Genomic DNA, 288,358 nt, shown 5'->3' with positions numbered 1-288,358 from the left:
AGGATAAGAGTTTTATAGCCACAAGAAATTACTAGTTCGGATGTACCCCACCTTACCCTATTCCTCCCCCATGAACCATGGACCTTGCCGTTGATGGGGAGGCTTGCGAGCCTCAGCGATTCAGATAGGCGTACCGCAGGTGCAACCACAACGGAGGGGTATCTGTTAAGAGGCCAGACGTGTGGTTCCTGAAGAGGGGCAGCAGCCTTTTCAGTACTTGCGGGGGCAACAGTCTGGCCATCTAACACTAACCAAAACGGCCTTGCTGTGCTGGTACAGCGAACGGCCGAAAGCAAGGGGAAACTACAGCCGTAATTTTTCCCGAGGGCATGCAGCTTACTGTATGGTCAAATGATGATGGCGTCCTCTTGGGTAAAATATTCCGGAGGTAAAATAGTCCCCCATTCGGATCTCCGGGCGGGGACTACTCATGAGGATGTTATCAGGAGAAAGAAAATTGGCGTTCTACGGATCGGAGCGTGGAATACCAGATCCCTTAACCGGGCAAGTACGTTAGACAATTTAAAAAGAGAAATGGATAGGTAAAAGCTAGATATAGTGGGAATTCAAATTCAAATGGCTCTGATCACTATGGGACTTAACTTCTGAGGTCATCAGTCCCCTAGAACTTAGAACTACTTAAACCTAACCAACCTAACGACATCACACACATCCATGCCCGAGGCAGGATTCGAACCTGCGACCGTAGCGGACGCGCGGTTCCAGACTGTAGTGCCTAGAACCGCTTGGCCACTCCGGCCGGCTATAGTGGGTATTAGTGAAATTCGGTAGCAGGAGGAACAAGACTTCGGGTCAGGTGAACACAGGATTATAAATACAAAATCAAATAGGGGTAATACAGGAGTAGGTTTAATAATGAATATAAAGTAGGAGTGCAGGTAAGCTTCTACAAACAGCATAGTGAACGCGTTATTGTGGCCAAGATAGATACGAAGCCCATTCCTACCACTGTAGTACAAGTTTATATGCCGACTAGTTCCGCAGATGACGAAGAGATTAATGAAATGTATGATGCGATAAAAGAAATTATTCAGATAGTCAAGGGACAAAAAAATTTAATAGTCATGGGTGACTGGAACTCGATAGTAGAAAAAGGAAGAGAAGGAAACATAGTAGGTGAATGAGGAATGAAAGAGGAAGTCGCCTGGTAGAATTTTGCACAGAGCATAAATTAATCATAGCTAACACTTGGTTCAAGAATCATGAAAGAGGGTTGTATACATGAAAGAAGCCTGGAGATACTGGAAAGTCTCAGACAGATTATATAATGGTAAGACAGAGATTTAAGAACCAGGTTTTAAATTGTAAGACACTTCCAGGGGCAGATGTGGACTCTGACCACAATCTATTGGTTATGAACTGTAGATTAAAACTGAAGAAACTGCAAAAAGGTGGGAATTTAAGGAGATGGGACCTGGATAAACTGAAAGAACCAGAGGTTGTAGAGAGTTTCAGGGAGAGCATTAGGGAACGATTGACAAGAGTGGGGGAAAGAAATACAGTAGAAGAAGAATGGGTAGCTTTGAGAGATGAAATAGTGAAGGCAGCAGCGTATCAAGTAGGTAAAAAGACGAGAGCTGGTAGAAATCCTTGGGTAACAGAAGAGATATTGAATTTAATTGATGAAAGGAGAAAATACAAAAATGCAGTAAATGAAGCAGGCAAAAAGGAATAGAAACGTCTCAAAAATGAGATCGACAGGAAGTGCAAAATGGCTAAGCAGGCATGGCTAGAGGACAAATGTAAGGATGTGGAGGCTTATCTCACTAGGGGTAAGATAGATAATGCAGGAAAATTAAGAGACCTTTGGAGGAAAGAGAACCACTTGCATGAATATCAAGAGCTCAGATGGAAGCCCAGTTCTAAGCAAAGAAGGGAAAGCAGAAAGGTGGAAGGAGTATATAGAGGGTCTGTACAAGGGCGATGTTCCTGAGGACAATATTATGGAAATGGAAGAGAATGTAGATGAAGATGAAATAGGAGATATGATACTGCGTGAAGAGTTTGACAGAGCACTGAAAGACCTAAGTCGAAACAAGGCCCCGGGAGTAGACAACATTCCATCAGAACTACTGACTGCCTTGGGAGAGCCAGGCCTAACAAAACTCCACCATCTAGTGAGCAAGATGTATGAGACAGGCGAAATACCCTCAGACTCCAAGAAGAATATAATAATTCCAATTCCAAAGAAAGCAGGCGTGGACAGACGTGAAAATTACCGAACTATCAGTTTAATAAGCCATGGCTGCAAAATACTAACACGAATTCCTTACAGACGAATGGAAAAACTGGTAGAAGCCGACCTCGGGGAAAATACGTTTGGATTCCGTAGAAATGTTGGAACATGTGAGGCAATACTGACCCTACCACTTATCTTAGAAAATAGATTAAGGAAATGCAAACCTACGTTTCTAGCATTTGTAGACTTAGAGAAAGCTTTTGACAATGTTGACTGGAATACTCTCTTTCTGGAGGTGGCAGGGGTGAAATACAGGGAGCGAAAGGCTATTTACAATTTGTACAGAAACCAGATGGCAGTTATAAGAGTCGAGGAGCATGAAAGGGAAGCAGTGGTTGGGAAGGGAGTGAGACAGGGTTGTAGCCTATCCCTGATGTTATTCAATCTGTATATTGAGCAAGCAGTAAAGGAAGCAAAAGAAAAATTCGGAGTAGGTATTAAAATCCATGGAGAAGAAATAAAAATTTTGAGGTTCTCCGATGACATTTTGATTCTGTCAGAGACAGCAAAAGACCTGGAAGAGCAGCTGAACGGATTGGACAGTGTCTTGAAAGGAGGATATAAGATGAACATCAATAAAAGCAAAACGAAGATAACGGAATGTAGTCTAATTAAATCGGGTGATGCTGCGGGGATTAGATTAGGAAATGAGACAATTAAAGTAGTAAAGGAGTTTTGCTATTTGGGAAGCAAAATAACTGATGATGGTCGAAGTAGAGAGGATATAAAATGTAGACTGGCAATGGCAAGGAATGCATTTCTGAAGAAGAGAAATTTGTTAACATCGAGTATAGATTTAAGTGTCAGGATGTCGTTTCTGAAAGTATTTGTATGGAGTGTAGCCCTGTATGGAAGTGAAACATGGACGATAAATAGTTTAGACAAGAAGAGAACAGATGCTTTCGAAATGTGGTGCTACAGAAGCATGCTGAAGATTAGATGGGTAGATCACATAACTAATGAGGAGGTATTGAATAGAATGGGAGAGAAGAGAAATTTGTGACACAACTTGACTTGAAGAAGGGATCGGTTGGTAGGGCATATTCTGAGGCATCAATGGATCACGAATTTAGTATTGGAGGGCAGCGTGAAGGGTAAAAATCGTAGAGGTAGACCAAGAGATAAATACACTAAACAGATTCAGAAGGATGTAGGTTGCAGTAGGTACTGGGAACTGAAGAAGCTTGCACAGGATAGAGTAGCTTGGAGAGCTGGATCAAACCAGTCTCTGGATTAAAGACTACGACAAACAACCCTTATATTCCTTTTCTCTCAGATTTTGCTCAGAACCTCCCCATTCCCTACCTTATCAGTCCGCCTAATTTTCAACATTCGTCTGTAGCATCACATCTGGAATGCTTCGATAATTAGTATTGGAGGGCAGCGTAAAGGGTAAAAATCGTAGAGGTAGACCAAGAGATAAATACACTAAACAGATTCAGAAGGATGTAGGTTGCAGTAGGTACTGGGAACTGAAGAAGCTTGCACAGGATAGAGTAGCTTGGAGAGCTGGATCAAACCAGTCTCTGGATTAAAGACTACAACAAACAACCCTTATATTCCTTTTCTCTCAGATTTTGCTCAGAACCTCCCCATTCCCTACCTTATCAGTCCGCCTAATTTTCAACATTCGTCTGTAGCATCACATCTGGAATGCTTCGATAATTTAGTATTGGAGGGCAGCGTAAAGGGTAAAAATCGTAGAGGTAGACCAAGAGATAAATACACTAAACAGATTCAGAAGGATGTAGGTTGCAGTAGGTACTGGGAACTAAAGAAGCTTGCACAGGATAGAGTAGCTTGGAGAGCTGGATCAAACCAGTCTCTGGATTAAAGACCACAACAAACAACCCTTATATTCATTTTCTCTCAGATTTTGCTCAGAACCTCCCCCATTCCTTACCTTATCAGTCCGCCTAATTTTCAACATTCGTCTGTAGCACCACATCTGGAACGCTTCGATTCTCTTCTGTTCCGGTTTTCCCACAGTCCGTGTTTCACTACCTTACTATACTGTGCTCCAGACGTACATCCTCAGAAATTTCTTCCTCAGGTTAAGGCCTATGTTTTATAACTAGTAGTCTCCTCTTGGCCAAGAATGCTCTTTTTGCCATAGCGAGTCTGCTTTTGATGTCCTCCTTGCTCCGTTGTCATGGGTTATTTTGCTGCCTAGGTAGCAGAATTCCTACACTTCATCTACTTCGTGACCATCAATCCTGATGTTAAGTTTCTCGCTGTTCTCGCTTCTGCTACTTCTCATTACTTTTGCCTTTCTTCGATTTACTCTCAGTCCATATTCTGTACGCATTAGACTGTTCATTCCGCTCAGCAGATCATGTAATCCTTCTTCACTTTCAGTCAGGAGAGCAATGTCATCAGTGAATCGTATCACTGATTTTCTTTCACCTTCACTTTAATTCCATTCATGCACCTTTCTTTTCTTTCCATCATTGCTTCTTCGATGTACAGACTACATCACTGTCTTACACTCTTTTTAATCCGAGCACCTCGTTGCTAGTCGTCCACTCTTATTATGCACTCTTGCTTCTTGTACATATTGTATATTACTCGTCTCTTCCTATAGCTTACCACTATTTTTCTCAGAATTTCGAACAACTTGCACCATTTTACATTGTCGAACGCTTTTGCTGGTCGACAAATCCTATGAACGTGTCCTGACTGTTCTTTAGTCTTGCTTCCGTTATCAACTGCAACGTCAGAATTGCCTCTCTGGTGCCTTGACCTTTCCTAAAGCCCAACTGATCGTCATCTAATGCCTCCTCAATTTTATTTTTTCATTTTTCTGTATATTATTCTTGTCAGCAACTTGGATGCATGAGCTGTTAAGCTGATTGTGAGGTAATTCTAACAACTGTCATCTCTTGCAGTCTCCGGAATTGTGTCGACGATATTTTTCCGAAAGTCAGCTGGTATGTCGCCGATGACATTTTGATTCTGTCAGAGACAGCAAAAGACCTGGAAGAGCAGCTACACACCAACGTGAATAGCCGTTTTGTTTGACGCTTCCTCCAGTGCTTTTAGAAATTCTGATGGAATGCTATCTATCCGTTCTGCCTTATTTAATCTTTAACTTCTCCAAAGCTCTCTTAAATTCTGATTCTAATACTTGATCCCCTATCTCTTCTAAATCGATTCCTGTTTCTTCTTCCATCACATCAGACAAGCCTTCCACCTCACAGAGACCTTCATTGTACTCTTTCCACCTATCCGCTCTCTCCTTTGTATTTAACATTGGAATTCCGTTGCACTATTAATGTTACCATCCTTGCTTTTAATTTCACCGAAGGTTATTCTGAATTTCCTATATTATCCGTCAGTCCTTCCGACAACCATTTTTTTCGATTTCTTCACATTTTACATGCAGCAATTTCGTCTTAGCGTCCTTGTACTTCCTGATTATTGCATTGCTCAGTGACTTGTATTACTGTGTTCCTGAATTTTCCTAAACATTTTTGTACTCTCTTTTTTCATCGATGAACTGAAGTGTTTCTTCTGTTACCCATGGTTTCTTCGCAGTTACCTTCTTTGTATCTATGTTTTTCTTTCCAACTTCTGTGATTGCCCTTTTTAGAGATGTTCATTCCTCGTCAACTGTACTGCTTACTGAACTACTCCTTATTGCTGTATCTATAGCCTTAGAGAACTTCACGATTTCTCATCATTCCTTAGTACTTCCGTATCCCATTTCTTTGCGTATTGTTTCTTCCAGACGATTCTCTTGAATCTAAGCCCACTTTTCATCATGACCAAACTGTGACCTGTGTCTATATCTTCTCCTGGGTACACATCACAACCCAGCATCTGATCTCTGAATCTCTGTCTGACCATGATGTAATCTAATTGAAATCTTCCCGTATCACCCGGTCTTTTCCAAATATACCTCTTCCTCTTGCGATTCTTGAACAAAGTATTCACTATCATTAGCTGAAATTTTATTACAGAACTCAATTGACCCCGAATAAAGAAAAGTGTGAAGTTATTCACATGAGTACTAAAAGAAATCCGCTAAATTTGGATTACACCTTAAGTCACACAAATCTGAAGGCTGTAAATTCAAGTAAATACTTAGGGATTACAATGACAAATAACCTAAATTGGAACGATAAAATAGATAATGTTGTGGGTAGAGCAAACCAAACACTGGAATTCATTGTCAGAACACTTAGAAGGTGCAAGAGGTGTACTATAGAGACTGCGTACACCAAGCTTGTTCGCCATATTCTAGAGTATTGCTGTGATGTGTGGGATCTGCATCAGGTGGGACTGACGGATGATATCGAAAAAGTGCAAAGAAGGGCGGCTCGTTTTGTACTATAGCAAAATAGGAGAGAGTGCCACAGACATGATACGTGAATTGGAGTGGCAACCATTAAAACAAAGGCGTTTTTCGTCGAGACGGGATCTTCTCATTAAATTTCAATCACCAGTTTTCTCCTCCGCGCCGTTCAAAAATGGCTCTGAGCACTATGGGACTTAACTTCTGAGGTCATCAGTCCCCTAGAACTTAGAACTAATTAAACCTAACTAACCTAAGGACATCACACACATCCATGCCCGATGTAGGATTCGAACCTGCGACCGTAGCGGTCGCGCGGTTCCAGACTGTAGCGCCTAGAACCTCTCGGCCACCCCGGCCGGCCCTCCGCGCCGTTCGAGAGTGGAACGGAAGAGAGACAGCTTGAAGGAGGTTCACTGAACTCTCTGCCAAGCACTTTATTGTGAATAGCAGAGTAAACACGTAGATGCAGATGTAGAATTAATCTTTCTCCTTCTCTTATTCCTTGTCCAAAGTCCATATTCTCCTGCAACTTTTTCTTCTGCTCCTTCCCCTACAACTGCAGTCCTATGACAATCAGTTTCATTTCCTTTTACGTACTGTACGAGGGTAAGTCAATTATTATCCGCAAAGTAGTTATAAACTTTTATTGTAATCAAATAGGAAACTTACGATAACATCATTTTTCGACATAGTCTCCTTGCGTTTCAATGGACTTGGTCCATCGTTGTACAAGCTTTCCGATGCCCTCATAAAAGAAGGTTGTCGGTTGAGCTGCGGGCCAGGAATGCACCGCTTCTTTCACTGCTTCGTCCGACGAAAATCGACGGCTCCTTAATGCCTGTTTGAGTGGACCAAACAAGTGATTGTCAGAAGGGGCAAGATCGGGACTATATGGAGGATGATCCAGTACTTTGAGTTTCTGGAGCGTTTCAGCTGTGTGGGCAGCAGTATGCGGACGGGCATTGTCGTGCAACAACACAACGCTTTTTGATAGCAATTGCGACCGAACCGCTGAATCTTTCCATCAGTAAATGGGGTATGTTCTCCACTGACTCGGTTGTTTTAACCCCCTCCACTGACGGAATGACCCACTTCCCAATTCCGTATGTATAAAACCAATACGGACTTGTAGCTGTCACGCCTTTGCGCTTACTGCTACGTATTTTAACTGTAAATAGCTCAGTCCCAATGGTAAGAGGCAGTAGTGAATTCACGTAGTTAATATTTGAATCCAGCACAGCTGCCACAAGCTCAGCTCACTTTTACTCCACTCCTACCCTCGCCATTGCACCACATTAACTAGGTGCTACATGGACCTTGCTAAATTCACTTGCGTATACATTTTTGACCGTTACTCGCCAGTATTTACCTAATGATTAGTACACTCCTAACCGGACTATTTCCCTAAGAGCTGTGATGATTGAACGGGTTCGATCCACGGCCTACAGTGCCCTACAGTTCACACGGTAACACTGCCTACCTGGCCCACTTAACTTGGTAGTGAGCTTATGTATCCAGTCACCACTGCTAGCAGCAGTGGATAATCCTATCAGCACGACGAGAGCAGCAGACTTACCGTCGAATCCTCCTGAAAATACTTATAACTACGGTCGCCAGCTCTGAAGGAGCAAAAGAATAAATCAATTTTTGGGCTCGTTTCAAAGTGAAATGGCTTGAGTTGAATTTAAACTTAATTCTGAATATTACTATTTCTGATCATTCTAGATGATTCTACAAAGCAAATACTCTCTCAATTTCTGTGAGTTGGCTTGGTAATTACTACCAAGACAGGTTATGCAACTTCGGTTAACAAAATTCTATCCTTCAACTTATTTAATGATTTTGGATATTACTCTTTGGACCATTGATACAGAATTAGTTAAGTGACTTTACTTGAAAGGTTGCTCAGAAAAATTTAAGTAACTGTAAATAGGCGACTCATTCTGGTGTGACCATTGCTCTTTTCAACATTCTTATACGCTAAAGTATTCTACAACCAAAAGAATTGTAAATGAAAGAGGCGATGGTGGCCTCAGTCTGATTTCACTATACTATGTTTGAGGTTACTACACTTTACAAAGAACAACATGCGTCGTAATTTTACTCATTACTATATTCTGTCCTCTTCACTTGCATAAAAGAAAACTGGTATTCTCCTTTTACATGTATACAAAGTTCGACTTAACAATTGCAAGCAGTCTTGCCTTGGGTAGATGTGTCGGTGCTGGTGGTGAGATGCATGTGGCTAACGCAGCTCTACACGCCTCATGCCCTTAATGGCGGCTGGAACTATGAGCTGTAGCACTCGTATAAGCTACTGCACGTCCGCCATAAAATCTGGGCACAGGAACTCTTACAATCAGCCCCAGTGGCATAAAGGCCACTTTGAATACACTTCTTTTATTTCAGGCAAGTAAAACACACCTTATGCGCCTATTACTTTGTAGCCCGTCCTTTTCACTTTACCTCCTCACTTTTCTACCTCTTCCACAACACTTATTTACACATCTATTAAGGCTTTCTTAGAAGCCCAGTCTTTCCCAGTCCGTTTAGTCTCTACTTAAACTAGAAGTTTCATTAGAATACTGCAATATATTTTAGTGAGCATTTACCTTTCACATAGAACAAAAGAAACACAACTATTTACATATTGGTTTACTTTAATATTTATTTATATATTTATTTTCAATCTGGTAGAATTCGTGGTTCATACCTTTTGAGATCCACTATGTTTCTTACTCCCAGGCGTTTGCCTGTTAATGGGTACTCTAAATAATAAGCATTCACATTGGGTATGGACACTATTTTAAATGGTCCATTATATATATATTTAAATTTGCTGATCTCGTTATTAATTTCACTTGACTTTTCATGTGTTTTTACAAGAACGAAATCACCTATTTTGAATTTGGGATTCCTTACTTTTTCGTCGTGACGACGAATTCTCGCATCTGCTTGTTTTCTCATCTTGTCTTTTACTAAGTTCTTTTTACTATCATAATCTAATTCAACTCTATTTGGAAATTCTAGTAGGTCTTCTACTAGACTTTTACTTCTTGTCTTTTTCAGGATTTCTTCTGGAGTAAATCCAGTGCTCTCGTTTGTTAATGAATTCATGATTTCTTCAAATTCACTCACATACATGCCCCACTTCTTGTGGTTACTATGGCAGTACGTCCTAAATAACCGACCTATCTCACGCATATATCTTTCTGCTGGATTGCTTGATGGGTGATAAGCTGAGATATGTACCACTTCTACCTGTTTCTCAGTTATCCCATCCTTCCACATTTTTGAGCAAAACTGAACACCATTATCTGATAGTATTCTCTTTGGCTTCCCTACTTTCACAAAATAATCATACACCATTTTATCATACACAGCTCTGGCAGTAGCTTTTCTCAAGGGATAAAGCTTTATATACTTTGAGAAAAGTTCAACTGCTACAAATATGTACACAAAACCCCCCATGGTTTTCGGTAATGGTCCAAAGATATCTACTGCTACTATTTCTAATACTTCATCAGGTTTTATTGATTGCATGGGCCCTTGATTAGTTGCATTTGTTACTTTCGCCTTTTGGCATAGATCACAAGATCTTATCCTCTGTGCTACCCTTCGTGCCATGTTGTTAAAGGTAATGCATTCATCTAACTTATCGGTACACTTCCGTGCACCACAATGGCCATATGCCAAGTGAACATAATCTATCAGCACTTCAGTGTGTTGTTCCGGCCAACATACTCTCCACTTCCCTGGATTATTTAATCTTTGAAGATACAGTACACCTTTATGTATTTTATATGAAGCCCTTATGTCAGTTGCGTCCGGATTGTCAAACTTGACCTTTACCGACTTGAGTGCATCATCATCACTTTGATATCTTCGCATATTCCGACATATTTCCCTAATTTTTTCTCTTCCTTCCGCTTTTTTGAAGTAATTCACCTCAAAAACATCTTCCCTATTTTTTACACTTTCTAGTGTCTCACATCCTTCCGGTAATCTCGACAAAGCATCCGGTACTGCATGTTCTTTGCCCTTTAACATACTGTAAGATACTTACCTTGTACGGCTGGTATACATGACTGTTAATCATTCAAACAATTTTTATCTTTCTTGTGTAGCACTAGGCCTTTTATAGATTTAGCGTCAGCAAACCGAACTTAATTGGTTACGCCCGTTTTTCTTTGTGACAGATCTGAAGATGGCAGTGGCCGAACCCGGAAATAGTGAAGTGTAAAAGTTTGTGTGATCAAGACGGACCTGTAAAATAAAGTTCTCTCCATTTCACTTCACTGACCCCTACTATATCTAGACTGAGCTTTTGCATTACCTTTTTCAGGTTTTTTGTTTCCCTACTACGTTCAAATTTCTGACATTCCACGCCCCTACTAGTGGAACGTTTTCCCTTCGTTGGTTATTCAATCTTTTTCTCATGGTCGCCTCCCCTTTGGCTGTCCCCTACCGGAGATCCGAATGGGGGCCTACTCCTGAATCTTTTGCCAATGCATAGATCATCATGAAACTTTTTCTATTACAGGCCACATGTCCTGTAGATACACGTTAGTGTCTTTAATGCAGTGGTTTCCATCGCCTTCTGAGTCCTCAGGCCGATCACTGGTGATTCTTCTGCCTTTAGGGGCAATTTCCCACCCCAGGGACAAGAGAGTGCCCTGAACTTCTGTCTGCTCCTCCGCCCTCTTTGACAAGGTGCATGGCAGAATGAGGGTGACTTCATACGTCGGAGAAGGTACACAGCAGACTTCAAAGACAGGAAGGAAACTGGATGAACTGAATGCCAGAACGACGTCCAGGAGTGCAGAAAGGGGCACAGTCACTAGGAGTCGGGTCTGACTTGATGGATCATGCAGCCCTCTCCCTGGGAAGCTTTCCCTCCATCATTCATTCAACTACAGTCTTAACCCTTTAATGCATATTGTAGCTGATAAGCTACAGACCTCATTTCTTCAATTTATTCCATATGGAGAAACATTTTCGATCAAATTCGTTATGTAGCTAAGTGTATACATCCGCTGCAGTTTCTAGTAGTTCTTCATAGCGATCATAGATGGCAGGACGAGCTGAAGCAGTTCGACAGTGAGCTGTGTGGACATACTGCCAAGTGTGTGTTTTGGCGGAAAGTTGAGGTGTGTTTTTGGTGTTTGTGCACTGATTTCTGGGTTTGAAAATTACTTTTTTCATTTTGAAAACGTAAGTAGATATGGTGTAAACTGTTAATTCGAGTGTCTTTGCGATAGATTTGAAATGAGGCCTGTTTTTGTGTATGTAGCTTATCAGCTACATTTTTCATTTACTGCATTTCAGGCGCTGACATAAAAATGTCTCGAAAGAGTCAAGAAGAAATGCTTATGGAATGGTTAGAGATTCCACTAAACATTGATGACGATCTTGAGTGTTTCTCTGACGATTCCATTCAAGATGAGACATATGTTGCTCCAGAATCTGTTGATTGTGATAGTGACAGTAGTGACGAAGAAAGTCAAGTACCAGTAATTAGGACTGAAGATTTTTCTGGAACAAGACAATCTGATGTTATAATGAAGGAATCGACGTCACAGTTGTCTGATAATGCTCTGAAACTGCCATGCAGCAGCAAAAATGTTACCAAAAACAGCAGGAGTGTGGTTTGGAAAGATAAACAGTTGATTATTCCCGAACTGCAGTCAAAATTTCATGGCAATACTTCGTTACCAGAAGAATTAATAAACTTAAATACTCCATACCAATTCTTAAAACATATATTTCCATCTAAATTGTTTGATCTAATTGTCGAAGAGTCTCATAGATACAGTGTGCAGTGTAATCCTGATAGACCAATAGATTTATCCTGTGATGACATAAAAAAATTTATAGGCATCTGTCTCGTAATGTCAATAGTTCATGTACCTAATACGAGGGATTACTGGGGAGAAGTTACTGGTACTCATCTGATCAAGACAACAATGACAGTGAATCAGTATGAGCAAATACGTAAGTTTCTTCACTTCAATGACAACAGTGCAATGATACCCAGGGGTGAAAAAGGTCATGATAGACTCTTCAAGATAAGACCCATAATAGAATTGATGAGATCTCGGTTTCAAACAATACCTGTTGAGGAGTGTGTTTCTGTTGATGAACAGATATGTTCAACAAAGGCTAGAAGTTATTTGAAACAATACATGCCAAACAAGCCTCATAAATATGGATACAAATTATTTGTTATTAGTGGCATATCTGGTTATGCCTGCGATTTTGAGATTTTCACTGGAGATGAAAATGAACCAGAAAAAAGAGTGACTGGGGAGGAAGACTTGGGAGCAAGTGCAAATGTTGTAGTTCGACTCAGTAGGATACTACCAAGAAATATGAACCACAAACTGTACTGTGACAATTATTACACAAGTCTGCCACTGCTTGTATGGTTACATAAACAAGGAATTTACTCACTTGGGACAGTCAGAAGAAACAGAGTGCCAGACTGCAAGCTCCCTTCAGAAGCTGAGCTGAAGAAAATGGCACGAGGTGCATCAGTAGAGCGCGTCGCAACAGTGGATGGTGTCGACATATCAAATGTAGTGTGGAAAGATAACAAGAGTGTGATGTTGCTTTCTACACTTGCTGGACAGCAGCCTATTCATGAAGCAGGGAGGTATGACAAAAAAACAAAGTCAAGAATAACAATACCTTGTCCACAAATAATTAAGCTCTACAATAAACATATGGGAGGTGATGACCTTCTTGACAGCATAATTGGTCGACATAAAATTCTTGTGAAAAGTCGAAAATGGTATATAAGATTGTTTTACCATCTCCTGGACATGGGAGTAGTCAATTCCTGGCTGTTGTATAGGAGAGTAGCAGAAACCAAAGGGATTAGGAGAACTATGAAACTCTCCGAATTTCGAATGGAAATTGCTCACTGTGTCGCTCAGTTCAAACTTCAGCAAAACGTGGAAGGCCAAGTAATGAACTCGAAAACCAAATACAAGCTAAGAAGACAAAGGGGCCCACAGCACATGTACCTCCACAAGATGTAAGGCTGGATCAAGTAGGTCACCTGCCTTCGTACTTGCAAGTGAGACAGAGGTGCAAAATGCCAGGACGCAAGGGATTTTCCTGGGTTCAGTGTAATAAATGTGCAGTTGCATTGTGTTTGCACAAACAAAAGAACTGTTTTCAAACTTTTCATGTAAAGTGATTATCACATGCTTGGGTACAAACCTGTTGGAACTAGATACCTTATTGTTCATATATAAAAGTGTATAAAATATACAATAAATGCTCAATATTTACAACATTAATGTCCTATTTATTATTTTAGGATTTTTCCCTTCCTATACAAAGTATTTAATCATAATCAACAATTAAATTACGAGAGATTTGGTCAAAATTGAGGGAGCAAAATAAGCACATTTATTGTGGCTCGTAAGGTGTTAACTCAAAATGCAGCTGATCAGCTACAAAGCGATTTTCAACAATAGTGCTTTGTTAATTTAATTTAAAAATTTTTTCAATATTTTTTTCGAAATGTAGGCACTATAAACTAAACATGGTAATTTTTACAGCTTGAAATAAAAAATCATGCATTTAAGGGTTAAAATGTGTCCAGTTATCGCCTTTCTTCAGGTCATTATTTTCTTTATTGGCAATACGTAGTAAGGAAATGTGGTTCTACCTCGAGCAACACAATTTTTCTTGTCTTGCTTATCACACACGTTTCGGAGAAGTTCCTCCGTCTTCAGCGGGTTTCCTTTGTTATCTCTTGAACAATATACAAATAAAGTACGCATTTTGATATTTACCAGTTTTGCGATTATAGTATTGCATTTATTATAATAACTATTGACAGAAATGTTAACATGAAGTTTAAATATATACCTTCTTACTACACTCCTGGAAATTGAAATAAGAACACCGTGAATTCATTGTCCCAGGAAGGGGAAACTTTATTGACACATTCCTGGGGTCAGATACATCACATGATCACACTGACAGAACCACAGGCACATAGACACAGGCAACAGAGCATGTACAATGTCGGCACTAGTACAGTGTATATCCACCTTTCGCAGCAATGCAGGCTGCTATTCTCCCATGGAGACGATCGTAGAGATGCTGGATGTAGTCCTGTGGAACGGCTTGCTATGCCATTTCCACCTGGCGCCTCAGTTGGACCAGCGTTCGTGCTGGACGTGCAGACCGCGTGAGACGACGCTTCATCCAGTCCCAAACATGCTCAATGGGGGACAGATCCGGAGATCTTGCTGGCCAGGGTAGTTGACTTACACCTTCTAGAGCACGTTGGGTGGCACGGGATACATGCGGACGTGCATTGTCCTGTTGGAACAGCAAGTTCCCTTGCCGGTCTAGGAATGGTAGAACGATGGGTTCGATGACGGTTTGGATGTACCGTGCACTATTCAGTGTCCCCTCGACGATCACCAGTGGTGTACGGCCAGTGTAGGAGATCGCTCCCCACACCATGATGCCGGGTGTTGGCCCTGTGTGCCTCGGTCGTATGCAGTCCTGATTGTGGCGCTCACCTGCACGGCGCCAAACACGCATACGACCATCATTAGCACCAAGGCAGAAGCGACTCTCATCGCTGAAGACGACACGTCTCCATTCGTCCCTCCATTCACGCCTGTCGTGACACCACTGGAGGCGGGCTGCACGATGTTGGGGCGTGAGCGGAAGACGGCCTAACGGTGTACGGGACCGTAGCCCAGCTTCATGGAGACGGTTGCGAATGGTCCTCGCCGATACCCCAGGAGCAACAGTGTCCCTAATTTGCTGGGAAGTGGCGATGCGGTCCCCTACGGCACTGCGTAGGATCCTACGGTCTTGGCATGCATCCGTGCGTCGCTGCGGTCCGGTCCCAGGTCGACGGGCACGTGCACCTTCCGCCGACCACTGGCGACAACATCGATGTACTGTGGAGACCTCACGCCCCACGTGTTGAGCAATTCGGCGGTACGTCCACCCGGCCTCCCGCATGCCCACTATACGCCCTCGCTCAAAGTCCGTCAATTGCACATACGGTTCACGTCCACGCTGTCGCGGCATGCTACCAGTGTTAAAGACTGCGATGGAGCTCCGTATGCCACGGCAAACTGGCTGGCACTGACGGCGGCGGTGCACAAATGCTGCGCAGCTAGCGCCATTCGACGGCCAACACCGCGGTTCCTGGTGTGTCCGCTGTGCCGTGCATGTGATCATTGCTTGTACAGCCCTCTCGCAGTGTCCGGAGCAAGTATGGTGGGTCTGACACACCGGTGTCAATGTGTTCTTTTTTCCATTTCCAGGAGTGTATATACAGATGTTCACAAGATTGTTTCGTATTTGCAGCACAGCTATAATTATTGCTTTTCAGTATGCCATCTGTAATTAATAAGCATTTATTTATGTTTTGTTACGTTATTTCTCAAATTTCAAGCCTAATAGGATATCGATCTTTTTCTGTAGCACAACTGTCATTACATTACCTTATTTTGTAAGCAAAGATTCGCTATTTTACTCTTTGACTATAGCTTCTTTTTAGTTTGCAGTGCTATTTTCCGGAAAATGTGTTGAAACGTATGATGACTGTGATTAGGCTTTGTGAAATGTTGATGGAGTGGAGGGAGCAGACTACGTAAGTAGACGTGTGTACTTACTTTTTGAAGATATCGCACTTTCGTGATTCTACAAGGTAGCTGAGTTGAGAAACTTCTCCGAAATATGTATGGTGGTGTGTTTGCTCAAGGCAGAACCTCATTTCCTTATTATATGTTAGGAAGCAAACGTGGACATGGAAAGAGCTTCGACCACAAAAGGTTCATTAGGAAAGTTTATCTCCCTGAAACGTTGCAGGAGACCTTCAGTTTCTTATTGGATCGGTCCATATGATCCTCAATAGCTTCTTGCAGGATTCTGATCGCTTAAATTCTGCTGCCACGCCGGCCACCCCACCGTTCACCGTCCATATACAGACCTGTGCCCCAGATGCAGTTTTGTACCAATCTCTCTGTGGCCTTATAGTGTGTATGTTTGGTTATCAGTAACAGTTTCTTTTTCTGGTCAGACGTTATTCTTTCTACATCCTCTCTGCCATGTACTTCTTGTATCTACCTTCTTTATTTATTCTACTTCAGAGGTAGCAGTATTCATACACTTTTTACAGAGGTTGTTGATTGAGTTTAACGTTTATTCATCTCACATGTTCACTTGTTACGTTCACCATTGGCTTATTTTTAATTTTATTTCCTGTGTAATATACGGCCGACGGGGAACTAATCAATTGAGGTGCATTGCTATGTTCAGTCGCGCGTTTGTTTAAAGGACGAGTTAAGTAATGATACTCATTTCTCTTCCACTATCATGGGACTTTCGAGGTTTCCTTCCACTTTCTGCGACGTCCAAGTTGAAGAACGTTGTGACAAGGTACAAACCTCCTTCGCCGGCCGAAGTGGCCGTGCGGTTGAAGGCGCTGCAGTCTGGAACCGCAAGACCGCTACGGTCGCAGGTTCGAATCCTGCCTCGGGCATGGATGTTTGTGATGTCCTTAGGTTAGTTAGGTTTAACTAGTTCTAAGTTCTAGGGGACTAATGACCTCAGCAGTTGAGTCCCATAGTGCTCAGAGCCATTTTTGTACAAACCTGCTTCACGCTCTTTTTTAAAAAAAACAAGCTTCCGTTTCTTGCTCTTCCACTTTTATTACTCACACTTGATATTTTCAGCTGTTGCTGATTACCTGTCCGTTCCTTCACTTTATCCACTCTCGTCTTAATACTTCGTACCTCTTATCACTTCTTACATCATCACAGACACGACAGACTACTACGGACGTTGTAGTATAACAGCCCTGTGCAGTAGATTATTTTGTTGTCTTTAACGCTACCTGCTCACCAAATTTAATTCTTGTGATGGTAAAATGTACGCTTAGACATGACAAAATACATTACAAATTCTATTCACCTGTAATGCGAGAAAACGAAACTGCATCGCAGATCGCTATTGAGCACCATTGTATAGTGGCAAGGGGCATCATGAGTTAGCTGTGCGAGAGAGATGTCCCGACGAATTCTGAGCTGGCACGTTCCCTATAGCTGCGTCCAGAGTATTTACTTCTGCTCGTCGTTGGTATCGACAAAATTTCACCGAGAGGGGTAAGATTCTAAAATTTACAGTTTCCTTATAACTGATTCGCACAGTGTTAAAACGTGTCGCCGGCCGCGGTGGTCTCGCGGTTCTAGGCGCTCAGTCCGGAACCGCGCGACTGCTACGGTCGCAGGTTCGAATCCTGCCTCGAGCATGGATGTGTGTGATGTCCTTAGGTTAGTTAGGTTTAAGTAGTTCTAAGTTCTAGGGGACTGCTGACCACAGATGTTAAGTCCCATAGTGTTCAGAGCCATTTGAACCATAAAACGTGTCGTGCCCCAAGAACTAGATTTAGCAAGAAGTACACATTATTGTTACCTGAATATCTACTTAATATTATTAAGATAGATTGCTTTGACACCTAAACAGCAGATATATTCAGTTGTATATGCAATCATGTCTTTTTAGATGGTCCAATCACATCAGTGTGACCACCTGTCAAAATCCAGAATGACCACCTACTGCAGCCAGTGGCGGATTTACATATATGCCCACTAGGCACAAGTCTAGGGGCGGCACCGTAAGGGGACGGAATTCTTTGATCTGTACTCATTTTAACCTTCTACGTTTTAAAATAACTGCGCTTACAAACGACAAAAATTTTTAATATTGTTAAACAACTTGCTAGTTTAAATAAGCCTCAAGAACGAAATTCGACAACATAAGCTTGGAAATATACATAGTTTACTTGGTGACAAAATGGAAATTTTACATTGGATTTCTATCTGGCATCATCTTCATGATTGTTCAAAATATTGTGAAGTAAGCTGTCAGGATGGAAATCTACAATACAATGTTTGAAACATTATTATTTCGAGAATGTTGTCGGCTTCTACTTAGCCCTATCATATTTTCCCCCTGAAAATACCGGGACCCCTGAAAAGCTGTGATAAACTAATCAGCAGTTTCTTAAATACTGTAACTTGTGTGGGCCTCAGTACGTAAAATCCGATTGTACTTAATTTTCTTGTAGAAAATATGGGGAAGTATCAAGTCAACCCTCCATTACTGCAATGGATGTTAAAGCTCTGTGGTCTTCAGTACCTGAGCTTTGATTTAATGACACCCGTTTAACAAAACATATTGATGCTGGGACTGTTTTACATTTTTAAACACGTGTTTATACGAAAAGAACATGAGCAGAATATCTAATAATGTGTGAAATACACTTCACAATAGTTTTTGTCTCATTTATTGTGCTGCAGCCTGCACGATATCAAAGTTCCCACTCTGTGCAATCGAATAGTACTTGGCAATTAAGTCCCATAGCGCTCAGAGCCATTTAGTACTTGGCATTCTTAACTTCTTACTTCTTAACTAAGCTTTTTTTCTTCGAGGAAAGGTTATTTTTATTTTATGTTGGAGCAAAAGGTGCATCTGCATGTAGACATAACAGCAGTGTTCACATAAATGGCAACACACCACATTAACGGCGAACATGACTACTTAATCCTTGTAGTCTGTCTTCTCTGCCCACAGAAACCGCTAAAATGTTATACTGGAAGAATAAATAGGATGAGAGTCGATACAGAACACCTCACTGCAAGAAACTGCAAAAATTATTTGCTTTTTAAATCAGAAAGACAGTGTCAACAATATTTAGAACATATTTGCGTCCCAACTAAAATTTCGGCGACGTGGGAAACAAGCCAAAAAAAGGACTGTCCCATTTTCTTTACGAGACGGATTCTAGCCGGCAGGTGCGCTTCTACTGTTCACTGGCACCGGAGAAACAGGCGACAAAGGAATTAAATTATTCTGCATTGTCGTTCTTCCATAGTATAGGTACGTCGCGTAATCCGAGTTGGTCAGTTCATCGCTCTGTGTATGAAAGAAAGATCTTTGTGCTCCTGTGCCGTGTTTAAAGTAAAAAGCTTTGTGCTCATGTGCAGTGTAGTCTTTCTTTCTTTCCTTTTACAATTTTTTTCTTTTGTTTTGACTGTTAGCTGACAATTTTGTAAGGGCCTTAACATGAATAACAGTGAAAAAAAGCAAACGTGCAAAATTAAGTGGGGCGGAATTTCAGAAATTAGCGAAGGAAAAACGAGAACGAGAAGAAAATGTTCTAAAAACGCTTGGCAGAGTAGATACATTTTTCGCAAAAAATGTTGCTGGTGCGACTTCGAGTTCAGGTAGTACGGATGATATTTCTGGCACTGCAGCTGTTGTAAAAGAAGTAAATACAGACGAAACAAAAATTAAAAGTGAAGAAAATCAAATTGTTCCTGATTTCGAGTTACACGAAAAACTAAGTGTCGAGTCAGACATTACAAAAAGAAATAACCTCGTTAGTGATGATCCTGCAGAATGGTGAGTCAGTGAATCAACAATCAAAATTCTCTTACAACGTGGCATTAATAAAAAAAATTAGCGATGATTTTGCTAATTGAAGAAGATGAATAGGCGATAAAATCAGATATTTGAACAAAAATGTACGGATTTTACCGTAAACTTTTAAATGGTGAATGAACTTTGCGTGATTGTCAAGTATAGTCCTTTAGCACTGGTGCTGTTTTTTGTGCAGCATGTAAATTGTTCAGAGGTAAGGCCGCGATTGCTATTAATGCTATTGCAGATTGGAAAAATATTTCTAATATTTTATCTCATAATGAAAATTCACTTGAACACAAAAATTCTGAGTTATCACTCTTCACAAGAAAAAAGTCACTTGGAGCAACAGATAACCATTTCGAGTCATATGTTTAGACAGAAAAAATGTACTGATGCAGTGAGGTGAAAAGGGCGTTTTCAGTAGTGAAGAAGCGAACAAGTTGTGGACTTCCCCTACGTGGACAGTCGAAAGATTCCATTCATTACATAATGGTCAGTTTATGATTTCTCTTGAACTTATAGCCGAGTTTGATCCTTTCCTTGCAGAGCCCATTGAACGATATGGAAATACAGGGCAGGGACATACAAGTTACCTTTCTTCAACTATATGTGATGAAGTAATTGAGCTTCTTTCTGAATGAATAAAAAGAATTATCATAAGTGAAATAAAACAGGTCAAATATTTCTGTATTATAGTAGACTCTACTGTGGTCATTTCACATACTGATCAATTATCTTTCATATTAAGATGTGTGAACGAGAATTGTGAACCTGCTGAAGGTTTCCTTCTGTTTTTGCCAAACCCGGGACACAAGTCCCAAAACTTAGCTGAGGCCGTACTAAAAGTCCTGTCTACAAATTCCATTGATATTACTGACTGTAGAGGCCAGTCATATGACAATGCAAGCAACATGTCAGGAACCCACACTGGTTTGCAGACACGCATTAAAGGACGAAATCCGAAATCGCATATGTGCCTTGTGCAGCACATTCTTTGAATCTAGTTGGCACTAGTGCTGCAAGCTGTTGACGGGAAGCATGCTCATTTTTCAATGTAGTGCAAAACCTTTATAATTTTTTCTCTGCTTCTACACAGCGTTGGGATAAACTTTCTTTCATGAAACCAGTAAGTAAATCGGTAAAAAGTTTATCAAAAACATGTTGGTCGTCAAGAGATGGAGCGTTTGTAAGTTTGTGTGAAAACTGGGAGGGCATTATCAATGCCCTCACACGTATTGCCAATAATACGTTTGAAAAACCACTTGTGCGAAATGAGGTTTCAGCTATATTGAATCAACTCAGCAGACTAGAAACAGTATTCATGATTACAGTTTGGAAGGACATACTCCAGAGATTTAATAGCGTAAATCTGAAATTGCGAAGTGTAAATATTGATACTAAAATAGTGCATGAATTATATGAATCACTTGTAGGATTTATTGCATGTACTCGTGGCATGTTGGACTATTATTAAAATAAATCCATGGAGATTGTGACTGATATAGTCTATGAATGCACCTACAAAAGATCACGAAAACGCAAACTTCACGATGACGAAGAAGCCATCTCTAAAGACGTTTTTCTGACTGGAAGGGAAAAATTTAGAGTCGAAACATTTCTTCCAGTACTTGTACGTCGAATTAGTGAGGAGGAAGGAAAGCTATAGAACATCGTTGGACTCCTTCACAGTTTTCAGTAACCTTAAGAACAGTTCACCTCACGATATTGCCTGAACGTTCAGCGAAACTCCAAGCGTCATATGACACCGATTTAGAGCCTTCCTTCCCTTGTGAATGTGTACATTTTGCGGAACTTCTGAAATCTTCTGAGATTAGTGTTGTTGTTGTTGTTGTTGTTGTGGTCTTCAGTCCTGAGACTGGTTTGATGCAGCTTGTAATGGTACTTGAATTACGTAACCATTATGGTACCCCATCTGAGCCTCTCGATACCAGTAATATTCTACTGTGTTTCTGTTAACTACTCAACATATTTCTGAGACAACATTCAGATTTGATGTCATTTGTGATACATCGATATGTTTATATTGCAATGATATTATTCTTATGTGTATTCTTTCTTTTGTCACTATGATCTTTGACGTACTTGTAACTCTGATTTTTGGGCGCGTAAGCGATAGTTAGTTAATTGTTAACTTGTTAGAGAGTCCGATCTTGAGAAAGTCAAGTCTTGGACGTCATGTTGGAAAGATGCATATTGTAGTTGGCTTATAAAATATGAGGAAGATGTTTTCAAGTATGTTTTGTATTGTGAAGTGATGTTTTGTGTGTTACGCGATATTGCAATAAAAGCAATTAAAAGGAAGTGTAACTTAAATTCAGAGTGCTGATTATTTTTTTTTACATCACTATTGTGCTAACTTTGAAAGATTTAATCTCCAAGAATGATTTGTGAAGCGCATCTACAAAACTTTTGAATATAGCAGAATAAAACCTAGGCCTCTTTGCATCCGAGCTTGGAATCATAACCACCTAGATTTTCAACGATTGAGCCATGATTTTACGACGAGACCAGCGTGGGAAACGCGAAAAGATGAGTGCCTAGTTTTTTTATTATTACATGAAATGACTTTATTAACTGTGCTCTAATGACACCTGCCACATAATATGACTGTTGTTGCCCGAAAATGCAGTATTTAGCAGCGTGAGCAACAGCACAATCGTTATTAAATTTTGACCTTTGTTGTGGTAGGGTTGTTAGAAGTTCTCCGTGCTACTCTATCCTGTGCAAGCTTCTTCATCTCCCAGTACTTACTGCAACCTCCAATGCTAAATTTGTGACCCCCTGATGCCTCAGAACATGTCCTACCAACCGACCCCTTCTTCTAGTCAAGTTGTGCCACAAATTCCTCTTCCCCCAATTCTATTCAATACCTCCTCATTAGTTATGTGACCTATCCACCTAATCTTCAGCATGCTTCTGTAGCACCACATTTCGAAAGCTAGTTTAGTGATTAGTGATACAGCAGTCGAAATGAGTAAATTTTTACGAAAAGAGAGGTTACAGTCCCTGTTTCCGAATGTTGTCATTGCTCTTAGAATATTTCTATGTATGGCACTTACAAATTGTTCAGCAGAACGCTCGTTTTCGGCTCTTAAAAGCAAATTGTTCAGCAGAACGCTCGTTTTCGGCCCTTAAAAGACTGAAGTCGTATCTACGTTCTAAGTTGTCTGAGGAGAGATTGAACGCCTTGTCCATTCTTCACATCGAAGTCGACCTCCTAATTGATAACCATCTGAACTATGAACACTGACGAGTTTATTTATTCATATTAGTTTAAAAAAATTTAAGATGATAGTGTGATTTTTATTATACCTTAGAGCACATTCGTTGGATTTACAAACTACGTGTTACCTGTTTATTTTACAATTGCCGATGGCAGAACGCGGAACTAAACCTCGTTTGCGCGCAGACGTGACCGAAGGCGGCCGACACAAAACTAAACAATACTCGAATGATCCAAGCCGCTCGGCGCAGTACAGTCAAGTCATACTGATACTGTAGTACATTACGGCTGATGCATATTCTTGGCGTTTGCTGAAATGTATAGTTATCGCGGAAATATACGTCATCGGAGAGTACGCTCAGATGAAAAAGTGTTACAGATCCTAATGCTTCACTCGTTAAGTATTAGATTATAAAACATATTTGATTTTTCCACACTAGTCTGTAAAATTATGTAATAGCAAATCCAGTTCTGTGTCTGTTCGTCTGTATTTAGTTATTGGTTCGTGCAGCGAAATCTCTATTTCATTTTCATTTCTTAAGCTTTCATGGAGATTCAGGTATTAATACCTAATCTGATTTTTTTTCTGCTACACGTTAAAATTATTAGATCGCAAAACGACAGTTTAATTTTAATTTTGAACGCATCTCTGTAAAACTACGTATTAATTTCTAATGTACGACTAGTTCGTAACAAAATTTTTTTTAATTTTCGTTTTCAACGGTTTCGTGTAAAAGAACATATTAAAAATGAGTGTATAACAAAAATCCGTTGTCTGCTACACGCTCTGCTGAATTTTTAGGCCATAAAAGAAAAGTTATTTTCCTTGGGTTCGTTTCTGTTGTCTTTCGACAGAAGAATGTGTTAACACAATGCAGTTTTAAGTTTGTTTCATCTGCTACCGTACACCGAGTGAAGTTCAGGAACCATATTACATTTTGACTGAGTGCTGACGTGTCCTTCAGAACAACGAATAGCAGAGTACAGAAACAGCTCACAGCTGTCCCTCCCCCCCCCCCCCCCCCCCAAACGGCAACTGTGAAGTGATAGAGAAATAGTCATTATTTAAAACATGTTTTTTGGGGGACAGGGCGCGTATAATATGGTGTCCCCAGCGGCGCAAAATTTTTAAATCCGCCTCTGTTTGCTGCGTGAGACGTGCAGGAAGTAAATAAGTGTGGTTCTGGAAAGGACCGATGGGGCGCGCTAGGTTCCTCGGTTAAGAATCGGCTGTTGGTAGCCCCTAGGTTCATTAGCTCAACAATTTCACATCTCTTCATCTGTACACATCTCCGCAGCCCTCGTTCGCTCCTGTTATCCGCACCACCGTTGCTTTCGCGCCGGCTTTGAGTAGCTCCATTTATGCATACGCGGTATACTTTAATCTCGGCGGCACCTGAACAGTTTACAAACTCAACTGCTTCGGTAATGCTTCCACCCTTGGACTGAATACCAATGACAACGCCCTTGGACTCGCTCTCAAGTATACGCAGGAGCCGGCCGGTGTGGCCGAGCGGTTCTAGGCGCCTCAGTCTGGAACCGCGCGACCGCTACGGTCGCAGGTTCGAATCCTGCTTCGGGAATGGATGTGAGTGATGTCCTTAGGTTAGTTAGGTTTAAGTAGTTCTATGCGACTGATGACCTCAGATGTTAAGTCCCATAGTGCTCAGACCCATTTGAACAATTTTATACGCAGGAACTATAAAAATAAGCATTAACATGCGGCTTCAGGATCAGGAGAGCAACTCTCGCCATGAAAAACAGTTAAATGTGTAGTGGAAATCATGCACTGGGATCAGGACACTGTAAGCGAATGCGGGAGGTTGGGGTTATAGTTTCGTGTGTGTATGCTATTCCTGCCCACTCACCTCGTAAATCCAATCGTCATTCGCTTCTTCCCTTGCAGTCTAGGAGCAACAGCTTGAGTATTGCTGTAATAAATAACAACTAACAGGGGGAATAAAGGAGTGCCAATTAACGAAATTTAAGTTTAAGCCCAGTATAATCCATTGATGCATTTTTTTACACTTGCACTACACAGGGATGCACTGTTACACGCTTCACAACGCAACAAATATGTTGATACACTGATACATAAAGTAATACTACACCACAATACATCATCCCACACTGCAATCCAGATGCGGCGTTCGTGACAATATACAGGGTGTTTCAAAAATGACCGGTATATTTGAAACGGCAATAAAAACTAAAAGAGCAGCGATAGAAATACACCGTTTGTTGCAATATGCTTGGGACAACAGTACATTTTCAGGCAGACAAACTTTCGAAATTACAGTAGTTACAATTTTCAACAACAGATGGCGCTGCAAGTGCTGTGAAAGATATAGAAGACAACGCAGTCTGTGGGTGCGCCATTCTGTACGTCGTCTTTCTGCTGTAAGCGTGTGCTGTTCACAACGTGCAAGTGTGCTGTAGACAACATGGTTTATTCCTTAGAACAGAGGATTTTTCTGGTGTTGAAATTCCACCGCCTAGAACACAGAGTTGTTGCAACAAGACGAAGTTTTCAACGGAGGTTTAATGTAACCAAAGTACCGAAAAGCGATACAATAAAGATGGTTCAAATGGCTCTGAGCACTATGGGACTCAACATCTTAGGTCATAAGTCCCCTAGAACTTAGAACTACTTAAACCGAACTAACCTAAGGACATCACACACATCCACACCCGAAGCAGGACTCGAACCTGCGACCGTAGCAGCCTCGCGGTTCTGGACTGCAGCGCCAGAACCGCACGGCCACCGCGGCCGGCGATACAATAAAGGATCTGTTTGAAAAATTTCAACGAACTGGGAACGTGACGGATGAACGTGCTGGAAAGGTAGGGCGACCGCGTACCACAGAGGGCAACGCGCAGCTAGTGCAGCAGGTGATCCAACAGCGGCCTCGGGTTTCCGTTCGCCGTGTTGCAGCTGCGGTCCAAATGACGCCAACGTCCACGTATCGTCTCATGCGCCAGAGTTTACACCTCTATCCATACAAAATTCAAACGCGGCAACCCCTCAGCGCCGCTACCATTGCTGCACGAGAGACATTCGCTAACGATATAGTGCACAGGATTGATGACGGCGATATGCATGTGGGCAGCATTTGGTTTACTGACGAAGCTTATTTTTACCTGGACGGCTTCGTCAATAAACAGAACTGGCGCATATGGGGAACCGAAAAGCCCCATGTTGCAGTCCCATCGTCCCTGCATCCTCAAAAAGTACTGGTCTGGGCCGCCATTTCTTCCAAAGGAATCATTGGCCCATTTTTCAGATCCGAAACGATTACTGCATCACGCTATCTGGACATTCTTCGTGAATTTGTGGCGGTACAAACTGCCTTAGACGACACTGCGAACACCTCGTGGTTTATGCAAGATGGTGCCCGGCCACATCGCACGGCCGACGTCTTTAATTTCCTGAATGAATATTTCGATGATCGTGTGATTGCTTTGGGCTATCCGAAACATACAGGAGGCGGCGTGGATTGGCCTCCCTATTCGCCAGACATGAACCGCTGTGACTTCTTTCTGTTGGGACACTTGAAAGACCAGGTGTACCGCCAGAATCCAGAAACAATTGAACAGCTGAAGCAGTACATCTCATCTGCATGTGAAGCCATTCCGCCAGACACGTTGTCAAAGGTTTCGGGTAATTTCATTCAGAGACTACGCCATATTATTGCTACGCATGGTGGATATGTGGAAAATATCGTACTATAGAGTTTCTCAGACCGCAGCGCCATCTGTTGTTGAAAATTGTAACTACTGTAATTTCGAAAGTTTGTCTGCCTGAAAATGTACTGTTGTCCCAAGCATATTGCAACAAACGGTGTATTTCTATCGCTGCTCGTTTAGTTTTTATTGCCGTTTCAAATATACCGGTCATTTTTGAAACACCCTGTAGGTAACCCAAGTTTAATTTGCCGGCGCGGATGAGATGCTCGCTGGCATCTAATCATGTTCTCATGGTTTTTAGCTTCGCAAACAGCGGATTACGCATCGTGAGGTACACGAATGATTACACAGCATCAAACACCTTTACAGTCACAAAATTTACTTCTTCTCTTAGCCTGATTATTTAACATCTACCTCCACGTGACTCCTTCGCTCGTTCTGGCGCGGGAAAAAAAACGACCATAGCGCTGTCATCCTAATCGATATCAGCGCTACTCGATGCTTGCAACACCACCAAGCCGGCCGGAGTGGCCAAGCGGTTCTAGGCACTACAGTCTGGAACCGCGTGACCACTACGGTCGCAGGTTCCAATCCTGCCTCGGGCATGGATGTTTGTGCTGTCCTTAGGTTAGTTAGGTTTATATAGTTCTAAGTTCTAGGGGACTGATGACCTCAGCAGTTAAGTCCCATAGTGCTCAGAGCCATTTGAACACCACCAAATTTGATGCGCCGATACTATGGTTTCATCAAGATCCAGTCATCACTGTGCTATGTTGTAACGAGGGACCATAGAAAATCAAAAGCGCAAAAAGAATTTTAGCAGAAGAGAAGGATTAAAATCAGACAGTTTATGGTCCTTTAGTGCGTAAAAAAAACAAGCAGCGCCAACTCTTCACCACTACAAGCTCCGTACCAAACGTCAGCGCGACTACAAGCTCCATACAACATGTCGCAGTGACCCCCTGGTCTTAGGCAGCGGTCTCATTGACGTCACAAACCGACTGTTGCGTGAAAATGTAGGATCAGTTCGTCCTGCGAGCTTGTTAGAGTTTGGAACTGCTGTCTGAGCCTTTGTAGCCGCTGATTATGTCTCGAACATTAGGAGATGAAACCAACAGGCACCGAACTACGCCTCGGACCACAGTCTAATGCCAAAAAATAAACAAAAGATCACCCCTGAAGACACAAACGGAACTTCTACAACGCCGAAACCGCCGCAGCAGCGAGCAGTCAGCATAGTTTCCCGTGAACGGTGTGGTAACTAAACCAACTCAACAAATGTACTGTTTCCTATAGTCACAATGTTTCGTCACGCTCGGCAGTATCAAGTCTGCAGTTTGTAGACTCGCAGACCGTTATTGCCATTCTTCCCGACGTAACAGTTACAGGTCGTCCTAGCCGATGGGAAAACATACCGCGTCTTGCACGTCAAATATTATTTTTCAATGTGCTTGGATCATGAAATCTTGGAATCTATGCTCTTGCAGAGGATATGAACTTAAATACAAGTACCTATATAATTCCTAATCATACACTGAAAACTTTTTTTTTAATTAACGCTTAAGGGTCATAAAGCACAACGTGAAGCAGAAGACAAGTTTCGTATTACTCTAAGTTTCACTATACTTCAAATTGTTCGATACAGTATGAACGATTTTCTTCGTAAAGAATTTCAGAATGTATCTACGAGGGCGTGCTTTTCAAATGGCTCTGAGCACTATGGGACTTAACATCTATGGTCATCAGTCCCCTAGAACTTAGAACTACTTAAACCTAACTAACCTAAGGACATCACACAACACCCAGCCATCACGAGGCAGAGAAAATCCCTGACCACGCCGGGAATCGAACCCGGGAACCCGGGCGTGGGAAGCGAGAACGCTACCGCACGACCACGAGATGCGGGCAGGAGGGCGTGCTGAAAAGTAATGCCTACCGAACTTCATGTGTGAAAAATCCTAAAGCTTTTTAAGTAAGAGAAACGTTATTAACATTGTACATCTTTATATGTCATGTCTACGCTTTTGCAGCGCTCTGCGGGTAGAGTTTCCGAACTGTAGCGTGTAACGTGGCGGTATGTTGACGTAACTATGCCGGTGCGTGAGAAACAGTAACAGAGTTTCAAAAGTTCGTGCACACATGGAGCAGCATGACAATGCTGCGCCACATTCGAGCGCTGCGACATCTGCATTTCTTCCCCTTGGGCTCACTATCATCGATTATCCCTCGTACAGTCCCAACATGACCACATCAGATTCTCATCTGTTTCCAAAACTTACAGAGCACATCGGAGGACTTCACTTTGATAGTGATGAAGCGGTGAGATCACTGGGTAGGCGGTGGCTCCGTCAAAAAAGGCAAGACATTCTACAATGTGCCGGCCGCGGTGGTCTAGCGGTTCTAGGCGCTCAGTCCGGAACCGCGTGACTGCTGCGGTCGCAGGTTCGAATCCTGCCTCGGGCATGGATGTGTGTGATGTCCTTAGGTTAGTTCAGTTTAAGTAGTTCTAAGTTCTAGGGGACTGATGACCGCAGATGTTAAGTCCCATAGCGCTCAGAGCCATTCTACAATGATGGTATCAACAAACTGGTCACTAGTTGGGAGAAATGAGTTCATCGCCACGGTGACTGAATTGAGAAATAGGTATATAGACATGGAGAATAAAGATGTAGAATGTTAATAACGTTTGTTTTATTTAAAAAGCCTTAAGGGTCCTCATGTAGCAAATCTGGAGGCATTATTTCCTAGCACGCCGCCGTACATTTACAGTCACTAGCCACTACTGCGATAATCCGACAGGGCAGCTGCGTTATGACATAATCAGAGTATTTTGTAAAACTGACTAAAATGTTAAACGTGTAGTTCAGCCGATAATTAGAGCAAACTTAAGCGATCTTTTGTATGTCCAAATAATACAGGAGTAAACCAACAAATAAATAAAGGACGACATATACGAAAATAGAAAGTTAACAACAAAACTAATCTAATGGTTCAAATGGCTGAGCACTATGGGACTTAACATCTGAGGTCATCAGTCCCCTAGAACTTAGAACTACTTAAATCTAACTAACCTAAGGACATCACACACACATCCATGCCCGAGGCAGGATTCGAACCTGCAACCGTAGCAGTCACGCGGTTCCAGACTGAACCGCCTAGAACCGCTCGGCCACCCTGGCCGGCACTAATCTAATATTCTTTCGAATAAGTGCTTAGTCGTACTGTTATTTTTCAATTCAATGGGATAATGTACTGCCACAGTAGAGGCTGGTAGGAGAGAGATTATTTTTCTCTGAAAAGTCACATTGTGTAGGTCCCATGTGATTGTTAGCAAAATGGAAAAGCACCTGACAATCTGCGCGCGATTACTGCAGTGGCGAATATACGAGACAAATTATTTCACAAATAGGCAGATCGGCCTTAAAAAGAATTTAAAGAATTACTCGACATGTCAAAGCGAAGGACAACAAGGGATTTTTGGCGAATTACACTATTGTGAAACTATTCTGTAGAGACGTGGCAGTGTGCTGTCGCAACATTGCTCACATCAAGCTGATAATTAACAATTTCAACAATTAAGAATAATAATTCAGAAGCATAACTAGTTGGAAAACATATGAAAAGATGCAGAATATTATTACAATGAGAATGGCAAAACTAGCATAACGATAGAAGTATTAATAGTGGAGACGCTTAACTTTTAATTAAGAAAACCTATGAGAATTGATGAAATGGATCGACAAATAGTGAGTACGGTGCCACATCAGCTATAAAATTCACTGGGAACATATGAAAATCTGTGCCGGGCGAGGACCAGAAGCCGGCCGTGGTGGCCAAGCGGTTAAAGGCGCTACAGTCTGGAACCGCGCGGCCGCTACGGTCGCAGGTTCGAATCCTGCCTCGGGCATGGATGTATGTGATGTCCTTAGGTTAGTTAGGTTTAAGTAGTTCTAAGTTCTAGGGGACTGATGACCTTAGAAGTTAAGTCCCATAGTGCTCAGAGCCATTTGAACCATTTTTTTGAGGACCAGAACCTGGATTTCTAGCTTCTCACGATCAGTCGCCTTAACCACTTGGGATATCCGAGCGCACTTCCGTCGACCTCCCAAATTGCCTGCTTCCCACAGTGCTCGTGCAATTACGTGATTCTCGTACAGGGAGAGAGACTTACTTATTTTCTCGTCAGTTTGCCTTGGCCTAAAATAAATAGGTCCATCGTCTGTCTATGATAGTGTCTGTATAGTTCAATGCATGACAGATGGGTCAGTGTACCGAGAACCCCTGTGAACTGCCGCCTATTGTAGCAGCGAGTTATGTCCAAAAGTACGTTGCCAGGTAGCGTTTACCATTCCATATCCTCTCAGAGTCGGCCACGTAGCTTCATTTTGTTCAAATGGCTCTGAGCACTATGGGACTTAACATCTATGGTCATCAGTCCCCTAGGACTTAGAACTACTTAAACCTAACTAACCTAAGGACATCATACAACACCCAGTCATCACGAGGCAGAGAAAATCCCTGACCCCGCCGGGAATCGAACCCGGGCGTGGGAAGCGAGAACGCTACCGCACGACCACGAGCTGCGGACCTTCATTTTGTTCTCCACCTACACAACTCTTCCATTCACAGTGTAAATAAATGACAGTGACAGGATATCGGAAATTACTTACATTGTGATGCATAGTAATATCTGCGACTTTCAGGACAGTTGGACGCTTCAAATGCTATAAAACATTGATCCTTCAGCTCACCCATGGGAACAAAGTACAAGAAGGGTTCGAAATCAGTGTTTTCAGACAAATATGACGGTAATGAAACAGTGGCCTTTACTTTTGAAACTGGATTGTCGAAAGAAAATTATCAACGATAGGATTATGGGACTAAGAGGCATTTTGCATAGTATATTTAGTTTTATGTGCCATATTCGATCCGTTAAAAAATTTCAGAACTCTAGCTAAAATAGCTTTTTTTGCATAAAATAAACATGTCAGAAAAATTAATTCATGGGAAATTCAGTTTGAAGGTACATTTAATCTGTTACTCGCCTCTGTTGCTCTTAAGGCCCTGCTCTTGCATTATATTCTTGGTCTGTGTGTTCCACATCTTCTCTCTTCCTTTTCTTGCTTCTCTGTGCTATTCTGGCCTCTTTAGCTTATTTTGCGTTTCGTAATTTTTGCTTGAATTTCGTAAGTAGAATGAACTAAAGTCACAAGAGCATATTTTTGGCAAACTGGTCAAATTTCCTTTAGATTTTTTCGCTATTCTGATGTTTCCAATCTGGGTGTGAGGTTTGTTATCAGCGGAGAAATGAAACACTACGCCGATTTCTGTCCACATTCAGCTAGGTTCTGACTTTTAACCATGTGTTCGTAATTCTGACCGCACTGCGCGACGTGTGGAGCGATAATTGGAAGACACTCCTCACGGTCCGGTTCTTAACCCCCCGACCATATGTTTCTGTACGAGATGTAGCCCAGCTCTACGTCACACTCTATAAAAAAGTCCTCAGATCAGCAAAACTCCGAACCCACAAACTGTTATCCAACTTAAATTCGTATGCTAACCTTTTCTACACGGAACCTACTTTGAATTGAACTTTAACTGGTCTGAATACAACTTCTCTTTACATAAAATGCGTAACTGAAGTAAAACAATTATCTGGCTCTAATAAAAATTCCGTTCACCTCTCGTGTTGACAACATTGTTCCAGATTTCTCGAAAGCATAACAGGAAGCAGGCAGCGTACACACGAGATTTCTATTTTTTTCTTAATTCCAAACAATACACCATATGGTACGAAGTGGTAAAAGTGGGATGGCGAGAGTAGCTATTCCTACGAAATGATATTCCAAGACAACGATTACAGAATGAATTATGTATTCAAAAAGACAGAGTAAAACTTCGAGCGATCTTCACACCTAACACTGGTTTGAACAATACTACGCTTAACAGAGTAAATAATGATTTGAAAAGGGTACAATGTTAACAGAGAATTTCTATAATACCAAACAGCTTAATCAGCTGATATCTTAATGCGTGATTCAGGGAAGTGGGGTGGTCTCTATCGCTCAGCTCGGAGCAAGTTAACTAGCTGACAATAATTATTCTGCCAAACTAGCTGCAGTCTTACCTCAGACTTCTTCTCTTAAAAAATAATAACATTATTCAAAATTTTTATCCTCTTCGCTTTCCAGTATATACATCATATTCATTCTTGCTGTCCTTAACAATAAATCTTTCTTCTTCTAACAGATACAATCACAAGTCGTTACAGCACTACTGAATACGTCCATAACCTATCACACATCAAATAAAAACGTGTCAGGCTGCGCACAGGCAAAGACCGTCCCACAACAATACCAAAGATTGTTTAACAGTAACAGCTTGCTTGCTCTCTCTCTCTGACGTGCACATCGATAACTTACAAAATGAAAATGACATGCCCTCCTTACATCGTTCCTTCAAAATGTCGACGCGTGGCCTATACCCTGAGTCCTTAGTGACAGGTGCCGGTCCAGATTGTCTAGCGTGGCTATTCCGAGTTCGACATGCTACTTGCAGCAGCAGATGATCAGAAAGAACTTAATGCTTTTGCGGGCCATTGTTTGCATTAATTTTTTACAAGTTTTCAAATGAACAAAAAAAGATCTAATTTAAAAACAACGGTTTTCATTTTACAATGACGTGTGATGCACACTGTTGAGAGTAGCTGCGTGTCCGACACTCACAGTCTACGAACGTTCATCAAGGACATTTTAGAAGACAAGCCTTAATAAATGTTAAACTGGTTCCACATTATACGAGGGTCACTCCAAAAGAAATGCGCACTATTTTTTTTTTAATCCATCTTTTGTTCTACATGTTTGAAAGTTTTAAAGTGTGTAGATACATCCTTTAGGAACAATATTTTCATTTCTCCACATAATTTCCATCCGTCTCAACTGTCTTACGCCATGTTGGAACCAGCGCCTGTATACCCGCACGGTAAAATTCTGGACCAACCTGTTGGAGCCACTGTTTGGCATCGTGCACAAGGGAGTCACCATCTTCAAACCTTGTTCCAGGTAGAGAGTCTTTCAGTTTCCCAAAGAAATGACAGTCACATGGAGCCAGGTCGGGTGTTTCAGTGTTGTCCATCCGAGTCACAACAGCAAAACATACTGCTTTTGCCGATGTGGTTGAACACGACTCAGTCGAGCTTGAAGTTTCTTCTGTGTCGTCACATATGCATCAGAATTTATGGTGGTTCCACGTGGCATGATGCCCACAAGCAAGAGTCCTTCGGAATCGAAAAACACCGTAGCCATAACTTTTCCAGCAGAAGGTGTGGTTTTGAATTTTTTTTCTTGGGTGAATTTGCATGATGCCACTCCATTGATTGCCTCTTCATCTCTGGTGAAAAATGATGTAGCCATTTTTCATCACCTGTCACAATTCTTCCAAGAAATTCATCTCCACCATTCTCGTACTGTTCCAAAAGCTCACTGCATACCGTTTTTCTTGTTTCTTTGAGAGCCACTGTCAACATCTTGGGAACCCACCTGACAAAAACCTTTTTTAACACCAACACTTTCAGTATTCTGCAAACACTTCCTTCCCCTATCCCAACGTAGCGTGACAATTCGTTCACTGTGATGCGTCTGTCAGCAGCCACCAATTCGTTAACTCTCTGCACATTGTCTGGAGTGTGTGCAGTACGAGGCCTGCCGCTGCGAGGACAATCCTCAATATTGCTGTGCCCGCTTTCATCACGAACCTGCTTGCCCACCGACTAACTGTACTGCGATCGACAGCAACATCTCCATACACCTTTTTCAACCTCTTGTGTATGTTTCCCACTGTCTCGTTTTCACAGCACAGGAATTCTATGACATCACGTTGCTTCTGACGAACGTCAAGTGTAGCAGCCATCTTGGACACATGCTGTGACGGCGCCACTCTCGGGAACAGGTTGAACTAATTTTGAAAACAAGCGGGAAGGGTGTATCTACACACTGTAAAACTTTCACACATGCAGAATGAAAACTGTATTTTTACAAAAATCGTATGCATTTCTTTTGGAGTGACCCTGGTATGTCATGAACGTGTAAGTGTTCTGTCTATCACATGAGAGTGGCGATAATCAGTCATGTGTTGACTTCAATAATAATTTTTCACATTGACACAGAACAGCAGAAGCTAAGACACTCATGCTTCTACACAATTATCTAAATTGACCGAAATTCGGCAAAGTTCATTTTGAAAAGCCTTCAGCAAATTGCAGGTAAATAAGATTAAATTAATTAAATTGAGGTGAAATGCGACCGTAAAGGCAATTTGCTTACTTGCCACATGAACTGAAATCACAAGCGTTGTTTTTCAATTCTTTGTCACTGAACTTTGAAAAAAAAGCATTACATGCAATTTTTGAGACTTGAGAGAGGCTTTTCACCGGTATATGCCTAAAATATGGCGACAAACAGTCAGAAGAAATTGACCCTGTCAAATTGTTGGGATTAAAGTTTGATAATAAATTCCCCTCCGAGGAGCACACCACACAACTGCTGGCTCTCATAAGCAAATCTCTGTTTCCAATGCAAATGACGTCAGACATAGGTGATATAAACGTAAAAAACCTGGCATACTATGCTTACTTTCATTACTCAATGTCCTACGGGATTGTAGTATCATATCAGGCCCAGCAAAAGCTTTCTGGGATCAAAAAAGTGTAAGAGGAATTACTTGTGGCGTGACTTTAAGTAAGTCCTGCAGATGCCTGTTTAGGGAACTAGGGATACTATGTACTGCTTCGCAATTTATTTATTTCTCAACGAAATTTGTCATTAAAATATATATCTCTTTTTCAAAGTAACAGCTCAGTTCTAGGAATCAATACTAGAAATGAGAACAATCTTCACGAAGATTTAAAATCACTTACTTTTGTCCAGAAAAGTGTCTATTGCTCAGTAGCAGACATTTTTAAAAATTTGCCACCAGCTACAGTTTGAGAGGAGCCTAAACGATTTATTGGTGACCAAGTTCCTCTACTCCATTGAATTTCTTGGTAGATCCAACTGACATGTGTATGTTACTTGTAATATCAAGTAATGTGAGTCTTAGTGCAACCAGATTTCCGTACAAATTCAATGTAGTAACGCGATCGTTGTAAAGAAATGTTGTAAAATGATATTTCTATTTGATGGTGCTTCGCGACAGTGTCCCAAGAATTATATGCACCTCATTTGTTTATTATTTATTTATGGGCTTAATGACAAGTCATTTAGTAGCTTTTAAAACAAAATATGTTTAAGATTTTCTTACTTGTCCCACATCCAGGAGGACCAATTAACTTGGGACAGTAAAATATTAGGAAACGAAATTACAGCAGCAAACTGACCGTTACACAACGACATGCGCTTGAATACGTTACACGAACTCATTCATGTCCAGCTGTAGAGACCAGGAGATGCGCTCACAGTGTGGACACGTCTGCGTCCTGATAGATCATTCTGAAGGATACTATTGAGTTCGTAATAGTACATTCTATTTCGTACTAATTATTATGACACAATATAAACGTATACGCGCTGTCATTGTTGGGCCTGAAGATAAGTCAGCTACGTAATAGTATGCACTTATTTACTCGTTCGTCATATACAAAGGCAATCATTCTTACATTAATTACAATTTACTTATACAACTGCGGTAACTATATAGCAATTATTAGTCCACAATGTAAATATATTCAAGTGCCTGAAGTTGTGATATATTCAAGTGCCTGAAGTGGTGTGCAAAAACTGGTGTCATTTAGCAATTTAGTTTCGTAGAACTTTACCATTCCCCATTTTCTTTCTTTTTGAACTCATCAGCCGGCCGGAGTGGACCGCTACGGTCGCAGGTTCGAATCCCGCCTCGGGCATGGATGTGTGTGATGTCTTTAGGTTAGTTAGGTTTAAGTAGTTCTAAGTTCTAGGGGACTTATGGCCACAGCAGTTGAGTCCCATAGTGCTCAGAGCCATTTGAACCATTTTTTTGAACTCATCAGCTCACAATGGCCTGCTCAGATTTCTAAACCAATTATGATGTCATTGATGTATTAGATTAGATTAGATTACATTTACTTTCATTCCAATTGATTCGTAGTGATGAGGTCCTCCAGGACGCAGAACATGTCAGAAAAACAACAATACATGATGCAGAAAACTACCACTAGGAAGTTCCGTTTGGAAGACGGTCACAATGTTTCTTGCGTCATTAGTTACTCAGTCAGTTACATGTTCCATAGATTATTGTAAAGATTTTTTTAATAATAATGATGTGGAACGTGTCACTTTACATAATAGCTGTACATGATTAGTTTTAACATTAATGAACACATTACTTTTCAATCCTACTCACGCAGTTACATTCAAAGCTCATGATAGGAGGAAGGGCAGCAATTTTTAATCTGTTTATTCTAGTTTGATTCCAACTACTGTGTAGCTATCTTTAGTGTAACTGTATCCAAGTCATGACAGCTCGCCGTAAATCTGTTTGTTATCTGCAATGTCAGTGTGTTATCACGTCTAAGTTTATTTGCGTTGAGTCATCATGACTTCGATATAGTTGCGCTGAAGATAATAACACAATAGCTGAAATCTGTCTACAATAAACAGATCAGAAATTTACGACCGATGCTGTCTGTCCTCCTATCTTGGATCTCATTAATACGGTCGTGGAGCACGCTGTCCCTGATGGAAACAAACCTGAAGATATTTGAAAAACTTGTAATTTTTCTGCGTAAAAAGTTTTGCAGCTTCTGAAAGAAAATGTCATTTATGGATGGAGTTCTGCAGAAGAGATCATTTTAGGTTAGATGAAAAACTTACTTTGTTACCTGTCAGACATTTGTAGTAGCCAGATTCAATTGGTAAATGCAGACACCAGCCACGTATCGGTTCCGACTGGCCGACTGCGGCCTCTAAGGCAGTTAAGAGAAGCGTTCTGCCATCGTGGGACGTGTGAGCGGCGTGTCGTGATTACCTCCAACAAAAACAGGTGACAGAAGACAACCCACCGCCACTAAAAGTAGTCGGCGTTACGAGATGGCTGCCTTGCGTGTAGAAACTAGACAGCCTCGTCGGAGGGCCAATCAGGGCTAGGCCACAGCTGAACAGAAATATGTGGCAACCTTCGACCATAAATATAATAGACTGGCCCTGACGTCATTTTCGTGGCTCCAACATCTCTGGGCTGAAGTCACGTGAATGTTTGCAAAACATGGTTGTTTTGTGTTGCGCCTATGGCTGTACTCATCGTTTTGTCGGGGAAATGGCATTACATTTCACGTGTAAGTGTGTCTATGATAGTGCAGATGCGTTTATTGAAATCTGCTGAAGTGACTTTTATACCTTTTTTACACTTGAAATAGAGTATCACGTAAATGAAAGTGTTGAAAGTGATGCCTGTAAAGTCAGACTCATATTACATTTTGGAAAGTATCTGTGATAATTCGGTTACAGAAGTAAGTACAACTGTTTCTCGTTTCTACTCATAGGTTCCGTAAGGATGAAAACCGAAGGCAGCTTTGGATACAGGCCCTGAAACGGAAAAACTTCAAGCCGTTTGCACATACGCGCCTTTGCTCGAAGCACTTCGCGGAGAAGTGTTTTGATAGGTTAGTTATTATTTACAATGTATATCTATAATTTGTATTTACAGTGTCCGTCATTTTTAAACCTAGGCTCCAAAATTATTTTCTGAAACTGCAAAGTCTCACCTTTCATCTAAAATATCATTTTTTCTTAAACTGATAGTTTAAACTTTTGTAAAAATAGTGGGAACTGAAGATTTGAAGTACACCTAAAATTGATACTCTAAAATGGACCTGCTCCTAAAGTAAAAAATTTTGACACCTATAGTTGACATAATTCCCATAGCCCATTTTCTTTTATAAGTGACTAAAGCTCGAAACGTGGCGAATACAATGTTTAAAGTTTTGGCACGAGCCCACTCTTACTGTTTAAAAGAATTTTAACGACATTTTACTATAATTGATAGTTTATAGTAATTTCGTCCCGCTGCCCACCAGAGTGGCGTTCGATGTATTTGTTAGATTTTATAAATGGTACTTTGAACAAATCCAGGTCAAATTTAGTTCTGGCATAATTTTTCACAAATAAAAAAGTAGTTTTTGTTGGAAGCGTTTGGCAGTCAATTGAGAAATGTGGGGAAAATCCGATACAAACATAGGATGGCAGACCGCTGATTTGAAATCCCGCCACGTTTTGCCAACAGTCACGTGGTTTATGTTGGAGCCACACCAGCCCCATAGCTTCTGCACAGCAAGGCCAGTCTACTAGTATCTATGGTCGAAGGTGGCAACACAGATTAGCAACTATGAAGGTGGCGCGTAGCAGTTCTTCAGTGTTGAAGTGCACTGGTCTGCCTCAGACACTGAATACAGTGGCAGATAACTGCAGGTCACTACTTAGTACTTACACTTGTTCTTTCCGGTGGCGGTCCTGGTGGTGCCTCGAGGTACTTTTGCTGGCACTGTCACTGATACTGACTGATACCGCCTGTATCTGCGTTTGATGGACGGATGTTCAGTTGGGAACTATTTGGCTAACGCATGGCGGATGCATGAAGTAGTTCTTGGCATGTGGTGTCCTCTTAACTAGGACTGTAGATGTTTTTAAAAATATCGGGAATCCGATATGTCGATGTTACTGGCCCAGTGATATATCTAAAAAAGCTATCGATAATCTACGAAAATAATATGGACGTACCATGCTATAAAAAGACACATTGTAAATATGCTGCCGGTATTACAGCTGTATATTTAAGTATTGATTTATTCTTACATTACTGAGGATTAAAATTGCTACACCACGAAGATGACGTGCTACAGACGCAAAATTTAACCGACAGGAAGAAGATGCTGTGATACGTAAATGATTAGCTTTTCAGAGCAGTCACACAAGGTTGGCAACGGTGGCGACACCTACAGCGTGCTAACATAAGGAAAGTTTTCAACCGATTTCTCATACACTAACAGCAGTTGACCGGCGTGGCCTGGTGAAACGTTGTTGTGATGCCTCGTGTAAGGACGAGAAATGGGTAACATCACGTTTCCGTCTTTGATAGACGTCGGATTGTAGCCTATCGCGATTGCGGTTCATCGTATCGCGACATTACTGCTCGCGTTAGTCGAGATCCAATGACTTAGCAGAATACGGAATCGGTGGGTATAGGAGGGTAATACTGAACGCCGTGCTGGATCCCAACAGCCTCGTATCACTAGCAGTCGAGAGACAGGCATCATATCCGCATGACTGTAACGGATCGCCGACCGGGGTGGTCGACGGTTCTAGGCGCTACAGTCTGGAACCGCGCGACCGCAACGGTCGAATCCTGCCTCGGGCATGGATGTGTGTGATGTCCTTAGGTTAGTTAGGTTTAAGTAGTTCTAAGTTCTAGGGGACTGATGACCTCAGCAGTTAAGTCCCATAGTGCTCAGACCCATTTGAACCATTTGTAACGGATCGTGCAGCCACGTCTCGATCCCTGAGTTAAGAGATGGGGACGTTTGCAAGACAACAACCATCTGCACGAACAGTTCGACGACGATTGCCGCAGCATGGACTATCGGCTCGGAGACCATGGCTGCGGGTACCGCTGACGCTGCATCACAGACAGGAGCGCCTGCGATGGTGTACTCAACGACGAACCTGGGTGCACGATTGGCATAACGTCATTTTTTTCGAATGAATCCAGGTTCTGTTTACAGCATCGTGATGGTCGCATCCGTGTTTGGCGTCATCGCGGTGAACGCACATTGGAAGCGTGTATTCGTCATCGCCGTACTGGCGTATTACCCGGTGTGATGGTATGGGGTGTCATTGGTTACACGTCTCGGTCACCTCTTGTTCGCATTGGCGGCACTTTGAACAGTAAACGTTACATTTCAGATGTGTTACGACCCGTGGCTCTACCCTTCGTTCGATCCCTGCGAAACCCTACCATTCAGCAGGATAATGCACGACCGCATGTTACAGGTCCTGTACGGGCCTTTCTGAATACAGAAAATGTTAGACTGCTGCCCTGACCAGCACATTCTCCAGATCTCTCACCAATTGAAAACGTCCGGTCAATGATGGCCGAGCAACTGGCTCGTCACAATACGCCAGTCACTACTCTCGATGAACTGTGGTATCGTATTGAAGCTGCATGGGCAGCTGTACCTGTACACGCCATCCAAGCTCTGTTTGACTCGATGCTCAGGCGTATCAAGGCCGTTATTACGGCCAGAGATGGTTGTTCTGGGTACTGGTTTCTCAGGATCTTTGCATCCAAATTGCGTGAAAATGTAATCACATGCCAGTTCTAGTATAATATATTTGTCCAACGAATACCCGTTTATCATCTGCATTTCTTCTTGGTGTAGCAATTGTAATGGCCAGTAGTGTATATTTTCTGTACGTCAACAAGCTAGCAGCCTGCTTATACCCCTCAGAGCAACAATTGAAAGGAAAACGATGCATGTTCACGCTTGGCGATAACCACTTTGCTAACTATGGTAACTGCATGTAAGTGGCACAACAAAAGGTGTCCGATGGGTCTATCGTTCGGTTTCGTCACACATCGGATTTGTCCGGAACACTTCATGTCGACCTCCCTGTTTTCTCAGTTCTGCCAACGCCAGAGAACTAGCAGCTGCAGTCTCAAAACTGCGTGGTGAATTTAAACGTTGCAGTTTCTGCTGGCAGCGCCGATCGCCGATTACGTCAGCGTTTCCCCTCACACGTCTCCACCCAACGCTAAGACCAATCCTGACGTTTATGTCTTTGTTCGTCAGTTTCAGCAAGCTGTTCCTGAAGAATACCGACGTTAAGAAGTAGCGCACTGGTGAGCTATTTCTTCACGCCGGACACCTCGTCATTCTATTCGCAGAGCCACACCACAGTGCAATCAGATTTCTCCTTGGTGCCAGCTATACTTGCTTCACACAGTCAAGTCGAAAGACTGGACGTGATGAAAGCCTAAAATGTAGTGAGATTCCTTCACACGGTGAAAGTAAAATTATGTCCTACTACAATTTGAAGTATTTACGGCCAGCCAAAGTGGCCGAGCGGTTAAAGGCGCTAGAGTCTGGAACCGCACGACCACTACGGTCGCAGGTTCGAATCCTGCCTCGGGCATAGATGTGTGTGATGTCCTTAGGTTAGTTAGGTTTAAGTAGTTCTAAGTTCTAGGGGACTTATGACCACAGCAGTTGAGTCCCATAGTGCTCAGAGCCATTTGAAGTATTTACCGAAAATTGGAAAAACAATGTAATATGAAATAAAAATATCGCCATCCGATATTGCCATTTCCATATGGCTATATCGGGAAAGTAATTATCGCCTATATTTATCGACTTTTTGGAAAAGTACCCATATTTTACCAAAAGGCGTACAGTCTTATATTAAAAAACTAAAAACCCGCCTCGATTGCGAAAAAAGCACCTAGTGTTAAGTGTTAACCCAGGCTTCAGCGTAGATAACTACACCTGCTTCAGAACAACAATGAAACCCATAAGTGCCTAAGAAGACCTTTGTCAATGTTTAATAGAATACCATAGCTGTACATCTATAAACGAAAAAGAAAAGGAAAGCACAAACAGTACGTATGTACAAAGTCAAAACCACTACCTAACTTAATGGTGTACGCTCCACCTGACACCGGCCTATGTTGGATGGACCATGACCCGCCATAAACTGCAGCTACAAACGTTGGCTCACTTAGAAGCCTGACACGCTATCTATGCACATGCGCAAGACAAGGGAAGTTACTTGAATGCGCATGCGCATAAGAATACGAGAAAGTTTATACATGGGTCGGGGCTAAATAGCCCATATATTCCTAACTGTGGATCAACGTATATCAAAAACTGAAATGGATAGAACAAGAGACGAGCTAAATAGGAGATGAAACCTAAAAATAACCGCACACGGTTGCTTATGCTAGTAAAGAAACATATATGAAGCTACCTATGACAACAGGAGAAACTCTTAAAAACTATACCTAAAGCCAGTAGTTAGTTAGCCTGGGGGGGGGGGGGGGGTTGAGGGGACGTAATCTAAAGACATCGTGGTAATAAAGATATAGGGATAAAACGTGAGGTGTTCAACGGGCTAAAATCACCTTCATCGTAAAAGGAAAATGAGGATAAAAAGAAAGAAGATGAACAGCTTGACCAACCGCGGTCGCCAATCAGCGCGCGCATGTCATAATACCCAGACCATCAGATTTACAAGTATGAAGAACAAAGTAAAGGGGCGAAACTTTAAAATAAAATTTCTGTTTCTTAGTAGGAGTTGGTCACTGAGGATATTGTCTTCAACATGTTGCAGATGCCTAAATATCTGCATTTCTTCCAAAACATCCAGTTTTAAGCCCTTAACCTCGGCATGAAGTAACTCGATATTAACTGGAGGGCTCGGCGCATCAGCCGTTTGCATAAGGTGTTCCGTATAAGTAGAGCCCTTAGTACCGTCACCGCTTCTACTAGGAATATGCTCTTTATATCTGAGACCCAGAGCTCGTCCCGTTTGCCCGATGTAAAATTTTGGACAATCCCCGCATGAAATTTTACATACTCCTGAATGGGAAAGTGTATCGCTCGTACTCTGCAAGGAGTGCATTAAATTCCTATGTAAACTATTATTAGTAGAATGGGCGACTCTGAAATTATGGGCTCTGAGTAAACGCGATGTTGAAGGTTCTGTAATTCGTACAGTCTTAACACAGTGTGTCCGAGTTGCAGGGGCTCGGCAACCCTTTTACGTAAGGCCGTGTGTCGCATCTCTCAAGGACACAGCAAAGACATTTTATGTTACTCAGCCACTGATAGTTTTAAAAGTGTGTAGCATTTGACAGTAGGGTAACGGCCTTGCCGCAGTGGTTACACCGGTTCCCATGAGATCACCGAAGTTAAGCGCTGTCGGGCGTGGTCGGCACTTGGCTGGGTAACCATCCAGGCCGCCATGCGCTGCTGCCATTTCTCGGGGTGCACTCAGCCTCGTGATGCCAATTGAGGAGCTGCTCTACCGAACAGTAGCGGTTTCGGTCAAGAATACCATCGTAACAGCCGGGAGAGCGGTGTGCTGACCCCACGCACCTCCTATCCGCATCCTCCACTGAGGATGACACGGCGGTCGGATCTTCCCGGTAGGCCACTCGTGGCCTGAAGACGGAGTGAGTAGCATTTGACAGTAGCAGGTGATTTTTTATGGAAACTAGGAAACAGAGATAGCTAACAAGTGTGATTTTTGTAGTTTTCCAAATCGATATGTAAAGTGGGAATGTTGTTGGTTTTCTGTCAGGGATTAAGTGTGAGTCACAGCAGATTGAACGAAGAGAAAGGACTATTCTGTTACATCTGAAAGGGCGCATAAAGAACTGGACGCATTTCGTGCTGGGCTAGGAGAAGGTCATTGGATGATCGCTGGGTGCGAGGATACGGAGAGCGTGTACGGATGAGTTTAACGAGATGAGAGTCGCAGAACGGTGAAGCTGTAGGTGAGAGGGCGATGTGAGCATAGTCTCTGACATGTTTACAAGAAATGATTGGAAAAGAGCACAGGTAGTTCCAGTTTTCAAGAAGAGTCGTCGAGCAGATGCGCAAAACTATAGGCCTATATCTATGACATCGATCTGTTGTAGAATTTTAGAACATGTTTTTTGCTCGCATATCATGTCATTTCTCGAAATTCATAATCTACTCTGTAGGAATCAACATGGATTCCGGAAACAGCGATCGTGTGAGACCCAACTCGCTCTATTTGTTCATGAGACCCAGAATATATTAGATACAGGCTCCCAGGTAGATGCCATTTTCCTTGACTTTCGGAAGGCGTTCGATACAGTTCCGCACTGTCGCCTGATAAACAAAGTAAGAGCCTACGGATTATCATACCAGCTGTGTGGCTGGATTGAAGAGTTTTTAGCTAACAGAACACAGCATGTTGTTCTCAATGGAGAGACGTCTACAGACGTTGAAGTAACCTCTGGCGTGTCACAGAGGAGTGTTACGGGACCATTGCTGTTCACAATATATGTAAATGACCTAGTAGATAGTGTCGGAAGTTCCATGCGGCTTTTCGTCGATGATGCTGTAGTATACAGAGAAGTTGCAGCATTAGAAAATTGCAGCGAAATGCAGGAAGATCTGCAGCGGATAGGCACTTGGTGCAGGGAGTGGCAACTGACCCTTAACATAGACAAATGTAATGCACTGCGAATACATAGAAAGAAGGATCTTTTATTGTATGATTATGTGATAGCAGAACAAACACTGGTAGCAGTTACATCTGTAAAATATCTGGGAGTACGCGTACGGAACGATTTGAAGTTGAATGATCATATAAAATTAATTGTTGGTAAAGCGGGTGCCAGGTTGAGATTCATTGGGAGAGTCCATAGAAAATGTAGTCCATCAACAAAGGAGATGGCTTACAAAACACTCATTCGACCTATACTTGAGTATTGCTCATCAGTGTGGGATCCGTACCAGGTCGGGTTGACAGAGGAGACAGAGAAGATCCAAAGAAGAGCGGCGCGTTTCGTCACAGGGTTATTTGGTAAGCGTGATAGCGTTACGGAGATGTTTAGCAAACTCAAGCGGCAGACTCTGCAAGAGAGGCGCTCTGCATCGCGGTGCAGCTTGCTGTGCAGCTTTTGAGAGGGTGCGTTTCTGGATGAGGTATCGAATATATTGCTTCCCCCTACTTATACCTCCCGAGGAGATCACGTATGTAAAATTAGAGACATTCGAGCGCGCACGGAGGCTTTCTAGCAGACGTTCTTCCCGCGAACCATATGCGACTGGAACAGGAAAGGGAGATATTGACAGTGGCACGCAAAGTGCCCTCCGCCACACACCGTTGGGTGGCTTGCGGAGTATGAATGTAGATGTAGATGAAGTGTAGCATCGAAGTGGCCCTATAAGTTGCCATCGATTCGTATTAAATATCCATACACCAGTGAAGCTCCATGGTAAAGTACTCCCGCATCATTTGTTTCGCATCGTCATCGTATGTCATAGTGCATTTGAGTCTCTGACGTACGGAAGCGTAAGTAGATAAGCGGCGCCTTGTTGTTGTTGTTGTTGTGGTCTTCAGTCCTGAGACTGGTTTGATGCAGCTCTCCATGCTACTCTATCTTGTGCAAGCTTCTTCATCTCCCAGTACCTACTGCATACTACATCCTTCTGAATCTGCTTAGTGGATTCATCTCTTGGTCTCCCTCTACGATTTTTACCCTCCACGCTACCCTCCAATGCTAAATTTGTGATCCCTTGATGCCTCAGAACATGTCCTACCAACCGATCCCTTCTTCTGGTCAAGTTGTGCCACAAACTTCTCTTCTCCCCAATCCTATTCAATACTTCCTCATTAGTTACGTGATCTACCCATCTAATCTTCAGCATTCTTCTGTAGCACCACATTTCGAAAGCTTCTATTCTCTTCTTGTCCAAACTATTTATCGTCCATGTTTCACTTCCATATATGGCTACACTCCATACAAATACTTTCAGAAATGACTTACTGACACTTAAATCTATACTCGATGTTAACAAATTTCTCTTCTTCAGAAACGCTTTCCTTGCCATTGCCAGTCTACATTTTATATCCTCTCTACTTCGACCATCATCAGTTATTTTGCTCCCCAAATAGCAAAACTCCTTTACTACTTTAAGTGTCTCATTTCCTAATCTAATACCTTCAACATCACCCGACTTAATTCGACTACATTCCATTATCCTCGTTTTGCTTTTGTTGATGTTCATCTTATATCCTCCTTTCAAGACACTGTCCATTCCGTTCAACTGCTCTTCCAAGTCCTTTGCTGTCTCTGACAGAATTACAATGCCATCGGCGAACCTCAAAGATTTTATTTCTTCTCCATGGATTTTAATACCTACTCCGAATTTTTCTTTTGCTTCCTTTACTGCTTGCTCAATATACAGATTGAATAACATCGGGGAGAGGCTACAACCCTGTCTTACTCCCTTCCCAACCACTACTTCCCTATCATGTCCCTCGACTCTTATAACTGCCGTCTGGTTTCTGTACAAATTGTAAATAACCTTTCGCTCCCTGTATTTTACCCCTGCCACCTTTAGAATTTGAAAGAGAGTATTCCAGTCAACATTGTCAAAAGCTTTCTCTAAGTCTACAAATGCTAGAAACGTAGGTTTGCCTTTCCTTAATCTTTCTTCTAAGATAAGTCGTAAGGTCAGTATTGCCTCACGTGTTCCAGTATTTCTACGGAATCCAAACTGATCTTCCCCGAGGTCGGCTTCTACCAGTTTTTCCATTCGTCTGTAAAGAATTCGTGTTAGTATTTTGCAGCTGTGGCTTATTAAACTGATTGTTCGGTAATTTTCACATCTGTCAACACCTGCTTTCTTTGGGATTGGAATTATTATATTCTTCTTGAAGTCTGAGGGTATTTCGCCTGTTTCATACATCTTGCTCACCAGATGGTAGAGTTTTGTCAGGACTGGCTCTCCCAAGGCCGTCAGTAGTTCCAATGGAATGTTGTCTACTCCAGGGGCCTTGTTTCTACTCAGGTCTTTCAGTGCTCTGTCAAACTCTTCACGCAGTATCGTATCTCCCATTTCATCTTCATCTACATCCTCTTCCATTTCCATAATATTGTCCTCAAGTACATCGCCCTTGTATAGACCCTCTATATACTCCTTCCACCTTTCTGCCTTCCCTTCTTTGCTTAGAACTGGGTTTCCATCTGAGCTCTTGATGTTCATACAAGTGGTTCTCTTATCTCCAAAGGTCTCTTTAATTTTCCTGTAGGCAGTATCTATCTTACCCCTATTGAGATAAGCCTCTACATCCTTGCGTTTGTCCTCTAGCCAGCCCTGCTTAGCCATTTTGCACTTCCTGTCGATCTCATTTTTGAGACGTTTGTATTCCTTTTTACCTGCTTCATTTACTGCATTTTTATATTTTCTCCTTTCATCAATTAAGTTCAATATTTCTTCTGTTACCCAAGGATTTCTACTAGCCCTCGTCTTTTTACCTACTTGATCCTCTGCTGCCTTCACTACTTCATCCCTCAAAGCTACCCATTCTTCTTCTACTGTATTTCTTTCCCCCATGCCTGTCAATTGTTCCCTTATGCTCTCCCTGAAACTCTGTACAACCTCTGGTTCTTTTAGGTTATCCAGGTCCCATCTCCTTAAATTCCCACTTTTTTGCAGTTTCTTCAGTTTTAATCTACAGGTAATAACCAATAGATTGTGGTCAGAGTCCACATCTGCCCCTGGAAATGTCTTACAATTTAAAACCTGGTTCCTAAATCTCTGTCTTACCATTATATAATCTATCTGATAGCTTTTAGTATCTCCAGGGTTCTTCCAATTATACAACCTTCTATCGTGATTCTTAAACCAAGTGTTAGCTATGATTAATTTGTGCTCTGTGCAAAATTCTACCAGGCGGCTTCCTCTTTCATTTCTTAGCCCCAATCCATATTCACCTACTACGTTTCCTTCTCTCCCTTTTCCTACACTCGAATTCCAGTCACCCATGACTATTAAATTTTCGTCTCCCTTCACTATCTGAATAATTTCTTTTATTTCATCATACATTTCTTCAATTTCTTATCGCACAGATAGCGCGGACAGATGGCCACGTCCTCCAGCTGAAGGCGATGTGCGCAGAGATTTGTCGGTGACTGCGGGGCCATTCGTTGCCCCAGGGCCACGGCCGTCTCGCCCCCCACCACTACCTCCACGGCTAAAGGCGGAGGACTTATGCACGGCGCCCCTTAGTCGGTAGGACGCAAAGCAGCGCGCGCCCACTGTAGCAGCGGCAAAGGTTGGTGCCCTCTTGCGTCTGCACACCCCCGTGTTTTTCGTGTCGCCTTCCCGGTGAATGAACCTCGTTAGTCCAGTCAACCGAGACCAAATAAGGCCGAGTAGGAGGGACAAATCGCGTAGGGGCAAATATTTGCTCAGTGCTTGGAGGGAATGTCCTGAGCCGGCCGATGTGGCTGTGCGGTTAAAGGCGCTTCAGTCTGGAACCGCGTGACCGCTACGGTCGCAGGTTAGAATCCTGCCTCAGGCATGGCTGTGTGTGATGTCCTTAGGTTAGTTAGGTTTAATTAGTTCTAAGTTCTAGGCGACTCGTGACGTCTGAAGTTAAGTCGCATAGTGCTCAGAGCCATTTGAACCATTTTTTTTTTTGAATGTCCTGAAAAATATACTAAAGATCCTAACCGGTGAGGTGTGAGAGTCCGGGTGGGGATGGGTTTACGGGGACCAGTTCGTGAACACTAAGGGAAAATCTTGAAAATTTTTTTCACTTTCCTAAATAATGTAGCTCATACAATAAGTGTTTTAAGCCCACGTAAGGGCAATTTGATGTATGAACCAAAGCTTTTGATGACACACTTTTTTCTGACTTGTATTCTGCGTTGCAAGTGAAATTCAGCGATGTTAACAACTACGAAACAAAGTAGAAACGCATTTTTTGTCGGAGTTCTTTATACTGTTGTGTTTAACGTAGACTTTTAATAATATCGGTCTGTCATAACTTATGGTTAAAAATTTTAATAATGATCATAAAAAAATTAGTAATTAAGTCATAGTTTTGCTTTAAAAGAATCCTTAATTTTCAATTTTAAGTCCTAATAACAGTATGTGGTTTGGTTACAGATGTTTTAGGACACTGTGCAAAATTTCAGCTCTCTGTCTTTAATAGTTCTTAAATGAAGTGCACCAGAATATCAGAAAAGTGAACTTCAGGGAAATCAAGTTACAGCTTGTTTTTCCATCTAAGACTAACACACCCGAGGTCCATATTCATCTTGTTCCTGGTGTTTTTCTCCCTAGGTTTTTTATTGCAGACTACTTCTTCTTATTCTTATTTCTTTGATGGCTTGCAACACTGACTTCCCTGCTTCGAAGGGTGTCCTGCGGTCAGTGGTAGTTAAAGTTCTTTGCACATTTAGTCCAACAGGCACTCCCATCAGTTCCATAACGTACGTTCACTGATAATCGCTGAAACACAGAAGAGTATCCAGCATACGTAGTTTCAAAGGATATATTCCTACCAGAACAGGTTTTGGTACCCTTTTCCATATAGAGTTGTTATAACTTCCATTTGGGTTTTGAGTCCTACTTTGTAATTATTTCTCTCATAATCTTGTTTTACTAAGACAGACTGAAGAGTCATAAAAGAAACAAGTAACAACAAAATTATGTTTTTTAACAGAACTGTCATTGTCACATGGAGGCGTCATCATGTGTGCAGGCACTTTTACTTCCCTCAAATTTTTCGGTACAATATCCTCTAAGCAAAATTTTTCTTGTTCAGAAAACTACAGATAATTTTTAAGACTAAAATTAAAAAGAACTGTAGAGGCAATGCTGGCGAGGTATGCCCTGTAAACTGACGATCGAGCAGCAGAGGATGACCAAGAATCAACTCACCTCCACCAGTGTAGAACAGAGTGCAGAGAGTTACGTAGATTCTGTCCATATGCGTTACTTACTTTAACATTATTAGTAACACATATCTGCTTTTTATGCAGTGTTGAAGCACAGTGTGGGAAATCAACATACCCCTGGCATGTCTGCACCTTACATCGCCACGTTTGGTAGGGCGTGATGTGGAAGCTCCGTATAACTTTGTGAAACACTGTATAGCTCCAGAATGAGATTTTCACTCTGCAGCGGAGTGTGCGCTGATATGAAACTTCCTGGCTGATTAAAACTGTGTGCCCGACCGAGACTCGAACTCGGGACCTTTGCCTTTCGCGGGCAAGTGCTCTACCATCTGAGCTACCGAAGCACGACTCACGCCCGGTACTCACAGCTTTACTTCTGCCAGTACCTCGTCTCCTACCTTCCAAACTTTACAGAAGCTCTCCTGCGAACCTTGCAGAACTAGCACTCCTGAAAGAAAGGATATTGCGGAGACATGGCTTAGCCGCAGCCTCGGGGATGTTTCCAGAATGAGATTTTCACTCTGCAGAGGAGTGTGCGCTGATATGAAACTAGTCGTGCTTCGCTAGCTCACATGGTAGAGCACTTGCCCGCGAAAGGCAAAGGTCCCGAGTTCGAGTCTCGGTCGGGCACACAGCTCCTGTGAGTGATGCTGTCGATCTTGTCCCAGTCGTCTCGATGCATTCAGCTACGTAGTTGATAGAAAATGTCCAGAAGTTCCTGATCCGTTCTTGCCAAGTCTCTCCGTGTTGTATGTATTCGCTCACGAAGAAAAGCTCGTTCCATTCTATCGTAGATACGATGTGCTTGGGCGGTGGTGAATAGACGCTTACATCTCAAGAACTTCGGTGTAGCACATTCATCTCGGCACCGTGACAGAAAGGCGAGAGAGGACACCAGTCGCGCTTTCTTCTTCCGTCGTTGGTCAAGGCGTCGGTACAATCTGCAAATTTCCTCCCCGTAGAGGCGTAATACAAAATTGTTAAGGCTTTCGTGGCCACTTGTTGACAAACTGCCTATTGGCTTTTGTCTCGGGTTCTTCGGCCGACGTTCATCTAATGATTTTTCTGACGTTTCGCCAGCACGAGTGGCTGGCATTGTCAAAGCTTCACCCTCCATTGCCGGTGGTGAACTGGAGCCGAGCTCGCGGTCGCAGACTATGTGTACCTGGCGCGCCAGCGTCCGAGGGCTTCTCCGCGGTCATTTCCGGTGCGGTTCTCCTCTTGCTACCTGCGACGGTCGTTCGCTGCAGTACGGGAAGCCAGGATCCGTTTACCTTAAGGCTTTCCTCTTTCTTGTTGAAACTGTTCGCGTGTTCTTGCATTTCTACAGCTTCTCTGAACAAGCGCGTGTGACAGTGCTTCTCTACAGCCAGAACTTCGGTGTCGGCGAATTTTATTACGTGGTCGGTCTCATTCAGTGCGTGCTCTGCCACGGCCGATTTCTCCACCTGCCCCAACCTGCAATGTCGCTTATGCTCTTTGATCCTGGTGTTAATGGATCGTCCAGTCATTCCGACATAGACTTTTCCGCATGTGCACGGTATACGGTATATTCCCGACATTGCAAGTGTGTCTCTTTTCTCCTTCGCCGATCTAAGACAATCTTTGATCTTCCTTGTCGGTTTGAAAATCGTCTTTACGCCACGTTTGCGCAATATACGGCCGATTCTGTCCATCACTCTGGGAATGTATGGCAAGAACGTTCCACTGAGATCGATTGTTAGCGCTCCTGGCTCACCGACATATAAACTGGCGAAACACTTGGCCTCTCTGCTCCAGCCACACGTGGGGAAGACCGACACATACATTAAGGACTCAGGACATTTCAGTGAGAAGCTGAAGAAAGTGAAACTTGCACCAAACGACATCCTGGTCAGTGTGTGTACATTAAAGCTCAGTTTAAAGGCCTCCTGGCTTGTCCCATGAATTATTTCTGGCAACGTTACTTGACATTCTTTACACATAAAAATAAATAAAGTTTTCTTAACCACCCGTAATATCACAACGCAGTATGTGTTCGTTATTTTTCTCTGTTCTGAGAAACAATCCTAACTTTTTTTTTTTTTTGCAAACATCATCGCATCTTGCACCTTATTGGGTACCCCCTCCCCCCCTCCCCTCTCCACGACATGATATTGTCACGTATTTAAACCGGATATTTTGCGCTGAGGTTCAACTTATCACACCCAGATGGCGTAGGACCCTCCATATCCTCTTTACGGTTCAATTTGATTCAGTATTGGAAGTTTCTTTTCGTACTCTTCTTGTAGCAATGTTACACGTAAACCTAAACGTAACATTGAATTAAAGTAGGTATTTATTATATAGAAGCGAGTGGTACGTTTTTACGTAAATAATGAGAGCAAAAAATGCGAGATTTCCATTAACACTTTATATCTGTAGATAACCCTCGTTATGGTATTATTTGTATCAATAGTGTAGGTGTCGATTAAAAAGTAAATTCAAGAAATTATTTCTGAGTACTACCTGAAGGACCTGTACAAAGTAATAAATTCGTCATTTCAGTTCCTTTGAGAAGTTTAACGAAACCTCTAGGTTAAGCGGTGACATGCATCATGCCTAAGGATAGTGTAAATCTTCCATTTTGAAGCCTGCCTTAGCAGTCTGTTTCGGCTACGCACTCATCATATTTTGGGACGTCCTCTAGTCTGATGTTACCGTGGTTTGTGTTTCAGAAAACGTTCGGTCAGTCAGGAAGGGGACCACTCCTAAGGAGTGTTACGCCAATTGACGATCGTAATCTCCAGTTCCGTCCTTCAAGTGTTATCTAATCTCCGTATTACTGATATGGGCTACTAAAAGATGCCTTACAGCTCGTCTTAAGAATCTCAAGCCGATAGTTTCAATTTTTTGTCGCAAAATCTATCATTATTCTGCGATGGCTTTAATCTCGTGCCGCTTCTGATTTTGAGAAGGGTAATACATCCAATAGGCGACGTGGGTATTAAGTGGATAGGTTCTGCCTTGTGTCGATATGTTTTCCGGTGTTTTGTGCGTTATTGCGTAGCAAAGACAGGAATGCGGAGAGAAACATTTGGCTAAATTCTACGCAAAGCCAACTAAACGCCTGACTGTCAATTGTAACAGACCATCACGCTTTGTGTTGTACTATATTAGCAGCTCCTTTGCGTCTCTGTCTCCTAGGTTCCGTTGCTTTCTTCTCAGTGTTGTCGTTATGTGCCACCGTCCAGCACATCCTCCGGGTTCTGAAATATCCTCCCCCCTCGCCTCAACTTTCCTTCTATACACTTCTCTAACACTGCTTGTTATAAGCCCCTCCTCCTTTCTTACTGTTTCGCCTATGCAGTTCTTACACTACTGGCCATTAAAATTGCTACACCAAGAAGAAATGCAGATGATAAACGGATATTCATTGGACAAATATATTATACTAGAACTGACATGTGATTACATTTTCACGCAATTTGGGTGAATAGATCCTGAGAAATCAGTACCCAGAACAACCTCTCTGGCCGTAATAACGGCCTTGACACACTTGGACTTGGATGGCGTGTACAGGTACAGCTACCCATGCAGCTTCAACACAGTTCATCAAGAGTAGTGACTGGCTTATTGTGACGAGCCAGTTGCTCGGCCACCATTGACTAGACGTTTTCAGTTGGTGAGAGATCTGGAGAATGTGCTGGCCAGGGCAGCAGTCGATATTTTCTGTATCCAGAAAGGTCCGTGCAGGACCTGCAATATGCGGAGGTGCATTATCCTGCTAAAATGTAGGGTTTCGCAGGGGTCGAATGAAGGGTAGAGCCACGAGTCGTAACACATCTGAAATGTAACGTCCACAGTTCAAAGTGCCGTCAAAGCGAACAAGAGATGACAGAGACGTGTAACCAGTGGCACCCCATACCATCACGTCGGGTGATACGCCAGTACGGCGATGACGAATACACGCTTCCAATGTGCGTTCACCGCGATGACGCCAAACACGGATGCGACCATCATGATGCTGTAAACAGAACCTGTAATCATCCGAAAAAATGACGTTATGCCAAACGTGCACCCAGGTTCGTCGTCGAGTACACCATCGCAGGCGCTCCTGTCTGTGATGCAGCGTCATGGGTAACTGCAGCCATGGTCTCCGAGCTGATAGCCCATGCTGCTGCAAACGTCGTGGAACTGTTCCTGCAGATGATTGTTGTCTTGCAAACGTCCCCATCTGTTGACTCAGCGATCGAGACGTGGCTGCACGATCCGTTACAGCCGTGCGGATAAAATGCCTGTCATCTCGACTGCTAGCGATACGAGGCCGTTAGGATCCAGCAAGGCGTTCCGTATTACCCTCCTGAACCCACCGATTCCATAATCTGCTAACAGTCATTGGATCTCGACCAACGCGAGCAGCAATGTCGCGAGCGATAAACCGCAATCGCGAAAGGCTACAATCCGACCTTTATCAAAGTCGGAAACGTGATGGTACGCATTTCTCCTGCTTACACGAGGCATCACAACAACGTTTCACCAGGCAACGCCGGTCAACTGCTTTTTGTGTATGAGAAATCGGCTGTAAACTTTCCTCATGTCAGCACGCTGTAGGTGTCGCCACCGGCGCGTACCTTGTGTGAATGCTCTGAAAAGCTAATCATTTGCAGATCACAGGATCTTCTTACTGTCGGTTAAATTTCGCGTCTGTGGCACGTCATCTTCCTGGCGTAGCAATTTTAATGGCCAGTAGTGTACTACACTCAGGAATCGCCTCTGCTCTTTCATTCCTCTCAGTACCTCCTCATTTCTTACCCCATCCATCCTACTTATTCTTTCCATCCGCCGCCGCGTCTGTTATCTCAAAAGGCTCAACCCTTTCTCTAGCTTTATTCCTCAATTTACACGTTTCAGCCGTGCGGTCTGGGGCGTCTTGTCACGATTCGTGTGGCTGCCCCCGTCAAGATTCGAGTCTTCCCTCGGGCATGGATGCGTGCGTTGTCCTTAGCGTATGTTAGATCAAGTAGTGTGTAAGCTCAGGGACCGATGACCGCGGCAGTTAAGTCCCATAAGACCTTACCACAAATTTCCAAATTTACGCGGTTCAGTACCATACAGAACACCCTACAAAAAGAATTATATTATTGTTTCCTCAAATTTCTACCCAAATTGCTACAGAAATCTTCCTTCTCTTACAAAATGACTCTTCCGCCACTTCTATCCTGATTTTAATTTCTGTGCTTCTCTTCCAGTCGCTTTTCATTCAGATTCCTGAATATTTTAAGCTTTGCCCATGTCCTAATATTTCTCGATTCGGCATTATGTTTACCTTTTCGTTTCCTCCTAGATCCATCATTTATGTTTCCTTTGTAATGATTTTCATTCCACAGCTCTTTTCTCTAACTTCAGTAGTATCCACTGTACTCTGAAATAGGCTATTTTCCTATGTTAAATATATCGTTCGGATTGTTGTTATTCTGATTGATTATAACATTCACGGGCAATATTCTCACAAAATTCTGTTATTTTTATGTAATTAAAGCTTAAAACTAATTATATATATATCAAGATCTCGTCACGTGATCGAAACGTTCTGCTATTAGCTGATGGTCTGGTGACGTCACAGGCTGGGAGTAAGACGAAGCTCTTTTGTCTGTTACTGGAAGGACCATGTCGCGCAGAAAGCTGAAACACCATATTCTTCTTACTCCATCTGGTATGCAGTGGTCGATCGCATTTTCTGAGCACGGTCTGAAAAGCGTAGGGGACAGAGGGCGGCCTCCTGTAACTCATTTTCCTGGGTTTTGTCCGGGTGGTACTTCATCCACTCACTTCCACTGACGCTTTGTGGTTCCACTATAATGAGTGTATGGGTCATATATATCTACATTATAATCCGCAAGCCACCTAATGGTGAGTGGTGGAGGGTACTTTCGGTACCACTATCTAATCCCTCCAACCCTGATCCATTCGCGAATAGTGCGTGGGAAGAATGATTGTCGGTAAGCCTCTGTATTGGCTCTAATTTCTCAAAGTTTCTCCTCATAGTCAATACCCGAAATGTATGTGGGGGACGTAATAATGTTGTCCGACTCCTCCTTAAAAGTGCTGTCCCGAAATTTTAGTAGTAACTCTCACCGTGATGCGCAACGCCCCTCTTGTAAGGTCTGCCAGTGGAGTTCCTCAGTGGTTTTTCAGTCCACACTCTTTTGTCATTGGACGCCTATTAGTGGACATTAGTATGGAGTTTGTTCCTGCTTGGTATTTATGATGGCCTGAGCTCTGCTGGGAACATTTTGTACGCAATGAGGTGTCTGGATATCCGTGGAGCAATGGCTGACCATTCTTCCTCAGGAGCCAGAACCAGAGGAGGTGGTGATGTTGGACGCTGGAGTGAAGTCGATGTTCTAACTCGCCCCTGTGGTGTTCCATTGGCTTCAAGTTGGGACTCTGGGAAGCCCAGCCCACTATAGGAATCTTATTGGCCACAACCGGTAGCCTCACGCGTGGTGCTTCATGACGTGGTGCATTGTCATGCTGATAAGAAAAGAAAAATTGGAAATTTGTGGTAAGATCTTGTGGAACCATACTGGTGAGGTCATCGGTCCCTAAGCTTACGCACTACTTAATCTAACTTAAACTAACTTACGCTAAGGACAACACACACACCCATGCCCGAGGGAGGAATCGAACCTCCGACGGGGTTAGCCGCGCGAACCGTAACAGGACGCCCTGGACCTCGCGGCTACACCGCGCGGCTGATAAGAACAGTTACCGTCTCCGAATTCTTCCTCTATTGCACACAGTACCCAATGCTATCAAGTGTGTTCACATCGTTCCGCATTTAGCGTTTTCTTAAGTGCAATAAGAGGATCACACCCTAACACCCTCCTTACCGCAGCACTAGCTCCTGCGTACTTCACTGTTGGCGCCACACGTGACGGCACGTGGTGTTCTCCAGGTATCCACCAAAGTCAGCCTCTTCCACCGATTTACCGCAACGTACAGCATGAGTCACCGCTTCAAAGCGCTGGTTTCCCGTCATCCACAGCGCTGTGTACACCACGCCTCGGCCATCGGACCCCGTCTTTTCTAACTCCTCATCTACAGCCACAATCATTGTCCCAATTGGGCTTCTGGTAGCACTTTGGAACTCACGACTGGCTCCTGCCGCGTATTCCATGCGATTTTTACAGCCAGTCTCCACAATGTTCGAATGTCCCTGTCCTTCAGCACATCTGCGCATTACAATCACGTCACCAACGGCCGACTTGGGCAGCTTTAGAAGGGTTGAAATATCATTGGTGGATTCGTTACTCAGGCGGCATTCAGTCACTGAGTTCACCTGCCTGACCCATTCTGCTGTTGCTGTTTCTCGACTGAAGACCCAATTCTCTCCATATCGTTGTATAAGGGGTGGCGATTACTGAACTGCATGAAATAAAATCGCCATAACTTCTGAACGGTTTGCGTTAGGACGTTCAAATTGGACGGTTGGCAACAGGCCATGATGGGAATTAGTATGCGCATGATGGTTTGGTATAGCAACGAAGCCCACTTTCATTTCGATGGGTCCATCAATAAACAAAATTGGCGCATTTGGGTGAATGAGAATCCGCACTTCGTGATCGACAAGTCTCTTCTCCCTCAACGGCTGACTGTGTGGTGTGCAGTGTCCAGTTATGGAATAATTGGTGTGATATTCCTTAATGGCACAGTGACTACTGAACAGCACGTGAAGGTTTTGAAAGATGATTTCATCCCTATTATCCAAGGTGACTCCGATTTCGCCAAGATGTGGTTCGTGCAAGACGGAGTTCGTTCCCATCAAAGCACGAGAGTCACGTCATGGAGGAGCACTTTGACGGACCGCGTTCTGCCTCTGGGGAACCCAGAGGCCACTGGCGTGGGCCACGATTGGCCGCAGTATTCTCCGCATCTGAACCCATGCGACTCCATTTTGTGGGGCTGTATTAAAGACAAGGTGTACAGCAAAACCCCCAAAACTGTTGCTGAGCTGAAAACAGACGTTCAGGAGGTCATTGACATCATCGATGTTCCGACACTTGAGCGCGTCATGCAGAATTTCGCTATTCGTCTGCGCCACATCATCGCCAATGATGGCAGGAATATCGAACATGTCATAACGTAAATCTGAATATCTGTGGTGACGTTTGTGCGTTGCATAAAGTATGCGAATGCCGTGATTTGTAACTGAATTACGTTTTTTTCCATATACCAACTGATCAAAAAGTCAGTATAAATTTGATAACTGAATAAATCACGGAATAATGTAGATAGAGAGGTACAAATTGACAAACATGCTTGGAAGGACATAGGGTTTTATTAGAACCAAAAAAATACAAACGTTCAAAAAATGTCCGACAGATGGCGCTTCATCTGATCAGAATAGCAATAATTAGCATAACAAAGTAAGACAAAGCAAAGATGATGTTCTTTACTGGAAACGCTCAATATGTCCACCATCAATCCTCAACAATAGCTGTAGTCGAGGAATAATGTTGTGAACAGCACTGTAAAGCATGTCCAGAGTTATGGTGAGGCATTGGCGTCGGATGTTGTCTTTCAGTATCCCTAGAGATGTCGGTCGATCACGATTCACTTGCGACTTCAGGTAACTTGGGAGGCCGAGCATGACGAAAGTGGCGGCTGAGCACACGATCATCACCAAACGACGCGCGCAAGAGATCTTTCACGTGTCTAGCAATATGTGGTGTCTTTTTTTTCTTGTAATAAAAACCCATGTCATTACAAGCATGTGTGTCAATTTTTACCTCTCTATCTACATTATTCCGTGGTTTATTAAGTTTTCAAATTTATTCTGACTTTTTGATCACGCAGTAGTTCGATAATTGTCACCCTGCACTTAAGGGTCCACGTCTCGTGACATCTAGTGGTTAATTATGCATTACACAGGGGTATCCGGAAACTTTTGACCACACAGTGTATAGGTGTCTTCCCTTGTCAATAAACCTCTCTCCCTATCGCATCTCTTGTGCCTGCATCTCGTACAAAACATCAGCCAAATTCTCCTCAGTTAGCTTTTCCGGTCTATCATTAATAATTCTTTTAACGGTACTTTACCTGGATATGAAATGATGCTGGTTCTGCTGCGCATACTTCATGGCCTGGTTCCTTGTCTCTTCGGCAGCGGAATCACTGCCGTTATCATAAAGTCCTCTGCGAATTGACCGCTGTCGTATATTTAGTTACATAAGCACAATATTTGTCTTACCTCCTTCTTGGTTCAAACATTTTAGTGTTTCTCCTGGTATCGTATCTACAACTACGGCTTTGCTGTTTATCATCGCCGCTATTGCAGTCTTGACTTCTATTATGACTCGTGATCCTTTCTCATCACACGTGGTACGAGAAAGGCAGGCGTTAAAAACTACCGGGTTCGATTTAGGTCTGCCTCACTTAGCCGCCTCGCAACTTACGACAAATTAGACGGTCGCTATAACAGCAGAGAGCCGCTCCTTCTAATGATCTTTTAAACTGAATGTCACTGTATAACGTCGCGGGACTAAAACGTCACATACTGCAGTTATGCCGGGATGGTTCAAAATGTTCAAATGTGTGCGAAATCTTATGGGACTTACATGCTAAGGTCATCAGTCCCTAAGCTTACACACTACTTAACCTAAATTATCCTAAGGACAAACATACACACCCATGCCCAAGGGAGGACTCGAACCTCCGCCGGGACCAGCCGCACAGTCCATGACTGCAGCGCCTGAGACCGCTCGGCTAATCCCGCGCGGCGGGGATGGTTCCCTTGAAAGGGCACGGCCGACTTCCTTCCCCGTCGTTCCCAAATTCGATGAGACCGATGACCTACCTCACTGTTGGGTCTCTTCCCCCAAATAACCCAACCCTACTGTAGTTAGGTAATCTTGATAGACGTTATCACAGATGTGTGGTGATAATATTTCTTAGAAGTGTAATATTTCGCAACTGTGAACGTTTTCTCACTGTCGGGCAGATGTTCCACTGATGCTGTTATTTCTGTGTGTCTCTCTGTAGAACAACGGCAGGGGGTGGAGAGGTTTGTGTTGTGAGGATAGCCGGCCGGTGTGGCCAAGCGGTTAAAGGCGCTGCAGTCTGGAACCGCGTGACCGCTACGGTCGCAGGTTCGAATCCTGCCTCGGGCATGGATGTGTGTGATGCCCTAAGGTTAGTTAGGTTTAAGTAGTTCTAAGTTCTAGGGGACTGATGACCTTAGAAGTTAAGTCCCATAGTGCTCAGAGCCATTTGAACCATTTTTTTGTAGTGAGGATATAAAAAGCCGAAGTTCCAAAACTGCAGAAGCTTTGGAATTATTAGTGATGCACAAGGTGTCCCATTCATCTTGACTACCTCAAATAAATATTGCCCAGAACCAAAATTAAAAAAAAATTGTCATACATGTGACTTCCTTTCTCATAATTATGCTCCTTATGAAGACATGAACAGCAGTATGTCTTTTTCTAAATTGCGCCCAATATTTTTTACTCGATAATACACTAACTCTTTTCAAAATCCGTTCAAAAACGTATCACAGCGTACCATTCACGTAAACATGACGTTATTAAAAACGTGACACAAAACTGGCTTTCGACTCTGCTCTACTTGCACACAGTGCGGCAAACCAGGCTAACCTAACACCTTCACTTGCTGGAGCACTTACGTTATTTTTTTTGTTTGTTTTGTGGTTGCTCGAAATAAATGCAGTTTCTAATCAAGTACTGATTTTAATGTGCGCAACACGTCGTTCATATGTATGGTGTACATTGTGCTCACACACAATTTCAACTCAAGACTGTTGATTGAAAGACTGGTACACGTTTGCCCATTGTCTCAATTTGCTTGCTGTCAACGATAGGAGGTGGATGAGTTAAGTTACCCGGGGTAGCTGCAGAGTGCTTCTTAAAAAAGACGTAATACTGGTCATATTTTCGTACCGAACAAAGTGACAAGACAGGTATTCATGACCCTGGTAACTAAACAATATTTGCTCCAGTCGTTTTAATTTATATATTCCTAAGCCAGTCTTTATTTTGCTTCTGGACAAAGAGTCCTTTGCGATGGTCAAGATAAATATAATAGCCTCTATAATATTACATTGTGTCTGACGTAGCGGGAGTGTTTCAGATGGCTACAAGCCACCAGATGCCTTCGCCACACAGATTCACGCTTGGCTCATCACCCCACAGTGTACCGCACTCACGAACCCTTCTGCTCCCATTACTTTGTGAAGTCACCTTTCTGGCGCCTGCAGCAATCGCAGGCTCTAGTTGGAATGGGGTCGCAGACGCAATCATTCAAGTTCGTAACGGTTGATACTGGCCAGCAGCACAACCCGTACTCCCTGGCCACACCTCACTCAACTTCCTCGACGTCGAGCTTGCGATTGCTGCCAAAGTCTACCGCGAATTACATGAGGCTTACTCGCAAATATTTCACTATCAAGAATATACATGGGCCTTTATATACCGACAAAACCACAAGTTCCCTGGCTACACTCATCTTTTTAGACGCTCCTCGTTTTTCTACACTGAAGAGCCAAAGAGTGGCCCGCCTAACATCGTGCAGGGCACCCGCGAGCACGCAGAAGTGACGCAACACGACGTGACGTGAACTCGATTAATGTATGAAGTAGGCTGGAGGGAACAGACACCATGAATCCTGCAGGGCTGTCCATAAATCCGTAAGAGTACGAGGGGGTGGAGATCTCTTCTGAACAGCACGTTACAAGGCATCCCATATATGCTCAATAGTGATCAAGTCTGGGGAGTTCGGTGGCCAGCGGAAGTGTTTAAACTCAGAAGAGTGTTCCTCAAGCCACACTGTAGCAATTCTGGACGTGTGGAATGTCGCATTGTCCTGCTGGAATTGCACAAGTCCATCGGAATGGTCAATGGACATGAGTAGATGCAGGTGGTCAGACAGGATGCTTACGTACGTGTCACCTGTCAGAGTCGTCTCTACACATATCAGGCGTCCCATAACACTCCAACTGCACACCGGGACGTTGGAACCTCCACCAGCTTGAATAGTCCCCTGCTGACGTGCATGGTCCATGGATTCGTGAGGTTGTCTCCATGCCCGTACACGTCCATCCGCTCGATACAGTTCGAAACGACACTCGTCCGACCAGGCAGCACGTTTCCGTGCATAAAAAGTTCTCGGTTTACTTGCCACGTCAAATTTGGATAAACTCCCGAGCTTTCGATGACTACCTCCGTCATCTTCGTCAGGGGTAAAGGCTTCCGCTTTTATAAGCAGTGGACGGCTTCTTATTGGCTGGATGGCGTCACGGTAAAAACGGCGCGTACGGAGATGGCGGCCTCTATGTCCACAGATTTTGTTTGCGCGATTTATCCAGCGTTGCTTGCAGCACCATCCATCGCAACAGGCTGAGAACTGCGAGGAATGTAAGAAGTCTCGCTCTGCGCTCTTTCTTTATCAACTGCATGCTTCCATGCATTGCTGAGTGCATATCCGGAGTCTCTGTTGAAATTATTTTCACATAGTCTAATTTCAACTGCTTCCCTGATGAAAGAGTCCCAATAGTTTGAAGCGTGAGCAAGTATTCTTGTTTCATCGAATTGAACCTTATGCTTATTCAATGAACTGTGCTCAGCCACCGCTGATTATTCTAGATACCTGTATTTCAGGTGACGCTGATGTTCCACACAGCGATCGGCAACAGTTCTTATAGACCGGCCCACATAATCTTTGCCACAGTCGCAAGGAATGCTGTAAATTCCCGGTACTCTCAAGCCGAGATTATCTTTCACGGGTCGCAACTTTACCTTAGGTGGCCGGAAGACTGGTCTGATTCCCTGCCGGCTCAGGACTCTGCCGATCTTGCTGGTCTTTGCACCGCAGAATGGTAGCCGCGCGATGTGTTGGTCCTCTTGATCTGTTCGAACAGCGTCCTTCCTAGGTTTCTTTGCCAGATTAGATCGGATATCTCGGTCAGAATATCCATTTTTCCTGAATACCGTCGTCAGATGGTTAATCACGGAGCCGAGATGATCCTTGTCTGAAATAGTCCTTGCTCAGTGTACTAAGGTATACAGCATAGCTCTCTTCTGAGCTGGGTGGTGAAAATTACGTGCGTTTAGATATAAATCCGTATGCGTCGGTTTTCTGTACACAGAATGTCCGAGACGTCCATCTGATTTTCGCTCCACCAGCACAGCTAAGAAGGGTAACTTCCCATCCTTCTCCACCTCCAGTGTAAATCTTATGTTCTGGTGTATACCATTCAAATGATTAACAAACTGATGCAGTGCCTCATTGCCATGTGGCCAGATTAAAAATGTATCGTCAACATACCAGAAGAAGCAGGATGGACGTAAGGGAGCACTGTTCAACTCTCGTTCTTCGAAATCCTCCATGAAAAAGTTAGCTAGGGCTGGGGACAGTGGCGAAACCATGGCTGTTCCGTAAGTCATTTCATAATATTTTCCACCATACAAAAAATAGGTGGTCGTCAAAGTGTGTCGAAATAACTTTAGTATTCCAGGAGAGAAATGAGCAGCCAACAGTTTTAACGTATCTTCCACCGGTACCTTTGTAAACAAAGAGACCACATCTAGGCTGATCATGATGTCATTCGGACCTATCCTCATCTGCTTTATGATGTCAACAAACATTTTTGAGTTATTAATATGATGGCTACAGTGGCCGACTATATGTGCTAATAATTTGGTTAAGTATTTTGCCAACCGATATGAAGGAGACCCAAAATCACTAACAATAGGTCTCAACGGGACCCCATCCTTATGAACCTTGGGTAGACCGTATAACCTGGGTGGCCTTGGTACTCTTGGTCGCAGATTCCTGACTTCTTCTTCTGGGAGGCCAGAGTTCTTTAGTAGCTCCCCTGTCTTCCTGCTAAGTGCCGCTGTGGGATCCCGTTTATGAATCAGGTACGTGGTATCTTCCAATAAAAGGGCCACTTTATTATGATAATTGGTAGCGTTGAGGATAACTGTGGCATTCCCTTTGTCGGCTGGTAGCACAACTAACTCTTCATCCTTCCCAACGATTTCAATGCCAGTTTCTCCACTCTGCTCACATTGGACTTAGGAGGCTTGGCTGTTGCTAAAATCCGACTAGAGGCAAGCCTTACCTCATCTGCTGCCTCTTCAGGAAGGTGCCGAACCGCTTGTTCTACTCCACTGATATTCTCGACTACCGGTAGAATGGCTCTGAGCACTATGGGACTTAACGTCTAAGGTCATCAGTCCCCTAGAACTTAGAACTACTTAAACCTAACTAACCTAAGGACATCACACACATCCATGCCCGAGGCAGGATTCGAACCTGCGACCGTAGCGGTCACGCGGTTCCAGACTGAAGCGCCTAGAACCGCACGGCCACATCGGCCGGCGACTACCGGTAGTTTTTGTGGAGCTGGAGAAAAGTTCAATCCCTTACTGAGAACCGAGATGACGGCGTCATCAATTTCCTTGTCGGAGAAGTTGATAACAGTGCGATGTACGTCACTGGACCCAGAAATTCCTTTTCCACGGTTAAGGCGCACGAATTTATCAGCCTGTTTTGCTGTAGTCTTGCTTAAATTAGCTCGCTGATGTGCAGCCAAGGTCGTGTCTACCCATTCCCAGTCCCAAGGTGACAAGACTGCAGACAAAAACTGATGGCAACTATAGAAGCAGCGAGCGTTGGCATCCAGTTCATACCTCGTATGAGTCTTTCGCGGCAAGTAAACCGAGAACTTTTTATGCAAGGACTCCGTCGCGAAAGACTTCATAGTCAACACGTTTCCAGTCATCAACAGTCTAATGTCGGTCTTGACGGGCGCAGACGAATCGTGAAGCTTTGTGTCGTGCAGTCATCGAGCGTACACGAGTGGGCCTTCAGCTCCGAAAGCCCATATTGATGATACTTCGCTGAAATCCGCAGCAATATGCGGAAGGGTTGCACCTCTGTTTTGTTGAACGACTCTCTTCAATCGTCGTTGGCCCCGTTCTTGCAGGATCATTTTCCGGCCGCAGCGATATCGGAGATTTGATGTTTTACCAGATTCCCTATATTCGTGGTACACTAGTGAAACGGTCGTACGGGAAACTCCCGACTTCATCGCTACCTCGAAGATGCTGTGTCCCATCGCTCGTACGCCGTCTAGAACACCACGTTCAAACTCACATAAATCTTGATAACCTGCCATTGTAGCAGCAGTAACCGATCTAGCAACTGCGCCAGACACTTGTTGTCTTGTATAGGCATTGCCGACCACAGCACCGTATTCTGCGTGTTTACATACCTCTGTATTTGAATACGCATGCGTGTACCAGTTTCTTTGGCGCTTCAGTGTAGAATCTAGAGTTAACAGCTTCACGTCTTCTCTGGATGTTTTGGACATTTCTCGTCTTCATGTTGCTGAACGAGTAAATTTATCGAGAATCTTTGTGCAGTATTTAGTTACTTCTTACTTGTAAGGCAAAACCGTACGACAACATCGATATACAGTGTGACAAAAAAGTCCGTCAAGATTTGAAAATTCTGTACTTCACGAAATAATGTAGGTTGTTGTTGTTGTGGTCTTCAGTCCTGAGACTGGTTTGATGCAGCTCTACATGCTAATCTATCCTGTGCAAGCTACTTCATCTCCCAGTACCTACTGCAACCTACATCCTTCTGAATTTGCTTAGTGTATTCGTCTCTCGGTCTCCCTCTACGATTTCACCCTCCACACTGCCATCCAATGCTAAATTTGTGATCCCTTGATGCCTCAGGAGATGTCCTACCAACCGGTCCCTTCTTCTAGTCAAGTTGTGCCACAAACTTCTCTTCTCCCCAATCCTATTCAATACCTCCTCATTAGTTACGTGATCTACCCACCTAATCTTCAGCATTCTTCTGTAGCACCACATTTCGAAAGCTCCTATTCTCTTCTTGTCCAAACTATTTATTGTCCATATTTCACTTCCATACATGGCTACACTCCATACAAATACTTTCAGAAACGACTTACTGACACCAAAATTGTACTCGATGTTAACAAATTTCTCTTCCTCAGAAACGCTCTCCTTGCCATTGCCAGTCTACATTTTATATCCTCTCTACTTTGACCATCATCAGTTATTTTCCCCAAGTAGCAAAAATCATTTACTACTTTAAGCGCCCCATTTCCTAATCTAATTCCCGCAGCATCAGCCGATTTAATTTGACTGCATTCCATTATCCTCGTTTTGATTTTGTTGATGTTCATCTTATATCCTCCTTTCAAGACACTGTCCATTCCGTTCAACTGCTCTTCCAGGTCCTTTTCTGTCTCTGACAGAATTACAATGTCATCGGCGAACCTCAAAGTCTTTGTTTCTTCTCCATGGATTTTAATACCTACTCCGAATTTTTCTTTTGTTTCCTTTAGGGCTTGCTCAATATACAGATTGAATAGCATCGGGGATAGGCTACAACCCTGTGTCACTCCCTTCCCAACCACTGCCTCCCTTTCATGTGCCTCGGCTCTTATAACTGCCATCTGGTTTCTGTACAAATTGTAAATAGCCTTTCGCTCCCTGTATTTTACCCCTGCCACCTTTATAATTTGAAAGATAGTATTCCAGTCAACATTGTCAAAAGCTTTCTCTAAGTCTACAAATGCTAGAAACGTAGGTTTGCCTTTCCTTACTCTTTCTTCTAAGGTAAGTCGTAGGGTCAGTATTGCCTCACGTGTTCCAACATTTCTATGGAATCCAAACTGATCTTCCCCGAGGTCGGCTTCTACCAGTTTTTCCATTCGTCTGTAAATAATGCGTGTTAGTATTTTTCAGCTCTGACTTATTAAACTGGTAGTTCGGTAATTTTATCATCTGTCAACACCTGCTTTCTTTGGGATTGTAATTACGTATTATATTCTTCTTGAAGTCTGAGGGTATTTCGCCTGTCTCGTACATCTTGCTCACCAGATGGTAGAGTTTTGTCAGGACTGGCTCTCCCAAGGCCGTCAGTAGTTCTAATGGAATGTTGTCTACTCCCGGGGCCTTGTTTCGACTCAGGTCTTTCAGTGCTCTGTCAAACTCTTCACGCAGTATCGTATCTCCCACTTCATCGTCATCTACATCCTCTTCCATTTCCATAATATTGTCCTCCAGTACATCACCCTTGTATAGACCCTCTATCTACTCCTTCCACCTTTCTGCTTTCCCTTCTTTGCTTAGAACTGGGTTTCCATCTGAGCTCTTGATGTTCATACAAGTGGTTCGCTTATCTACAAAGGTCTCTTTAATTTTCCTGTAGACAGTATCTGTCTTACCCCTAGTGAGATAAGCCTCTACATCCTTACGTTTGTCCTCTAGCCATCCCTGCTTAGCCATTCTGCACTTCCTCTCGATCTCATTTTTGAGACGTTTGTATTCCTTTTTGCCTGCTTCATTTACTGCATTTTTATATTTTCTCCTTTCATCAATTAAATTCAATATTTCTTCTGTTACCCAAGGATTTCTACCAGCCCTCGTCCTTTTACCTACTGGATCCTCTGCTGCCTTCACTACTTCATCCCTCAGAGCTACCCATTCTTCTTCTACTGTATTTCTTTCCCCCATTCCTGTCAATTGTTCCCTTATGCTCTCCCTGAAACTCTGTACAACCTCTGGTTTAGTCAGTTTATCCAGGTCCCATCTCCTTAAATTTCCACCTTTTTGCAATTACTTCAGTTTTAATCTACAGTTCATAACCAATAGATTGTGGTCAGAGTCCACATCTGCCCCTGGAAATGTCCTACAATTTAAAACCTGGTTCCTAAATCTCTGTCTTACCATTATATAATCTATCTGATACCGTTTAGTATCTCCAGGATTCTTCCATGTATACAACCTTCTTTTATGATTCTTGAACCAAGTGTTAGCTATGATTAAGTTATGCTCTGTGCAGAATTCTACCAGACGGCTTCCTCTTTCATATCTTAGCCCCAATCCATATTGACCTACTATGTTTCCTTCTCTCCCTTTTCCTACTCTCGAATTCCAGTCACCCATGATTATTAAATTTTCGTCTCCCTTCAATACCTGAATAATTTCGTTTATCTCATCATACATTTCTTCAATTTCTTCATCTGCAGAGCTAGTTGGCATATAAACTTGTACTACTGTAGTAGGCATGGGCTTCGTATCTATCTTGGCCACTATAATACGTTCACTATGCTGTTTGTAGTAGCTTACCCGCACTCCTATTTTTTTTATTCATTATGAAACCTACTCCTGCATTACCCCTATTTGATTTTGTATTTATAACCCTGTATTCACCTGACCAGAGGTCTTGTTCCTCCTGCCACCGAACTTCACTAATTCCCCCTACATCTAACTTTAACCTATCCATTTCCCTTTTTAAATTTTCTAACCTACCTGCCCGATTAAGGGATCTGACATTCCACGCTCCGATCCGTAGAATGCCAGTTTTCTTTCTCCTGATAACGATAATGTAGGTAGAGAAATAAAAATTGACACACCTGCTTGAAATTTCATGTGGTTTTATTGAAATCAAAAAATGTCCACAAAATGACCAACAGATGACGCTTGACATGATTCAAAGACAGTAGTTATCATAACAATTCATTTTTAGTAAAGACGATGCTGCTTATAACAAATATTCATCATATCGGGTGTCATCCATCAACGATGTCGGTAGTCTAGGGGCAATGGTGTAAACAGCACTGTACAGCATATCAGTAGGTATGGTGAGAAAGTGCCGCCGGATGTTGTTTGTCTTTTGGTATGCCTAATGAGGTCCGACGACCGTGGTACACGTGCGACTTAAGGTAGCCCCACAGCCAATAATCAGACGGACTGAGGAGGTCTGGGAACCTGGGAGGCCAAGCTTGATGGAAATGGCGGCTCAGCACGCGAACCCCGCCAAACGATGTGCGCAAGAAATATTTCACGCGTGTAACAATGTGGGATGGAGCGCCATGCTGCATAAAAGTCATACCTCCCAGCACGTGTTTATCTGCCAGGCTAGGGATGATGCGATTCTGTAACACATCGACGTACCTCGCACCAATCACCCTGAAAGTTTGAAAAGCAGTACCCCCCCATTTCCTCGAATAAAAAGGGTCAAATCCCGATTGATGTGGTAAATACACGTCGTACTGTGGCTTTCTCGTCATGCATCAAGGTTTCCACGACAGTTCTAGGATTTTCATTAGCCCAAATTCTGCAGCTGTGGGTGTTGACAGACCGTCGGAATGTGAAATGGGCTTCGATGGTCCACGACACGTTAGACAGCCATTTCTCGGGTGCCCGCACTGCAAATGCTCTCCGTGTCACAAAATCGATGGCTAACAGTTCTTGATGACGCTGGATTGTGCACGGATAGCATTAGAGAGTACGGCTTAGTGCTCTGTAAACAGTAGAGCGTGGAATGCAGGTGTGACGTGCGACTTGACCACGCGGAGATGAACCTGCGAAATTCTTCCTGAACTGTCCGAGCAGCAGCAACACTTGCATCTGGTCCCCCACTACACGGCCGGTCGTCCAAACTCCCTGTGGTTTCGAGCTTCGTGACCATTTTCTTCACAGCAACACTTGTCACAAGACCTTTACCCGTCAGAATACTGTTATGGCGATATAATCGGAAAGGTGCAGTAGCGGATTCTCCATCCTGAAGTGAATTTTCACTAACAGTGCCTTTTCTGGTAAAGTCAACACGCCGCTATTGCTGAGGCATATGACTCCCTCTTTCACTGCAAAGAAAAAAAAAAAAATAGTTCAAATGTGTGTGAAATCTTATCGGACTTAACTGCTAAGGTCATCAGTCCCTAAGCTTACACACTACCTAACCTAAACTATCCTAAGGACAAGCACACACACCCAGGCCCGAGGGAGGACTCGAACGTCCGCCGGGATCAACCGCACGGTCCATGACTGCAGCGCCTAAGACCGCTCAGCTAATCCCGCGCGGCCTTTCATTGAAGCTCACGTCATACACGATTTTCATGCGGTGTTGTCGTCAGCGCCATATGTCGTCCCTGTTTTTGTTGCACTCGTTTTTGCTTTCAATATAATCCCATGACATTTCAGGCATGTGTGTCAACTTTGTCCTCTTTACCTGCATTATTCCGTGAATTAGTGCTTTCTCAAATGTCAACGGTCTTTTCGGTGACCCTGTAGCACAAGAATGTAATCTATTCGTACACGCATCGACAAAACTCTGGCATCACCCCGATATATCCTGCCGATGTGTTACTATTATGACTGAATAACATTACTGGAAGTGAGTTTTTGAGCAACACGGATTAAGTAAATATACTGGACGATCAAAAGTTATTGTGGCCCTGAAAAGGGCCGTTTATTGAGAACACTACTTTCAATGATTATATAACGTACAATCAATCACCCACAATGCGACAATCTTCCAAAGAAGAAGGACCACTCGCCTTCACCCATAAGTGAACGCTACAGTCAGAATTTATCTTACAACGTCTACGACAAGACAAAGACAAACTCCCGTGCGGAAAAAGGTAGGAACCCTCACTAGCAATGATAATCTCAGAAACAGGTATAGTACGGTAAGCTTAGATCTCCCTAGTTTCAAAAGATTCCAAACCTGGTCTACCTGCATTGTTACAAGCAACGAAAGCTACAGTTAGCCACCCGTTACCCAAACTAGAGGAAGAAGATACTTTCATTAAAGAAAAATTTAACCTCGCACCACAAAATAAAGTAGGTCCATTAATAAGAACAAATTGAGTAGTTTTACCAACTCCTCTCGTTTCGTTCTTTTTACCCTTCGCAGAAGATGTCGAAGCACCTAGAGTGCCGTCCACATTAATAAGTGTTGAATGCTTATTTACGAATCACTTATCAATGTGGACGGCACTCTAGGTGCTTCGACATCTTCTGCGAAGGGTAAAAAGAACGAAACGAGAGAAGTTGGTAAAACTACTCAATTTGTTCTTATTAATGGACCTACTTTATTTTGTGGTGTGAGGTTAAATTTTTCTTTAATGAAAGTATCTTCTTCCTCTAGTTTGGGTAACGGGTGGCTAACTGTAGCTTTCGTTGCTTGTAACAATGCAGGTAGACCAGGTTTGGAATCTTTTGAAACTAGGGAGATCTTAGCTTACCGTACTATACCTGTTTCTGAGATTATCATTGCTAGTGAGGGTTCCTACCTTTTTCCGCGCGGGAGTTTGTCTTTGTCTTGTCGTAGACGTTGTAAGATAAATTCTGACTGTAGCGTTCACTTATGGGTGAAGGCGAGTGGTCCTTCTTCTTTGGAAGATTGTCGCATTGTGGGTGATTGATTGTACGTTATATAATCATTGAAAGTAGTGTTCTCAATAAACGGCCCTTTTCAGGGCCACAATAACTTTTGATCATCCAGTATATTTGCTTAATCCGTGTTGCTCAAAAACTCACTTCCGGTAATGTTATTCTTATGGGATTTTTTGTCCTTTGTTGCAAAAACTCATGAAAACTGCCCGTGTTGCCCGGCAGTTTCACGGTCGGAAATATCATGTCCATTGTAATTATCCGGGCTGTTATGCCGTGGTCGGTTGATGACGGTTCATCAACCGAGCACGGCATAACAGCCCGGATGATGGTTCATCAACCGACCACGGCATAACAGCCCGGATAATTATAATGGACATGATATTTCCGGCCGTGAAAGTCTACATTGTGCTATCCCGACTGTTCCTGTACCGATCGGAAGGTCACCGTTGATACTGTTTGTGAACAAACACACAACTACCACGAGCACTACCTACGGCTAGAACGCCGCACTCGAATGGACTGCAGCAGTCCAGTTGGAAGTAAATCGCCAGTGGAACAATAGAGCGAGCGTACATCGTGCCGGGAAGGGACGAATGATCGACTTCGCATCATCACGTTACACACAGTTTGCATTAAATAAATGAAATGATTAAAATAAAAACAGTACTATATTGGTCGCTCAGAGTTGGTGCGGAGACAGAAGTTCTAAAAGTATTTTTTTAAAAAATTGCGATAACACTACCAAAATGAAAACTCAGTGCAATGTTACGCTCGTGCATTTCAGTCGACAGCCTTCAGTTTAGAGAGTTTGTGTGGTTAACCGCATTTGCGAAGCGTACCATCGATGACTAGGCGGGGGCGAAGAATGGGAGATGAATCGAAGGAAGCCTCCGAGAAAGCGAACAATAAACCTAAATCTGGGAGACCTTACCGGGATTTGAACCGAGGTACTCTCAGATGAGAGTCCAGCGTCGTACTACTGCTCTACCTCTCTCACTACTGTGTTGTTGTCTCCATATACAGTTTTAATTAATCAATTTTAACTTAAATATTGTCTTGTGTGAGAAACTAACCGAAGAAAAGTATTGTGACCTCTCGCTTCGATTAATACAGCTCAAAAAGTCTCACAAAACTGTCCATGAGAAGTGTATAAAATCGAACGCTGCAGCGAGTCTTGGCGGCATTAGTTGACGGGAGCCGTGCGCCGGAAAAGCTGTTGTCTCAGGTGAGAATAACAGATGGCTTCGACTGCTAATAAACGCTAGCAGTGTTAGGTATGGTGTATGGTCTCTGACATTGAAACCAAAAGCGAAAACATGAATCACGAGATGATAAATGATACAGGGTGATTCAAAAAGAATACCACAACTTTAAAAATGTGTATTTAATGAAAGAAACATAATATAACCTTCTGTTATACATCATTACAAAGAGTATTTAAAAAGGTTTTTTTTTTCACTCAAAAACAAGTTCAGAGATGTTCAATATGGCCCCCTCCAGACACTCGAGCAATATCAACCCGATACTCCAATTCGTTCCACACTCTCTGTAGCATATCAGGTGTAACAGTTTGGATAGCTGCTGTTTTTTCTCGTTTCAAATCATCAATGGTGGCTGGGAGAGGTGGCCGAAACACCATATCCTTAACATACCCCCATAAGAAAAAATCGCAGGGGGTAAGATCAGGCCTTCTTGGAGGCCAGTGATGAAGTGCTCTGTCACGGGCTGCCTGGCGGCCGATCCATCGCCTCGGGTAGTTGACGTTCAGGTAGTTACGGACAGATAAGTGCCAATGTGGTGGCGCTCCATCCTGCTGAAATATGAATTGTTGTGCTTCTTGTTCGAGCTGAGGGAACAGCCAATTCTCTAACATCTCCAGATACTGTAGTCCAGTTACAGTAGCACCTTCGAAGAAAAAGGGACCAAAAACTTTATTGGCTGAAATGGCACAGAAAACGTTCACCTTAGGCGAGTCACGTTCATACTGAGTTGTTTCCCGCGGATTCTCAGTGCCCCATATACAGACACTGTGACGGTTGACTTTCCCGTTAGTGTGGAAAGTTGCTTCATCACTAAACACAATCTTTGAAACGAAAGATTCATCTGTTTCCATTTGAGCAAGGATAAAATCACAGACATCGATTCTTTTAATCTTATCAGCTGCAGACAGTGCTTGAACCAATTTCAGACGATAAGGTTTCATAACTAACCTTTTTCGTAGGACTCTCCATACAGTTGATTGTGGAATTTGCAGCTCTCTGCTAGCTCTGCGAGTCGATTTTCCTGGGTTGCGAACAAATGCTTGCTGGATGCGTGCTACATTTTCATCACTCGTTCTCGGCTGTCCAGAACTTTTCCCTTTGCACAAACACCCATTCTCTGTAAACTGTTTATACCAACGTTTAATACACCACCTATCAGGAGGTTTAACACCATACTTCGTTCGAAATGCACGCTGAACAACTGTCGTCGATTCACTTCTGCCATACTCAATAACACAAAAAGCTTTCTGTTGAGCGCTCGCCATCTTAGCATCAACTGACGCTGACGCCTAGTCAAGAGCGCCTCAAGCGAACAAATGTACAACTAAATGAAACTTTATAGCTCCCTTAATTCGCCGACAGATAGTGCTTAGCTCTGCCTTTTGTCGTTGCAGAGTTTTAAATTCCTAAAGTTGTGGTATTCTTTTTGAATCACCCTGTATAATGGAGAGAGGTAAATTCATGGCTAGGAAGAGAAAAAGAAAAATTCAATTACTTTTATTTATTAGTCGAAAGTATATTAAACTGTACGTCAGAAGCGACCTTTAATATGTTAAAACTTAACTGTAAAGAAAAAACAACCTTGTAGCCAGGAAACGATCGATCAGATATCAATCGAATGACGCTATAGATTTTTTAACGTCAAGAACCATGAAGTCAGGGGACTTGCTGTGTTCGACATAAGGTCCCATAAACCTCAAATTTTCCTATCTGCAGTCCACACTGCCTTTTGTCTGGTGAATGGTGCCTCAACACTATGAGGTCAGATTGTTTACCCCAGCACTCACTCACACGTACACCAACTACTCCCTGTCCTCAAACACACACTTGTGTGGTGAGTACGGACTATGCAAAGAGCAGTGGCGGCTCGTGAGTATACATTCTGTGTGTTCACAAATTTTTAGACTCAGATAAATCTGAGAACATGAGATTAATAGCATCTGCTGTATAAAATTTATGATTATCAACAAGTTTATACTACTACAGGCACTGCCAGTAATAATAAGAACAGTAATAATAACAATAATAATAATAATAAGACGCGTATCTTATCTGACTAAAGAAAGAACTGTTCTTGCCGATTTTTATTGTCTTGTACACAATGTGCACAGTTTATGGCGATAACGAAATTATGTGTAAGAATTCGAAAGACTCTCTTTCGCATGTTTGTATAAATGAGAGCTTTCGTGCTTTCCCACACACACACACACACACACACACACAGGCGCGCGCGTACAAGATCCCTAACAGAAGTATTAGTTTACGAATGTACCTCCGGGCTGAAAATAAGATATTCTTGCGCTGCACTCACAGAACAGCCTGTGCTAAATGTACACTTCCTTGATAAATGTTCGCCTGTAGTCACGCTTATTTCATTTCGTCACTCTCAATGAAAGGATCTGTTCTCGGAGGCCCCAGTTCCTTTACGGCTAACTTTTCGTGGCAATTTATTTCTCTGTTTCCAGAATGAGATTTTCACTCTGCAGCGGATTGTGCGCTGATATGAAACTACCTGGCAGATTAAAGCTGTATGCCGAAGCGAGACTCGAACTCAGAATCTTTGCCTTTCACAGGCAACTGCGTGAACTACCCAAGAACGACGCGTCCTCACAGCTTTACTTTCTGTTAGCATTTAAAATAGATTTAACATAGTTTGTAACCCCTCCCCCCCACCCCCCCCCCCCCCCCCCCCCCCCCCCCCCCCCCCCCCCCCCCCCCCCCCCCACTTATCGACCTCAAATGACAGTGAAAAATTAAACCGCGTGTACCTAATGGAAATCTGGGAAAAGCAATCGTCACCGAAGTTAATCTGTCGGTAAAGAGGGAGGAAAGGGTTACATCTAAATGAAAAGAAAAATGCAAATGAAACTGGTGGAAATTAATTTTGAAAAGGGGTAAAGTTAATAAAGAAAGTAAATGTGCGGTCGTTACGTTAACAATTAACTGGCGTTAATTAGATATTTGAGATTTGAGGAAAATTACGGTCGCCAGTCCTATGGACATCTACTATAATAACTGAAAAAGAAAGGTTATTGCACATATAATTAGCACTAAAAGCGTGGCAACTGAAAGTTGACACGTGCAGTGTGAAAACTGAATGTTTGTCAGAAGTAATAAATTTCGCTACACTCTGACTTAATTTAGCAAAAGAATTAATAAAACCGGAAAATTGAAAGTTAATTTAGTCACTGAAATTGATAGTGAGCTTTGTTTCTGAAGCACTACGAAATTCAATCAAATAAGGTTAGTCTTGGGCTACCTCAACAATCATCTCAAAAGCAACTTGAATCTACGCAATTTGGAACTAAGAGATTTAACTTTGAACTTGAATTAAATGATTTTGAACAATTAACAATAGTAAAATTTAGTATGTACCAAGCTGGGCTGCAGTCACAGGTAAGCTAAAATACAGTAACAAAACTCGCACTATTAATTTGTGCTTGTGTAATCTAAATATAATTCTATTTGGTTATGATACCTTAACTGAACTTTGAAATTAAAGCAGTGAAATCGAATGATATTACTTTAATGCTGGCGTTTGAATTTCAACTACACTCAGGTTCATTCCGGAAAAGGAAGGGACCCTGCTTGGTAATGCAATTGGGACAATGAGCAACAAAGGTTCATCCTAAGTTGCTGTAATTTTGTGAGGCAAATGGAACAAATTTAGAAGTTGAGGTCTGCCATACAGTTCTAAAACGTTACGTGCTTCCAGTCTGCCTTGTTGGTTGATTGAAGGTTTGAAGCCATCGATCGAGTAGGGGCGACAGTCACTCATTGTCGGCCGTCGCTGTTGCAGAAGCTGAATGTTGGCGCGTCTTCTTCTCGACACGGTCACCAGGCGAAACGGGCTCTCGGTGTGCGCCAGCTAATGCTTCCCGTCCGTGACACCGTGCCAGAAACTATCACAGCAAGTGGAGCGCAATTACATGCTGCCAAACCCCGAAATCGCGGCAACTCGCGGGAGCGTCACACAACACACCTGATCCACCGCCCTACTCCAGCCAGACTCTGCTCTGCCCGCACTCCACGCGCCAACGTTAACACTACCACAGATCCTAAACACTTTGGTTCTCCACACGACCTATCGATGTAATCGTTCGATAGCATAGTTTTCCCTAGGCAAGACCCAGCGTAAAAATACAACTAATATTTACAAAACAAACCAATTATACATCGACGTAGATGCATAAATATGTATATACAAATTCCAAAACAATTACAATATATAAAGACGCAGAAATGTCATATCTTTAGGTAACAAAATAAGGAAAAACTTTATAGTACAATAGATGGAAATAGGGGGATATGCATTTCCGGCGTTACAAGTTCATGTTTATAGGCACGCGAAAGCCGATTCCTGCACAATAGACAACTAACTACAAACATAAACAGCCATTTGTGGAAATGATTAAACTAAAAGTAGTAATGTGTACCAACATGGTCACTTGACTAGAATACAAATGAGGCGCTGAAATCCATTATGGCTTAAAGCACACCGCCGTCGATCCCACATTTAAGTGAACATCAGAGAAACCAGTGATACAGCTTTTCATGAATTTTCACATATACAAAATGTGGGCCTACAGCACAGACAAACCTGACTCCCCATAAGATCAACAGATTTCAGAAGCACGAGTAAATGCTACAGTCTCACAATCGAGAGTGATGTGCTTTGGGCCCTTATAATTCCCACTGCCTCCAATGGATTACTGTACGACGAAATTCATAACTTAAGTACTATAACTCATTCAGAAACCCACAAATTTGGTTTATAGTCAGTACAACGTTAACGCATACTAACGTCCCATGTAATGTTACTACAGTATATAGTGAGAGAAATAGCATATCTGAGGAGTGTCCTATCATCCAGCAGGATTTATGCCGAGCGAATGGGGATGAAAAAAATCTGCCGCAGTGTGCTGACACCTGGTGGCACTGCCGCAAACTTGTAGTTGAGCGGCGAGGTCTAGATGTTCACAGCGTGATCCTTGCAGGTTGTTTATCAAGTCCGAATGTATTTGGCCCGTAAGGCAATTACGTCACACGAGCCGCGCATGCGCAAAAGCTCCTTAAACCGCGCACAAGTGAAAGTGTGCTCACGACCCTGTTGCCAAGTTTCACTGAGTCTATAGGAGCAGTAGCGCGAGGTAGATTTTTAAGTGCCGCATCTATCAGACTGCAGCATCTATGTTACATTTAACAGCATTCAAAGAAAAATAACGAATAAATCCGAAAGGTGTCGAAAGCTAGGTTGTTCATGTGCTCTTGTGTTCATACACAGCAACAGCCACTGGGCGCCGGCCGAGGTGGCCGAGCGGTTCTAGTCGCTACAGTCTGGAACCGTTCGACTGCTACGGTCGCAGAATCGAATCCTGCCTCGGGCATGGATGTATGTGATGTCCTTAGGTTAGTTAGGTTTAAGTAGTTCTAAGTTCTAGGCGGAAGCAGTATATACAGGGTCTATACAAGGGCGATGTACTTGAGGACAATATTATGGAAATGGAAGAGGATGTAGATGAAGATGAAATGGGAGATATGATACTGCGTGAAGAGTTTGACAGAGCACTGGAAGACCTGAGTCGAAACAAGGCCCCCGGAGTAGACAACATTCCATTAGAACTACTGACGGCCTTGGGAGAGCCAGTCCTGACAAAACTCTACCATCTGGTGAGCACGATGTATGAGACAGGCGAAATACCCTCAGACTTCAAGAAGAATATGATAATTCCAATTCCAAAGAAAGCAGGCGTTGACAGATGTGAAAATTACCGAACTATCAGTTTAATAAGCCACAGCTTCATAATACTAACGCGAATTCTTTACAGACGAATGGAAAAACTGGTAGAAGCCGATCTCGGGGAGGATCAGTTTGGATTCCGTAGAAATGTTGGAACACGTGAGGCAATACTGATCCTACGACTTACCTTAGAGCCGGCCGCGGTGGTCTAGCGGTTCTGGCGCTGCAGTCCGGAACCGCGGGACTGCTACGGTCGCAGGTTCGAATCCTGCCTCGGGCATGGGTGTGTGTCATGTCCTTAGGTTAGTTAGCTTTAAGTAGTTCTAAGCTCTAGGGGACTTATGACCTAAGATGTTGAGTCCCATAGTGCTCAGAGCCATTTGAACCATTTGAACTTACCTTAGAAAACAGATTAAGGAAAGGCAAACCTACGTTTCTAGCATTTGTAGACTTAGAGAAAGCTTTTGACAATGTTGACTGGAATAGCCTCTTTCAAATAAAGGGAGCGAAAGGCTATTTACAATTTGTACAGAAAGCAGATGGCAGTTATGAGTCGGGGGGGGGGGGGGTATGATAGGGAAGCAGTGGTTGGGAAGGGAGTGAGACAGGGTTGTAGCCTCTCCCCGATGTTATTCAATCTGTATATTGAGCAAGCAGTAAAGGAAACAAAAGATAAGTTTGGAGTAGGTATTAAAATCCATGGAGAAGAAATAAAAACTTTGAGGTTCGCCGATGACATTGTAATTCTGTCAGAGACAGCAAAGGACTTGGAAGAGCAGTTGAACAGAATGGATAGCGTCTTGAAAGGAGGATATAAGATGATCATCAAGAAAAGCAAAACGAGGATAATGGAATGTAGTCAAATTGAGTCGGGTGATGCTGAGGGAATTAGATTAGGCAATGAGACACTTAAAGTAGTAAAGGTGTTTTGCTATTTGGGGAGCAAAATAACTGATGATGGTCGAAGTAGAGAGGATATAAAATTTAGACTGGCAATGGCAAGGAAAGCGTTTCTGAAGAAGAAAAATTTGTTAACATCGAGTATAGATTTAAATGTCAGGAAGTCGTTTCTGTAAGTATTTGTATGGAGTGTAGCCATGTATGGAAGTGAAACGTGGACGATAAATAGTTTAGAGAAAAAGAGAATAGAAGCTTTCGAAATGTGGTGCTACAGAAGAATGCTGAACATTAGATGGGTAGATCACATAACTAATGAGGAGGTATTGGATAGAAGTGGGGAGCAGAGGAGCTTGTGGCACAATTTGACTAGAAGAAGGGATCGGTTGGTAGGACATGTTCTGAGACATCGAGGGTTCACCCGTTTAGTATTGGAGGGCAGCATGGAGGGCAAAAATCGTAGAGGGAGACCAAGAGATGAATACACTAAGCAGATTCAGAAGGATGTAGGCTGCAGTAGGTACTGGGAGATGAAGAAGCTTGCACAGGATAGAGTAGCATGGAGAGCTGCATCAAACGAGTCTCAGGACTGAAGACCACAACAATAACAACAAGTTCTAGGCGATTGATGACCTCAGATGTTTAGTCGCATAGTGCTTAGAACCATTTGAACCAGTAGTAAGGGGACTGCAGTGTCTCTGGATTGCATAAGGTACATTTATGCAGCATCTCAGCAGTAACACCTGTCTCAGTGCACCAATCCATTCTCGTGCTGTCCCAGATTACTGCTAGTGTCCATGACTTTTCACCAGTTTGAGGACTCACACAGTTGGAAGTAATGAGCGCCGCACTCGCCTCGCTTTTCCAGATGCGAGCCGTCCAGGTGACGCTGCTGGCCTGCGCGCTCTCCGGCCTGGACGCTGCCAACTTGCTGGCCTTCTTCCCGATGCACAGCCGCAGCCACTGGGGCCTCGGACAGACCTACCTGAAGGCGCTGCACGCCAGCGGCCACAGCATCACCGTCGTCACCTCCTACCAGAGCGAGGGCCACACCGACAACTGGCGCGAAGTGGTAGTTCCCGATACGACGGGCACTTTCCGCTCAGGTTAGTACAGTAGTCTGTTACAAGAATTATACATTCTATTAGTTTACCATCCACAGCTTCACTCGCGTTGACTGTGGGTCTGTACAGATATTTTTTGTTTTCCTTTAATCAAATTTCTACGTTGTCCACAAATTGCAACACCTTCGTAACATTGCACGCTAAATAATGCCATAGAACCATCGTCTTTTCTGAAAGTACTTCTGACCAAAATGCAATTCCAGTAATTAGAATGGAAGGCCTTTGTTAATCCTCCCTTTTGAGTTTTTATGGTGATATGTCCATAGAAACTTTCATTACCTAAAACTTATTTCTTTAGAAGCCAAATACAAATTTTCATAAATTTAGCTTTAAAAATGTTGTAATATAACGTAATATTTTCACAAAAATTTTCATCAGCATTTCACCCCCTTAGGGGTTGAATGCCCAAAAACATTGAAACACGATAATTTTAATTTCTAAAGAGAAGTCAAATAGCAATTTTGACAGACATAGCTTCAATAATGTTTTAGTAGCTCTTTAATAATTACTTGTTTTCAAAGAAACTTTCACCAACTATTTAACCCCGATAGGGCTTAAATTTCCAAAACTGCTGAAACACTTATTTCTGTTTTTCTGACTGAGGAACTAAATACCAATTTTCGTAGTTCTAGCCTCAAAACTGCGTTAATAGCGACGTGTGAGGACGGTTCAATAAGTAATGCCCCACGTTGTTTTCTCAGAACATATTTATTGTTAAGAGTCAGAATTTGCTGACAATATACATCAAAATGTCTTGCCCGTGTCCCATTTTTCTACACAGTCTCCATCACGTTCTATGGCCGTACGCCGACGTCGTGGAAGACCATGTATTCCCTGCTTGTAAAACTCTTGTGCTGTAGGCTGAGCCACGTTTTTACTGCGTGACTGACACTCCCGTCATCTTCAAACTGTGTTCCCCATAGAGAATCTTTAAGCAGCCCAAAGAGATGGTCGGCACGAAAAATAGCATCCGCACGATTCACCATTGTCTGGAGCAGTGGCTGTGGCAGGACGTCCCGAGCGTGGCTGATCAGGGAGCTCTGTTTCTGCATTTCCTGAGGCCGTAACCCTCTTTACTCATCGCCCAACTGTAGTCCTATCAATTGCAGCATCGTCATACACTGCAGACAAACGTTTATGGATGTTCACCACGGTTTCTTTTTCTGCACCCAAGAACTCAATAACAGCACGCTGCTTGTAACGTGAGTCGTATGTAGACGCCATTTTGACACCGTACTACAGCTCTGCCATCTTCCAGAACGGTTCAAAACTTCACCGGCGCACAGAACAAACATCAAATGTGAAGGACCGACAACGACGTTTGTCTATGTATATTAATGTCTTTTAAAAGAAATGTAGGGCATTACTTATTGAACGACCTTCGTATTTTCATAAAACATCTCACACCTTATTTTACCCCCTTTGAGGCGGAATTTAGGAAAGTTCCTTCTCAAACGACGCCTTCAGTGTAACATCGTCGCCCTCTCCAACTTCCAAGTTTCTGTCCTCAGAGTCCTGGCTGGGCTGGGCGACGATGAGTGAGCCAACACACTGCGTTTCATACACAGAGGTGAATCCCGTCAACAGCAATTTCCTGGGTGCCCAAACGAATCAAAGACGTGCATTTTCTCTAAATCAACTCAATAGAATGATGTTAAACTGTAGAATCTTACACTCGTATGCTGCTAATATGGATTATAACTACAATGAAGTAGGTTAGACTCAAAACTCCCTGTGGAGATACTTTTTGGTGGAGTAGAAGGAGTCGCTCAAGGGAAAACTCTCTTAAAATCCACTGTAAGAGTTTCGATTTAAGAATACTAGAAACAATACTAATGCCTTTACAAAGGCAATTTCCTGCCATCCTGTTTCTTCCCCTAACACCAACAAACCCACTGTCACTACTAACCATACTCCAATCAACAATCCCTTTATCAGCCAACACACTATGTGATCTAAAACATCCAGACATCCATTACTGAGCATTAATATAGGATGTGTCCACAGTTTGCCTTTATTCGCCTTTATGATGGCTTCAACTGTGCTGGGGACACTTGCAGTGAGATGTCTGAATCCCTGTGGAAGGATGGCAGCCCATTCTTCCTCAAGAACTAAAACCAGAGAAGATAGTGACGTTGGACACTGACGTTCTAACTCATCTGCAAGATGTTTCGCTGCTTTCAAATAGCGACTCTGGGCAGGCTCGTACATTTGAGGGTCGTTATTGTCCACAAACTACTTCCTCACATATGCAGTTTTATGACAGGGGGCATTCTAAGGCTGATACAATCATTGCCTCTGAACTACTCCTCTACAGTATGCATTACACAGTGCTGATAAATGTGTTTGTATCCTTCCGCATTTGTCCGCCCTCGTGGTCTCGCGGTAGTGTTCTCGCTTCCCGAGCACGGGGTCCCAGGTTCGATTCCCAGCGGGGTCAGGGATTTTTCCTGCCTCGAGATGACTGGGTGTTGTTGTGTCGTCTTCATCATCATCATTCATCCCCATTACGGTCAGAGGAAGGCAACGGCAAACCACCTCCATTAGGACCTTGCCTAGTAAGGCGGTGCGGGTCTCCCGCATCGTTCCCCTACGCTCTGTATAGAAGCATGGGATTTCATTTCATTTTTTTCCATCCTTCCGCATTTAGAGTTTTGTTAAGTACAGAAAGGGGATCGCACCCTAACCACGAGAAATACCCCCATACCATAACACCACGTCCTCCGTACTTCACTGTTGCAGCTACACGTGATGGCTGGTAACGTTCTCCTCACATTCGCTAAAACCACTCCTGCTAACCCATGGACTCTGTCACATCACCAACAGTTGACTTGGGGATCTTTAGAAGGGTTGAAATGTGCCTAATGGATTTGTTACAATCCAATCTACTGTTGCTGTTTCCCTACTGGCAACACAGTACACCCCACCTCATTTTGTATTGGTGAGTTTGCCTTTAGTGACATCTAGCGGTCAATTTTGCATTGCATAAAAGACTCCAAATACTTTTCATCAGGTAGTGTACTAATCTGAATGGTCACTGACAAACTGTGGACATCTGCAAGTTCAATCATTACTGGACATGTTGCACATAATGCCACCAATGTTATCAATGATGTTGTGATGTATATCGTCTTCACTTAATAGGTGGTCAAGTTCGTCATTAACTAGTTTGCTGGTCGCCGTTTGTGCAGCTGCACAGAAGGTTAATTGTCATACCGACCTGCTTCAGTATCGGTCTCATTCAGATTTTTCCTCCCATCGTCCACCACAACTACTCTACCAAACTGCACACGAGGGGAATGTTCCTCCAGTGCACCCTGCACTCTCACAAACTCCCTGCCCTAAACTTCCTCAAGTCTCCATACCCAGCTGCCCTTTTCGCAGTTAGTTATACAAATTGATCCCCATATAATAGGGGCTATTGTCTGCCACTTTCATATTGTACATTCTGAGGTTATTGTCAACCTCTCACTGAGCCATAAATAGCACAGCTTAGCCTAGGTGACTATACCACTTTATTTAGGTATGTACAGTGGTGTAAACAACTTCTCTCTTGTTAACCCCTCTTTACATGATTCATTATAGCTAAGGTACAATGTAATGTTTACAGCCTTTTTTTGAATGATGAATACTCCATTTATATTCTTGGCTGCAGCACATCACCATTCTTCAGACCTATATGTGAAGTGTGGGCACACTAATGCAAAATAAACCATTCACATTTGCTCATAATTGAGAATGTATGGCATATTTCTTCACTGACTAAACAGATTTCTGTTACGTATGACCAGTTTGACGTTCCAAAGAGAGGTGCCTATCTGACATTACACAAGGGGTGGCAGTTGTGTAATGTGGGAGAGTATTTTCCATGTACGTGGTAAAGCCTCATGTGCCTCATGGGTCATGCCAAATGGGTAGCACCTCAGGGAGCTCAGTCTTTGTTGGCTGATCTCAGGTTCAATGAACCAGGTTTTCCCAAACTGTAGACTAGATGGGGCTGCCAACCCTCTGTTCCTGTAGACTCTGGGCATGCTTCAGAGACACACCATTTTGCACGGTGTGTCACAGGTGACAGGACTAGTGTCTTGACACTGACGCTGGAATGACGAGCCTGTCCTTGGCTCGTGACGGTGCAGTTTAGACAAAAGTTTGTCATTCCTGCGGCTCCTGTAAGAAGAGAAAGATATATTACCACTCTTGTTGATTGGTCCTATCTGGTGTAACCTGAAAAAGAGAAAGACACACTCTGTTGAGAGATTAGTAAAACTTAATCCCTCAGCAGGTCAGGCCAATGGGTGGTTGGCCTGAGGACTCATGTCTTAACCACACACAGATAGTAAAAATGGTACCAACTACCACAAGAAAAGCTTCAGTGTGAAGTTGTGTTACATACAAATGGCACAAATGACTGTTGAGGGAAAACCATTTGACCTTTTAGTCTATGTTCTGTTTCAGACACCAGTTTTGTCATTTCTTTAAACATTTGTTCCACCATGCTATGCTTCCATGATAAAACACTGCCACACTTTAAAATAGACCATAATATTCCTCTCTACTCTCTCATGATCCACTTCCTGTCTCACACCTTAGTCTGCCATATTCATACCTTGGTCTGCCATATTAGAAAAGAAAAGAATCCTAATAGAAAATAAAAATAACATAAATAGTATTTAGTTATAAGCAGTGTTCCCCACAAACTGATAAGGCACAATATAACATCAAAAAATAAACAAATTGCATAACTGTACTTACTCTTGTCACATGCAAACAGTTGTCAACAATTTAGTCTTCAAAATAAGTCAGCTTCCTCTCAATATTTTTAACACCACTGAAAACATCCTTCATGGCTGTGGTCAACTCATATCTTCCTAAATTATTCTGCAAAAGACAGTAAAATCTGTTATTCTGTGAAAAAAAATGTATTCTGGTCTAGACAGCAGTTCTGACCAACCCTGAAAATCTCAGTGGTAGGATCTGCATGCGCCATCACACCTGACGTGTGCCCTGCCTACTGACTGCTTGTCTCTTAATGACCTTATAGAAGTTGAAATGGCATAGTTAGTATCTCCAGGTTTGCAGTCACAGATCTGCACAATTTGGAGTAATGGGTTTTGTGATATTAATTGCAAAAAATTAAGAAAAGGCAGTTGGTTTCAGTAATCTTCATGGTTTATTTGTCGCTTCTTGCTCCACTTGCTTGCACAACATTTTAACTTATGCAGAAATTATAAAACATGTCTCTCTCTTAACATAACCTGACAAGCAACCCCTTTCTCTTATTTTCTGTGCCAAACATGATGATCCTCAAAAGTCAACATAATTTTTACATATGGTCTTCTTTGTGCAGGTAACTGATAATTGTTCAAATGTAGGTTAAATATTGAACAGATATTACCTCCACTTCCATGTAACAATCACATTTTGTATAAATACAATTTAGCATTCCTGGTTTCAACAGTTAAAAAATAATTGTCGTGATGGTTGTTGTGGATACTTGTAAAGACAAAATTACAATTTAATATTCTCTTGTTTCTGAACATTGCTTTTCAAGTTTTAAATATTATTTCAGGGTCACAAAAATCCAAACAGTTTTTTTAACTACATACATGGGAATTAACTTTGCATCACTTGCATCACTCCTGTAATCCTACTAGCTTAGTCTCTGCTAATCCATTGTCCCCACACTCTTCACTGAACAGTTACCTCTCATTCTGTCCTTTCACCTGCTCTCAGTCCATCCCTCTATGCCATGTTTTATGTGTGCTGCATCTCATAGGCTCTGGTGCACATGCGTCGCAAGCCATCCCTCTCCCACATTCCCAGTCCAGAGATGTGCTGCCTCCCTTCAAGCTGCTCCCTCCTCAACTTCACCTATCACTTCCCATAAATTTGTCCCTCTGCCCAACCTGCCCAACACAACCCCCACCCCACTCCACATTCTTACATGCAACCCAGACATTGTGTGGTCTCTCAGCACAGTGTAGGTGGACAGGTGTGAAGGTGTGAATATGTGTGTGTGTGTGTGTGTGTGTGTGTGTGTGTGTGTGTGAAGGTGTGAATGTGTGTGTGTGTGTGGGTGTGTGTGGGTGTGTGTGTGTGTGTGAAGGTGTGAATGTGTGTGTGTGTGTGTGTGTGTGTGTGTGTGTGTGTGTGTGTGTGAAGGTGTGTGTGTGTGTGTGTGTGTGTGTGTGTGTGTGTGTGTGTGTGTGTGTGTGAGTACTCTAGCTCATCAAAGGATTTCTTCTGAAAGCTAGTAAAGTTTTCATTCCTCTCTCTCTCTCTCTCTCTCTCTCTCTCTCTCTCTCTCTCTTGCTCTATGTGTTGGCAGCTCAATGCTTCTGCTCTTCCGTGAGTGCTCTCCTTTGTTTCTAAGTTATTTAGTTATTTACATTCTGCCAGAAATTTTGTAGTATATTTACATGTTGTCTCAAATCTTGTTGGTCAAAATGAAACAGATGATAGTGGGTCCACAACCAATTAGACTAACATATGGAGCCAATGGTCAGAAATGCATATTTACACTGAAGAAACCAGTACACCTGCCTAATATCATGTAGGGCCCCCGCGAGCGCACAGAGGTACCCCAACACAATGTGGCATGGACTCAACTAATACCTGAAGTAGTGCTGAGGGAACTGACACCGTGAATCCTGCAGGACTGTCCACAAATCTGCAAGAGTACAAGGGAGTGGAGAGCTCTTCCGAACAGCATGTTGCGAGACATCCCAGATATGCTCAATAATGTTCATGGCCAGCAGAAGCTTTTAAACTCAGAAGAGTGTTCCTGGAGCCGCTGTGTAGCAGTTCTGGACATGTGGAATGTAGCATTATCTTGCTGGGATTACCCAAGTACGTCGGAATGCTCTATTGACATGAATGGATGCATATGATCAGACAGGATGCTTACATACATGTCACCTGTCAGACTCATACCTAGACATATCGGAGGTCTCATATCACTCCAATTGCACATGCCCACACCATTACAGAGCCTTCACCAGCTTAAGCAGCTTCCTTCTGACGTGCAGGGTCTGTGGATTATGAGGTTGTCTTCATACACGTACACACTCATGCACTCAATACAATTTGAAATGAGACTCGTCTGACCAGGTAACATGTTTCCTGTTATCAACAATCCAATGTCAGTGTTGACAGGCCCAGGTGAGGCATAAAGTTTTGTGTTGTGCAATCATCAAGGGTACATGCTTGGGCCTTCAGCTCCGAATGCCCATTTTCATGATGTTTCGTTGAATGGTTCACATGCTGACACTTGTTTATGGCTCAGCACTGAAATCTCCAGCAATGTGCAGAAGGGTTGCACTTCTGTCACGTTGAACGATCCTATTTGGTCATTGTTGGTCCCATTGCTGCAGGATATTTTTCCATCTGCAGTAATGTAGGAGATTTGATATTTTACTGGACTCCTGATATTCACAGGACACTCATGAAATAGTCGTGTGGGAAAATTCCCACTTCATCGCTACCTCAGAGACCTGTCGCTCGTGCACTGGCTATAACACCCTGTTCAAACTCACTTAAATCTTGATAATGTGCCACTGTAGCAATAGTAACTGATCTAACAACTGCACCAGACATTTGTTGTCTTTATAGTCATTGCTGACCACATCGCCATATTCTGCCTGTTTACATATCTCTGTATTTGTATATGCATGCCTATACCAGTTTTTTGGAACTTCACTTCAGTGTATTTTGTTTTGAATGTACACAGTGTTCACTGCATAACAACAATGCAGCTCACACTAATTGTTCAAGGTGATGACCAACAGTCTCAATGTATGCATGCCAAAAGTTCAGGATGTTCTGCTACACTCTCCCAAAGATTCCTGGTGTTTTTTGTACCAGGAGGCAGGCACCTTGGACCCTAGCAACAGCTCTTCATCGATTTCTATAGGGATTTTATACCACCATGTCCATCTTTGATCACGGACCATGCACTGTACACAGTAACACACCTTAGCTGTCTGATGGAACAGACAACTGACACTAACAACAGTGGTGTGCATGTGGCACACGTTAATGTGCTGGTGGAATGCATGTGGTCATCACATGACATGTGTCCCATGAGCTCAGTTGTGTACAGTACATGTGCTTCGTGGTCAGGGATGTATGCAGTTTGTCACCATCCGCCTGTTACAATGTACAACAGATATCTGGGATCCTTAAGAGAATGCAGCAGAATGGCATGCACCACTGCAAGACATGCATCAAGACTGACATTAATCACTTTGAATAATTACTATGAGCTATGTTCTGGTTATGCAATGTATGCTGTGTATGTCCCTAACACAATAAATAAGCATTTCCGAGCACTGATTCCCTTTCTCAACACGGTCAGTTGTGGATCCACTATAACCAATTCAGTTTGAGGCACTCTGTATATCTATTGTGTAGTCAGATATCACAGGCAAAACATTTCCATGGATCTTAATTTCATTACAAAATCAATATTAGGTGAAGTACAGGTTTTCTTCTGTGTTTGCTGACATCACTGTTCAATTTCTTTTTTCAGGTACCAGTGCTGCTAAAATGAATATGTTTGAGATGTCTATGGGGAACCCATTTTTGGTGCTGTACTTCCTCATAAACTTTGCCAAGGGTTCATGTGAAATTTTGCTCAAAGATGAAGGAATCCAGAAACTTTACAAATCAAATGAGAAATTTGATGCTGTTATCACCGAAGACTTTTACCAAGAATGTTTTCATGTATTTGCCCACAAGTTTAAGGCACCTCTGATCCAGGTTATTCCTTATGAAGGATCTCAGTGGGCTGGAGACAAGATGGGAAATCCATCAAATATTGCATACATCCCAGATCCTCTCTTAGCCTACTCTGACCATATGGATTTTTTACAGCGGCTATTGAATGCTGCATACGGAACATTGGGAAGGCTCCTTCAATATTGGTACATTCTACCGGCTCTTGATGCCATGGTTCAGAAGAACCTTAATGACTCAACAATTCCTAGCCTCGCTACCTTGGAAAGACAAACATCACTGATGCTCTTTAATACACATGTGAGCATTAGTTATCCAAGACCTCTACTGCCAAACATGATAATGGTTGGTGGTATGCATATAAAGGCACCGAAGCAACTTCCAGAGGTAAGCTTCTTATTCTGTCTCTATCAGTTACTCCTAGATTTCTATAATGCTATTAACAAGTTAAAGTAGACAAATCTATGACATACCACCACCTGACTAAGAGTGGTATACTTCTTACACCTGTGTAGCATAATACAGTCTGTCTTAACCCATTCCTGACAAGTTTTACAAAGTCAGTTATGATACTATGTGGTCCTACCAAAGCACTTCTCATTTATTCCAGACTCACCATTTCTCCACTAACTGGAAAAAAACACGGGTGACTTCTGTATATAATAAAGGTAAAAGAACAGACCTACCGAATTTCAGAACAACATCTTTAACATCAGTTTGTTACAGAATTATTGAACACATTATAAGTTCGAATATAATAATTTCCCTAAGAGAGAAAAGCTTCCATATAAAATCAGCATACTTTTAGAAAGCATTGCTCTAGCAAAACTCAGTTTGCTCTTTTCTCACATGACATTCAACCATGGATGGAGAGCAACAGGCAGATTCCACATCTCTAGATTTCTGAAAAGCATATGGCATGGGCCCCCACTGAAGACTGCTAGAGCACTTCCCAGGAAAGGCAAAGGTCCTGAGTTGGAGTCTCGGTCCGGCACACATTTTTAAACTGCCAGGAAGTTTCATATCAGTGCACACTCCACTGCAGAGTGAAAATCTCATTCTGGCAGTATGTAATTGAATGAGGACATGAGGTTTTAGTAGGGAAGGCGAATGCTTGACTTTGTTTTATTGAGAGGATTTTGGGAAAGCATTGCTCATATACAAAGTAGGCCAAAAATGGAATACTAGAGCAACCCATTCATCTACATCTATAATTATACTCCACAAGCCACCCAATAGTGTGTGGTGCAGGGCACTTTACGTGCCACTATCATTATCTCCCTTTCCTGTTCCAGTCGCGTATGGTTCGTGGGAAGAACGACTGCCACAAAGCCTTCGTGCGCGCTCGAATCTCTCTAATTTTACATTCGTGATCTCCTCGGGAGGTATAAGTAGGGGGAAGCAATATACTCGATACCTCATCCAGAAACGCACCCTCTCGAAACCTGGACAGCAAGCTACACCGCGATGCAGAGCACCTTTCTTGCAGAGTCTGCCACTTGAGTTTGCTAAACATCCCCGTAACGCTATCACGCTTACCAAATAACCCTGTGACGAAACGCGCCGCTCTTCTTTGTATATTCTCTATCTCCTCCGTCAACCTGACCTGGTACGGATCCCACACTGATGAGCAATACTCAAGTATAGGTCGAACAAGTGTTTTGTAAGCCACCTACTTTGTAGATGGACTACATTTTCTAAGGACTCTCCCAATGAATCTCAACCTGGTACCTGCCTTACCAACAATTAATTTTGTAGATCATTCCACTTCAAATCGTTCCGCACGCATACTCCCAGATATTTTACAGAAGTAACTGTTCCCAGTGTTTGTTCCGCTATCATATAATCATACAATAAAGGATCCTTCTTTCTATGTATTCGCAATACATTACATTTGTCTATGTTAAGGGTCAGTTGCCACTCCCTGCACCAAGTGCCTATCCACTGCAGATCTTCCTTCATTTTGCTGCAATTTTCTAATGCTGCAACTTCTCTGTATACTACAGCATCATCCGTGAAAAGCTGCATGGAACTTCCGACACTATCTACTAGGTCATTTATACACTCCTGGAAATGGAAAAAAGAACACATTGACACCGGTGTGTCAGACCCACCATACTTGCTCCGGACACTGTGAGAGGGCTTTACAAGCAATGATCACACGCACGGCACAGCGGACACACCAGGAACCGCGGTGTTGGCCGTCGAATGACGCTAGCTGCACAGCATTTGTGCACCGCCGCCGTCAGTGTCAGCTAGTTTGCCGTGGCATACGGAGCTCCATCGCGGTCTTTAACACTGGTAGCATGCCGCGACAGCGTGGACGTGAACCGTATGTGCAGTTGACGGACTTTGAGCGAGGGCGTATAGTGGGCATGCGGGAGGCCGGGTGGACGTACCGCCGAATTGCTCAACACGTGGGGCGTGAGGTCTCCACAGTACATCGATGTTGTCGCCAGTGGTCGGCGGAAGGTGCACGTGCCCGTCGACCTGGGACCGGACCGCAGCGATGCACGGATGCACGCCAAGACCGTAGGATCCTACGCAGTGCCATAGGGGACCGCACCGCCACTTCCCAGCAAATTAGGAACACTGTTGCTCCTGGGGTATCGGCGAGGACCATTCGCAACCGTCTCCATGAAGCTGGGCTACGGTCCCGCACACCGTTAGGCCGTCTTCCGCTCACGCCCCAACATCGTGCAGCCCGCCTCCAGTGGTGTCGCGACAGGTGTAAATGGAGGGACGAATGGAGACGTGTCGTCTTCAACGATGAGAGTCGCTTCTGCCTTGGTGCCAATGATGGTCGTATGCGTGTTTGGCGCCGTGCAGGTGAGCGCCACAATCAGGACTGCATGCGACCGAGGCACACAGGGCCAACACCCGGCATCATGGTGTGGGGAGCGATCTCCTACACTGGCCGTACACCACTGTTGATCGTCGAGGAGACACTGAATAGTGCACGGTACATCCAAACCGTCATCGAACCCATCGTTCTACCATTCCTAGACCGGCAAGGGAACTTGCTGTTCCAACAGGACAATGCACGTCCGCATGTATCCTGTGCCACCCAACGTGCTCTAGAAGGTGTAAGTCAACTACCCTGGCCAGCAAGATCTCCGGATCTGTCCCCCATTGAGCATGTTTGGGACTGGATGAAGCGTCGTCTCACGCGGTCTGCACGTCCAGCACGAACGCTGGTCCAACTGAGGCGCCAGGTGGAAATGGCATGGCAAGCCGTTCCACAGGACTACATCCAGCATCTCTACGATCGTCTCCATGGGAGAATAGCAGCCTGCATTGCTGCGAAAGGTGGATATACACTGTACTAGTTCCGACATTGTGCATGCTCTGTTGCCTGTGTCTATGTGCCTGTGGTTCTGTCAGTGTAATCATGTGATGTATCTGACCCCAGGAATGTGCCAATAAAGTTTCCCCTTCCTGGGACAATGAATTCACGGTGTTCTTATTTCAATTTCCAGGAGTGTATGTATTGTGAAAATCAATGGTCCCATAACACTCCCCTGTGGCACGCCAGAGGTTACCTTAACGTCTGTAGACGTCTTTCCATTGATAACAACATGCTGTGTTCTGTTTGCTAAAAGCTCTTCAATCCAGCCACACAGCTGGTCTGATATTCCGTAGGCTCTTACATTGTTTATCAGGCGACAGTGCGGAACTGTATTGAACGCCTTCCGGAAGTCAAGGAAAATAACATCTACCTGGGAGCCTGTATCTAATATGTTCTGGGTCTCATGAACAAATAAAGCGAGTTGGGTCTCACACGATCGCTGTTTCCGGAATCCATGTTGATTCCTACAGTGTAGATTCTGTGTTTCCAGAAAAGACATGATACACGAGCAAAAAACATGTTCTAAAATTCTACAACAGATCGACGTCAGAGATATAGGCCTATAATTTTGCACTTCTGCTCGACGACCCTTCTTGAAGACTGGGACTACTTGTGCTCTTTTCCAATCATTTGGAATCTTCCGTTCCCCTAGAGACTTGCGGTACACGGTTGTTAGAAGGGGGGCAAGCTCTTTCGCGTACTCTGTGTAGAATCGAATTGGTATCCCGTCAGGTCCAGTGGCCTTTCCTCTGTTGAGTGATTCCAGTTGCTTTTCTATCCCTTGGACACTTATTTCGATGTCAGCCATTTTATCGTTTGTGCGAGGATTTAGAGAAGGAACTGCAGTGCGGTACTCTTCTGTGAAACAGCTTTGGAAAAAGGTGTTTAGTATTTCAGCTTTTCGCGTGTCATCCTCTGTTTCAATGCTATCATCATCCCGGAGTGTCCGGACATGCTGTTTCGAGCCACTTACTGATTTAACGTAAGACCAGAACTTCCTAGGATTTTCTCTCAAGTCGGTACATAGAATTTTACTTTCGAATTCATTGAACGCTTCACGCATAGCCCTCCTTACGCTAACTTTGACATCGTTTAGCTTCTGTGTGTCTGAGAGGTTTTGGCTGCGTTTAAACTTGCAGTGAAGCTCTCTTTGCTTTCGCAGTAGTTTCCTAATTTTGTTGTTGAACCACGGTGGGTTTTTCCCATCCCTCACAGTTTTACTCGGCACGTATCTGTCTAAAACGCATTTTACGATTGCCTTGAACTTTTTCCGTAAACACTCAACATTGTCAGTGTCGGAACAGAAATTTTCGTTTTGATCTGTTAGGTAGTCTGAAATCTGCCTTCTATTACTCTTGCTAAACAGATAAATCTTCCTCCCTTTTTTTATATTCCTATTTACTTCCATATTCAGGGATGCCGCAACGGCCTTATGATCACTGATGCCCCGTTCTGCGCTTACAGAGTCGAAAAGTTCGGGTCTGTTTGTTACCAGTAGGTCCAAGATGTTATCTCCACGAGTCGGTTCTCTGTTTAATTGCTCGAGGTAATTTTCGGGTAGTTCACTCAGCATAATGTCACTCGATGCTCTGTCCCTACCGCCCGTCCTAAACATCTGAGAGTCCCAGTCTGTATCTGGTAAACTGAAATCTCCACCTAAGACTATAACATGCTGAGAAAATTTATGCGAAATGTATTCCAATTTTCTCTCAGTTGTTCTGCCACTAATGCTGCTGAGTCGGGAGGTCGGTAAAAGGAGCCAATTATTAACCTAGCTCGGTTGTTGAGTGTAACCTCCACCCATAATAATTCACAGGAACTATCCACTTCTATTTCACTACAGGATAAACTACTAATAACAGCGACAAACACGCCACCACCAGTTGCATGCAATCTATCCTTTCCGTCTGTGCCTTTGTAAAAATTTCGGCAGAATTTATCTCTGGCTTCAGCCAGCATTCCATACCTATAATGATTTCAGCTTTGGTGCTTTCTATCAGCGCTTGAAGTTCCGGTACTTTACCAATGCAGCTTCGACAGTTTACAATTACAATACCGATTGCTGTTTTGTCCCCGCATGTCCTGACTTTGCCCCACACCCTTTGAGGCTGTTGCCCTTTCTACACTTGCCCGAGGCCATCTAACCTAAAAAAACCGCCCAGGCCACGCCACACAACCCCTGCTACCCGTGTAGCCGCTTGTTACGTGTAGTAGACTCCTGACCTATCCAGCGGAACCCGAAACCCCACCACCCTATGGCGCAAGTCGAGGAATCTGCAGCCCACACAGTCGCAGAAACGTCTCAGCCTCTGATTCAGACCCTCCACTCGGCTCTGTACCAGAGGTCCGCAGTCAGTCTTGTTGACGATGCTGCAGATGGTGAGCTCTGCTTTCACCCCGCCAACGAGACTGGCAGTCTTCACCAAGTCAGATAGCTGCCGGAAGCCAGAAAGTATTTCCTCCGATCCATAGTGACACACATCATTGGTGCCGACATGAGTGACCACCTGCAGATGGGTGCACCCTGTACCCTTCATGGCATCCGGAAGGACCCTTTCCACATCAGGAATGACTCCCCCCGTTATGCACACGGAGTGCACATTGGTTTTCTTCCCCCTTGCTGCCATATCCCTAAGCGGCCCCATTACGCGCCTGACGTTGGAGCTCCCAACTACCAGTAAGCCCACCCTCTGCAACTGCCCGGATCTTGCAGACTGAGGGGCAACCTCTGGAACAGGACAAGCAGCCATGTCAGGCCAAAGATCAGTATCAGCCTGAGACAGGGCCTGAAACCGGTTCGTCAGACAAACTGGAGAGGCCTTCCGTTCAGCCATCCAGAATGTCTTCTTGGTTAATGCTTGAGTATTTGGGATCATCACCAAGTTGGATTAAAGGAACACATCAGAGCAAATCACAAGGAAGCTGTTAGATTTGTTACTGGTAGGTTTGATAAGCACGGAAGTATTACAGAGATGCTATATGAACTCTAATGAGAATCCCTGGAGGGAAGATGATGCTCTTTCCACAATGCACTATTGCAGAAATTTAGAGGTCTGACTTTTGAGGGCGACTGCAGATCAGTTCTATTGCAGCCAACGTACATTTTGCATAACAACCACAAAGATAAGAAGAGATAAATTAGCACAGCAGTTCCCAACCTTGGGGTAATTATCCTGAGGGGTAAACGTAATTTTCTGAGAGGATAAAAGTAAATGATTCAATTCTGTTTCAGTCAAGAAAATAAATTATTTTCAAAAGATCATTACTACTATCATGATTTTGTAAGACTCTATTATTTGTGGTGTCAGTAGTTCGTATCAACCACGAAACTTAATATCTGTGAACTCTAAGTGTTCTGTCGAGCCTCCGTCTTAACTTTACTTTAGTCAGTTCCTTGTTATACTTCATTCTGTATGGACACAGTGTCAAGTGTAAATATATACGAGCTACGACATATATGGGAATTAAGTTTTCTATATCCTGAATACTGATCCCGTTCCCATAGTGGTGACCTCGCAGTTCGCTCGTGTTTCGCTCTTCCACGTCAGTGTTTATGCAACAGGCTATATGCACTACACAGTGACCATGCCAAGCAATTCCTTGTTCGAAGATGTGGAAGCGCAACTCCGCTCACAGAGTCCCGTCGTTTCTTCGCCAACGGCGTACTCTTCATTTACGCACAGTGATTCACGTTCTCAACCAACACCGTGTGCTAACCTCATTAGTTTTCAGTGGTCGACTACACCATTAGAGTGAACAATGGACTAAGGCTTCATGTCACCAGATTATGCCCATCCGACAGTGAAATGTGAACTGGACAATATTTCGAATTGTGTCTCTTCAAATCGAGTGTTTCAAGAACAAAGTGGTCTCCATTCAAATACATGTTAAGCCACCAATCGGCATGCTACATCAGTTACTGTCGGGCTGTGTGCAACACCGCCATTACTACAAACCGGGCCAGATCTGTTCCATGCACGTAGTGTTCCAGTTGTATCCAATTTATGTACACAATTCAGTGTTTCGCATAACATGGACCCCTTACCTCGCCTCAGTGGCCCACCACATGCACTACAGGCATGTTATGCATCAGATACTTTCCACGCGGGTGGCATTCTCAACCCCCCCGCTTGCTGGGGTCCCCGTTTCCGGTCGCCCAACCACCTGCCGCTCCCATAGCACCGCCTGTGTTTGCTGTGCCGGTCTCTCGCCCTGTTCCGGAAGCAGGTCATTTCCATCCAACACTCGTTACTCACGGTCCAGTTTCCGGGCCCCCTTCAGGGTGCCATCCTTCCACCCGTTTCCACGGTACCGTCCGTGCCTGCCGTGCCGTGTTTTCGTGACACACAGTCAACTATGCCAACTGCCACTACTACAGATTCGCTCGTCTGGTTTAAATCTGGGCCTACTGCGCCGGCCTCTGACTTAACCTCAGTTCAGCAACTACCCCAGGAGACACTGAAGCTGGCCGTCGTCACCCCCTCCTGGTCGCCTGCCGAAGCTACCGCACTTAGATGAGGACAACCCAGCATCGTGGTTCGCGCTCGCTGAGCATCTGTTCGAGTTACATCATGTGTCTGACGACAACTCGAAGTTTTTCTGCCACATCACACACCTCCACGACCACTCGGATTTGATTTGTGACCTGCTCCTTTCGCCGCCGTCTGCACCAAAATACGAGTTTGCAAAGAAGACTATAATGGAACGACTTGCCTGCTCGCCACAAGAGTTAACAATCAAGATTCTCTATGAGGAGCACCCGGGGGAACACACCCGCTCACAACTCTGGCGCCGCCTTCGATTGCTCGTGGACGAGCACAGCATGTGTGACGCCACGCTATGGGTTGTGTGGTCTGCCAAACTACCTACCGATCTACAGATCCATCTGTTGCCACACTCGTTCGAGTCCATCGGCTCCCGCCTACATATCGCTGACCAGTTGTATTTGCTGCTGTGGCAACATCAGCCGGTTCATTCCACACCGTCCTTCGGTACAGCCGCCCCCGCATACCGACCTTCCGCCGGCAGAGGCAGGGCTGGCTCCGGCGTCACCTCATCTGCTTCTCCTGGCAGCGTCAGCTCACTCTCTCCTCTGTACGAGCACTCCAGGATCACCCACACACCTCGCGGTCCGGTCTATTTACAGGAACAAATCATTGAGGACAAGCTGCCCCCGCTGTCGCAGTCTCTACCTCCTCCTCAGCCTGCTCACCCTTTCTGCTGGTACCACAAAGTGTACAGCGACGACGCCAAAAAGTGCAGGTTGCCATGCCAACACCCAAACGCTGACCGGAGGAACTAAGCGATGCCTAGTGCTGCGGGGAACCTAACAGGCGTCCTCTTACATTACACTGTTCACTCGTCCACCCAGCTGAGTGATCGTCTCTATGTGACTGCCATTGCGTCAGGTCTAGCTTTTCTGGTCGACACTGGTGATGACGTGTCGATCGTACCCACTTCAATGGCTCCACCCACTTCTTCACAGACGAAGTCACTTCTACGAACTGTCAACGCGTCGACGTTACCTACCACGTTTTCCGTGGATGTTCTACATTGCCGACATCGATGAACCGATCCTCGGTATGGATTTTTTGTCTCATCTCCGAATGTCGTACAGGGTTCTGTGCTCCACCATCCTACAAACACTCACACACTGTGCACCCGCACCTATGTACAACACTCTGTTTCCACCGCAACATTCAATATCATATGCGAGTGCTCTGCACTCGCGGGCAACATTGTGACCTACTGTCAGAATAGAACTCGGCGATGCTACTTTGCCAGGACAATGAGAAGCTGAAACAATGCATTGCATCCACTTACAGTGAGCTTGTCACGGCTCGCACCTCACTTCTGCAACTGCAGTCCACAGCGCCGCCACCTAAACGAGATTGCTCGGCCGAGCCTAGCTCGAACTCTCACCAGGTTAGTCCACAAACCTTACTTGCGTCTGACGTTCCAACCCGCTGTCGCGCTCGCCTCATCCAGTGCCGTGTATTTCGAACAGTGCTGCTAATGACAGTTGCACGCGTGTGGCAGCCACACCCACCTCTCGGACAGCTACCACACGTGTTGATAAACATTCCCCCTCTCTCACTCACGAGCCACATGACCCAGCGGCCATTGTGGCCCCACGTGCGACACCAGCGCTGCTCTCGCCCGCGCGGGTTGTCCAGTGCAAGGTTAACAGCGGACAGTCGCCGCCCGTTCCCCTTCGCTCGGCGCTGCGCGCACACTCACCCCCTCCACACAAGAGCACGCCGCGCTCCCGTAAGAGACATGTGAGTTTCGTGCTACCTTTCCCCAATCGCACTAACGGCTATGCCTCATCCCACCCTACTCATCTGAAGACTCGGCGCTAGGACATTAACCAATCTTTTTTGCAGTTCTCAGTTTCTTCCGTCACTGGTGAAACGACACACAAGATAGTTACCACTGCCCGCCCTCCTATTAGGCATAAGGTCCAACACCTCAACCCTATCAAGTTGCATGCAGTCCGGCAGCAGATAAATGAACTTTTGGCGGCAGGTGTTCTGCAACCTTCAGACAGCAACTGGTCTTCACCAATCCACCTCATCCCCAAACACGACGGATCTTTTCGAATGTGCGGCAATTACAGATGCTTATACACTCGTACCGTCATGGTCAATTACCTAGGGCCGAACATCAATGACTTCACTCATATGTTATCTGGCGCCACAATTTTCAGTGTTACTGACTGCGCCTACCACCAGATTCCTCTGGTGCCGGAAGACATTCCTAAGATGGCTATTATCACGCCACTCCGTTTATTCCAATACCACTTCATGCCATGCCATGCTGTGCAAATGTGGCAACGTTTCATTGACTCTATCTTGCGACAGTTCGAGTTTTGCTTTGTTTATCTGGACGACATTCTCGCTTTCAGCAGCTCAGCGGAGGAACATGAAAATCATCTGTGAGACCTGAGTTTCTCCTGGCGTATACAACTTTCAAATAACTTCCGGGAATTCAGCCAGGTAACACTTTCAGCGACCGCCGATATTTCGGCGGGAGAATACCCCGCCATTTTCAAGGCAAACTGCAATGGACGGGCGGCGTACATGCAAATTTAAAACCTCGGTTCTCGGACTGAAGCAGGAAAGATAACACACACACACTAAAATTAGAGCACTTTTGAGTTCCGTTAAGGATGATCTTGGACTGCGTAAGGCGGGTGTATATCGTATTCCTTGTAGCTGTGGCGTGTAGAGATGGGGGATCCGCTCTTGAACTAATGCATAGAGTTGCATCTTTCAAAGGAGTGAACAATCAGTGATTCAGAAAAAAAGAACGGTAGCTCCAAACGTTTCCCACGGCAGAGAGAGAGAGAGAGAGAGAGAGATAGAGAGAGAGAGAGAGAGACGGAGCATATCAGCAGCGCCTCTGCTGGTCAGAGCACAGTGCACGCCACACAACACAGCCAGCGCCGGCCTCTGCCCTGCTTCTACCTTGGCTGCTTGCATTGTGCAGTGCCCCATTGGATTTTGTGTTTCACATATGCCGTGCCGTCTCTGTGCGTCGTCTGCCGCCTGCAGTGTCTGGCGCAGCGTAACTTCGCATCGCACTCTGTCGGCGATCGTTTCAGTCGCACGTCCTGCCCTCTGGGCAGTTGATGCGAGCAACAGGACAGAGAGCCACCTAGCGGATAACATAGGAACTACTTTGCAACAACCTGCTCGCAAGGGAACGGACGATTTGTCTCGGAGCGGGTGAGTTCACCGCTCCCCCCCTCCCTCGGAACTCGCCTGCTCAACGCTCGCCCCACCGTCTCGACTCTAGCCAGAGCGTTGAGAAAAGCGACTCAGGTGTCACTCTGGTCTCTGCGGTCTCAGCTCACGCAGTAATACAGCTTGCGGCTCGACCTGCTCGACTCAGCGCCTCTGCATCGGAGTTCGTCTCTACTGGATATTGTTCTTCGTAGTAATACCGCTATGTATATTACATTATTATGTTATGTATACATCAATTGTTTTTATTTTATTTTTCTTTGTTTAAACTGATTAGATTAGGTTCCTGACGACTCCTCTTACTATAGGATTTTTATTATGGACACTCGAATTTACGCTTTAATTACGAGCGAACCGATAAACGTATCGCAAAATGTGATACACCAATATTTTCCTTGTTTTATTCTGCGTAAGGGTATATGCAGCACTTTCGTTTTACAGTCAAATTTATATTTTTTTTTCTTATTCTGGTACGGATTTTGCAATTTTAGGCGTCTTCGGAAGGAAACGTTCACTTTAAAAATATATGGCTTGCGATGTATTTGTATGAGGTTAATGAAATTTTAATACATTATAGCCAAATATATTGTTAATGTAAATCTCAAGTTACAACATTTTCCGATCACCCAAAAAACCACGATAGTGCAAAATAAATCAATAATCCAAAACTTTGTCATATCGTGGAAATTTCAATAAACAATACAAAATTCTTACTCATTATCTGTGTTACTTCAAAATAGGATCAAATAAGATCAAAATACAGGTATAGTACTGGAATAAACCAAGTTTAAAGGGCAATGTGCCTTCCATTTATTTTCTATTGTAAATGAGTGGTGAGTCATGAAAAAGAGCTAATTCATTTCAGGGAGTGAACAGTTCTGATCCAATCTCTGAAAAGAACAGTTTTGCCCATCTCTAGTGGCGTGGCATATATTGGTCAAACTGTCAGGACCGTGGAGGACCGATGTACTGAGCATAAACGGCGCACACGATTACAGCAGCCAAGTAGATCTGTTATTACCGAACATTGCTTGGATGCTGGTCACCCCATGTTATATAATAACACCGAGATATTGGCATGCATGTCCAACTATTGGGACAGTGTTATTAGGGAGGCAGTTGAGATTAAATTAGCGAGCAACCTCGTTAAAAGGGATGGAGGTTTCTGTTTAAACTCTGTTTGGAATCCGGCTCTCTCCCTTGTCAAAAAACAGAGGGACAGAGTCAATGCTACCTCATCTGCGAGTTCGTAGTCTCACTATCGATAGCTCTGACTTTGGTCATCTTTGGTGGCACTAGTGTTCAGTGTGTGTGTTACCTTTCCTGCTTCAGTCCGAGAACCGAGGTTTTAAATTTGCATGTATGCCGCCTGACCGTTGCAGTTTGCCTTGAAAATGGCGGGCTGTTCTCCCGCCCAAATATCGGCGGTCGCTGAAAGTGTTACCTGGCTGAATTCCCGGAAGTTATTTGAAAATGAAAATCATCTGTCTACGGTCCTCCAGACCTTGAACTCCAACAGTATCGAGGTCAACAAAGACAAGTCTCAGTTGCACCAGGCACCAGTCTCCTTCCTAGGTTACACTGTCTCCGGTGACGGAATACAGCCTCCCAAATCTCGTGTGCAGGCCATCATGTCTCTGCTGCCCTCGGCTACTCACAAAGAGCTACGCCATTTCCTCGGCACCATCAATTACTATCCCCGCCATCTGCCTTCCACTGCCACTGTTCAGACACCCCTGACGGACGCGCTATCAGGCAAACAAACTTCCGGTATCAAACCCGTCTCTTGGACTGCTCCGACGCTAGAGGCCTTAAAGGTTCTGAAGACTTCTTTAGTTCACGTTGTGACACTCGCCCACCCCAACCCCTCGGTCGAGTTATTCGTCACTACAGACACCAGTAACAATTCAGTAGGGGCAGTGTTGCAACAACGCAAGGGCCACATGGTTTCTTCCCTTCATTTCTTCTCCGAGAGACTATCCATGGCTCAGAGAAAATATTCTGCATTCGGTAGAGAGCTCCTTGCTGTTTACGAGGCAATCAAACATTGAGGGACGTTCGTTTTTCGTCCTTACCGATCACAAACCACTGGCAGAAGCGTTCTGCAACCCACCTGAGGACCCACCCCCACCTGGTTTATCAATTCACAACGGACGTCCGTTACATCAAGAGTGCAGATAACGTCACTGCGGATTTCCTCTTGCTGATCAGTGCTGTTTCCTGCATCGTTGAGCTTTCTGATCTGGCCTCCCTCCAAGCTTCTGAAGAAGATTCTCAGGCTCTCCTGCGAGACCCAGAAACCACTTCTTTACACAAAGGCTAAATTGACCAGCACCCTACGCCCTTTGCTCCCACCCGGGCTGCGCTGACAGGTTTTCGACGCCCTGCATAACCCAGCCCACCCGGGTGTTTGAGCCACCACACGTCTCGTGTCAGAATATTTTGTTTGGAAGAATATCAAACGGGACTGTCAAACCTGGGCACGCAGCTGCGTCGCTTGCCGGTGCAACAAGATCAGCTGCCGCACGTCCCCGCCTCTGGGCAAGTTCGACATTCCCGCGGGACTATTCTGTCACGTACATATTGATCTGATCGGGTCTCTTCCTCCTTCGGAGGGCCATAGATATCTTATCCACTATCGACCATTTGTCTCGCTGGGTCAAGGCTATCCCTCTTCCTAAAATTACTGCCGAGACGGTGGGTCGCTCGTTTCGGGTGCCCCGACCACTATCAGCATCGATCGGGTTCGACAGTTTGAATCCCCCCTTTTCACCATCCTCTGCAATATCTGCAGTATTAAAAAAGCACACACTACCGCCCATCGCCCACAAAGCAATGGGTCGGTGGAGAGCTGGCACCGCACCCTCGAGATGGCCCTTCGATGCTGCGATTGTCTCTGTTCCGAAGCTCTCCTGTGGGTGCTACTTGGTCTACGCTCAACCTATAAACCTGTCCTACAGGGGACTGTATCCGAATTTGTTTTTGGCGAGAATCTGGTCCTACCGGGGGAACTTATTCTTCCCCAGGTTAGCGAGGATCTTCCCCCCTCACCAGATTTCATTAGCCGGATGCGCACGCATTTTCAACAAATGCGTTTGCACCCACCCATCACTCACTGACCACCTGAGACTTATGTCCCCACCGCACTCTCCGACTGCTCCCACATCGTGCCGTGTGATGATGCCGTTAGGAAGCCTCTTCAACCTCCTTATGTTGGCCCCTACAGGGTCCTGCGGTGGGGGAACACGACCTTTGATATAATGATTAAAAACCGCACACAGACAGTTTTTCTGCATTGCCTGAAACCGGCTTTCGTCGGCCCTGATGGTCTCACACCACCGCAGTCGGACTCTGCAGACGGTCCATCCTCGATCGAGAATGAAGACGTGCTCCCATCGACCTCACCACACACCTCTTTCGCCGAAGACTGTTCACCCTTTTTGCTTGTTTCCTGACCTCACCCCCTGTTTCACCCTATGCAGGTTTCGCGCCCTCACCTCCAACGTCGGAGACACACACACACACACACCTACTATCAGTTTGTCCTGCAGCGTGCTGCCGCACCAAGTGTACGACATTTCTATAGTGACGTTCGGTGAGCGAGTGCTCATTCTTTTCACAGATACCAAGGTCCTGCCATCAGACGGTCCCTTACACGTCAACAATGCACACAACCTCACACTCCCGCACAAGTGTGACTGAGCACCTCTACGTGCTTTCATTTCTATGGACGGCTCGATCCACTTAAGGGCCACACACACCTCCACCATGCCGTCGACCGCCCCGCCCCCTTACTCCCGGGCCGGCCGCCGTCTCATCCCGCCTGGTGGCTGACTGACTATGAACTGGACCTGCCTCTCGCAGCTCCTCCTGCACAACCCACCTCGTTCAAGATGCAAGATGGAAGTGCCTGTGATGCGCTTGCCTATGCGCACGATTTCCACCGACGTCAACACCCACGTGCCCTCACCCTTTGACATCTGTAGTACTCCGTACTGCTGAGGGGGGGGGAGGGGGGCCGTTGTGTGGCATCGATAGTTTATATCGACCACAAAACTTAATATCTGTGAACTCTAAGTGCTCTGTCGAGCCTCCATCTTAACTTTACTTTAGTCGGTTCTTTGTTATACTTCATTCTGTACGGACTCAGTGTCAAGTGTAAATATATATGAGCTACGACATATATGGGAATTAAGTTTTCTATATCCCGATTACCGATCCCGTTCCCATATATTGGTTGTATAAATTACCAATAATTACTTTTTCTCAATTAGTAGCACTAATGCAGTGGAGGTTACAGGTTCCTCACATTGTCCACCCACTACACACATATTGTGCTTTGTTCCTTACATTACTGATGATAAAAGTGAGACATATATATAACAAGTGCCAAATATCTTAAGAAAATTTCTTCTCCAAGTTGTAGATAGAACCTGCAGTAGACCAGAAATTGCTTAATTATCTGCTTCAAAACAGATAAATGAATTAATTGATAACACAACATAGCAAAAAGGGCTACTATAGTGCTGTACACAGTATTATTATTATTATTCATATTACTATTAGTATTAATGGCTGTGGTGAGATACAAAGCATTAGCAACCTGAAGTCTTCCAATTTCTGCCAGTTCAGATGTAAGGAGTGCAGTAATCAAGTGATTTTTGAATTGTAAGAAGAGTGCACACATTTTAACTTGGTTGATTTTAAATGGAGTTGCAGTGTGCAGTTTACTCTGTAAATGAATACTTAGAGCAGTAATCTTGCTGTTTGCGTTAAATTGAAAACATTGAGCAATATAATACATTAGGATACTATAGGCCTATGTTAACAATGTTAAATGATATTTTCCGACATCTGCAACACACTGTGCACCATCAGATCACACGGAATAAATAAATAAAAGTATGTGACGCAGTGGAGAGGAGTAATGCAGGGGAAGCATGTTTTGTAAGAAGTGTTTACCCTCACTGTGGATGATTAGCTTTCTTATTTGAGAAGGAGTTGTGGGTAGCATTTATGATGCACTACGAATTCATTCCTCATTCATTGTGACAACTCCCCACCCACACAAATACATGCAAAATAAATATAATTCATCTTTCATAATTTAAAAATTAAATTGTTCCAAGAGAAGTATTTAATTTTACAGCTTAGTCACACGCTAAAATTGTTGATAATTTGGAGAAATGGGTTGCAGCAGATGGCATGAGGGGCGGGGGGGGGGGGGGTGATGGGAGGAGGGCGGCAGAGGGCAGGGGTCCTAACAAATAGTTTAAGAAAGGTTGAGCACCATTGCATTAGCACCTATATGGAGGCCTATAGACAGTTGTTTTTCCCATTCTCTGTTTGCAAGTGGAACAAGAAAGAAAATTACTAATAGTGGTATGTGGTTTCCTTTGCCATGCACTGTACAGTGGCTTGCAGAGCATGTATGTAGAGATATATATGTATATGTACTCGTATACTTTTGAACTATTTATCAATCTATCAGCTGTCAGCAGAATGCTACACAGTTCCTGATCAGTTCCAAGTCCACACAGTTTATACCAATGCTGCACTACTTATAACAAACAAATTTCCAGTGCTGTAACGTGTTCAAAAACAACAAAATATTATTGGAATAACTGCAGAAGTTAACAATAAAAGTCTTAAAATTATGTACAATTGTAAATTATTTTGTCAACAGTTATGTTATATATAGTTAATTGTCTGTATAAGAGAAAATGCTACAAGTTAGGAATAATGTATTTGTACAAAATCTGTAAGCATGGCACCTGTTTTTAAATTCCACTTTGTGTGATAATAGAGATACTGGAACAACTGACAGTATGTACTGAAATACACACTTAAGTGATTCTGAATCATCACTGTAAGCTCATGGCCGGCTGCGGTGGTCTAGCGGTTCTAGGCGCTCAGTCCGGACCCGCGCGACTGCTACGGTTGCAGGTTCGAATCCTGCCTCGGGCATGGATGTGTGTGATGTCCTTCGGTTAGTTGGGTTTAAATAGTTCTGAGTTCTAGGGGACTGATGACCATAGATGTTTAGTCCCATAGTGCTCAGAGCCATTTTTGTAAGCTCATGAATGAGTGAGAGACAGTTGCAGATTGTGAACTTCTTATGTTAATTAGAACTGGATGTGTTGTTCTTTGCAAGATGTAGCTCAATACTGGTTGAGCCTAACTTAGTAGCAATGAACAGCAAGTTTCCTTGATAAAGCACCAGGTTCCTACTGCTCACATACACTTTGCATCAACACAGTGACTTTGCACATATTGGCCATAAACTGAATATAAGTTTTAAACTTGTAAATATTTGTATTGTGGAATAAATGAAGTTCTGTCTTGGTCTAAAATTTGTCGACTGGAGTAGGTATTGAAGATGAAATATGAACAACGTTAGAAAATAGAAGATAAATGCTACATAGTCAGGGTCATTATGCTCACCACATACAAGACATACAAAGAGTATGTGGGCCTGAACTGATAAAATCAATGCTATGAGGAGAAAATACCTCACTGGTATCAGCAGCAGTGCATTGTGTGGACTCTCTTTGGTGTGACAGTCTGTTTTCTGACTTGCAATGTACTGTCACACTTTGTGTAACTTCTAATGCTTGGTAATAATTTGTCAGCTATACTGGACATATACATATTAATTAATTTGTTTACCCTCCACTGTAGCAAAGAACTAAAAGTGTGTATGTTCTCTTGAGGAAATAAAATTGACTGCACTAAGCAGAACACCCGAAGTAAGGAGCACAAATGACTGCAGAGTGCAATAAGTTCTAAAGTGAAGAACATCCCTGTTGCTATGCTTTGCTAATATTTGGCGATATGTATGCATGAATGGTGTCAAAACAGCGGAAACTCTGAACTAGAGTGTTCAAATGACAAGGAATTTTGAGAAGAAACAGACAGGAGGGGTAGCATTAGAAGACAAAAACATAAGACAAATGATACACAGCTATGGGGCTTTATGGTTACCATACACATGATGTACAAAGAGTGCATATCACCATGAGGGAGCAAATGTATGGGCTAGAATTCATATCTGAAAAGAAAATTTGACTTACGATTACAATGATATACATTTTCATATTAGTTAGCCATGTGAGTCTCCTGTTTGGTAGATTTTAGCTCCTGTTATATTTCTTAAACTGAATAGATATCTTGCTTTTGAGTATATAAACACACAAACATTTGAATGTGGGGTCTTGACAACTTTGAAGGGCCCAATATAACTGTAAAAGAATTCTTTAATTTCATCACTGATAGATTTTGAAGAGTTGACCAAATTAAATAACCTACTTTGATCTGAGTCACCTTTAATTCCTTATTATCCCTCTGTCACCTGATTTTCCTTCGTTTCTCCAAGGGTTTACTAACAGTTTCTTCTTTCTTTTGTGAAATTAGGCTTTGCAAACAGACGGGTCTATTAGACCATATCTCAAGTTAGCTGGTGTCTTGTCATACAGAATTTCATGAGGAGAAAACACAGTGAAAATGTTTTTCAATCTGCTACTACAGATTATGCATCTTGAGCTGACTGCAGTGTAATTAAAAAGAGTTACACCAGATGCATTTTGTTTTTATTTAGAAAGCATCGTCTATGGTTATCCTGTAATTGGAAACATACATTTCTACATTTTTGATTGTTTTAGGTTAAAAACAGTGTTTTCTTTTTAAATTGGTATGCAAGTTACCTACAGTGTTTCTTTCCATATTCTGCTCCCTCCTTTCTTGCTAGCAGCAGTTGGCATTGAAAGGCTTCATTTCACGTTTGCACTTTACATTCTGCAGTATTTCTTGCACTGTATTATTTAAACTTTACTTTCTTAAACTGTTCCCAAACTGTTTCTCATTCTGCATTGCCACAGTGTTTATGTCTGTTCATTTGTTTTCATTCACATTGTGAGTGCTGCCAAATGTGATTTTTTATTTTTTTTGGGGGGGGAGGGGGGGGGGGAAGGTGGGATAGGCCTGGACAGTGATTATAGAACAGAGTCTGGGGAGGAGAGGGAGGAGATGGTAGTGCTAAATGGAGCATGTGGTTATATGTGTACATTTAATATTGTGGCGCCGATGAAATCGACATGCATTCATCTTTGGACTCTAAGCATTATCTTTGGCTGTTCCGCCATGCGAGTTCAGTTCTTTGTGATCCTTGTATGTGTTAAGGTTAATAAATGAACTATTGCTAAGTGGGTGTGATTAGCCGTGCAACCAACCCGGTAATCGTCCTCACTGGTGACCCTTGGTTGAAACGTCTCCCATTTTCGCTGTTTTACTGTGTCCGCGACCTCCGTGTCGGCTATTTTCGCGTGTATTACATCGACACAGCATTCAAACAATGACTTCGGCCCAGCGTCTAATGCCGGATTTTGTGATTGACATGCATTGTGTTGCGGGCGATGTACACCAGCCAGAACTGCAACACAATGCCTCTCACTCGATGATTCCGCCAATTTCGCCGGACGTTTTCGAGCCTGCAACAATAAGTGGGTTTAGGAGTGCACATGACTTCGGCTATGAAACGCCTTTGTTCTCGCCACATGTCCCCTCCCTCATCAACTGTGCAATTACCTCTCACGGATGTCCGTGCAGTGCGGGACCAATGCCGATTTCTGCAAATGCTTTGTCGGACAACCTACTACCACCAGGACAACGTTTTGCCACGCCGCAATCCGTGCAGTACCACGCGGATATCTGCCACGTGGCCAGAACTGCTTCGTCCACAGGTCTACCTGCTCAGCATCCGACCACGCCTGCGCCTGCCTCAGTTCAGCATCAGCACATGCCTTTCTACTTTGATACCTCAGCCTGCAGCAGGAACAATAACTGGTTATCTGAGCCTGACCTCCACGTCCGTCCCACTGCTACGTCTCAGTGTTCTGTGCCATGACATTCACCTTATCCGCACACTGTTTTGAGTGGAGTGACTACGAACAGTGAACATTCACACATTCCGTCCCATGTTCGACATCATTTCCCACACTGTGCTTCTGGACAGCCCACACCTCCGCAGCCTCCGCGCAAACACAAGTGGCCCCGGCTCTGATCATACGTCGAGCTTTCCGTGGACTAACACGCGTTCTCAAACTCTGAACTTTTTCTCACCTGTCGCCCCCGATCCGGCTCCAGTCGAGCTTCCACCACCATTCTCGGCACATCTCGGTGCCTCATCCGCATCGGTCTTCCGCGACACGTCAATACAAACACACCCACAACGTGTCGAGCTTCCACAACCGCAATCGACACATTACAGTGTTTCATCCGCGTCTGCCTTCCACGTCGCGACAGATCGCGCTCAACCACAACGCGTCACCTTCACACTGCCACCCGAACAGCTGTCATTGCCACATCCCCTGGAGGCACGTTCTCCTGGAATACTACAGCAACAACAGCTCGATTCAGGCAGTGCCCCGACGAACTCAACTCGACCTGTTTTTCCGAACTTTCTACAACGTTTACCGATGCTGCCGCTGTTTAATCCCGACAGAGCAACAACCTGGTTCAAAATTGTGGACGAAGTGTTCGACCATTACAAACTCGACGAGTCAACCAGGTTTCTGAGCCTCATCACCCACCTGCACGACCAGGAGAACTCGATTGCTGACCTGGTCGACGCCCCGGTCTCATCTACCCGGTACACTCTAGCCAAAAAGACAGTTCTAAGTCGGCTTGCACGCTCAACTGAGGCAGCAATATGGCAAGTGCTCCACGTCGAGCAACTAGGCAATGACAAACCTTCCCAGCTCTGGAGACAGCTACGAGCCCTGGTCGGTGCCAATCTATTCTCTGACACAGCTCTCCTCGCCATCTGATCAGATAAACTATCTCCTCACATCTGCTTTGCTCTGGCTCAGGGGTCTCCCGAACCTGTCAAGCAAAGAATGACTATTTCTGACAAGCTACACGATACATCACTGCTCCATTTCGCCAGCCACTGCCTACCTGACAAGTCTCAGGTTCAGGCTCATTGCCCTGGGGCCACACGGAGCCAGAGCCGTACTGTGCGGACCGTTCCACTCGCTCCGGGAAGCAGTAAACAAGCAACTGGGACGTCACTGGCTCCGCCCACGGTCACGCCCCCTCCAGCAACTGAACCTGCTGCGGCCACCGAACCTCGGCCACCGCCACTGGTAACGAACTTTCCACAGGAAATGCAACCGCACTACCCGTACTGTTACTTCCACACACGGTTTGGTGAGGCGGCACGGAACTGCAGACCACCCTACTGCTTCCCAAACGCCAATCGCAGGTAGGTCTGGGTGCCGTCTCCTGCGCACAACATGACAGGCACCCCCCAGTGCTCCATTCTGTCCAGGAACGACCGGATAATTGCGGACGACCTTACATTAAAGACATTTTCTTGGGATACCTTTTCCTAGTGGACACAGGCGCCGATGTTTCGCTGCTGCCTACGTCCTTAGCGTCGTCGAACATCTGCCCTCACCACACTTCACTGCAAACCGTGAATTCGTAACGTGTACTGACAGTTCTGAGGGGCCACACCCTCCTAACACGGCAGCATTTGACACCTGGCCGGACACAAGTGCGCATGCGTGACAAGCCTCATGTGTTCCCGAACTGACGGATCCTACCCCGCCCCTCACGGACTGCACCTCAAACTCTGCAAATCCGGCTCCTGCGCGCCGCTGTGTGACCGACACTGACAACACAAACAGTGCACTCGCGCCAAGGATTTCGCCCGCGACCGTGCTGCCATAGGCCGCGCCCTCGGACAATGGACTCACTAATGGCTCAAGAGCTCTACCCAGCTCACCCGACCACGGTGCCACTGCTTTCGGCCAGCGGCCATCTTGTCACGTTGACTCCTGGGACACTTTGCCACTTTGGCTCCCGTCGGATCCACCGAGTGGCTCCGAACACCACGACCACGCCTCGCCTGCCCCGCCCGCCACACATTGTAAACAAACCGCCTCCCATGCCCCCGGCAACATTTCTGTCGTCACCACCGGCACGGTTCACAAGCTTTGCCTCACACCAGGTCCCCCGATCTCCAGTAAACCAAGTCGACTTTGTCCTGAGTGCCTCTTTGACCTTAAAAATCAGGTTTCTGAACTACTAAGCTCCGGCATCATTGAACCCTCTGCCAGTAGCTGGTCTACACCCATACATATGACACCCAAGAAAGACAGGTCCTGGCGAATGAACAATTATGGACACCTACCCCATACCCAACATTGCCGACTTTACCAGTTCCCTCGCAGGTGCGACCACGTTCTCTGTCATTGATTGCAAACAAGCTACACCAGATCACCATGGCACCTGAAGACATGGAGAAGACAGCAATCACCACCCCAATCGGGTTATTTCAGTTTCGATTCATGCCCTTCGGTCTGAAAAACGCAACCCTGACCTGGCAACGTTTCATCAACAAAGTGCTATTCGACCTAAAATTTGCATATCTTGATGACATTCTTGTGTTCAGCTCCTCCGTTGAGGACAACATCCGACATGTGTAAACTGTTATGAACCAACCAGGAAAAATTGCAGCTACATTGACCCGATATCACTTTTCTTGGTTTTCGGGTCTCTGCTGACGGTATTTCAACACCCCCTGAGAAAGTACAAACAATACTAAACCTACCCAGACCTTCGTCATTCAAAGATCTCCAGCGCTTTCTGGGGACGGTTAATTATTATCGCCGTCCTCTACTTCGGGCTGTGGAGATGCAGGCTCCACTGACGGACGCCTTGGCAGGCACCAAGACTTCTGGATATCGGCCCGCTCCACGGACCAGTGCTATGACTGACTCTTTCACTGCCCTCAAAAATCTTCTTGCCGAGGCCTGCACCATCGCACATCCTCATCCCAATGTGCGGCTTTTCATCACCACAGACGTGAGCAATACTGCCATCGGCGCTGTCTTTATCCAGACAATCGACGGCCAAACTTCGCCTCTGCAGTTCTTCTCGTGCAAGCTCACCAATGCACAACGGAAGTATTCCGCACTTGACAGGGAGTTGCTCGCGGTCTACGTAGCGATCAAGCATTTTAAGACTGACGTTGAGGGACATCCTTTCTATGTTTTAACGGACCACAAACCCCTGACTGCGGCCATCACAAACCCGCCAGCTGACCCGCCTCCTCGCCGCTTCAGGTACATAGACTTCATATCTCAGTTCACCACCAATGTCAGACATATAAAGGGTGCTGACAATATAGTTGCTGATTTCCTTTCTCACCAGTCGACGCCGTCCATTCACTGTTAGACCTCTCTGAACTGTCTAACCTCCAACCCGCCGACGAGGAAACACAGAACCTGATTTCAGACTCTACTTCTTCACCACACTTCGTCCGCACCACCTTCCCTGGCATTTCTGCTGAGATCTGGAGTGGCGACAGTACAGGAACGTTACACCCCCTCATCCCAACCACACTCCATCGAGCTGTCTTCAACACATTGCATAAGTTAGCCCACCCCGGTGTTCATGCGTCTGTCCACCTCGTAGCAGAGCACTTTGTGTGAAGAAATGTCAACAAGGACTGCCAGCAATGGGCACGCTGCTGCGTCGCATGCCAATGCTGCAAAGTACACAAGCACACATCACCTCCCCTCCCACCCCCCCCCCCCCCACTCGGCGCCTTTTCGATCCCTCCTGGGCGTTTCCAGCATATTCATATTGAAATTGTCGGCCCTCTCTCCCCCTCTAACGGCTTTCGAACGTTCTCTCGTATATCGACCGAACAACTCGCTGGGTCGAGGTTGTCCCCCTCCCCAATATTACGCCAGAAACTGTTGCTCGAGCTTTTGTCGAGTCATGGGTATTGCGTTTCGGTTGTCCAGCTATCATCACGACTGACCAGGGCAGACAATTTGAATCGGCCCTGTTCAACGGGATTTGCGGCATCCGGCGCATCCATACCACAGCATATCACCTGCAAAGTAACGGGCTAGTCGAGCGCTGGCACCGCACTTTCAAGGCGGCACTCTGATGCCACGACTCTCTGTGGATGGAGGCCCTTCTCCTTGTGCTACTCGGCATTCGTGCAATCTATAAGGAAGCCCTCAAAGGCACAATAGTGAAGTTCGTATACGGCCAGAACATTGTTCTCCCTGGCAAACTTGTGGGCCCTTCCGCTTCTCTCCCTCAGTCTGACTTACCTTCCTTCGTGGACCACGTCAGATGCCACTTTATCAACCTCCATATCCATTTGCCCGCCAGCCATTCCCGCCCTAAGGTTCACGTCCCAAAATCTCTCAACAATTGTGAGTACGTCAAGCTCCGAGATGACACTGTCCGTGCTCCCCTCCAACCTCCATATACCGGCCCGTACCGAGTTCTCCAGCGCTCAGCCAACAACTATGACATCCAGATGAAAGATTCAGCTGTTACAGTCTCTCTCGACAGAGAGAGGCCACGACCATGCCACTCACTGTCGCGGCTCACGACGCTCCGACTAACCCCTCCACGTCAGACTTCCACACTCGATCGAGTGACTTCCAGCTCCAATCGTCGAGCTCTCCTCCAACCTCACCCTCTATGCCAGTTTCACACACTCTGTCGAGTGACCTCCAGCTCCAATTGTTGAGTTCTCCTCCGACCTCACCCTCCATGCCAGTTTCACACACTCTGTCGAATGACCACATGCTCCCCACCTCGAGCTTACCTACGATCACACCCTCGCCGCCAGGCCCTTCGCCAGTCCCTTCGACCTCTCCACTGTCACCTTCCTCACCCTGTCGAGGTTTTCACGCCCCTCCATCTTGAACGTGCCCTCCCTCAAGGTGTTTGTGCCTGTCCGCCCGGACATAATCCACGACATCTCAATAATACTGCGTGATTATACACTGTTTGTCGTGTGTTTCTCTTCATCCAGTGCTCATGACACAACCTCCGCAATTCCCGGCCACTTGGTGAAATGTGTTTCCTTCCCGCATTGTCGTCGCTCCGTTCCACGTGCAAACCACCGGCCTACCTGTCGCCTCATGAGCAGCACGCCTGGCTAGCTTCAACGACTTCCAGGTTCGGTGACCGAACCTTCCTTCACGACACTACCCACACAGCTCCCCGACAACGTTGTTGAGCTGACCGTGGTCCGGCTCCCACGGACTACCCCTGCTGACGCCATTGTCACCCCCCCTCCCCAGCCTGTCAAGAGTACTCCGTACTGCAGGGGGGGGGGGGGGGGGGGACGGGACACTACGTGGTGCAGATGAAATCGACACCAACATTGACATGAATTCATCTTTGGCTGTTTCGCCATGCGAGTTCTGTTCTTTGTAATCCTTGTATGTTGGGTGTGATTATTGGTGCAACCAACCCAGTAATCCTCCTCAATGTTATACTAAGTGGTCAATCAGTTTAAAGAGAATGTGGTTTGCCAAGTTGGTCTAGTCATTTATGAATTGTTTCTTTTCTGTTATGGTTTTATGGATGTGGTAGTTTTCTTGTAATGTGAGGAGGTGTTTTTATTGTTGTTTATTGTTATGATTTTCATGTCTGTGTCTCTGGTTGTAATTTTATGTTGGTGTTGGTGTAAGTGTTCTGCAAAGCTTGAATGATTTGTCCTATGCTTCCATGCTCTTACGTGTTCTTTGTATCTGGTGTCAAATGTTGTCCTGGTTTGATCTGTGTGTCTTTCATCACATGTATTGCATTCCAGTTATTCCTGATTTGTTGATACAGATCAGTTTTTCCTATTGTTTTTGGGAAGTATTTCTGAATTAAGTTCGTTTGGTGTGCTATTTTTTGCCTTGTTTTTTGAAAATATAGGATATTCTGTATGTGTATTTGTGGTTTTATGTCTTTTATGCACTGAATCAATTGTGTGGTGTTTCTTTTAGCCTTGTCCTCTAGTAATTTGTAGCTTTTTGTTAAGATTTTCAACATGTATCTTGCAAGTGGGTAAGTGGTATTGTTTCTGTAATTCACAATACCTCTGAGAGGGAGATCTTTCTTGTGTAGCTTTGGGTGGCATGAGAGGGAAGGTTCACTGGGATTTGTTTGTAGCAGTTTTCCTTTTTCATTGTTTTCTATTGTATGTTCATTGCCTTTCAGGGTGTTTGTGATGACACTCACCTGCTTTGTTTCTTCATTTGTTGTGCTCAGTGGCAACGTACTGGCTGAAAAAATGGGCTATGGAAAAACAGCTACTATCTACTGTAAATGATGTATCCGACACATACATCAGTCTTTTTCTTTTACTGTTCACAACCCCCAATATTACACAGTTATATGGCCAGTTCACTATTGTTTTAACTTTCCATAACCTTCATTAATAGGTTGCAGGTGAACATCCACATATTGCTACAATAGGTTACTGTTGAACTTCCATGAGCAGTAAAAAACATAACCGCATAGTCCACAGTTCTTTTGGAATAATCAGGTACTTATGGAGCAAACACTGTCATTGGTTTAACATGCGGGCTATTGGCGTAACACTTATTTCACTGTTAAGTTGATGCACTGCTGTCATTCTAACCAACACAGGTTCCTCGTCTGAAACTCGGCCGTGGACTGACTATCTCGGGACCAAAAATGTGGGCATTATATATTCTCACAATAATAGGTACTGAAACTACACATTGTTTGAATGTTTGAAATTACAAGTAAAACTTAAGTCATTAAATTAACTGTATACATCGAAAAATTGGTTCTTTTTAACAGTTCCTTCTACTGCAAGAGTTAGATCAAATTATTTGTTTAAATCATGTAATTACAAATATCGTTATGCAAACAATACTTTTGACAAATCTGTAATTACTGTACTTCAGAATTAATTACGGGCTGGCTTAGCTAACATGTTTTCGAATAGAGCCAAATAAATACTTAAAAAATGCTAGTGTTTTGTCTTCCAAACGATCATAATTGTTATAAAACTTATATTTGTTAATAAGTCAACAATAGAATTTAAGTTATGAAACAATTACTGAATTCACCCTACAACAAAATATACTAAGGAATAGTTAAAATAAATTAGAAAATCAATTACATACATAAAACTCAGCACAAAATTATATCTAATGTTATATTCTTTAAAACTGAGGGCCAGCCTTTCTCTTTTATGAAAATACAGTTTATACTCACATACGTTAATGGTAATTAGTCAAAACTGAAAAAAAGAATTTAAGGAGGCAGATGGCATGCTTCGTCACACGTTTCTCAACTTCATTTGGAATAGTCACAGAAGATGCTTTATAAATAAAAGTGAAATTCGTCTGGTGTAATTCTTCTGCAGCTGCTGCAGAAGATGGGTGTGAAAACACATTTTTCATTCTATTTATACATTCAATCCAGCTGAACGGTTTTTGCTGCCGTATGTTATACATAATCTCCTGATTTCCCTCATAAACCTGTCAGCAGGATTACTTAAAGAATTGTTATGCCAGAATTAATATGTGATTTACTTTATCCTCTGCTATACTGTTTTTCCAAGGTTTTTTGGGTGAAATCAGTCTTACTATCAGAAAGGATATCTCAACATTTGGGAAATCTCTTGCAATTTTTGACATGATGTTTTTGCTTGATGTTTTCTTGAGAGGACACAATTTTATAAATTTTGGAAACAGATCTGCCATTACAAAAATATAGCAGAAACTCCTTTTACTTTTTCGTACTAGTCCATAAATATCTACAGCCATAAGAGCCATTTGTTTCCTTGATATAATATTCTGCATATATACCCCTTACATGTTTGGTTGCTTACTCTTACTCTTTGGGATCTATTTCATGTTAACTAACTTTTTTCCTTGTCCACATGGCAATGTCATAGAAGTATAAACTGCCCAGATTTGAAATGAATTTTAGAGCCCGATAATGACTAAAACTTTCATGTACCACTCCAGATTTTATTAAGAGATCAATAAACTGCACTGGCCAACACAATATCCAGTTATCACTCTCAACACTAATTATTCTGAAAAGTATCCCCGTGTACATTTTGTGGTGTAGGTTAACCTCTTCTTCTCTTTTTTCCATAAACATCTCTTTACCAGTCTCCTACTATTGTCACAATTATGGTTTCTATAGATGTCTTTGCATACATTCCTTATTTATTTTTCCTCCCTAATGACCTACAACTACTTAATTTTAAATTTTTAAGTTCTTTCTCACATTCCGTTGCTATCTTCAAAATTCCCCCTTCCCCCTTCGCATATGCCTCAAGTGGTGTAATAATTGTTGTTTTAGGTGTGTCATCAGGGACCACAGGAATCTTTAAGAATGCCTTCTGAATTGAAGAACACAAAACCGATGTACCGAGTAATGCGAGGGTGAAATCCTGAATGAATGGTGGGTGTTGGGTATCTGTTTAGGAACATATGAGAAGCCCAGTAATCCCCACATGACCTATAGGAACCATCTGTTTTCAGCACCAGATGAATGAGGGAAACCTATTCAGTGGCTGTAGACCACACTATCCCTGGGTGCAACAAACTGCCAATGGCTGCCTTAGTGGTACTTGACTTGTTTTGAGGTAGTTGGTGAGCCCAGTGAGAAACAGGAGGTCTCCGTATAGTATTGATTTTATGACCTGTGTTGTATTGACAGTTATAGTTGCCTTTTCAGTGTGCCCGTCTGCAACTTGCTGTCTCCTCTATATAGTGGGTGGCAATCTATCCTTTTCATAATATTGTTGTTATTCTATACAGTACTTTTACTATTTGATTCTTTATTCATTATAAAATCTACAAAATTATTACAGTTAAACTTAGTGACAACCCACTTATCAGTAGGAGGTGGGCTTTTAGTGCGCTCTTGATCGATGTGAACCCCATTGCCTGAAACAATATAGCCTGGAAAGGAAATCTGTGGCCTCGCAAGGGTAACCTTCGAGAGTTTAACGGTTAAACCAGCCTGCTGAAGCTTATTAAATACTTAATGTAAATGACTCAAATGCTCTTCAAATGATTTACTATATATCACAAGGTCATCCAAATAGTTACAAACAAAACACAATTTAAATTCACCCAGTATACTATCTAATAAACGAATCAACACAGCAGCTCCAGTAGCCAGCCCAAATGAGACCCGGTCAAATTCGAATAGATTCCAATCGGTGCAAAACGTTGTAACATGTTTACACTCCTCGGTCAACGGAATCTGATAATAAGCTTGATTTAAGTCAAGAACGGTGAACCAAGCCGAGCCTGAAAACCAAGTAAAGGAATTGTGTAGATCAGGCAATGGAACTGACTCCAACACCCCCTTCTCATTCAAATGACAGTAATCGTCCACCGCCCTGAAATCGCTACCCTGATCCTTCGGCACCAAGAATATCGGAGAGGCATACATAGAAGTCGAGGGACGAGTAACCCCTTGATTTAACATCTTCTGTACCTTTTCCCGCAACACTCTCATCTTAGGTGGTGAGAGACGATATGGGGACTGCCCAACTGGAATATTGTCAGTCAAACGAATATGATATTCTAATTTATTCGTTACTCCAAGTTTATCGCAAAATAAGTCAGGGAAAGCCTCCAGTAACTGATGGGCCTGTTGAACCTGACTCGGGGGAAAGATGATCAAGACTGACATTATCGATAGTAGTGACCGACAAGGAAGAAGGCATGGATGACACTGCCGCTCGACATTCACAAAATCCGAACTTCTGACTTGGCGCAAACTTAAAAAAAAAAAACTTACCCCCTGAATAATCTAGAACAAGTTGAGTTTTAGAAATGAAATCACAACCCAGCACCATATTTAGCAGCAGGTTAGCAATGATAGCAAAGGTCATTGGCCAGGAGAACCGTCCTACCGATACACTACCCTTAACCCACCCCGCCAGAAGCAACACCTGACCATTGGCCATACGACATCTCCGAAGCGGGAGCTTTTCAGGTTTGACCTGGTAAGACTGCCAAATTCCAGAACCCAAGCCTCATTAAGCAAGGAATGAGTGCTACCCGTATCCAATAAGGCGCAGAGGGGTTCCTGATTCAAACTCAGACAGACATAAGGTCGACACAACCGGGAATCAGCAACTACAGCACGCCTCTCACTAAACAATAAGTTACTCCTGGAAACGTGCCGCCTGCCCTTATGTCCCTTAGTACCTCTTGCACCAACTAAAACCGGACAACTCCTAACCAAATGCATACTAGCCCCACATCAAAACATTTCCTGTGTATGCCTTGATAATTACTACTGGGCCGATCTCTCTCCACTCCAAAATTTTCCTTCACTTGTCTCAACACACTAACATTCCTAGGGTCCTAGCTTAACTTTGGCGCAGATGCAGAAGTAATAACAACAGAGAGTTCTTCCCAGGTCTTCGGGGGTGACTTGAAAATAAAATTTATTTTGTCAGCAGCCGCCATCCCTACCAAAACTACTGCAATTAATTGTTCTTCTGACAAATCACTTAGCAAGGCCTGTGAAGCCACTCTTACCCTTTCCACATACGTCGACAAATCTTCACTAGCGGCCTGCACCTTCCAAATATACTGACATTCTAGATGTTTCCTAAAACCCTCTGTGAGTCTCTCAGCGATTATTAGTTGTCTAAGTTGTCGTAACAAGAACCCCTCCGAAAGAGCTCTAGAAATTAATTCGTTACACTTCCCCTTTGCTAACGGGTACAGCAGAGCTAACAGGGTGGAATGTGATATTCGAAAAGCAAAGGAATGCTGCTCAAAAGAAACCAGTAACCACAGAATTTCCTGTATCTTTTCCAACGATTCCATACTTAATTCCCCTACATCCTTTAACAGAAGTGCAATCGGATTAGCTAGCTTTGCAAAAAACTCCAAGTTATGTTCAATTCCGCAATTTGGGTTACTTAGTTTGCTTCCTGTTCATGCCAGATCGACTTGGACCTGCCCACTAGATTCTTCGGAGCTAGACTCTAACCCAGTTAACCTAATCTGCTAAATAGCCACCTTTCACTGCAACTCAACCACTTCCTTACGATCAGCCTTATTTACAGCAAGTTGTTATAAATCATACAGCAAGTTGTTCTAAATAAGAGACCCGGTTAAACACGTGCACCAAATGCACGCGTAGTCTAGCTAATTGCTTGCGACTCGGTTGATCAACACAAAACCAGTCTAAATTTTGTTGGAACTCACTGACCTCTCCTGCCGCCACTGCCATGGCTGTCAGAAAGGAACCAATAACTTCTGGTGAAATTTGGACTAGACTGAGCAAGGCATCTTTTAAATCTGCAAGCAACTCAGGAACAGTGCCTTGTTTGTTTATATTATGAACGTGCAACTCATATAAGATTTGATTTTTGCACAACAGGCCGAATCCTGGACATTCTTTGGCTGCCATGACAACCTGAAACATGCAGCTAAACAGTCACTTGGCCAAGCGAAATATTACTAAATTATAAAATAATTAGAACTATAATTCCATCAGTTACTAAAAGAGTAGTAGCAAGAACGCTAACCACGCTCTGCTACCAGTAATGAACTGTAAATTTACTTTGAAAACTTTTTCTGAAGACTTTACTTTATTTACTAGAAATTCTTCAAGAACATTAACACATTTAATCAGACTATGTGAGTGTGGAAGTAGTTGCCAGGGACTAACTGATGAAACCAAAATGGAATTGCTTTCAACAGAGGGGAATTTTATTTCTAAAAGCTTTCTTTTTTTTTTTTTTTTTTTTTTTTTTTTTTAAAACAGATCTAAAATTATAAGCAGAAAGCTCCCTCTAAACATCAAGTTACAATTTATTCAGAGGCAAAAAGAAACAAATTTTTGAGTGTATGAGCTTTCGGGCTGAGAACCTTGCTGCTCCCTTTTGACACAGCCGTAGTCACAACCACTCACAACAACCTCTGAAAGACTACATAGGTGCAAATCTGCAACACACCAGATTACCTTAAAGTAGAAGTTTTTAACAATTCACACAAGCACACAAACTATGTACCCCATAGGAGGGATGGAAATGGTACAAAACACTAAAATTAAAAGATTCGAAGGTGCAACTTGATTTTAACTACTAAGAAAAGTCTTACGGTGGAAGGGTGGCAACTTTATATACTAAAATGACCATTTAAATAAAAGCCCATGAAATGCAATCTTACATAAAATTATACAAGGTTGGCCAAACATGCTCTACAGTACACATCTACCACCTCTCAAGATGATAGGCAAGATAAAAACAGATTTAAGGAATTACGCCGTTACATTTGAAGCAATAAATTCGTTAACACACCAAATCCGACAAACATGGCAGAGGCGACTATTAACATATGGCAGATTGATAGGAAGATTACCAAACAACCCGAACTGCAGGTTGCTCTAACCCGCCCCTACTCCACAAGGGAAAAATGGACCACCCAATTCATAAATAACCACCTTCCCGTGGGTCGGCAAATGGAGAAGAATGGTGGGAGGACTCCAAAACAAAGCGGCTGGTGACCTCACCAAGAAAACAAGTAGAATTTAATAAGTAAATGAAACAACATATCACCAGTCACTTAACTTCTAATAAACTGCGATTTCTGGTGAAGACCTGGCACAGCACCCCCAAAACGCTCTCCCGAACCGTCCACTGCCAGCCGCTTCAACAGACGCAGGAAGGCGTACCAATCTGTTGTCTCACGGCGTCACAGCTCGCACCGGCCAGACCGATGTCGTGGGTTGACTCCTGTTGCTCTCGTGACGGCCACGAAGCCACTACCCCTCGAAATACGGCGCGGCCCACAGAACTCACGTGGCAACCTCACATGAGCCGACACTCAAGGTGGACAAGTCATCTTGTGTCTCAATGCGTGACCGACCAACCAATTGATCCAACTGCAAATGACCGTTGCCTGAGCAACTCGTGCAGACTGGCAGCCTAATGCACAGACTCAGATGCAGGAACTCAGCCCCCAACCAGGTGACCTCTCATTGAGTTCTCTCACTGTGCCACAAATTCGGACGAGAGACAGACTAGCAAGCTGGGGACGAGAGACTGACCCCAGACTGACCAACTGGCGAGCTCATAGCGCCCCTTAAATGCAAGTGAAGAGGCAACCTTTCCCCTTTCCCACCAGAGGGAGACACCAAAGCTGCGATTGCCACAGCAGCGCCACTGCCAGAAATGGAGGGCGACTGCTTCACACAACGCGCTGTGGCGCGCTCTTCAAAACAGAAATTTTTTTACCATGCCTCTTGGTCTCCCTCTATGGTTTTTACCCTCCATGCTGCCCTCCAATACTAAATTGGTAAACCATGATGCCTCAGAATATGACCTACCAACAGATCCTTTCTTCTAGTCAAGTTGTGCCACAAATTTCTCTTCTCTCCATTTCTATTCAATACCTCCTCATTAGTTATGTGATTGACCCATCTAATCTTCAGCATTCTTCTGTAGCACCACATTTCAAAAGATTCTGTTCTCTTCTTGTCTAAACTATTTATCGTCCACGTTTCTCTTCCATACATGGCTACACTCCATACAGATACTTTCGGAAACGACTTCCTGACATTTAAATCTATACTTGGTGTTAACAAATTTCTCTTCTTCAGAAACGCTTTCCTTGCCATTGCCAGTCTACATTTTATATCCTCTCTATATCGACCATCATTAGTTATTTTGCTCCCCAAATAGCAAAATTCATTTACTACTTTTAGCATCTCATTTCCTAAACTAATTTCTGCAGCATCACCCAATTTAATTTGACTGCATTTCATTATCCTCGTTTTGCTTTTGTTGATGTTCATCTTATATCCTCCTTTCAAGACACTGTCCATTCTGTTCAGCTGCTCTTCGAGGTCCTTTGCTGTCTCTGACAGAATTACAATGTCATTGACAAACCTCAAAGTTTTTATTTCTTCTCCATGGATTTTAATTCCTACTCTGAATTTTTCTTTTGTTTCCTTCACTGCTTACTCAATATACAGATTGAATAACATCGGGGATAGGCTACAACCCTGTCTCACTCCCTTCCCAATCACTGCTTCCCTTTCATGCTCCTCGCTTCTTATAACAGCCATCTGGTTTCTGTGTTATACCCCTGCCAACTTCAGAATTTGAAAGAGAGTATTCTAGACAACATTGTCAAAAGCTTTCTCTAAGTCTACAAATGCTATAAATGTAGGTTTACCTTTCCTTAACCTATTTTCTAAGATAAGTCGTAGGGTCAGTATTGCCTCAAGTGTTCCAACATTTCTACGGAATCCAAACTGATCTTCCCCAAGGTTGGCTTCTACCACTTTTCCATTTGTCCGTAAAGAATTTGTGTTAGTATTTTGCAGCTGTGGCTTATAAACTGATAGTTCGGTAATTTTCACATATGTCAACACCTGCTTTCTTTGGGATTGGGATTGTTATATTCTTCTTGAAGTCTGAGGGTATTTCGCCTGTCTCGTGCATCTTGCTCACTAAATGGTAGAGTTTTGTTAGGCCTGGCTCTCCAAAGACTGTCGGTTGTTCTAATGGAATGTTGTCTACTCCTGGGGCCTTGTTTCAACTTAGGTCTTTCAGTGCTCTGTCAAACTCTTCATGCAGTATCACATCTCCTATTCCATCTGCATCTATATTCTCTTCCATTTCTATAATATAGTCCTCAAGAACATCGCCCTTGTATAGACCCTCTATATACTCCTTCCATCTTTCTGCTTTCCCTTCTTTGCTTAGAACTGGGATCCATCTGAGCTCTTGATATTCATGCAAGTGGTTCTCTTTTCTCCAAAGGCGCTTTATTTTTCCTGTAGGCAGTATCTATCTTACCCCTAGTGAGATAAGCCTCTACATCCTTACATTTGTCCTCTAGCCATCCCTGCTTAGCCATTTTGCACTTCCTGTCGATCTCATTTTTGAGATGTTTGTATTCCTTCTTGCCTGCTTCATGTACTGCATTTTTATATTTTCTCTCTTTTCATCAATTAAATTCAGTATTTCTTCTGTCACCCAAGGATTTCTACTAGTCCTCGTCTTTTTACCTACTTGATCCTCTGCTGCCTTCACCCTTCATTACTTCATCACTCAAAGCTACCCACTCTTCTTCTACTGTATTTCTTTCCCCCGTTCTTGTCAATTGTTCCCTTATGCTCTCCCTGAAACTGTGTACAACCTCTGGTTCAGCCAGTTTATCCAGGTCCCATCTTCTTAAATTCCCACCTTTTTGCAGTTTCTTCAGTTGTAATCTACAGTTCATAACCAATAGATTGAGGTCAGAGTCCACATCTGCCCCTGGAAATGTCTTACAATTTAAAACCTGGTTCCTGGATCTCTGTCTTACCATTACATAATCTATCTGAGACCTTCCAGTATCTCCAGGCTTCTTCCATGTATACAACATTCTTTTATGGTCTTGAACCAAGTGTTAGCTATGATTTAGTTATGCTCTGTGCAAAACTCTACCAGGTGGCTTCCTATTTCGTTCCTTACTCCCATTCCATATTCACCTACTACGTTTCCTTCTCTTCCTTTTCCTACTGTCGAGTTCCAGTCACCGATGAGTATTCAATTTTCATCCCCCTTCACTATCTGAATAATTCTTTTATCTCATCATACATTTCATCAATCTCTTCATCATATGCGGAGCTAGTTGGCATATAAACTTGTACTACTGTGGTAGGCGTGGGCTTTGTATCTATCTTGGTCACAATAATGTGTTCACTATGCTGTTTGTAGTAGCTTATCTGCTTTCCATTTTCCTGTTCATTATTAAACCTACTCCTGCATTACCCATATTTGATTTTGTATGTATAACCCTGTATTCACCTGACCAGAAGTCTTGTTCCTCCTGACACTGAACTTCACGAATTTCCACTTTATCTAACTTTAACCTATCCATTTCCCTTTTCAAATTTTCTAACCTACCTGCCCGATTAAGGGATCCAACATTCCATGCTCCAATCCGTAGAACGCCAGTTCTGATAACAACATCCTCCTGAGTAGTTGCCGCCCGGAGATCGAAAGGGGTCTATTTTACCTCCGGAATATTTTACCCAAGAGGATGCCATCATCATTTAACCATACAGTAAAGCTGCATGCGCTCAGGAAAAATTACGGCTGTAGTTTCCCCTTGCTTTCAGCCGTTCGCAGTACCAGCACAGCAAGGCCTTTTTAGTTATTGTTACAAGGCGAGATCAGTCAATCATCCAGACTGTTGCCCCTGCAACTACTGAAAAGGCTGCTGCCCCTCATCAGGAACCACATGTTTGTCTGGTCTCTCAAAAGATACCCCTCCATTGTGGTTGCGCCTACGGTACGGCTATCTGTATCGCTGAGGCACGCAAGCCTCCCCACCAACAGCAAGGTCCATGGTTCATGGAGGGGGGATACTTAAAATATGCTTTTGAATATGAATAAGTTCAGGCTGTTTTTTTTTTTTTTTTTTTTTTTTTTTTAAAGAGAGACATGCCGTTTTTACAAAAAAATTAATATATTTTTCAAATCTAATCAATTTTGTCCCTTATTACAATAATGGATTTGAATAATAAAAAACTGACAGTAAATACATGACATAATTATGTTTGTGACATAGGTATGTATCAAGTACTGGACTAAATGAGTCCTTGTCTGGTACACTATTCACTGTATTAATATTTCCTCTTTCTCCAAACATTCATGCATCTAGCAGAGAATCAATGAAACTGGTTGTTTTATCATGGAATGATGGCCAATGCACGTGTCTTATTGTCGCTATTACATATAGAAAATATCAAACATATTTTGTAGTTTATATAATTAAAAAGATTCATCTTCAATTTTTGTGGCATAGTAATTACTGAGGAAACAAAATGTAGTATTATGCAAGAACATGTTTCTAATTTTGATAAATGTAATTTAAGGATTTGCAGAAGTACCTTGATGGAGCAAAAGAAGGGGTGATATATTTCAGTATGGGGTCAAATCTAAAAAGTGCTGACATGCCAGAAGAGAGAAGAGCAGCTTTTCTAGCAGCATTCTCAAAACTGAGGCAGAAAGTTCTCTGGAAGTGGGAGGATGATAGTCTACCCAACAAGCCACCAAATGTGATGGTTAGTAAATGGTTGCCACAGGCAGATATTCTTGGTGAGTGAATCACAGTGGAAACTGTAGTGATCACAGTGTATATAATTTTTAATTTTTGTTTCTATAGGAAATATGATAACCAAAATAGCAATCAAATATAGGTATAGAAAAGTGTCACAGAAAAGCTAGCTTACAGAACCACAGAGGAAATAAGATGCCTAGGAGCTAAACTGTGAAGTTACCTACACTCTGGTTCAAGGGAGAGACAGCAGAACAGAGCAAATGGGAACATCTCTCTTCTGACTGTTGTCGTTTTGTGCTCACCAATAATTATTTCAGCATTAATAAGGAGACATGTAAAATTCACTATTGTTTTATCTTGGTATCTTCTCCGTCACATAGTATCCTAGTTCAATTCTGAAGTTAATCTTTGAGTAACCTTTGCTTTCCAAACACTTTTTTCTTTCATCATGGAAGAGAATACAAACCAGCATTTTCTTAACATTCACTATGATTTACTTTTCTTGTAGTTACAATTAGGTACATACATATAATGACATGTTTAGTGGATTATAAATAGCTATTCAAGCTAGAAACAAAACTTCCATGGTTTTCATCCAGTACAATGTAGACTGGAAGTTAAACGTCACTAGACTTAATGAATAATTTTCACATTTAATAGAAAAAGTGCCATTCATTGCAGTGAACAATTAGCCACAAAACCTGCAGTTTATTTTAGTTGTGAGATCTATGTGCCTATGTTTTTGCAGCAGATAGCATCTTCCTTTTAATATGATCTAATTGCAATTGTCATTACTTTAAATTTCACTTAAAAATGAGATGTTTCTCTTTTCTCTGCATTGCATCAGGATCACATTGACAAATTTAATAAACTTTTGTGATCTGGTGATTGATTTATTGGTGCATCACCTATTGTTTGACAAATTTTTATCACCTCAATGTTGCTACAAAAACATACATTATTTAAGTCTGAAATAAATATTAGTAGAATATGACACAAGGATGTTTATGAACATTATTAAGATAGTTATTGTATTGGGAAGGATATAACCATTGCTCCAATTCATCTGCATAATTGTCATCCATTATTGTATTTACTTCAAAACCAGTTTTGCACAATATCTGTGTGACACAGAAAATTCAAAATTAGCAACCAATATTAAATTCTCAACAAAAAGCTAGATAACCTTGTGTATTGGTTAAACCACAGTATATAATCAGCATAAAATAGTTTAGTAAAAAATCTATACAATGGTCTGGGTCTGAGTGAGATGTCACTCCTTTATAACTGATACAGATAGTGGAGGTTTGCCTAGAGAGATTAATAAAGCTGAGTACGAACTGATTTTATTAATTAAAATAATCGGCTTTTTTATAATGGCTAACTTTTCACATGTGACAGACACAATAAAGAGAATACTACTGTAGAGAAGACAAAGATAAACAGATGCACTCACATAGATAAACTCTATACACTAGTGGTTAGAAAGTGAGCATAAACAGAACAAGAACTGCAAATACATGCAAATGCAATTATGGAAAACCTTTCCAACACTCCCACTGTTTAAGTGATTGCATTTAGCAATTAACAACATTGAGCTTTTAGTGCAAATTATTCTTTGGTTAATGCTTTGGTCAACAAATCAGCAATTTATTCTTTGGTACACCCCTAAACAACTTCTGTCTCTTTACAGTGCACTTTTTATGTAACAAATGATAGCATATATCTATATGTTTGGTGCTTTTGTGATATTCAGGATTTTTTGACAACTTGATTCCACTGTGGTTGTCGACTTGTAATGCAATTGGTTCTTTACACTTGATTCCCAGACCACCTAGTAATTTTCTCAGTCATATTGCAAACTTATTAGAAGCAGCAGCAGCTAAATATTCGTATTCAGTTGTACTTAGAGCAACAACCTTTTGCCTCTGAGAAGTCCAGGTTACAGGGCCACCAGCCAAAAGAAAACAAATCCTGTTGTTGACTTTCACAATGTAAGATCACCTGCGTAGTCAGCATCAGATACACCAACCAGTTGCATTTTGCTCCTGCTGTTTGAGTATTCTATACCATAATCTCGTGTTTCAGTTAAGTACCTGTAATTTTTTTTCACTATTTGTCAATGTGCATTAGTAAGGCTGTGCAAAAATCTGCTCACACTGTTCACTGCAAATGAAATATCTGGTCAAGAGATAACTGATAAAAACATAAGAGATCCAACCGCTTCACAATATGGTATTTTTTCACCACTGAACTCATCATCATTAGGTAACAGACTTACATGTGGACCAGCAGAAACACTTTTGCTTCAGATATTCCAAATTTCTCAGTTATTCTTCTCATATACTGGTGTTGACATATTAACATTTTCTTTCCCACATGATCTCACTCAATTTCCACTCCAACAAACCAGTGACCTACACCAACAGTGATTTGAAAGACTTCTTTTAGTGATGTAACAACTTTATGAATTCCTTCAATTGACTTTGATGCAATAAGACCATCATCTACAAATAATGCTAACAAGATAACATCACCACTGAATAAACATGGATCAGCATCAGTTGCTTGAAAACTATAATGTGAAAGGAAGTCTATAAATTTCTTGTTCCAACATCGAGGAGCTTGCTTAAGTCCATACAGTGATTTTTCAAGTTTGCAAACTACAGGTTTCTCCATTTTAACCACCACTCCCTCAGGTATGTGCATGTAAGCTTCTTGAAGGCTTTCATACAGAAATGCTGTGCGAACATCAGACAATACCATCTCTAGATCATTATACGTGTCAATTACCAAGAAAACTCTGAGTGAATCATATATTATCACTGGTGAAAAAGTCTAACTGTAGTTAACACCATAGTCCTGTTTGAAACCTCTTGCACACAGCCGTGCTTTGTACCAAATAACCTTACCATCTGTATCAAATAAAACCTAGAACCACCATTCTGAGTCAATACCTCTCTGACTATTAGTTCTAGGAACTATCTTCCAGGTTTTATTGTCTTCATGAACTTCCACTTCTTCTTCAATTTTTTCCAGTGTTTTGAGTCAGGATCAGAAGTTGCTTCTATGAAGCAGTAAGGATTATTATACTGAGTAAAAATCAGCTTCATATCTTGCTGGCTTGTACATGATAGAACGATCTCACAGCTGCATCGACCGCACTTTGGTAGGTTGCTCTTCAGATTCCAGTTTAGCCTTTGCCTCTGTATATGTCTGCTTGTGTCTGTATGTGTGTGGATGGATATGTGTTTGTGTGCGAGTGTATACCCGTCCTTTTTTCCCCCTAAGGTAAGTCTTTCCGCTCCCGGGATTGGAATGACTCCTTACCCTCTCCCTTAAAACCCAAATCCTTTCGTCTTTCCCTCTCCTTCCCTCTTTCCTGACGAGGCAACTGTTGGTTGCGAAAGCTAGAATTTTGTGTGTATGTTTGTGTTTGTTTGTGTGTCTATCAACGTGCCAGCGTTTTCGTTTGGTAAGTCAAATCATCTTTGTTTATATACCTAAAAACAAAGATGATGTGACTTACCAAATGAAAGTGCTGGCAGGTCGACAGACACACAAACGAACACAAACATACACACAAAATTCAAGCTTTCACAACAAACTGTTGCCTCATCAGGAAAGAGGGAAGGAGAGGGAAAGACGAAAGGATGTGGGTTTTAAGGGAGAGGGTAAGGAGTCATTTCAGTCCCGGGAGCGGAAAGACTTACCTTAGGGGGAAAAAAGGACGGGTATACACTAGCACACACACACATATCCATCCACACATATACAGACACAAGCAGACATATTTAAAGACAAAGAGTTTGGGCAGAGATGTCAGTCGAGGCAGAAGTGCAGAGGCAAAGATGTTGATGAATGACAGGTGAGGTATGAGTGGCGGAAATTTGAAATTAGCGGAGATTGAGGCCTGGTGGATAACGGGAAGAGAGGATATATTGAAGAGCAAGTTCCCATCTCCGGAGTTCGGATAGGTTGGTGTTAGTGGGAAGTATCCAGATAACCCGGATGGTGTAACACTGCGCCAAGATGTGCTGGCCGTGCACCAAGGCATGTTTAGCCACAGGGTGATCCTCATTACCAACAAACACTGTCTGCCTGTGTCCATTCATGCGAATGGACAGTTTGTTGCTGGTATATAAATGAAAATGAAATGAGATCCATCCTTCATGAAATCCTCCCCACTCCACCAAGAGTGTCTTTCCGCCGTCCACCTAACCTTTGTAACCTCTTAGTTCATCCCTATGAAATCCCCAAACCACCTTCCCTACCCTCTGGCTCCTACCCTTGTAACCGCCCCCGGTGTAAAACCTGTCCCATGCACCCTCCCACCACCACCTACTCCAGTCCTGTAACCCGGAAGGTGTACACAATCAAAGGCAGAGCCACGTGTGAAAGCACCCACGTGATCTACCAACTGACCTGCCTACACTGTGATGCATTCTATGTGGGAATGTCTTTACTATAACCAGCAACAAACTGTCCATTCGCATGAATGGACACAGGCAGACAGTGTTTGTTGGTAATGAGGATCACCCTGTGGCTAAACATGCCTTGGTGCACGACCAGCACATCTTGGCGCAGTGTTACACCGTCCGGGTTATCTGGATACTTCCTACTAACACCAACCTATCCGAACTCCGGAGATGGGAACTTGCTCTTCAATATATCCTCTCTTCCCGTTATCCACCAGGCCTCAATCTCCGCTAATTTCAAATTTCCGCCACTCATACCTCACCTGTCATTCATCAACATCTTTGCCTCTGCACTTCTGCCTCGACCGACATCTCTGCCCAAACTCTTTGTCTTTAAATATGTCTGCTTGTGTCTGTATATGTGTGGATGGATATGTGTGTGTGTGCTAGTGTATACCCGTCCTTTTTTCCCCCTAAGGTAAGTCTTTCCGCTCCCGGGACTGAAATGACTCCTTACCCTCTCCCTTAAAATCCACATCCTTTCGTCTTTCCCTCTCCTTCCCTCTTTCCTGATGAGGCAACAGTTTGTTGCGAAAGCTTGAATTTTGTGTGTATGTTTGTGTTCGTTTGTGTGTCTGTCGACCTGCCAGCACTTTCATTTGGTAAGTCACATCATCTTTGTTTTTAGGTATATTTTTCCTTCGTGGAATGTTTCCTTCTATTATAACCAATTCATCTTTGTTTATATATATATATATATATATATATATATAGAGGGAAACATTCCACGTGGGAAAAATATATCTAAAAAGAAAGATGATGAGACTTACCAAACAAAAGCGCTGGCAGGCCGATAGACACACAAACATACGCACAAAACTCAAGCTTTCGCAACAAACGGTTGCTTCGTCAGGAAAGAGGGAAGGAGAGGGAAAGACGAAAGGATGTGGGTTTTAAGGGAGAGGGTAAGGAGTCATTCCAATCCCGGGAGCGGAAAGACTTACCTTAGGGGGAAAAAAGGACGGGTATACATTCGCACACACACACGTATCCATCCACAAACATACAGACATATACAGAGGCAAAGAGTTTGGGCAGATATATATATATATATATATATATATATATATATATATATATATATATATATATATATATATATATATATATATATATATATATATATATATATATATATATATATATAAAAACAAAGATGATGTGACTTACCAAATGAAAGTGCTGGCAGGTCGACAGACACACAAACAAACACAAACACACACAAAATTCTCGGAGGAACTGCGGCGGATCGCTGGCTGGCATCGTTTATGGTTAGAACTAGGGCGGTATCTGATCGCCTTCGAACCTCTAACTTTCGTTCTTGATTAATGAAAACATACTTGGCAAATGCTTTCGCTTCTGTTCGTCTTGCGACGATCCAAGAATTTCACCTCTAACGTCGCAATACGAATGCCCCCGCCTGTCCCTATTAATCATTACCTCGGGTTCCGAAAACCAACAAAATAGAACCGAGGTCCTATTCCATTATTCCATGCACACAGTATTCAGGCGGGCTTGCCTGCTTTAAGCACTCTAATTTGTTCAAAGTAAACGTGCCGGCCCACCCAGTCACTCAATAAAGAGCACCTTGGTAGGATTTCAACGGGGTCCGCCTCGGGACGCACGAACACGCACGAGGCGGTCGCACGCCTTCGGCTCGCCCCACCGGCAGGACGTCCCACGATACATGCCAGTTAAACACCGACGGGCGGTGAACCAACAGCGTGGGACACAAATCCAACTACGAGCTTTTTAACCGCAACAACTTTAATATACGCTATTGGAGCTGGAATTACCGTGGCTGCTGGCACCAGACTTGCCCTCCAATAGATACTCGTTAAAGGATTTAAAGTGTACTCATTCCGATTACGGGGCCTCGGATGAGTCCCGTATCGTTATTTTTCGTTTGTGTGTATGTTTGTGTTCGTTTGTGTGTCTGTCGACCTGCCAGCACTTTCATTTGGTAAGTCACATCATCTTTGTTTTTAGGTATATTTTTCCTTCATGGAATGTTTCCTTCTATTATAACCATATCATTAATTTGAACCCAACAATTGCGTTTGTTATTGTCGCCTTTACATTTCGAAATCTTTCCTGTCGTCTTATTTCTCTTTTTTCTCTTTATTTTCTCTTTCTGTTTTTACCAGTAGTTTCACTTTGGATTCACCTTCCCCTTTTACCGTAATCTACTATACAATTTTATCCCGCCTATATATGCTCAACAATATGTAACCCACTTCCCAACCATAACCAAAAAATTTTATTTTCCGCTTTCAACACTACCGCTGCTATAATATCCACCGTTTCTAGTTCAATAACAGCTGCTTTCACGTATTTAACAACCATTTCGGCTAGTTCTAATAACTTTAACTTTATTTCCACTTCCGTTTTTCGCACATCACTGATCATTTTAGCCGCTCCCCACAGGTTTTAACGTCATTATTTCTACAATTGTTAGCCCCATTTTCGTAATCTTTCACCACAACACCACTCCTTTAATACGTTTTTACGAAATTTTCTCGAAATTTTCCCGAATCTCCGTCTTTTAACGTGATTTAGCGGCAACACAACCACCTAACCTTTTTGCACATCGCTGTCTACCAACCCAAGTTCACCACAGGATCAACTTAACCAACACTTTTTCGCCTTTTTTCATACCAGTGACGAAAAATTACGATACGGGACTCATCCGAGGCCCCGTAATCGGAATGAGTACACTTTAAATCCTTTAACGAGTATCTATTGGAGGGCAAGTCTGGTGCCAGCAGCCGCGGTAATTCCAGCTCCAATAGCGTATATTAAAGTTGTTGCGGTTAAAAAGCTCGTAGTTGGATTTGTGTCCCACGCTGTTGGTTCACCGCCCGTCGGTGTTTAACTGGCATGTATCGTGGGACGTCCTGCCGGTGGGGCGAGCCGAAGGCGTGCGACCGCCTCGTGCGTGTTCGTGCGTCCCGAGGCGGACCCCGTTGAAATCCTACCAAGGTGCTCTTTATTGAGTGACTGGGTGGGCCGGCACGTTTACTTTGAACAAATTAGAGTGCTTAAAGCAGGCAAGCCCGCCTGAATACTGTGTGCATGGAATAATGGAATAGGACCTCGGTTCTATTTTGTTGGTTTTCGGAACCCGAGGTAATGATTAATAGGGACAGGCGGGGGCATTCGTATTGCAACGTTAGAGGTGAAATTCTTGGATCGTCGCAAGATGAACAGAAGCGAAAGCATTTGCCAAGTATGTTTTCATTAATCAAGAACGAAAGTTAGAGGTTCGAAGGCGATCAGATACCGCCCTAGTTCTAACCATAAACGATGCCAGCCAGCGATCCGCCGCAGTTCCTCCGAGAATTTTGTGTGTATGTTTGTGTGTATGTTTGTGTTCGTTTGTGTGTCTGTCGACCTGCCAGCACTTTCATTTGGTAAGTCACATCATCTTTGTTTTTAGGTATATTTTTCCTTCATGGAATGTTTCCTTCTATTATAACCATATATATATATATATATATATATATATATATTATTATTACAAGGTCTTAGGAATCACTGAAGCACTGAATTGTTTAATAACTATCCGGACGCATAAAAAAAGAACAAAAAACAAAAAAAAGGTGGTATCAGACATTTCATATGAGTCCTGCGGGAGGCCGTACCGTTATAACATGTGTACGCCAGTGTTAGTTGAACCAATTAGTGGTTCAAAGTTTTTTGTCCTTTTCAAAGATGATGCAACTTGCAACTGGATACAGAGTTGTTTATTTGTTTGTTTCATGAATTCGATAATCTTGTGTTGAAGTAGTTTGGCCAGAATGTCAAAACATTACGTGTGGACAGTGGCACTGAATGCATTAATTGTGGTATGAGACAGTTTGTGAGGAACTATGGAATTCAGTTAGAAACAACTGCTCCACATATGCCGGAACAGCAAGGTCGTTCTGAGTGGGACAATTGCACAATTGTTGAAAGTGCACACACGATGTTGGAAGCCAAAAACCTTCTCAAGTTTTTATGGGCAGAGACTGTTAAGACTGCTGTATACACATTAAATAGAGTTACAACAAAATGCATTTTGGGGCAAACTCTGTATGTGTTGTGGAGTGCATGAAAACCATATGTTGAACATCTTCGAGTGTTTGGGTCTGATGCCTTTGCTCACGTACCAAAAAAAAAAATTGCACCACATTTGATGCCAAATCCAGAAAAGTTGTGCTTGTCGGTTATCGAGGAGATTCAACAAATTACCAACTCTACGATCCTGTGAGTCACAGAGTGTTTGCATTGAGGGATGTCACATTCAATAAGGTTAGCAACAGCTCAGCGTCTGCACAACAAGAAGTTGATGACACATACTTAAACTTCAAGACTGATGAAGAACAAGATATTACGGACTGGCACAAGCAAGTTACTGGTGAACCAGCACAAAGCACAGGAAGAGATGGAAATAAGGCTAAACTGGAATCTGAAGAGCAACCTACCAAAGTGCGGTCGACGCAGCTGTGAGATCGTTCTATCATGTACAAGCCAGCAAGATATGAAGCTGATTTTTACTCAGTATAATAATCCTTACTGCTTCATAGAAGCAACTTCTGATCCTGACTCAAAACACTGGAAAAAATTGAAGAAGAAGTGGAAGTTCATGAAGACAATAAAACCTGGAAGATAGTGCCTAGAACTAATAGTCAGAGAGGTATTGACTCAGAATGGTTGTTCTAGATGATTAGCAAGTGATGTATTTTCATTTGTTATTTACTTTTATGTCTTCCTCTGTAATTAATATTCTTTGTAATTACATTTCTAATTAACTCCAATTTCCATAATTTGAAGCCTTATTTATGCAGTTTATACATGTAATCGGATAAAGAACAAGCTCTGTACTACCACTGAATATTAGTAACAAATCCAACTGTAATTAATTATTTAACTAAAATAATATGAGAGACATTATTGTAATTTTAGTTCAGAATGATAACTTTTAAGCTTTTGCGATCTTCTGTTAATGGATTTTTAGGTTACCATTTTGTTAATTAGAAGCATTGATTTTTCATGCTAACATCTCTGCAGTCTCTAGTTATTTATTGTTAAGAACTTATTACTTCAATTTTTTGATTAGTTACTTAATTTAGTATATGTACATAATTTTATCGATGACAACAATCCACCGATAATTAAGACAACGCACGTCCTTCCAGAACATTCCACATGCCTTCGCAATTTATATCAATTTTTTTTATCAAATAGGACTGAATGATACATATAAAGACACACATACAAGGCCTTAGGAAGCACTGAATTGTCTGATAACTATCCGAATGCATATTAAAAAAAGGCGGTATCAGACATTTCATATGAGTCTTATGGGAGGCTGTACCATTATAATCTGATCTTGATATTCGTTCCTGTGAACTTTTGGTTTTATAAGGATATCTTGCCTTTTCCTTTTGTCTGTTGATGGACACCTCTGCAAATGCACCAGTTTCTTCATCACTCATATTCAACTGGGACTCGTCTTTGGTGAGACATTCTGTCAAAGTTTCCACATTTTGTTGACTAGCTGGCACACTGTCCCAAGCTGTTTTAAATGCACTATATTTTGATGGTAATGACGAAATGACTTTTGTCATTACAGCTACACCTGAAACCTTTTCTCCAACATTTCTGAGTTGTAATGCTAGATTTTCAACTTTAACTACTGAACAACTACAGAATCATTTGCATTCATCTGATATTCATGAAAACGTTGAGTTATTGTTAGTTTGCTGGCTTCTGGCTGTTGCTCATGTAGTGATCTCAACTTGTTCCACATTTTGTAGGCTGTCTCACAAACCAACAGACTTTGCATTTGTGTACCGTCTACTGATGTGGAAATCAAAAGCATACCTTTTGCATTTTTTTTTTGTCCATGCTTTCAAAGTGGCATCATCATCTTCATTAGGTTGACATTGAGTCCCAATTACAACATCAAGAAATCGGTAAGCCTTTAAGATTGCAGTTATCTGTAATTTCCATGACATAATTTTCTGCATCCAGCTTTGAGATGTATTTTGAAGACACTTCTTCAGCCATTGCAGATTTCTTCTCTCTTCTTTTCACCTGAACATGTCACAGTTGGGATACTGAAAGTTTATATGAAATAACAACTTTCCTCACGAAAACTGAGCGATGCCTGGGCACGGGTAGAGGAGGTTGCCAAGAGAGATTAATAAAGCTAATTATGAACTTATTTTATTAATTAAAATAACTGGTTTTCTTGACAATGGCTGACTTTTCACATGCAACAAATACAATACAATGAATACTACTACTGCAAAGAAGACAAAGATAAAAAGCTGCACTCACATAAATAAATGCTACACACTAGTAGTAGGAAAGAGGGCATAAACTGAACATGAACTGCTAACACATGTAAATGTAATTATGCAAAACCTTTCCATCAATAATCTCCCACAGTCTATCCCTTTCTCTTTTCTCTTTCCCATGGAGACAGCCATTAGTTTCAAAAGCTAGAGTAGTGTGTATGCTTTTATATGAGTCTATTGCCAGTACTGTATAGTTGTCCAAAATGTAAGTAATGGACAGCAGTTCTGTCTCATAACTTTTTTAGTTTTGTCATGAGTACTTTTCTTTTGGTATAATTAAAAATATTTCATTTTATTGGGATGTTTCTTCACATTGAGATTACTTCTGTTACTTCTCATTCTGTTACAGCTCACAAGAATGTAAAACTGTTTATCACACATGGAGGACTGCATAGTACTTTGGAGGCATTACATCATGGAGTTCCTTTAATTGCTATTCCAATTTTTGGAGACCAGTCACTTAATGCAAATCGTGCAAGAAATGCAGGATATGCTGTAAAACTTGATTTTGCAAATGTTACCACAGACTCACTGCAATGGGCACTATCAGAAATTTTAGAAAACCCAAGGTATGATTACTGAATCAAACTGGAAAGCAGCATTTATTCTAATTACTTCTGCCATTAAGATATGCTTTAACGTTTAAACATACCAATTTTCAGCTTGATTTTTTAATTAATTTAGGAGTCCTAATGTGATTATTGTTTACTTTTATTATAACTAATTTTATTGCTGTATGTTAATCACCCACCATCAATAAAAGAACACTTTAAGTCAGTCCCAGAGCACGTAAAGTTAGGAATATATTTACAACAAAACAGTAATACATTTATTACTGATACATGTCACTTGAGAACAGAAGTCAGAAGCATTTAATGTCTTACTCAGTTAACAGTGGTAACTACTTGATCTTGTGACAGAATATACCTGTAATTCATAGCTTCTCCTTTGTACCAACTATTGTTGATCACCTCGAAGCTGAAAGTTCACATAGGTGTGGACTACTGTTTGTTCAATAATATATGTGACTTCACATTTTAGTCTATATTAAAACACATCTTTTATTCCACGCAAAGTATACTTGGTAACAAGTGTAGCTGATAACTACAGTGAGCAGTTATTACACTAGAAACAATCATTAGCATAATTTTACAGGCCCAAAGCCACAATGACAATGGATAAGTAGCACAATCTAAACAATTCAGGATGAGATTTCCTCTCTGCAGCAGAGTGTGCGCTGATATGAAACTTCCTGGCAGATTAGAACTGTGTGCCAGCCCGAGACTCGAACTCGGGACCTTTGCCTTTTGCGGGCATGTGCTCTACCAACTGAGCTACCCAAGCACGACTCACGCCCTGTCCTCACAGCAGGAGAGCTTCTGTAAAGTTTGGAAGGTAGGAGATGAGGTACTGGCAGTAGTAAAGCTGTGAGGACGGAGTGTGAGTCATGCTTGGGTAGCTCAGTTGGTAGAGCACTTACCTGCAAAAGGCAAAGGTCCCAAGTTCGAGTCTCGGTCTGGCACACAGTTTTAATCTGCCAGCAAGTTTCATAAACAATTCAGATTTGTACAAAGTCAATACAGTTCAAATTTAGCACAGTCCTCAATGGCAGATTGTTATGGAAGAAGATCACACTGTAGTAGTTAAGGGGACATTGAATGTGAAATTTGTTGAAACTTGACATTTTCTGTTTTCTACTCCATAATGTACTTTGGACTTTCCTGAACATTTTGGTATATAATACATTAAAATCAGACAATTTTGAGACCTTCAAATAATATTTTGAATGTTGATGTGTGACTGTCAAATTTCATGGCTACGCGTATACTGCCACAGTTGAGCAGTAATATCTTGGGAACTACACAGTCTAGAAAGCTGTGAATTGCTTTGTTTTGTGTAGGACGTGACAAGAAAAGGATGGGAACACGTCTGCATAACCTAAAAACCAAGCTGGGTAACACAAAACTGATGGCAAGACAACAAAATCTGCTGGGAGACTAACAGACAAAGTAATTGTTGGATTACAGAAATATTATGGGAAGGCCATTAGAGATAACTGTGACAATTTAGAGAAGATGAAAAGAGCTGTGTGGAGCACTTTCTTTCATCAAATATTAACCGATGAAAAGCCATGTCATGCTTTGTGTCCACTTCCACCAAACACTTGGTGTAAATATAGGCAAGCTGAATTTTCTGGCACCCTGCATGAGTTTACACATAAACATTCTCTTCCTTTGGCAGTAACGGGGACAATCAAACCTATTTACAGAGATTTGGCAAATCCTGAGCTACTAAAGAAGTGTTTGTGTGGGAAGACCCAGAATGTGAATGAGTCCTTCAGTAATGTTGTGTGGTGCCGTGTGCCTAAAAATGTATTTGTTGGCCTTATGACTGTAAAGAGCCACAGACTGGCTACTCTGGGTGATGTCCAACTACTTATAGATGGTATTAGGAACAAACTGTTATTTTGGAAAGTACTTAATTCTTTGGAAGCTAGGTTGGTATTTAAACAATGGAAATTCCAGGTAGAATATCAAAAATTATGAAAAGGATAGACTGCTATGACATGTGAGTTGCAGACAGGCACAACAAAAGACTGTTACACACTGAGCTTTTGACCAAAGCCTTCTTCAGAAAAGAAAGGAAAACACACACACACACATGCATTGACACAAACAGGCAGACCTCACACAAACATGACCACCAGCTCTGGCCGCTCTGGCCAGAATTTTACGTGGGTCAACATATTTGGTTCATTAGTGAGACGTCTGTCTTGATATCTCCCAGGATTAGATTAGATTTAGTTTTCGTTATATAGACCCAAAAAATGAGATGATCATTGTGGGTGTGGAACATGTCAGAATGTATAACATAAAACATAAAACACTTGAATATAATACATACTACCCTGATCGTTTGTCAGGAGACTGTCGAAACAGGTGAATACAATGCAGTACACTGGAACAGCTAGTAGTTATAGAACTAACATGCTGTCAGAATGAAACACTGTTATACACTATTAGTAAATTTATCAAACACAGAAATACCTAACCTTCACTGTTGTGACCAAGTGCTGTCAAATGTGAAATCTAACAGGCATTTTTACTTAAGCCGGCTTAACAGTCTCTGTTAAGATATTCATCTATGGAGTAGAAGGAGTTGCCTATCAAAACGTCCTTCAAACTCTGTTTAAACTGTGCTTTATCTGAAACCAAGTTTTTAATGATTGCTGGCAATTTATTGAAAATATGTGTTCCTGAATACTGGATCCCTTTATGGATCAAGGTAAGTGATTTTAGGTCTTTATGTATATTGTTCTTATTCCTAGTATTGATAGTATGTATTGAGCTATTGGTTGGAAACAGAGATGTATTACTTGCAACAAATTTCATTAACAAATATACATACTGAGTGGTTAGAATACAAAGTTCCTTGAACAAGTTTCTACATGATGTTCTTGAATTTACACCTCAAATGATTCTTATCACATGCTTTTGCACCCTAAAAACTTTTGCTCGGTTTGATGAGTTGCCCCAGAATATGATCCTATATGATTTAATAGAATTAAAGTAAGCAAAGTATGCAAGTTTTTTTAATATTTATATCTCCTACATCTGACATCATTCTCACGGCAAAAACAGACTTGTTTAGGTGCTTAAGCAATTCTGTGGTATGCCGGCGCTTAAGCAATTCTGTGGTATGCCCTTCCCAACTGAATTTATTATCGAGCTGTAATCCCAGAAATGTAACACTATCACCCTCTTTGATCTGCATGTCTTCATATGTTATACACATGCTGGAAGGAAATCTCTTACAGGTTCTCAGCTGCATATGGTGGGTCTTCTCAAAGTTTAATGACAGTGAATTAGCTTTAAATCACTTATTAATGTCAGTGAAAATTTGATTAGCAGCTATTTCTAAATCTGTACTTGACTTGCTACTTATTGTAATGTTCTGCAAACAAAACAATGACGTCATTCATGTACACAAGAAAAAGCAATGGACCCAAGATGGAACTCTGAGGAACACCATATTTAATTAATTCCCAGTCAGATGAAGATTGACTGCTTACTGCACAGATATTTCACAACACCCTTTGTTTCCTGTTAGACAGATAAGACTCAAAGCATTTCGCAGCATTGCCGGTGACACCATAATATTCTAAATTACTTAAGAGAATGCTGTGGTTCACTCAGTAAAATGGTTTTGATAGGTCATAGAAAATTCCAGTAGCCTCTAATTTATTATCTAATGAATTAAGTACATTCTCACTGTAGTGTAAATAGCTTTCTCTACATCAGAACCCTTAAGAAATCCAAACTGTGACTTGGACAATACATTACCTGCAGTCAAATGCTTATGGAGACACTTGAACACAAGCTTTTCAAATATTTTTGAGAAAGCCGGCAAAAGTGAAATTTAATCTATAGTGTGATGGTATTTCTTTATCCCTCTTCTTGTAAAGAGGCTTAACTTTGGCATATTTTAGCCAGTTTGGAAATGTTGCACTGATAAGAGATTGGTTACACAAATAAGTTAAGATACAACTCAACTTGCATGAGCACTCTTTGATTAACTTTGTTGATATGTTATCACATCCACTGAAATTCTTAGATTTTAAGGATTTTATGATGGATGCTACTTCTTTCAGAGATGTGAGTGTCTTTCCCATTTTACTGCAGTTATTTTTAAAGGCTGGACTTCTTGCCAGGGTCTCATTTATTTTTAGAGCTATCTGTTCCTCTTCCTTTTTGGCCCCACTTGTTTCTGTCTTTGCTATATCTCATACAGTTTTTATTTTGTTGCCCGATGTAATTATCTTTTTCTCTTAATAAGGCTGCTTCAATTTCTGGATTACTTGCTTCAATATTTTGCAGTATTCTTTGTAATGCAATACAATGCTAACATCAGAGCTGTTCCTAGATAGTAAATACAGTCTCCTTGTCCAACATGATATCTTTATTCCTTGTGTAATAGATGGTTTATTTTTTGACTTCTGTGGGATTTGAGCTACCTTTAGGGGAAAACAGTTTTCAAAAGTGGAGGTAACTTTATTAATGAATGCTTTGTATTTTCCATTTGAGTCAGAAGTACTGTAAGCATCTATCCAATTCATGTCTTTGAGCAATTTCCTGAAAGTCTCAATTTTTTACTTATTTATTACTTTCATGAAGTCAGATTTATACTGACAAGTTTTGACATTTAACACAAGATGTTGCATGTTGTGATCAGATAGCCCATTTACTATCGGTTTTGTGATGCGACTTTTTTCCCTAGATTTGTTTACAAAGATATTATCAATAGCAGTCTCAGAGCATTTACATATCCAAGTAGCAAAGTTCACAGTAGGAACTAAATTGAATGATAGTGTTACTGACTGCAATAATTGTTCACTGACAGAGCTTTTCAATAAATCCACATCAAAATCACCAGCAACAACCTTTCTTCTTCTTCTTCTTCTTCTTCTTCTTCTTCTCCCCCCCCCCCCCTCCCAATGAAATGGGACAGCAGAGCTTGCAGATTTTTTTATGAAGACGTTAAAATTTCCTCGAAGATGATCTGTATATACCTACTGTTAAAAGGGACTTATGAAATACCACTTCTGTTGCACAAGCTTCTAAGCTACTCTGAGCAAAATTTATTAATATCAATATTCTTAAAATCAAAATAGTTTCTGATAAGTATTGGAACTCCTCCTTTCTCCATATTTTCTCTACAGAAGTAAGAAGCTAACTTGAATCCTGTAATTTTTAACGTATCTATACTAGTGGTCATGTGATGTTCAGGGAGGCAAATTATATCAACTGGTTTCCTCAACTCTAGTTCTTCAACGCAAATAAAGGAACTCATTAAGCTTACCCCTTAGTCCTCGGATATTCTGATGCAATAACCACAACTGATTTTGTGCCTTAGCTGTATTACAATTGGATGAACCTAATTTTCCTGCCAATTTTTGAGTATATCTAGTTTCAATCAGAAGCTGTCCGCATGAATTGTGTACATGAAAATTTGCTTTTTTTCTGCCTTTTTATCAATTTGAATGTCATTTTCAGCCTTTGTATTTATCAATACTTTTTCCAGAATGTTCATTCAGTTGAGAGAACATGATACGTGCCAGTGGTCATTTATTTTATGAATTTTAATATGCACTTTTAAACTAATTTGTGATGTATTAAGTACTTCATTTTGACACTATACTTCTGCTTACAGGTACACGGAGAAGGCAAAATCTTTGTCAAAACTTTTCAGAGACAGGCCAAGGCCTCCAATGGAAGAGGCTATATACTGGACAGAGTATGTCATTAGGCACAAAGGTGCTCCCCACATGAGGTCTGCAGCTCTGGATCTGACATGGTACCAATATCTGCTACTAGATGTCATTGCTGTGGTGTTGTTGGCTGTGGTTGCAGTGATTTTTGTAGCTGTGTTCCTAATTAGGACAGTATTAAGACTTGTATGTGGCAAAAGTACAAAAGTGAAAAGTGGAGGGAAAAAGAAAGGTGTGAAAAGGGACTGAACTAACATTACATTTATTTCTGTGCAGCACAGAATAACATGTAAATAGAAAATATTAAAGACAGCCTACCTCTAATTTAATGTGATTGTTTATGCTTGAATCCTTAAAACTGCAAACCCATCTTTGACATCAATAGTTAAACTGTTAAATATCTACTGTGTTGAAAGGGAAGTGTGAGATTACTGAAACATACTTTCTGTTTCATTTTTTTAGTTTGATAGATAAAAAGTCTACTCACCAAGCAGCAGCAAAACACACACATAAAAGACTGTTGTGATTGGCAAGCTTGTGTGTTCTGCTGCTGCTAGGTGAGTAGATTTAAATAATTTTATCAATAATTGATTGTTTCTGTTTCATTTGCAAAATCCAACTATTATTCAAACAGACACACTAAAAGTCATATAAAAGTTAAAGAAAACCACAATAGGTACTGGTAAGAGTTGAAATATAGTTTATGTGGATATTAAATTATTGATTTGGAGTTTGTGTTGATATGTTGAGTTGCAGTCAGGCACAACAGAAAGACTGTTATACATTGGGCTTTTGGCCAAAGCCTTCTTCAGAAAGGAAACACACACACATTCACAAAAGAAGGCATGCCTCTTGTTCGCGGGACCATTATCCCTGGCCATGACTGCTGGAATGCATTCTAGCTCGTTAGCCAGGGCTAGCAGTCTTGTGGATGTGAGGTGGCTTTCCTTGTGTGGATGTGCACATGTTTTCTTTTCTGAAGAAGTCTTTGGACAAAAGCTCAATATGTATAACAGTCTTTCTGTTGTACCTATATACAACTCAGTATGTCATCTTTATGCTAAGTAGCAATCTATCCTTTTCATGATAATGTTGACATTCCAACCTAGACTTTCCATGGTTTGATTTCATGTTGAAAATAACATTAAATAAGTGAAAACATAAATGAGTACACTGTCTTGGATTCATGGCTCCCTTGTTAGATTCTTTTTGTCTTAGTTCCATTCTCAGCAGTATTCCACAATACAGTCCTAAAACAGACATTTATGGATAATGTGCTCAGATCACTTCTACTTAGAAGAAGGCTAGCATAATTATTGTTCTATAATACATATTCAAATATAGTGTGCATTGAAACAGCAAAAATCCCAGGTCATTGGAGAAAATCAATAGTAAGGGTAATGTACAAAGGGAAGGGCAACCCAAAGGACACAAACAAATATGGAGGGATAGCCTTGGAAAACAACCCTTTTAAGGTATTCACAAAACTAATCACAGGAAGAATAAGACACACTTTGGAAGACCACCTCCCAGAATCTCAATTCGGGTTCAGGGAAAAAAGATCCACTATCACAGCAGTGGAGGTGCTTTTAAAAACATATGGGAAACCATTGATAAGAAGCAAAAATATTATGCTGTATTCATAGACTTCACAAAGGCCTTCGACCTCCTCAATCGATCATTAGTAAAAAGAATGCTTGACGAAACCCTGGGAAGAGACAGCGTCTGGACGAGGATCACAAACTCCATAATTGAATGGAACAAGATAAGGATCTTGGACAACCTCGACCTGTCTGAACCAATAAGGCAAACAAACAGAATACTCCAAGGAGACCCACTAAGCCTGCTCCTATTCATTCTGGCAGCAAAGGACATTATGGAAATCGCTCAAGACGAAGATGTCGAAGCATATGCCTACGCGGACGACATTGTGATAGACTCAAAAAACTTAAAGAAACTACAGGAGACTATAGAAGACGTGGAAAAATGGTGCACAAAACACAAACTCGTAATCAATACCGACAAGACGGAAATGATGGTATTCAGACCGGGCGGGCAAATCCCAAAAACGAAAAGAATTGCACTACAAGAAAAGCAAATATCTATCACAAAAGATTACAAATATCTAGGGATAATACTCCAGCTGTCCGCAAAGTGCTTCACTAAGCACACAACAGAGAAAGCAACACAAGCCATCAGAGCAATAAACGAAATAAGTTCCATCAGAACAGTAAATCTAGATGCAGCTATGGCACTCTTCAAATCAAAAATAATTCCGATACTGGCTTATGAGATAGAAATCATATGGAAACACCTAAATGAAAAGAACTTAGAAACATTGGAAAGAGTAAAAGCGACCTATATCAAAAGAGCGTTAGGGGTAGCAAAAACCACAAGATCAAGATTAGTCTACCATCTTGCCCGAGAATCTTTCCTCACAGAGGATCTAAGGACAAGGTTCTTACTTCCCAACACATCAGCATCGGAGAACCTACTAAGATCACTACTCAAGAAAAGAGAGGAAGTACCAACGGAATTCTATGGATCCGGGGCCTTGATCAACCGCACTTGGACAGCAGCAAATTTTGAGATGAGACACGTGCTTGCAAGACTCGCAGTACACGGATTCCACCATGAAATTTCTGCAAATACAACATACCATGAACCGTCAAACCTTTGCAAGTGTAAAATATGTGGACAGTCTTGTGAGAGATACCATATAGAAATATGCAACAAGAGGACCAGATCAATTAGAGTCTATGCAATAAATGGTTCAAATGATAATCTGTTATAAAACCTGCAATGAATTTAATCTACTACTAAGATTTTGCAGATGCTCAATACATCCTTGTAATTCACTCTCAAATTATTGTAATCTAATGTATAACTATAATGGCTATTTTGCTGCAATAAATCATTTAATAAATATAGTGTGCTGCCAAGAGCAAAATAAACTGTCCTCAACAATCAAGATGCACTTAAAAAAAAAAGACCAAGACTTATTCTTTGCATATGATATGGAATCAAGAATATTTTATGTGTCATAAATTGTTGGACTCAGTTAGACTTTGTTGTAGGTAGATAAAAATTCACTACATATTAAATGCTGTACATAATAATCTAAAACATAACAATATCAAAATTTTGTTAGCAAGTGGCATCATTGTACATATTGGTGGTCTGTAAATAGACTGTATTAGCATTTCTTTGTCATTAACCAGCCATGACTAGACAGACAGCATCAATTTTGGAATATTATTACCATATTAAAATTAATAAAATAATTTAAGTTAAAACTATGATACTAAAATCAGTACATTAGACTTATATTTAATAACTAGATTACAATATACATTACAATAATAAGACAGTCATTTAATAAAGTAGCAGAGTTGCTGATGTTTTCATTGGCACTGAGCTGCAGCTCAGGTGGACAGTGTTATGTCACCAGAAAAGTATTCCTCTATACTGTACAAAGATTACTTTTTTACTATACACAAAATTTTAGTCCTAAATTGTTTGACTGGTAATGAGTGAATATCCTTGGGTAGAGCATAAAATAATTTTGGGGCCACCATTGGCATGTTGTTCTGCATCTTAGTTAATCAATGTCTTGGTTTGTCTGTACTGTTTTTGTAGCAAGTACTGTATTGATGAACTTCATTTCTCTTTCTGTACATCTTATGATTTGGCTTTGTGTGAAAAAGGTAGTTGAGAATATGATGGCTGTAAACAGTCAGAACTCCTAATCTGGAAAAAATTGGCTTACAACGGTCAGTGTTTTTGCCTGACGTAATGATCCTCATTGCTTCCTTTTATAAAAAATGCACATTCTTGCAGCCTGCAGAATGGCCCCACTGTAACAGCCCATAGTTGATGTGACTGTGGAACATTGCTAAGGATACTGTTAATAGGTACTCATGTGGTACAACACTGTTTAGTTTCCTCAAGAGGTATAGGATACTTGAGAATTTGGAACATACATGTTTAAACTTGCTGTCAGTGGAAAAGCCCAGAAGGTTGACAACTGCTGTGTCACCCAGTGCTCCAGTATCACTTAGGCTGCATATCTTCCTCTGTGTTTTGTCGTCATTAATTTTCATCTTGTTCAAGATGAACTGGGTATGGACCTCACTTAACAGGACTTCTGCTTGTTGAACAGCTTAAGGTACATTCTCCCCTTTTGAGAGCAATTTGTGTTATCCCACAAACTGCAAGGTATCATTCACGAAAATTAAGAATAACAGTGGCCATATTACAGATTCCTGAGACACACCATGCTTTAACTTCATTTCACCTGATTCTGCTCCTTGCATGGGTACAATCTGTCATTTGTTATTTAGGTACGATTCGAGAGTTTGTAGAGCAGTTCCTCCAACACCATATGATTTTAGCTTGCTGAGCAGTCTCTTATGTGGGATACAATGAAATGCCTTACTGAGGTCATAGAGTACCAGTGTTATAGACTCCTTGCCTTCGAAACCCTGACGTACATTTGTAACTAAGTACTGCTGTTGTAGTTGACCTGTGCTTCCAAAAACAATGCTGTGTATCATAAAAGAGATTATTTCCTACAAAATAACTTAATAGCTGATATTTCCGTATGGACTCTGTCACTTTAGCTAGCACTGGTATTATCAATATAGGCCTGTAGCTTGACACTTCATGCGGATTACCTTTTTTGTAAACTGGTACTGTGTGTGATACTTTCAAGAAGTCTGGAAATTCCCCACCATGGACGTATTTATTTATTACTACTGACAGAGGTTGAGCAATTTCACAGACTGCAGTTTTTAGTACAGGACATAGTGTGAATATAAGGCCTTCCAGAGCGTTTGCAGTCTTTTACTATTTTTATTGCATCTTTTTGATACACTCTCTTCCACATTAACATGCTGCATTTATTTCCAAATTTCACAGAAACTGCAGGATTTGTTTTGAAGTCATGAATTTCACCTGCTGTGTTTTCTACTATGTTTACAAAATGTTCATTAATTCATCTGGACTGCAAGAATTACAGCAAGAGGTGGGCTTTTGCCTACATCCATTAATCAGATCCCATGCTGCCTTGCAAGGATTGTGAGCTTCTTCAATAAATCTAGCATTATTTTCCTTCTTTGCTTTCACTACTTCTTTTCTGTAAATCCTTTTGGCATGTAGATAATTGCAGTATAGTCTATTCTTGATGCCAATAGCTTCAGAGGCTTTGGCTTTACCATTTAGTGGTTTTACAATGCATTTTAGTTTGGCTAAACTAGAGGTACATCAGGTCTTTACTTTGACAGTTTTCTGTGTGTATTTTGATTTGGCAGTTGAATATCTCTTGGGTTTTAGTGGAAAATTTTCATCAAATTTGGCTCTAAGAGTCTGGAACATGGAACTGAATGTATCACTTGGCTCCAATTCTTCACACATTTGATACCAGTCTGTAGAAGACACTGCAGTTTTGAAATCATCTAATTTTTTCTTTGTAATAACACTACTTCTGAAGACATACTTTGAATGGCAGCTGGGAATTTGTTGAGTACTTACTGAGTTTGTCTATAGCTTCATGATTAGTGCATTGTGATCTGCAAGCATAGGGTCAACAATATGTGCTTTGTAGTCACAGCAATTCATGTTGGTAACAACTGTGTCACGACAGGCATGGAAGGTAACTGTACAAATTTGTTGTAAGAGGTTTTAGTATCACGGACCAAACTGAGAATGATAGTCCATTATAAATTCTGAGGTGGTTCACTTTGCGATGATTCCCTATTTGCAATACCCTGAGGCTTAATACACCCAAATTAGCCTTAACTAGTGTTATGATGGTGAACTGGAGTGGGTGGGGAAGGGGAAGAGATGATAGGGTAAGGGATGGGGAAGAGAAGAGAGCTGTCTGGCAGGGTGTGCAGGGAGTAGACGGAGCCACAACAAGACTGCCACCAGGTGCGGTGTCGAGTGGCTGTGGGACAGGGAGGGGAGGTTGGGGGAGGGGAACAGGGTGCAGAAAGGGACAGGAGTAGGGAAGGATAAAGACAGGCAGGTGCATTGGTGCAGGCAGCAGACAACAAGGGTGAGTGGACATGAATATGGAGAAGGTGATAGTACAGAGGGGGTAAAAAGTGTTGGGTGGAGGGTGTGCAGATAGTTGGTTCAGGTTGGGATAATTTCAGGAGTGGAGAATGTGTTGTAAGGATAACTCCCATCTGCACAGGTCAGGAAAGCTGGTGGTGGAGAGGAGGATCTAGGTGACCTGTGTTGTGAAGCAGCCATTGAACTCGAGCATGTTGTGTTCGAATACCACCCAGCTGTCCACCAGGATGAAAAGCTACTGCCAAACTGTGGCCAAGAGAAAAGTAGACCAACCTGTAGCACAACCTGCAGCTGATCACAACATGCTTGATTTCAGTGGCTGCTTCACAACCCAGCTCATCTGGATCCTCCCCTTCAACACCAGCTGTTCTGAACTGCACAGATGGGAGTTGTCCTTATAACACATTCTCCACTCTTGAAATTATCCCAGTCTCAACGTACAGCAACCTACTGTCCCCCCCCCCCCCCCCACTCCACCCAACAGTTTCCACCCCCTCTGTCCTATCTCCTCCTCCCTATTAATGTTCCTTTACTTTCACCATGTGCCATCCTCTGCCAACACACCAGCCTGTCTTTCCACATCCCTGCTCCTCTCTCTTCTTTTCTGCTTCTGCTCCCCATGCCCCCCCCCCTTCCCTCTCCACAACCTCTCTGCCCCACAGCCTCTTAACCATGCACCTGATGGCAGTCATGCAAGTGTCCATCTAGTCTCTGCACACTCCACAAGACAGCACTCATCTCCTGCCCCCAGTCACACCCTGCTGTCCCTTTCCCTTCCTTGTCCACTCCAGATTGCTGTTCCATTCCATGTGACAGTTGCATTCTGGTCCAAGCTGCCAGAGAAGGTGGTCATGTGTGCATGAGGTATGCTTGCTTTACTTGTATGAAAGTGTGTGTGTGTGTGTTGCATTCTGGTCCAAGCTGCCAGAGAAGGTGGTCATGTGTGCATGAGGTATGCTTGCTTTACTTGTATGAAAGTGTGTGTGTGTGTGTGTGTGTGTGTGTGCATTTTTTTCCTTTTCTGAAGCAGGCTTTGGCTGACAGCTAAATGTGTACCAGTCTTTTCGTTGGGCCTAATTGCAAATCAGTGTGCCATCTCTATGATGAGTAACAATCTATCCTTTTGCTGATTTTGGTTATATTCCAGCCTGGAGCTTCCACTGTTAGAGACGTACTAAAGGAGATGGTAACTTAGTCTTAATGCTGCCATAATTAGTAACTATTTAGGGTCATAGTTGGCTTTACTAGAATGACAGAGGTACCGCACAATAAACTCAGTTCTGGTGTGGCTGACAGAGGGCTAGGACAAAATAAAAACAAACTTAGTGTAATTAACAGTAGTAAGTTTTTAAGTCTGTTTTATTATCCTATAATGAAATCGATATTGTGAGACCGGAAGTCCACATGATAACTGCATTCTGGTCCAAGCTGCCAGGGAGGGCGGTCATGTGTGTTTCCTCTTCTGAAGAAGCATCTGGCTGAAAGCTAAATGTGTAAGAGTCTCTTTGTTGTGCCTGCCTTCAATTCAGCACACCATCTTTATGGCGAATAACAATCTACCCTTTTCTTTATATTGTTTGTTAGACCTCTGTTAGCCACAATTTCTCCAGGAATGAATGACACAAATATATATATATAACTCTAATGCTTCACACTGGAGGATTAAATGTGGTGCAGTTTCATAAATTGTGTACTGCACTGTCTCCACTCAGGGGCTTCTGTCTCTATACAAATTACACTTGCCATGGCCAGTCATTAGCCCTAATGAGAGTTTAACCTGTCTCTTATTCAAGCCCAGAATTACAGAACTTCTCTAAAAATATTATTTCAGCATCATTAGTTCAACATGTTCTTGTTTCTGTTTTTTAGTCCAATGTTCTTTCTACATGCTACCTTCTGATCTAGCTACATAGTTTAGATTTTATCATCACCTTAGTGATAGCTAAGATAGATCCTGGTTCAACGAATGGGGCCATCACCTCTGCTCTGATCAGCCTATCAGCTTGTTCTCCTCTGAATTGGAAAAACATGTTGTTCACACTGACCTACACAGCGAGGAATGATCACCATGATAAAATAAGGGCAATCAGAGCTCGTACGGAAAGATATAGGTGTTCGTTCTTTCTGTGTGCTATACAAGATTGGAATAATAGAGAATTGTGATGGTGGTTCGATGAACCCTCTGCTAGGCACTTAAATGTGATTTGCAGAGTATCCGTGTAGATGTTGATACAGATGCCCGCCAGGAGAGGGCACCCTTACAAGTACGCACATCTTGCTTGAAATCAATGGATCAGGTAATAAAATAAATTCAATCAAAATTATTGTAAACAGAAAGACAGGGGAAGAAGCCATAGAAGGTGCATTACCTCTGTTAAAAAGAGTGGGAACATTGTAAAAAGTAGTTCATGTGTAGCAGATATTTTTAATTACTAACATTTGACTATAACTGAGAAAAGTGGTGCAAACAGTTCAGAAGAGGAAGCAAAATAGTACACTTAAAAAAACAGTATTGAGGACATTTTGTTAAATAAAAATTAATCTCAAATCCCCGTCTGTGTGCCTCTCCTTCCTGAAATAAAGAAGATTATCAAGACTCCAAAAAGTAAAAGTTCATAAGGAGTGGATAGTATCTCCAGCAACACAGTAAAAAGCTGTGGCCCTATAATATGTGAATTTCTTAGTCACTTATGTAAGACATCCTTCACTCATGGTGTTTTCCCAAGCACATTAAAACATGTCATTGTTAGGCCACTCTATAAGAATGGTGATGCCACAGATGTCAATAACTACTACCCAGTGTCACACCTTACATCATTTTCTAACATTTTTGAGAAGATAATGCACTCCAGGGTTGTCACCTACTTGTGAAATAATGAAGTACACAGCCAGTTGAGTTTTGGGTTCCAAACAGGTCACTTTACTGAGTCAGCCAGTAACAAATTTCCTGAGCTCATAATGTTGTTGTTGTTGTTGTTGTTGTTGTTGTTGTGGTCTTCAGTCCTGAGACTGGCTTGATGCAGCTCTCCATGCTACTCTATCCTGTGGAAGCTTCTTCATCTCCCCGTACCTACTGCAACCTACATCCTTCTGAATCTGCTTAGTGTATTCATCTCTTGGTCTCCCCCTACGATTTTTACCCTCCACGCTGCCCTCCAATACTAAATTGGTGATCCCTTGATGCCTCAGAACATGTCCTACCAACCGATCCCTTCTTCTGGTCAAGTTTTGCCACAAACTTCTCTTCTCCCCAATCCTATTCAATACTTCCTCATTAGTTATGTGATCTACCCATCTAATCTTCAGCATTCTTCTGTAGCACCACATTTCAAAAGCTTCTATTCTATTCTTGTCCAAACTATTTACCATACATGTTTCACTTCCATACATGGCTACACTCCATACAAATACTTTCAGAAATGACTTCCTGACACTTAGATCTATACTCGATGTAAACAAATTTCTCTTCTTCAGAAACGCTTTCCTTGCCATTGCCACCACTTTTGCCTACATCCTATACTCACACAGTTACTGTGAGTTCCATACAGGAAGAGGCCAGTCTACATTTTATATCCTCTCTACTTCAACCATCATCAGTTATTTCGCTCCCCAAATAGCAAAACTCCTTTACTACTTTAAGTGTCTCATTTCCTAATCTAATTCCCTCAGCATCACCCGACTTAATTCGACTACATTCCATTATCCTCGTTTTGCTTTTGTTGATGTTCATCTTATACCCTCCCTTCAAGACACCATCCATTCCGTTCAACTGCTCTTCCAAGTCCTTTGCTGTCTCTGACAGAATTACAATGTCATCGGCGAACCTCAAAGTTTTAATTTCTTCTCCGTGGATTTTAATACCTACTCCGAATTTTTCTTTTGTTTCCTTTATTGCTGGCTCAATATACAGATTGAGCTCATAATAAAGTTTTTAAATGATAAATATCTCTAGTTGGTACCTTCTGTGACGTAAAAAGGCTATTTTATTGTGTGAGCCACAATATTTTATTAGAGAAATTAATATTGTATAGAAAGATCTGGTGGAATGTATATAATTTTCAAGTAAAGGAGACACCTTACCATATAGTACAGGTACTAAGTCGCCAACACGTACATAAAAGGGACTGAAAAACTTTACTAGCTTTCTTTTTCAAGCTGGAGTATGCACATGCAGATGTCCTCTCTCTCTCTCTCTCTTTCTCTCTCTCTCTCTCTCACTCACACACACACACACACACACACACACACACACACACACACACATGCTTTTCAGCTACACAGTGTCAGTTGAATACACAATGTGGGCACTATAGTTTCACAGGTAGACTTGGATGTGGGATAGTGTCAGGTGGAGTAGGTGAGGGAGAAAAGAAGTGGGGAGAGGGAGGGAGGGAGGGTGGGGAAGGGTGGCTGACAGCTCAGGGGGAGGCAGCAGGCATAAGTGATAGTAATGTGGGGGGAGAGGCACCAGGTGCACTGGACAGGAACATGACACTTGGGCGCTGGAGCGGGCAAAAAATTTTTTTCAGTATACATAGTCCAGTACATGCTTGTTTATGTTCTTATTTAAGAAACAGAATGCAGAAAGTCACCCTAAGCTTTCGACTAATACACGGAGAGACATCCTCTGCATGGCGAGAAATTACTTTGGATTCCCAAAAGATTTGATCGTTATACAAGAGTCTTATTTGCATTTGCAAATATTGCCAAATGTTGGCTGCAGTATGCATCAGTAACAATGAAAATTTGAGCCGGGCCAGACTCGAACCAGGATCCTCTGCCTGAGGCAAGTGGTCACCTTGGCCACCTTGGCCACCCAAGGAAGTTGGTATTTCATGCCTAATAACTGGGCTTTAACTTTAATCATACGCCTCTTCCTGTATGGAACTCACAGTAACTGTGTGAGTATAGGATGTAGGCAAAAGTGGTGACATATGGAAGTTTGGTTCAGTCTGGGGAATGTTGTCAGATGGCAGAGGTAGTCAAGGCAACCACTCACCTCAAGCGGAAGATCTGGGTTCGAGTCCTGGGCTGGCATAAATTTTCATTGTCACCAGTGCATAGTGTAGCCAACATTTAGCCATATTCACAAATGGAAAAATGATTCTGGTATTTCATGTAGCATTTGCTCACTGTACTGCAAGTACATTAGAGTAACAGAGGCACTGCATTTTAGTACAGTGTTTGATCATCGGCCCACTACTGTTCTCGATTTATGTTAACGATCGATCATTTCATCTGAATGGGGAGGCAGAATTAGCCTGTTTGTAGATGACACAAGCATTGTTGTGAAGGTGAACAAACAAGCATTAACAGTTAATGATGTTTTTGTCAAAGATGCTGAATGCCTTTGCACAAAAAGGCAAAAATATCGCACACCCTGTATTAATTTAATATGTTAACATGAAATGATAAACAAGGTAGAAAATTATAAGTTCTTAGCTGTGCATGTTGGTGAAAAATAGTAGTGGAAATACCTTATAATAGACCTGCTAAAACATTTAGGTTTGGCTACTTTTTCCATAAAAATACTTGCCTACTTTGGGGATATAGAAGCACATTTTCATTCAGTATGCTGACAAATTTTTATTCTTTGATGCTGATACTCAGCTAAGCTGTACTTTCACCCATAGATTTCCTTGAATACCATGAAAACAATACAGACCGCCTTTCACATTCCACTGAGGCAGTTATGTGTAATCCACACTAATGAGTTTCTCACAATCTACATGCATGTTGCTTGAGATTGTAGTGGACTGTGTACTAGCAACAAGCAACTGCAAGTGACAAATCCCCTTCCATCCAAACTGGTGATTCACCATGTTTAAGGTGCATAATCTCGCGTTTTACTTACAGTGAAATGTAGATCCCCACCCGCTACGCAGCTCATTAAGGCTTCAGCCCCTGTTGGTGATACTTCAGGAAGGCAGCACGTTATATATTTAGCTTCCTGTGTGTGATTTTATAGTTAATTCTTAAGTTAGTGTGGTAGGAGGGTGTATAGGATGTGAGCATGCTCTGTGTGGAAGAGAAGGGGAGCTGGCTGCAGTTTGTGAACAGCTGAAGACGCTTTTGGCCACGGTCAGCCATCTTCAGGCTGCCGTTTTGGGGTGTATTGACGGCCGAGCATAATGTGCGTCACACGGGACACCTCGAATGTCGCTCGTTTTGCGCACAGGCTCCGCTGCAGGGACACCTCACAGACAGTGCAATGCTGTGGATCCACCCTCACAGCACGGTGTGTGGTGGATGGCGACAAATTTGCATCGCTCGAGGTGGATAGTCAGTGTGGAAGTTGGCTGTCTGGGCTCACTCATTCACCCTGTCAGTGGACACGGGGCCATTCCTTCAGCAGGGTCCGAGCAGGCACACGGCATCAGTGGTTTGCTAGTTATCGGGAGCTCCATTGCTGAGGGCATTACTTGTTGTTGTTGTTGTTGTTGTTGTTGTTGTGGTCTTCAGTCCTGAGACTGGTTTGATGCAGCTCTCCATGCTACTCTATCCTGTGCAAGCTTCTTCATCTCCCAGTACCTACTGCAACCTACATCCTTCTGAATCTGCTTAGTATATTCATCTCTTGGTCTCCCCCTACGATTTTTACCCTCCACACTGCCCTCCAATACTAAATTGGTGATCCCTTGATGCCTCAGAACATGTCCTACCAACCGATCCGTTCTTCTGGTCAAGTTTTGCCACAAACTTCTCTTCTCCCCAATCCTATTCAATACTTCCTCATTAGTTATGTGATCTACCCATCTAATCTTCAGCATTCTTCTGTAGCACCACATTTCAAAAGCTTCTATTCTCTTCTTGTCCAAACTATTTACCGTCCATGTTTCACTTCCATACGTGGCTACACTCCATACAAATACTTTCAGAAATGACTTCCTGACACTTAAATCTATACTCAATGTTAACAAATTTCTCTTCTTCAGAAACGCTTTCCTTGCCATTGCCACCACTTTTGCCTACATCCTATACTCACACAGTTACTGTGAGTTCCATACAGGAAGAGGCCAGTCTACATTTTATATCCTCTCTACTTCAACCATCATCAGTTATTTCGCTCCCCAAATAGCAAAACTCCTTTACTACTTCAAGTGTCTCATTTCCTAATCTAATTCCCTCAGCATCACCCGACTTAATTCGACTACATTCCATTATCCTTGTTTTGCTTTTGTTGATGTTCATCTTATATCCTCCCTTCAAGACACCATCCATTCCGTTCAACTGCTCTTCCAAGTCCTTTGCTGTCTCTGACAGAATTACAATGTCATCGGCGAACCTCAAAGTTTTTATTTCTTCTCCATGGATTTTAATACCTACTCCAAATTTTTCTGTTGTTTCCTTTACTGCTTGCTCAATATACAGATTGAATAACATCAGGGAGAGGCTACAACCCTGTCTTACTCCCTTCCCAACCACTGCTTCCCTTTCATGTCCCTCGACTCTTATAACTGCCATCTGGTTTCTGTACAAATTGTATATAGCCTTGCGCTCCCTGTATTTTACACCTACCACCTTTAGAATTTGAAAGAGAGTATTCCAGTCAACATTGTCAAAAGCTTTCTCTAAGTCTACAAATGCTAGAAACGTAGGTTTGCCTTTCCTTAATCTTTCTTCTAAGATAAGTCGTAAGGTCAGTATTGCCTCACGTGTTCCAGTATTTCTACGGAATCCAAATTGATCTTCCCCGAGGTCGGCTTCTACTAGTTTTTCCATTCGTCTGTAAAGAATTCGTGTTAGTACTTTGCAGCTGTGGCTTATTAAGCTGATTGTTCGGTAATTTTCACATCTGTCAACACCTGCTTTCTTTGGGATTGGAATTATTATATTCTTCTTGAAGTCTGAGGGTATTTCTCCTGTTTCATACATTTTGCTCACCAGATGGTAGAGTTTTGTCAGGACTGGCTCTCCCAAGGCCGTCAGTAGTTCCAATGGAATGTTGTCTACACCGGGGGCCTTATTTCAACTCAGGTCTTTCAGTGCTCTGTCAAACTCTTCACGCAGTATCGTATCTCCCATTTCATCTTCATCTACATCCTCTTCCATTTCCATAATATTGTCCTCAAGTGCATCGCCCTTGTATAGACCCTCTATATACTCCTTCCACCTTTCTGCTTTCCCTTCTTTGCTTAGAACTGGGTTTCCATCTGAGCTCTTGATGTTCATACAAGTGGATCTCTTATCTCCAAAGGTCTCTTTAATTTTCCTGTAGGCAGTATCTATCTTACCCTTAGTGAGATAAGCCTCTACATCATTACATTTGTCCTCTAGCCATCCCTGCTTAGCCATTTTGCACTTCCTGTCGATCTCATTTTTGAGTCGTTTGTATTCTTTTTTGCCTGCTTCATTTACTGCATTTTTATATTTTCTCCTTTCATCAATTAAATTCAATATTTCTTCTGTTACCCAAGGATTTCTACTAGCCCTCGTCTTTTTACCTACTTGATCCTCTGCTGCCTTCACTACTTCATCCCTCAAAGCTACCCATTCTTCTTCTACTGTATTTCTTTCCCCCATTCCTGTCAATTGTTCCCTAATGCTCTCCCTGAAACTCTGTACAACCTCTGGTTCTTTTAGTTTATCCAGGTCCCATCTCCTTAAATTCCCACCTTTTTGCAGTTTCTTCAGTTTTAATCTACAGGTCATAACCAATAGATTGTGGTCAGAGTCCACATCTGCCCCTGGAAATGTCTTACAATTTAAAACCTGGTTCCTAAATCTCTGTCTTACCATTATATAATCTATCTGATACCTTTTAGTATCTCCAGGGTTCTTCCATGTATACAACCTTCTATCATGATTCTTAAACCAAGTGTTAGCTGTGATTAAGTTGTGCTCTGTGCAAAATTCTATCAGGCAGCTTCCTCTTTCATTTCTTAGCCCCAATCCATATTCACCTACTACGTTTCCTTCTCTCCCTTTTCCTACACTCGAATTCCAGTCACCCATGACTATTAAATTTTCGTCGCCCTTCACTATCTGAATAATTTCTTTTATTTCATCATACATTTCTTCAATTTCTTCGTCATCTGCAGAGCTAGTTGGCATATAAACTTGTACTACTGTAGTAGGTGTGGGCTTCGTATCTATCTTGGCCACAATAATGCGTTCACTATGCTGTTTGTAGTAGCTTACCCGCATTCCTATTTTCCTATTCATTATTAAACCTACTCCTGCATTACCCCTATTTGATTTTGTATTTATAACCCTGTATTCACCTGACCAAAAGTCTTGTTCCTCCTGCCACCGAACTTCACTAATTCCCACTATATCTAACTTTAACCTATCCATTTCCCTTTTTAAATTTTCTAACCTACCTGCCCGATTAAGGGATCTGACATTCCACGCTCCGATCCGTAGAACGCCAGTTTTCTTTCTCCTGATAACGACATCCTCTTGAGTAGTCCCCGCCCGGAGATCCGAATGGGGGACTATTTTACCTCCGGAATATTTTACCCAAGAGGACGCCATCATCATTTAATCATACAGTAAAGCTGCATGCCCTCGGGAAAAATTACGGCCGTAGTTTCCCCTTGCTTTCAGCCATTCGCAGTACCAGCACAGCAAGGCCGTTTTGGTTATTGTTACAAGGACAGATCAGTCAATCACCCAGACTGTTGCCCTTGCAACTACTGAAAAGCCTGCTGCCCCTCTTCAGGAACCACACGTTTGTCTGGCCTCTCAACAGATACCCCTCCATTGTGGTTGCACCTACGGTACGGCTATCTGTATCGCTGAGGCACGCAAGCCTCCCCACCAACGGCAAGGTCCATGGTCCATGGTTCATGCATTACTTAGCATTAGAGAAATATCTTCCAGGGCCGGCAAGAAATCCAGTGTGCACTCAGTTTGTCTGCCAGAAAGCCTCATCTGAGGTGTGAAGGAGGTCCTGCCTGTTGTTATTGAAAACGCAGGGTGCAGTCCGTCTGCAAGTTGTGACTCACACGGACACCAGTTACGTCTGTTTCTCGGGTTGTGAGTTCATACAAGTGGCTGACAGAAGTGGTGATGACTGCTGGCCTCACGTGGGGAATGCAAACGGAGCTCACAATCTGCACGACTGTTGCAAGAACTGGTTTGGGTCCTCCGGTTTGGAACCGAGTGGAAGGTCTCGACCAAAGGCTCTGTGGATTCTGTCACTGTCTTGGCTGCAGATTTATGGACTTGTGTTAAAGGGTGGTGAATTACATGACTCCCCTTGATAGGTCAATGGGAAACTACACAAAGGAAGCAGCTACTCGGGTGGCAGAGTAATTGTGGAGTGTCTGCTCTGGTCGATATTAAAGATCGACGTTTCATATAGAAGCGCATCAGCCGGCCAGTATGGCCGAGCGATTCTAGGCTCTTCAGTCTGGAACCGTGCGATCGCTACGGTCGCAGGTTCGAGTCCTGCCTCGGGCATGGATGTGTGTGCTGTCCTTAGGTTAGTTAGGTTTAAGTATTCTAAGTTCTAGGGGACTGATGAGCACAGATGTTAAGTCCCATAGTGCTCAGAGACATTTTTTTGGACTACTCAGTTGAACGAGGATGTTCGGCATGCGGGAAACGCTGCCGGGGACGGGAAGAATGACAGTGCTGGTGGAGACACGAAAGCGGACGGTCGGTGTGTAGGCAGCTAGGAAGTGAGACGACTCAGAAAATTTCGCATTGCGTGGCATCGCGGCACTTAGTCTCTGAGCGGTGAGCAGCAGCGCACCTGGTGTGAACTCTAATTTTTCGTGTAGTTAACGAGGTGGAGTCCTGGGCTTGTAATTGGCGATGAGACTGTGAATGATCGAACTGTGTCAAATGGATATGCGCTCGGGTGTAGTAGTAACTCTAAATACGACCACTTGCGCTATTAGTCTGATTTCTGAATAAATATTATTCTAACCAAATCGCAAATGTGTGGCCTACATCATTTATGGGTCGTTAATTCACCTCGCGATATTATTATTACTGTTGTTATGTGTTATATTAACGTTGTATGTTTCATACAATGTCGGAAACTTGCCATCAGCCAGACAATTTAAGCAAAGGGCCACAAGTGTCTGATTTAGAGCGCGTAATGCGACACGTGCGGTTCAACCCCTAGACGAGTTTGAGCCAAGGCATTTCGACGAAGAGGAACCGCATGTGAGCCCGAACATCTTTGGGGATGTTACCTCGCAAACTATTTGACATCTGTATCATGTGTTTGTAAACATGACCTCAGAGCTGTGGTGTTCCTTCGACTCCTTTTTTTTTTTTTTTTTAATAAATTTGCTTCGACTAGAGTGGGGGTTGAGCAAGGGGCACAGTGCATGCTATTAATTGTGTGTTGACGCGCGGGTGGAATATGCTGCAGGCGACTACATGACCACAGTCACAGCTATAGCCACCCACCTCTACATCTGGAAACATCCAGGCAGCTTTTCAGCAAGTCGGAATAGAGAATGTGGTCACACTCTAAAATAGCACTTCATCTGTTTCGTATTTTTTTTATTAATTTTGTACTTGTTGGATCACTAATTCCATTAATTTCATAATTCAAAAAAAATAGTTCTTTTTGCCCATATAGTGTACTAAACATTAATTTACCTTCACAATTTCCCCCTTTAATGTTATATAGATCGCTTCACACGTTTCTGGAATTATTTTGGTTAATATGCAATGTGATATTCGAGTGCTATGTTGTAAACTAGAATAGCACTGTGATTCTTGAGTTTCTCCCGGCGTATTTGATAATCAAAGCGTCACCCTCCGATAAATCTGCGTCCTTGAGAAGCGCCCTCGAAATTGTTACCCCAAGGTCCAGTACCGCCTAGACTATGTGGACTCCCGAAGGTTCACAAAGAGGGGGTACCATTACGCCCCATTGTCAGCAACATCAGGGCACCTACATATTTGTTGGCCAAATACCTGACGGGAATATTAAGTCCTTATGTGGGTAAATGCCCTCATCACATCCGTAATTCCGTGGATTTTGTTAAACGCCTTGATAGCTTCAGGTTGGATGAGTCAGATATCATGGTGAGTTTTGACGTCGTTTCCTTGTTTACGAGGGTACCCCTTCGAGAGTCACTAGAATTGATTAGTCAGAAGTTTGACGAGAAGACCACTGAACTTTTTAGGCATGTCTTGACTTCCACGTATTTTTTTTTAATGGAGAATACTACGAACAAACGGAGGGACTCGCCATGGATAGCCCACTCTCACCAGTGGTAGCGAATTTGTACATGGAGAACTTCGAGGAGGAAGCCCTGTCGTCATCCGTATGGAAACCTACTTGCTTTTTCCGTTACGTGGACGACACGTTCGTCATCTGGCCACATGGTATGGATAAACTCCTTGACTTCCTTACATATCTAAACTCCATACACCCCAACATCAAATTCACTATGGAGACTGAAACGGAGGGTAAATTACCTTTCCTTGACGTCTTGGTCAAGAGAAGGGCTGACGGCACCCTAGGTCATGGGGTGTATCGGAAGACAACGCACACTGATCTGTATTTGCACGCAGACAGCTGTCACCACCCTTCACAGAGGAACGGGGTACTTAAAACTCTAGTACATAGGGCGCGCACTATCTCTGACGCAGAGAGTCTACCCCAGGAATTGAAACACCTGAGAACTGTATTTCGAAAAAATGGGTACTCAGAGTGGCAGATTCGACGTGCTCTCCGCCCAACCACTGCAGCACAACCTGTTGAGATGGATGAAGTCACGAGGGAGGAGGTAGGCACTGCATTTATTCCATACACAGGCGCACTCTCGGGGAAAATCGCCCGGATTCTGAAGAAACACCAGGTCGGAACTGTGTTTTGTCCTCCGAATAAAACTCGTGCACTGGTGGGGAGCGCCAAAGATGACCTCGGTTTGAGGAAGGCCGGCGTGTACCAGATTCCGTGTCAATGTGGCAAGTCGTATATTGGTCAGACGATGCGTACCGTCGAGGATCGATGCCGTGAACACCAGAAGCACACTCGACTGATGTATCCGAGCAAGTCGGCGGTCGCTGAACATTGTTTGTCGGAAAATCACGCCATGGAGTATGACCGTACGAGGATTCTGGTACAGACGTCGAGATACTGGGACAGCTTTGTTAGAGAGGCCATCGAAATTCGCACCAATGACGACTTCATAAACCGTGACTGTGGCTATAATCTTAGCAAGGCTTGGGAACCAGCGATTGGGTTAATCAAGAGTAAATCGAGCAAACGTATAGTTGTGACGACCACGCCGGACAGAGCCATCACACCGGCGTCATCTCAGACGCCGTCGCAATCTGTTCCACCGCGCGACCGTGGCGCGGGGCGCGGACGGCGGAGGGAGCGCGCCGCGGGCGGAGGGTATTTAAATCGGCCGCCGCCGCGACCGAACCCAGTTCCCTCTGAGCAGCCATAGCGTACGGATCTCCGTGCCGGCACGTTCACAGGAGCTCAGTCCGTCAGTTCACCTGATGATGGCGACATGTATGATCGCCGAAATATTGTGCCCGTTGGACACTATAGACCGGCAGCACTCCTGTATCAACAAATGGCAGTGTCACAGTTTGTCTGCCTTCTGCACAAATAGCATTTTTCAAGATAGTATTCCGTTTTGTAACATGAGAAGCCACTTTACTGAGCGAATACTGAAATACACCTTCATCCATTCGTAAGTAATTTACGTGTTAAGACCTGACTTCCTCCACTTGCAGCTCTCGTAACAAATTTTGCTGAATACTTTTATTGTCTCGACGTAATGCCTATGGCTTCATCAGTTCAATATGCAGAGAATAGGATCAGATTGCTTACAAAGTAAAGGCACTTCGACTGTCAAAACTGTAACAGTAAAGTGTTGAAGTGTTCGTAAAGAACTTCCTGAATTTACTGTCCTCCAGAGAAATTGTTGTGCTGAAATTATTCTTGGAACCGAGAGCTGTCTGAATCCCGAAGTAGAAAGCTCTGAAACACTTAGCGAGGTGTGGAACGTACATCGAAAAGACAGATGAGACACCAATGGAAGGAAATGTTCATTGGAGTCGACAAAAATAGTGCCTCTCGAGGTCGAAATTGACTCTGACAGTGAAGTTATCTGGATGCGTGTAACATGTGTAGGAGTAGTCAAGTTAATTGTCGAATATTTTTACCCGTCGCCCGATTCTGTTGTGGCAGTTTTGGAATCTTTGGAAGAAAGTCTACGCTCAGTAGCTCGGAAATACCCAGATCATGCAGACGACTTTAACTCACCGAGTGCAGACTGGGACGTAATTGGACAGAATTTGGCAGGATAACTCTCAGGAGAACATCCACCAATTCTGTCAATCAACGCCAAACCGAGTAACTGCTTGCGTAAGGGCCGGAGGTGGACAAACGCGTTATTGACTTGCTGAGTTTGTTGGGCTTATTCTCTGGAATGAATAATAATTTTTCTGAAATTTTAATCATATGGTTGTCTGTACATGTACATCGCATCTTCCAATTTCTGTACATAACTTGTCAATTTCTTTTTCAGTTTAGGGTGTAACTAAGCGAAAAGTGAATGTCGATATATTTAGTCGATTGCGATATACTCAGGGCCGTTTCTACCATTAGACAAGACTAGGTGGCCGCCTAGGACGGCCACATTTTAGGGGCAACAAAGGGCAGAAAATTAATTTAAAATCAAACAACGAAAAAATTGAGCAAATGAGGAGAAAAAAATGAAAAACAGGAAAACTTAAATCACCGAATACTTCAACGAAAGTAAACACGTTCCCTCTAACTTCCTAAAAACGAAAGCAGCCGCTATGGACAGGAAGTACAAAATGGAAACAACCGTGAACTTGATTCATCCCTGTCGAGTGTAGCAGCGGGCCGCGTGCGCTGTTTTGCCGAAGATTAGCAAAGAATGTGTGAACTGTAGCGTGAGTATCCAGTAAAAGTAGGATGAATACGAATCCTACTTGTCATGAAATAGGTCTAACATAAGAATAAAGTACTGCGATTCGGAGTATTACTTCTGATATATTTTAAATGTTACTCATTTATTTATTTATTTTGAGTTCTGTAGATCCATTTGAGAATATATCTCTGGATACAGAACGAGTCAATTTTTTACAAATATGAGGCAACACATAAAAACAGAGCTAAATTTTGATTTTGTACTGAAATTTCATTCTGATTCTGCAAAGAAAAAAATCTGAAGCCAAAAATGTATTGTACAGGAGAAGGAATATTCGAAGCTCAGTAACTTTGCATGAGGAAACAGTTTTTTTTATGATCGGTATGCCTCCCATCAATACAATATAACCACATCATTACTTGTCAATTTTATTGCAATTAAATAAAATAAGTAATCGATTGAAAATTTGGTTGCACTGGTGTATTCGGTTGAGTTCTATTTTGAAATATTCAGCAGATTCTCCTATTTCAATTACGTCGGAAAATTTCAAAGATTTGAGGACCAAAAATAAGTTTTGAAGGAATCGGGGACAAAGCATGAAAATTGAGAACTGTGCCAAGAAAATGAGGAAGTTTGGTCACCTTAGTTTAATTATTGAATCTGGAAGTGTAATAGGAGATTTTCGTTGTTGTGCAATTGGATGTTGGTCGTGGTGGCAAAGGGAAGGGGGGGGGGAGCGGTTATCAAGGAGACTGATGGCAGTAAAAAAAGAGGAATCATTTTCAGTTATCGTCTATGGCGGCAAAACACCTAGCAACGGCCCTGGATTTGTTTGAGGTCCTAGCTGCCTCGCCCAGTATTGTTCAGATATTTCCTGTCTCTCAACCAGCGTGAACAGACAGAGAAGCTCCTTCCACTGTGACTGTGGTCTTCTCTCTGACCCCACCCCACCTTCCCGTCCCCCTCTGGCACCAATGTCGCGCGTAGCGAGACGAGACTCGCTTTGAGATATTCGCAGCGTTTGCGAGGCCATCTGGCGCGAGAAACCCGCAGCTGCTTCCCCCCACCCAGTCCCAGCGGAAGACATTCGGGACAAGGCCACCATCTGACTCAGTTGTGGGCAGGAAGCTGCTGTTGATGCTTTGAGAGGAGCAGCGACGCACATTGAGTGTTTCTCCAGAAAAGGTTTGTGGCGTCAAGCACGAGAGCTGCCCTGTTTGTTTGTTGCGCGACCTCCGTGTTCTCAGACTATTGTGCTACGGTGGCATAGAATCTGACAGTTTGACCACAACAAGAGTTCGCATCACCATCCGGGAATCCAGATTAGCGTGTTTCTTGATCGTCTCCTCAAAAGACGTACGCCGGGATGATTTGTTTATATCTAAAGCGTGCGATTGGAAGCTTCGTCCCTCTCACGTTACGAGTTTTCGAACAGTCTCTAGTGACCCACTAGCCGAGGGAACATATTCTAAATCTTAGTAGTTCCGTCATATGAGACTTTACAGGATTCTAAACAGCGCCCGTTTCCGTCGAATACTTATTTTTAGGTACTTGACGACAGACAAAAATCTGCTAATGGTATCTGGAGGTGTCCAGTGTCATAACACTGGAAAATGATTTTGCCAATTCCAACAGCTTTGAAAATCTAACTTTGCAACACAGACTAGAAGAAGTTGAAGGACTATTACCACTCTCTAAAAGAAAGACAACTGTCACAAAATAATCAACGCTTATGAGCGCGAAGTGGTAACAGTTTAGAGATGCAAAAAACAAAATGTGCGCCTTAGAGCTGGTTATGTCAAACCTTTTGTAAACGGAGTGACGCAATGTGCAAAAAACACAGAATGCGTCCGATGTAAAACACCGAATTTGGTCTGGCGAGACCATTATTGTACTGTTCGTTATTGGCATTGGACGACGTTTATACTCGTGGAGAGAGAAACGCCGATAGAAGCGTAACAATCCACACTGTTTCTTGTTAATTACGGAGCATTTTTCTGCTTTTCATGTGGTGAATTTCAGTATGCCCTCTAAGGAAATTAAGATTCAAACTGTTGTGGATGTCTCAGATGACTGTACAACATATTAGGGATATTGACCGCCTGCTTTATCCTGTTCGGGAACACATCTGTGACACAGTTGTTGAGAATATACGAGATCAGTCCACGTTTGGAATCGCATTTTTGCCAAACATTACTTGTGGAATTACATTGTCAGAGACTTGTAGCTGCTCACTTTACTCCTCTTCTTGCCAAAATTAGAATCACCAGGCAATGCAGGTCCTTTCTCCTTCTACTACTGCATGACTAAAAATTGAACTTTTTGAGTAATTGCTAAAAAATAATAAATTAACTTTGTCATAGTTATTGTGATTATTGTTTGCAAATAGTTAAATAGGTGCCATCTCTGTGTTGGCCAGTCGTCGTCAGTTGTTTATAATATCATGTTGATAATTATTTCTTTAGGTTCGTCTCATCACAACCGAATAAAACGCATTTATCGTGCCGTATGCGCTTCGGCTTTAATATTTGCAAGGCATCTGTATATACTACTTTGATTTACATTTTCGACATTGTATACTGAGATTATGAACAGTTCTGGCACTTTCTATAATATTAAGCAAGTAACCTGGCGTGACACGTTATGTAACAGCTTCCAGGAGCAAGAACAATTTTATCCTCAATATTTCGTATAATTATTCACCGAATTTAAAAAAATAAAATTCGTTTCCTCATGGAGAGTTATAATCTTATGTGAAAGGTTCAACACAGTACGACAACTATTACCCTTAGATAGTATGTTTGTGTCTTGAAGCAGTTTAACTTACCCTAGATTACATACATCCAGTATTTCAAAATGAGAACACTTTTTAAACTCACAAAAAACTTTACGTACAATTTTAAACGTTTCATAAACTTTTTCTGCCTTGCACGCTTAACGTCAAATTTTTAACACATTAACTCTTTTGTAAAGTAATCAGACGTTCGAAACTGTATTACAGATGGTAAGTCGATTCTTTAAAAAATCAGGGATTTACTGATTTATTTATAATAAAGGACCTTATAAAATGAATCGAATTCTGTTCTTCATGGATAACCGTATCATCTGCACAAGCGTCGCGTCCTCTTTCCAAAAAATCTTCAGTCCAGTCACAAATTTCGCTTGATCGCCTGAATGATCGTATTTTTAATAGTAAGAGTAGGTATGGCGCTGAGACAAATGCTTTTTCTGAAATCGAGAAATACTTCATCTATCTGGCTGTATTTATCCATGGGTTTCAGGATGTTGTATAAGAAAAAAAAAAAAAAAAACGAATTGGGTTCCACATGATCGATGTTTTCGAACTGCATGCTGTCTGGTCATTCTGCTCTACATACCTCATTACGTTTGTGGTCTGGATATGTGCTAAGATTCTACAGCAAATGAGCATCAGGATAGTGTACGACAGTTTCGTGAATGACTCCTGCTACCCTTCTTGTTCTTGTAGACGGATATGACCTGTGTTTTCTTTCAACTAATGGGCATGATTTCCTTGTTCGAATGATCCATGGTAGATTATGGGTGCTAGAGGGCTAACTAGCCACAAACTCAGTATAGAACTGATAGAGCTTCCATAGGGCCCTGAAGCTATTTTAAGTTTTAGCGGTTTCAGCCGTTTCTCCACAACAGTGGCACTCATTTTTGAAGTGGTACGCAAATCAAACTGAAACAAAACCGTTGGATTTTCATTTTGTAAAGGACCATTTTAAAATGGTCTTAAGCGTCTCTGCTTTCGCTTTAATATCCTCAACTTCAGTCCCTGCTTCGTCCATGAGTATCTGGATAATGAAGAAACGTAAAGACTGTACTTGGCGTGTGACTTCCTGATTCCCTTGTCCCCCTTTCCATTTAAATCGGTTAACACATGTCCACACGCTCCCTCTTTCCTCGTATACAATCACAGACGCACGGAAATAAAAGGGCACGCCCAAAAATTTACGGGAAGAGCGTGATACACACAGCGATTATCTTGTCTATACGTTGCCTCATTGCGCAAGCAGTCCGTCTCTGCTAGGGAGCTTGTGCTGCGTTTATTGTGATAATAATGCGGCAGGAAAAACACAAGAGCGACTGTAGGTAAAGAAGTATCTTAATAACGGAGCCGGTCACAGCGAGATTTTAGATTTTCTGTTTGGGAAACTGCAGCGATAAGGTTGGCAATAACATTCCGTTGGCTGGCAATCGGCGACTCATATACCCCTCTGAACTATTTATTTTGCATTTCAGAACGAAGAATTTCGGTGAATATTCCTGTAAGTGGGAAATACTTAAGGAAGGTTCTTAGTCATTACGTGAAGATTAACTAACTTTGAATGTGTCATTTGTATTTTATTTTGTAAAAAATGTTGTTTACAGAACTTTTTGTCGTGAAATATTAAATGTAGATTAACATCCTCAGACTCTTCACTCAACAAGTTTGGTAATTTCGTAGACGCCAGAACACACAATAATGGAGGCTATGTTTCTCAATTTCGTATTTTTTGCATCACACTGTCCTTCATTTGTGTTTCTAGTAGTTTATGGAAGAGCTGCACATACCTCATTATTTCTTTTGTTCAAATGTTAGGCTCGTCAATTGTTGTGCTTTTAAGTCACCATAGTACGAATATTCATCCAAAGTTTTCGTATGTTCTTTTGATAAATTTCTTGCTTATTTTTTTCTCTGTTTTCCTATTCGCAACTTATTGTGTCTTACACTGAAGCGCCAAAGAAACTGGTGTAGGCATGCGCTTTCAAATACAGAGATATGTAAACAGGCAGAATACGGCGCGTAGGTCGACAACGCCTATATGAGAAAAGAAGTGTCTGGCGCAGTTGTTAGATTGGTTACTGCTGCTACAATGGCATGTTATGAAGATTTAATTGAGTTAGATCGTGGTGTTATAATCGGCACATGAGCGATGGGACACAGCATTCCCTAAGTAGCGATGAAGTGGGGATTTTCCTGTACGACCATATCATGAGCGTACCGTGAATATCAGGAATCTGGTAAAACATCAAATCTCCGATATCGCTGCGGCCGGAAAAAGATCCTTCAAGAACAGGCCCAATGACGACTGAAGAGAATCGTTCAACGTGACAGAAGTGCAACCCTTCCACAAATTGCTGCAGCTTTCAGTGGTGGGCCATCAACAAGAGTCAGCGTACGAACCATTCAATGAAACATCGTCAGTAAGGTCTTTGGGAGCCGAAGGCCCACTCGTGTACCCTTGGTGACTGCACGACACAAAGCTTTATGCCTCGCCTGGGCCCGTCAAGACCGACATTGGACTGTTGATGACTGGAAACGTGTTACCTGGTCGGACGAGTTTCAAATTGTATCGAGTCGATAGACGTGTAGATGTACGCAGACAACCTCATTAATCCATGGACCCTGCATTTTAGCAGGGGTCTGTTCACGCTGGTGGAGGCTCTGTAATGGTGGGGGAGAGTGCAGTTGGAGTGATATGGGCCCCCTGATACGTATAGAAACGACTGTGACAGGTGACACGGACGTAAGCATTCTGTCTAATTTGCGCATTCCGACGGACTTTGGCAATTCCAGCAGGACAAAGCGACACCCCAACACGTCCATAATTGCTGCAGGGACACTCTTCTGAGTTTAAACACTTCCACTGGCCACCAACGTCTCCAGACATGAACGTTATTGAGCATATCTGGAGTGCCTTGCAACGTGCTGTTCAGAAGAGATCTTCACTGCCTTGTACTCTCATGGATTTCCAAAAAATATGTTCAAATGTGTGTGAAATCTTATGGGACTTAACTGCTAAGGTCATCAGTCCCTAAGCTTACACACTACTTAAACTAAATCATCCTAAGGACTCACACACACACACCCATGCCCGAGGGAGGACTCGAACCTCCGCCGGGACCAGCCGCACAGTCCATGACTGTAGCGCCCCAGATGGATTTACAGACAGCCCTGCCTGATTCATGGTGTCAGTTCCCTCCAGCACTACTTGAGACATTAATCGAGTGTATGCCATGTGGTGTTGTGGAAAAAATGCATGCTCGCAGGGGCCCTGCACGGTATTAGGGAGGTGTACCAGTTTCTTTGGCTCTTCAGTGTATTCTTTAAAGTAACATGATAGTAGACTTTTTATCTGATACTTGAAGCTCAGGGCATCCCATCTCAAATTTTCATTCAAGTAGCCTTTAGAAACGGCGTCGCATACGACTTTTCTTTGTGTGTAATCATCTACTGTATAAATTTAAGCGTGCTTCCTTTGGAGTTAACATACATTACTGCACATAAATCTCTTCACAGCTTAACTTCAACAGCCTATACAACCAGACACACATGCGCCCCAGCTGCCAGTCGCTTGCTAAAAAGCGTCAAAATTCGCACCGAAAACGGGAAGCAATGCGCCTTACGCACGACCTCCGTTTACAGGAAATTAAGCGTGCAAAAATGTGCATCATGTGGACGCATCTGCAGTGTACCTAGTTGCTGATGATGGCGCTGCTGTTTCAGCTGGTGTCCATGAAGTTTTCACGTGGAGGAAATGTTGCCAGCCACATTACCCAAGCAGGTACATCAGTGCAGCAGCAACAAACACCACTATTATGACCAGGTGAAACTACGATCGTCTGCACATAACTGCGATTTCTTTGGTTGCTCTGGGAGAATGTTGATCGGAATTACAACATACGAAATATTAGTTCACTTTGTTATGTGAATGCATGAAATGATTTAGTTAATTTGATACAGGGCTTTGCCACAGGAGTGATTGATAATTTACTACTGTCATTGACTATTGAAGCATCACTTGATGCATAGAATTAAAAAAGTGTTCTCTTGAGGTACAAAATTTAAACTTTTACAAAAGTACGTTTCCACCTGATAATCGATAACTCTTTAGTCCTATTCGATGATGCTGCCTGCTTCATCTGAGGCCACGAACTGGCGCAGAACCCTTTTTTTTTTCTTTATTGTGATTTCATTCCCCTACCCCATATGACAACAACTGAAAATAAGAATAAAATGTTACATACAGAAGACGATAAAAAAGGGGAACTTAAAACAGAGTAATGGGAGAAAATGGAGGTAAAAATAGACTGAGACGTTCATGGAGGACAGTTAAAAGTCACCAGAAAGTTAAAAAACACAGGTGGCGAGCCTTCAAAACTCAGAGAAGACACTGAATGGACATGCACACGTTAAAAGTCGGCCACAGTAGTAAAAACACTCCGGAACAACACACTTAAAACCCACTTGGAGCACACACGACGAAGAATAAAATTGACAGGCGGGACCGGCCGAGGGAAAGGGCAGAGAGGATAGAAAAGGAGGGGAGAGCATGGGGCAGCAGGGGAAGTGGCGTGATGAAGAGAGGAGGGGTATCAGTGGGTTCACGAAGAGGCAGGAGACACGTGGGGCGGGAGAGGAAGAGGGAAGACGGGGCAGGATGGAGTGCAGACACTGAACGGGGGCACAAGAGACGGAGGGGGACTAGGAGGGGGAAACCGCTCAGGAGGAGGGAGCGGGGGGGGAGGGAGCCCTGAGGAGGAGGTAGGAAGATGGGGTAAGAGTTGGTAGGAAGGGTAGATGTCAGGGCGAAGCTCATCATCCAGGAGGGATAGACAGTGGAATTTGCATTGGGAAAGGAGATGGAGGGTGTGGAGATGGAGAGAGGGTGGGACACAACAGTAAAGGTGCAGCATCTGGTTGCGGTGGAGAGGAAGGGAGACACCAGGGGGTGAGGGGGATCAAGGTGGCAGACAATTTATAGTGTGCAGATGTGTTCGAGGAAAAGGAGAAGGTGGGGCAAGGGGACGAGGTCGTAGAGGATGCGTGTGGGGGACGGAAGGCGGATGCGGAAGGCGAGGCGGAGCGCATGGCATTCGAGGATTTTGAGGGCTTTATAGAACCGGGGAGGGGGCACAGAACACTTCCATGCTCGGCTCTACATTGACCACCTCGCGACGGCGCTGCTGTGCTGAGAGAGAGAGCGTTCTGGACGGCAGCGAAACATCGCTAATGTATTGTGGTATCGATGTTGGTTGCCGACTTGGGTGTGGGGCTGCAATCTTTGGAAGATGCCGCAACCACATTGCCCTGTGATTAGGCCGCTATTACACTATCGTATTTCTTTGACAAATAAATCATATCATATTTGTTTGACAAGAAAATATGATCAAATATTCATCAAATTTCTTTGACAAAGATCTTCGACGTGGCGCGAAAAAGGGGTATTACACTATCGTCATATTTTTCGTTAAATTTCAATATGGCGAACAACAACCAGTTAAGCACTGCAGTTGCTTATTCCACAATTGCATTGTGTGTACATTTGGAAGAAAAGCAGCGGAAGAAAAGGAAACTTGCTTGGGTGAAAACTATGGTTACTACATCGAGATGATAAAAGCATTCAGCAAAATTTGTTATGGGAGCTACAAATGGAGGTTGTCAAGTCTTACATAAATTACTTACGAATGGATGAGAGTGCGTTTCAGTAATTGCTCAGTAAAGTGGATTCTCATATTACAAAACTGAATACTCACTTGAGAAACGCTATATGTGCAGAAGACAGGCAAACTGACACTGGGATTTCCTGATACAGCAGAGAGCTACTCTAGTTTACAACGCAGCACTGGAATACCACGGTGCACGTTAACCAATGCAGTTCCTGAAATGTGTGAAGCGGCTTATAAAGCCCTGAAGGGGGAACAACTGAAGGTAAAGAAATATTTAGTACACTATATGAGCAATAAAAACTATTTTTATTTTTGAATAATTTAATTAATAGAATTAATGTTTATACAACCACAAAATTAATAAAAAGTAGGAAACAGATGAAGCGCTTTTTAACTTGTGGCATCCAGAGTTCAAAAATTGACAAATTTGAATGGAAAGCTAACAATTTTTTTTTATTTTAGAGAGTAACCACTTCCTCTATTGGGGCTTGCTGAAAAGCTGCCTGCTGCCTGCATGATCGTGTGATAACCCATAAGCTGGTATTACACTATCATATTCCTTTGTCAAAGTTGGTATGTCAAATAAATTTGATGGTGTAATAGGGCACTTTGTCACATCACGCCTGTCGTCAAATAAATATAGTGAACTGCAGGGCCTCGCAGTAGGTTTGATTATAAAAAGTCGTTCGTCTTCTGTTCACTGCAGTGTGAAATGTAATCGCTTGGAGCGCTGGCGTCGCTACAGCTTGTCAGTTAATGAGCATTTCACTCTCATTTAAGTATTACCCCAAAATATGATGCCATATGAAATCAACGAGTGAAAATAGGCGTAGTAAGCTAATTTAATAAGATGTTTATCACCAAAATTTGCAATGACCCTTATTGCATAAGTAGCTGAACTCAAACGTTTCAGCAGATCATCAATGTGTTTCTTCCAATTTAATCTCTCATCAGTGGACACACCTAAAAATTTGGAATATTCTACCTTAGCTATATGCTTCTGATTAAGGTCTATATTTATTAATGGCGTCATACCGTTCACTGTGATGTCCTTAGGTTAGTTAGGTTTAAGTATTCTAAGTTCTAGGGGACTGATGGGCACAGATGTTAAGTCCCATAGTACTCAGAGACATTTTTTTGGACTAGTCAGTTGAACGAGGATGTTCGGCGTGCGGGAAACGCTGCCGGGGACGGGCAGAAGGACAGTGCTGGTGGAGACACGAAAGCGGACGGTCGGTGTTTAGGCAGCTAGGAAGTGAGACGACTTAGAAAATTTCGCATTGCGTGGCATCGCGGCACTTGGTCTCTGAGCGGTGAGCAGCAGCGCACCTGGTGTGGACTCTAATTTTTCGTGTAGTTAACGAGGTGGAGTCCTGGGCTTGTAATTCGCGATGAGACTGTGAATGATCGAACTGTGTCAAATGGATATGCGCTCGAGTGCAGTAGTAATTCTAAATACGACCACTTGCGCTATTAGTCTGATTTCTGAATAAGTATTATTCTAACCAAATCGCAAATGTGTGGCCTACATCATTTATGGGTCGTTAATTTACCTCCCGATATTATTATTACTGTTGTTATGTGTTATATTAACGTTGTATGTTTCATACAATGTCGCAAACTTGCCATCGGCCAGACAATTTAAGCAAAGGGTCACAAGTGTCTGATTTAGGGCGTGTAATGCGACACGTGCGGTTCAACCCCTAGACGAGTTTGAGCCAAGACATTTCGACGAAGGGGAACCGCATGTGAGCCAGAACACCTTTGGGATGTTAGCTCACAAACTATTTGACGTCTGTATCATGTGTTTGCAAACATGACCTCAGAGTTGTGGTGTTCCTTCGACTCTTTTTTTTTTTTTTTTTTTTTTTTTAATAAATTTGCTTCGACTAGCGTGGGGGTTGAGCAAGGAGCACAGTGCACGCTATTAATTGTGTGTTGACGGGTGGGTGGAATATGATGCAGGCGACTACATGACCACAATCACAGCTATAGCCACCCACCTCTACATCTGGAAACATCCAGGCAGCGTTTCAGCAAGCCGGAATAGAGAATGTCGTCACACTCTGAAATAAAAAAATTCTTTCTTAGCTTTCCATTCTACTTTGTCTATTTTTTAACTGTGGCTGCCACAAGTTAAAAAGCCCTTCATCTGTTTCGTATTTTTTTTATTAATTTTGTACTTGTTGGAGCACTAATTCCATTAATTTCATAATTCCAAAAAAAAAAAAAAATTCTTATTCCCCATATAGTGTACTAAACATTAATTTACCTTCACAATTTCCCCCTTTAATGCTATATAGATCGCTTCACACGTTTCTGGAATTATTTTGGTTAATATGCAATGTGATATTCGAGTGCTATGTTGTAAACTAAGAGTAGCACTCTCCTGTATCAACAAATGGCAGTGTCACAGTTTGTCTGCCTTCTACACAAATAGCATTTTTCGAGATAGTATTCCGTTTTGTAACATGAGAAGCCACTTTACTGAGCGAATACTGAAATACACCTTCATCCATTCGAAAGTAAGTTACGTGTTAAGACCTGACTTCCTCCACTTGCAGCTCCCGTAACAAATTTTGCTGAATACTTTTATTGTCTCGACGTAATACCTATGGCTTCATCCAAGTATGTTTTTTTTTTCGCCGTTTTTCTTCCAAAATCACACACAGTGCAATTGTACTAGTAACTGCAGCGCGTAATGAAAGGGTGTTGTCCGCCATCTTGAAATTTGACGAAAAGTTTAAGGCTCGATTCTACGGTGGGCAACGTCAGTGGCGCCGCACACCGTCAAAAATCCACTTGCATTCACACTGGACGGAACGTCAAGCGACGGCAAAACTTCAACCACGTTTTGGCGCGTTATTGGAAACTCGCAGAAGCGTTCACGAGAGACGATGGCGGACATTATATTTAGTATTGATGAACTTGCTACGATTGCAATTGCTTTAGATGATGAGGAAAGAGAGCGGAAATTGGCAAGGCAATCAAAACGAACATGGGTGAAGAAAATGATTTTGAAGAGAATGTGTGAAGGCGAATATCACACATTGTATAGAGAGCTGGAAGAAGAGGAGACGTCATTTTATAAATATTTACGAATGTCGAGACAGCAATTTTTTTTAATTTGCTGACTTTGATAAGCAGCAGCATCAAGAAAGCAGACACAAACATGCGCCGAGCAATTTCTCCACGAGAAAAACTAATGGTTTGTTTGAGGTGAGTCTGATGCTTCAGCTTTACCAATTCCTTTGATGGTTCCTGTTCTGTACCTTTACGTATTTTATAGAACAGAATATTTATTGTAATACTGCACACTATCAACAAATTGATCTGTAGGCTAAACATTCACAATTTATCGCCCCTTATTATGTAGATCTAAATCTGCTACAGTTCGTCCTGCATAAACTTGGCACTGCAGATAAACAACTGAACACTGTATATGAATGTGGAACATCGAACTTTTTACTGCAGTTGTACTTAAATAAGCTGTATCCATACGAAATGTTGAGTGAGACTCAGAACCAGAAACTATGTAAATAAATACTATACATAAGTAAGCTACTAGCCAAAATGACTATGTGGCGTAGAATACTCATATTTGCTTCGGAATGATAAGTATTGCATATAAACATGGCTGAAATAAACTTTCACGACTCGCGAATAATTGTGAAATTGGAAAGCAGGAAGGCTCTAACCTCTGCTAAGCGTTTTCACCTCCTAATCGTGAGTACATACATACATAAACAGATGCAGGTGCGATGTTATACATCTAAATACATTACATACAAAATAAATATAATCTGCAGTAGGTCTACAATATTCATACAGTTATTTACCTGGGCGACCGATAACCAATCCAATTTTCCTCCATATGTCCTCTTTAAACAAAGTGTTCCTGTATTTTTTGCAGCTCATGTCATACAACTCTACATTTTGGCGAACAAGTTCGATTAACTTCTCGTTGTTCATGTTTATATAAAAACATTTTATAACTAAAACCTCAGTAGATGTTTTCGATGTGGAGAACGCTGCTAGCAGAATCAAACTCGTGCCACGCGAGCAGCCGCAGAGCAGACAGAAAAGTAACAGCCAATCGTAAACAGTTCGCCAACCATGCGACCCCCACTGTCAACGTCAAACTATTCTTTCGAAGTATACCGGCCGGCAGGCAAACTGACGCTGACGTGACGTTTCCCACCGTGTCAACCTCGCCATTTGAAAGCATTGGACGAATATTTTGACGTCACGTGACCCGCGTTGACGTTGCCCACCGTGTGACTCGAGCCTAATACCGCTTTTTAGCGCCATGTCGAAGATCTTTGTCAAAGAAATTTGACGAATATTTGATCATCTTTCTTTAGTGTAATACCGGCCTTAACAGTGAATATTTTTCTGATGCATCAACTACTACTTGAATCGACATCAAAACTCCACTTCAGAGGAGAAGGAAGCGAGAAATTATGGTTTAACGGTTGGCCGACGGCAGAGTCATTGGAGACGGAGCGCACGCTCGGAGTGGTAGGGAAGTATATCCAGAGGGCGAGTGGTGGCGGTTGGTGGAGTGGGCGGCTCTTGTCTTCGGCGCGTCTGGCTCCCCGCTAGACCCGCACTCCCTGTAAACCACGTGAAGCTCGCCGACCGCCCATTCCGGCAGAGACGCCATTCGCGGCACGTGGTCAGCACGCAGATGCGTCTGCTGGCCTTGCAGCCGCTGCTACTCCTTCAAATAGCTCCTCATTTGGCCCTACACTGCTGAGTGCTCCCCCTTCCACCAAGGAAAAATCCTTTGCACCAACGGGAATCGAACTCGGGCCCTCCGCGTGGCAGTTTGTAATGCTCACCACTCAGTTATTTTTATTTGTATTACATTTTCTTGAGGGCCTCCATGTCCCTCATGTAGCCCACCGTACTCTCTCACTAGAAGCGCATTCGTTGGCGTTGGCACAAGCCTAACAAATCGTCTTCTCAATAAGTTTCGTTAATACATTCTGCAAAACTGAAATTGTTCTTGAAAACAAAAAATTCCGAGTTCGCTTAAATACTGTTTACTGGATAACCGGTTTCAACACAGTAAAAGTGCCATCATCGGATCTGAATGTAGATTACCATTTATAAACGATTTGGATATAACGAAGCATGAGGTAGACCAGTTGATATAAAACCCAATTGTCACGAAAATAAAAAATGTCGAGCAGCGGACATGTACCAAATAGTTTTAATTTTTTGGATGTGAGGTCCGCCAGTTATGCAAACACGGCCAATACAAGGAGTTGCAAATCAAAAAGATGGACAAATAGTTTATCTTGTGACTTCGGTTTTACATATCTGATGGAAGAGATTGACCATGAGAGCAGTTGTTTTTTATTTTTGTGACAATGATCTTATATCAGCTGGTCTGCCTCATATATCGTTTATAAATGTTAGGCCACATTCAGATCCGATGAAGGCACCTTTAGTGTGCTGAAACCGGTTATCCAGTAAACAGTATTTAAGCGGTCTTGGCTTTTGAATTATTTCTGTAACAGGGTGATCGTCCCTCTACACAATATGTGTTCACTGCGTGAAGCCTCTATTTTTCTCCGAAACTGAAACTCTTCTAGACTAATAATATTCCAGATATAAAGTATCTCGAGCATGTAGAATGTTCTTGTCTTAACGAAAAATGTTCTTTTAAACTGAGAATCCATTGGGAGACTAAAGTCCTCATGCAAATTAAAATCTTTCTGCAATCTAAAATCTTCGGGAAAAATTGTACTCCTTTTGTGAATTAAAATCTTGTTCTAAGCGTGAAATATACTGTGACAAAGTCAAGAGATACCAATATACAGCCGACCGGTGTGGCCGAGCGGTTCTAGGCGCTTCCGTCTGTAACCGCGCGACCGCTACGGTTACAGGTTCGAATCCTGCCTCGGGCATGCATGTATGTGATGTCCTTAGGTTAGTTAGGTTTAAGTACTTCTAAGTTCTAGGGGACTGATGACCTCAGATGTTTTTTAAGTCCCATAGTGATCAGAGCCATTTGAACCATTTTTGAACCAATATACACATATAGAGATGGCGGTAGTATCGCATACACAAGGTATAAAAGGACAGTGCATTTGTGGAGCTCTCATTTGAACTCAAGCGATTTGTGCGAAAATGTTTTCGAGGTGATTAGAGCCGCACATCGGGAATTGACAGACTTTGACCGCGAAATGGTAGTTGGAGCTAGCCGCATGGGGCATTCCACTTCGGAAATCGTTAGGGAATTTACTATTGCGAGATCCACAGCGTCAAGAATGTGCCGAGAATACAAAATTTCACGCATTACCTCTTACCACAGTCAACGCAGTGTCCTTCGGCATTCACTTAACGGCCGATGGCAGCGCAGTTTGCGTTTAGTTGTCAGTGCTAATAGACAAGCAACACTGCGTGAAGTAACACTCCGTCTTCAGGCCACGATTGGCCTACCGGGACCATCCGACCGCCGTGTCATCCTCAGAGGAGGATGCGGATAGTAGGGGCACGGGGTCAGCACACTGCTCTCCCGGTCGTTACGATGGTATTCTTGACCGAAGCCACTACTATTCGGTCGAGTAGCTCCTCAATTGGCATCACGGGGCTGAGTGCACCCCGACAAATGGCAACAGCGCGCGGCGGCTGGATGGTCACCCATTCGAGTGCCGGCCACGCCCAACTTCGGTGATCTCACGGGAACCGGTGTATCCACTGCGGCAAGACCGTTGCTGCGTGAAACAACAGCAGAAATCAATGTGGGACGTACGGCGAACGTATCTACAGGTTCAGTGAGTTGAGATTTGGCGTTAACAGGATATGGCAGCAGACGACCGACGCGAGTGCCTTTGCTAAAAGCACGACGTCGCCTGCAGCGGCTCTCCTGGGCTCGTGACCATATCGGTGGGACTCTAAGACGACTGGAAGACAGTGGCCTGGTCAGGTGAGTCCTGATTTCAGTTGGTGAGAGCTGACGGTAGGGTTCGAGTGTGGCGCAGACCCCGCGAAGCGATGGACCCGAGTTGTCAACACGGCACTGTGCGAGCTGGAGGTGGCTCCATAATAGTGTGAGACGTGTTTACATGCAACGGACTGGGTCCTCTGGTCCAGCTGAACCGATCATTGACTGGATATGGTTGTGTTCGGCTACCTGGAGACCGTTTGCAGCCACTCGTGTTATTCATATTCCCAAACAACTATCGAATTTGTACGCACGACAATGCGCCACATGACCAGACCACTGGTGTTCGCGATTGGCTTGAAGAACATTCTGGATAATACGAGCGAATGATTTGGCCACCCATATCGCCCAAGGTGAATCACATTCAATATTTGTGGAACATAATCGAGAGGTCAGTTTGCACACAAAATCCAGAACCGAAAACAGTTTCGCACATACGGACGGCTACAGAAGCACCGTGGCTCAATATTTCTGCAGGGCACTTCCAACGACTTGCTTGGTCCGTGTCACTACGACGGGCAAAAGGAGCTCAGACTCGATATTACGAGTTGTGTTATGGAACACTAAAACAACTATACGGCGTAAGTTTCGTCGGTCTATGCAGCAGTCCTCTTCAGAGGGGCTAAACTGCTGGTCTTCCCGACATATACTGTTGTCACGTGACAACTGACGTCAGTTTCCTGAACGTTTTTGGTCTGTTGGAAGTCAAAATGCTCGGGAGGGATGACTGTCGCGTCTTACTACCGTAACAGGTGACCCAAGTGCGCGTCATTTATGTTGGCGGCCGAGTTTAGGTTCGTTCTGCGCATCTGACGTCACAAAACACAGTCAGCCAATGAACAGAGAACGACGTTGCCTGAGCTCGACTGCAGTGCAGAGCACGGACGAGGGTCTTCAGTTTTAGAAACGTTCAGTCATAAATAAAGTAATTGAACAAAAGCAGTGTCTCGATAGCAGACTTACTTTTATAGAGAGTTTGGAAAAAGCATTCTTTAAACCAACTGCTTCATATTCTATTAATTAATTAAACCAGAGAAGCAACAAGCCTCCTAACTCAGGCGATAGCAAGGAAAAGTGTTTGTATCATTCTCACTAACCGGTTTTTCGTAATAAAGAACAACGGTATTTGTTTATTTCCTATTTTACTTTGACGAAACGTAATTCATAGTCATACCAACAGTGTTTGTCGGTATTTTGCGTCATATTTTAAAGTCCTCCGGGAGCTATATTGAATGATAAGTAGTGGTAGTGTCGTGGTTAAAGTGTATGGCTTCTAAGCGAAGGATTCTGAGTTCAAACTTTGCTCGGTGCTAAACATTTTCTTTGTTTAAAAACAATATCGAAGTGTCTTACTTCATGAATTTTATTCGTTTGAATGTAATTTTTTGAAGTTTCTAGTGGCAATTTAAATCGACCATACAGAAAGTATACGCTATGGACTTTTACCTCTGCAAACTCTTCAGAATTTCGTGCAATGGTTTACTACACCTAATGCTGCACAATGACTGCGTTGAACTTCGAAACAAAATTAAGTCATTTATGTCGGGGAAGGTATCAGTCAAGAAGATGTGTAAAAATCAAATTTTTGGGCCAATTAGTTTTTGTGATATCGAATGATAAAGTGTGTCAAAGCAGTCGAAACACCATGTGTCTGCACAGGCGAACAGTGCAGTGATGACAAAATCGCGCACATCGCGGTATGCGGGGAGCACGTGTCTGCAGCAGCGAAAGAGTTAATGCGGCCGTGGTGGCTTCACTTCATAAACTGCGCGCTCCCCCCTAAACGTAAGTTTGCGAACTATACTATGGCACTGCTTCTCTTGACGCGTACAACTGGCAACGCAGCAATCTCCCGCGTCTGGGCGGGCATGCGCGAACCGCCAACATAAAAGAATTGAACTATAGGAGGCATCAGCGAATCGGGAACTTCTTGCCTACTGGACAGCCACCCTTCCGCAGGCCAATGAGATACAAGAATGTGACGACGGCTGTCACCTGATAGCAGAAATAAGACGCTACATACAAGGAACACTATCGCCCGAGTCCATCAGGTTAGATTCCCTTGAAGAGGAGTGCAGCAAGGCGTCCGAAACATTGCCTGTAGCACTTTTCTCTTCACGGACAAGCAAAGTGTTCAGTTCCGTCTGAAGTACTCGTATATTTCTTCCTGCGGGTTTAGTTCCACATTACCAGCGATTACAGTGCTACGGACAGGTTTACTGATGAGAGATGGCCGACGCGCACCTCGTGTATGCGTTCGCTCAGTGCCGTCAGCGAGACAGTGGCGCTTGCTTGGCTGTTTCCTCAGCGATGAGATAAAAGTGTACGCTTCACATCTGACTGTTGTTCGTGTTATTGTGTGGTTTGCGTCACACCTTTTGGTAATCGCGTATTACAGCCTTTTTTATTGTGAAAATGTTTCGTGGAAATGAAGGTAGTTGGAGTCACAAACAGAATAAATGATGAAACTTCCTGGCAGATTAAAACTGTGCGCCGGGCCGAGACTCGAACTCGGGACCTCTGCCTTTCGCGGGCAAGTGCTCTGCCACTGAGCTACCCAAGCCCGACTCGTTGTCACACGCTTGATACAGACGAACATCGACTGATGTGTGGATCTTCTGAAGAGCTGTGGCAGCTGATTCAGAAGATGCTTGCATTTCTTCTACGTACGGCTCTCCATGCCATTACACCGCCATCTCTTCTGTTCCCAGATGAGACATACCTCCCACATACGAAGAACAAAGCTGTGATCTGGATAAAAGGCCTCTCGATCTGTTATTTGTTCCACGAAGGTGATAAGAGTGTTCTTGATTTTTGGACGTTCCTGCAAGATCGCTTTACTTTTATCGTGCACCATCTGCGATTCCGTCAGTACTATGCCAACTTTTTCGGTAGCGCCTTCTTCGATCCCCCCCTGCAGCTGGGGTGTCCAAGGTATGAGAAGGTGATTTCAGTGAGATTGTGTAATACCAGGACTCGACCCAATATATCGGCAAATGCAATATTCCTCGTGAAGACGTGCCTGGAACGTGCCTGACTGCCTCGGGATGCAGAGTGCGTCTACCCACAAGTTGGCGGGACACAGATGCCATTTTATCTGTTCTGCCAGGAGGACGTTTTCTTTAAATTCTATAATTCCCTTTTTATTTTGGTTGTTATTGATGATAATTACACATAATTCTTTTTCGCCTGAAGAGCGTCCTATGTGATGTCAACAACCATATAAAAATAAATAAATAAGTATGATACATGATCTGAACACAAAAACCTGATATCGAAAAAGTATCCTAATTTACATTTTCAAGAAATATTTTTTTTATTTTATGCAGAAGCCGTCACTATAAAAAACAAAAAATAAAAAACCAAAAAAATAGAAAAAAATGTGGCAAGCAAGCGTGACTCGCGTCCAGGCGACCCTGGTTCGAGACCCGTCTATGCTACTTTCGTTTCCTTTTTGTTTTTTTCAAATGCTTGTTTTAATTTATAATTACTAAAAAAAAGGTGGTAAAACACTTGCCCGCCAAAGGCAAAGGTCCCGAGTTCGAGTCTCGGTCCGGCACACAGTTTTAATCTGCCAGGAAGTTTCATATTAGTGCACACTCCGCCGCAGAGTGAAAATCTCATTCGAGAATAAATGATAATTACGTTGTTACTATGTAACGAATCTCTGGATACCAGGGGTCCCTTATGCCAAAAAATACTCGGATGAAACATTCCTGAGGAACCTCCGAAATTTTGTGGAACGCGTCAGGGTTCACCGAGTACTGTGACGCTGGCGCTGAGGTGCCCACCGAGTGGGGCTGCGCGGCGGTCATAGTACACTGGGCTCGCATCCGGGAGGACGACCGTTCAAACCCGACGCCGGCCACCTTGCTTCGGGTTTCCCGTGATTTCCTTAAATCGCTTCAGGCAAATGACGGGACGGTTCTTTGTAAAGGGCACGGTGGACTCCCTTCCATAATCCGATGGGACCGACAACCTCGCTGTTTGGTCCCCTCCCCCAAACGAACCATCCAACCAGCTAAGGTGCCTCCACGGCAGCGCAAACGAGCTGGGACGTGAAGGAGGATCTTGTAGCAGAGGTGTTGCTTTCGTCGATCTCGAATGCGGTACGTGCGACTTGGATGCGTTGTGCCATAAGAACCGGAAAAAAAGTTAGAATAGAATCCGCAGATCGAGGAGGCATGCAGTAAATATTCCTGATCGGACCGATCATGCCCTCTCTGAAATTCTGAAAAGCTAATGGCGCTGGAAGCATCAGCTTGCCACGCCAGGTAAACTAAATATCTGTAGCGGACCAAGACATCCTTCAGCGATCGAGCTCCAGCCGCGCTGAATTGCCCCGGACCAACAACTTTCGATACGGAGGGCTTCATCCTGTTGAGAGCGTCACTGACTTCAAATCATTGTTGAGGTCACTGATTGGACGAAACGTCTTTAAAGGTCGAAACTTCTGCCGTTTTGTGAATAAAACTGCAGTTCCTCGGGGGAAAACTGCCAGGCGAATGCTGTGCTGTGGGAACTTCTTTAACATCTCCGTCACGATATTTAGCAAAGAGGTTCCTGAGGTGCTCATTCGTTGATGTGCTTGTTGTGGTTTTCAATCCTGAGACTGGTTTGATGCAGCTCTCCATGCTACTCTATCCTGTGCAAGCTTCTTCGTCTCCCAGTACCTACTGCAAACTAAATCCTTCTGAATCTGCTTAGTGGATTCATCTCTTGGTCTCCCTCCACGATTTTTACCCTCCACGCTGACCTTCAATACTAAATTGGTGAGCCCTTGATGCCTCAGAACATGTCCTACCAACCGATCCCTTCTTCTAGTCAAGTTGTGCCACAAACTTCTCTTCTCCCCAATCCTATTCAATATCTCCTCATTAGTTCTGCGATCTACCCATCTAATCTTCAGCATTCTTCTGTAGCACCACATTTCGAAAGCTTCTATTCACTTCTTGTCCAAACTATTTATCGTCCATGTTTCAATTCCATACATTGCTACACTCCATACAAATACTTTTAGAAACGACTTCCAAATACTTAAATCTATACTCGATGTTAACAAATTTCTCTTCTTCAGAAACGTTTTCCTTGCCATTGCCAGTCTACATTTCATATCCTCTCTACTTCGACCATCATCAGTTATTTTGCTCCCCAAATAGCAAAACTCCTTTACTACTTTAAGTGTCTCATTTCCTAATTTAATTCCCTCAGCATCAACCGTCTTAATTCGACTACATTCCATTATCCTCGTTTTGCTTTTGTTGATGTTCATCTTATATCCTCCTTATGTCCTCCTACTGTTCCAAGTCCTTTGCTGTCTCTGACAGAATTACAATGTCATCGGCGAACCTCAAAGTTTTTATTTCTTCTCCATGGATTTTAATAGCTACTCCGAATTTTTCTTTTGTTTCCTTTACTGCTTGGTCAATATACAGATTGAATAACATCGGGGAGACGCTACAACCCTTTCTCACTCCCTTGCCAACGACTGCTTCCCTTTCATGCCCCTCGACTCTTATAACTGCCATCTGGTTTCTGTACAAATTGTAAATAGCTTTTCGCTCCCTGTATTTTGCCGCTGCCACTTTCAGAATTTGAAAGAGAGTATTCCAGTTAACATTGTCAAAAGCTTCCTCTAAGTCTACAAATGCTAGAAACTTAGGTTTGCCTTTCCTTAATCTTTCTTCTAAAATAAGTCGTAAGGTCAGTATTGCCTCACGTGTTCCAACAGCCGGCCGCGGTGGTCTTGCGGTTCTGGCGCTGCAGTCCGGAACCGCGGGTCTGCTACGATCGCAGATTCGAATCCTGCCTCGGGCATGGGTGTGTGTGATGTCCGTAGGTTAGTTAGGTTTAAGTAGTTCTAAGTTCTAGGGGACTTATGAGCTAAGATGTTTAGTCCCATAGTGCTCAGAGCCATTTGAACCATTTTTTTGTTCCAACATTTCTACGGAATCCAAACTGATCTTCCCCGAGGTCGGCTTCTGCCAGTTTTTCCATTCGTCTGTAAAGAATTCGCGTTAGTATTTTGCAGCTGTGACTTATTAAACTGATAGTTCGGTAATTTTCACATCTGTCAACACCTGCTTTCTTTGGGATTGGAGTTATTATATTCTTGTTGAACTCTGAGGATATGTCGCCTGTCTCATACATCTTGCTCACCAGATGGTAGGGTTTTGTCACGACTGGCTCTCCCAAGGGCGTCAGTAGTTCTAATGGAATGTTGTCTACTCCGGGGGCCTTGTTTCGACTCAGGTCTTTCAGTGCTCTGTCAAACTCTTCACGCAGTACCTTATCTCCCATTTCATCTTCATCTTCATCCTCTTCCATTTCCATAATATTGTCCTCAAGTACATCGCCCTTGTATAGACCCTCTGTATACTCCTTCCACCTTTCTGCTTTCCCTTCTTTGCTTAGAACTGGGTTTCCATCAAAGCTCTTAATATTCATACAAGTGGTTCTCTTTTTTCCAAAGGTCTCTTCAATTTTCCTGTAGGCAGTATCTATGTTACTCCTAGTGAGCTAAGCCTCTACATCCTTATATTTGTCCTCTAGCCATGCCTGCTTAGCCATTTTGCACTTCCTGTCGATATCATTTTTTAGACGTTTGTATTCCTTTTTGCCGGCTTCATTTACTGCATTTTTATATATTCTCCTTTCATCAATTAAATTCAATATTTCTTCTGTTACCCAAGGATTTCTACTAGCCCTCGTCTTTTTACCTACTTGATCGTGTGCAGCCTTCACTACGTCATGCCTCAGAGCTACCCATTCGTCTTCTGCTGTATTTCTTTCCCCCATTCCTGTCAATTGTTCCCTTATGCTCTCCGTGAAACTCTGTACAACCTCTGGTTTAGTCAGTTTATCCAGGTCCCATCACCTTAAATGCCCACCTTTTTGCAGTTTCTTCAGTTTTAATGTACAGTTCATAACCAATAGATTGTGGTCAGAGTCCACATATGCCCCTGGAAATGTCTTACAATTTAAAACCTGCTTCCTAAATCACTGTCTTACCATTATATAGTCTATCTGATACCTTCTGGTATCTCCAGGATTCTTCCACGTATACAACCTTCTTTTATGATTCTTGAACCATATGAAATACATCGGCAATTCCCCCTCACCGGGTGCTCTCGTCGTGAACCTGGTTTAAGAGTAGAGTACGATTCACCTGGTGTGAACAGCCGGATTATGGTTTTACTTTTGAGCTTAGTATATACAGTACGGTGATGACTGAACGTTTGTGCAAAATCGAGACTCGAAACCTAATTTGCTGCTTATCCCGAGCAACCAACGAGTATTGACTCAAGCTCTCACTGTCGCTGATGTTTCCAGCTGATTTCAGAACACTGCTATCAGAGGTTCTCCCGCTGAGTATGTCGGGACAGAATAGAACGGAGTAGAACAGCATCGCTGACTGGGTGAGAGGAACAAACGAGGGGAGAAGCCCTGTCTTGGCTCACCCTGCCACAAGATGTACAGGGCGAGTCACCTAGCGTTACCGGTGGACATATTTCGTAGACCACATCAAATACTGACGAACCGATTCCCCAGACCGAACGCGAGGAGAGGGGCTAGTGTAATTGTTTAATACAAACCATACAAAAATGCACGGAAGTATGCTTTTTAACACAAACCTCCTTCTTTTAAAATGGAACCACGTTAGTTTTGTTAGCACATTTGAACATATAAACAAATACGTAATCAGTGCCGTTTGTTGCTTTGTAAAATGTTAATTACATCCGGAGATATTGTAACCTAAAGTTGACGCTTGAAACCTCCCATCTTCAGTTGCGTGTTGTAACAAACACGGACCACAGTCGGCGAGCAGCATCTGCAGGGACATGTTTACGATGACGACCGTGTTTACGAGTGTGGCTGTAGTGCACTGTTGTGGTTTGGTCTAGCTGTCGCAGTGTCCGCATGTAGCGCTTGCTGCTATTGTTATTCTGCATTCGTCTCCGCACGCAGACCAACTGTAGTACACCGTGTTACCAGACGTCTGTGATAGTGTAGTGTCGTAGGAACTGTGACCATGGTGTATTCGAACTCTGAAAAGGCGGAGATGATACTCATCTATGGCGAGTGTCGACGAAATGCAGCTGAAGCCTGCAGGGTGTATGCAGAACGGTACCTGGCCAGAGAGCATCCAACGTGCCGCACATTGCAAAACATCACCGCCAACTGTATGCAACAGGTATGGTTGTAGCACGCAAACGGGTCCGTAACAGGCCCGTCACAGGAGAAGCGGGTGCAGTTGGTGTGTTAGCTGCTGTTGCCATGAACCCACACATGAGTACACGGGACATTGCGAAAGCCGGTGGACTGAGTCAAAGTAGTGTCATGCGCATACTGCATCGTCACCGCTTTCACCCGTTTCATGTGTCGCTACATCAGCAATTACCTGGTGATGACTTTAATCATCGAGTGCAATTCTGTCAATGGGCATTAACAGAGAATGCGTTGCAGTTCTACCTGTTTACCGATGAAGCGGGTTTCACAAACCACGGGGCAGTGAATCTACGGAACATGCATTACTGGTCCGTGGACAATCCTCGCTGGCTCAGACAGGTAGAGCGACAGCGACCGTGGACTGTAAATGTATGGTGCGGAATCATTGGCGACCACCTCATTGGTCTTCACTTCATTGCAGGGGCCCCAACAGCTGCAACATACATCGCGTTTCTACAGAATGATCTGGCAACGTTGCTCGAAAATGTCCCACTGGAAACGTGTCGACGTATGTGGTATCAGCATGATGGTGCACCTGCACATTCCGCAATTAACACTATGCTGACCCTTGACAGGATGTTCGACGGGCGTTTCATAGAACGTGGAGGACGCATAAATTGGCCAGCCCGTTCTCCTGATCTTACACCTCTGGACTTCTTTCTGTGGGGTACGTTAAAGGAGAATGTGTACCGTGATGTGCCTACAACCCCAGAGGATATGAAACAACGTACTGTGGCAGCCTGCGGCGACATTACACCAGATGTACTGCGGCGTGTACGACATTCATTAAGCCAGAGATTGCAGTTGTGTGCAGCAAATGATGGCCACCACATTGAACATCTATTGGCCTGACATGTCGGGACAGACTCAATTCCACTCCGTAATTGAAAACGGAAACCACGTGTGTACGTGTACCTCACCCCTCATTGTAATGTACATGTGCGTCAGTGAAAAGACCAATAAAAAGGTGTTAGAATGTGGACGTGATGTGCTGTTCCATTCTCTTCTGTATCTAAAGTCCATCACCGTTCCCTTTGGATCCCTACATAATTCGGTGCTCTCCGATACACACGATCGAACAGCGGAGGAGTGGTATTCAAGCGTCAACTTTAGGTTACAATATCTCCGGGTGTAATTAACATTTTACAATGCAACAAACGGCACTGATTACGTATTTGTTTATATGTTCAGATGTGCTAACAAAATTAACGGGGTTCCATTAAAAAAAACGTAGGTTTGTGTTAAAAAACATACTTCCGTGCATTTTTTTATGCTTTGTATTAACCAATTACACTAGCCCCTCTCCTCACGTTCGGTCTGTGGAATCGATTCGTCAGTATTTGATGTGGTTTACGAAATATATCCGGCGGTAATGTTAGGTGACTCACCCTGTATATGACGTGATTCAGGTCAGCTGGTCACCTGAGAGGTTTTCGGGACCGTTTCAGTTACCGTAATTTTGTTTTCATCCACATGAATTATGAGAAAGTTCTCACTAAACGACGTACATTCTCTTTTCATAGCCATATTAATCGCCGAGAGATTGGTATCAAATCCGCTTTTTAAAATGTTTCCACAGTAATTTCCGCTCCAGGTTCCATAACTCTAAAAGACTTGAACTTAACGGGGTTTTACTCTTCGCTGTCCAGTTTCACAGACATAACTATATTTATAAGTTAAAATTTATCTATTTTGGAGACGACGCCGATCGCTGTTTGGTGCGCTAGTTCGTGTCTTGCTGTCGCGCACTTCCTCCTGCTTAGGGAACTGGAGCAAATCCGTTAGGTTCCTTTTGCATTTGAGGTGATCTACGTCGGGCCTTAAAGTGGCTTATGGAGGCATAGTTAATTCATGGGCGGTTTCTTAGAAAACAAAAACAGGGATTTTTTACCGTTTTGTCGTACCAAAACCGAGCCGCGGATTTCAAGACGGGTATGCACAGCATTTGGGTGAAATTTATACGATATATTCCTAAGATCCGAGCTCGAGCAACCTTGAAAAGTTTCTTAATATCTTCATCCGTTTCCGACATACAAAGGTTCAAAGTTGTCCTACTTGTACACATAAAATACGCACATAAAATCCGGTATGAGGCTAATTCTAGATACTAAATAACCGCAGCAAATTTCTCAAATTTTAACGGTGTAATCCCTAGGCGTTCATCTAGAAGTGCCATCTTGCTGTTTTCAAAAATCTTTATTATTTCATAAGCGGTTTCTTAGGAAACCCCGAATAAATGAGTTTTTAACATTTTTTCGTGCCAAAACCGAGACGCACGTACCAAGATCGCTATTCACGGAAAGTGGGTGTGATTTTTACGATATATTTCTAAGATCCTGGCCTCGAACACCCTTGAAAATTTTCTTGATATCTTTATCCGTGTCCTACATAGAAAGGTTCTAAGTTACCGCACTTGTCCACGTAAAATGCACACGTAAGATCGGGTGTGAGGCGGAAACGTAGTTATGAAGTAACTTAGCAAGAAGAAATATACTGTAAAGTCTCTCCATTATTGTCAGAAGGATTCTGGGAATCCCATGTTGTAGTACTAAAGCTTATGCAAAATTTTTGTGCAAGTAAAATCCGGCCTGAGGTGTAAAATTAGTTTTGCATTGTTTCAGTTTCAAATACGTAAACTATCCAAATTTTACTAACAGATACATTTCTTTTCATATGAGTTACATGCCATGCTGGAGGAGGGAAAAGAAGCGTCCCAGCGAAAAAATGCTCCTATCGGAGCACAAAATAAAGCGAATACGTTTGTGTTTCTTTAAAAGACTCTGAACGAAAATTGGTGTTCCAGATGCCTCATTGTATCTTCCTCAGCACCCCTAAAAATTTCTCCAGAAATTTTGGCATGCGAATATATTCGCGCTGTTCCCCAGCATGGCTCTGAGCACTATGGGACTCAACATCTTAGGTCATAAGTCCCCTAGAACTTAGAACTACTTAAACATAACTAACCTAAGGACATCACACACACCCATGCCCGCGGCAGGATTCGAACCTGCGACCGTAGCAGTCCCGCGGTTCCGGACTGCAGCGCCAGAACCGCTAGACCACCGCGGCCGGCTGTTCCCCAGAAACTTTGGCATGCGAACATATTCGCGCTTTTCTCCAGAAATTTTGGCGTGCGAACATATTCGCACTTTTTATACTGAGAAAGAAGAGGGCAGTGACAGTGGCAAAGAGACAGGAAAGTAATCAGTACTGGAAGATAGTAGACAGTGGTTGTGTTATAGAAAGAGAAGAGGAGGCAATGGCAGTTTGAGAGAAAGAGGGGGAGAAAGTGGCAGTGGAACATAGTTGAGCAGTGACAGAACGGTGCTGCGAAAAGAGTGAAGGAGACAATGGCAATGGGAGAAGAATTAATAAAAGGAGAAAGCGGAAGTGGGTGAGAGGTAGTGATAATAAGAGACAGAGTCTATGGCAAAGACAACGAGGAAGGGAAGAACAGTCACTGTGGAAAGAGACAGCAGCAGTGGGAAAGAATGAATGAGGTAGTAGCAGTAGAGAGCAAGAAGGAGACAGGGCAGTGAGAGAAGGCAATATTAGTAGGACAGAACGAAGGAGAGTGTGGCAGTGAGACAGGAGGCAGTAAGAGAGCGATGAAGAGTTGATGGGTTAGGCTGAACGAGTGAGTGAGTATGGGCAACTGGGAGTGGATGTGTATGAGCGACTTACAGCAGTGGACTAGTGGGTGTGGGCGAGTCACAATTGTGGGGGGGGGGGGGGGAGGCTTATGGGAGTGAGAGGCGAGTTGCGTGTTAAAAAAAGCGCGAATATGTTGCGTACGCCAAGATTTTTGAGAAAACGTTGTAAAGGACTGTAGCACGAGGCAGCTGGTACCACCTTTCGAACACAGTGCTCAGTTAAGAGTGTTACAGCAGTGTGTCCGTAGGAAACAAACTTTCTTCTGCGGAAGGTACATGTTCAGTCAGAACATGCAGACCATTAAAGACAGGGCATTGTGGTTTGTTGCAAAAGGTTTAGCAGCTCTCTGAGACTTTTCTCTGTTGTGCCAGAATTTCAGTGTGTTCCGCAGTTGTCACTCGTGGGACATCAAGGAGGTATTAGGGCTGTGCCCATTCACAGGTGAGCTCTGTAGCATCGACTGTTCCGATTGCTCCGCTGATTCGTGCTCGAAGGGTAGAAGTGTCACTGACTGGTGCTACGACCCCACAAAACCGAGTCTAATTGTGTGACATCAGGAGTTTCCGGAACCCATGCGGTGCTACCATCACGACCTATCACGAAACATGTGATTCAGTACGTCCTGCACGTTCAGACTCCAATGTCGGTGTGCTCAACCGTGCTGGAAGACGATGGACGGCTGCAGTTCTTCCATCTGTGGCAGCAGGAACTGTTAGAGCACGTCCAGGTAAACGTTTTCCGTTATAGGTTTCTCTGCGAGGAAAAATGGGCCTAGTACCCTCAGGTCACCCAATATGTCAACCTTCGGACCATCACAGATGTGTTCGTGTGTCTTACGCGCGTTTTCAGAGCTCCATATCCTAATCCTGCGCCGATCTACGACGCCGGAAATGCGGACCGTCGCTTCATCTGAAACCAGGCACTTTTTCACTTAGTCATTGTCAGAATAAGTGAGAGGCGAACACGGAACAACGAATGCATACCGCAGAGGACGATCGTTTGGCTGCAGTGCTTGGACCACACAAAACTGCATAACCACCTACGTAACACCTTTTGGACAACTGATCTTGCTTCCTGAAATTTCGAGTGATGCGCGACGAACTGAGTTCTGAGGATTCCGCTGAAATGCAGTTTACTCTATGTCAACACGTGGTTGAGACACAGAGGGATGTCCACCTCGAGGAAGCTCTTGCGCACTGTCCGCCTCTTTAGCGCGATTCACAGAACCACCTCATTACGCTTGTTTTCCCGACAGTGGCCCAGGATACTGGCGGCGGCAATTCCGCAGAATTGTTGCCACAGTTTTGGATTCTGTATGCTAAATGATTCATTGAGCCTTCTCCTGGTGTGTTGCCATTTGAAATTTGATGCACTCCAAGGTAAATCTGCAACAAAGGACAAAGAAAATAACTTCGAGGGCTATGTAAACGCTGTAAAAATAAAAAATAAAAAAAGGATTCTGCATCTGTAACAGTTCCCGAGGCTCAAAGAGTAGACGACATTCCCTTAGAACTTGTGATGGGCTTGGAAGAGCCAGCCATGACAAAACTCTTCCATCTGGTGTGCAAGAGGTATGGGAGAAACTTCAGGAAGAACGTAATAATTCCAGTTACAAAGAAAGCAGTTGTTGACATGTGGGAATGTTACCGAACTATGAGTCTAATAAGTCGTGATTGCGAAATACTAACACAAATTCTTTACAGAAAAATGGAGAAACTGGTAAAACCAGACCTCGGGGAAGATCACTTTGCATTGCGAAGTAATGTAGCAACACGTGAGGCAATACTGACCCTATGACTTCTCTTAGAAAATTCGTTAAGGACAGGCAAACCTACGTTTGTAGTATTTGTGGACTTGGAGAAACTTTTTGACATTGTTGTCTGGAATACTCTCTTTGAAATGTAGGAAGGGTAAAATACAAGGAGCGAAACCTTATTTACAACTTTTACAGTAGCCAGACGGCAGTGACAAGAACCCGAGGGGTACGAAAGGGAAGCAGTGGTTGAGAAGCGAGAGAGACAGGATTGTAGCCTGTCCCGATTTCATTCAATCTGTGCACTGAGTAAGAAGTAAAGGAAGCGAAAGAAAAATTTGGAGTAGGAATTGAAGTTCATGGAGAAAAATAAAAACTTTGAGGTTTGCCGATGACATTGTAATTCTGTCAGAGACAGGTGATTCAGATGGCTCTAAGTACCATGGGACTAAATATCTGAGGTCATCAGCCCCCTAGACTAACCTAAGGACATCACACACATCCATGCCCAAGGTAGGATTCGAACCTGAGGCCGTAGCAGCCGCGTGGTTCCGCACTGAAGCGCCTAGAACCGCTGGGCCACACGGGCCGCCTTGTCAGAGACAGTAAAGGACTTGGAAGATTAGCCGAACGGAATGGGTAGTGTCTTGAAGGGGGGATATAAGATGAACATCAACAAAAGAAAAACGAGGATAATGAATTGTGGACGAATTAAATCAGGTGATGCTAAGGGAATTACATTAGGAAAAGAAGACAATCAAAATAGTAGTAGAGTGTTGCCATTTGGGTAGTAAAATAACTGATGATGGTCGAAGTACATATGATATGAAATGTAGACTGACAATGACAAGGAAAGCGTTTCTGAAGAAGAGAAATTTGTTAACTTTGACTATAGACTGAAGTGTTAGGAAGTCTTTTATGAAGGTATTTGTCTGGAGTGTAGCCATGTATGGGAGTGAAACATGGACGATAAACAGTTTAGACTAGAGAAGTATAGAAGCTTTTGAAATGTGGTGCTACAGAAGAATGCTGAAGGTTACATGGATAGATCATGTGACTAACGAGGAGGAACTGAACAGAGCTTTGGAGAAAATAAATTTGTGGTGCAACTTGACTAGTAGAAGGGGTCAGCTGATACGACACATTCTGAAACATCGAGGGATCACCAGTTTAGTACTGGAGGAAAGCGTGGAGGGTAAAAACTATAGTGCGAGATAAGAGATGAATACAGAAGTCAGATTCAGAAGGATGTAAGTTGAAACAGTTATCGGAGATGAAGCGACTTACACAGAACAGAGTAGCATGGAGACCTGCATCAAACCTGTCTCCGGACTAAAGACCACAACAACAACAACAATAGTTTCCGAGTTATGGTTTTCTTAAATTATAGCGGGACTTCATGGACACCATTTACTTGCTCTAGGAGACCTAGTAACACTTCGGAAGAACGTTATGCGTGTCTTTTACCCATCGTCACGTGCTCTGCAATAGTGCCGCACCAAACTTTCACACGCCACTGCCTCTGATGTTCAACCTGCCTCGACCAGCGCGGATTTCAGTGGTCCAATAGTGTATGTGTCACATGTTCAGCTATCCATGAGCTGTAAAGGCAGCTTAATCGGTGAACAAAGTTCATTGAAAAAATAACCGTACATCCTGATATCGCATCAGCGCCGAGCGACAGGATTTCGTGTGTCTTGTGCAGCACCGCTGGTAAAGTGATAACGCTATGCGGACAGAACCAGTTAGTGCGCAAAAGGTGAAGAGTGCTGCCGGCTGAGTCATTCCAGAGGCGCTCCAGTTCCTCTGGACCTCACATGGGGCTGCCAGGACGTCTATCCTGTTCGCTCAGCTCCTTGCAGACTTCTCGTTAAGTGTAGGATGTAAGAGAAAATGTAAACATTTATTTAAAAAATCGTTACAGCCATATTTATTAATGCACAAATCTAAAATTTTGCAAGTGTAAAGCAAAAGAGCTGTGTTTTAACGGAAAAATATGATAAAATATGGAGGATTAATATTTTGCCAGAAATTTGAATTTTTAATTTTTTGGTGTCTTTTTTTTTTTATAAAAAGCCATAACCCAAATTCTAATCATGCAATTAATCTGAAAATTTTGTCGTAGTGTCCTGAGACGGTTGTAAGACCATTGAACTACAGTCATTAATTTATGCTACAAATTGTATCATTAACAGAGTTTTTAATTTTGCACATCCAAAATTAACTGTTTTTTCTACATACAATCATCTAAAAATTAGAATGTAATTGCAGAATATCGTATTTTTTAGTCCCAGGGAGACAGCAACACGTTGCGAACAGTTCCTGGTAGGAAATTTCATACGTTAGCGCATATAATTTTTGATAAAAGGCTTCTAATAACGTAAAAAATGTAAAACAGAGAAAATGAGGTTCAAAGATTTCTTCTCATACGTCTACATGTAATAAGATTACCTCAATTTTAAAATCCTCCATACTGTCACTCCTCATCCTCCAGGTTTCTCTTCTCTCCTCTTCGAATCTGCCTGGCCTGTATTTGCAGGTAAGACACAGATCTGTTACTTGACCCTGCTCTCGTCGATGATGTACGAGGTGCATTCAGGTTCTAAGGCCTCCGATTTTTTTTCTAATTAACTACTCACCCGAAATCGATGAAACTGGCGTTACTTCTCGACGTAATCGCCCTGCAGACGTACACATTTTTCACAACGCTGACGCCATGATTCCATGGCAGCGGCGAAGGGTTCTTTAGGAGTCTGTTTTGACCACTGGAAAATCGCTGAGGCAATACCAGCACGGCTGGTGAATGTGCGGCCACGGAGAGTGTCTTTCATTGTCGGAAAAAGCCAAAAGTCACTAGGAGCCAGGTCAGGTAAGTAGGGAGCATGAGGAATCACTTCAAAGTTGTTATCACGAAGAAACTGTTGCGTAACGTTAGCTCGATGTGCGGGTGCGTTGTCTTGGTGAAACAGCACTCGCGCAGCCCTTCCCGGACGTTTTTGTTGCAGTGCAGGAAGGAATTTGTCCTTCAAAACATTTTCGTAGGATGCACTTGTTATCGTAGTGCCCTTTGGAACGCAATGGGTAAGGATTACGCCCTCGCTGTCCCAGAACATGGACACCATCATTTTTTCAGCACTGGCGGTTACCCGAAATTGTTTTGGTGGCCGTGAATCTGTGTGCTTCCATTCAGCTGACTGGCGCTTTGTTTCTGGATTGAAAAATGGCATCCACGTCTCATCCATTGTCACAACCGACGAAAAGAAAGTCCCATTCATGCTGTCGTTGACGTCAACATTGCTTGGCAACATGCCACACGGGCAGCCATATGGTCGTCCGTCAGCATTCGTGGCACCCACCTGGATGACACTTTTCGCATTTTCAGGTCCTCATGCAGGATTGTGTGCACAGAACCCACAGAAATGCCAACTCTGGAGGCGATCTGTTCAACAGTCATTCGGCGATCCCCCAAAACAATTCTCTCCACTTTCTCGATCATGTCGTCAGACCGGCTGGTGCGAGCCCGAGGTTGTTTCGGTTTGTTGTCACACGATGTTCTGCCTTCATTAAACTGTCGCACCCATGAACGCACTTTCGACATATCCGTAACTCCATCACCACATGTCTCCTTCAACTGTCAATGAATTTTAATTGGTTTCACACCATGCAAATTCAGAAAACGAATGATTGCACGCTGTTCAAGTAAGTAAAACGTCGCCATTTTAAGTATTTAAAACAGTTCTCGTTCTCGTTGCTGGCGGTAAAATTCCATCTGCCGTACGGTGCTGCCATCTCTGGGACGTACTGACAATGAACACGGCCTCATTTTAAAACAATGCGCATGTTTCTATCTCTTTCCAGCCCAGAGAAAAAAATCGGAGGCCTCGTAAAATGCTTTTGTTGTAAAAACACCGGTATCTATACCAGCTCTCTTCAGTACTTCAGTTCTGCCATTATTTCCGTTATTGTAACATAAAACTGCATCGTAGACTCCTATTATTATGTCCTATTTGAGGATCTAATCCAAATTACGTTATTGAGGCTTTCATTTGCATTTTGTGTCTTTCCGTGAAGACAGTTCTTCAGTAAATCAGGGTTTGCAAGAAACATGAATGTGGGCTTAATTGCATTCATAACTGGTTCTGGTAATGAGTGTTTATATGAATACGTCTCATTTCTGTTGTTGAACCGACACCAATCGTCTTTCGGACACAGATTGTGCATTGGCGTTTGGTCAGTGGATAGTGTGTGGAAAAAATTGCCCACAGCACGCCTCGTTGCCTCTAAATTATGGGTGTTTTTCCTGATAGCTCTCCCATAAATTGACTGAAGAGAATCAATTTCTTTCAGAATAAGCCTGCCTTTTACTCAAGTACTTCACCTTTCTTCTCTTTCAGCAAGCGACGAAGCCTACCGCCAAGCATCTTTTGGTTGTGGCCGACACACTCCAACTTTTCTGTTGTTGTATTGCACCGATTTTTATCTGTTACAGCTTTGAAAGAAGAGGAGTCCCCATCACCAATGTATTTAGTATATCTAACACCGTACTGGTCCTCAGATCTGGAGAACATCATCACAACTGCAGCAGCCTCCATGTCCCCACTTGAGCAACTGTAATTTTTAGAGAATGCTACTGCATGCTTTTCTTGCCACAGTTTCTCACTGTCTTCATTGTTGGACATTTTCCTTGTTGCACACTGGTGGCAGTATTTAGACATAACTTCTACATCTAAAACTTTACCTGTGTCAATACCAATAACAGATGCAACTCCATACAGAGATGTGTGTCCCCTTTTCATCCAGGTCCCATCTACAGACACACAGAGGTCAATAACATTTGTAGCTGTCCAAGGCATTTCAGAACGTATGCTAACCTAAAATTGCTTTCATAGGTACCAGTGTCAGATTTTTGGAGGAGGAAAATGAAAATTCATAGCCACAGGAATTACAAATTAATTCAAAAGCACAAGCTGTTCGCACTCTTCTTTGTTCAACAACAATAATGGATTGCGTATTTTTACAGCGAACACATACCCATGAAAAATTTATAGCTTGGCAGAGAAGCTCTAAATCAATAAGTCTGAATCTAGTGGAATCCATATCAGCATCATTCACGTACCTGTACAATTCTCCTGTGCCAAGTTTCGATGCTGAAGATGAGAGTTTATGTTCTTGATTTCGAGCTGCTTCCTCTTTTTTGTTGGTAAACCGATTTCCATGTAACCTCCGTTTCCTAAACACAGTTTTTCCACCACCCATTATGCATAAATGTTGACTTCCACGTAAAGGTTTGTGAATTCAACCTTCCACCTACTAAATATATTTTAGTATTGTCAAAACGTGAATAAACGACATGCAAGAAAGTTTTCAGGCAAAGATATAGATGTCAGCCATAGTTATAGATGTCAGCCAATGATTTCGAAAGAAAATAGCCATCACACTGACAAAAATTCCGCTGAAGCAAGCTGTTCCCCAAATGTCGGAAAATGTGAGAGTGGTCGCCAGTGCAGAGTTACTTTAACAATTTAAAAGCCTTTCTGAAGCTGCTGTCACGATAAAATTCACACACAACATAGATTAAACTGTGTAGATCAAGACAATAATATTTTTGAAAAATCGATTTTTTGGACCAAAATCCATTGCCCCCCCCCTTAAGCGTTCGGCAGACAGACCGTGCGATCGATCGTGTTTATTTCACCGTGCTGCTCAACGCTCAGAAACTATGCGGCTTGTGCATGCGGTAAGGTTTTGGCTCAACGCGGTATACGGGGTCTGTTCAAAAAATTCCGGAAAATTCGTAATTTCGCGCCAATGGTGTGTCGCAGCGAAACACGGTTGGCATCGCTGCACACGCCTGTATTTAATGTGTAACAGCTGGAAGTTTCATTGTTGAGCAAAGCGTCTGCATTAAATTATGCTTGAAACTCAAGAAAACCGTTACAGAGGCACACCAAATGATGCAGGAAGCCTACAGTGATGAGTGCATAAGCCATACTCGGTGTTGCGATTGGTTCACACTGTTTAAGAATGGCCGGACGGAAGCTAAAGATGGCCTTCGTTCAGGACGCCCTTCGACGTCTATCGACGGCGCTCATGTCAGAAACGTCGACGAAATTGTGCGTGCCAATTGAAGATTGACTGTCCGAGACATTGCAGAAGAATATAACATTTCATTTGGATCATGTCTTGAAATAGAGACACAAGGTCCGGTAACGCATCGTGTTGCCTCGAAGTTCGTCCCACGGCTCATGAGTCAAAACCGGAAAGACCTTCGCCTCGCAGTGTGTAACGAACTTTTGGATCACGCAGATGAGAATGAGATGTACCGTAAGAGAATCCTAACCGGTGATGAGACGTGGGTCTACGGTTATTATGTTGAGACGAAGTTTCAATCTCCACAGTGGGTCGGGAAAGGGTCAAAAAAAAAAAAAAGGTTCGTCATCTCAGGTCAAATGTCAAAGACATGCTGATAGTTTTCTTTGACTTGGAAGGATTAGTTCACCATGAATTTGTGCCACAGGCACAAACTGTTAATCGATGACACTATCGGGGCCGTGTTGCGAGCCTGCGAGAAAATGTGAGAAGGAAACGAACGGCCTGAAATGTGGCGTTCTTGCGTCACGATAACGCACCCGACAATTCACCCGCATTGTTGCGTGACTATTGCACAAAAAACGAAATCGCTGTACTGCCTCATCCTCGGTACTCTCCAGACCTGGCCCCTGCGAACTTATTTTTATTTCCAAAGTTGAAGACACCGTAGAAAGGACGAAGATTTGCAACAATAGACGAGATAAAAGGAAATTCGCTGTTCAGGAAGAGGCGCACCAAGAATGCTTCCGGGAGTGGAAACGGCGTTTGGAAGCTGTGTATCAGTTGTGGAGAAGAGTATATCGAAGGGAACCGTGCACGGTAAGTAAGAGGTAAGCGTAGAAAAAAATTGTGGACAAAGTTTCGGAATTTCTTTGAACAGACCTCGTGCGCGACAGTTGCGCGCTGCAGCGGTAGTTGGCTCTATCCCGCTCACACTGTTTACGAAATGATGATGATGATGATGATGTTTGGGTTGTGGGGCGCTCAACTGCACGGCCATCAGCGCCCGTGCAAAGTCCCAGTTTTTACACAATACAATCTAGCCGCTGTCACGAATGATGATGATGATGATGATGAAATGAGGAGGACAACACAAACACCCAGTCCCCGGGCAAAGAAAATCCCCAACCCGTCCGGGAATCGAACCCGGGACCCCGTGATCCAGTGGCAGCAACGCTAGCCACTAGACCACGAGCTGCGGAAGTTTACGAAATGGATGAGCACTTAATTCCTACGTTAGCTGTATTAAAATGCAAATTTCCTCCCTTGTTCATATACTAGTCATGTTGTTCTGTTTGTAGTACAAAACACATAAGTAAAAACTTCAATATACGTGACCATGTTATAAGGCGAAAAGGAAGCAACATGGCCAGTCAATGAAGGCATCACCCTACAAGAGTTCCATTATAAATAGTGCGATACAGATTTACTATAGTTCTACACAGAACATAAACATTATTTCGTTTTTCAAGACACAAAGGAATTACGACGTGTAGATGCTAGTGGACATTGATTGACATCAATTGTGAAAGTTGAAAATTTGTGCCGGACCGGGATTCGAACCTTCGTTTCAACAGTCATAGAACTTTATTCAATTTAGTATGTAGATACTAAAAGGCACATATTATTAAGAAATGTTTCGTTGTATTTCGTTTCGATTTTTCGTATTAAGACTTTCCTGTCTTGTTACATTTTCATTGAATAAGTTTTCGGTGTTGAAAGTTTGTTTTGCTTTTTGACTTTGAATATTTTTCCTTGTGTCTGTTTTTGTAGTGCTTTCAGTCTTTCTATGAAGTTTACAAGTTATGTTTGTTGACTTCTTTCCTCGTTGTGTGTGAGTTTTTATTTGACTATTAATGTCAACAGATAAATAACTTTATGTTACTATCGTACAAATTATATATATACATCGATCGCCTGCACTGCAGCTAGTTTCCAGTGGAGTTGAGTACATTTCGATCTTTCGAGGACTTCAGTTCATAGTTCTGAGGTCCTTATTTTATGTGGGGAAGATGACGCCGACATTTATCATCGGGGCAATGCAAATGAAAACACTTTATGGTTATAATGTGGGTTACATTTTTAACATTATTAAGAAGTTGATGGGGAGACTAATATGGATAGTGGCACCTAAATAAAGCCAATGTAGGGAAAGACATATTGAGGGGTAGTTTAAATCAATCACCTCAGATGATGTGCGGGCCTCCTCAGTTCTCAGCCGTATTTTTATAACAATACGCTGCTAGCCACTATCTAACAGCAGAATCCAAACACGTCACTTAACGTTAAGAACTTGTTAAGAGAGTTTTTTTCTTGCTCAGTATATAAAAAAGCTTATAGACACAGTAATATTTTAAGATGTGCCAAACTTTAATTGACAGTGGTGAATTTGACAGTGAGGTAAATAAAGTTCGCCGTTTGCTTCAGGGGCAGAGTGGTAAACAGCGGGGCCACCGCGTAGTTAAGGACCTATTAGAACTGAGAGGGTGAATATTTTATTGAAATTTCAATTAATTACAAACACCAGCTGCGTACGGGTGTTGACTGAAATCAACGGGGAGTGCTGAAAATGTGTGTCCGATCTCCTACTTACGAGGCAGGCACTCTAAACCCCGCCGGCCGCTGTGACCGAGCGGTTCTAGGCGCTTCAGTCCCGAACTGCGCTACTGCTACGGTCGCAGGTTCGAGTCCTGCCTTGGGCATGGATTACTGTGATGTCCTTAGCTTAGTTAGGTTTAAGTAGTTCTAAGTCTAGGGGACTGATGACCTCAAATGTTGAGTCCCATAGTACTTAGAGCCATTTGAACTCTAACCCTCCCCTCCTTCTTGTTGATCTCATTTCGTTCGTTGTTTGTCGTTGAATTTGTTCGGGGCGGACGTCTCATGATGCTTGTTCAAGTTAGTCGTTGATCCATTATCTCAGTTTTTTTTTTTTTATTACACAGGTCAGCTAACCCTCTGACCGAACACGCTGAGAAACCGAGGACACAGGAATTAGAGCATTTTCAGCTCTCCCCGTTGATTTCAACCAACCTCCCGTACACAGCCGATGTTTGTGATTGATTGAAATTTCATTCTTCACGGCTGTCACGATCCAGCATGGTGCCTGAAATAACAGACACCATACACATGTTTTGTTGTTTGTCTTCCAGTTCTGACAACGCACAAGCGTGCGCAACTTTCAGCGACCAGCTGCTATGGCATAAATGTCAAACTACAGTAGCGCGGACTCGTGAATGCACATTGCAGAGACGGTCATCTCCAAATACAGCTCATGAGTAAGCGTTTGTAGCAAGAGGTTTTGATATGCAAATAAGACTGTTGTAATACAATGCATTGAGTAAAAGAAAAATGACATCCGGAACATTTAGCACATATTTGTGATGGTGTCTAACATTGCAATTACTGCTATTAGTTAATATAATGTACTAATTTATGTAGGTTTTCCTTATCAAAGAAGAGTAATATCGGAAGGCAAAGGGGTGGTAAAATGGCTAGGACGGGAAAACTGACCACTGTGTAGTTTTAATGGCTAGGACGGGAAAAGTGACCACTGGGTAGATTTTGCCCTGGGCACAACTGTCTTTCGACAAGTGGTCGGACCAGTCCTGATACACAACGGAATTACAATTAAATTAATACAATGAAATGAATACCCTTAGCTGCTTACAGGCATTGATATACGTCAATGGGGACAGTTGAAAATGTGTGCCATGACCGGGACTCGAATCCGGGATCTCCTGCTTACATGGCAGATGCTCTATCCATCTGAGCCACCGAGGACACAGAGGATAGTGCGACTGCAGGGACTTACCTCTGGCACACCTCCTGTGAGACCTACATTCCCAACTTAATGTCCCGCACTATATTCGTAGTGCCCCTGCCCGTTACACTCATTACTCGCGGCTTTACCGTTTCCCGTAAGAGTTTGGGCAATGTGTGTGCATCCACACAGAAGATGGTCAAATGGCCGGTGAGCCTCAACTATATATATGAAGATGGTATTTGTTCTTTCGGACACCCACCCGCCTTAACAAGGCAGTCCAAATCCTCAAACGCCTTGCACTCTGCCTTGCCTTCCGTATCCGCCTTCCTTCCACCATATATGGTATGACCTCATCCTTTTCCCCCACCTCCTCCTTTTCCTCCAACATCTCCGCGTCCTTAACATTGTCCGCAGGCTTGATCCCCCCACCCCCTGATCTCCTCCTTCCTCTCCACCCCCCCGCCCATTGCTGCGCCTCTATCGCTGTATCCCTCCCTCTCTCCACCTCCACACCCTCCACACCCTCCATATCCTTCATCAGGGCAATTTCCAGCACCTTCCCCTCCCGGATGCTGAACTCCGCTGTGACATCTACCCTTCCTTCCAACTGTAACCTGGCCTTGTTCCCTCTGCTCTCAGGGCCCCCCTTTTCCACTCCCCTCCTCCCAGAGCGGATTTTCCTCCTTCACCCCCCCCCCTCCTGAGTCCCTGCAGCCTCTCCTCAACTGTGTCCCTCTCACTTCCTTCCGTCCCTAGCCCTCTTCGACGCGCCCCCGCCCATCTTCCCCCCTTTCCACCCCTCCCTCCCTCCCTCCCTTCTTCACTTCTTCCCTTCTCCCTCATCCCCATGCTCCTTGCAAATCACGTGTTTGCTCGTCGACATTTGCGTGCTACGTCTACGTCAGTGTCGTGTTTGGTGCTGTTCTCCTGTGCGTCCAGAGCTGTGATTTTAATTGTGTGCTGGACTTGTACATAGTGTTACTGTCAGTGACCGTTTTGTGCTATGCCGTCCACTGTTACTTTTATGCTTCAGCCATACTTCGCCTTGTGTTCTTTTAATTGTCCCAGTGTGAGGTTTTTTCGTGCGCAATACTTTTTTTAAGCTTTTTATCCCCATTTTACAGTCGCCCCTTTTTGTCTGTTCTCTTCCATTATGTTCCCCCTTCTTATGTACGCCATATTTTCCCCTTTGTAATTTTAAATGTCTTCTATTGTGTAATTAACGTCTTTCGGCTGAAGAGCAGCGCATATGCTGCTGCCAGCCCGTCCTGGATGGGCAATTGAAAAAAAAAAAAAAAATCGGATGATCGGAACGCCAAACCGAGAGGGTGCTTCTGGTCACTTCCGGAAAACTTTTGCTCCTCATAAGCACATTCGCAACAGTATCTGTGTTAAAAACGACGATGTTAATTACTTTTGCTAATAAGTTATAAACATGTATACAGAGGGTGTCTATAAATTATCTTTACAACTTGAAGGCATCAGTAACTTTAAAACTATACTCAGCATTAACAAATGGTTTTTAATATGTGACAAGATAACTCTTAAAGTTAATTCTTACCGTCCAGGTGACGCAATTTTGACGCAAAACTGAACTTGGAACCCTGATAAAATATGGGCTCCAGAAGAGGAAGTTCAGTGTGTGCCCTGATTCTTGCGGACGGCATCCGACACCAAAGTGCAACGAAACTTTCGAACACTGTATGTAAGGCAACACCCGTCCCTATCAACTATTCGAGCTTGGCGTACATCATTTATGGAAACAAGTAGTGTGTTCTAAAAAAAAAAAAAAAAAAAATCGGGGCGGTCGCTCATACGTTTCAGACGTCAACGTGGACAGGGAACGGCGCGCGTTTGCAAGGAGTCCGATGAAATCGGCGCGTACGGCGGCCAGAGAGCTGGAAGTGACACAGTCGGCGGTGCACTGTGTCCTGCATGTGAGGTGACAGCTACATCTCTACAAGCTGCGGCTGCTTCAGGAAAACCTCAGCACGAACGGTTTGCAGTTGATTTGCTAGGCAAGACTTATGCAAACAATGACGTTTTGGAAAATAAACGTTTCTTCGATGAGGCAACGTTTCATGTATCTGGCAAACTGAATCCTCATAACGTTCCGATATGCGGTTCACAGCATCCTCATTTTACACGTGAAATGGAAGAAGACAGTCTCGAGGTCAATGTTTGGGGCGGGCTGATGCACACCTGCATCACTGGTCCATTGTGTCTCAGCGAGTCTGCCGTCAACGCGTGGTGTTTACCTGGTCGGTTCACAAGCGTCTGCCGTGCCACATCTGGAACACCTGCGACCTGATGGCGGATTCCAGCAGGATGGGACACTGTTCCACTGCCCCCAAAATGTCTGTCAGCTTCTAGATGAAAAGTTTCCGAGTAGGTGGGTTGGACGAGATGGTCCAGTTCGGTGGCCACCACGGTCCTCTGACCCCACTCTTCTGCACTTCTTCCTGTGGGGCTTTGACACGGATCTGCTGTACTGAACCAAAATCAGAGACCTACAGGAGTGCGCATTTACAACTCATTTGAACACGCCACTATTGAGATGCTGAATCGTACGTGGAGACAAATGGGACTTCGGCTAGACGTTATCTGTGCCACTGAGGGTGCACATAATGGTGTGTATGTACGAGGAATCAAAACTTTATGAATTGCCATATCAGATGTTGAAACAATTCGTTAATATTTAGTATAGTTTTAAAGGTATTAAAGTCTTAAGTTGAAAAGATAGTTTATGGATACCCTGTATTTCTGTTAAAAATAAAGAAACGGTAATTATATATTTCATAAAACTGAGCATTCACTGTTGCTCGCAAAAAGAGAATTGTAAGTGTGGTAGCATCGATTTATTGTATGTAGAAGAAACCTTTTTTATCATTAAAAATGCTTTTAGAGGAAGACGTAACATGTCAACTAATCGAATGATCGATATGATTTATCGATTCATTTACATAATCTAAAAGGCCAGTCAATCAGTCGTATTCATAATCGATCACACCTAAATCCGCCACTCCAGCGAAACGGAGACGGCCGTGGCGGTGATTAACCGCGCGTTCGGCGGAGACTTCCACCGCACCAGGAGCTGCAAAAAAGCGGCCAACACTAAGTTCACATCAGCTGAGGCAGACGTGACGTCAGTCTGACGTCACACGCAGCACTGACGACGGCAAGAGCTGTCTACTGGCTTTCGTGATCGTTCGGTTCATAACGCGTGAGGCGAACGATGAAATTCAAAACAATAACATTCACCTCAATTAGAGACGCTACTGGAGGTCAAGCATTTTCCTTACCGCAGGGTAGGTTAACCTAGAAGTTACACCGTTTATAAATGTACTAAGTTCCGCACTCGTGTGGACGCCGCTGTGAATAAGGAAAGATTATAGGCACTGCTAGAATTAATTTCGAACTACCTGAAAATGCTGCACTATCTTTCCTAATACGCCTTTATCAATCCTGAAACTGAGACACATCGCTGATTCATAAGCAAAAACCGAATTGAAACCTCCCACCCTTGAATCCAAAAACGCCTATACTCATCAGGGTTCATTAAGGTGTCTCAGCAACATAAGCTTATTTTTAGAAACACTCAGAAGTTGATCTGTAATTAGAAAGCGCGCGTAGCCATCCTCGCAGACGAATTAAAGCAGCAGCTCGTTTAACATACACTGAGGTCACAAAGTCGTGGGACACCTCCTGGGACTGTGTCGGACATCCTTTTACTCGGTGTGGTGCAGAAGCTCGACGTGGCACGGACTCAGCAAGATGTCGGAAGTCTCCTGCGGAAATACTGAACAGTTCTGCTTCTTAAGCCGTCCATACCTACGAAAGGGTGTCAGAAATGTCCGACTGGGTTTATGTCGGGCGACCTGAGTGGCCAAATCATCCGCTCGACTTGTCCAGAGTGTTGTTCCTGTGGGTGGTCTCCAAGTAGCCGAACATTACCATTTACAGTCAATGGTCGGTCCAGATGGACCAGAGGACTCGGTCCACTCCGAGTAAACACAGTCCACAGCCTTGTGGAACCGTCGCCAGCTTGCACAGTGCCTTGTTGATGTCTTGGGTCCGTGGCTCCTTGGGATATGCCCCACACCTAAACCCTACCTGCAGCTCTTACCGACAGAACTCGGGACTCCTCTGACTACGCCATGGTTTTCCAGTTGTCTAGGGTCCAACCGATATGGTCACGAGACCGTGAGAGGCGCTGCTGGCGGCGTCGTGATATTGCCAAAGCCATTCGCATCGGTCGTCTGCTGCCATAGCCCTTTGAAACGTCCCCTTTGAACAATTATACATGACTGTGCTTAAACTGACACACAATATTTTTAGCGCAACGCAATCTGACTTTCAAAAATCCCTACAAAAGAATGGCCCTGACTAACATTAACCTATACCTTTCACAAATCACTTACCTCACAAAAATCTTCGTTACTCAAGCTACAGCAATACAGCGAGCGCCACTACTGCCAGCTAAATAAAAGATTCAAACTACGGAAGGCACTAACTACTGATAGGCATAGGTAGCAAATGAAAGACTTTAATAGAGAACAAACAATGTATTTACCTCAATAGTGTTCAAAAGTCATAATGTATATAGCAGTTCATGATATCCAGTATTGCAAATTTCAAAACTCCGCCATCTCTCTCCTCACATCCACCACTGCTGGCGGCTCACCTCCAACTGCGCAACGCTGTGCGCTGTTCACATCCAGCTGCCCAACACTACAATGGCAGACAACAATGCAAACTAGCCACAGACTGCACACAGCACAGCCAGTGATTTTCATACAGAGCGCTACGTGGCGTTACCAATATAAAAACCTGAACAGCCTACTTACACCTTTAACGCCAAATTTGGCTGCACTATCCTAAAGGATACGTTCGTTGTCCGTCCCACACTGATTTACCGCGTATTTTACGCAGTGTTGACTCTCTATTAGCAATGAGAAATCTACGCAAAAGCCGCTGCTCTCGGTCGTTAAGTGAAAGCCGTAGAGTACTGCGTTATCCGTGGTGAGAGGTAATACCCGAAATTAGGTATTGTCGGCACACTCTTGACGTGTGGATCTCGTAATATTCGATTCCCTAACGATTTCCGAAATGAAATGACCCATGCGCCGGAACTACCATTCCGCTTTCAAAGTATGTCAGTTCCCGCCATGTGCCCATAATCACCTCGAAAACATTTTCACATGAACCACCGGTGTACAAATGACAGCACCGCCAATCTACTGCACTTTTCTACCTCGTACATGCGATACTGGCTCCATCTGTATATGTGCATATCGCTATATCCCTACCCCACGACTTTCGTCACCTCAGTTTATGTCCGATGAATAAATGATGCTTGAAACACCAATCATTGAGTATCTTTAGAAAATGCGTCGGTATTGGTTCAATTTGTCATAATAAAATGAGGTAAAACGTCATATTGGTAATTAAAGATGTACTTTAATTGAAGACGTTCTTGTTTGTAAAAAAAGTGTCCTAAAATAACCAGCTTGAAAATTTCCTTTTATATTTCATAGACGGCTAAGACCTAGTTACTTTTTAATTCCTTTCTAAATGTATCAATCTTTTCTGTTCTTTTTATTCTGATTGGTAGTCCTTTTACCAGGTGATCAACATGTTTTGAATGTTTACTCGCATTTGTAAATCATTGACAATGACAACTCACTCCTGAGAGTGAATATTATAGAATATTATAGAACATACTTCTATTAAATCAACAAGAAAATCCCAGAATCTTCAGACGGGAAGGAGAATAAAAAAAAGTGGACACAAACCGGCTACTAACATTTCGTAACGCCACGCTTGTAACCATTACACCATGATAAACGTGCAAGAATTCTGATTGTGTCCTGTAGCGATACCTCACGAAGGATTTAACCGGCTATAGGTCATTACGTTTAATTATAAAAAAATCGTCCCAAGAACGAAGTCTTTTGATAAATTTTCATTGCACCGTTGCCTTGAAAAGGCGTACATTCATAACACGATAGTTGTTACACAAAAACAAATACGAACATCCTTTCTCGTCCAACACTGTGTTTGGAAGACTTCTTTACGACTTTTGCGCTAGCATTTAACTTTGAACCAGCAGACAAGCCTTTAGAGATGAACGTCACAGGCTAATTGCAGCTATGACAATAGTGGGCGGAGGGGGGAGATGGGAATGGCTGTCACTTCCTTACGTGAACTATATCGGGATTCTCCTGGCTTAATTTACGAACTGGGACCTTTAAGTGCCTCGTCTCGTTACTCAGGTAAATGGTTTTACAGCTAGAGGAATTCGCTAGGTTGTTTTGTTAGTCACAGTTAAAGTCACATTAAAACTAAAACACTGTGAAATGCTAGAGAATAGTATCGAAGTCTCGCAGTAAAAAACGAAACAATAGAAAAAGTAATCGAGTAACTAGGCTGCACCATCTTATTGGCTGTTATTACAGTTTTAATTTTCAGTGAAGACTTCCATTAAGCATAAATATCACACACTGCGTAGTATTCTAGTGCACTTCCGATTCCCCGCCACTTTCTCCTTTTTTTGATTAAACTGGTCCGATAGTTGTTGAACAGCGGCAGACAGGATACTTTTTAGAGTAAAACTCATTTCTTCTCTTCACGTTCCCTCTACTTTCCCCGCAAACCGCCGCATTAACGAGGGCGCGCTGAAGAGTAATGACTCCGTCCGAACACGCCTCGGAAGGTCCAACGGCACCGACCGGCCGGCGTGTCGTCCTCAGGCCACGGGCCTCACTGGATGTGCATCTGGAGGGGCGTGTGGTCAGCACACCGCGCTCCCAGCCGTATGTCAGTTTCCGAGACCGGAGCCGCTGCTTCTCCGTCAAGCAGCTCCTCAGTTTGCCTCACAAGGGCTGAGTGCACGCCGCTTGCCAACAGCGCTCGGCAGACCGGATGGTCACCCATCCAAGTGCTATCCCATCCCGACAGCGCTTAACTTCGGTGATCTGACGGGAACCGTGTTACCACTACGGCAAGGCTGTTGGCCTGAAAACGAATGCCTCCGAATTTTTTATGTGCAAACTCTTGAAGTTTTTAAAATAAAACAAACGTTATTTACATTATACATATTTATACATCATGTCTACATATTTACAGCGCTCTGCCGGTAGAGGGCTCCGAATTGTTGCGTGCAACGTGGCGCTGTGTTAACGTACCTAGGTCGTTGCGTGAGAAACAGCGTGCTGTAACCGAGTCCAGACCACACACGAGGGCTGCGACTCCTGCAACAGTCCGACACCTTGGTCTCACCGCCAGCGATCATCCATCGTACAGTCTCGACTTGGCCCCATCCGATTTCCACCTGTTTCCAGAACCTAAGGAACACCTCCGAGGAGTCCCACATTGATAGTGCTGAAGTGGAGCAGGCAGAGGTGAGGTTGTGGCCCCGTCAACAGAGTCAAACGTTCTGCAGTAACGGCATCAACGAAATGGCCTCTCGTTGTGAGAAATATGTTCGTCACCAGGGTGACTATGCTGAGAGAGAGACATGTAAACATGAAGAATAAAGATATAGGATGCTGGTAACGTTTGTTTCATTTATAAAGCTTTCAGATCTTTCACATAAAGGCATTACTTTTGAGCACACTCCTAAAATATCTCACCACGTCAGGTGGCGCAGTTGTAAGGCACTAGACTGGCACTTGGGGAGACGGCGGTTCAGATCTCGTCAGACCACCGACATCTAGGTTTACCAAAATCGGCGTACGTCCGGATGGTTCTCTGAAAAGAACAAGGACGATTTCCTTCCCTAATCCGAGCTAGTGATCCCTCTCTAATGACCCAGTCGACGACGGGAATTTAAAACCAAACCTTCCTTGCATTTTCTTTATATTTACACTACTGGCCATTAAAATTGCTAGATGACGTGCTACAGACGCGAAATTTAACCGACAGGAAGAAGATGCTGTGATATGCAAATGATTAGCTTTTCAGAGCATTCACACAAGGCTGGCGCCGGTGGCGACACCTACAACGTGCTGACATGAGGAAAGTTTCCAACCGATTTCTCAGACACACACAGCAGTTGACCGGCGTTGCCTGGTGAAACGTTGTTGTGATGCCTCGTGTAAGGAGGAGAAATGTGTACCATCACGTTTCCGACTTTGATAAAAGTCAGATTGTAGCCTATCGCGATTGCGGTTTATCGTATTGCGACATTGCAGCTCTCGTTGGTCGAGATCCAATGACTGTTAGCAGAATATGGAATCGTTGGGTTCAGGAGAGTAATATGGAACGCCATGCTGGATCCCAACGGCATCGTATCACTAGCAGTCGAGATGACAGGCATCTTATCCGCATGCCCTTAACGGATCGTGCAGCTACGTCTCGATTCCTGAGTCAACAGATGGGGACGTTTGCAAGACAACAATCATATACACGAACAGTTCGACGACGTTTGCAGCAGCATGGACTGTCAGCTCGGAGACCACGGCTGCGGTTGCCCTTGACGCTGCATCACATACAGGAGCGCCTGCGATGGTGTACTCAACGACGAACCTGGGTGCACGAATGGCAAAACGTCGTTTTTTCGGATGAATCCAGGTTCTGTTTACAGCATCATGATGGTCGTATTCGTGTTTGCCGACATCGCGGTGAACGCACATTGGAAGCGTGTATTCGTCATCGCCATACTGGCGTATCACCTGGCGTGATGGTATAGGGTGCCATTGGTTACACGTCTCGGTCACCTCTTGTTCGCATTGACGGCACTTTGAACAGTGGACATTACATTTCAGATGTGTTACGACCCGTGGCTCTACCCTTCATTCGAGCCGTACAAAACGCTACATTTCGGCAGGATAATGCACGACCGCATGTTGCAGGTCCTGTACGGGCCTTTCTGGATACAGAAAATGTTCGACTGCTGCCCTCGCCAGCACATTCTCCAGATCTCTCACCAACTGAAAACGTCTGGTCAATGGTGGCCGAGCAACTGGCTCGTCACAATACGCCAGTCACTACTCTTGATGAACTGTGGTATCGTGTTGAAGCTGCATGGGCAGCTGCTCCTGTACACGCCATCCAAGCTCTGTTTGACTCAATGCCCAGGCGTATCAAGGCCGTTATTACGGCCAGAGGTGGTTGTTGTGGGTACTGATTTCTCGGGATCTATGCACCCAAATTGCGTGAAAATGTAATCACATGTCAGTTCTAGTATAATATATTTGTCCAATGAATACCCGTTTATCATCGGAATTTCTTCTTGGTGTAGGAATTTTAATGGCCAGTAGTGTAATTCTCTCGGCTGCTTTAGAATTTTTGTTCTTCAAACTGACTTAAACTACCCAGACAAAATGCGGAGTAGCGTTTCTTGAGTTCCCCTTTGATAGTGGCATCGTGATTGTGTAACATTCGGTTTCCTTCGTATGCAACGCGACGTTGTCATGCATTGACTGCCTCATTGACTTGTACACTGTTAAGCTTAAGGCTGTTGTAAGCCAGCGATGGTGCTCGAAGATAGGAAATCAGAGACGCATTGCAGAGAGCAGACAAAGCTATTAGCGTTTATGTTGACAGAGGTAAACAGGAAGGGTAGGGCACTGCGAACTTGCAGCTGTCCCAGGATAAGAGCTTCACTCCAGAGAATTAACTGGTAACTTCATACAACGCCTAGGCACTGTTGTAAGGTGTAACGTTAGACGACGGTCGCAAACAGGCGCCTCTCGGCAGAGGCAGCTGGCTCGGTGCTTGCTCGTGAGAAGAGCGACGTCAGTGGGTTTACACAGGTCAGGGTGAGGTGAGTAAAGCTGCAGGAACAGCGGTACCAACTAACAAGAGGCCACAGGGTGGGGCCAAATGGCGTAGGCCACTATTGTTGCTGCCCATAATAGGCGTGGCAGTGATGTTTAGCTTTCAGCTGAACGCCGTTACTACCAAATTTGGAGTTTGTTAGTGTAAAACCCACGATCATCCCTACCCACTGACTGGGAGAAGGGGAATGATATGAATATGGTTGGCCAGAGGTGCCGTGGAACTGCAGAGTTACTCGTCTGATTGGCCGAAGCCTTAAAGCGCCGTAGGACTGGTGGTAGATAGGGAGAAATAGTGCGCCGGCACAATCGTTCGAAAAACCCACTCCGTGTCACTTGTCGCTTGCCTCGTTAAGCTCCGACAAGTCTGTTTCCCTCCCTTGGAATGCCGCTCCCAAAGTTTGTACTTTCCAATGCTGCTCGTGATTGCTACTTCTGTTAGCTCTCAACCCAAGGAGTCAAACACTAACTTTTCTTGTGCCACTAACTGCGTCCTTTGCTTTTCTAGTGCTTAGGATTAGCCTCCAGTATAGCAGTTAGTCTACAGGATATAAACAAGTTTATTCAGGCCCATGAGTGCCCAGAATATACTATCCAGTCTTAAAATGCATGCCTCTCATAGGGCTCCGTGACAGCATTTGGGCTGATTCGAGCAATCAGCCTGCCACCACTGGAAGTTTGCCTTGCTGCATTTCCCCCTAATCGCTCGCTAATTCTGCAGGGTGACCTCCAACCTCTTTCTTTCCCCTCTCCCCTATGCCGAGACACGGTAGCGTATTCCATTACGTGGTGTGAAATCACGAAGTTTTGCATTAGACACCAGATAGTTTCCTCAAAACAGAGAAACCCTAAGAGATAAATAACGTTATTTCTCCAGCACTACTTACCAGAGAACATACTATTACGCCTATAACTAAGCCTGTTTTGTGAAGAGACTACACATCTTACAGTGAGGACTTTTGTGTAATGCAAGTATGTGAAAATAGAATTAGGACATCTTAAACGGTTCCGAAAATACACTACGCAACAGAAGTAAAGGATCACTTTTTCGGAACCCCGTAATTGTCTCCCATTCTGATGTGTAAGTTTGAAATTTGGCGCAAAGGTGGCTACAACCTACTTCTGTAGTGGTGCCAAAACGTGGTGCTCTGCGACACCACCCTCAGTCTCGACAACACGTTTACAGAGCTCCTGGTTCACGCCCTCCTGTAGTGTGACGATGGAGGGTTGCGACATTGACACATGCCGAAATTAAAAGGCAAAGCGTTCCTCTAATACCCCATAGTTCGGCAAAACCCTCGGTGGTAACCGCCCACATTTACGGAGAATTTTAAAAATGTGCCTTTACAGAGGAAACCCATGAAGTAATCCAAGGCTCCTGCAGCTAGGCAGTCACCTGACACATCTCTGAGGCCAGTTGCCCGCCTGCAGGCGCCTACCAGTATTTGGCCAGTTTCCCTGTAAAGGTATATTTTTAAAATTCTCAATAAATGTGGACAAATGCCACCAAGGATAGTGCCAAATTGGGGGAAGGGGTGGGGGCTGGTCTTGGAAGAAACATTGCCGTTTTATTCATGCATGTGTCAATGTCAAACTCCTCGGTGGTCACGCCACAGGAGGTCATGAAACAGTAGCATTGAAAAAGCGTAACGATCCTTTGTTGCTTCACATCACGTTCAAATTTCGTCAAATGGATTTCAATGGTTCCTTGTGAACCCACCCTATACATCAGAGCAAAAACTGCGCCCGCACCGCCCTCCTAAAGAATCAGACCATGTCCAGTGGAGCTGCGGCCCCACGGTGTGCATCGAGAAGGGTTGAATGGCTGACGAGGTGTCAATAATGCCAAAGGTTGTGAAGAACGTAATCCTTTGGCTCATAAGTCTGCGAACTGCCATTTTAGACCGAGATAGATGTGGGAATCAACGTCCCAGGGAGAGGGGTCGTTTCATTCACGCTATTTATGCCAGTCTTTGAGGCCTTTTCTTTTGGGTTCTCAGTGGCGGGGTGTCTGAAAAGTTTTCCTCGGCCAATCATAACAAACGCTGTTTGTTGAGGTTCTGAGCACCATCGCAGAAACTTTGAATGAAGGTGTGAAATGTGGATAAGAGGGGGTATGACGACGTTCCCATCGTGTGACGCGTCCACAGCGGCGTTCGGCAGAATCTTGGTGAAATTTGGCGCCAATGCGACGTCATTAACCCACCTTACAGCTCACATGAACTTCTGAGCTCTCGCCTTTTCACACGTGTCGAAACCTGGCTGTTTGATGCGCCGTCGAACCCGGGAGTGACGTCAGAGGACTTCATGCTTTTGCATCATTACAGAGGAAGATTTTAGGCACCTTTGAGTCAGATTTTAATCTTATGCGTCGATATGGGAGACAACTGGGGGGTTTCCAAAAAGTGGTCCTGTAATTCTGCAGTGTATTTTACATCAACAGCTTAGGAGACCCTTCTTGCATGTTAAGACAAGCATAGCTATTCAACAAGAATTTATCAGTTTCCTCTTTCTGCGCGCTGTATGTTTTGTTCACTACAGGCCATTAAAATTGCTACACCACGAAGATGACGTCTACAGACGCGAGATTTATCCGACAGGAAGAAGATGCTGTGATATGCAAATGATTAGCTTTTCAGAACATTCACCGCCGGTGGCGACACCTACAACGTGCTCACATGAGGAAAGTTTCCAACCGATTTCTCACACACAAACAGCAGTTGACCGGCGTTGCCTGCTGAAACGCTGTTGTGATGCTTCGTGTAAGGAGGAGAAATGCGTACCATCACGTTTCCGACTTTGATAAAGGTCGGATTGTAGCCTATCGCGATTGCGGTTTATCGTATCGCGACATTGCTGCTCGCGTTGGTCGAGATCCAATGGCTGTTAGCAGAATATGGAATCGGTGGGTTCAGGAGGGTAATACGGAACGCCGTGCTGGATCCCAGCGGCCTCGTATCACTAACATTCGAGATGACAGGCATCTTATCCGCACTGCTGTAACGGATCGTGTAGCCACGTCTCGATCCTTGAGTCAACAGATGGGGCATTTGCCAGACAACAACCATCTGCACGAACAGTTCGACGACGTTTGCAGCACCATGGACTATCAGCTCAGAGACCGTGGCTGCGGTTACCTTGGACGCTGCATCACATACAGGAGCGCCTGCGATGGTGTACTCAACGACGAACCTGGGTGCACGAATGGCATAACGTCATTATTTCGGATGAATCCAGGTTCTGTTTACAGCATCGTGATGGTCGTATCCATGTTTGGCGACATCGCGGTGAACGCACATTGGAAGCTTGTATTCGTCATCGCCATACTGGCGTAATACCCGGCGTGATGGTATGGCGTGCCATTGGTTACACGTCTCGGTCACCTCTTGTCTCATTGACAGCACTTGGAACAGTGGACGTTACATTTCAGATGTGTTACGACCCGTGGCTCTACCCTTCATTCGATCCCTGCGAAACCCTACATTTCAGCAGGATAATACACGACCGCATGTTGCAGGTGCTGTACGGGCCTTTCTGGATTCACAAAATGTTCGACTGCTGCCCTGGACAGCACATTCTGCAAATCTCTCACCAATTGAAAACGTCTGGTCAATGGTGGCCGAGCAACTGGCTCGTCACAATACGCCAGTCACTACTCTTGATGAACTGTGGTATCGTGTTGAAGCTGCATGGGCAGCTGTACCTGTACACTCCATCCAAGCTCTGTTTGACTCAATGCCCAGGAGTATCAAGGCCGTTATTACGGCCAGAGGTGGTTGTTCTGGGTACTGATTTGTCAGGATTTATGCACCCAAATTGCGTGAAAATGTAATTACATGTCAGTTCTAGTATAATATATTTGTCCAATGAATACCCATTTATCATCTGCATTTCTTTTTGGTGTAGCAAATTTAATGGCCAGTAGTGTACATCTATGTAATGTCCCATACTCGGTGTAAAGTGTTCATATTCTGGTCTGTACATGAAATAAAATAATTAGTGATCGACACTTGTGTTTCCAAAACATTTTTTGTAAAGGAACACGTCTTTATGAAATCTGAGTTACGAAGTCCTTCCGATTTATGGTATGCAGCTTTTTTTGCTTCAATGCCAGAATTATTCAACTTCTTTGTATAACTCGTAATAGTAGCAAGTTGTCTGTGCCCCGCGTTTTTATCTGTTGCGAAGGCAACCTGGCCTGGAGAACATCTACCAGGGCTATTCGGAAAGTAGGGTCCGATCGGTCGCGAAATGGAAACCACTACGAAATTGAAAAATTTTTTATGTGGAACAGTTGGGTAGATTTTCCATCTACTTCTCTACATAGTCGCCGCTCAGACTTAGACATTTGTCGTCGTGTTGTACCGACTTTCCAATGCCCTCATCATAGAAGGCCTGTGCTCTCCGCCAAATCTCTACGCTGGTCTACAGCTCGTTGCCTGTGCCAAAATAGTGTCTTCATAGCCAGCGGTTGATGTGAGCAGAAACGAAACTCAATAGGAGCCAATCACGAGCTGTATTGTTGGTAATATAACTCTTCCCATGGAAAACGTTGCAGGAGCGTCTTGATCGCCCCTGCAGAGTGCGGGCGAGCATTGTCGTGAAGAAGGAAGTGCATGACAGTCATGTTATGTGGGCTGAATAACTTCAGGCGAAAACTCTCACCAGACCGTCACACTTGGCGGGAGACACATTTTTCTAGGCATGTTTTTGCGTGTTCACTGTGCGCTCAAAACTGAAAAGAGCGATGTGACGCGATCGACGGGCATACTAAGAGACACTGCCCAACACATCTGTGCAAAACTTCATCCGATTTTTCATTGTCGTTTCAATTTCGCGATCGATGGGACCTTACTTTCCGAATGGTCCTCGTACATACATTCTCCGCTATCCACGATAAGGTGCGTGGCGGAGGGTACCCTGTGTCACTATTAGTGATTTCCTTTTCACTCCTAAAAAGAGCGATATAAAAACGACTGTCTTCGTATGACCCTTAATTTCTCCGATGTTATCTTCGTTGTCCTTACGCGAAAGGTGTGTTGCCGGCAGTAGAATCGTTCTGCAGCTAGCTTCAGATGCCGGTTCTCTAAATTTTTTTCAGTAGTGTTATTCCAAGTGATTGTCAGTGTGCGAGGACATCGGACATTGGGCACTACTGGATTCCGTCTAGCGTGGGCCGCCGGTTATGACAAAGCGAGGGCAGCAGCCTTGAAACAGGAGCCAGTGCACCAGACCTACCACACTCGATGACAACGTATCGCTTCACGCGAGTCAACCGAGCAAAAGGGCGCACAGTTGCGTAACCGTGTTAGCCGTTTACACGATCGGGCGGTGGAAACATTTCTTCTGACTGCGCTCTCAGAACACAAACGTTTCATCATTTTGCACAGTTTCCGAGTGTTGGGCGGTGTTTCGGGTGTAATTTGTCCCTATATCTACACAGTACTATGCACACCATTGTGAAGCGCATAGCAGTTGGTATTTCCCACTGCAGCATGCCTTAGGGTTTCTTTCCATTCTATTAGCAAAGGGAAGAGTTATTTCTTAAACAGCTTTGTGCCCGGTGTTAGTAGTAGACTAGTCTTGTCTTCGCCGTCCTCATGAGAGCTATAGCAGATTGTTGTGGTACATTCCCAGATTCCTCACTAAATACTAGTTCTTAAGTCTTTGTAAGTCGAACAGAGTTCATTCGATAGTCCCTTTTGTTTCGTTTTTTTAAAATACAGAAATGGGACGAAGGAAAACGATGAATAATTAATGAAGTGACAGAGTATTTTTCCACTTGTTAGTGGTATTATTTACCGCTAATTTATAGTCTTCAAAAGGAATGTGTACAAAAAAATCTTTCGGGAAATGCGTTAAATGAAGCACAATACAAGATGCTGGAACAAGAAAGTGGGAAAATTCGACTGACATAAAATACACACACATGTGGTTTTTTTTCCTTCATTGTTATTTTGACACCTTATACAAAGGTAGGCCGGCAGCAGCAATAGTACGCCGCTCTTCGGCCACAGATAATACATTGATTACAAGTGCAGACATCGAAAAACGAAACAACACGGTGGATAGACAACAGTACACACAAAAATGTAAAAATACATGAAGTCGTTCACAAGCGCAGCATCCAAAGAAAAAACGTTCAGCACTCGCGCACTAACAAAGACGACAGAAACGGCACACGTGAACGAAGGAGGACAAATGACGAAACACTGAATCAATAACACGATGGCACACACAAACACACACTGGCGACGATCTCCGGCGCGCGAAATTTCACTCGACGTGAACAAGTCCAGGCACCTGCCAAAGGGGAAAGGGGGGGGGAGGAGGGAGGGGGAAGGATGTAGATGCCAGTGGCAGAGGAGATGGGAGGTGGAGGAAAGAAGGTAGGGGGTAGGGGAAGCCCGGGGCAGGAGGGAGGGAGGGAGAGAAGGGAGAGAGCGTGTCCTCGGGAAAAAACACAGGGTACGGTAGAGGAGGATCTAAGTTGGTAGGAGGGTTAGATGGGGGGAATGAGGGTACCATCAGGGAGGGGGAGTTGGTGGAAGCCACCTTGGGTGAGGGTGTGGAGAGTGGAGAGATGGAGAGCAGGTGGGATGTGGGAATGGAGGCGCAGCAGTGGACAGGAGTGGGAGAGGATGGGAGAGACAAGCGGGTGCGGGGGATCAAGTTTGCGGGAGGTGTAGAGGATCTGTACCCATTCGAGAAAAAGGACTAGGTGTGGGAATGGGATGAGGCCATATAGGATCCGCGTGGGGGATGGGATGCCACACACGTGTAAAGGGTGCTAATTTTAACTGAAGACATTGAAATATCTCGAAAACTACATATCAGACCAAAAAAGTTATAATTCCAATTTGTTTCTTTCGGAGAGGGACATACAGTGAGACCACACTCGAACCACCACCCCACCTCAGCCGCGGCTGACGGGGAGCAACTTTTAAATCTTCAATATGAACCCCTGTTTTCTTTTAAATTTCGGATTACGATTCTACGGCAAAATGTATATACGTTATGTCTGAGGTATTTTCTTTATTTCGCCACAGATGGCGCTGTGATTGGAAGAAGAGAAATGGGTACACAATCGCAATTTACGCCATGTTACTCGATGGCCCTTCAATATCCAATGGCACATGAGGCCCCACCTCCATGCTACGAGGATAGGATAGGCCAGTACTTCGTAACTTCTAATTGGAGACCCCATTCGCACCGTTGTATTCCTCCGATATGTCGAACAGAGGACTGCTCGACGCGCCACTGTGGCCATATATCAAACTACGACGTATGATAAGAGGCAGTATACTGAGACCGGAACTCAGGTATCGTGCAGACGTACGACAGATAACGGCTCTAAGCATTACAGTACTTGAGTGCGGTTTATTGCCTGCACACCTACCTATCATTTGGAGAACAGACGATGAATGTTGCAACCACAGAAGAAAAATTGAAATGATCCTAATTTACGCAGAATGCAGGGGGAACGTTGAGGCTGCTGTTTTCCAGAGAAATCTCGCTCTCGTTCGTTATTTTACGATGTTGTGAACGTCTTAGGTCTGATGGCAGCGTACAGTCCTCTGTTATGCCAGCACAGCTTGGATTTCCGCCACTCCCCAGTTCTATAAAGCCCTCCAAATCCTCGAACGCCATGCGCTCCGCCTCGCCTTCCACATCCGCCTTCCGTCCCCCACGTGCATCCTCTCCGACCTCATTCCCTTCCCCCACCTTCTCCCTTTCCTTTAACACATCCGCACACTATATATTGTCCACCGCCTTGATCCCCCTTACCCCCTGGTGTCTCCCTTCCTCCCCACCCTCGACCAGTTTCCACGCCTTTACCGTCGTGTCCCACCCTCTCTCCACCTCCACACCCTCCATCTCCTTTCCCAATGCAACTTCCGCTGTCTATCCCTCCCGGATGATGAGCTTCGCCCTGACATCTACCCCTCCTACCAACTCTAACCCCATGTTCCTGCCTCCTCCTCAGGGCTCCCTCTCCTCCCCCTCCCTCCTCCTGAGCGGCTTCCTCCTCCCACTCCCCCCCTCTCTTGTGCCCCTTTCAGTGTCTCTGCACTCCCTCCTGCCCTGTCTTCCCTCTTCATCTCCCACCCCACGTGTCTCCTGCCTCTTAGTGTACCCGCTGACGCCCCTACTCTCTTCATCCCGCCGCTTCCCCTGCTGCCCCTTGCTCTCCCCTCCTTTTCCACCCTCTCTGCCCTTTCCCTCGGCAGGTCCCACCTGGCAGTTTTATTCTTCGTCATGTGTGCTACAAGTGGGTTTTTAATGTGTTGTTCTGGAGTGTTTTTAATGCTGTGGCCAACTTTTAACGTGTGCATGTCCATTCAGTGTCTTCTGTGTGTTTTAAGAATCGCCAACTGTGTTTTTTAACTTTCTGGTGACTTTTTTTAACTGTCCCCCATGAACGTCTCCATGTCAGTCTATTTTTACCTCCATTTTCTCCCATTACTCTGTTTTATGTTCCCCTTTTTTATCGCCTTCTGTATGTAACATTTTATTCTTATTTTAGTTGTCGTGTCACTTGGCTGAAGAGCAGCGGATTGTGCCGCTGACAGCCCTCCCCTGCCCATATGGGGAAATCACAATAAAGAAAAGAAAAGAAAACAGTGTACAGACCGGCAAATGGAAAGAAAGCAAACGTCTTACTGGAGAAGTTAACGTAATAGCTGTACTAGCGGCAGTGCACCACAACGCACGGATAAGCACTTGGCAATTACACTACGATTGCGGCATGTCCGTATAGCATTGTCACAATACAGCATTGTCGTAAGTATCATGCATACCACGTGTCGCTGCATCAAGAATTTCATGGCGCCAGTTTCCGTAACAGGGTAGTGTTCTGTGAACGGACACGCCAACAAATGCAAACGACCCCCACGTTCTTTGCCGAGGTGCTATTTTCGATGAGTCTACATTCACTAACCATGGTAGCGTTAACCGGCATAACATGCGATACTGCAGTGTAGATGTCCTGCACTCGGAACGACAAGTTGACGATCAACGTCCTTGGTTGGCCGACTTTTAACGTGTGCATGTCCATTCAGTGTCTTCTGTGTGTTTTAAGAATCGCCAACTGTGTTTTTTAACTTTCTGGTGACTTTTTTTAACTGTCCCCCATGAACGTCTCCATGTCAGTCTATTTTTACCTCCATTGCCACATTGTGTGGCATCATGAGGAACAAAGTCGTTGCTCCGTATTTTATTGTCGGCACGTTGAATGGACGCAAATGTCGAACGTTTTTGGAACAGGAACAGCGGTACTACTGCAGAATGTTGCCCTGCACGTTCAACAACGTATGTGGTTTCAGCATGACGGTTGCCAGCGCATTACGCAGTTGAAGCACGGGGGGTATTAGGCCGTGTTTACACTGGTCGGTGGATAGGCAGAGGTGGTGCTATTAATTGTCTTGCTAGGTCGCCGGATTTGACATCGCGAGATTTCTTTCTGTGGGAATGTTTAGAAAATAAGGTGTACCACCAGGTGCGAACAGGCCGTGAAGAAATGGTCGACTGCCTGTGCTGACATTCCCGCAGATATGCTTCTGTCCTGTGTACAGTCGTTTGAAAAGCGGATCACTAAGTGTACTGAAATTGGCGGTACTACTTTTGAATACTTACTCTGACTGGAAAAGTAGAGCAACATTCGCCTCCAGCCACGGTCACAGTGGCGGTCGAGTAGTCCGTTGTTGGATATGTCGGAGGAATACAGTGTTGCGAATGGGGTTTCCAATTAGAAGGTATAAAATACTGGCCTGTGCTACCCTCGCAGCACGGAGGTGGGGTCCAACGATCCACCGCTCATTCAAAGTATCCGTTTCTCCTTCTCCAATTACAACGTCATTGGTGGCGAAACGAAGGAAATACGGTGTGTTCAAAAAATCTCTCCGCAGTGCCGTGTGATTGTTAGCCGCGCGTGCCGTATGCCGGTGGCGTATGCCGCAGTGAATATACCGAAATGAAACTCACTGCGGTATCGTTGTGCGTTTATTGTTTCGTTGAAAAATATGGGACCCACAATCCGACGTCTAGAAATTGCAACCCAAACTCCCATTTTCACAGAATGATGTGGTTCCTCTTGAATACACAATGGAGTTCGTGTAACCAGATAAATGAAACCACGCCTCATCAGTGAAAACCGTTTCATTAAGAATATCCCTTCCATTTTGTTGAACGAAATTTTTGAACCATTGACAATAATGCAGTTTCTTGCCATGATCAGTAGTTTTCAGTTCTTGCACGACTGTCACTTTGTGAGCCGTTCCGACACAAACATCGATTTCCTGGGCGAGTTTTCTTACTGACTTGTTCGGACTCTTTGACGTATTATCGGAAATATCGAGTAGTTTATCCCCAGACAAAACGCTAGGACGACCACTTCTCGGTGCATCTGTCACTGAACCCGTACTTCGAGATTTGTTAATCAAATCTCACACAGTATCGCGATGTGGCAGTGTTGTCTCCGGGAAAACAGAATTAAATGATTGACTAACGGAAACTGTGTATTTACCGCCAGCTTTGAACACTTGTTCGACTAAAAACACACGTTCTTCAATGGTTAGCATTTTAACACTGACTACAAAGAAACAGACGAACAAAGGAACTAAATTTAAGCGTCAACGCGTAACGACACACACCAACGATACTGCTGACGCTGGCTGAGATAAACGAAACAGTGGAATGTCGGGAGAGTCCACTTGAAGGGAAGTAACCCAGGCAGGCGAACAATCATACAGCACGTGCGGCTAACAACCATACGGCACTGCAGAGAGACTTTTTGAACACCCCGTACTGGCGACAAAACGTATGTAGATTTTGCTGTAAAATCGTAATCTGCAATAAAAAACTGGGGTTCCCATTGAAGATTTAAAAGTTTCCCCCGCCACCCACGCACGGGGTGGGGTGAGGGACAATTTTTGGGTCACTGAGTGTCCCCCTCCGAGCCAAAGAAACTGGAATTATAGCTTTCTTTGAACCGACGTGCAGTTTTCGAGATACTGTAATGTCTTTAGTTGAAATGAACACCCTGTACATACTGTAAGACAAAAAAACGATGCACCACGAATGAGTAATGCGAATTGGTCTCGTATTTGTGAATTTCATTCCGTGTATTCAGCTGGACAGTAACATTGCCTCGCAATTCACGCTGACGTCAGCTTTTGAGAGAGGGCGTGTAGATGGGCTGAAAGAAGCCGGTTGGAGTAATCGGCGAATCGCTCCGCATTTTAACAGGAGCGATGCAACGACTCGACGATGTTGGCAGGTTTGGGTGGACCGTGGCCGAACACAGCGTGAAGAAGGAAGCGGTCGACCTAGAGAAGTGACGGAACACGAGGACCGAGCAATCGTCAGAGAGACACTCAGAGCCCCCGATTCATCACTACCATCGATCTGAGTGGAATTGTCTTCAGTGATGAGTGCCACTTCAGACTGAACCCCAATGCCTATCGAAGACGTGTGTGGAGATGTCCCGCACAGTGGCAGTATACCAATCTGATTGTCACCCACAATACGGCCTGACGACCAAGACTGGTGGTCTCGAGTGCCACTTCTTTTCATAGCAGGATCCCTTTGGTTGTCATCTGCAGCCTCCTTACAGCACAGTGGTACGTCGATGGTATTCTACACCCTGTTCTGTCGCCCTCCATGGCAAGCCATCCTGTGCTTACATTTCCGCAAGATAATGCCCGCCCGGACATGGCGAGAGTTTCTACTGCCTGTCTTCGTGCTTGCCAAACCCTACATTGGGCAGCAAGGTTGCTGGATCTCTCACCAATTGAAAACGTTTGGTGCATTATGGTAAGGCCCCACAACCATTTCGGGTTTTTGACGAGTTAACGCACCAGTTGGGCAGAATTTAGCACGATATCGCTCAAGAGAACGTCCAACGACTGTACGAATCGATGCCAAACCAAATAACTGCTTGTATAACGGCAAGAGGTTGACCAGGGATTTACTGACTTGCTCAATTTGTGAAGCTTTTTCTCGTGATAAATCATCCGATTTTTCTGAAATCGTAATCGTTTGTTTGTCTGTGCTTTCTGTACATGTACGTTGCATTTCTGTCCCTTTCGGATAAGTCTTTAGTGGTGCGTTTTTTTTTTTTTGTCTTAGAATGTATATGAGAGAGAGAGAGAGACAGAGAGAAAGATAGAGAGAATGGTGAGAATTCATATGATGACAGTAATCGCATGTGTGTGGTATGAAATGAAATAAGTTCCTGTGAATAATACGAGACTACGAGATGACTTCAGACTGTAAGGTAGACATTATTATGACAGGCCAAATAGCTTTCAGTGAATGCTCTACTGCACTTGCAAGTGACATAGTACATGAAACCGCTTCCCAGCGTAGTCACCTAGTGACTAGTGGCGAGAACGTTCTACAAATCCTCTTGTACCTCGGCCACAGAAATTCGCCCTTTGGTCGCGGAGCCATTTCACAACCGCTGTGTGAACGTCCCCGTCCTGAGAAAACCTGCAGCTGCTGAAAATCAGTTCCTCGACTGCGTGGACACCGCCCTCTGTGGTCCACGTCGACGGCCTCCCCCCCCCCCCCCTCGATCAGCCTCACCCACGTCTGTTCGGCCCTAGTCAAAAATTTTGAGCACCGTTTCACTACGGCTGGATGCGACGCTGCGTTTGGTCGACATGCCGCCGTAATTCGACGTTGAGTGTGTGTGTCTGCAGTTTAGACGCTGTGCCCACAAGAGTCGTAGCGTCCAGCGCACTTCGGCTCTAGTGAGCGTTTACAGTTGCCGTGCCGGTTCACTCAACACACTGTGACGCATCTGTTACCCGTACCGCTGCAGAAATGCGCGTGCAGTGGAGCCGGAACACGTAGTCTGTTCTGACAATGTCACACTCTTGATGCGGAATGGTCTTACCGTGAGACGGCTTGTGTAACTTAGTATTTTGAAGTCACTACATAAGTACGAGGGTGAGTCAGATGAAACGCTTAAATATTTTTTAAATATTATTTATTGTGCAGAAGTGGTACAAAGCTGTATCACTTTTCAACATAATCTCCCCCGTGCTCGATGCAAGTCCTCCAGCGCTTAGAAAGTGCATAAATTCCTTTAGAAAAAAATTCTTTTGGTAGCCCACACAACCACTCATGCACCGCGTGCCTTATCTCTTGATCAGAACGGAACTTCTTTTCTCCCATTGCGTCTTTGAGTGGTCCAAACATATGGAAATCACTTGAGGCAGGGTCTGGTGAGTATGCTAGATGAGGAATACACTCAAAATGCAGGTCTGTGATTGTTGCAATTGTTGTACAGGCAGTGTAGGGCCTTGCATTGTCATGTTGCAAAAGGACACCTGCTGACAGCAAACCATGTCACTTCGATTTGATTGCAGGCCGCAGATGATTTTTTTAGGAGATTTGTGTATGTTGCACTCTAGGCACGTAATGCTCCAAAATGACGCCTCTTTCGTCCCAAATGAGAGTCAGCATAACCTTCCCTGCTGATGGTTCTGTTCAAAACTTCTTTGGTTTTGGTTTTCTTGCTCGCTCTCTCCGTTTCCGGTTGGTGGAAGTGAATCCAGGTTTCGTCCCCAGTAACGATTCTTGTAAGGAAGCCATCACCTTCTCGTTCAAAGCGCCGAAGATGTTCTTCACAAGCATCAACACATTGTTCTCTTATTTCAGGAGTCAGCTGCCGTGGCACCTACCTTGCAGACACTTTGTGAAACTGGAGCATATCATGCACAATGTGGTGTGCTGACCCATGACTAATCTGTAAACATGCTGCAATGTCATTCATTGTCACTCGGCGGTTTTCCTTCACTATGGCTTCAATTGCTGCAATGTTCTGTGGAGTCACAACTCGTTGTGCCTGACCTGGACAAGGAGCATCTTCCACTGAAGTCACACGATTTCCGAACATCCTGCTCCATTCGTAGACTTGCTGCTGTGACAAACATGCATCACCGTACTGAACCTTTATTCGTGATGAATTTGAATAGGTTAACACCTTCACTACCAAAAACCGAATAACAGAACGTTGTTCTTCCCTGGTGCAAATCGCAAGTGGGGCGGCCATTTTTATACTGACACTGCGATGGTATGTGTGCATCTGCACTATGCTGCCACCTACAGGCCATTCTGCACGCTGTTTGTAGCACGCTCACCAACTTACAGGATAACGGATCGAAATTTCGATTTGTTATTACAAATGTAAGGTTCACAATTGACTCACCATTGTACCAATAAAGATGTGTTTAATTTTGCAGTAGTGATGAGAGAATGTTGCTATGTTGGCGTGGGAGGGAAAGAAAGAGACAGAGAGAGAGATTATTTCTATAACCACGGCAGGAGGCAATATTGGCTGTGCCGTATGTTGGGACAGATGTGTTGTCTTCAAGGGTGTCTAAGCTTGGGGGTAAGGGGTGGCCGTGGCAATCCCTTCGCTCTCAGAAAATGGAAGAAGTATTGTGTAGTCAGGTGTTCTTCTTTTAAGTAAATGAATTAAAGGCTGGTATTGCGCACATTTTAACACAGTCGGAACTAAAAAACTTTTTTATGGATTCTTCATTTGTGTGGCCATTGTGTGCTTTACAATTCTTGGGGGTATTTTTGTTCTGTCGTTGCAACTACAAAAATGCGTGATTTTTTTTTCACCAGATGCGTTTCGCTTTATTGCGGTAAGGCATAACCAGTGGTCTGTAATTACGTTATTTGCATTTTGATTTGCTTTTAGATCGAAAAACAGTTCGTTAAGAATATGTTGATTTGTACTTATCACTGTAAGTACAAATCAACATATTCTTTACGAACTGCTTTTCTACCTTAAAGCGGATCAAAAGGTTATGATGATGATGATGACAAGGTCCCATACTCCGAGTAGCGTAGGGGACGATGTGGGAGACCCGCACCGCCGACTAGGCAAGGTCCCAGCGGAGGAAGTTTGCCATTGCCTTCCTCCGACCGTAAATAACTTAATTACAGACCACTGATGATGTCTTACCTCAATAAAGCGAAACGCATCTGGTGAAAAAAATCACGCGTTTTTGTAGTTGCGACGAAAGGGCAAAAATTAGGGGAAAACTGCTAAAGCCAGTATGACTGACAGCAACAGAGTGGTGCCCAAACTTTCTTGGACCATTATCCCTGAGTGCAATGAGACCTTAGCTAGTACCCCCTCCCCCACCGCCACTTCTCCTGCCGTCTGTTGCCCCCCGCCCCCACATTATCACCATCTTTAACACTTAACTAAACTGTAGAATGAAAGACTTTCTTGGAACAATTTTATTTTTAAAATGATGAAAGGTCAATGATATTTATTTTGACTGTGTTTGTGGTGTTGGGGGGGGGGGGGGGGGTGGGGAGTTGGGGGAGTGGAAGGGGGGCGGGGTAGGGGGCGTTCGTAGAATGAATGACGAATGAATACGTAGTGCACCGCAAATGCTACCCACAATTCCTTCTCAGATAAGAAAGATAACCATCCACAGTGAGGGTAGACACTTGTTACAAAACATACTCCCCCTACATTGCTCCTCTCCATTGCGACACTAGCTTCACCTGTACATTACAAACCCGTTTAAAGTCAACCTCATCAAAATGTGTGCACTATACTTATTGTTGGTAAATCCATTGATTGCTGCACTTCTCAATTCTCAACTAGTTGAAACTGGAAGACTTCAGGCTGTTAATGATTTTTGTCTGACCACAGCCACTAACAGTAATAATAATAATTCTGTGTACAACACTATAATAGCCAATATGTATTTACTTCAATGTCATGCTGTCAATTAATTCAATTATCTCTTTCGAACCGAGTAATGATGCAATTTCTGGACTACTGCAGGTACTATCTACAACTTGGACAAGACATTTTCTTGAGGTATTGACCGCTTGTTACGTATAATTCTCACTTTTATCATCAGCGACGTGCGGGACAAAGCACAAGATATGTGTGTAGTGGGTGGACTACGAGGTGCGACAATAAAGTAACGAGACTGATGTGAAAAAAAATGTTGCTTACTGTTTTAGTCAAGTTTAGTGTTGTCTCCTTCAAAGTAGTTCCCTTCTGATTGCACACACTTTTTCCAGCGCTTCTGCCATTGATGGTAAAATTTCTGGAACTCATCTTCTGTAATATCCTCCAAGACCCTGTGACAGCTTTTTGGACATCTTGTGTTGTTTGAAAATGGTGTCCCTTGACCGCCGTTTTGACTGTTGGAAATAGAAAAAAGTCGCATGGAGCAATATCTGGTGAATAAGGTGGATGTGGAAGTACTGAAATTTGTTTTGAGGTTAAAAATTGCTGTACTGACAGAGCAGTATGTGATGGCGCATTATCGTGATGCGAAATCCAATTATCGGCAATGTTGGTACGGACACGAAGAACTATTTTACGAAGTCTTTCTAAAAATTTTTTGTAGTAATATTGGTTAACTGTTTGTCCAGGAGTTCACGCACCCTGGCCAAGTTGACATCCGTCCGTGAGGTTGATGGTCGTCCACTGCAGTCTTCATCTTCAATATTCGTTCTGCCTTCACTAAACATTTTATGCCAATGCAAAACTTGAGTTCTTGACATAACCTCATCTCCAAAAGTCTTCTGAAGCTTACCATAAGTTGTCGTCGCGTTTTTACCCAATTTAACGCAAAAAGAAATGGCATACCGTTGCGCAATATTATGCAGTTCCATTTCCGTGACGAGATACACAAATATGTGTTAATTTCTTACATCACAACTCACAACTGAGCACTTGCATCGATGTGCTGCTTGGACTAGAAGCAGCTTATAGACCAAGGTCAAAGATATTGTGCCTATGCAAGCCTGCAGGGTTGCCACATCTTGCAAAGAAAATCAGGCTCATTACTTTATTGTCACACCTCATATGTGTGTAATCACTGTCAGAGTCTTACGAAGTTGTGGTAATAGTAATGATCTCTTGAAAATAATCGTTTAGTTTTTGCCCGTTCTGGTCTGAGGCGCTGCAGTCATGGACTGTGCGGCTGGTCCCGGCGGAGGTCCGAGTCCTCCCTCGGGCGTGGGTGTGTGTGTTTGTCCTTAGGATAATTTAGCTTAAGTAGTGTGTAAGCTTAGGGACTGATGACCTTAGCAGTTAAGTCCCATAAGATTTCAAACACATTTTTTTTAGTTTTTGCCTTTCAGAAAATTTCATTTTACCTCTTGGGTGGTAATTACCCCCAGGTTCAGAATCGCTGTTGTAACAGCAGTTAATGAGCCCCAGCAAAAACAAATAACTCACTAATTCAACGATGAGATTCAACATCAGCAAACAGCAGTACCATGCAGAAAATCGCTGTTCACTGAAGAAGCCTGCCGCCACTGGGTCCAGAGATTATTGTGCGTGTAGGACCACTACCAACAGACGCTCAAAGAATCGGTAAAGCTCGCCTAGACTGGCGATCGTCAGTACACACTGTCAACGTGACAGAAAGGAATGCCAGAAACAGAATACTTCGATACCGCTATCATTCTGAGTCAACCGCAAATTGCTGTACCCATGACGCGAGTAGCACTAGCTCATTGTATGTACCACTTCACTTTATTTATTCATAAGTTTATTAGTGTTCCAATTCTTACTTACCGTATATTTCTTATCTAAATAGTTTTCTAACTCATAGTCTGTGTCTTCATACCATTAATTAATTAGAAAATAGCTTCACAATTGCTAACATGCAAACATTGCTGTTGCCAAACAACAAAATGTTTTTTTACAATTAAAACTGCATATCCAGTAAATTATACCTTGTAAAAGATCGTCCAGTTAACATCAGTCTTTCATTCCGTGTTGTAAATCATTTGCAGTATGAAAATTAGTTTGGAACATATTGATTGCAATAACTTTAATTTTGCATCTCACTTATGAACAATACAGAAGAGTTTGGCACGTCATTCTGCGGTTTAGTTTGGAACGAATGTCAATGAAGTCATGTATTAGGTTGGTGCATAAGTTCGTAGCGCTTTTGTTTCTGATGTTGGTATTCCGGTTGCTATGGGCTCGGGGCTTATCTATCGATTGTCATTTTTTTTTATTTATAGTTCACTGTTACTGTTGAAGGTGGAGGGGAGAGAAAGGAAAGGAACAATTGATGTCAGCTGCATAGGGGCTTCGCGCGACATCAGCTGTGACGAGTGGAAATGTTCGCAGCTGGGTTGACGACTGCTCCGCTGATTCCGCAAAAAGTCCCGATGCAGCTAACATCTTTCCTTTCTCCGCCCTCCACCTTCAATTTACATAATATGTATCACAGCTGCAGATCCCGCGTCATGTCTGATCTTCGAAAGAACAGACACTAGGTATTCATATAAACGTATACATAACTGACTCAGTAAAATGGCCCATTTGAAATCCTAAATGTGATTTGCTAGGTAACCCGTTACTACAGAGTTGGGTAACAACTCCTGGAATATGGTACTTCTTAATAATGTTAGAAAATTAAATCTATGAAATAGAATTAATGGCTCAAAGTCATGCACAAGTCGGGCGTCGTCAGCTGAAGCCTCTCGGATTAATCTGTCTCCGTAGAGTCCAGTTAAAAACGGATCCCTGGCGTCCCACATTTAAATCGGCGCCAGACTGACTCACAGTATACTTTTATCAGCTCTCCCGAGCCACTGTGACACGTGTCTGTCAAACATTTGTTTTCGTCCTGTGCGATCGTTTACGCGTTTGGAAACAACATCTCTGTGATATTGTAGTTATGGACACCGCTGACAATTGCGTAGTTTCCAACATGCTATCGTCCATGCGTCACGCACTTATTATCAACCTACTTTCAATGTCATCTAAATGACGACGTGCTGTCTTCTTCACTCGGCACCAGTCTGTGTAGTGACTGCTCATATTCCATATCAATATACGCCGCACCTAGCAGCAACATTCGGCCGTCACAAACCGCACATCCTGAAATGGGGCGGCTCAGTTCATTACAAATCATTGACAGTGGTGTAGTTACGATTTTACTTTTGACATGCAATTAATTTGGCTGGTATTACGTAAAAATTTCATTGGGACTGACTAAACGTAATAAAACGTGATTTGATACGTAACTCGTAGGCAATTTTCGAATCAGCACATTACAACTGGTACCATTTCATTCTGATTCTGCTATTTACCAGAAAACTTTAATATTACCACTTGGCTGTACTATTTCAAATGTGCACTATTCTTTGTTCGTTGTTTGCCGGCCGGAGAGGCCGAGCGGTTCTAGGCGCTACAGTCTGAAACCACACGACCGCTGCGGTCTCAGGTTCGAATCCTGCCTCGGGCAGGACGTGTGTGATGTCCTTAGGTTAGTTAGGTTTAAGTAGTTCTAAGTTCTAGGGGACTGATGACCACAGCATTTAAGACCCATAGTGCTCAGAGCCATTTGAACCTTTTTTTTTTTTTTTGTTCGGTGTTTATATCTTAACTGAAATAGGAAAATTACCGTATACTCTGCAAAGAAATCCTAATGTGGTTACCTCCCGTGTTAGCTATCAAAGATGAAAAGCCTACAGTCCTCTGTTTGGTAGTATCGAGTAGCATCTGCCTTGAATTTAAGAGTGAAGAAGATGCAGAGATTAATTAATTATTTTACCACACGATTATAATTTCACCATGAAGACATCATTCTGGTGTGGATATGTTTCTGTGAGATAGGAACATTCTGAGCAGGATTACTGATGCCAGGTGATAGATATAAGGACGTGGAATATGAAATGATAATTAAATAGACACCCTAGCTGCAAGCAGGCGTTGATATACTTTACTGGGGACATGTTGAAAATGTGTGCCCCGACCGGGACTCGAGCCCGGGATCTCCTGCTTACATGGCAGACGCTCTATCCATCTGAGCCACTGAGCCACGTGGAATATCACAGAGGTTTCAACTGGTCCAACCTTCGTGATGCCGATTGCTGTATTTACAGCCGCACTACGAAACTGATTAAATCAAACCAACGGGGTGTAGTGGTAGCCTTACGGACCATTTCATTCTTAACGACACACTGCTCAAACCATTCCTGTGGAGAAACGCTTGGAGAGACAGTATGGGTGGGCGACTGAGAAGTGCAGTACTGACCTTCGTGTCAATAGATGGAGACAGTGCCACAGGTGTAGCCATAGGCGACAGACAGGATTCAGGGTCGGCACACTGTGGTGAGACATAGGGTGATGGAATGGCACGGAAGCAGTCAATGTAACTGGCTGAGGTGCCACTGCACCACTTGCAGTTCCTTCGCGACGTAATGAATGCTGTGTCAGATAGCGTCGTTGTCGTGCTGCAAGTGCAAGTTCATCATGCGCATGTCGAAGAAGGGTTTTTGTATTTGCTAAATATGATCAGTAGTTTGGAGGCAATCCTGAAAGAACCAATGGCCACCAGGTATTTCCATTAGTGGTGGCCGCTGCTGCATAAAACGGACTGTGCCGTTGTGCCATGCTGGCGAGTCATCATGGCCAACGACACCTGTGGCAAAGCTACCTCCAGTTGTATGAGTTAACGCGACACCAGACGGATCAGGAACCGAAGGGAAGTGGTGGAGGAAATCTGCTACTAGTGCTGGTTCTCCCACACCTGGGACTATAAATGTCCGTGTGAAAACGTCATCAAAACCAGGGTCCAGTGTGAGCATCTGAGATCCATAGACTCAGATTATCGAGTCGTTAGCTGCAAAAGTTGGATGGGTGAGCAATTTGGGATTATGGTTAAAATGGTTCAAATGGCTCTGAGCACTATGGGACTTAACTGCTAAGGTCATCAGTCCCCTAGAACTTAGAACTACTTAAACCTAACTAACCTAAGGACATCACACACATCCATGCCCGAGGCCGGATTCGAACCTGCGACCGTAGTGGCCGCGTGGTTCCACACTGTAGCGCCTTTAACCGCTTGGCCACCACGGCCGGCTTGGGATTATGTAGAGAGCAGCGAAGTACTAGCCTCTGAGCTGGAATCGACCATGTACTGTTGGCCATCGATGTAGGCAAGTAGAAAGAGTCTGTTGTCTTGAAGAGAGCGAGCCGTCATCACTATTGTGAGTGTTTAGACGACTGATATATCCAGCACAGTTCAGTGCACCTACTGCAAACAGTGCCTCGAGTTTGTGTCACACAGTGGATGACAGTTGCAGAGACACTTCTGTGCTGGCGCAGGTGTGGTGCGATTGGCGAGTGAGGGACAGGTTGGACGAAATCCGATCAACTCGTGGTAGGTGGGAGGTCAGTTATGTTCTCACTGTGGTGGCAAGTCACGTTCGACGCCATTGGTGTCTGAATCGCTTGTACATTGTCGATATTGAATGGTGGAAAATATTCTATCTGCAAGTCTGAGACAAGCGTCCAAGGGCTTTTTCTCTTGGGAAACAGTGTCTAGTTGGACTTGTGAAAGAAGTTTGACAACCTATATTGTCTTCAGTATGTAGTCGGACATGATGTGGAGATCAATTTGAGTGTGTAGCCGATGCTGTAGTCGTGATGGAGACATTTCCCAAATCCCCTGGTCTGGTGCATGTTCATTCATGATATCTTCATGATCTGGACACAGGGTTAAGATTCCCTATCCTCGTTCCTACACAACCTCAACACCATCTCTCCCATCCACTTCACCTGTTCCTCCTCAACCCAGCACGCCATCTTCCTGGACGTTAACCTCCTCCTCTCTGGTGGCTCCATCCACACCTCTGTCCACATTAAACCCACCAACTACCAACAGTATCAGCATTTTGATAGCTGTCATCCCTTCCATACCAAAAATTCCTCCTATGCAGCCTTGCTACGCAGGCACAGCGTATCTACAGTGACAAGAACTCCCTTTTCCTAGTTGGCCAACAGATTTTCCATGCCATTTCCCCACATAACTCTAATCCTTCCACTTCCCACAAGACCCAGCCACAAAAGAGTGCCCCCTTTCGGACCCAATAACATTCCAGACTGAAAAATCTGAACCATCTCCTCCATCAGGCCTTTGATTTTCTATCATCGTGCCCTGTAATGAGGGATATCCTACCAAAGATTCTTCCCTCTTCTCCTAAAGTATTGTTCCATCACCTACCCAATCTCCACGACATCCTAGTCTATCCCTGTGCCACTCCTAACCCCAACCCCTTGCCACAGGTATCATATACCTGTGGAAGACCCAGGGGGCAAGACCAGGCCAATCCACCAACGCAGCACTTCCGATTCCAGTCCTGTCCAGGCTTGTCTTACACCACACAAGGCCAGGCCACCTGTGAAAGTAGCCATGTTGTATACCAGCTCTGCTGCAACCATTGCACAGCTTTTTATATTGGCATGACCAGCAACCAGTTATCCACCAAGATGAATGACCACTGCCAAACTTGGCCAAGAGCAAAGTAGGCCACCCTGTGGCACAACATGCAACTGAACACAAGATGCATGATTTCAATGGCTGCTTCACAGCCAAGACCATCTGGATCCTTCTCTTCACCACCAGCTTTTCTGAACTGTGCAGATGGTAGTTGTTATTATAACACATTCTCCGCTTCCAAAATTACCCTGGCCTCAAGTGACAGTAACCAACTGCCCCCTCACCCTCCACCCATCAGTTTACACCCCTTCTGCCATATCACCTCCTTCCTGTTCATGTTACCTCCTCCTCATTGCATACCACCCTCTACCAATGCACCCATCGATTCTTTCCCCTTCCCTGTTCCTCTCCTTTTCTTCTCCCTGCTTCTCCCCCTGCACCCCACCTTCCGACGCTGCCTCCGGTAGTCTTCTGAGGCTGTGATCAAGTCCCTGCATGCCCTGCCAAACAGAGCTCTTCTCTCCCCCTCCCATACCCTGCTATCCCTCCCCATTCCCCACCCCTCTCCAAATTCTTGTTCCCGTGACAGTCCACATTCCAGTCGGAGCTGCTTGTGGTACTGGTCATGAGTGGGTAAGATGTACTTGCTTGTGTGAATGTGTGTGTGTTTCCTTTGCTGAAGAAGGCTTTGGCCAAAAGTGATAATCTGCAACAGTCTTTTTGATGTGCCTGTCTGCTACTCAACAGGTCATCTTTATTGTGAGTAGCAGTGTCCCTTTCCCAATATCGTAGACATTTCCTTTATATCTTCTTCATAGATCACTGGCATAACTGCTCTACTGGGGAGCAGATGAGACAGCGAAGCAATGCTACTTTCATGGTCTCATATTTGTTGTCCAATGGTGGGGAGGGGGGCAAGGATAATATCACTTATCATAAGTGTTCCCTCAAGTGGGTAAGAAGTGTGATGAATTTCTTGCTGTCACTGATGATGTCACTCAAAGCAAAAATGCTGTCAAATGGTGAACCACGAGTTTGGTTCACAAGAAGATGGTAGCTTATGATGTGTCCTCTGTCCAATTGGTTTCAAGGGTGCCATCCATAGAGGGAGAACAACAGTGCAATTCATTTGAGTCCCCATGTGACACGACTTGACGTCCAGCAGACAGGATGGAAGACAATGTGGACAGCTGCATAAGGGCTGGAGTGAATGAATTCGAGCATGGCACAAATGACACTTGATCGAAAGTGAACAAACAACCGATTGGATTGATGTGGCTTGGAAGTAGCCTGGTTTGTGATCCAAGCAGGGTCCATTATGAAATCACAGAATAGGTTGTCTGATGCACTCCATTGTTCAGACCATTGTTCACTGCTGGAGCACTCTAATGATGAGCGTCACTATATCGTCTGATAACTTGAGATGCATGGAGAGTGTAGTCCATAGTATCTGGTACTACGGTCTGAGAACTGTTGTCCGACTGTGTGAACTGCACAGCACTGTGGGGGCACGACAGCAACACTGTAGTTGTGCAGTAAGCATAAATGTCCAAATTCAGACACCAGCATAGTGCTACACTATACAGGTTATATGTGGGATGTTTAATAATATGAAATGAGTCTGATATAGCACACTTTTTATTTTTACTAGAATCATACAAACAAGATACAACTGCTCATTCTGATGCTATTAAGCGAATCATCGATCAAAGATAGCACACATGGTCTCAGCGGATCACCAGTGATGATCATTCTTGACACAGAATTCCCACAGCCTCATTTAGGCTCATTGTCTTAGTATTTAATGTCGTGTACACCCACAAGTATTTTGGGTTTTGGTAAATTGGTATCCACTGTAGTGGTTACTATGTGATGGAGTTAATGCGCCAGAAGATGAACCTTAGAACTTAAAATCGATCACAGATAGAAAAAAAAAATCATAAACACAGTCGTTTCAAAATAAAATAGTAAGAGAAAAGGGTTTTTATTCCCCACAATAAGATATTTGGTAGCTGACATCCAAAGTTATCCCACAATTGTGCAAGTATCAAGTTTAGTGATATGTAACCACAAAAGCATAAAGAGCTATCCACCAGAGTAGGTGGGTGAGGTTCTGCTGGCCAAGAGGAAATGCTAATCCACTAATCCTAAGGAGTTGAGGACCTGGGCTTCTAGTGGGTCCAGGATGACAGGTGGAAGGAGAAACACATAATATGTCAGTGCTGGACAAGACGTACAAAACTGATCAGTGTGGACAAGGGCAAATTTTTGTGTTGAAATTTCAGACACCTGAGGAGTCGATGTTCCTAGGTTAGACTTCATTGTCAAGAGCCAAACTTATAGTGGACGCAAGTGTGCTGAGGTGATTATAACAAATCTCAGGAGTTTGCCTGCTGTGGTATTCTGACTAGTTGGGCAAACTGAGGAGCAACTTTCGCTCTTGCGGACAAACTGTCATAGCACCAAATTATTTATGTTGTCTCACAGGGTGTTTTGTTTCACCTGATATATTGTAATATTAGTTAAATAAGCTTAGATCTATTATACATTTTGTATTTACTGTACAATGTTTTTGCATTTTCCAACCTCTGTGAGTGAACAATGAGAGCGAATAACTGGGCAAATTTCTTACCCATACTAGTGTGAGAAATGTATATTGATTGGAGGAATGTTACTCTGTTGTTCCCTGTTATTTTTGTCTTATTCTTTCCTTGATAAAAGATGATTTTTTGTGACTTGAGTAAGATCTAAAACAAGAAATATAATTGAACAAAACATTGTTTCTGTTAGGCCATCAAAATTTTCATTGTGTATGTCAAATAATTATGTAATGTTGCACTTTTGTTACATTCTTTAAGTAGTTCAGATGGATAGAATTCATCAAATGCCTTCACCGAGCAGCTTGTAACCTACAACATCCACAGAGCCTTCTGCACATATTACTTGATGATATCTCCCTTCTGGTACCTAGAACAAATGAAGGCTGTATTTGCAGTGGGCTCACAGTCCTGGTCATTCTAGTTCATTTGGTCAACAGCATAAACCATAGTCCTTGGTCACACTTCACTGAAAATTTGATCCAAAATTAGTGACAAATCCCCTGTGCAAAAGATAGATGAAAATTTAAACCATCTGATCAGTTCTGCTTCAGTGTGAACTAAGCTGACTGGAGAAAAATTTAGCCACCCCAGTGCAAGCTCACTGATGAATGGTAGACGTTTATGTTTCAAGTGAACATTATATGTTAACATGGATAAATCTAACAACATGACAGAATGGCGAAAAGGGACAATCGTGTTTGGCCATGCCCATGGCCACATGGTGTGTGAAGTTGCTGGATCCGTTCATGTTTCATTTGTCTACAAGTACAGGGGTATTACAAATGATTGAAGCGATTTCATAAATTCACTGTAGCTCCATTCATTGACATATGGTCACGACACACTACAGATAAGTAGAAAAACTCATAAAGTTTTGTTCGGCTGAAGCCGCACTTCAGGTTTCTGCCGCCAGAGCGCTTGAGAGCGCAGTGAGACAAAATGGTGACAGGAGCCGAGAAAGCGTATGTCGTGCTTGAAATGCACTCACATCAGTCAGTCATAACAGTGCAACGACACTTCAGGACGAAGTTCAACAAAGATCCACCAACTGCTAACTCCATTCAGTGATGGTATGCACAGTTTAAAGCTTCTGGATGCCTCTGTAAGGGGAAATCAACGGGTCGGCCTGCAGTGAGCGAAGAAACGGTTGAACGCGTGCGGGCAAGTTTCACACTTAGCCCGCGGAAGTTGACAAATAAAGCAAGCAGGGAGCTAAATGTACCGCAGCCGACGGTTTGGAAAATCTTACGGAAAAGGCTAAAGCAGAAGCCTTACCGTTTACAATTGCTACAAGCCCTGACACCCGATGACAAAGTCAAACGCTTTGAATTCTCGGCACGGTTGCAACAGCTCATGAAAGAGGATGTGTTCAGTGCGAAACTTGTTTTCAGTGATGAAGCAACATTTTTTCTTAATGGTGAAGTGAACAGACACAATGTGCGAATCTGGGCGGTAGAGAATCCTCATGCATTCGTGCAGCAATTTTGCAATTCACCAAAAGTTAACGTGTTTTGTGCAATCTCACGGTTTAAAGTTTACGGCCCCTTTTTCTTCTGCGAAATAAACGTTACAGGACATGTGTATCTGGACATGCTGGAAAATTGGCTCATGCCACAACTGGAGACCAACAGTGCCGACTTCATCTTTCAACAGGATGGTGCTCCACCGTACTTCCATCATGATGTTCGGCATTTCTTAAACAGGAGATTGGAAAACCGATGGATCGGTCGTGGTGGAGATCATGATCAGCAATTCATGTCATGGCCTCCATGCTCTCCCGACTTAAACCCACGCGATTTCTTTCTGTGGGATTATGTGAAAGATTCAGTGTTTAAACCTCCTCTACCAAGAAACGTGCCAGAACTGCGAGCTTGCATCAACGATGCTTTCGAACTCATTGATGGGGACATGCTGCGCTGAGTGTGGGAGGAACTTGATTATCGGCTTGATGTCTGCCGAATCACTAAAGGGGCACATATCGAACATTTGTGAATACCTAAAAAACTTTTTGAGTTTTTGTATGTGTGTGCAAAGCATTGTGAAAATATTTCAAATAATAAAGTTATTGTAGAGCTGTGAAATCGCTTCAATCATTTGTAATAACCCTGTAGTGGTGTAATACATGTGGCTGTAAAATGCGAAGTCAAAATTGTGGTCAGTGGTTGATCCTGACTGAGAGGAAACAGGGACATGTTTCACAGCTTGTTAATCAAAATTGTTTTCAAACATGACAGGACTTGCTGCACACTGTGAATGAACATCCATCCCCGCAAGTTAGGTGAGAGAACATTGCCACGGGAACTGCATGCAGTGAACATTTGGAGTTGGCTCACCTCACAACAGGGCATTGCTCACACAGGCATCCAAAGAAGACAACAGTGGAGTTCATCAGGTTGGAAGAATATGTGACTGGTTTTCTGAACACTGCCCCACACTATTGCAACTTGATTGACTTGCAAAATTGCCTGACTTGAACACCATAAAAAATCTAGGGGACATGATGGTACATGGGGTAAAACACTGACATCAGGATCCCCACAGTTTGGTGAAACTTGTAATCTTACCCTCCCACACATCACCAGTAAATTTTCAGTCTCTTCATTAGTTTCAAAAGCTTTGAGAGGCATAAGATATACAATTTTTTTTTTACTTGTCTTCATTTTCTTGTTGGCTGCAGGACTTGTAGGTGTAGATTCTTGAGGCTCCAATTTTGACTTTGTGGGTTCCAGTTGACATAGTAATTGAGGAAGTACTTCCTGTTTCTATGACATTTTCTTTATTTTGTCCCATTCTTCTACATCACACTGACTTCACGATCTCCATTTTCATAAAACCAAAAATTACCTTATTACTGCCAAAACTAAAAACGTGTCCATTTTCATCAGAGGCATGTCCACTACTGCTAACTCATTCTGTGGTAGTAACATATTCCAAAGAGTTTACAAACTTTCTTGACAAATGAAGAATCGTCACCAAGCTGTATCATTATTTTTAAAATGAATCCAGAAATAAATTTAATAATTAGCATTAGATTGTATAATTGATAACAGGTATTTTAAGTATGCTAGATATTTCGTAATTTCAAATATTTCTAAAAGAAGAAGAATTTTAGCTATACAAACAGAGCTAGTAAATATCAGTTGTAACAAATTAATTTCTTATTATACATTTTAGCCTGAAATACAACACATCATATACAAAATCATATGAAATTCCTTCAGTGAAACAGCCGAGATAATGCTCACTTATATGAGATTCGAAAATATCCCTGGTATCAGCTATTTCTATAACGAAAGGTAATGTCATAGGAGGTTGTCCCATTACAGACTGCACATTAAATCCTCAGTGAGTGGCTTAACCTGAATCTGATGTACCTGCACAACCTTGTAGACCTACTTCCTAACAGGATTTCCACTTCATGGTATGTTGGTACAGCAACCAGTATGCTGAATATGGTGAAAACAATGGTCTTCGTTGCAGTATTGATTTTTTTGCTTTATTTATTCATGATGAACATTTATCCTAAAACAAGGCAACTTCATATTGATCAGTATAGTGTTCGTAAGTGTGTTTTGGGTGCCACAATTAGGGCATCAGCAAAAATAAACTACCCTCGTCATATATAATAATATAAATTGAAGCAAGTATGTGCTTATGTCATATATTAAAAGCATAACAGCTGATAAACTTGCAGGTGTGTGTTGGATAGACAAGCAGATAAAAGGCAGGATCAGGCCTGTAAGTAGTCTTGTCACGTGGCAAATATGCTGGAGGCCCCGTTCTTTATTCTCCAGTCTGATATACTTGTGTAGAGTATCAGCCTCTGCTACACAGACCTCCTATTTTATTGGATGTTACACTTTTAATATACAATGTGAGCACGTTGTTTCTCTTATTTCACTGTATATGACTGTCATTTTTTGCTGTAGCCCTAGTCATGGAATCCAAAACCCATTTTCCAACATTACACTGGTCAATCTGAGGATTCTTTAAATTAGGCAAAACATGCATCATGAATAAACAAAGCAATAAAGTCAATTCTGCAGTAAATTCTCTAGAGGTGACTAATTTTTTTGTCTAGTGATCATACTTTCAATGCACCTGTGGCTGTCAAACTGCAGTTTATGTGGTGAATGATATTTGGCACAGTTCACTGAAGTTGTCAGTCCCAACACTCACGTAAATGCCAACTGCTGTCCTATTCTCAAACATGCAGTTGTGTGCCAAGTAAAACTATTGTAAGCAGATTGCAACATCACTGGCATGTGTGTGGTAGATGTATTCATCATTACTGTGGAGATGTCACACAGCATTGTTCCGTTAGAAATTTCATCACACTGCACCATCATTACCAGCTCCCTGAGTCTCCCTCAGACTGGTCTAATATGCCAGCAATGAAATATTCCTCTTGATGTCTCCTGCTACCTTGTAACATGAAGTTACTGTGGCAGCTATTGAAGGCAAAGCTCTTAAGAACTTTTCCCAGATTCATTAGGTAGGATCAGTTATAAAGTAACACCAAACATCAGTCGTCTTATGTATTTCCAAATCATACACAATGATGTACTGTACCCACTGATGTGGATCTAGACTGTGGATGATATGCATCCCATGCCATATCTCATCATAAGTGACCCTCAAAACTCGTTCCTCTTGAAGTTCTGCAATATAGTTAATATTACATCTTTATTAATAATCTGTTGCGAAAACTGTACTATATGATGTTGGACAAGGCTCTTTGCTCTATTATAAGCACTCTGTCATGATGAATAACAATACTGTAAACTGATACAGTAACAAAAAATGATGAGCTGATAAGATGACCGTACAGACATTTCAAACATCCAAGATGTTTTAAATAATTGTAAGCTCCATTCTCTTCATAATTATCTACTATGAAATATTTTTTTATGTCCCTTTCCTGTACATTGCTTCTAAATAATATGAAAAATAATGATAAAACAGCTGTGGAATGTGTTCTATCTATAGCATACAATCATACAGACTGAATGTCTTAATGTTACCAGATTCAATTATCTTACACCTAAGGAAATGTTTGATCAACTTTTACATCATACATCTTCAGATCTTCAATAATATTTCATTTTTAAAATTATAAAATTGACAATAACTGATAAAAGATATTCAACTGCACTAACAACACTTTCACAGTAGTACCTTTTATTGAACTTCCTGGCAGATTAAAACTGTGTGCCTGACCGAGACTCGAACTCGGGACCTTTGCCTTTCGCGGGCAAGTGTTCTACCATCTGAGCTACCGAAGCACGACTCACGCCTGGTCCTCACAGCTTTACTTCTGCCAGTATCTTGTCTCCTACCTTCCAAACTTTACAGAAGCTCTCCTGTGAACCATGCAGAACTAGCACTCCTGAAAGAAAGGATACTGTGGAGACATGGCTTAGCCACAGCCTGGGGGATTCTGAAGTACCTTTTATTGTTGCAGTGTTGTCAAATAGTTTAGAGTCCAGTTCTTTTTTCCCTGTTTGTAGTGGTCTATTTTATTTTAGTCTTGTATCTGCATGATAAACACGTGTATCCTGTTTGCTTCTTGCTTCATAAGGATGAAGATCCTGATTTATTGGGACATATAAAGTTGTTGATACTTCTCTAGATTTCCAAAGCGTGATTGTATATGAAATATAGTATTATACACAAATCAAAAAAAGTTTTGCATCACCTTGGTCTGAGAGTTCTGGAATCTGTGCAGAAAACTGAAATAGAGATCAACATAAACACCATTTCCGCCCTTTTTATTGCTCATGAAAACCACACATTGCATGTTGTACCACCATACAGTGAGACCTTCAGAGGTAGTGGTCCAAATTGTTGTACACACCAGTACCCCTAATACCCAGTAGCACATCCTCTTGTATTGATGCATGCCTGTATTCATTGTGGCATACTATCCACAAGTTCAACAAGGCACTGTTAGTACAGATTGTCCCACACCTCAACAGCGATTTAGCGTAGGTCCCTCAGAGTGGTTGGTAGATCACATTGTCCATAAACACCCCTTTTCAATCTCTCCAAGGCATTTTTATAGGGTTCTTGTCTGCATAATGTGCTGGCCACTCTAGTCTAGCAATGTCATTATCCTGAAGGAAGTCATTCACAAGGTGTTCATGAAGACGAATGCCTCACCAATATGCTGCCGATATGGTTACACTATCTGTCAGACGATGGCATTCATGTATCAGACAGTCATTACGGGACCACCAAACAAGAAATCTTAGAAATCAACAAGATAAAAATGGAATTAAAAGGGAAATAAAATAATAATAATAATAATATTAAAAAAAACATGTCACGGCTAAGTGGAAAGCCTCAAGGCAAAGCAGATAGAACAAACATATGCAAGGTCCAATACCAATGGCTGAAGGCCACAATTAAGTTTCAAAATTTAAAGTATATTACCATAATCATTTAAAGGCAGAAGGCTGCAATGTTTAAGCTTGAAAGATAAGTTGAAGAATTAATTTTGGAAATTTTTTAAGAAAAAGAAAAAAACCATAAGCCTTAAATTTTAAGCAGCAGAAAACAGATAATTAAACACTGGTGGCACCCAGAAGGCCTCCAGGGAGGTCGGTCTACCCTCGTTCACTCAGGTGAGACAGGTGGTGAGCCCAACTGAACTTGATCCGTCGGAACCCAACCAGGGGACAGCCATGGACTGACCGACACAATGACTTGCTTCCCATCAATCAGTACATGAGAAATCAAACAGAAAAGGTTACAAACATGGTAATCCACAATGGAATATGTATTAGCTGTCAAAATTACACAGCATGTTGGACAGTGACAACAGGTGAAGAAAGTACGCTGCCTGAAATCATGTTAGTGGCCAGTTGAGTGATGTCATTATCCTGAAGGAAATCATTCACAAGATATTCATGATGGGGGCATGAATTGTCGTCCATGAAGACGAATGCCTCACCAATATGCTGCTGATATGGTTACACTATCTATCGGAGGATGACATTCATGTATCATACAGATGTTACGGGACCACCAGCAGTGTACATTGGCCCCACGTAATGCCACCCCGAAACAGGAGCGAACCTCCACCTTGCTGACTCGCTGGACAGTGTGTCTCAGGCATTCAGCCTGACCGGATTGCCTCCAAACACGTCTGTGATGATTGTCTGGTTGAAGGCATATGCGACACTCATTGATGAAGAAACATGATGCCAATCCTGAGCGTTCCATTCAGCATGTTGTTGGGCCCATCTGTACCATGCTGCATGGTGTAGTCGTTACAAAGATGGACCTCGCCATGGACGTCGGGAGTGAAGTTGCGCATCATGCAGCCTAACATAACATGATGTCCTGTGGCTGCACAAAAAGCATTATTCAACATGCTGGCATTGCTGACAGGGTTCCTCCGAGCCATAATCCATAGGTAGTGGTCATCCTCTGCAGTATGAGCCCTTGGGTGGCGTGAGCAAGGCATGTCATCGACAGTTCCTGTCTCTCTGTACCTCCTATATGTCTGAACAACATCGCTTTGGTTCAGTCAGAGATGCCTGGACACTTCCCTTGTTGAGAGCCCTTCCTGGCACAAAGTAACAATGCGGACATGATCAAATCATGGTACTGACCATCTAAGACATGGTTGAACTACAGACAACACAAGCCATGTACCTCCTTCCTGGTGGAATGACTGGAACTGATCGGCTGTCGGACCTCCTCCATCTAATATGCGCTGCTCATGCATGGTTGTTTACATGTTTGGGCGAGTTTAGTGACGTCTCTGAAAGGGACTGTGTCTGCGATACAATATCCACAGTCAGCCTCTATCTTCAGGAGTTCTGGGAACCGGAGTGATGCAAAACAGTTTTTGATGTGTGTATGATACAAGTTTTGTTGGCAGGCAGGTTTCCCCAGAAGATTACATCATCTGCAATCTGCAGTAATAATTATGCTGGCTGAAAGTTTAAATTTTTTATTATCTCTTTTAATGTTTAACCAAAGCAAATTTTGGTAGCACAACGTATGATTTGATTTAATTTATTTCATCTGAGAACATACAATATTCAGATCATGTGATCTACTGTACTGGAGACATATCAGTACATAATTTTAGGGATTTAGTTTACAGACTTAAAAATAATAACAAGTATAGTTATCAAACAATTTTCTAGCAGTACAATACTTTAACAATTTTGTACTTTTTTTCCGAGATGTTAGTTGCCTTGTTTAAATTAGCACCTCACCATTCATAAACTCCTCCACTGAATAATAAAATTTTTCCACTAAGAGTTCATGTAATTTTTTCTTTAGATGACCAATTTCCATGCTCAGAATATCACATCCCTTTAATTTATTGTATATTTTCATGCTCATGTATTGAGGAGTCATAAAATATAGCTTTAACCGGTGAGGAGAGAGCATAAAATTTTGTTTTTGCCTAGTCAGCTTATTGCTCTTGCATTTCATATATTGTGCTATCTTAAAGCATCCTGAATCCATGCTCCAAGAAATTTGGTAGAAGTTATATTCTCAAGAGATTTGGTGAATGGTTGCATGTAAAGAGTTAATGAATGCTTATTTTGTACTGTGTACAAATGTGTTGTAACTGTGTTTTGTGTGTTTATTGGTAGTATATATCCTGAAAATTAGTCTGCTATGCATATGATGCTCTTCTTTGGTACTCTGTTTTATTAATAAATATCTTTCATCATCTGAAATTTTTATGTATTTGTGGTATGGTCTAGATGGTTACAGATCATTCGCAAATAAGAGATAAAGGAAAAAAATAAGATTGGTCCCAGACTGGAGCCTTGTGCTGCCTCTTATTTAATACACTGCTTTTCTGAGTAGTAGAAGTTTATGCTACGTTCTTTAGGGAATGGAAGCTAAACTCTGTTCTGTAGGTACAATTTTACCTTCCCAAATCTTGTCACCTTATACCTACACACAACAGTTTCATGAGCAATGTGTTGTCAATTAGGAAGTTGAGTAATGCCTTTTGAAAGGTCTAGAAATATTGTTGTGATGTGCTCTTTGTTGCATGTTGCATTTAGGATTCCACTGAAGAAGAAAAATGACAGTTGCAGCAAATCTTGAATTACAAAATCAGTGTTGCCTTTTCTAGAAATAAGTAGCTTTTTCTTTAAAATTGAGACACAAATAATACATTTGGATTAGCACGCACTTGTGTTAACAGTTTTTATTGTTGCCACATTAACTACCTTAAAGTAAATTACACTATCTCATTCTGGATACACTAATTACAATTTAATCTAATTCAGCCACCATTGAAAGTTAACCAGAGGGGGTCAAGGTGTTACTGTATTTATTGTCCACATCCGTTCTCATATTCAGTGGATTTCTGCTCACTTTTTCTGTTGTATGGATCATACCCCATGTAAATAATGGATACTATTGCACAATTTGTTCTCCAGATGCAAGCCATTCACATCGCGCTGCTGTTCTGCTTGCTGGGCGGCCTGGATGGAGCTCACTTCCTGGCATTCTTCCCTCTGCACGGGCGTAGCCACTGGATCCTGGCACAGAGCTACCTGCGAGAACTGGTCGCCAGGGGGCACAAGGTCACCTTCGTTACGCCCTTTAAGAGTGAGGGCCACACAGAAAACTGGCGTGAAATAATCATTCCTGACACAAGGAATACATTTGGTACAGGTTAGTGAGGCATTATACTGCATGAATTATAGTCTGTGATTTCCCTAAAAAGCTTCCTGAGAAGCATAACAAAGAGTGTAATAAACTTATCAAACATTATAATATTACAGTGCATGCATGAATTGTACTTTACCTAAATATCAGTGTTAGATACATAAATTGTGTTAAGTCTAAAAGTATTCAAAATGAGACAGCATACAGACATTCAGAGTTAAACAAGGGCTACATGAGGGTAACTGCACTTCCTGATCTATCAAGAGATAAGCATTGTTGTGTGACACTTGAGGGAAGTTCATGAATTCACACTCCAGGTAGGGTGTAGTGAGGTATGTTCCATTACTAGGGACTTAACCCGCACTCCAAGTGCGGTGCCAAGAAGGTCAGTAGGCAATACTGTGTTATGCTGTCTCTGTTTGGAATTAATGATGATGATGATGATGGTGTTTGGTTTGTGGGGTGCTCAACTGCACGGTCATCAGTGCCCATACAAAGTCCCAATTTTCACACAGTCCAATTTGGTTCACATTCCAGTCTAACCACAGTCAGGAATGATGATGATGATGATGAAATGATGAGGACAACACAAACACCCAGTCCCTGGGCAGGAAAATCCCCAACCTGACTGGAAATCAAACCCGGGAGCCTGTGATTCAGAGGCAGCAATACTAACCACTAGACCACAAGCTGCAGATGGTTTGGACTTGACACACTATAACTTGTGATAAAAGGATGAGAGTAGTATGAATAATGTATCAGTGAGATTAAACAATGTACAACAGAACATCAACTGTATTGGGTCTGCACTTTTAACACAACAGTCAGATAACATAAAAATAAACACATGCCTAGGCGATGTTCCAATGCATCTGCTAGAGGACTGCATTAGCACTATAAATGAGTCATTCACATCCATTTGCGTCTCTGGTTACAAAAAGCTTGCAAAAGTTCTTCCCACCCACAAGAAAAGGTTGTACAGAAAGTACAGAGAATTACAGAGTAGTTTTGTTGCTACTTCTTTTTCAAAAATATTCTGAAAAACAATTATGGATCATTGAAATAAATATCAACTTCTGTGCAAAGAACAGCTTGGTTTCAGGTCTGGGAAGGGAACAGAAACTGCTGCAGTAAAATTTTAAAAAAACAGTTTTGGAAATTGTCCATAATGAATGTAACACTGGGGATAAGACAGTAGATGATTTGAAGAAATTCTTCTTCCTTAGAAGGAAACTAACACTTGAAAGACAAAAAAGCAGAATATAATAAGCATACCAGCACATGCAACATGAGCAAGCATTTCTAAAAGAAGCCTAGCAGGACTATCACACATTGGCCTTAACGTGAGGAAGAAATTTGTGAGGACGCACATCTGGAGTGTAGCATTCTGTAAAAGTAAATCGTGGACTGTGGAAAAACTGGAAAAGGAGAGGATTGTGGTGTTTGAGATGTGGTGCTAGAGAAGAATAGTGGACTGATAAAATAAAGAATGAGGAGGCCCTCTGCAGAATCAGTGAAGAAAGGGACGCATGGGAAACATTGAGTAAAAGAATGGACAGGGTGATAGGACATGTGTTGAGGCATCAGGTAATAACTTCCATGGTACTGAAGGGAGCCCTAGAGGGTAAAATGGGAAGGCAGATACACATACATGTCCAGTAATTAACTGAGGAACTGGGTGTGTGTTGAGATTAAGAAGTTGGCACAGGAGATGATGACATTAAACTATTCAGCAGACTGCAGTCTGATGATCCAAAACCTCCAGATTCCACGAGATAGCAAGAGAGCCATATTTCATATCTCCCTCCCTCTTCAGAGGCACCTATAGCTCTAGCAGAGCATGGGTAAGTTGGTTGGAATTAATGTGTCAGAAAGAAATGGTGAAACTATAACCATATGCTAGAGGGGACAAAAGCAGGGAGGGGGTTGTGGAGATGGTAGTGCCCCTCCTTAAAATTAAACATGAGAGATTAGTAAATCAAATGAATAGTTTTCTTGATAATGCATGTGGATAAACAGTAATAATCCATACTTTCATAGTATCACTGTTTCTTCAATGCCTTTGGATTCCACTGAAAAAATTCTCTCACTGGAGTCTCCTTGTCAAGCAGTTAACTTGTAAAAATTTCACTTGAGGTGTTCTTGTAACCAGTTTTTTTTCTCTGGATACTTAAAGAACTCTTCCAATTCATCTGTTTCAAGTAACAGCTCTTACATATGCATAGGAGACGATTCTTACGTGATAATTTTCCATGGCTGCTTTGCACTTGTTGCGAGCAGGTTTTGTATACCTTTCATATGGCATTTTTATTTTTTTTAGATGATGACATTTAGCTTCATAGAACTCTTTAAAATTCAGGTGTCCTTACAATTTGTATGAGCCTGTTTAGTCCCATACTATCACACTTTTATGTATCCTCTGTAATAACAATATTTTCCCCTAATGCTATCATGTTCAATATTGTACCAGTCCAGAAACTTTCCTCTGGGCTTACAGACAAAATAAGTATATTTTGAAGAGACAAACAAGAGTATCACTCAGCAATGCATTTCATTAATAATCTATCAAACACAGTTTAAAAAATAGTTAGATTGAATTTCATAGGGAAAAAAATCACTCCGTGTGACTTAATACACCAAAGAACAAGTTTACAGACTCTTCTTCCTGACCTCTCATAATCACTACATGTTCCTCAGTGGAAGCATCAAGCATTCCAGTGGTCTAGTGGTTGGTGTTGTTGGTATTACTGACATGGATATTATAGGTTCAGTTCCCAGTCACCAACTCAGATTTTTTGTGGTTGAAAGATCGACACAGCCTTATGAGTCCAAATGAGAAACCATTTGAATAAGTAAGTACAGTGAAACTGACGTACAAGTTGCTGCAATTGCATCAGTTCAAAAGGTTTACATTGGAGTGGGATCCACATGAAATTTATTCGTTTATCGGAAGTATTGTTAGCAAGCCTGTTTGGTAGGGGATGTGACTGGTGATAGTTCATGGCCAGAAAAGTATTACTATACAGGAGTTGCAATATAAATATTTCTAGAAATACTGTAGTTACCAAGAATATTAAAAAGTTGTCATTGGGCATGCTTACCAGAGTTTGACATTTATATATTGAAGTAATTACAGATAGGAATGTTTGTTTCTGACTTTTATCCTTTCTTCACCATAAGTTCAAAGTTTTTGAACAATGTTTCTATACCTCCATTTGGAGTCCTGCAAATAGTTATTGTCTGATGACTGGTTTGATGTAGCTCTCCATGCTGCTCTGTCCTGTGGAAGCCTCCTCATCTCGAAATAACTACTGCCAACTACATCGATTTGAACCTGCTTACTATATTCATCCCTTGGTCTCCCTCTACGATTTTTACCCCTCATACTTATTTCCATCACCAAGATGGCGATTCTCTGACGTCTGAGGATGTTACCTCTCACCTGATCCCTTGTTTTAGTGAAGCTGTGTTACTATTCTTTTCCACAATTCAGTTCAGTACCATCTCATTAGTTAATTGACCTACCCGTCTAATCTCCAGCATTCTTTTGTGGCACCATATTTCAAAATCTTCTATTCTCTTATCTGAATGGTTTATCATTCATGTTTCATTTCTGTATGAGGCTACACTGCAGACAAAGTCCCTCAGAAAAGACTTCCTAACACTTAAATTTATTTTATAACAACAAAGATAATCAGTTATTAATAACATAATGTAAACGGGTAGACAAATTCTGGCAGAAGAGTCAAAGGGGAAGGAAGAGGGGAGAAGGAAAAAGACTGGATAGGTTTAGGGAAAGGGGAACAGTTCAGAAAAGTTACCCAGAACCCCAGGTCAGGGAAGAATTACCATATGGGATGAGAAAGAAAGACTGACTGTTGGGGACTGCACCAGACAAAATTTGAAAACCTGAGAGCTTAAAGGTGGAAGGCAGGATAATGTGCAAGACAGAGATTACTCTAAAACATTGTGCATGAGTTAATAAGAGTGAAAGGCTAAGTGCATTGTATGTAACAGAGGTCAGAGGGAGGACCATGAAAAATAGACAAGTCTGAAAATGAAAGATGTAGTAAACTAAAATGGAGTGAAAAAAGGAGTAGTTACTGTGAAGAAATGCTGAGACAGAAGCAATTAACATAAATTAAGGCCAGGTGGGTGGCGAGAACCAAGGGCATGTTGTACTGCTAGTTCCCACCTCCAGAGTTCTGAAAAACTGGTGTCTGGGGGAAGGATCCAGATGGCACATGTCATAAAACAATCACCGAGATTGTGAGTGTCATGCTGTACAGCCTGCTCTGCAACAGGATATTGTGTGTTGCCTGTATACCCCCTCTGCTTATGCCCAATCGTCCTGACTTATAACTGGGTAGTAGTCATGCTGGTGTAAAAGGCAGAACAGTGTTTACATAACAGCTGGGATATGACATATCATTTCATGGGTTTCTCTCTCTCTCTTATAGTATATGTTTTGCCACTTACAGGACTGGAATAGGTGGTGGTATGAGAATGCATAGGGCAGTGGGGACAGTCACTGGGATAGGAGCCATAGGGTAAGGAGATGGGTACAGAACGAGCATTGGTCTGACAATCATATTACGGAGCTTTATTTTAGATATTAACACAGTCCTTTTTTTCAGGCACATTTTCTCATGCTACAGCCACTCTCCATTTTATACCCTCTCTACTTCAGCAGTCATCAATTATTTTGCTCCCCATAAATCAAAATTCATCTTTTACTTTTAATGACTCATTTCCCTATCTAATTCCTGCAATATCACCTGATCTATATTCAAGACACTATCCATTCCATTTAGCTGCTCTTCCAAGTTCTTTGCTGCCTCTGACAAAATTACAATGTCATCAACAAACCTCAATATTTTTGTTTCTTTTCCCTGAACTTTAACTTCCTCTCCATATTCCTCCTTGGTTTTCTGTATTGTTAGAGATAAACTACAAATCTGTCTCACTCCTTTGCCACCTACTCCTTCCCTTTCATGTCCTACTCTTCATATTTGCAGTCTGATTTCTGTGTAAGTGTAACTTTTTGCACCCTGTATTGGATCCTAGCTACCCTCAGAATATCAAAGACTGTATTCCAGTCAACATTGTCAAAAACTTCCTCTAAATTTGCAAAAGCCATAAATGTAAGTTTGACTTTTATTAACCTATCTTTTGAAATATGGCATTGGATCAATATAGCCTTGTGTTCTCTAGAGCCCAAACAGATCTTCCCCAAGGTCAGGCTTCTATGAGTTTTTCCATAATAATAATTGTGTCAGTATTCTGCAAGCATGACTTATTAAATTGATGGTCTGGCAATAAATCTATCAGCTCCTGCCTTATTTGGAAATGATATTACTGCATTGCTCTTGGAATCTAAAGGTATTTCATCTTTTGAATATATTTTGTACACCAGGTGAAATAGTTTCATTATATCTGGCTCTCTCAAGGATCTCAATAATTTTGAGGGAATATCACCTACTCCAAGATCCTAGTTTCCACATTGGTCTTTCAATGCTCTGTCAAATTCTTTTCACAGTATCCTAACTCCCAACCCATCTTCATCTACTTCCTCCTTCCTTTTTATAATATTGCCTTCAACTTCATTTCCCTTGAATAGTCCTTCTTTATATTAGTTCCACCTTTCAGCTTTACCTCCTATGTTTTGTGCTGGAGTGCCATCTCAGCTCTTGATATTCATACAGCTGCTTCTCTTTTCTCCAGTTGTCTCTCTAATTTTTCTACACACAGCATCTATCTCTTCACTAATTATGCATGCTTCTACAGCCTTGCATTTCTCCTTTAGTCTTTCCTGCTTTGCCACTTTGCCCTTTATGTCTATCTCACTTGCAAACATCTATATACTCTTTTGCCTCCTTCATTTGCTGCATTTTTATATTTTCTCTTTTCATCTGTTAAATTCTGTATCACATCCACTATCCAGGGACTTCTAGTAGGTTTTGTCTTTTTGCCTATTTGATCCTCTGCTGCCTTCACTATTTCATCTCCATCCATTTCTGTTGTGTTCTTATGTCCGTTTCAGTTAATTGATACCTGATGCTCCCTTTGAAATTATCTGCAGACCCTGTTTCTTTCAAATCATCCAAGTCCCATCCCCTTAACTTCCTCCTTGTTTACAATGTTTTCAGTTTTAATCTTCAGGCCATAACCAATAAATCTGGGTCTGAAGGCACATCTTCCCATAGAAATGGTTTCCAAATCTCTGCCATACCATTATGTAATCTATTTGGATCTTTCCTGTGGCTCTAGGTCTCTTCCACATATACAACCTTCTTTCAAGTATTAGCAATGAGCATATTATGTTTGTCTGCAGCTCGTAGTCTTACGGTAGTTTTCTCGCTTTCCGCGCACAGGGTCCCGGGTTCGATTGCTGGTGGGGTCAGGGATTTTTCCTGCCTTGAGATGACTGGGTGTTGTTATGTCTTCTTCATCATCATTCATCCCCATTATGGTAGGAGGAAGGCAATGGCAAACCACCTTCACTAGGACCATGGAGTGCTCTTTCTTTGGATTTAGTGAGATTTGGAAAACTTCCAGACTTTGGGTGTTTTCACATCCTGTGATATATTTTCTTGTGATCATCAGAGACAGTAAAGGACTTGGAAGAGCAGTTGAATGGAATGGACAGTGTCTTGAAAGGAGGGTATAAGATGAACATCAACAAAAGCAAAATGAGGATAATGGAATGTAGCCGAATTAAGTCAGGTGATGCTGAGGGAATTAGATTAGGAAATGAGACACTTAAAGTAGTAAAGGAGTTTTGCTATTTGGGGAGCAAAATAACTGATGATGGTCAAAGTAGAGAGGATATAAAATGTAGACTGGCAATGGCAAGGAAAGCGTTTCTGAAGAAGAGAAATTTGTTAACATCGAGTATTGATTTAAGTGTTAGGAAGTCGTTTGTGAAAGTATTTGTATGGAGTGTAGCCATGTAGGGAAGTGAAACGTGGACGATAAATTATTTGGACAAGAAGAGAATAGAAGCTTTCGAAATGTGGTGCTACAGAAGAATGCTGAACATTAGATGGGTGGATCACATAACTAATGAGGAGGTATTGAACAGAATTGGGGAGAAGAGGAGTTTGTGGCACAACTTGACAAGAAGACGGGACCGGTTGGTAGGACATGTTCTGAGGCATCAGGGGATCACCAATTTAGTATTGGAGGGCAGCGTGGAGGGTAAAAATCAGAAGGATGTAGGCTGCAGTAGGTACTAGGAGATGAAGAAGCTTGCACAGGATAGAGTACCATGGAGAGCTGCATCAAACCAGTCTCAGGACTGAAGACAACAACAACAACATACGTGAATAAAGAATGTTTGATAGTAAACATTTGTTATTTCTGTCCAGAGATTCTTCAGCATTGAAAGAAATCCCACAAGTCCATTTTGGCCATGATATTGCATTTGGTACACTGTTCAGAAAAGCTTACCTGTGTTCCTGTTTCCTTATTCATTATTAGACCAACACCTGCATTATGCTTATTTGATTTTGCATTTATAACCCCTGACCAGGAGTTCTGCTCTTCCTGCCACCACATTTCATTAATTCCCAATGTATCTACCTTCAGGCTATCCATTGCCCTCTTTAAATTCTCTTGCCTATGTATCAAATTAAAGAATCTAATATTCCAGGCTCTGGCCAGTAAGAAGCCAGTTTTGTTTTCCCTGATGCTTAAAGGTTAAAATGAGTACGGAGCAAAAAAACGCCGCGCCCTTAAGGTGCCGCCCCTAGGCCTGTGCCTAGATGGTCTATATGTAAATCCGCCACTGCCTGGCACTTCTAAACAGTGGGTAATTGCAATCACAAGTGGTTCCTGAACATGCTGCACAACATAACACCTATGGAGTCATCAGGCAAATGCTGGGATGGTTCTTTTGAAAGGACACAGCCAACTTCCTTCCCCATCCTTCCCTAATCTGATGGGACTGATGACCTGACTGTGTGGTCAATCTCATGAAGCATGGGTAGACAACCTCCATGAGCTAAGTAGAAAGTGTAAATTTGTGCATGCTCACTGTCGACACTCCTATGCCAGTTCTCTGATTCACGACATCATCGTTCATTCTGCTCCGGACAGAGAGGTCCGTTGGGAGGTGTTGCATTTAGAAGATCCAACAGTTGAGGAGGCACTGGCTGTTGCCGGGGCTTTTGAAGTGTCAGAAACTTCGCCTGAAATTTTTTAGGATGTCATGGATGTTGTGTCAGTGTGATTGTTGGCACGGCATCAGTGGGATTCCCTGATAGCCTCAATTTGTTCCTCTAATTCATTTGGGTCACAATCAGATACTGTTGTTTTTTGCCACATTTTCTGTCATGTCCTCTCTGTTTCCATGTACAATCAAAGCACCACTGCCTGCGTAGGCATGCCATTTTTGCCACTCACCATAGCAAGGCCATGTGGCCACAGTCTGTCACAATTAACCATGTATCCAGGCCTCAGATGCAGGAGTGAAGTTCTCAGAAGTCCATAGTGTAAGGTTTACATTGTACTGTTGACTCAGCAACAACTGTACCATTTCCAAATCAACACCAGGTCCTCATTGTCCATCATGAAGCTGGGAACGTATCATCATCTGAGTCAGTCTGCTCTCTCCTCCACAAATTGTTGTTTGGTCAGTTATGGAAAGCACCCCGTTCCTGTTCAAGGAGAGTTCATGATCAACATTGTGTATCATTCCGTCAAGAGGGTTATCATGCTTTTGGCAGCAGACAGTGTGACATTGGAGAACAGTTTTGGTTCTAATGCCTTCATGGTCTTTAGGTTTGAAATTCGAGACATGGTTCATCTTGTTTCACACTCTATTCCATTCCAGGAAATGGACAACCTCTGCCTTGAATATGCCCCCTTGTTTTTGCCAGTCTGGGCACAGCAAAGAATTATGAGATGCACATTACCTTCAAATCAATGGCCATACCTAAATTTTGTCTTGCTTGGTCTCTGCCCTTCACCCTAAGATTGGCAGTCAAGATGGAACTTAATAGTTTGCAGGGCCTGGACCCATTGAACCAGCCACCCCTAGCCAATGGACTGTACCAATGGGTTGTTATTCACAAACCTGCAATGGTGCTTCATTTGTGTGGAGGTTTCAAATCCACCATTAATGGTCAGTCGGTAGTGGGTTCTTACCCAATTCTATGGGCCAACAAAATCCTCATGAAACCAGCAGGTGGTGAATGTTTTTACAAAATTCATTTGGCAGAGGCATATTAGAGCTTCATCTGGTTCTGCTTCCCAATAAATTATGGTTATCAACACCCCGTTTGGGTTATACAGTTACATGTGTTTGCTTTTTGGTGCCATGAATGCCCCCATTATTTTTCATTGATTCTTAGAACAGTTAATATGTGATGCCTCATGTTGTATTATCATTATCTTCACAGAGGCCTCACAACAGGAACATCTGGACAATCTTTGGACCCTTTTCACTTGACTGCAAGAGGCAGGCCTTAAGTACAACCAGCAGAAAAAGTTATATCAGGCAGAAGTGGAATGTGTGGACATTCTTCGTTCAAAGGATGGCATCTGTCTTATGGAGCAGCATCTAGCAGATATTGCCAACCTTCCTGAGCCATGAAAGCTGAAAGAAATACAACCAGTTTTGGGAAAAATCAGTTACTAATCAAAATTTATCCCCAATGCAGCAAATTTCATTCATTCCTTAAACAACTTGTGGAAGAAAGGTGTTCCTTTTGTTCGTTCTGGGGTGGTGACAAGGTGCCAAGCTGTTGCTAATGTTTTCCCTGTATCTTGGTACCTTACACTGGGTAAACAGCTGGATCTTGCCACAGATGTGTGCCAGTACACATTTGTGGTGGTTTTGTCTCACATGGAAGCTGATGGTTGTGAAAACCTCTGATATATGCCTCAAAGACATTGACAGCTGCTCAATGCAATTAGTTGCAAATAGAAGAGACAAAACATTGGCAACTGTCTGTGCAGTCTGTAAGTTCCACATTTTCCTATTTGGAAACAAACTGAATCTTATCAATGACCAAAAATGCTAGTGGTTCTTTAGGCCCCATTCTCAGCTTCCTGAGAAGATCACACAAAGACTTCAGCAGTGGGCTTTATTACTGAGTGTGTATCTATATGAGCTTCATTTTCATCCCATTGATTGCCATGCCAATGCAGACATGCTTAATTATAGGTCCTGACACAAAATTCAGCAAAATAGAAGCTATGTGTTTCCAAATTGATGATTATGTCCAGCAGGTGTTGGGTAGGCTCCTGGTCACAGAAAAGTGCATAGAGAAAGCCACTCAGCGAGATCCAGTGCCCTGTCTGGTGTCCCATTTTGTGTCAATATGTTGGGCTCAATGGCTGCCTGCTAAGGAGTCAGACTCACTCTCCATTTCTTTACTTCATAATTGGCTGCTGGTGGTTGCTGGAACACTCCTCCTCAGTATGGATTTGGACAAAGTCTGCAGTGTCATCTTGCCAGTCCTGCAATCCTGAATTTTTGCACTTCTGCACTATGGGCACTGGGACATAACCCACATGAAAATCCTAGCAAGGTGTTTTGTCTACTGACCCAGCATTGATTCAGCAACTGAGAAGCTTGTCTGCTGGTGCAAACAGTGTGCTGATCATCAGGCAGCCCCCAAAAACTTTTGCTCCGTGGCTCACTTCCTGTCATTCATGGGACCCCATCCAATCAATTATGCTGGTCCTTTCTGTCATTTCATGTGGTTAGCTGTGGTGGATGGCCTGCAAAATTACCCATACATCATGCACACCACTTCAGCAGAAGCTACTTTGCAGGCTACAACTCAGATTCTTGCGACCAAAGGATTGGCACATGTGATCATCTGCGATAATGGCACACAATTTACTTTGGCATTGGTTTGTGATTTCTGCATCCGGAATGGTATTACTCACCTCACATCCACATCATTTCACCCCCAACTGAATGGCTAGGTGGAACATATGGTGTGTACATTTAAGACACAGTTGGCAAAGTGCTTGGCAGACTCCTCTGTTCCTAAGCTCCTACAGGGTCATCCCACTGAACAGCCACAGCCCAGTGGAGGTTCTCTATGGCCAGAAACCCCAGATATTGCTACATCTGCTCTGTCCTGTGCCAAAGCCTGTGGTTTGGCCACACCCTTCATGATATGTTGTGGGCGATCTAGTCTGTGCAAGCAGCTTAGGTTGGTGGGTGGGGTGGGTGTCAGCTACAGTTCAGGAGATGCATGGCCAGTGAACATTCACTGTGGTCACCGGTGAGGCATCACTCCCCCACCATCAGAATCAACTATGCCCTTGCTGGGGCAACAGCCTGTTGAAGCCACAGGGAACACACTTGGAGATCTCTCCTGCAACTGCCCCCCCCCCCTCCTTTCCAGGAACAAGGTGCCACAGAGGCTCTTTCCCTCGATGTGCTGGTGGGCAATGACAATGTCGAGGTGAAGCCACTGTCCATCCCAGACCCTCAACTGGTGTCTGGCAGTGGCTGCCCAGACACCACCCGTTTGTTGGAGCACTGCGTAGACGAAGCCCTGTCGTTGCTGCCTCCAACTTCTGCAGACACATGGTCCACAGAGCCCCCATGTGAAGAGGGCTGTCACTGCAGCCCAGCCAGTACACCCTTGTCTGGGCCATTTCCACCTGCTCATCTTGTTGGGCCGGGGACAGCTGACAGCCAATCCCTGTGAGGGCGATGCCTCTTCAGATGCTGATGAGCTGATGGATGCCAATGCTGTCACCATGCAGCTGCCATTGCACTGCTGCCATCACCACTGTTGTCATCACTGGGTGACGTGGGCAGATTGGATGGCTTAAGTGTGCCACCGTCACCTGCAGCCAGCATCTCAGCCAGGATATGAGAACATGTTGAGTCACTGCCAGTGGGGCCTTGTTCCCTCTCGTCTTCTCCACTGTATGCAAGTGTTCTCAAGTCAGACCAGCTCCACACCTGTGTGCATTCAGTTGTCAGTGACAGGGCTCTGTATTTCAAATGATTCAAATGGCTCTTAGCATTATGGGACTTAATCTGATGTCACCAGTCCCCTAGACTTAGAACTACTTAAACCTAACTAACGTAAGGACATCACACACATCCATGCCCAAGGCGGGATTCGAACCTGCGACTGTAGCAGCAGTACAGTTCTGGACTGAAGTGCCTAGAAGCACTCGGCCGCAGCGCTCGGCTTCTGTACTTCAATAGTTAATAGTTGTGTTAATGTTTTATAACCTTGTCATTATTTGGTGTGCAGTTATCAGCTGACATAATTTTTGTGTATGTATTTTTTGTCAATAATGAGTGTAGATATAGCAGTAATAATGGTATATTTCATGATTTTGTAGAAAAGCAAATTTTTCTGTGAGTTTTAGCCCCATCATGCATGCGAAATCGATCATTGGCTACAAAAATATAAATAGTAGATGTCGTGTGACTAATTTATGCCTATTAAGTAGACTTCAAAAACAAAATATTATTATGTATCCACAGTTCATTACAGTATTCAGTCAAAATAGTGCATACTTTTGCTTGTCTAAGTGGTGACATTTATTTTTAATTTGTCTTTTTCAGGTTCAGTGAATATGTTTCAGTTATCTGTGGTCAATCCATTCATGGGACTGTTCTTCCTTTCAAATTATGGAATACGTTCATGTAATTTAATCCTTGGAGAAGAGGAAATCCAAAAACTATACAAATCCAATGAGAAATTTGATGCTGTTATCACTGAAGATTTTTATCAAGAATGCTACCACGTATTTGCATTTAAGTTCAATGTGCCTCTGATCCAGATTGTTCCATATGAAGGACATCAGTGGGTTGGTGACAGGGTGGGCAATCCATCAGAAATTGCTTACTTCCCAGATCCTCTCTTCGCTTACTCCGACCACATGGATTTCTTTCAGCGGCTTAACAATGCTGTGTTTGGAACAGTGGGAAGGCTTTTTCGACAATGGTACATACTGCCAGGCATGGATGCTGCAGTTCGGAAGCGTCTCAATGATTCAGCAATTCCTAGTTTGGCCACCTTGGAAAAGCAAACGTCATTGATGCTCATTAATTCCCATATGAGCATTGGATATATAAGACCACTAGTGCCAAATATTATAATGGTTGGTGGCATGCATGTAAAGCCACCAAAGCAACTTCCAGAGGTGAGCTTTTTGTTCTGGCAGCACCAATTACTTTTTCGCTTCTGAAGTATTATAAATGTAGGGATGTAGACATTGCAATTGATACATTTGTTCATGAGAACCTGGTCTTTCTGTTATAAGAGAAATATCTTTTCTTTGTGTACTGGATGACAATAGCGCAAGCATTTGCACAGATTTGAAGTGTTGGTGAGCAGCCTGCCTCCACAGCGCTGGCGTGAGCATGTCTGACTACCACATACAGGATGTAGTTTTTAGTTCCTGTCCTGCCAGAAATTTTCCGTGATTTTCCTTGATGCAAGGTTTGGAAAGGGTGCACTGAGCCTTATTAGACTGATGATACAAAGTAGCAGCTCCAATGTCAGAAAGCTTATAATGGCCGGGAGACTGGTGAGTTGGTCACGTGGCCCTCAGTGCCCTATCCACTGACACGATTGATAGAAGATGACCTTCATGGCCTGAGTGCAAAACTATTGTTAGTTCTAGACAAACATAAGACATTTAATACTGACTTTATTTGTTGAATGTTATTAAGTCATGTATCAAATGATTCTTTGGTTTGCTGTCATATCCATTATAAGAGGTAATTACAGAAGATTTACAGATTTTGGAAATAGATGAATTTGCAAGTGTACTATATGAATTCCAGGTTCAAAATTACTAGCTGGTCATATACGTAAAAAAATGAGAATGAAATCAACCCAACGATAAGCTAATGGATAAACTTAATTAATCCTACTTCATTTATAGAAATATCTTTCACTACTTAGTGACCAAATAAACTGGGCAAAAACAATTAAAAGAGCAAGGGAAGGAGAAGGAGGAGTAACCATGGGTGGGGGGGAATCTGTCTACCAATTACCAACATTTTCAATTCTTGCATTATTCTATCAAGGTTCTTTTGGGCTCGCTGCAGTTGTGAAATGTGAGTTGCATCACATGTGTAGTCAGAAGTACATCCCAATATAGCAGAAGCAATAATAATATAATTTACTTAGCTGAAATATTATACTGCAGGTCCTTGCATTTTGTAACTATTACATCAGACACTTTTCTTTTCATACACACGGTTTATTTGACAATATACAGTGAACCAAAATTCTGAAAAGATCTCGTACAACATCTAAACCACAGAGACACTGTGTTGTGTAACCAAAACCATGAAACATTTTGTAGATTTATGACAATTAATACATTTCATGTTCTTGTTATAACATCAGTTACTATTCATTTTACTGTTCAGAAACAATTTTACAAAAGTTTTCAAATTATTTAACTGTTTCACCTAGTATTTATAACATTACACATTTTTATGAAATTTTCTATCTTATGACATCAAAATGTGGTTTTTTACTCTTTGATCTCTCTGTGATTGAGATGCAAAACTGTCACTTTCAAAAGGCTTCAACACTAGCCACAAATATTTTCATTAATTTTTCACTACCTCAATCACGTGCTATCTGGTTTTCCTGTCAGCTTTTTTCTCTTTTGTACAGAAACTGAAAATGTAAGGTTCTACAAACAACAATGTTCCCACTCTTGTGTGCTCTTTCCCACTTTATTAATTTCCACAGTTACATTAGTATACTTTCAGAATGAAGTTAACCATGCTATTTGCATCATAAGATGTTATTTTGTGCAACATAATAACACATAAAAATAATAAACTTCCAAAATGATAAACCATTAATCGGAAACTCACAGGTATTGAGTATTTCACTAATCTGAAGCATTGTTTTCTTTTGCTGTTTCTACCTTAGACATGTGGGAGTTACTGATCACAGTGCTCATAGAGAAATGTGAGAGAGCAGACGAACTGAATTCACATGCACTTTATTGCTTAACTCAGAGACACAAAAAGAAGCATGTGCATGATACAATAGCAAACAGCAGACTGTGTATATGAAACGTACTCTCCTCACAGGAGGTCAGTCTTTGACCAAAGAGTCTTATTATCTCACCCTTGTATTATCGGTGATGAGGTCAGAACAGAGACCCACCTTCCCTGACCTCTCCCCAACGTCTCACAGTAGGAAAGCAGAGTACTGGGGTATGAAGTTAGCAGAGGTCACATCTGCGATGTTATCATCACACAGTGCACATGACTGACTGTGCCATGGCTGGTTTCTAATACAATGCATGACTGGGATATTTCTCAGTGAGAGAGAAGAAAAATAATGTGGCATTTTATCCACATCCTATCTCAATACAGGTGATATTGGCTGAGGCAGGATTGAGATCAGTGAAGGTGGCCATAGTGGGATTGTAGGCCTGCATTGAGGTTGTTAAGTTGTTGGGGGAATGCTAGGTTGTTTTTCAGGCCCTGTGTGCATGCACAGAGGTAAGTATTGCCTCCTAGGATTCATTATGGGGGGGGGGGGAGACTCATCAGCCAATAATCTTGATGTAATCATGGCCAGTTCAATGTCACTGGGCAGGTTGTAGCAGTCTGGAAATAAAACTGTTCCGAGAATGAAATTTTCATACTGCAGCAGAGTGTGCTCTGATATGAAAGTTCCTGACAGATTAAAACTGTGTGCTGGATCAAAAGTCAAACTTGGGACCTTTGCCTTTGCCTTTGCCTCTGCCAACTGAGCTAGCCAAACATGACTCACAACCCATCCTCACAGCTTTACTTCCTACAGTACCTCATCTCCTACCTTCCAAACTTCACAGAAGTTTTCCTGCAAAACTTGCAAAACTAGCACTCCTGAAAGAAAGGATATTGTGGAGACATGGCTTTGCTGCAGCAGGAGGGGTGTTTCCAGAATGAAATTTTTACTCTGCAGTGGACTGTGCACTGACAAGTAACTTACTGGCAGATTAAAACTGTGCGCAGGACTGAAACTCGAACTCACGAGCTTCGCCTTCCACGGCAAGTGCTCCATCATCTGAGCCACCCTAACACGACTCATGACCTGTATTCAGAGCTTGAATTGCACTAGTACCTCATCTCCTACCTTCCAAACTCAACAGAAGTTCTCCTGTGAAACATGCAGAAATAATTGCAGACTGAAAATTTAATTCTAGAAACACCTCCCAGGCTGTGACAAAGCCGTGTCTTCACGATACCTTTTCTTCCATGAGTGCTAGTTCTGCAAATTTTGCAGGAGAACATCTGTGAAATTTGGAAGGTGGGAGATGAGGTACTGGCAGAAGTAAAGCTGTGGGGACGGCTTGTGAGTCATGCTTGGGTGGCTCAGTTGGTAGAGCACTTATCTATGAAAGGCAAAGGTCCCAAGTTCACGTCTCGGCCTCGCACACAGTTTTAATCTGCCAGGAAGTTTCAATAAAACTGTTGTTAACCTGTCACTGATGATACTGTCCATTGACCATGCAGGCTGGTGTAATATTTATTTTATGCATAGTTTCATGCTACATATCTGTGTGTGGAAATGTCACACATTAATCCTGAGGGGCAGGTGGGTCACACATAGAGGACACATGTGCACTGCAACAAAAACTCACTGTACTGACCTGTGTCTGAGAAAGATCGGGCACTGCATTCTCTCTTGACTGTACACATGTATGTGTCTGCTGCTGATGTCTTTATTGTTACTGTCACATTTGTCTCGGTCATGCAGGGAGACGCCAACAGACCAGCGTCTTCTGAAGGCAGCTGTGTATCAAGTGGCAAACTACTGGTACAAGTAGGAAGTTTCATACCAGTGCACACTCTGCTGCAGAGTGAAAATCTCATTCTGGGAACTACTGGTACAGATTCACCACCACTCAAAAGATTATGGATTCCTCACATCAATTCTGGTGATAGATGAAAGCAACAGAGGAGATCCACACCTTAGATTTCAAACATCAGTGGCCAAAAACTGCCAAGGAAATTTTCTATGTAGGCCTGGGATTAGTGCTTACTTCTGAGCCACTGTCGATCAGAAAGTATTCATCTGTTGAGTGATCTAGCATGTAGAGTCTACCACTATCATTTAGAGCTGGCAAAAACTAGTGAGTGGCATCATCATGTGCTGTGATCTGGATTGTGTCTCGCATTTCAGTGCTTGCACAGCCTGGAAAAGGTGCATACCTGGTCACAAAAATGAGTGTGAAGACAATTCAACCAAGTTCACAAAGACACATCAGTGTGTGGAATTTTATTGTTTGCCATGGGTGTGCTTAGTGCTTCAGGCCAAACATCAGCAGCTTCACATTAGGAGCTGGTGATGCGACTCTTGTGAGTGGCAACTGCTCTGATCACATTGGCTGTGGGTGGCAGCGAGCAGCGTGTCATGTTAGGAATGTAGTGGCACTGGTCATTGTTGTCTGGTATGTTCAAGTATTGTTGCTACAAGATCATGAAAAGTCTGTCAGCCTGTTCTGTCATTTTGCTTTCATGGGAGATCATTGCCATCTGTATATTTGGTTTCAGTCTGATGAGCCCCAGCATCCGAAGCATAATGTTCGTCATGAGCGATGAGGTGATAGATTCACACAAATGTCTCCAAAGCTGAGATGGTGCTCTGTTGTCAAGCAGGTTCTTGTAAATCATCATTTGCAGCTGTTTTTGTGAGCCAGTGGAGTGATCCCTCTTTGGCAGTGGTGAATTTGCCATTAGCTGGTGGTGCTGGTATGAAGTTGCTAATGTGGTTTCTGAGGAGAGAATGTATTACAATGATACCATAAATAAAACTAGAGAAAACTTTGCAAATGGTGACAAAACTTCTTTGCATTACAATTTTGATATGGCACAAATACACATACCAAGCAATCCTTTGCAGCTGGGCCCTACGTAATTTTTAGTGCCATTTAAGGTCAATATTTGGGACTGAGAGTGCCAGCACAACTAAAAGTTCTAATCCTATCACTAGTCATTTTCATCCTCATTTAGAAAATAACAGTTTGGGAGAAAAAACAAAAGGATTTACTAAAAGAAAGACAAGAAAATTGTTGTCATTCATGCCAGTAGGCTACACAAAATTTACTTGTGATTAGGCCTGTGAGCTTTTCTTTTAAAAAATCTCAGAGTAACTTATGTCTTCTCTTTGTCAGACTTAGTTGATTGCATTGAAAGATGAACACCAACAACTAATGTTAATTCCACTGTGATGGTTGGAACTGAAAAAGGTGAAGTTCTTGTCCCTTATAACTCAGTACAATCATTTTGATTTCAATGAGGAGAAACTGTGACAAGGGAACATCAAGAATACCACTTCATAAACATCAGACCATACTGTAAAGATTAATTCAAAGAAATTTTATGTCCTCAAGTTGAACTTAAATCTGTTGCTGAAAAAAACAGTAACGCAGCTGCTGATCCCAATCGAGATGATTCACAAGCAGTTCCTCCACTCTCAAAGAAGATCAAAATTGCTCAGTTTAATTGTATCAGACTCATTATACACTACTTAAAAGAGGGAATTTAAAGCTGTGTTTTGCCATTCAATTAATTCCTGAAATATAAAATATAAATGTTCTGTGTTACTTTGAACTTTTGAATGCATTTTCCTCAAAATGTTCATTTTCATTATATAAGCTTTACATATCTATAACTTAAAGGGAAAAAAGAGCCATGGTTGTTGCACCAAATCATTCAGAATTTAATGCCTAATTTGAAAATATTAATGGCTCAGAACTGACTGTTTCCAACAAGAGGTCCCCTTTTTAGCTCACATTTCCCTTCTCTCGCCGGCGATGGTGACCGAGCAGTTCTAGGCTCTTCAGACCGGCACCGCGCTGCTGTTACAGTTGCAGGTTCGAATCCTGCCTCGGGCATGGATTTGTGTTATGTCCTTAGGTTAGGTAGGTTTAAGTAGTTCTGAGTCTAGGGGACTGATGACCTCAGATGTTAAGTCCCATAGTGCTTGGAGCTATTTGAACCATTTCCCTTCTCTGGAAGCATTTGTGTACCTGATAGACCATCAAAAACATCAATGAATGCTTTATCTCAGAACTGCTAGGCAGTGATATGACTTATTGTGGTTATTACACTGAGATAATTCTAAGCATAATTTTTGGTTTTATACACCTCGTTCAAAATTTATTTTGCATGTATTGGTAATAATAGATTAAGCAAAATGGAACATTATAAAAGTAAAAATTTCTCATATTAATAAAATTAATTTTAGGACTTGAAGAAGTACCTTGATAAAGCAAAAGAAGGAGTGGTATACTTCAGTATGGGATCAAATCTAAAAAGCACTGATATGCCAGAAGAGAAAAGAGCAGCTTTCTTAGGAGCATTCTCCAAAATAAGACAGAAGGTGCTGTGGAAATGGGAGGATGATAACCTGCCGAATATTTCACCAAATGTGATGATTAGTAAATGGCTGCCACAGTCAGATATTCTTGGTGAGTGAATTACAGTAACATATTTGTTTGTAATAGTGTGAACAGAGTTTTTTAATTTTTTTGTATCTGTGTGAAATATGGTCATCAAAATCAACAAACAATAAAATATTTTAGAGGCAAGAGTCACTGAAAGGTTAGGTTTCACAGCCAGAGATCATATAAACCTAAAAACTGGTTAAATTGGAAAGTTAACCAGCACTCTAATTTACAGAATACACAGCAGGGCATAATGAATATGAACCTCTTTCACTTTATCCAGTAAATGGCTTTATCTTAATCAGATTAATGCTTATTAATGCTTAGTTCACCTTTACAAAGAAGACTAGCAGAATTAGTAGTATCAAACAACAGAAACTATGTGCAAAGGATAGATTGCTACTCATCACACAGAGGAGGTACTGAGTCACAGGGAACCACAAAGAAAAAGAGTACTAGAAATATTTTAGCTTCCAGAAAAAGTCCTTCTTCAGAAACAGATGTGTTAAATGTTGCAGGATTCAAGTTACCTTCTTAGTTCCATAGAGAAAATATGGAGAAAGGAGGAGTTGCCACATTTGTCAGAAACTGTTTTGATTTCCAGAATATTGATATTAATAAATTTTGCTCATAGCAGCAGTTAGAAGCTTGTGCAACAGACCTAGTATTTCATAATAAGTCCTTTATACAGATCATCTTCAGGAAATTTTAACCTCTTCATAAAAAATCCAGAAGCTCTGTAAAAAAAAAAAAAAAAAAAAAAAAAAAAGAAGAAGAAGAAGAAGAAGAAGAAGAAGAAGAAGGAGGAGGAGGAGGAGGAAATTGTGGTTGCTAGTCATTTGAATATGGATTTATTGAAAAGCTCTGTCAGTGAACAATTATTGCAGTCAGTAACACTATCATTCCATTTAGTTCCTACCATGAACTTTCCAACTAGAATATGTAAATGGTTTGAGACTGCTATTGATAATATCTTTGCAAACAAATCTACGGAAAAAAGTTGTATCACAAAACCAATAGTAAATGGGCTATTTGATCATGACATGCAGCATCTTGTGTTAAATTTCAAAACTTGCCAGGATAAATCTGAGTACAGGCAGGTAATACATAAATCAAAAATTGAGAATTTCAGGAAATTGCTCAAAGACATGAATTGGATAGATGCTTACAATACTTCTGACTCAAATGGAAAATACAAAGCATTCATTAATAAAGATACCTCCACTTTTGAAAACTATTTTTCCCTAAAGATAACTCAAATCAGAAGGCAAAAAATAAACCATGGATTACACAAGGAATAAAGATATCATGTTGGACAAAAAGGAGACTGTATCTACTATCTAGGAACAGCTCTGATGTTAGCATTGTATTGCATTACAAAGAATACTGTAAAATGTTGAAGCAAGTAATCCAGAAATTGAAGCAGCCTTATTAAGAGAAAAAGATAATTACATCAAGCAACAAAATAAAAACTGTATGGCATATAGCAAGGACAGAAGCAGGTGGGGCCAAAATGGAAGAGGAATAGATAGCTCTCAAAATAAATGAGACTCTGGTAAGAAGTGCATATAGTGTTGTGGACCTCTTAAACAAGTACTTCATTTCTGATACTGACAGCTTGAGGTTTTCAGGTTAGGTGAATGGTGCAATGAATTATCTGAGAACAGTCTTTAAAAATAACTTCAGTAAAATGGAAATGACACTCACATCTCTAAAATAAGTAGCATCCATCATAAAATCCGTAAAATCTAAGTATTCTAGTGTGTGTGATAACATATCAATGAAGTTAATCAAAGAGTATGCATGCAAGTTGAGTTCTATCTTACTTGTGTAATCAATCTCTTATCAGCAGAACATTTCCAGACTGGCTAAAATATGCTGAAGTTAAGCCTTTTTACAAGAAATGGGATAAAGAGGTACCATCAAACTATCGACCAATTTCACTTTTACCAGCTTTCTCAAAAATATTTGAAAATTTTGTGTTCAAGCATCTCTTTAAGCATCTCACTGCAAATAATATATTTTCTAAGTCACTGTTTGGGTTTCTTAAGGGTTCGGATGTAGAGAAAGCTATTTACACATACAGTGAGGAATGTGTGTACCACACCATACTCTTAAGTAAGTTAGTATATTACAGCATAACTGGCAGTGCTGTGAAATGTTTTGAGTCTTATATAGTGAACAGAAAACAAAGGGAGTCATTTTGCAAAATATCTGTGCAGTAAGCAGTCAGTCTTCATCTGACTGGGAATTAATTACATGTGGTGTTCCTCAAGGTACTATCTTGGGTCCATTGCTTTTTCTTGTGTACATTAATGACCTCTCGTCTCTTACATTGCCAAGTGCTAAGTTTGTTTTGTTTGCAGATGATACAAAGATTGTAATAAGTAGCAAGTCAAGTGCAGATTTAGAAACAGCTGCTGATCAAATTTTCACTGACATTAATAAATCGTTTAAAGCTAATTCACTCTCGTTAAACTTTGAAAAGGCCCACCATACACAGTTCAGAACCTGTAAGAGTTTTCCTTCAGCATGTGTATAACATATGAAGACACACGGATTGAAGAAGTTGACAGTGTTAAATTTATGGGATTACAACTCGATAACAAATTCAGTTGGGAATTGCATAAGCACCTAAACAAATCTGTATTTGCAGTGAGAATGATGTCAGATGTAGGAGATATAAATATAAGAAAACCTTGAATACTTTGCTTACTTTCATTCTGTTATGTCATACAGGATTGTATTCTGGGGTAACTCATCAACAGTTATGGGATTGCTTCATCCATATGGAAAATACGGTAACCCTCTGGGTTTCCACTCATTCCACTAATCACACACCAGCGTGACTGCCAGTGCTACCACAGCATTCTGCAAGATGCTGATGCATGCTGTTGCTATTCAACTCGGCTGTTTTATTACCTCACTGTGTGGGGCCGACAGCCAGGTCATGGCTCAATCAAACATCAGAGGGCAGAGCAGCACCACATCCTGGCGTGCATGCACTGCCAGTCATCTGTGTCTCCACAGTTCACTGACAAATGCACTAACAACACCCTGGAGTGGAGAACTCTCTCTCTCTCTCTCTCTCTCTCTCTCTCTCATCCACTACTGTACATTCATTTTAGTTACTTTGATACTGCTCTCGAGAACTACCTCCGAGTTATATTCATTGTCTACTCTGTCATGTCTGTAGTCAGGACCTCTTGTCTGATTTGGATTTGTCTTCTCATTAAAGCTGTTAGAACACTGTGTGTCGTTACTACACAAAACATTACTTATAGTGACTTCTCGGCAGTGTGACACTAAAACCAAATATTTCTTCCTTCTTTTCTTCATTGTGATCAAGCATTAGTCTCCCTCTGAATATGTATCTCCCTTACATCCCTCCATTAGCTGATTAACTACTCCTTGTTGCTTATGATGCATCTCATCAATCTATTGTTTGTTTTTTAAAAACAAAAATAATCAGTTATTGCTAATACAATGAAATCGGATAGATAAAAAATCTACTCACCAAGCAGCGGCAGTGGAACACAAACACAAAATGATTTAACTTTTACAAGATTTTGCCATCAGTGGCTTCTTCTTCTGGCAGAAGAGTTGAAGGGGAAGGACAAGGGGTGAAGGAAAAGGACTGGAGAGGTTTAGGGAAATGGGTGCAGTTCAGAAAAGTCACCCAGAACTCTGGGTTAGGAAAGACTTACCAGACGGGACGAGAAAGAAAGTCTTTCGAGTAAGTCTCCCCTGACGTGGGGTTCTGGGTGACTTTTCTCAACTGTACCCCTTTCCCTAAACCTCTCCAGTCCTTTTCCTTCACCCCTCTTCCTTTGCCTTCTACTCTTCTGCCAGAAGAAGGAACCACTGACTCTGAAAGCTGGTAAAAGTTAAATTCTTTTGTGTGTGTTCCCCTGCCACTGCTTGGTGAGTAGATTTTTTATCTACCCTTTGTTTAGTTACATTGTACCATGAATTTCTTTTCTCCCCAATTCAGTTAAATACATTTCCATAAGTTTTCCAGATCTTTTTAATTTCTCTGTGGAACCACTTCTATACAGAAGTTCCACAGTTAACCACGGAATATTTTTTGTAGATAATTTTCTTTTATAGCCAAAAAGTAAACATATTTTCATTGGTAGGCCTCTGTATAAAGCATTCTGTTATCAACATAATTATGAATGCTATCTTTTTTAGTTAAAGATCTAAAATCACATCCTCACATGATTAATCCAGCATTTAGCAATAAAATTATGTATAAATAAGAAAGTAAAGCTATAAAAAATTCACAAACAATGTTTCAGTTGTATATGAATTATGTTATAACAACAAAAACAATCAGTTATTGATAATATAATGTAAATGGAGAGGAAAAAGTCTACTCACCAAGTGGCGATACGGGAACACACACACACACAAAAGGGTTTAACTTTTACAAGCTTTTGGAATCAGTGACTCCTTCTTCTGGCAGAAGAGTTGAAGGGGAAGGAAGAGGGGTGAAGGAAAAGGACTAGAAAGGTTCAGGGAAAGGGAAGCAGTTCAGAAAAGTCACCCAGAACCGTGGGTCATGAAAGACTTATCGGACGGGATGAGAGGGAAGGATTGATTGTTGGGGACTGCACCAGATGAGATTTGAAAAGTTGAGAGCTTAAAGGAGGAAGACAGAGTAATATGCAAGACAGAGATACTTACTAAAACATCATGCATGAGTTAATAAGAGTGAAAGGCTAAGTGCCTTTATGTAACAGAGGTGGGAGGCGGTACGTAAAAAATAGACAAGTCAGAAAATGAAATATGCAGAAAATTAAAACGGAGTGAAGAAGGGAGTAGTTACTGTGAATAAATGCTGAGACAGAAGGAATTAACGTAAATTAAGGCCATGTGGGTGGTGAGAACTAAGGACATGTTGTAGTGCTAGTTCCCACCTGAGAAACGGGTGTCTGGGGGAAGTATTTAGATGGCACTTGTGGTGAAACAGGTACCGAGGTCATGACTGTCACATTGTACAGCATGCTCTGCAACAGGATATTGTGAGTTGCCTGTATACATCCTCTGCCTATGCCCATTATCCTGACTGATAACTGGATGGTAGTCATGCTGATGTAAAAGGCCAAATGGTGTTTACATAACAGCTGGTATATGACACATGTCTTTCACAGGTGGCTCTCCCTTTGATAATATATGTTTTGTCAGTTACAGGGCTGGAATATGTGGTGGTAGGAGGTTGCATGGGGCAAGTTTTGCAGCAAGTACAGTCATATCCATAACACTTTGTTTGCTACTTCAAATCTGATTAATTGACGTATTATTTTATTTACATGTCTGTAACTTTTTAATGCTGATTAGAATAATTAAAATGGAATAAATGTGTTTTAAAGTGTAAATTTTGAGTTGTTTGTGTAGATATAATGCAGGTCCTGCATTCAACTATGTGAATATCCTCCCAAAACCAGTCTAGAATTTGCTGGTAGGAGTGACTCTTCTCAGGCTAGTACTGAACTGAGATAGTTTTCATCTTCCAGTTCAACACACTTCTGTGCTGACATAGCAGTGGATTGCAGGCATTTCAACTCCCTGTTTGCATGTTGCATTCCATAAAATTTAAGGAGGTGTCAACTGCTGAAGAGGACAATATTCAGAATATTTTCCTCTCTTCAGCCACAAAATGACATTTTCTTCTTCTGACAGATGAATTTTGGTCCACAAATGGATCACAGTATAAGATGGTTGTGTTCTGCTGAGTCTATTACAAATGTTCCACTGCTCTCCAGTCCCTTTAGAATTAGAGCTTACAGAAGTAGACTTTAGTCCATTTAATCTGGGAAGCATCATACTTGATCCTATTTACGGGCATGAATCAAGTAATAATTTGATATTTTGCTTAATTAAGGTTAATTGTGGGGATATTGGAGAATAGGAAAGGTCATACCACAAGCGTATCACCAGGAAGAACCAAAATTTGGCTCCATTATTGAAATATATTGTGAGCCACTAATTTAGATGTACTTTTGACAGAACATATTTTGCATTAAAATTGAGGGGAAAAAATCACACTGATATTGGTCTTCAGGTTAACTGGTTTATACAAACTTTGATTTAAAGATAAAAGAAAATCAGATTGCAAAATTAATATCTTCTGATATCTAGAAAGGTACTATGGGTGTGAACTGAGCATGAGAGAGAATCACAATCAATGAGCAGTGACACTGGAACATTATGGCCTGTTACCCTACCTGCAGGTGATAATAGCTCAGCATACAGTTGCAGACTGCAGCCTGTTTGGTAGTTTTCCAGTCACAAAAATAATGGACAATGGAAATTGACGACAAACTACGTCTACCAGGATGTTGGACTGGCCTTTTTCTGCAGCTTGGTGAGGCCTGTATGATGAAGTGATTGAGAAAAGACTGGGGATATTTTTTTTTACTATCTGTAAAAGTCCTCATCCATCTTGACTGGAGGATAGTGCAAAAACTGCTGCTATGCAAACAAATAACATAAAGTCCCAAGAACAGTGTGATAACCAAGTAACACTAACTTGTGAAACAAGCTACATAAATTTTTCTCCCACTTGCCAATCCTATATCTGCACTCCTCTAGAAACATGGAGATTCATTTCTAGACATGCATGAGAAAAATGCAATCTATATTTCAAGGAAGGCAGATCCCCCATTTTGCTCCCTTTTGAGGATCATCTTTCTTCTTGTGTTTATCCCCCTGAAGCTGTTAAATGCAAATACATTGTCTCATGAAATTTGGCTTAAACTTAACTGGTATGTATCATAAAACTCTGTGTATGGTCATGATCATCATTCAGTTATTTCATGAATTTAGATACATTTAGCAGTTGTTCCATCTCAGCTGCACCATTAGCACCCTTTATTGTATTTGCTTCAGGGATAGTTTTGCACTGGACAGGGGTAGAAATAAACAGCAAAACAATAAATACATCGTCAGGAATATGTATACATTGAGATCCATATAAATAATGCAAATAAATAAGAAAGTAAATAAAAACTAAGCTGTTCAAGAAAACTGGGTCCACTGATTGAACTTATGATCTGTATGAAAACAGTTTAATTGAAAATATTTCATTCTGTGGTATTTCTTTAGACCTATATTACTTTAATTACTGTTATTATATTACAGCTCACAAGAATGTAAAACTGTTTATTACACATGGTGGGCTTCTTAGCTCCTTGGAGGCACTGCATTATGGTGTTCCTTTAATTGCAATTCCAATTTTTGGGGACCAGATACTCAACGCAGACCGTGCAACAAAAACAGGTTATGCAGTCAAACTCGATTTTGCAAATGTTACTACAGAATCAGTGCAATGGGCACTATCAGAAATTTTAGAAAATCCAAGGTACAGTAAACAAATAATTTATACAGGAATGTTTATTCAAATTTCATTTGCTATTAAAACATAGACTTTTCTCTATGGTTTAAAAGCAGTGATTTTAAATAGCTCAATGCTTGGTATTTTTGAATACATTGACCTTTTATCTTAAGCCATTACACATACTCGAATGGGCCGGCTGGTGTGGCCATGCGGTTCTAGGCGCTTCAGTCTGAAACCGCGTGACCGCTACGGTCGCAGGTTCGAATCCTGCCTCGGGCATGGATGTGTGTGATGTCCTTAGGTTAGTTAAGTTTAAGTAGTTCTAAGTTCTAGGGGACTGATGACCTCAGAAGTTAAGTCCCATAGTGCTCAGAGCCATTTGAACCATTTGAACCAAAGAAGCAGGCCTAAAACGATAATGTCAGCCTCATAGGCTATCTTTATTCCAAGATAGTACAAATAGGCATAGTGCTCAGAGCCATTAGAACCATACTTGAATGGGAATAGTATTCTAACATTTATATGGATTAAGATATTTGAGACACACCCCAATTTCAAGGTCCTTTTTGGCTGAGAAATTTCTCCCCTAAAATTCCCTTTTGAGTTTTGTTAGTATATTGCTAATTTTACTTTGACAATAAATTCTCTAATGGTTTTTGTCTCTTTATCTATTGGGTAAAATGCTTTCTTTCAGTCAACAAGCAGTAAATAATAAAGGTTTGATGGTTAATATTATGCAACAAATAGTTGACATTGTGGTAATATACTTCTGTGTGCAGTGTATTCCTTTTGAAAACCTCACTGATGTTCTCCCAGTTGTTTCCTTAAAGTTTATTTAACTCTGTTCAGAAGAATTTCTGGTAATATGCAATACGACACTGCCAGTGGTATTGCCGTGTAATTGGTAACATTTTGTTTGTCTTCCTTTTCCTGCAGTAGGTGAATAATGCTGGTTTCCACTCTTTTGGAATCTTTTCTGTTTTCAAAATATTTTCAAAAAGCAACTGTTGACTGAGATGCTTCTGCTGCTATTCTCTACTAATAAATATGTTCAAAGTTTGATTTCTAATTGCATATTATGTCAAAGTAACTGTAATGGTTATATTGCAATGTTTTAAAAGCTATTTGAGAATAGGATGGCTGATATGTTAAAAATTTGTTGTTGACATTCCATTTTCTACATCTACATCTACATCTACATCCATACTCCGCAAGCCACCTGACAGCGTGTGGTGGATGGTACCTTGAGTACCTCTATCGGTTCTCCCTTCTATTCCAGTCTCGTATTGTTCATGGAAAAAAATATTGTCGGTATGCCTCTGTGTGGGGTCGAATCTCTCTGATTTTATCCTCATGGTCTCTTCGCGAGGTATACGTAGGAAGGAGCAATATACTGCTTGACTCCTCGGTGAAGGTATGTTCTCGAAACTTCAACAAAAGCCTGTACCGAGCTACTGAGCATCTCTCCTGCAGAGTCTTCCACTGGAGTTTATCTATCATCTCCGTAACGCTTTCACGATTACTAAATGATCCTGTAACGAAGCGCGCTGCTCTCCATTGGATCTTCTCTATCTCTTCTATCAACCCTATCTGGTATGGATCCCACACTGCTGAGCAATATTCAATCAGTGGGCAAAAAAGTGTACTGTAACCTACCTCCTTTGTTTTCGGATTGCATTTACTTAGGATTCTTCCAATGAATCTCAGTCTGGCATCTGCTTTACCGACAATTAATTTTATATGGTCATTCCATTTTAAATCACTCCTAATGCCTACTTCCAGATAACTTATGGAATTAACTGCTTCCAGTTGCTGACCTGCTATATTGTAACTAAATGATAAGGGATCTTTCTTTCTATGTTTTTTATACTGGATTCACTTCATGTCTTGTATGCTGCCAGAAAATGGAATGGAATGTCAGTAAAAGTACATTTAATCTAATTTAATTTTGTCTCATCTAAAAGTAACCATTATTTATTTATTCTGTTGTCAAGTATAACCTCTACCCATACTGACTCAACAGGAACTGTGTGCTTCAGTTCTGTTACACGAAAAACTCTAACAGGAACAAAGATGCCACTACCAACTGTATTTAATCTATCCTTTCTGAACACCATTAGGTATTTTATAAAAATTTTGCCTGAATTTATCTCTGGCTTCAGCCAGTTTTTGGCACCTATAACGATTTGGACTTCAGTGCTTTCTATTAGCTCTGTTTCTTTCCCAGTACAGCTACAACAGTTTATGACTACAATACTGATAATACACTTAGTCTCCATGCCATTATCTTTTATTTTTAGTAGATGTGTAGAATTTGAAGTTTTTCTGACTCACTCAAGGTATCAAAAGTTACCCCAGTTTTTAATAAAGGGGAAAAATAAGTTTCCTGAACATACAAAGCAATCTCAATTGTGCCAATATTTTCTAAGATACTTGAGGACTGCTACACACACAAATAAGCAGCTACTTTGAAAAACACAGTCTCCTATGTAACAACCAGTCTGGTTTCTGCAAGGGAAGAAACACAATAGCAGCCATTTCAGAAATTATGGATGAAACTTCAACAGCTTTTGAAGACAAAAATGTGGTATCACTGGTATTACATGATCTAAGCAGTTTATTCAATTGCATTCCTGTTGGCCTTCTGCTAAAGAAACTGGAGTTTTATGGGGTGTGTGGGAGCACATTAGCTGTGATGAGTTCTTGTTTAAGCAACAGAAAATTTGTCTCAGTCAAAAGTGTAAATTCCTCCTTGATAAAAATCAGCTCAGCTGTTCCGCAAAGATCTGTTCTCAGACCCTCCTTCTTCATTACAGCAATCAATGGTTTGCCTAATAACATAGTTCACTCTGTCAATTGTCTTGCTAATGATACAGCACTACTTATCACACATCGCAGAATTTCCATATCTGAATAGGATAGCAAAAGAAATTCTTGATATGGCCTTGGACTGTTTTACAGGTAGTGAACTCCTGTGTAAGCCCAATAAAAACCGACAACTCCTAACAGAAGTGTCAAATGAAATAGAAAATAATTCAGTAAAATTTTTAGGTGTTTACACTACCTCCAAACTCCACTGGAAGGAACATTTCAATCATGTCTGTGAAAAATATCTCAGGTGTCATACCTCATTTGGAAATTTTGTGACATAATGAGTTTGGATTACCTTAGATTACTGTTCCAGGCACATATGTCATATGGTCTGATTCTATGGGGACACTGCCCTCACATCAAGAATATTTTAAAAACACAAAAAAATTCATACACATATTGAGTAAAATAGGTCGTATGGACCACTGTTGTCCCCTTTTTCTGCGCTCAGAATACTGACAACTATAAATTTACACATCTATATATTTGTGCTCCATATTAAAAATAATATTTCAGACTTTGTGGTTACGGGGGAAATTCATGAACGCAACGACAGAGCTAAGGCTAATTTAGATATACCAAAGCACAGGTCAGTCAGACTGAAATTCTCACAAAGAGAACACACTGAAAATTTTCAATAAATTATGAGTCTGTGTTTGGTCTACAGATATAAAAATCTTAAAATGAACTGGCACAGCACCCATTCTACTGTATATAAGAATTCTTTGCGATGCCTAAGGAGAAATTGAGTATTTAACAAATTTTCATATACTTTATTGTATTATTATGTGCTGCATTTACACTCCTGGAAATTGAAATAAGAACACCGTGAATTCATTGTCCCAGGAAGGGGAAACTTTATTGACACATTCCTGGGGTCAGATACATCACATTATCACACTGACAGAACCACAGGCACATAGACACAGGCAACAGAGCATGCACAATGTCGGCACTAGTACAGTGTATATCCACCTTTCGCAGCAATGCAGGCTGCTATTCTCCCATGGAGACGATCGTAGAGATGCTGGATGTAGTCCTGTGGAACGGCTTGCCATGCCATTTCCACCTGGCGCCTCAGTTGGACCAGCGTTCGTGCTGGACGTGCAGCCCGCGTGAGACGACGCTTCATCCAGTCCCAAACATGCTCAATGGGGGACAGATCCGGAGATCTTGCTGGCCAGGGTAGTTGACTTACACCTTCTAGAGCACGTTGGGTGGCACGGGATAAATGCGGACGTGCATTGTCCTGTTGGAACAGCAAGTTCCCTTGCCGGTCTAGGAATGGTAGAACGATGGGTTCGATGACGGTTTGGATGTACCGTGCACTATTCAGTGTCCCCTCGGCGATCACCAGTGGTGGCACGGGATAAATGCGGACGTGCATTGTCCTGTTGGAACAGCAAGTTCCCTTGCCGGTCTAGGAATGGTAGAACGATGGGTTCGATGACGGTTTGGATGTACCGTGCACTATTCAGTGTCCCCTCGACGATCACCAGTGGTGTCGGCCAGTGTAGGAGATCGCTCCCCACACCATGATGCCGGGTGTTGGCCCTGTGTGCCTCGGTCGTATGCAGTCCTGATTGTGGCGCTCACCTGCACAGCGCCAAACATGCATACAACCATCATTGGCACCAAGGCAGAAGCGACTCTCGTCGCTGAAGACGACACATCTCCATTCGTCCCTCCATTCACGCCTGTCGCGACACCACTGGAGGCGGGCTGCACGATGTTGGGGCGTGAGCGGAAGATGGCCTAACGGTGTGCGGGACCATAGCCCAGCTTCATGGAGACGGTTGCGAATGGTCCTCGCCAATACCCCAGGAGCAACAGTGTCCCTAATTTGTTGGGAAGTGGCGGTGCGGTCCCCTACGGCACTGCGTAGGATCCTACGGTCTTGGCGTGCATCCGTGCATCGCTGCGGTCCGGTCCCAGGTCGTCGGGCACGTGCACCTTCCGCCGACCACTGGCGACAACATCGATGTACTGTGGAGACCTCACGCCCTACGTGTTGAGCAATTTGGCGGTACGTCCACCCGGCCTCCCGCATGCCCACTATACGCCCTCGCTCAAAGTCCGTCAACTGCACATACGGTTCACGTCCGCGCTGTCGCGGCATGCTACCAGTGTTAAAGACTGCAATGGAGCTCCGTATGCCACGGCAAACTGGCTGACACTGACGGCGGCGGTACACAAATGCTGCGCAGCTAGCGCCATTCGAAAGCCAACACCGCGGTTCCTGGTGTGTCCGCTGTGCCGCGCGTGTGATCATTGCTTGTACAGCCCTCTCGCAGTGTCCGGAGCAAGTATGGTGGGTCTGACACACCGGTGTCAATGTGTTCTTTTTTCCATTTCCAGGAGTGTATGTCTTGTATAATTATATTCTGTCTACTCTAGCCAATTATTATGCACTGTGTTTATACCACACTGTGTTATGGTATAGCTTATTGACACTAGTTGTTAGTTCCCCTATAGTGCATTTATTATTGCTGTACTTAATATATATACTAAAGTTTAATGACATTAGTTTATTTATTATTATGTATGTAGTATTAAATCCTGAATTGTATTCTAATGATGAAGCTTATTTCTTGAGATATCATCTACATGCTGATATCTGACTTACTTTTATTTATCTGTTCTTTTTCCACAATGTTTTTACAGATGTGAGAACATGATAAGTGCCAATAGTAATTTCTTTCATGTATTTCAATGTCCAATTTTAAATCAGTCTATAATGTATCTAAATTTAGAGACTTAATTTCATAATTTTGTGTTTACAGATACACAGAGAAGGCAAAATTTTTGTCAAAACTTTTCCGAGACAGGCCAAGGCCTGCAATGGAAGAGGCTATGTACTGGACAGAGTATGTTATTAGGCACAAAGGTGCTCCCCACATGAGGTCTGCAGCTCTGGATCTGACATGGTACCAATATCTGCTACTAGATGTCATTGCTGTGTTGTTGTTGGCAGTGGTTGCAGTGATTTTTACAGTTGTGTTCCTAATTAGGACAGTTTACAGACTTGTATGCGGCAAAAGCAGTAAAGTGAAAAGTGGGGGGGCAAAAGAAAGGTGTGAAAAAAGACTGAAACATTGTTACATTTCTGTCTGTGTAACACAGATGAACTTGTAAATATGAAACTATTAAAATGTGTCTGCTTCCATCATATTTTGAATGATCATATTTAATTACTTAAAATTTCAAACTGATCTCTACTTTGAACAGTAAAGCTGTTAGATATTTTAAGTGCTTGAAGATACAAAGTTTTCTCTGAACTGCTTAGTACCATCCAACTATTGCTCAATTTGATGTAGTAAAAGTGCTATTAAAGTCAGTGAAAGCTATGACAGGTAAGAGTTGATCTGTTATTTGTATGGATATTTGTTTTGATTTGTATAGATATAATTATTGATTTTGTATTAATTTTCACATCTCGTATTAATTTTCACATTCTAATTTTTCTGTACATCACAATCCAATCATAGATAAGTACATTAGATTAGATTAGATCAGTTTTTCATTCCATAGATCCGTGCTGAGGAGATCCTCGTGGATGTGGAACATGTCAACTTTTTTTTTTATTTTTTTTTATTTTATTTTTATTTTTTTTTGTAGCTGAAATAACAATCTAATAGTATGAATATATACAATACATCATTTGTTTCTATTAAAAAATTCGTCAGTGGAGTAGAAGGAGTTGGCCACTAGTAAGTCTTTCAGGCTCCTTTTAAATTGATCTTTATTTGTAACTAAATTTTTTATGTTTGCTGGCAAATTATTGAAGATGAGTGTTCCTGAGTAGTGGACCCCTTTTTGAACTAAAGTAAGTGCTTTTAAGTTTTTGTGCAGATCATTTTTGTTCCTGGTATTGTATGTATGAACTGAGCTGTCTGTTGGAAAAAGAGATATATTATTTAGGACAAATTTCATTAGGGAGTAAATATACTGAGAGGCAGTGGTTAGTATACCCAGTTCTTTGAAGAGGTTTCTACATGACGTCCATGAATTTACTCCACAAATAATACGTATTACACGCTTTTGGACTCTGAAAACTTTTGTTTGACTTGAAGAGTTACCCCAAAATATCATACCATATGACATTATGGAATGAAAGTAGGCAAAGTATGCAAGCTTTTTCATTTTTATGTCACCTATGTCTGCTAACACTCGAATTGCAAATACAGATTTGTTAAGGTGTTTCTGCAGTTCTGTGGTGTGCTCCTCCCAACTGAAATTATTATCAAGTTGTAATCCCAGGAATTTAAGACTGTCAACCTCTTCTATCTGCTCTTCATACTTGATGCATATGCTAGGTGGAAACCTCTTACAGGTACTGAATTGCATGTAGTGAGTCTTTTCAAAGTTTAATGTCAATGAGTTGGCTTTAAACTATTTATTAATATCCATGAAAATATCATTAGCAGATTTTTCTAGAACCACACTCGACATACTATTTATTGCAATACTTGTGTCATCAGCAAACAAAACAAACTGTGCTTCTGGCAGTGTAACTGATGAAAGATCATTAATGTACACAAGAAAAAGCAATGGCCCTAAGATGGATCCTTGTGCGACACCACATGTGATTTCTTCCCATTCTGATGGTGACTGACGACTTAATTCACTAGTCCCTTGTACTGACACCCTTTGTTTCCTGTTAGCTAGGTATGACTTGAACCATTTTGCAGCACTGCCCGTGACACAATAGAATTCTAATTTATTTAAAAGGATGTTGTGGTTCACACAATCAAATGCCTTTGACAAATCACAGAAATACCTGCTGCTTGTAATTTGTTACTTAATGAATTAAGTACATTTTCAATGTAGGTTAAATAGCCTTCTCAATAACAGAACCCTTCAGAAATCCAAACTGTGTTCTTGATAATATGTTATTTGTAGTCAGATGGTTGGGAAGCTGGCTGTACATTACTTTTTCTAAAATTTTTGAGAATGCTGGCAAAAGTGAAATCGGTCTGTCGTTTGATGGTATCTCTTTATCCCCTTTCTTGAATAGAGGCTTAACATCTGCATATTTTAGCCAGTCAGGAAATGTCCCAGTTATAATTGACTGGTTACACAAGTAACTTAGAATTGTACTAAACTCACAAGAACATGCCTTAATTAACTTTGTTGATATTTCATTGTAAGCACTAGAGTGCTTTGTTTTTAAATATTTTATTATGGAAGTTATTTCTTTTGGTGAAGTGAGTGACATGATCATGTACCTGAAGTTATTTGTAAAGGCTAGTTTCAGATATTCAAGGGCATTATTTACTGATCCTGACAATCCCATTCTACCAGTAACGGGTCTAAAGTACTTGTTAAACAGATTTGCCACACTATGCCCATCGGTTACTAATGTGTCATCTACCCTTAATGCTATTTGCACCTGTTCCTTTGTGGTTCTACCAGTCTCCTCTTTCACTATATCCCATATTGTTTTTATTTTGTTCCCTGACATTGCTATCTTCTCCTCGTAGTGCATTTGTTTAGATGTCTGAATTACTTTTTTTAGTATTTTACAGTATTCCTTGTATTTAGCTAAATCATCAGTATTGGAGCTATTCTTGGTCGACAGATACATTTTCCTTTTTGTCTTACAGGAAATCTTTATTCCTTGTGTAATCCATGGTTTTATTATAGACTTCTGTTTAATTTGAGTAACTTTTAGAGGAAAACAGTTTTCAAACATCGTACTGACATTGTTCATGGATGTATTATATTTTTCATTCATGTCATGGGCACTATAAACATCTTTCCAATTCATATCTTTGAGCAGTTTTCTAAAACACTCAATTTTTGATTGACTGACTACTCTCCTGTACTCAGACTTAGCAGTCTTGATAATCTGGTCAGAATTTACATCTAAAACAAGGAGCTGCATGTCATGATCTGATAGTCCATTTATTACAGGTTTTGTGATATGATTTTGTTCCTTTGATTTGTCTGTAAAAATGGTATCAATGGCTGTCCTTGAGGATTTAGTGATCCTAGTTGGAAAGTTTACAGTGTGAGTTAGATTGAAAGACAACATTACTAACTGCAGTAAATGTTTACTGGAAGATTGCATTAGAAAATCTGTATTTAAGTCACCAGCAATCAAAATATCTTTGCTTCTTCCTGTTAAATAACCCAAAAGAGCTTGTAGATGATTTATGAATAGATTATAATTTCCTGCAGGTGCTCAGTAAATAGTTACTATTATATAGGATCTGTTATGGAACTCTACTTCTGTTGCACATGCTTCTAGATGCTGGTCTAAACAGAATTTATTAATGTCAACATTCTTGAATTTATGGCAGTTTTTAATAAATGTAGCAACTCCTCCTCCATCCATATCTACTCTGCAGAAGTAGGAAGCTAGCTTAAATCCTGAAAGGTCCAACATGTCTATGCCAGTGGTCACTTGATGTTCAGAGAGGCAGATTATGTCAATTTGGTTAGATGAATTCATTTCATCGATACAAATAAGTAGTTCATCAATTTTATTTCTGAGTCCCGGAATGGGATTATATCTGCTTTGGCAAAGATGAACTGGCAGTTTCTGATTACTTTCTGTTAAACATTGTTTAAATGGAATCTGTGTGCTAAAATCTGACTCCTGTTCATCTGTTTTCTCAAACTGAGTGTGTCTGACAATCTCTCTTAAAACTCAGTTTCCTTTCCTCCTTCCCTATCCTAAAAAAGGCATTCCTCTGACACCTGTGACCACTGGTATTTTACCACTTGTGACAAAAGTGTCCCCCCTTAAGTTTTCTGCACTCAACCCAGACAGTTTTCCCTTTCCTTTCCTACTGTGGTGAAGGCCATGCCTAGTGTAGTCCCACCTATCAATAGCATCCACAGGAATCAAACCAATATGGGACCCTATATCCGTCCTAAGCAGCCGCTCCAACTCCAAGTTCACCCTCCTGACGGAAGAGTTCAACTGAGGCCGATCATGGCATCTCAACACAGACACAAATCCCACACTCGTATGCTTCGTTGCTGATGCTATCTTCACCAGGTCACTCTCTATGGAATATTCAGAGTCTCTGTCAATGCTATTTCCCGGACCACCCACTATAACCACGGCATCTTCCTTCGTGAAATCTTTGCATAAAGAACCTACATCCTCTGTTACCTGACCCAGATCTGCACTAGGCTTGAAAAAGTTTGTGACCTGGTACTCTGGGCCTAGATTTTCCTGCAGTAGTTGGCCAACACCTCTACCATGGGAGCTACCTAACAACAGAACTTTCTTTTTCTTTACAAATTTCCCTACCTTTTTCAAGTCCTTGAAAGCTTGTTGTGCCCTTTCTACAGCTTCAGCTACATGAGGCTCATCCAATTCTGACTGAGGCAACAGGTCAAATCTATTTTCAAGATTTATGGCAAAGCTGTCTGATGCTCTCTTTTGCCTGTTCCCCCTATTACCTTTTGCCACTTCCCACCTCTGTTCGCCCTTCTCCCTCTTTAACCTGTCCATTTCCTCCCTTGCCTTGTCTAAGTCAGCTTGAAGAGCTGCAATTTTCCCTTCCTGTTCCAGTATTTTCCTGTCTCTACTGCAGATCCTACAATACCACTGGTGAGCCTCATTTATGTCCCCATTTCCCACGCCCCAATGAAAGAAACTGCAGCACCCATCACACCACACCCCGGAACTAACGATCCTACGGCATGTCACACACTTCTCACTCATTTGTAATTAAAGTAGAAGAAGTGGTATGACATATGTTTTCAATTTGCTAAATGAGAACCTATGATCTCCTTGACAGATTGCAGTCTATTCTCAGTATTTTACACTGCCGAATTCTGAAGCAGACAGTTGTCATCACTAATTGTAAATGTGCTCAGATAACTTGGAACACTATAAAAGAGCAGGAGGATATCTATATCTTGTAATCATAAGCTGAAATGTAAAGGGCTGTCTTGAGCAAAACACTTCCTCTTTCCTAAATAACCAGTGTGTTTCCGAAAACAGTGATTTTCAATTGTCTGGAATCAAATCCTACACCTTTGCACACTCTCTTTTGGAGCGACAGCCTATGCGACTCTGTCTGTCAGATGGTGATGTCATCCACAGTTCTATTCTCTTCTCTCATCATCATACAACACAAACATATCACTGTATATACACATCACTTAGTCACTTACACACAACAGATGGCCTGCCTATGTAGCTGAGCAATCAGTCTCCTGTGCGAAGAACCCAGATTCGATTATCAGTAGTGCTGAGTATTTCTCATTGGTGTGAGTGCTGAAATGGAGTGCACTCAGTCTTTTGAGGCCAATTGAGGGCCTATTCAAGTGAGCAGTTGGCCCCAGGTCAGGAGAGGTAACTATGTCCAGGATAACATGGCAGGCAGTTGGCATCATGTGGTCCTCTAGGCCTGCTTGCAGAATTTCTCCCTCTTTCTTTTATAGTTTAGTGGGAGAGTGTGTCAACAAACAATTTTTAGATCACTTTTGTTGACAGTGTAATGCACATCACCTCTCCCGATAATACTGTGGTGCAAATTTATAACGATGCACGGAAGACCAAGGTAGCCATTTAAATAAAACTCTGACTCCAGTGTGTAATAGGTGAAAGTAAAATAATGGAAACTTCAACCCAGACAGTATTATTATTTTCAGTTCTAAGACGGTAACAGTTAATTTTACCCCAAGAAACTGGCAGTGCATTTGTGTGGGCCCTAACAGTGTGAGGCCAGTGGAATGTTTTACACTGTACGTGCTGCCTGTGATGTGAACCACCTCTGGATACTTCCCGATAACTGCTGGAAGAGTGATAATTCTCTGTAATGTCAGGAAACAGTTTAGCTTAGGCCCGTTGTGAACGCTGAAGATTTTGTACACAAAGTTGCTTTACTAATCTGAAAAATAAGTGGTCAGCAGACTGTACCCAGATGATCCTGCACTCCTATCAGAAATGCCGAAACTGAGTGACTCCATCCCCTCCTCTCCCCCTCCGTCACCCCATTATAGACTACCTTCCTACAATTTTCTCAACATAGATCTATAATTTTGTAAGTATGTTGAATAAAAATGAAACACACAGAAATAGACTGTCCAGTGAGAGTTGATACAAGAACTATGTGGGATATACGTTCTAGCGCCTCAAGAATTTTCGTGTAAATTCTAGAAACACTCAGCCTTCCACCATCTCGAACACCCGATATTTTAGGTACGAGTGTGGGGGAGTGAGAACGTTTCTACCGATCCACCTGTTTGTATGTGCAGGTTGGAAGTTTGATATTAGAAGACTGTAAGAGAGGCAAGTCACTGACGAGGACAAGTGTTTGCCACCAGCTCCACAGTAGACGTGATGAAAACTCGAGTAATAATTATGTAGTATTCTTTCATGTGTGATTATTGTAGAAAAAGAGAAGAAAACAATTGACTATATACTTTTAACTTACTTCATGTCTTGGCTCTGCATTATTGGATTGTTACAACCTATGATATTGTAGTTGTGTTTTATCATGTCTGACATTGGCTTGCCAGAGTTTACATATTTATGTGAAAAAGAGTAAATGCTGCTTTGTGTTGGGAGTTGAAAATATCCACGAGTACACAAATAATTTCAAGAACAGAGAAGTAGCTTAGTAAATTCCTGTAACCCGCTATAGTCTTTGGAGAAGAAACTTTGAGAGATCACTGTAACTGCTTACCCTGAGAAGAGGATCGGCTGCACACAATACGTACGTCAACTGCGAGAGACGTGTGAGTCTTGCACCCCAGTACCACACTGTCTCGTGTCGTTCGAAAAACGTTAGAACGATAAAACACAAGTAACAATCCAGTAATTTATGGACATCAAATGTGTCCTGCCTCATGCAGAGATGAGACATAAAACAAGTTAAAAGTATATAGTCAATTGTTTTCTTCTCTTTTTCTACAATAATCACTTTTAACACATCAAATAATACTACATAATTATTCCTTGAGTTTTCATCACGTCTTCTGTGGCGCTGGCGGCAAACACTTGTCGTCGTCAGTGACTCACCCCTCTTACAGTCTTCTAATAACAAACTTCTTATCTGCACATAGAAACAGGTGGATCGGTAGAAACGTTCTCACTCTCCCGCACTCGTACCTAAAATACAGGGTGTTCGCGACGGTGGAAGGCAGAGTGTTTCTACAATGTAGACCGAAATTCTTGAGGCACTACATATCCCTCAGATTAGCTCGAATACACTATATTTTATTCATATTCATTATGTGCAATAATGTCACACTAGGTAAGTCTTTATCTTTTAACAGTACAACGTTCGGCATGATGATTAGCAAAGTAACTTTAACTTTCAATCCATTAGCATGTTTTGGAGCTTCCTTTATGCTAGGATAAGAAAAACATAATACATAAATAAAGGCTTCTACCAGTGGTCTTCCAATGCCTGAGGCTTGAGCCATTGCAGCTGATGACAAAACGATTATCGACACCACAGAAGACAATGTTGTTTTGCTGCATACTGCAACAGTGACTGTGAAACCCTGGTGAACCCACACCCTCTCTCAGCTTTGCAGTGCCACTGGAAGAAGACGCCAATATATAGCCGAGCAGAGGAATACTCACTCCAGTCAGTGTTCAATGATTGAGATGACAGCATTGTGTTAGATAGGGTTCTAGTGTATATTATGTCTTATGCTCAATTTTAACTGTGAACATTATCTCTATGTACTTCAGGTGAACATTCTTGTTAATTGTCTGTATCTAGTGGTACTTAATATTCATGAACAGCTATAAATACTTAGAACATTCCTGTGGAAATGGATTATACAAAGTTAAGTAAATCTTCATAGCCGGCCGCTGTGGAAGAGCGGTTCTAGGCGCTTCAGTCCAGAACCACGCGGCTGCTACGGGCGCAGGTTCGAATCCTACCTCGGGCATGGATGTGTGTGATGTCCTTAGGTTACTTAGGCTTATGTAGTTCTAAGTCTAGGGGACTGATGATCTCCGATGTTAAGTCCCATAGCGCTTAGAGCCATTTGAATCATTTTTTGAAATCTTCATAGCTATATTGTAATAAAGTGAACTAATAATCTACATGTTCTAGTTTCTACTCGTTCTCCTTTCAGAGCGATTACAGAACCTTCCATTGTACTGATGACTGTATTTTTTTGTCAGGTATAATAGATTC

General features: G+C 42.7%; 3 protein-coding genes across 3 annotated transcripts; all 3 read left to right on the top strand.

The window, feature by feature from the left end:
* The first annotated feature begins 12,451 nt into the window (after positions 1-12,451).
* Positions 12,452-13,603, top strand: LOC126100636 (piggyBac transposable element-derived protein 3-like). The gene has a single exon (XM_049911265.1). The coding sequence runs from the start codon at positions 12,452-12,454 to the stop codon at positions 13,601-13,603; it is 1,152 nt and encodes a 383-aa protein (XP_049767222.1).
* A 35,170-nt stretch (positions 13,604-48,773) lies between these two features.
* LOC126100613 (UDP-glycosyltransferase UGT5-like) lies at positions 48,774-143,889 on the top strand. Its single transcript, XM_049911239.1, has 6 exons — positions 48,774-48,812; positions 80,425-80,662; positions 89,211-89,803; positions 126,227-126,449; positions 137,586-137,805; positions 143,447-143,889. Exons 2-6 carry the CDS (start codon positions 80,425-80,427, stop codon positions 143,751-143,753), a joined length of 1,581 nt encoding a protein of 526 aa, XP_049767196.1. The 5' UTR covers positions 48,774-48,812; the 3' UTR covers positions 143,754-143,889.
* Positions 143,890-165,497: 21,608 nt separating this feature from the next.
* On the top strand, positions 165,498-280,403 carry LOC126100612 (UDP-glycosyltransferase UGT5-like). Its single transcript, XM_049911238.1, has 6 exons — positions 165,498-165,601; positions 247,378-247,615; positions 260,166-260,746; positions 266,821-267,043; positions 274,166-274,385; positions 280,016-280,403. Exons 2-6 carry the CDS (start codon positions 247,378-247,380, stop codon positions 280,365-280,367), a joined length of 1,614 nt encoding a protein of 537 aa, XP_049767195.1. The 5' UTR covers positions 165,498-165,601; the 3' UTR covers positions 280,368-280,403.
* The last annotated feature ends 7,955 nt before the right edge of the window (positions 280,404-288,358 follow it).

This window comes from Schistocerca cancellata, chromosome 9 (assembly GCF_023864275.1).
Source record: "Schistocerca cancellata isolate TAMUIC-IGC-003103 chromosome 9, iqSchCanc2.1, whole genome shotgun sequence".
NCBI lineage: Eukaryota > Metazoa > Arthropoda > Insecta > Orthoptera > Acrididae > Schistocerca > Schistocerca cancellata.
This window is presented reverse-complemented; position numbering and strand designations above follow the sequence as displayed.

Excerpts from the sequence above, each read along its gene's own strand:
- LOC126100636 (XM_049911265.1), top strand. The coding sequence starts at position 12,452 with ATGTCAATAGTTCATGTACCTAATACGAGGGATTACTGGGGAGAAGTT.
- LOC126100613 (XM_049911239.1), top strand. The coding sequence starts at position 80,425 with ATGCGAGCCGTCCAGGTGACGCTGCTGGCCTGCGCGCTCTCCGGCCTG. Across the intron at positions 80,663-89,210 it reads GACGGGCACTTTCCGCTCAG|GTACCAGTGCTGCTAAAATG; the intron begins GTTAGTACAGTA and ends TTCTTTTTTCAG. Across the intron at positions 137,806-143,446 it reads GAAATTTTAGAAAACCCAAG|GTACACGGAGAAGGCAAAAT; the intron begins GTATGATTACTG and ends TTCTGCTTACAG.
- LOC126100612 (XM_049911238.1), top strand. The coding sequence starts at position 247,378 with ATGCAAGCCATTCACATCGCGCTGCTGTTCTGCTTGCTGGGCGGCCTG. Across the intron at positions 260,747-266,820 it reads CACCAAAGCAACTTCCAGAG|GACTTGAAGAAGTACCTTGA; the intron begins GTGAGCTTTTTG and ends AATTAATTTTAG. Across the intron at positions 274,386-280,015 it reads GAAATTTTAGAAAATCCAAG|ATACACAGAGAAGGCAAAAT; the intron begins GTACAGTAAACA and ends TTGTGTTTACAG.